Source organism: Dipodomys merriami, unplaced genomic scaffold (genome assembly GCF_024711535.1).
Source record: "Dipodomys merriami isolate MVZ:Mamm:240054 unplaced genomic scaffold, mDipMer1.0.p SCAF_25, whole genome shotgun sequence".
Classification (NCBI taxonomy): domain Eukaryota; kingdom Metazoa; phylum Chordata; class Mammalia; order Rodentia; family Heteromyidae; genus Dipodomys; species Dipodomys merriami.
Genome location: NW_027203937.1, coordinates 16,535,337 through 16,773,372, shown reverse-complemented (window position 1 = coordinate 16,773,372; position 238,036 = coordinate 16,535,337). Strand labels below are relative to the sequence as shown.

Below are 238,036 nucleotides of genomic sequence, written 5' to 3'. Positions count from 1 at the left end.
TAAAAAATATTTTTTGTGGTGCCAGGAAAATCAAAGCAGTGCTTAGCAAGCAGCTTGCCCAAGTTATAAGCTGTCTTGTACTTTAGAAAATTTATGGGTACAGATAAGTACATAGAAAAGTTGTTTTACATCTCACTGAGTTGTATACACAGTCATTTATCTGTACACATGGTGTATGTACCAATAATCAAATTGACAAGGTCTCATAAAATGTACCTTTTTATTGTCATACTAGAAAATAATGCTTTATGGTTACAGTTTTAGAACTTAAAATATTTACATATAAACTGTGTTTGAAATACTGAAAATGTAAAATCACAGTCAAGAATTCATTGTATATACTACAAAATTAAGAAAAGTAGGAGAAGGGGGGAGTTGAAGGGGGGTGAGAATGTTGAAGGGGGTGACACTGATCAAGACGTATTGTATTCATAAACTGCTTTGCTGTATGGCACCTCCTTTGCACAACTACTTAAAGATAATTTAAAATATGTAAAATAAAATATAAAAAAATTAAAAATAAATTTGAAAACAAGCTGATGAAAACTTACATGAAAAAATCAAATATTTCCAATGGCCCTGATCATTCCTGTTAAATATATTGAGTAAATTGGCTGTATTAATTCTACTCAATGAAACATTATATAATTGCATTTTTAAAAAGATCAAGAAAATTTGGTGATCATACTTTTTTCAATGATATGAAGTTGAATTTTTTTTTTTTTTTGAGATAGACTCTCACTAATGTAGCCCAGGTTGGCCTTGAACAAGGGACAAATTTCCTAAGAAGCTAACTTGAGAAATCCAAAAAGTGATTGGAATTATTTCATTTAACATTTGAGATACTGACAGGCCAATAATTTAAGAAAACCTTTGAGCAAAAAATAAGACCTTATCTCAAAAACAAATATAGCTAGACACTGATGGCTTTTGCTATAATCCTAGCTACTTGGAGATCGAAGAGTGTTTTCGTTTAAGATTAGCCCAGGGGAAAAAAAAGTTCAAAAGGCCCTAACTCAACTGAAAAACAAAAAACAAAAACAACCCATTACTACCACCACCATTACCAAAAAGAGTAACAGGGAATGGTGGCATGTTCTTGTAATTCTAGCTATTGGGGATAGGGGGTGTAGGGTCAAATGTAGGATCCTGGTCTAGGAGTGCCCAGGCAAAAAAGTGAGACTCTATTTGAAAGACAAAAACAACAACAAAATAACAACAAAACAGAAGAGGCATAACTCAAGTGGTCCAGTACCTTCCTGCCAATCACAATGCCCTGAGTTCAAACCCCAGAATGCCCCTTGCCCACCCTCTCCCATGGGCTAGGAATGTGGGGTATAGCAGAGGGTTTACCTAGCATGCAAGAGAATTTTGGTTTTATCCCTAATACAAAATAAATCTTTGACATTATTCAATTAGCTTGAAATTTATTCTATTGTAAGTTATGACTCAACTTATATAAAATTACTGTGGGAGGTTTAGCACAAGACATAATCTATTTCTAATGCAAAAATTTTTTTTGATAGAAAAAAAAGAAAAAGGAAATGACCTTGCTGAGCCCTTCTTATATTCCACAGTGTGTGTGTGTGTGTGTGTGTGTGTGTGTGTGTGTGTGTGTGTGTGTGTATGTGTGTGTGAGTATGTAAGTACTAGGGCTTGAACTCAAGGTTGGCGCTCACTTAGGCCACAGCTCCACTTCCAGCTTTTTGGTGACTAATTAGAAATAAGTTGCAGGGACTTTCCTGTTTCGTCTGGCCTCAAACTACAATCCTCAGAGCACAGCCTCCTGTGTAGAGGTATTTCTGACCCACCCTTACTAGTGAGGTGAGAAATGTCATTGCCACTTTTCTGAGAGACACTGAAGGGCAAGGAGTCCCTGTGGTTAGGCTGCTAGAAAGGTGAGTTAAGGTGAGATTTGGAGCTCATTTTATTATCAGGACTATAGCAGGCTGCTGAAAAGCTGGAAAATACACTGGCATTGTAGGCACCTTTATCAATTTGCAAAAAGCACACTTTTTTTTTTTTTTTTTTTTTGTCAGTCATGGGGCTTCAACTCTGGGCCTGGGCGCTGTCCCGCAGCTCTTCATCTCAAGGCTAGTGCTCTACCACTTGAGCCACAGTGCCACTTCTGGTTTTCTGGAGGTTTATCGGAGATAAGAGTTTCCCAGCCTTTCCTGCCCTGGCTGACTGTGAACCACAATCCTCAAATCTCAGCCTCCTGAGTAGCTATTACTGGTGCCTGGTAATAGCACACTCTTATGTTTGGAGGTAGGTCACTAGTTTGATTCTGTCTTTTGCAGATGGAGAAGCCAAAACCCTAAAAGAACAGAAAGCAGAATGAAGTGTAGGCTAATAGGGCTAGATGAGGCCCAATACTGACAAATAGGAAGCCTGAAATAAGGAAAGAAAATCCTGATAGGTAAGGTGGTTGATGCCTAAAATCTTAGTTACTCAGGAGACAGAGATTGAGAGGATCATGGTTCAAGGCCAACTTGGAGAAAACATTCACAAGACCCCATTTCAAGCAATAAAAGCTATGCAGAGTGGAACATGGAACATCACAGCTATGAGGGAAACATACATGAAAATCGTAGTACAGTCTGGCTGAAAAAAAAGCAAGACCTTATTTAAAAAATAAGTAATGCACAAAGGACTGGAAGAGTAGCTCAAGTAGAAGAGCACCTGCCTAGCAAGTTCAAAGTGCTGAGTTCAAATCCCAGTATCATCAAAAGAAAAAAAGAAAATTCTGTCCAAGAAAAAGAAAGCAGAAGAAGCAACTGTTCTTTCTCCCACTGTAGGTGAGAATTCCTTTATTAAGAGTCATAATAATTTTTTTAAAGATTCTGATTCCTGCTGTTGGGAGCTCACAGCCAAGCCAGTACCTCAATGTTTCAAGACCCCAAGTCCCACAATGCTTCATGGTACCAATAATGGAGCCAGAGAGGAGGAACTGCAGGGCGCCAGGGTCCCTGTGGCTTTGTCATCCCCAGCTGTCATCATGCAGCCCAGATTTATCTATCTGGACGACTGTATATTTCAAAAGCATCCACCCTGGCAATTCTTCTCTGTCCAGACAAAAATCTCTCCCAAGGCACTGGCCTCATGTTTACACTTGTACAAAGCAATCACTTTTATAAAGTGATTTCCTTCCCAGCTTCTCATGGGCAGGAAATAAGTGACAGTCCTAAAACGATTTTTCAGCTCAGAGGAGTAGGCTGCCTTCTTGATTCTCCAGCATATCAGGATGTATGTACAGGCCTGAGCCTTCCGTTGGTTCAGCAGAGTTCTTTGGCACAATTTAGAAGTTTCACTTCTCATATCTCCTTGAATTCCAGTTGGTTCCACTGCAGACTCTTTACAAACAGGCAGATGATTCCTGTGAGGCTGTGAAGATTGCAGTCCCAGCAATGTGTTGTGTTTATGGTGTTCTGTGAGGCTCCTACACTGATAATAGCTGTACTGGGGGCCACTCCTTCCGTGGTACAGCCATTCCTGCTTATAATTCATTGTCTAATCCTATCTTTTCAGGGGATAGAAGTTTGTAACTTCTCTTGTATTCAAATGGATGTTTTGGTGTTTCTCTTGCCTAAATGTTAGGCATCAACCTGATAGGTTTCAAAAATTAATATAATTTATTTCCTATTATGTCAGTGCAAAACACAGATGTTTTTAGGACAAAGCACTGAAGACTAGAAAACCTTCTTCCCTTCTATTTCTTGAATAAGCAACAAGTACAGAGTTCTGTAAACATGTTTGGATCTGTATCTGTTGGGCTGGGTCCACTGTTTTATTCCATTCTTAACTAGTCTTGTATAAAATAAATACCCAGTGGTCTTCTTGTCTTGTTCAAAATGGAGACTCCCGCAACATCTGGACTTTCATCAGGACTCGTTTCAGTTGTTCATAGGTCACAAACATCATCACATTCCAGGATCCCAAGCGCAAAAAGGAGGGTGTGAACCTGATGAGGAAAAAAAGATCTACTATGATCTACTAGATCTACTGTACTCTCCCATGACCATGTCAGTGCTGAAGGAGCTGGCCTGCTCTTCACAAGTCTTCTGAGATCTATTCCATCTCTGTCTTCTCTGCTAAGGGGGCTTTACATACAAGTTGGATTCAGGAAAGGAAAGAAAACTAATATGCTGAACTGGGTTCCCATATCATGTGTTGAATCATCACAAATGTATATAAAAACTATGCCTGTTGCCAGGCATTTAAAAAAAAAAACAAAAAACAACTGGGGCCCAAGGAGACTAAGGAACTTGGTCAAAACCACACAGCTGGTAAGTTCAGATGGAGGGTTCAAATGTGTCTGACTAACTCACCCTACTCTAGGGGTCTCTGCTCATTTACATCCTGATTCAACGCCCTGGTGAGGCCCCAGCAGGGGGCCACACCAGGAAGCAGGTATGACATATCTAGATAGCCTGCCTTGGCTGTGATGGCATGTTGGTGTGACAGTGTCCACTCCAAGCTGTGCTTCAAAGATGCAGGGAGGAGTCTGTCACCACATCCATCCAATAGTAACCTCTGGACCCTATGGCTCCTATCAGATTCATGTAGTTCTGGTTCCTGGTGATGTCAGGCCCTCTTCCTTCTGTGCCTTTGCCCATTTGCTCCCCTGGTTTGGACATCTGTTGTCTTCTCTGCCTAGCTGGTTGCTCTCCACCACCTAGGACCCAGCTTGAGGACCACAGCCACAAACCATGGCGTTTCCTGAACCAGCAGCACAGGGCCCGCAACACTGTATGTGTATTCTGGAGTCAGACCTGAGTTCACTATCTTTTCTTTTCTTTCTCTCTTTATTTCTCTGTCTCTCTTCCTCTTTCATCCTTCCTTCTTACCTCTTTTCCTTTCTTCTTTTTTTTATGTGCCAGTCCCAGGACTTGAACTCAGGGCCTGGACACTGCCCCTTAAGCTTTTTTGCTCAAGGCTAGCTCCACTTGAGCTAGAGCTCCACTTTTGGCTAGTTGATGGTTAACTGGAGATAAGAATCTTGTGGACTTTCTTGCCCAGGCTGGCCTCGAACTACAATTCTCAGATCTCAGCCGTGTGAGATCTTGAACAAGAGACTTAATCTTTTTTTTTGGAGGGGGGGGAGGGCCGGTCGTGGGGCCTGAACTCTGGGCCTGGGCACTGTCCCTCAGCTCTTCAGCTCAAGGCTAGCACTCTACCACTTGAGCCACAGCGCCACTTCCGGCTTTTTTCTTTTTTGCTTATGTGGTGCTGAGGAATTGAACCCAGGGCCTCATGCATGCAAGGCAAGTGCTCTACCACTGAGCCATCTTCCCAGCCCTAAGTGACTTAATCTTGAGAAGCCTTAGATTCCTCATCTCTACATTAGAGAGTTACAGCACTTCCCTACAGGTGGGCCATGTGAATTAACTGGGTCAGTGGTCAGCATAAGCACAGCCTAGTATTAGTCACTGCTCAATAAAAACCACATACATGTCTGATGCTGTTCAAAGGAGGCATAGGTCAGGGCCTAGCATACATGTATAAATGTTTATCAAGTGAAAGAATGGACTGAGACAAGTAACAACAGAGGCACTTAGTAGAATAATTAACAGAGAGATTTCCAGAACCTAGAGTGGCTCCTCTGAGCTTGCTGGGTTCAATCTCACAGTGGGTGAGAGCCACGCCAGTAATGTAAACAGTACCATGTTGAGTGTGGCCTTAGTGACCTGGATTTGAGCCATGGCTCTGCCATTTACCTTGTGATATTGGACAAGTCACTTTTCTGAAATGCAAACTCTTCCTTAGTCAATGGGGGGACCACTACCTCGTTCAAAGGGTTTCTGAATAATGTATCTAAAGTACTTAGCACAGTCCCAATACAAAGGAACTTAGCTATCAGGGTAATGGTAAATGACTCATACTATCAAGCACTTACTTTATGCTAGGGACTCCTGGAGATGAAAGGCAGACAAGCCACCAGCCTTTGGCGTCAGGGAGCTTGCACTTCAGTATTAATCAAAGCACTGGGCACCAATGGCTCACGTTTGTAACCCTAGCTACTCAGGAGGCTGAGATCTGAGGATCACAGTTCAAAGCCAGCCCAGGCAGGAAAGTCCAGGAGACTCTTATCTCCAATTAACCACCAAAAAGCAGAAGTGGTGCTGTAGTTGAAAGTGGTAGGGCACTAGCCTTGAGCAAAAAAGCTCAAGGATAGCGCACAGGCGCTGAATTCAATACCCACAACTGACAAAAAAAGAGCCCATGGCTCATTCCTGTAATCCCCGGCTAATCAGGAGGCTGAGAGCTGAAGATTTCAGTTCTAAGCCAGTTGGGAGTAGGAAAGTCCAAGAGATTCTCATCTCCAATGAAGTGCCTAGTGGAACTGTATTGAGCACAGAGATTCAAGAACAATACCTAGGCCCTGAGTTCAAGCCCCAGCATGGGGATCCAAAACAAAAAAAGTCACTGAAGCATACCAATAAAAGGAAGAAGGGAGCCCAGGTGCCAGTGGCTCATGCCTGTAATCCTAGCTACTCAGGAAGCTGAGATCTGAGGATCACAGTTCAAAGCCAGCCGGGGCAGGAAAATCTGTGAGACTCTTATCTCCAATAAACCACTAGAAAGCCGGAAGTGGTGCTGTGGCTCAAGCAGTAGAGCGCTTGCCTTGAGCTGAAGAGCACAGGGACAGCACCCAAGCTCAGAGTTCAAGCCCCATGACCAACCAAAAAAAAGGTAGAAGGTTATCAATACTATAAAAAGGGAATCAAATAGTATCTCCAAAAGTTCACAGGAAGGAGAGAATTTATAGATGAGTGTATTAGGGGAGAGGTGGTGTGTGAACTAGTCTGGAAGGGTTGCTAAGAGTCAGTAAACATATATGCTGAGGGAAAGGCACTTCATGCAAGAGAACAGCAAATGCAAAGGCTTGGGAAGAACAAAAGAAAGAAGCCAAGATCTTGGGGACAGGAGGTGGGAGCAGGGGGGAAGCAGGAGGAGGTAGCTTACCCTTTGTAGAAGGCCGTGAGACCCTCCTGGGCCATCATTTTGAGCATACAGTGCAGGGGACTACGGTATCGGCCTGGGGGGGCATTCATGTACCGGGTCTTCACCACATCTACTGGGGAGGCCACCACTGTGGCGCAGAAGCCAGCTCCAAAGGCAGAGACAAAGTGGCAGGGGAAGTTGTCTGTAGAAAAAAATGGGAAAAGCAAATATCAGGGAAGAGTACAATTCTGCCCTGTTCCATGTATGTTCACTGCCTGTCTCCAACTTAGCCTTGAGTTCCTCCTCTTCCTCCTCCCCCTCCTCCCCCTCCTCCTCCCTCTCCTCTTCCCCTTCCTCCTCTTCTTCTTCCTCCTCCTCCTTTTCTCCTTCTCCTTCTCCTTCTCCCCCTCCCCCTTCCCCCCTCCCCTCCTCCTTCTTCTTCTAGTGTATGCTTGATGCTAGGGCTTGAACACAGGGCCTGGGCACCATCCCTTTTTTTTTTTTTCTCAAGGATGGTACTTGTATCACTTGAACCATACCTCCACTTTTGGCATTTTGGTGATTAACTGGAAATAAGTGTCTCATAAACTTTTCTTCCCAGGGTGGTTTTGAACGTCAATCCTCAGATCTCAGCCTCCTGAGTAGCTAGGATTACAGGCATGAGCCATCAGTGCCTAGTCACCCTTGACCTTCTTGAGTACATATCAGTACTGTCCATATCTCTCTCAGTTCCCAGAGCTGAGCTCTTGATAACTCCTGGTAAACTTTGATAGAGATTACCCAGTCCAATGATCTCATTTGAAGAAACTGAAATCACAGGTGACTCTCTGAAAAACACACTGAGCCAGGCATGGTGCTTGTAATCCCAGCTATTCAGGAGGTAAGGATAGGAGGATCATGGTCTGAGGCTAGCCTGGCAAAAGCAAAAGACCTTCTCTAAAAAACAAACTAAAGCAAAAAGAGATGAGGCATAGCTTAAAAGACAAGGCTCTAAGTTAAAAACCCTGGTACTGCCAAAAAAAATAAAGAAAAATTTAAAAAAAGACAATATGATATGGATATTGGAACCTAGGGCTCTGGTCTTCACCCCAGGCTTAATTACCACTTCGCTTAGGTCACTTCTCCTGTCTCTGCTCCTGCTAAAGCTCAGACACCTCTGGGTGGTGCCCACTGTGTGGAGGGAGGGCTGCCTTCTCTGGAGCCCAGGGCCTCACCAGTGAGCAGGCGAGACTCCAACAGCTTCTCTTTGATAATGTCGTAGGTCACCATCTCAGCACAGTTGACGATGGCATTCCTCGTGATGTTGGGCAAAATCCCTGTTAGGAAGGTGGCAGGAGCTGATGAACTGGGATCAGGAGAAGTGGAAGCTCTGGCTAAGACCTAGACCCTAGTGTAGTAATCTGGGGGCTCATCCCTGCTCCTGATTTCCTTCTAGGGAAAACAATTCTCAGATTCTCACTGTCCTCTCAGACAGAGGAAATGGTGGTCCACTTGTGTTTCTTTTTTCTTTTTTGGTTGGTCATGGGGCTTGAACTTGGGGCCTGGGTGCTGTCTCTGAACCCTTTTCACTCAAGGCTAGTGCTCTACCACCTTGAGCCACAATGTCACTTCCAGATTTCTGGTGGTTCATTGGAGGAAAGAGGCTCATGGACTTTCCTGCCTGGGCTGCCTAGCTGAGTAGCTAGGATTACAGGCATGAGCCACAAGCACTGGGCTCCACTTTTATTTCTTGACTACATTTGGGCTCCAATAGCTGTAAAAATTCAAATATATCTCCTTGAGACCAGACAGAAACAGGACATTCTTTTCTTTTTTCTTTTTTTGATTGTATGTGTATGTATGTGTGTGTTGGTCCTGGGACTTGAACTGAGGGCCTGGATATTTCCTGAGCTTTTGTTGCTCAAAACTAGCACTCTACCCACTTGAGCCACAGCTCTACTTCTGGCTTTTTGGTGGTTAATTGGATATAAGAAAAAGAATCTCATGGACTTTCCTGCCCAGGCAGGCTTGGCTTCCAACATTGATCTTCAGATCTCAGCCTCCTCAGTAGTCAGGATTGCAGTTATGAACCACAGGCTCCAGTCTAGCAGGATATCTTAGAGAAGGGAAGCTCTCTCTTGGCACGGGAGAGGGAGAGGTTTCTCTGGGGAAGGGGTGGGCTTGCAGTGGGATGCAGCCTATACATGGGGAAGGGCTGGTAAGGTGAAGGGAATCTGAGGCCTTGGGTATTTGTATTTGGAATATTCTTATAGGGGGCCTGCATACCCCATGCTGGGTCAGTGCTGGGTTTCTGCTGCCATCCTAGGTTAGGAAAGCCTCTGAGCCTACCTTTCCATAGGCCCCGGATCCCTTCTTCCCTGGCGATGGTTCTGTAGGCGTCCATAGTCCCGCTGTATTTCCTGTCGCTCCCGGGCCCCAGGCGAACGCTGGCCTGAAATCGGACCTTCACCACGTCGGTGGGTTGGGCACAGGTGACCGCCATGGCCCCCGTGGTGCAGCCCGCCAGGATCCGAATAGTGATGCTGGAGTCTGGGAAGAGGAGAGGGAAAGCCGCCATCTGATTCTAGGGAGGAGGGAGCGAGCCCTCGGACTTGGAGATGTCTTTGGGGACGGGGGTCACCCCCCTCCCCGCAGGCATGGCACTCACGGTCCGCCTCCTCGGGCGTGTAGAACTGCTTGACCGAGTCGTAGAGGCCGATGCGGATGGAGGCGAAGCTCATCTGGCGCTGCAGGCCGGCCACCAGCCCGTTGTAGAGGCTGCGGGGCCCCTCGGTGCGCACCATGGTCAGGACGGTGCCCAGCACGCCGCGGTACCGCACGCTCTGGGCCGCGGGGTTCTCCCCCTGGATCTGGGGGAGCAATCACAGCTGCCTGAGGAGCTCAGAGGGCTGGGGGACTGGACCTGCCTGCCTGGACCATGAGAACCAGCGTGACCATCATGTCCCAGTGAGAAGAGCTGAGGGTCTGTGCTGGTTTTATAATTCAAAAAATACAAGAGTGTGGCCTTTGATCTTCAGGGCAGATCAGAGAATCTCATTGCTTTTCTTCTTTCATGAATGGTTAGTGGCAGGGCACTGGTGGCTCATGCCTGTAATCCTAGCTACCCAGGAGGCTGAGATCTGGATCACAGTTGGAAGCCAGCAGGGGCAGGAAAGTCTCCAAGATTTTTTTTTTCTTCTGTCTGTCATGGGGCTTGAACTGTTATGGGCACAGTCCCTGAGCTCTTTCCTTCAAGGCTAGCACTCTACCAACTTGAGCAGAGCTCTACTTCCAGTTTTCGGGTTGTTAAACTGGAGTCTCACCGACTTTCCTGTGATCCTCAGCCTTCAGCCTCTCCTGAGTAGCTAGGATTACAGGCATGAGCCACAGTGCCCAGTTTATGAGATACTTTATCTATCAAAAAGCCTTACATTGGAGCTGTGTCTCCAAGGGTAGAGTGCTAGCCTTGAGCAACAAAGCTCTGAGACAACACCTAGGCCCTGAGTTCAAGCACCAGGACCAACACACACACACACACACACACACACACACACACACACACACACACACACACACAGAGTTTGCCTTGTACCTTTATTAAATACCTTTTTATGGCTTACAAAGCAGATTTGGCATCCTGTGTCAAGGCAGTTAGGCCTTTTCTTGCAGGGATATGGTTAAGGGGAGAAGGAAGGAAGGGCCCTAAACATTGGATTGACCTTCCTGGGGCTTTCCTGAGGCAGGGATTGTTGCAGGTGGGCTGAACCTATGGTTGGGGAATCAGCCCTTCCTGTGACTTTGGGCCAAAGGGCACCTACCTGCAGGCGGACTTTGGCAGTGTCCAGGGGAAAGGTGAGAAGGTCAGCAATACAGGCCGCAGTTCCCGCCCCCAGGCACTTCACTACCGTTGTGGGAGGCACTTCTGAGGGCTTCAGTCCAACCATGGTCCCAGTAGGATGGGCCTGGGCCCTCTGCAGCCCAGTCAAGTCCAAGGAGAGGTTGCTTGGCAGCCCTGAGCTTCAGTGCAAAGAGAAAGCTGTAGGAGACAGGCCAGGGGGCAGTTGAAAGTGTGCCATCTGGCCCCATTGCATCTCCAGGCACCCCACAGCCCCCAGGAAGGGCTTAGAAGGTGAGAAGCCTGGAGGCATCAACTTGCTTAAGTTGACTGAATTTGGCCTATAAAATCAGGTCACTTCTCAGTGTCTTGTTGCTTCTCTGCGCTCCTGATCCCCGATGTGTGTCATCACGCCAGATCCTTCTCCCAAATAATTCAGAAAAACATTCCTTGTGACTCAATAAAACTGCTATTCATCTTGAGGGAAGTCATTTCTTCCTATAAAGATGCTTAAACTTACTTTGTGTGTCAGAACTGGGGCTTGAATTCAGGGCCCGGGCACTGTCTCTTAGCTTTTTCTCTCAAAGCTGGTGTTCTATCACTTAAATCACACCTCCTCTACTTTTATCCTTTTTGTTAGTTAGAGACTAGTGTCTCGAATCTGTTTGCCAAGGCTGGCTTCAAACAGCAATCCTCAGATCTCAACCTCCTGATTAAGCTTTTTAAATTGAGGCAAATTTACATATAATGCTTGGAGGCATTTAAAGGGGCCCTAAGCTCTCCTTTGAATTAGGCACTGACTCTAGAATGCTAGGCCTGGGCAGCAGAGAAAGATTTTCCCACTGGAGACCTGACGTAACATCCAAGCATATGGCAGTCAGATCATGTCACTCCTCTGGTTTAAAATTGCCCAACAGCTCCTCATCTGATTTAGAACAATGTAAAGTCTTTGCTATGGCCCCCAGGGTCCCGCAGAGCCCTATTATGCCCTCAGCTCATCTCTCCCCTCTCCCCACTCATTCATTGAGCCTCCGCCACAGGTTGCTCTGGCCTTTGCTCAGGCTGTGCCCTCTGCCTGGACTCTAGTTCTTCTGGACCTCCATATAGCGTGTCTCCTCACTTCTTCATGTTTCTCTGAAAACGTCACCTCTTTATTATTATTATTATTATTATTATTATTATTATTATTATTATTTTGTTATTATAGAGGTGATGCACAGAGCGGTTACTGTTTTGAAAATGTCACCTGAGTATCTTCTCCAAGCTTCTCTGACACTGTTATCATGGCACTAGTTCCCTCCCCTCCCCACCTCATCTACTGCTGCTCTCCCACTCAGGTGCACTGTCCCTCGCAGCAAGAATTTGCTCTATCAGGGCTGGGAAGGTGGCTCAGTGGTAGAGCACTTGCCTTGCATGCATGAGGCCCTGGGTTCGTTTCCTCACCACCACATAAGCAGAAAAAGCCGGAAGTGGGGCTGTGGCTTAAGTGGTAGAGCGCTAGCCTTGAGCTGAAGAGCTGAGGGACAGTGCCCAGGCCTAGAGTTCAGGCCCCACAACCCACAAACAAACAAAAAGAATTTGCTTTATCTACGAGGGCTGTATTGCAGAAAGAACAGATGGAGGCATTAGTGGAAGACCCCTTCTCTTTCCATCTGATTCCATCTTTACATCATATCCCTTTTTTTAAAACTAGTTCTGGGGTTTGAACCCCGGGCCTGGGCACTGTCCCTGAGTGTCTGTTGCTCAAGGCTAGCACTTTACCACTTGAGTCACAGTGCCACTTCTGGCTTTTTTTTTTTGTTTATGTTGAATCGAACCCAGGTTTTCATGCATGCTAGGCAAGCACTCTACCATTAAGCCTCATTCCAAGCCTACACTATACCCTGAGGTGCTAAGAACCAGCACACACTGAAGAGACCTTCCTTGTGCCAGGCCCTGTGTTTGGCATGCTGGGAAATCCAGAGATGGGCAAAAACCAGTATGTTTATCTGTCCATGGAGTCTCCAGGAGCATTAGCCACACCCACAAACAACTACAGTGCAAGAAGGACTATGGTCAATGTAGAGGGTAGACGCTGTGGAGAAAGGAGGATCCTTTTGTGAGGCGGGAGGAGGGCTCACAGGAGCTAAGTCTGGAAGGGGTTTCATCAGCTAGAGAGGTGGGCTGGTTGTTCCAGCAGAGGCAAAGGCCTGAACCTGCACCAAAGGCCAGAACTTAGTGTGAACTCTTCACACACAATTGCACCATCTTGCAAGTGTCCCGAGGGGTTCTAAGATACTAGTTTGCTGATGTTGCCATCCCCTAGTATCAAAGCTGGTGCTCACTCTGTTATGGTAGACTCAAAGTAACCTTGGAAGAAGCAGGGCAACATTGAAATCTAGTTTTCACATGAGAAAGTAGAGGCTTAGGATGGAAAGAGATTGGCTCAAGGTCATGGAAATCCAATCTGTTGTTCCAAAGGTGATCCTTACTATGGTGATCCAGGGCTTTGGTCAATGTGGCAATGTGACTATTTTTATTGAGGTACTCAAAGCCCTCCGCAGTTACTACATGATTTGCAAACCCACCTCGGAGGGCTCCTGTATCAAGCATTTGAAGCCTAGTGAGAAAGGCTGGCTAAGCATCAGTGCTCTGCTGGGCAGATGAAGTTCATGACTCAGAGAGGCTTAGTGAGCTCTATGCAAATGGGTAGCCAGGGATCAGCTTTTCTGGGGCTCTTCCTTTAGTTCACCTTTCCACCTTTCTGAGTTGTTCCCTGAGTCAAGCCCAAGAAGGGAGAAGTTTAGACTCTTTGGGAAGGTGGAGGCCCGGAGGCCCTCAGAGCTGACCTGGTTGACAGCAGGTTAGGTTAGGAGAAACACCCTCCACCTGCTCTCCTCCTACCCACTCCCCTTTGCCCCACAGGAGACAGCCAGGCCTGGGCTCTGTCCCAGCCCAGAGGCTCTGGCTCCCCTGTCTGGGCCTGGAATGTATTGTGGGAGCAACTGACTCCCCATGGCATTCTGGCAGCTTCTCTCCCCGCCAACCCTGGCATTTCCCTTTGTTTGCCTTGGAGCTCTAAGGATTGCTGGCCGGCTATGGGCCTTGACATCATAAACCTGAGACTGAGTCTCAGAGGTAGGAGGCCCTTTGGAGTGTACTTTTTAGTATTGCTTGCTCCTTAGGCATATTCCTTCTTCAAAACCTTTGTCTGAGCTTGGTGCCATTGGCTCATACCTATAGTCCTAACTATTCAGAAGGCTGAGATATAAGGTTTGTGTTTGAAGCCAGCCTGGGCAGGAAAGTCCATGAGACATCTCCAAATAACCACCCAAGAGCTGGAAGTAGAGCTGTGACTCTAAGTGGCAGAGCTAGAAGCTTTAAGCAAAGAAGTTTAGGGATGCTACCCAGGCCCTGAGTTTGTCTCAATACTGACCCCCCCCCCCCCCCCCACACACACACCTACCTTTGTCTGGAGTCATGTAGAGGCTAATAAAAGAACCTATGTGAGGTGTTTTTTGCTCCAGTTTTAATGTTCAAAATGAGTCTCAGATAGTTAGTGACCTAAGGCCGCAGATGGGCTGATGAGCAGATGGGGTTCAATCAGGGTTGTGTATGTAACGCTAGGCCCATTCTCTGCCCAAGGCTACCAGAAGTGGAGTGTTTCTGCTGTGCCAGGCCCTGCAGAGGGCACTTCATAGGTTTTGCTTCATGCTGAGGCTAGGTCTGTCTCCCTGGGGAGCCTTGTCTCCCCTGACCAGAGAGTTGAACTGTCAAGCAGAGCTTCCTTCTCTCTGTCTCTCTCTCTCTCTCTCTCTGGCTCTCTTTCTCTCTCTCTCTCTTTCCCCCTCTCTTTCTCTCATACTAGTCCTAGACTGGGAGATACTTCTGAGTTTTATTTGCTCAAGGCTAGCACTCTACTACTTGAGCCACAGTTCCATTTCTTGCTTTTTGGTGATTAATTGAAGGTAAGAGTCCCATGGACTTTCCAGTCCTGGCTGGCTTTGAACAGCTGTTAGCAGATTATAGGATTATAGACGTAAGCCATTGGCACCCAGCTCAGTGCTTTTCTTCTAAACCTACTTTGTTCCAAGCCATCTTTGACCCCCACACCATCTTTTTTTTTCCTTTTTAAATTTTTTATTATTCTTTTTTTTTTATTGTGAAAATGCTGTACAGAGGGGTTACAATTACATGGTCAAGATAATGAGTACATTTTTTTTTTTTTTTTTTGCCGGTCATGGGGCCTAAACTCTGGGTCTGGGCACTGCCCCTCAGCTCTTCAGCTCAAGGCTAGCGCTTTACCACTGGGGCCACAGTGCCACTTCTGGCTTTTTCTGTTTATGTGGTGCTGAGGAATCGAACCCAGGGCCTCATGCTTGCAAGGCATGCACTCTACCACTGAGCTACCTTCCCAGCCCCATGAGTACATTTCTTATCAAGCATTGTAGCCTCCTCCTTTGTTTCCCCTTCCCATCCCTTCCCATCCTCCCCCCCTTCGCCCCCCCACCCAATCCTCCCCGCTCCCCCCACACCGTCTTATAGAGAGTGATTTACTATCTATACTGGTTTTCCTACTAGATAGGAGCCCCTATGTCAGGAAACAACATACTTACCCTGCTTTTCTCAGAAGCTTGATGTATGGAGGGCACAGGGAGGCCAGGGACCTAAAATAATGATATGGAAAAGGAGTCAGAGATGACCCCATAGACCTTTGCTGGAAGGTATTGAATGCCAAGGTTAATCTAGTGGAGAAAGGGGAGGTGAGAGTCATGCCTGTGTTCAGAACATGCTGGACAAGCATCAAGGATGGCGTTTGAAGGGAGAGATGGGGGCTCAGAGACCAGTGAGGGGGTTGTTGGAATAGTGCCAGCAAGAAATGTCAAAACTTGAATTTGGTCAAGAGTAGCAACAGGAATAAAGTTGCAGCCTGGAATAGGGGTGGCTCTGAGCCACCCACCAGAAACGGACTCAGCTCAAAAGCCACACCTGAGCTGGGCACTGGTGACTCATCCCTATAATTCTAGTTGTATTATAGGCTAAGATCTGAGGATTGTGGTTTGAAGCTAGCCTGAGCAGAAAAGGCTAGGAGACTCTAATCTCCAATTAACAAACAAAAAGCCAGAAGTGGAAGTGTGGCACAAGTAGTAGTACATGTGAGTAAAAAAGGCAAGTGTTTTAAGCCAAGCTCAATACCCTGACTTCAAATCCCTAGTGCTGGTGCAGGTGCACGCGCACGTGCACACACACACACACACACACACACACACTCAGTCACACCTGGGTGCCCTGAGGTCTCAACACCCCAGCTTCTTTCCCCCTACACTCATGCCTCCGGAACTATTAGATGAAAGAGCTAGGCAGCCAGAAGAGAGAGCTGGGTCACCAGCTGAGAGAGGAAGTCAAGAGCAATCCTTCTCCCTGAAGCCCTTTTAGGGGATACTTAAGGGATCACTAAGGGTTTACGGAATGCTTCCTCCAGCAGGCACTGTGTCAAGAGCTTATAAAGATATCATCTAATTTAATCCCTTTACAAAGTGGGAGTTGCTATTATTCCCACTTCATAAGCAGGAGGCCCCTTGGCTTATAGGACTTCAGCTAGTCAGACACTGGAGTGCTGGAGCCGAAACTAGGGTCTGGGTCTATCTGACACCTGAACTATTTCACTGCCCAGAGTCACAGGCTATAGGGAGAGTTCCGGATCACTTGATTTGTTTATTCACAGGTAGGCAGCTTTTCATCCCTCAGGCCCAGAGATCAGAATTCAGGTCTGGGGTGGGAGTGGGGGGCTAGAAGTCTGCACTGGGAAGAAATTGTCCATGGCAGTTCAGAAGCAGGGATGGAGATCCTATTCTGAGACAGGTGTCCACACGACTTCTCAGCCCCAACCTCACCCTCCCTGGCAAAAGCCTCCACTGCAGCTCCACTGAGGAGGCCAACTGGGCAGAGAGGCTGTGGGCTCCAAAAACATTCAACACACAATTTAGGCCAGGCTTCAGATCAGAGATTCTTCCATCTTCTCCACTCAGGAAAATGCCACTGGATCCTCAGAGAGGCTTTGTACCCTGAAGGAATCAGTAGATTTGGGGCTAAAGGAAAAAGCTAGTATCTATGGAGATTTGCAAAATCCCACCAGAAGAACTGGCAGGGCAAGAGCAGATCCTAGGGAGTGATGTAGGTATGGGGTTCAAGGCCATCCTCAGGGCTGCTGTTCCCTCACCTTGACAGGGTGGGGACTGGACTCGCTCTGGACTCTCCCATGCTGTGGTTAGTGATCCCTGGAAGCTGATGGCTGCCACTGTGAGTCTCTATAAAAGGGAGAGCAGGCTGAGGGAAATGGAGGCTGAGGGAGGGGATGGGGTCTTACCTGTAAGTGTACCCAGGGCAGTGCAGCACACGGGCTCCCTAGGGCTCCATCCCAGAGGGTAGCAGAGGATCTGATCACCCTTCCTTGCCATTCACTGTTGTCTCTGGTGCCTCTGGCTTGGCACCAGTCTTATACACCAGCTGACCTGTAACCTAATCCTGAGAAGCTAGTTGACAGTCAGAGCACTTGACAAGAGGCAGGCTGGTGAGGGGCAGGGAGGAGGAGTGGCCATTAGGTTCCAGCTCTAGTTTTGCTCCCTTGATTTGAAGCTCCTTAATACCACTCTTTGAGCTACAAAAAGAGCAGCTATTCCTGGTGACAAAGGTATATAGGGATGTGTGTGTGCATGTGTGTGTATGCGTGTGGCCCTGTTACTCTTGAGTCTACAAATCAAGGTCTTCAGGATATACTGTGTAGCAGGGTTCTTTGAGGATACTCTTCCCACCCTCCCCCCACCCCTACCCTGTGCTGTAGACAGATCTTAGGAACTTAAGTATGAGGGGAAGGTTGTCTCAGGTTTTTGAGGCAGGGTCTCACTGTACATCGTAGATTAGCCTGGAATTTGAAATCCCCTTGATTCAGTCTCATGAGTGCTGGGATTACAGGTGTGTACCAACATGCCTGGCTCTAAGTGTTGTAATAATAGCAATAATGTTGACTTGTGGAATTGATACCCCTTTGTTCAAATACTTAAAATACAAAAAACTTAATAGCAATGGTGACTACCAGAATTTCTTAGTGTCTACTATGTGCCAGATCTTTTTATATCTTGCTTTTATTTTCTTTTCCATGAAATAGGTACTATTGGGGTTCTAAATTTTTATTTGTTTTTATGCTGGTCCTGGGGCTTGAACTCAGGGCTTAGGCACTGTCACTGAGCTTGTTTGTTCAAGGCTATCTCTTGAGCCACAGGTACATGTCTGTCTTTTTGGAAGTTTATTGGAGAAAAGATTTTCACAGACTTTCTTGTTCAGGCTGGCTTTGAATGGCAGTCCTCAGATCTCAGACTCCAGAGTAGCTAGGATTACAGGTGTGAGCCACCAGTGCCTGCTGAGGATTTCAATTTTTTTAAAAAAAATAAGATTTATTGAGATATAAGTTACATATCATAACATTCACCTACTTAAAGTGCACACAATTCAAGTGGTTTTTTAGTATATTTAGAGTTGTGCACTCACCACCACAATCTATTTTAGAACGTATTTATCACCCCTCTAAAAAAACTCTTTGTACCTTAGCAGTCATCTTCCTTCCCCTCCCCCAGCCCCAGGCAACCTAATCTCCTTCTGCCTTTAGGTTTGCTTATTCTGGATATTTCCTATAGGATATTTCCTATGAACTCATTTGAGATTGGCCTCTTCCACTTAACAGGGTAGTGTTTTTCAAAACTCATCTCTGTTTTAGTGTATATTAGTATTTCATTACTTTTGGTGTGGAAATTTCTCAATTTTGAGGAATGTGGAAGGGCAATTTGGGACAGAGTGTAGCCAGGGTTGGCCTGAAACTTGTGATCCTCCTGACTCAGCCTCCTGATTCCTGGGATTACAGGTGCAAGCCACCAAGTCTGGGTTTTTGAGAATTATTGTATTTTAAAGATTATTCTACGTATTATTCAAGCCTTAGGGGATACAATGAAATACCAAGGTTAGACAGCCTTGTATATGGCAGGGACTGACCTCAGCTTATAATCTGTAATGCATTTGGGCCTATCTCCATGTCACTGAGGCTTCAGCGTGGACATGATGGGATCAAAGGAAGATGCGGGAGGGTGGGAAAGGTCCCATGTAGCTACTGAAGGTTCCATTTGTAGGCACTGAGGCTAAGGGTTAGCATAGCTGAACCTGGGACCCAAGTGGCATAGCAGAGGTGGAGAAGAGAGGGAAGGAAAGGGAGTTATAACTGGGTGGAGCAGAGAAGGCAGAAGCCATTTGTGGACTTAGACACAAAGACATGGTCACAGGGGCAGGAGATCAAAAGTCCATGGTGAAAGTTTAGGCTGTGCTTGTCCCCAGCTCTGTCCTTAATGTCAGGAGAATTGGCTGGTGGATTAGAGGTACAAGGGAGTGGCTGCTAGGGTGACTGAGACTGGAAGGAGTTTCTGGGCTCTTCCTGAAAACACTAGCCTGGAGGCGGGGGTGGGGGGTGGGGGTGGGGGTTAGTTTCACTGGAGTTACATGGGAGAGGGATACAAGTGGGAACCAAACCAGAGGGCATCAGGTTTTGGAGAAATCAGAGGGAGGGTGGGCTTAGCTGACTGGCTGGGATTCAGCCAGCCTCTAGGCCATCAGGAACACTTATTTTCAGGTGGAGGGTATGTCCAAAGAGAAGTCAGAGACAAACTAGCAAGTTCTGGACACACAAGCAAATCACCTTGGAGCTACCAATAGGAGACAAATCTAACTTCTGGGGATGACAGTGGCAAATAATACACTGTTTCTAAGACACGGTGGTGAGTTTCAGACTTGCAGGGTGGCTTTGTGTCATCAGAATCTGCCCCTACCCTGTGGCAGGAGCAGCACAAGTCCTCCTGTGGCCGTGTCCTCATTTGATCCCATCAGGTTATTTACAGGACAGGCTTTGGAAGGAATGTTCTTCACCTGAGACTTTACCCCTTCGATCTGGGTTCAGGGTTCTGCTGGAGGTTTCTTGTGGCCTCAGGGGTGGGAGAGCTCTGGGTTGTTGGAGGCTCTGCACAGGACTGAGAATGCTGGGGAAGGTATAGGGCTGGGAGGTTGGTGTCTGGGGAGCCAAGCTAAACAGATGTGGGGGCAGGTCAGGCTAGGGCACAAGGGGCTCCTACGTCACTTTGGAGCTACTCCACCTGCCCTGCCTCCTTAGTTACTGGTGTGAGGCTTTTACTAGTTTGCTCCAGGACTTTAGGGACAGTGGGTGGGGCTGACATTTCTTATGCTTCTATCATGTGCCAAGTACAAGCAAAGCATTTTTACAAATGTCTCCTTTAATTTTCATCCCATCACTTCACAGACCAGGCCAGAGGCTCACACACACACCAGGCTGCTCTCTTTGCTATCCCCAGTTGTATGCTGACCACTGCACCTTCCAAGATGCAAGTGTTCCTCTTTTAGGGAGTCTTTCCTGACTGTGGCAGCTCCCATGCTCTCTTCCAGTCTGGGATTCCCAAAGTCAGAGCACTTAGCAGCTGTACTGTTTTGGTAAATGAGTCATCTGGTATCTCTGGGGATGTTTTGTGTGGTGAGATTCACTTCCTAGCTACATAAACAAGAGGCCAAACATTTAACTTTGTTGAGTTTCACTTTAACTATAAAAGGGGCAGGCATCACAATGTGTACGTTTTAGGGTTATTTTGAAGACTGAGTGAAACGATGTGTGTTTGGAGGTGAAGTGGTTCCCTTTGCCTTGATGCTCAGCCATACTGTACACTCTGCATATCTATGCCTCTGTGGTGTCCTCCTCACAGGGTCTTCCCTATGTTAGTTGCTCAGGTGGTTGTGGTCTGAAAGAACTACCCAACCCAGAAACAAGGGAGCCTCTGAGGGACCTGTTCCATTTCACTGCCAGTTTTTAAGAACCAACAAAGAAAGAGTAACACTGAAACCACCAAACAACCAAGAAGAACCATTGATGGATATACTGATGTCACTCTAATCTAGACCACTAAGATAATTGGGTGAAGCTCGTAAGTCTCTTAGGAACCCTGGTCCCCTGATCCAGTTGAGGGGACTAAATGGTTGTCAACCTTTCTGTCTGCAGCTTGAATATATTCTCATTTCAGTGGCCAACCCAGCAAACACTTGTGCACGAATACAAACACCAATAGGATTTTATTCAAACAAAGGCAAAAACATTGACCTTCAGCTGAGTAAAAAATAAGTTAAAAACATGGTTATATTTTAGACAATCAGATATAGTTTACAGGAGGTGATTTCCTCCTAGTCCCTTACTGATTAATCTAATAGAGCCTAAAAATAATTTACATCTATAAAATACCCTATTCTTAAGCAAAATGAATTGGAGGTGACCCTAGGAGTTCCTCAGCTATGCACACAATCTATTCCCATATCCCATCATTTAAGGCAAAAATAGTCTAACCTATTCAGGCAGAGGGTGGGTTCAGGTCAGCCAGTGCTGTGTCTAAGATACTCAAAGGAGCTTTGCTGCTGAGAGATGCCTGTGTAGGGCCTGTGGTCAAAAGATAGATGAGCTGCTTTGGTGCTGGAATTCCTTTTGTTTCTAGTCTTTACCTCACCAATGAAGGAAGAGGTCCTGGCAGATGGACCCTGGGCCAATTTGGGACAGTCCTTCAGTATGGGCTGACTGGGCCTCAGGGTGCCCATGGACTAGGCTGGTGGTATTTTCAGGGCTGAGAGAAGTAGACCTGGTACCCCTTACAAACCAAACAAGATTGAAGGAGGGTGAGCAGGTGGTCTCTCCCCTCAGTTCCTCAGGCTGCATCAGTCTTTCTGGGAGTACTGGGAAGAAAAGATCCGTGCGATCCTGCGAGTTTCTTCTTCAGGCAGGTTAGGAGGGAGGGAGATAGGTCTGGGGCGAGTAGGTCTTCGGGAAAGGGCTTCTCTCTTGTCCTAGAGAGGAGGAAGTCAGCCAGGTTAGCACTTAGCATGCAGCACTACCAATGGGTGACTCTGGTGTATGCTTTCTTTTGTCCTTTGGCTAACATTTATGGTGAACTGTCTGTCTTGCAGAACACTGTAAGTCTTTTTTTTTAGATTTTATTTATTTATTCATTTTTTTGGGTCGGGTCCTGGGGCCTGAACTCTGGGCCTGGGCGCTGTCCCTCAGCTCTTCAGCTCAAGGCTAGCGCTCTACCACTTGAGCCACAGCGCCACTTCTGGCTTTTTTCTTTTTGCTTATGTGATGCTGAGGAATCGAACCCAGAGCCTCAAGCATGCAAGACAAGCGCTCTACCACTGAGCCATCTTCTCAGCCCTTTTTTTTACATTTTAAAATTTCTTTTTTAAATTTTTTTATTGTGAAAATACTGTACAGAGGGGTTACAATTACATGGGCAAGATAATGAGTACATTTCTTATCAAGCATTGTAGCCTCCTCCTTTGTTTCCCCTTCCCATCCCTTCCCAGCCTCCCCCCCCACTCAATCCTCCCCGCCCCTCCCCCCACCAAAGTTGTAAAGTTCGTTTTCGACATAAGAGTTGTACTTCTCATTGTTGCAACAGGTCCACCTGTATCCTTATTTAAACGACTTGTTTTTCCCCTTCCCCTCCACAAATTATACCGACATCAAATGTAGTGAAAGCAGGGGTTATACTGTGGGGGAGGGACATACAAAGCAACAAAGAAATAATCTTATAAATGCGTTAGAAACAATCGCATGAAAGAAAAAAAACACTTGGATACATATCTTAGGGTTCATTTCCCTAACATCACCTTATCTGACCTTTTCTGCTTGACTCAGACATATACTAGATATTGCAAATAAGGGAAACCATGGGACCTATGTTTCTTTGGGCTTGACTTACTTCACTTAATATAATTTTTTCCAAGCCTTTTCATTTCCTAACAATTGGGGCAATGTCATTCTTTCTGATGGAGGCATAGAATTCCATTGTGTACATATACCACATTTTCTTGATCCATTCATCTACTGAGGGGCATCTGGGTTGGTTCCATATCTTAGTTATAGTAAATAATGCTGCAATAAACATAGTTGTGCTGGTAGCTTTAGTATGGTCTTGTTTGTGAACATTTGGGTAAATGCCCAAAAGTGGGATTGCTGGGTCATAGGGGAGCTCTATGTGGAGTCTTTTGAGGAACCTCCATACTGCTTTCCAAAGTGGTTGAACAAGTTTATACTCTCACCAACAATGCAGTAAGGTTCCCTTCTGTCCACATCCCCTCCAGCATCTGTTATTAGAGTTCTTGATTTTTGCCATTCTAACTGGGGTGAGGTGGTATCTTAATGTTTTGATTTGAATTTCTTTTATGGCTAGGGAGGTTGAGCATTTCTTCATGTGTCTATTGGCCATCCTTCTTTCCTCTTCAGAGAAGTTTCTCTTTAAGTCTTTAGCCCACTTATTTATTGGGCAGTTGTTTCTTTGAAGATTTGTTGTTGGGGGATTTAATTTTTTGAGTTCCACACTATAAGTCTTATTGTATTTTTTTTTTTTCCTGTTGGTTGTGGGGCTTGAACTCTGGGCCTGGGCACTGTCCCTCAGCTCTTCAGCTCAAGGTTAGCCCTCTACCACTTGAGCCACAGTGCCACTTCTCGCTTTTCCTGCTTATGTGGTGCTGAGAAGTCGAACTCAGGGCCTCAGGCATGCAAGGCAAGCACTCTACCACTGAGCCACCTTCCCAGCCCCTAAAGTCTTATCTTAAGTCTTACTCAATTCCTTGAGACAGGTATAACGTTTCCTCATATTGTGGCTCAAGAAGTCATAGTTCAGCTGGAAAAAACACAAGGTCCTACCCCCTTGCTCTGAGTGGCAGAGCTGAGATAGAAACCCAGTTCAGGTACTTTTGTGCCTCTAGAAGAGTGGACTGTTACTTCCAGCAAAGGTTTGAAGCTGCACTCCTCATTTCATGATTCTAGACATGTCCCTGTCCTGAATTGGGGCTAAATGTGACTTGAGGATAACATCCAACTCTTGGGGGAAGACACTGTGAATGATACACTATCTGCTTGGCCCTTTGAGTTTCTAGAGCTTCTAGTGACTCAAAGCACACAAAGAAGTAGAGACTGGTTGGAGAAGAGGCAGTGCTGAAAGAAGATGGGGGCAGCCATCACAGGTGAACCTGGCTAAGTTCACAGCGCAAATTGTCCTATGGAGAGGTCTCTTCCATGTCCTTAAGTCACATGAGCTGAAGCCATCCAAAACTGGTGGAGCACCGAGAGCAAAGCACAGTGTACTCCCCTGCCTCTTTCCACAAGCAAGACACTGAAAGCCATCAGCCTGGTGGAGATCCTACAGCCTGGGACTAATGCCCCTCTGCAACGGGAAACCAAGGCCGAGGCAGAGTTACTTCTGGGATTTTCTTTCTTTAACTTAGCCTTTTAAGTGTATACTGTGTGAAAGGGAGGCAGAAATAAACTCAGTTCTTGCCTTCAGAAGATAGAGTTAAGATCTGGGTGACAAACAGATCTACCTGAAGAATAGGAATAGCAGACAGTAAGAGGACTCTCTGCCCATGAAAAAGTGGGTAGCTGGGCACTCCTGAGGGCCCCTCCCAGTCTAGAATTCTCAAAGCCAGGAAAATGTGCACAAGATGAGCAGGGCCTCAGTCTACCACCTCACAGAAGAAACAAGCTGTGCTGGAGCATGGCTTCACAGCTGAGCCTGAAACAGAGAGCTTTGATTTTGGGCAGTCCTAGGCTACAAGGGAGGAACAAAAGCTACCTTTTGCTTCCTTCCAAAATATGAGAAGCAGCTGTATCTTCTAATACCCCAAGGCAAGGGAGGCAAGTGTCTGCCTGCTGCTCTTTCCTCCACACTGGGCATTCCTGGGCATGGTCTGGCTCTGATATATGTGACCCTAGATGGGCCAGGTCAAGATGGGAGCTTGGAAGCTATAAAGAGAAGTGAATGTGTAGACCAACAGCCAGTGACCAGAGGCTGGAGAAGAGATTGCCTCTTGCAGCAAATTCATTCCTTCTGGAACCAGTGGTTATTACCTGCCATGTGCCAGCACTTTAAGTTTCTCTCTACTCTCAAACCTAGGGACAGTGTTTCTTGAACTATTCAGGGTTTAAAAGTGACACAATTTTCATCCCAGTCCTGACTCTAGTATGGATTGGGGTCACCAGTTGTAGATCACTTCGCATTTCTTTTTTTTTGGGGGGGGCTTTATATATATATATATATATATATATATATATATATATATATATATATATATATATATATAATTGTGAAAATACTATACAGAAGAGTTACAATTACATGGGCAAGATAATGAGTACATTTCTTATCAAGCATTGTAGCCTCCTCCTTTGTTTCCCCTTCCCATCCTCCCCCCACCCCTCTCCCCCACCCAAACCTCCCTGCCCCCCCACTTCGCATTTCTTTCTTCACTACAGTGAAAAGGAACTAAGGAGATGTTTGTTTTATAAGCCAGATGGGAAAAAATGGGTCTAAAAACTTGGTTTTCTATCTCAGCTCCTAAAACCAGACCTTTGTTTTCTTATCTATCAGAAGAGGAATCTTTGTATTTTTGAGAAATTTGGTGGGTCTTGCTCTCAATGTTAGAAGTACCAAGCTTTGCTGGTGACTTATTAAGCCTTTTGGGAGCCCAGGTTCTACTCCACCTGATCAACTTCTATGAACAATAGGCAGAAATGGTTCCTGTTTAAGCTCAAGAGGGACAGATGCTGACTGCTATGACAGTTACAAAGGTGATGCCTGAAGCTTGGGAGTACTGTGAAAGCAGCAGTCCGTAACAGCCAAGGCAGTCCACACAGAGCTGGGGCTGGGATCTAAGATAGGACTGGCAGCAAGGCTAGCCATGTGTGGAAGGGCATGAACACAGGTCTGCAGCTGCTGGCTGCACAGTATCTGTCTTGGGTTGAGTCCAGTGTGGCTGGCTCAGCCAACCTTCTAGCACCCACACCCAGACTCAGTGGCCCTTATGAGTCCTTATCAGTGTGAACCAGGCCCAGGGACCAGGCTAGAGACAGGACTTGGCTCTGTGTACAGGGCAGGGCAAGAGAGTGGAAAGACAGATCACATTTGGCTTTTATCAGCCTTTTTTTTTTTGGGTCCGGTCGTGAGGCCTGATTTCTGGGGCCTGGGTGCTGTCCCTCAGCTCTTCAGCTCGAGGCTAGCGCTCTACCACTTGAGCCACAGCGCCACTTCTGGCTTTTTTCTTTTTGCTTAGGTGGTGCTGAGGAATCGAACCCAGGGCCTACCAGCGCTCTACCACTGAGCCACCTTCCTAGCCTGCTTTTATCAGCCTTAAAAGGGTTTAGTAGTAAAGACTTTCTCTTTATCCAGGTTATTTCCCCAAAATACATAACCCCAAGGGTTGGACAGTCTGTTCAGAGCAGGGATTCCCCAAATGTACTAACCTTTCTACTAAAAATTTCCACAACCCTGCTTGGTGGAAGGCACTGAAAATGGCCAGCGCAGTGTGTGCTTGCTTGGAAGCAGAACTGTCAGAGCTGCTTCAGAGCCCTTGGAGCCTGACAGTGGGTATCACGTATGGGGGGAACCCTTGGAAGAGGACTCTGACATGATGTAAAATGTGATCAGAGGAAGATGGAGAGGATATGCTGGGTGGAGGCTCAGCTTGAGAAAAGTATGGAGAAGGAACTGCTTTGTTGGCAAGGCAGTGGGGACGGGCTGGGCTGACTGTGGGATGGAGGGCAGCTGGAGGGCTGAAGCTGCTGAAGGCAGCTCTTCAAAAGTTTGAGGAGGCTGTTGGACCTCAAAGGACTGACTTTTAAGGGTCCTCTAGTGAACAGGGAGGGATAAGTGTCTGTCCACTCAGTTCTATTAAATCCCTCCCTTCCATATATAAGAACATGCTCTTTTCTGGTTACATGGATACCCAGGCCAAGAGTGTGACAGGTTCCCCAGTAATATATTTTTTGGATCAGTTGGGGGGCTTGAACTCTGGGTCTGGGCGCTGTCCCTCAGCTCTTCAGCTCAAGGCGAGCACTCTACCACTTGAGCTACAGCACTACTTTCGGTTTTCTTGTGGTTTATTGGAGATAAGAGTCTCATGAACTTTCCTGCCTGGGCTGGCTTTGAACCGCGATCCTCAGATCTCAGCCTCCTGAGTAGCTATGATTACAACCATGAGCCACTGGCACCCAGTTCTGGTAATAGATTTTTATAGATGCTGTCAGTGAGAAAGGCAGAGGGAAAAGAATGAAACACATAGGAGTAAGGCATGGTAGTGGAAGGAAAATGTGAAGCTTCTCAGGAATCCACAAATCAAGTTAGTCCTGTCTGGAGAATTGCTGCTCCTCTTGTCTCTATCATGTGTTCACCAATGGCTTGGCGGGCAACTCACTTTTGCTCTGGGTTTGGTTCCTACTCCCTCTTTGGCCAGGTCCCTGTGAGGCATCCTTTTCTCCAAAACTTCTCAGGAGGGTCAAACCCTTTTTTCTGATCTAAAATGAGATCTGATCCCAGCCATTGTATTCTGGTTTCTCTCCACTGCAACCCCAGATGGAGCCCTGTGTGACCAGGCCAGAGATCCTAGGGGGTAGTGGACACAGGTGTCCTCTGTCTTCTTTCTCCTGCTATGTCTTTCTCAAAGGGAGGCAGAGGATGGGGTGGAGGGAGTATTGGTCTGTGTCCCAATGCAACTGTCCTGCTTGCTTAAGACTAAGACATTTTCTGTGGGTCTCAGTCTTCATTGTCAAGCTCTGAAGTTCCCTCTGATCATGTCATCAGGTCTATTGTAAGTCTTACATAAGGTTGCATCTTTATCTTTTGAAAGATATGGGCTGTACTGGCGCTAGAACTGACCCTAACTACAGACACCACAGTATGACAGTGCTTCCATGCTTTGGCCACAGGCAGGCCACACCAAATATGCCCTGGGAAAACAGGGTCAGCACCTCGCCAAGGTGTGCCCAGTACTAGACCAGCCAAGCTATCCCATGCCACTGCCTTCCTCACTTCTCAGCGAGCCTCTGGGCTGGGATTAGGGCTACAGTTTTGCTTGCTTAAGTGATATTATACTGAATCAGAAACTGAAAACAAAACTTTCCAGAGTTAAAAAATTGAAAGGAAACAATCGCCACTTCTGGATGGGTAGGTGGCCTTGCCAGTGGGCTGCTGCCTCAGAGACCCAGTGAGGGCTCAACAGAGCTGTCTGTCTTGCTCAACTTTTACCTCCTTGGCTGCCTGCCTGCCCCTGGGGTGGCACCTAGAGTCCTCCGGCAGTGACAAGAACTTTCTTGTAGCTAAAGATGTAAACTTAGCAGCTACAGCTAGGAGTAGGGGGAAGTGACGTTTAGTCCTGCTCTAACTCACCCTCCTGGCCCAGCTGCAGTAGGGCTGGTCTGCTGCAAGCTCACTGTTCTTTCCTACCTTAAAGCCTAGGTCATGGGCTTCTCATTATCTGTGTGCTCCCTCTACGTCCTGCTAGCAGGAGGGCTGAAAACTCCAGATTCCAGAAAGGGAAGGGTTAAAGTGGTCCTGTTGGGAGAGCTCCAGTTCCTCCCACATGCTGGCCTCAGAGCAGCTCTAGGACTTAAGCCCAACACCTGGCAGCTGGTCTGTAGGGCCCTTCTTAGGAGGCATTTGCCAACTTGCAATCTGGGCCACAGTAGTTAGAGGCTAGCTCTGGCTGCTTCCTCTGACTTTTGTACACGGTTGGCCAGTTTGCTCATCTCTTTCCCAAACTTTGTGTGGCCTTTATGGTCTGAGACCTTTAATGTCTCCTGTTGGACTTCTGTAGAGGCTAGGGACTTGGTGGTTTTATAAAGAAAGGAAGCAGCAGGTCATAGCTTCCTGCTCCAAAAGTATTTAGCCAGTCAGCCAAAAGTATTCAGCCATTTAGGTGTGGAATATAGGCTGAGAAGAATAAAGCTGACTCCCTGCTGATCTGATCTGGTTTTGTGAGAGCTAGGTCTCTCTACTAGGACTGTATATCTTTACAGTGTCTCTGGGCTTATGGCAGGTAAATCATGAAGAGAAAAATTCTTTAGGCTCCTAGAAAAAAAGAAGCCCAAAGCCTTAAGACTCATAAACAGATAGGCAGCAATGGCTAAGGCTAAGGATCTTCCCCTTGGGTGGGCTGTGTCAAGGTCTGAACTGTACACACTCCTAAGCTATAGCTCAGTGAACTATTCTCCATACTTCTGGGGCTGCCACGCAGGGCCTACCTTCCTAGTGCCCCATCCTGGCTTTCAGTGTTGGATCATGTTGCTACGTCAGCATTTCTTTCCAATGTCAGCATCTCCCTCCTCCTCCATACACACTGTAAGAGGGAAAACATCTGGATAATGATAAGAAAAATAAATGAGCCAAAACACTATGGTCTTTATTGTCTTATGTGCCATGAAGAATTTTATACACGTTGCATATCTTATTCAATGCATAACCAATTGTAAGGGGCAGATGCTATTATGCCATTTTTCAGATAAAGGAAGTGCAGTCAGAAAACTTGCCCCAGGTTAGGGGCTAGGAAGTATCAAGTCTAAGCTTTAAAATAGGCAATCTGGATTCAGAAGTCATGTTTCTAAACATTATGCAAAACTACCTGCTGGGACAGAAGAGAGACATGATTGTTCAACAAGACTTAAGAAATCCCACAGCAGAACCAAGGCAAAAACCCAAGTTTGCTGACTCTCAGCTTACCTGCTGGCCTGGAGTATCTCCCTTCCTAGTGATGTGCGTGTGTGTGGTATGGTTGACTGGAGGAGAGAAAGCTAGGGAGGGAGTGGGTGGAAAACTCAAAGGCCTCAGGGTACATTCATGCCTAACTTTGTCTATTTTCTGCCTCCTACATTCATGAGAGCAGCCTCTGACCTCATACCTCTGGTTAATTTTCAGGACTGTTCATGAAGTGGGAAGAGCCAGGGCTTAATGTAGGAAGCAACTGAACAAGACAGGGCACATCTCATTGGGAGAAGATATTCTACCCCGGGCAGGGCAGAAAAGCCAAGGCTCTCAGGTCAGGTAGCATCTTGTTTTATGCTTGTGATTCCTATCTTATTCCTGAATCCTTTCACCCTGGGGCTTCCTAGTACCTCCGAGCTGGCAAAGTCTGTTGATTCTCTAAAGTTTCCTCCTTATAAATTCACAGCCTGCAGTGTTTCCTGAATCTTTGTCAAATTCTACCCTCATATTCATTCCATTTGATTTTGTCTTAGTTAAGTGCTAATGGAGAAAAATATCATTTGAGAAAGTTCATGAAGAGCTTGCAAGCCACTGTCTCTATAAGAACTAGGGACTCTTAAAGGCAAGTTCCATGGCACTGGGTCTAGTTTTAACCTGACAGGGACTTGGCAGGAGTTGGAGGTAGCTTAGATGGAGAGCTGACACCTTGAAGAATGTAGGCTCCCCAGGGAACACCTAATTCTGCTCTTTCTTGAACTTGGTGGTTTTGTACTCTTGCCCAAACTACAAACCAAAACTACACCTTTTCCTCTCCTGGCCTGCCTGTCCTCAGGCTCAGCTCTGGCTCTTCTAATCACTGATGAAAAGTTAACAGAGGGTCTGAGTAGAGAAGTCACATTATTTATTTATTTAACTCCTTGAAAGGATAACGAGATACTGTATGGGGAATTACCAGAAAGAGGGAAGCAGAAAGGTATAACTTGCTCTGTAGTAATCCAGGTGAGAGATGATGATGGAGGTAAGGTGGGAATGGTGAGTAGTAAAAGTTGGATGTAATTTAAAAATAGAGCTGCCACAAGTGGTAGAGTGCTAGCCTTGAGCTAAAGAATGGAGGGACAGCGCCCAGGCCCAGAGTTCAGGCCCCACGACCGGAATCCCCCCCCCGCCCCCCCCCCCCCAAAAAATAGAGCTGCCACAGAGAAACAAATGATGCATGTTTTTTTTTTCTCATATGCAGAAGCTAGATCTAAAATACACAGGGACGTGATAAATTATATAGGACTCTAGGCATTCATACAGGTTAGATCCATCTGGGAAAAGTAGCTCCTTCTCTTCATTTTCTCTCCATGTGAAACTACAAGTGGACCCCTTTCCCTCTGGCCTCTGTGCAGGACTGCATGTGGCCCTTCTTAGAAGTCCCCCAGCACCTGTCACCCAGGTTATTGGTGCATCTGGGGGCAGTGGGAGGTCCCCCAGGCTGAGGTCACTTCTTCATCTTCTGTGTAAAGTCTCCTCACGCTCCCCTATATAATCTCTCCACCATTAGTTCTCTCTCTGGACACCTACATCTGGTGCAGGCCAGCAGTTTGGTTCTCTTAATAAACTCTCACAAAGGTGCAATGCCTCTGTGCCTCTGATCAAATAAAATAATATCTATCAAAATGAACTCCAGGAAATGGAAACATGATTCTTTTTTGTCTTTTTGTCCTTTTCTTGTTGTGTATCACCTTTATGATAACAAAATTTTTAATAAAAAAGTAAAGCTGTCAGAAACGTCTGTTTGCTTACAAAGGCATAGGAAAGATTTCAAGATTTGGAAGAAGTAATTGAGATGAGTAAGACTGAAGATGAACAGAGCTGGGAATAAAATTTGGAGTTCAGTTTTAGACATGTTGAACTTGTAATATCCAGTAGGTGTCCAAGTGGAGATGCTGGGTAGCAGTTGGATATTTGAGCCTAGTTAGAAAGGAGGCCTGGCCAAGATTACCACTTGGGAGACCAGCTCAGAGGGAACTGAAAGTCTTGAGGCTGGATGGGGTTGCTTAGAAAGGAAGGGTAGAGAGAGTAGTGTGAGGAGTATGGCATGTGCACGTCTATGTTAAGATGTAGGAAGTGAGGACGACCCAACATAGAAGGCTGAGTAGTCAATGAGGAAAGAAAACCAAGAAGCGATGCCTCACAAACACATGAAGAGGGGAAGGCCAGCCACCACCCAAGGAGAAACTGCGTTGCCATCCTTGCCCTGCCCCCCCATTGACTCCATGCTTGGATTTACTTTGGGCAATGTGGTTGGAATGTATCTGGCTCAGAATGAAGATATATCAGACTTGGTTTAAAAAATTGAAGAGATCTGAAAGGACTTGGAAACCAAGAAGAAATTCCCTAGTTCCTGAGGCCCCTTCCAGCACTGCATTCTGGATACAATGATTCTGCCCAGCCGCCTATGCAGAGCTCCTTTAACTCCTGACCCAAAGCTTCTGTTCTTATCTTGTTTCAGCCATTTCTTTCTTGCTGGACCCTAGGTATTGCCTGAGAACAGAAAATGGGGCCACTAGTTCACAACTCCTTTCTGCTCCCAACGGTCTGGCTTCTCCCCTATCTTCCTTCTATCTACTTGGTAGGTTCTAAGGCTGGAATTATGGGGCTAGATTAGCAAACAAGACATTTAATTTGTAGCTGCTCCTTGTTTCTACTACTTTTTAATCAAAAGAAAAATGGATGAGTTTTGTATAGCTGATCAGATATAAGTAATGCCAATTTCATTGTTTAGAAATTATAATGGGTACTTGTTAAACACTTGTTACTACATTTTATTTCAAAATAATTAAAATTAATATGTAGAAGCCGGTTTCTGGTGAAGTATCCATTACTTTATACTATTGTTAGCAGCTCCACAGTTGATAATTTATTTAACCAATAAATCAATTTGTTATTTGCTGAGGAATTACATTTTAAGAATCCTGTCAGAATTGGGCATTTAAAAAATGCAAAACAGTTGTTTTTGTCTCAGAAGAGTTGTTTATTTAGTATACATGCATTTCCTTCATGGTATATTTGTTCTGATACTTTTTTCCCTCAGAAGAATTGTTCTTGAGACTGAAGATGCAGATGGATAAATAAGAAGTTTCTGGTAAATGAAGTGCTATGACTTTTCACATTAAACTATATTTACATTATTAAAAAACACATGAGAAAGGACAGGAGAGATCAACTGTTACATGCCATCAGGAAGTCAAACTAGAGACAGATTTGGAAAATGGGTCAGAAATCGTGTCATTTCTCTCTGCTGCTGGGAAAGTGGGGGTAAAGTCAGACTTGAGGGGAGTTTACATAGGTTTTACATAACATGGGCTGCATGAATGAGGTTAGTTAGAAATAGTCACAGGGGAGATGACTGCAGCTGGGCAAGGGAGTGCAGAGAAGTGAGTGGGTTCATAGGGGACAGAATTAACAGGTCTTGGAGATGGACTGGCTATGGCTTGTGAGGTACAGAGGAATGAAAGACGTTATCTCTGGCAGAAGCTATGTGGGTGTGCCTGAATTTCCTGCAGTAAGAAATAAAGGTCGCTGGGCACCTATAATCCTAGCTACTCAGGAGGCTGTGATCTGAGGATTGCAGTTTGAGGCCAGCCTGAGCAGGAAAGTACATGAGACTCTTATCTCCAATTAACCATCAGAAAACTGGAAGTGGTGCTGTAGCTCAAAGTGGTAGAAAACTAGTCTTGAGCAAAAAGAACTCAGGGATAGCACCCCGGCTCTGGGGTTCAAGCCCCATGACCGGGGGACTAAGGGTGGGAGTGGGGAGGAAATGAAGGGGGTAGAGAGGATATTTGAAGAAAGACAAGAAGTTCAAAATTTCAGTATAATGAATTGTTTGTGCCATATCCAAGACAAGATATCTAGGATGCAATAGGATCCATGTGTCTGTACCATGGGAAAGAAATCTAGATGAAGTTAAGGATTTTAGAAGCTACCAATAGTAAATACTAATGGAAGTAATCTAAGTGGTTGAAATGTTCTTAAGAGAAAACCTTACATGTTGTGTGGACATGTAAACTATTGCTGTTCTCAACTACTTTTCTTCCCTTTAAACTGATAAAGCTAGCAAGCATGTTCTACCTCCTGAGGTTTTCTGTTGTGGCCCTTTTGGGGCTGAATTTGGAACAATGTTGGGCAAACTGTGAGGATAAGGGTTGCTGTAACTAGGACCCAGAATGAATGAAGTCCAGGGAGAGCAGTGTATAAGATGTATATAAGATACATTGTCTCAAAACTTAACTTGCCCTTAATTGAAAAATTTTTATTTCCCCTTTTAAATTCATTTAATTGAAGTTTTGTCACAGAAATAACACAATAGTGGATTTAGAGTCCTTTACAGTTTAAACTATAAAACTAGATAGGTGATATGACTATTTTCTAAAGGGAAACAGGCCAAGGGCATGCCAACTATGGCAGGATATAGTGGGTTATCTGTATCCAATATCTGTTTCCAGTACTTTTTTTTTTTTTTTTTGGTGGTACTGGCGCCTGAACCCAGGACCTTCTACTTGCTAGACAGGTGCTCTACCACAGTGCCATGCCTCCAGCCTGATGTTTCAATTTTTTTTGTCAGTCATGAGGCTTGAACTCAGGACCTGGGTTCTGTCTCTTAACTTTTTTGCTCAAGGTTAGCACTCTACCACTTGAGTCATAGCACCACTTCCAGTTTTTTGGTGGTTAACTGACCTTTCCTGCCCGGGCTGGCTTAGAACCTCCTGAGTAGCTAGGATTATAGGCATGAACCACTGGCGCCCAGCTTCAATTCTTTCTTTTTTTTTTTAACTTTTTTTTTTTTTTTGTCTTTTCTTTCTTGGTACTGGGAATTGAACCCAGGACAAAGCACTTAGGCAAGTGCTTTGCCACTGAGCTACACCCAGCCCAATGTTTCAATTCTTTGTTGAATTTGAACTACATGTCTAGAAGGCCCTGCCCCACCATGGAAGATATAACCTGAGCTCACAGTGAACCACAGTGGAGGATACTAAAACATCCTCCAGGTCCTCCTACAGCCCCCTAAAGAAGACTTTTTTTTTTTCTAAACTAATTTCACAGAAACACCCAAGCTTTATAACCTCCATGGCACTATCGGTCACAGCCATGGCCCAGCTGCTCTGCAGGGTCCTGCCCTATGGGAAGCCTGGCAAGTTGTCAGAACCCACACCTGTGGCTTCAGCCACGGTTGCTCCAAGAGGTCCGAACTTTGTGCAGGCCTTTCCCTTGTTTTCTTGCTTTAGTTTAGGACTCTGGCTCTACTGAGAACAGAACCACATTTTCAGCAAAAAACAACATGGGGGTACAATACTGCACACATTAAAAAACCCAAAACTTTGTTAAGTGACCAAGGCTTTTAAAAAATGAGGTGAAAATTCTTATTTGTCCCTCCCCACACTTTGTATCTCATATTTGAAGACCAAAGATCATTTCCTCTGGGGAATAGGCACATTATGAAGCTATAAACACAAAAGCAGGAAAAGCAGTTCTGTTTGGCAGTTCAGACAGAGGCTTATAACCTCCTTTCCTGTGGCGCATGACTCACTGACCCTTCACCCACTTGGCCAGGAAAGGAAACCAGTAAAATGCTCAGCCATCTGATAGCTTCTCTTCTGAACCATAACAAACTGAGATTCAATTATAGGTTGGGCAACCTTGGGTGACTTAGCCTTATTTATATATAATGTGGAAATAGCACTGCCTCCTTGTAGGAAGTGCAGAGCCTCAGTTTCCTTGCTGTTACCATCTTGATAAGAAGTATCCTCCAGAGGGGCTGATGTATTGATGGTCCCTAGATGGTGGCACTGTTCTGGGAAGTGGGGGAAACTTTAGGAGGTGAGGTCTAGCCAGAATGGTTAGATCAATGGGAACATGACTTGGAAGGGGATACCTGGTCCCCAGTCCCATGTTCTCTGCTGTCTGCCATGAAATGAATTTCCTGTCACATGCTTCTACAGCCATGTTCTGTCTCACCTCTAGCCCAGAATCCAAACTGGACTGAAATCTCTGAAGCAATGAGCTAAAGCAACACCTCCCTCCCCTAACTTTAGTTGTTTACTTCAGGTATTTTGTCATAGTGATGTTAAATCTCACTAATATACTCAGATTTATTAAACAGGGAAGTTAATAGCTATCTCACTGGGTTATTGGGTGAGTCCAGAGTTTGACATGTAGGTTACTTAGAATGATGCCTACACAAAGGGAGTGTCTGCAGGGGTTATAAGAAATAGACACATTTCACTTATAGTTTGCATTAGTCTGTAGTATTTTGCTTTCTTTGGTGGGATGGAAATGGAAGAGTTTGAACTTAGAGATATGTATGTATCCTGAGCTGCCCAGCTTTTTTAGTTTTTTTTTTTTTTGTTTTTTTTTTTGGAGGAGGCTCTTATGCTTTTGGCAGGAGCTGGCCTTTAGACCATAATCTTACCTCCCCCGGAATTAAAGGCTTAAGCTACTACACCTATAGCTTACTAACTTTTGTCTGGGCAAGCCTGGAACCCACTGCTCCCATCTTTATTATTTCCTGCACACCTGGGATTAGAGGTGTAAATCACTTTATCTGGACTTTAAAGTTTTTTTTTTTTTTTTTTTTTTTTTTTTTTTTTTTATTGTAGAGATACTATACAGAGGGTTACAGTTACATGAGTGAGGTAATGAGTACACTTCCACTTCCTCTTGAACATTGTTACCCCCTCCATTGTTTTCTCCCTACCATCCCCTCCCTCCCTCCCTTCCCCAAGGTTCTTTTTTTTTTTTTTTTTTTTTTGATCGTGATTAAGTGATTACTTAATTTCCGGAACTTCACAGTATTGTGGAATAATGATGCTCATTTAAAGTCACAAGTTCATTCTAACTCTCCTGGAGCAAATTGTCTATCACAGTCTGTAATATATAACGGTGCTCATATGTTATATACCATATATGTGATCAGCAGCATGGGGATATTTAGTAGTGGTTCAACCAGATGAGTGGGAGTTCTTTGTTTCTTAAGTCCTGTTAGTTTTGTCATATCACCTAACATTTTGGATTCATCATCCACTTATCAGGGAGACCATATACTGTTTGTCTCTTCGTTCTTGGCTTACCTCGCTCAACATGATTCCTTCTAGCTCCATCCATTTCCCTGCAAATGCCATTATTTTGTCATTTCTAATGGCTGCATAATATTCCATTGTGTATAGATACCACAATTTTTGGATCCATTCATCTGTGGTGGGGCATCTAGGTTGTTTCCATATCCTAGCTATTGCGAACAGTGCTGCAATAAACATGGAGGTGCACGTGTCCTTGTATATTGGTTCCTGTTGTTCAGGGTAGATGCCTAGAAGTGGTATGACTGGGTCGTAAGGGAGGTCAATCTTTAGCTTTCTAAGGACCCTCCAGACTGCTTTCCAAAGTGGTTGTATGAGTGTACATTCCCACCAGCAGTGTAATAGCGTTCCTCGTTCTCCACATCCCCTCCAGCATTTGTCGTTGGCTGATTTGTGGATGTGGGACATTCTGACTGGGGTAAGGTGGTATCTCAGGGTTGTCTTTATTTGCATTTCCTTCACCACCAGGGATGATGAACATTTCCTCATGTGTTTCTTTGCCATTTTTATTTCTTCATTTGAGAAGTCCCTCTTTAGTTCCCTTGCCCATTTAGTAATTGGTGTGTTGGGTTTGGGAGGGATTAGTTTCTTGAGTTCCCTGTATATACAGGATGTTAACCCCTTGTCTGATATATTGCTGGTAAATATTTTTTCCCAATTAGTTGGTTGTCTTTCTAGCTTGGTTGCGATAGCTTTATCTGTGCAGAAGCTTTTTAGTTTAAGGTAGTCCCATTTGTCGAGTCTCTCTCCAATTTGTTGTGACCCTGGGACTCTGTTCAGGAAGTTCCTTCCTGTGCCTATTAGTTCAAGTGTCTCTCCTACTCTGTCCTGCAGTAGTTTCAGAGATTCAGGTTTAATGTTAAGGTCTTTAATCCATTTTGAGTTGATGTTGGTGCATGGTGATAGGCTGGGGTCCACTTTTAGTTTTCTGCATGTGGCTGCCCAGTTTTCCCAGCACCAGCGGTTGAAGAGGCTGTGTTTCTTCCATTGTATGTCTTTGGCTCCTTTGTCGAATATCAGCTGGCTGTAGGCCTGTGGATTTATTTCTGGATCTTCTATTCTGTTCCATTGGTCTTCGGGTCTGTTTTTGTGCCAGTACCATGCTGTCTTTGTTATTATAGCTCTGTAGTAGAGTTTGAAGTTCGGCATGGATAGCCCTCCCATATTGTCTTTATCCCCTAGAATTGTTTTGGCTATTCTAGGTCTTTTGTTGTTCCATATGAATTTTTGGACTGTTTTCTGTATTTCAGTGATGTACGTCATTGGGATTTTAATAGGAATTGCGTTGAATTTGTATATTAGTTTTGGAAGTATTACCATCTTTACTATATTAAGTCGGCCTATCCAGGAGCATGGGAGGTCTTTCCATTTCCTAGTGTCTTCTGCAATTTCTTTCTTTAACTTTTTATAGTTCTCATTAAATAGTTCTTTTACATCTTTGGTTAGGTTAATTCCTAAATATTTTATTTTTCGGGAGGTTATTGTGAATGGGGTTGCTCCCTTTATTTCCCTCTCTTCCTGTACATTATCAGTGTATAGGAAGGCAACTGATTTTTGTGGGTTTATTTTGTATCCTGCTATTTTGCCGAAGTGATTTATGATTTCTAAGAGTTTGGGGATGGAGTTTTTGGGATCGTGGAGGTATAGTATCATGTCATCTGCAAAAAGGGATAGTTTAACTTCTTCTTTTCCTATGAGGATCCCTTTAATGTCTTTTTCTTGCCTTATTGCCCTGGCTAAGGGTTCTAGGACTATATTGAAGAGGAGTGGAGACAGTGGGCATCCTTGCCTTGTTCCTGATTTTAGGAGAATTGGTTGTAGCTTTTCCCCATTTAGTATAATATTGGCTATTGGTCTGTCATAAATGGCTTTTATTGTTTTTAGAAATGTTCCTTCTATTCCTATTGGACTTTAAAGTTTTTAAAAAAGTTTTAATTATAAAGGTGATGTACAGAGGGGTTTATATAAATCTCTTTCTTTCTCTTTCTCCTTTCCTTTCTTTTTCTTTCCTTTCTTTCTCTCTCCCTTCCTTCCTTCCTTTTCTTTCTCCCTCCCTCCCTCCCTCCCTCTCTCCCTCCCTTCCTCCCTCCCTCTCTCTCCCTCCCTCCCCTCTCTCTCCCTCCCTCTCTCTCTCCCTCCCTCCTCTCTCTCTCTCTCTCTCTCTCTCTCTCTCTCTCTCTCTCTCTCTCTCTCTCTTCTTTCTTTCTTTCCGGCTCCAAGAGGCATGAGTTTTGTGCCCAGTTTACATAGGGTCTGGAATGACACCTGACACACAGTACTATTCCAGGAATTCTTTGTCCACTGTATCACTGCACTTACTTTTTATTTTTTTGTTTTTTGGGTCCAGTCATGGGGCCTGAACTCTGGGCCTGGGCACTGTCCCTCAGCTCTTCAGCTCAAGGCTAGCGCTCTACCACTTGAGCCACAGCACCACTTCCGGCTTTTTTCTTTTTGCTTATGTGGTGCTGAGGAATCAAACCCAGGGCCTCTGGCATGCAAGGCATGCACTCTACCACTGAGCCACCTTCCCAGCCCTGCACTTACTTTTTCAAAGTCACCAATGACCATATTCATTCAGTACCCATGAGAGCGCTTAACATTTAAATCAGATATTCTTTCTTAACACTTTCCACTGAATCTTTTTGTCTTTAGAATTCAACCTTTTTTCCATGTTTCACACACCTTGTGTGGCGGGGGCCCTTCACCCTCATTATATCAGTTGCTACGTTACAGTGTCATTGGTTTTGATCATGTCAAGCTCTTGTCATCTTGAGGGCCTCTGTGTTCACTCTGCCTGAAAAATTCTCATATTCTTTACAGGGTTGGCTTATTCTCAGTATAGTATGGCAATCAGAAATACAGATTTTTGCAATCAGACTTTCTGGGTTCCAATTCTGGCTCCAGTACTACCTGTGTGACCTGGAAAGACACTTAGTCCCTCTGTGCCCCAGTCTCCTCATATTAAAACAGGAACAATAAGGCTGAGGGAGCATGGCTGAAGTGCTATAATACCTATCTAGCAAGTCCAAGACTCTGAGTTTAAATCTCAGTAACACACTTGCCTCATCAGGCTGCTAAATTAAATGATTTAATATAAAGTGCTTGGAATGGTAGCAGGTATATGGAAAGCACCATCTGATTGTCATTTTTCAGATTGCACATGGCCTCTTCAGAGACTAGGTTCCCATCTACATTTTGTACTCATTGCTTCTGTAAGCAATGTATAAGTTTCTTATTATTAAGGTGCTGTACAGAGGGGTTATCATTTTACAACTCAGCTTCTGCGTACATTCCTCTTTTGGACAATTTCACCCCTCCCTTCATTTTTCTCCCATTTCCCTCTCCTGTCCCTGCCTACAAGTTTCGTTTTCCACACAGTGTATTATACTAAATAGCACAATTGCATTTTCACCCTTCTTCCCTTCCCTTTCTATGCTTCCCCTTTGCTCTCCACCCTAAAAAGCGGGGGGGGGGGGGAAGCACACATCACCACCACCACCACCAACAACAACAACAACAACAACAATGTAAAGAACCCATGTTTCCATTTCCTGGAATTTGTTTCATTAAATAGTATTTTCAATGTTCAGCAGAGTCATACCTTTGGGTTCCTGCCATACTGGTATCCTCCTTTAGACTGTGTGTGAATGCCTAGAGTCCTGTGTAGGTTATCATGTCCAGTTACATTTTAATCTAGCTCCACATATGCATTGTTTGTCTCTCTGACATGACTTAAACCTATGAACTTAATTTTTGAGACAGGGTTTAACTACTTACCCTCAGGCTGATCTCAGCCTTTTGAGTTTCTACTTCAGTCTCCTAGGTTCTGAGATTACAAGTATATATTTACCTACCATGCCTGATCAACACTTTTTCACTTATGACTTAATCTTCATGAATACAGAAAATCTGGTTGTCTTATTTTTTATGATAAATTAATCAGCTGTGTAATGCCTGATTCAGGGTAGGTTCTCAAAAAGTGGATGTTGATTAGAAAATTAGTTATTTTCTTGCCACCTGCAACATAGGGCAGTAAAGTGAAGCCTTGGGATGATACTGTTTTCCAATCAGCCGATTCAGGTGAATGAAGAGGAGTTATAAAAGGTCCTATAAATAGAAACTGGCATATGCTGTCATTGCCATTCTCTCATCCAGACCTAACTTGGCTGCATCAGTCCTGAGGATGCATCTATGCAGTCCTCACCTGCCTTTGCTTAGCTGGTGCTCTTGCATTACTCACATGCATTTCTTAGCTGGTTCTTGTTTTTATGCTTGCATATCTGTCTTAACTAGCAAGGTCCTGTTCTTATCTTCCTCACGATTCCTGAGCTCCCAGCATAGCACTGGACCCACAGAATATGTTCAGTGCAAAACAAGGAGTGACCACTGCCAAAGCCTCTCCAGGAAGAAGGCCCAGCATAGCCCTCATCTCTTTAGAGATGCTGACTCTACATAGGGGGAGGTTAGAAGCAGTTCTTACCTGATCTGCTGCTGCTGGTGGTGGCAATCCTGTAGACAGTGAGAGCATCCTCATAGAGGCCTCCAGCTGCTGGGGAGGCAAAAAGAAGTTGGGAACCACAATGGGCTCTGGGCTGTGACAGTAGTTAAGGCACAAAAATTCCATGAGTCTACCCTTTCCAGGCCAGCATCTCCATTGACCTCACACATATCAGTCATATCTCCCCACTTATTCCTCCTGCCCATGAATTCTTGCCTTCTCATTGGAAGACCCTGCGTGCTCCTATAAATGAGTCAGTTCAAATCCTTTCTCTCCGAAGAAACCCTCACATAATCATAAGTCACTCGATCCCTCCTTCCTCATATCCCAGATCACGATCTGTAACAAAGAATGCTTCATTAGTCTGATACAATCCTCATTACACTCAGGTTTCTCAATGACAGAATACGGTTCCCTTCAGTTACCTTATTATCTGCTTAGCGTTGCACCCAAGGTCAGGAGGTTAGCAAGTGTTGATGCTGAAGGCTTACTGGTTAAAAGCTGACCTAGGAAACCAGAGACAGGGAGCATGTGGGAAGGTCTCTCTAAGGGCAGCAACTTAGGCAGGACTGAAGGTGCTGATGCTGAAGGTGGCCTTTTGCCTGACTGTTCTAATTTATAGAAATGACAACTCTATGAAAGGAGACCAGGGTACATATGCTCAGCTTAATCTGGATATGAGCCCTAGAGGCTTAACTTTGAGGGGACTTTGATGCTGGGGACTAGTGTGATGGATTTTTTTTTTTTTTTTTGTCGGTCGTGGGGCTTGAACTCTGGACTTGGGCGCTGTCCCTCAGCTCTTCAGCTCAAGGCGAGCGCTCTACCACTTGAGCTACAGCGCCACTTCTGGTTTTCTGGTGGTTTATTGGAGATAGGAGTCTCACGGTCTTTCCTGCCCGGGCTGGCTTTGAACTGCAATCCTTAGATCTCAGCCTCCTGAGTAGCTAGGATTACAGGCGTGAGCCACCAGCGCCCGGCTGATTTTTTTTTTTTGTGCCAGTTCTGGGGCTTGAACTCAGGGCCTGAGCACTGCCCTGAGCTTCTATGGCTCAAGGCTGGCACTCTACCACTTGAGCCACAGTGCCACTTCTGGCTTTTTTCTTTTTGCTTATGTGGTGCTGAGGAATCAAACCCAGGGCCTCAGAGGCATGCAAGGCAAGTGCTCTACCACTGAGCCACCTTCCCAGCCCCGGAAAGTTCACATTTTGTGCTTCAGTTTCTTCATGCTTTAAACAGAAGAAATACAGTATATAGAACTTGGGATAAATGGGTTTACACAGGAAAGGTTCTTATACCTGCTATTCTTACCCATTTGCCCAGCTTATTCCTGAGACTCTGAGGTCCTCCCAGTGGACACATGCTCATCTACATTTGACTCATCCCCCATCACTTCAAAGTGTGGCTGCAACCTGAAACTCCCTTCAGGCTCTATTCCTCTTTCCCTCTCCAGAGTCACCCAACTCTGACCTTCTTGCTGTCCTGACTTCCAGAAATGCCCACTTGTACACCTGATCCCACGCTTGCATCTTCCTGGATGTCCCACAGGCACACGTCCATCTTTCACCAAACCTGTCTATGTGCTATTCTAACACAGTAAATGATATCACCATCCTAGCAACTTGTGACAACCTGCTGTGGGGTCTGACAGGCAGTCGGCATATGCTCTAAGTTACTCTCTATAAATCATAACATGCCCCTCCTTCCCATTCTCCGCCTATGTGATCCCTGGATGTTCATCATTATTCTCATGTGACACTGTATACTTCAGGCCAGACCTTTTCTATTTCTTGTTGGAGCAAGTTTCCTAACCTTCTGGTTTCTGGTCTCCCTGATCTAATTCGTCCTCTACAAGGCACGGAGGGACTTTTCTGACATGTAAATCTGACTACATTACTTTTTTATTGGACACTATAGGAACTGTGTTAGGTAGTTTGTAAAATTAATTTAGTTTTTACAACCCCATGACTAGTATTGCTACCTTCTTCTTTTTTTTTTTTAAGTGCCAGTTCTAGGGCTTGAACTCAGGACTGGGCACTGTCTCTGAGCTTTTTTGCTCAAGACTAGTGCTCTTGAGCCACAGTGCTATTTCTAACTTTTTGGTGGTTAACTGGATATGAGTCTCATAGACTTTCCTGCTTGGCTGGCTTTGAACTCAGCCTCCTGAGTAGCTAGGATTATAGGTGTGAGCCACCAGTGCCTGGTGAGAGAAAATTCATGTTATATGCTTTTAAGGCAAGGTCTCAGCACTTCAGTCTAGTCTAAAATGCTAAGAACCAGGCCCTGCCTCATCTCTCAAAAGTCCACTTACCTCTGATATCCAACCACAATATACTGCCAACAATATACAGTCAACAGCTGTTTTTTTTTTTTTTTCCTCTTCAGTAATGGTATCTGAATTTAGGATCTCATGCTTGCTAGGTGTGCTATGAGTTGCAACCCAAGCCCTTCTTCTTAGGTTATTTTTGTGATAGGGTATTACTACATTTTGCTCAGGTCAGCTTGAATAATGACTCTCCTCTATTTATACTTCCTGTGTAGCTAGGAAAACAGGTGTGCACCACTATGTCCAGATTTTATTGGTTGACATGCAGACCTGTAAACTTTTTGCCTGGACTGGCCTTAAATTGTGATCCTCCTGATCTGGTCCTTCTGAGTGGTTAGGATTACAAGTATGAGCCATTGCTAGTCTCTTTTGCTTATATAGGCCTTTGCAGACAGTTTGCACAAGCTAGAACTTTCCTTTGGCTCTATGTAGGTTTTTTTTTTTTTTTTTAGACAGGGGTTTACTATATAGTCTAGGTTGGTCTGAAATTCATGATAATCCTTGTCTTAAGTCTCTCAAGTGCCTGGCATGCTTACTCATTGTTAAGGCCTGGCTCTTGTATCTCTTCCTGCAATACCTCTTCTTGTTCCATATCCGACCTCAGCACACTGAACAATTGTTTATTTGACTGACTCCTATTAGTCATGTAAAAAACGTGAAGTAAGGTCTGATTCAAATTCTGTCTTCAGTATCTAGCATAAGGCCTAGTAATACTAATTTTTTTTTTTTTTTTTGGGTCCGGTCGTGGGGCCTGAACTCTGGGCCTGGGCGCTGTCCCTCAGCTCTTCAGCTCAAGGCTAGTGCTTTACCACTTGAGCCACAGCGCCACTTCCGGCTTTTTTCTTTTTGCTTATGTGGTGCTGAGGAATCGAACCCAGGGCCTCATGCATGCAAGGCAAGCACTCTACCACTGAGCTACCTTCCCAGCCCCCTAGTTTTTTTTTAAATGAATGTATGTTTGAAAAGGCTTGAACTTAGGCCTGGGCACATGTGGCAGTTTATCAACCCCACTCTGAGCAAACTGAAATGGCTCTGAGGTTAGCAATGGCAAGAGCCAGGAAGGACAAAGGCAGGGAAGAACTTTACCAGAGGTGGTTTGAGTGCTCAGTCCCCAGACACCTCACACATTAGGCCTTTCTCATCCTCAGGTTTTTCTGACCTACAGTTGAGTGTCTGCTTAGCAAATGTGAGGCTGAGTTTAAATCCCTGTACTACCATTTCTCCAAACCATGCTAGTTCAGTTTACTCTGTATTTACTGATCCCTACTTTGTGCAAAGCCAGGTAAAAAAGACACAGGAAAAAATGAGGTTGCTGATCTGGGAAGTTGAAAGTCTGGTGGATAAGAGATAAGTACTTCCATTTTATATGAAAAGAAATAGGCTCAGAAAGACAAAACCTGAAGCCACACAAGTAATATGGGTTTCTAAGGGTCAAAGTCAGGCTCCTTGTCAGGATCTCTACTCAGTAAGTGGCCTGCCTCACTTACTTACCTGGAGTGAAATATCTCCTTCTCCAAGGGGTAAGGTCAGGAAACCAGGCAAACTAATTGCTCAGATGGTTCTCATGGTTTCCTTCTTCCTATTAACAGTGACATTATGGGGACTTGGGCAAGTCCATCTCAATGGTGTCTACTTCCCCTTAGCTACATCATTTGGCTTAAAAAAAGTAAATTGAAGAGAAACATATGCATTACCTGAATTGTGTAATGGTAACCTCTCTGCTAACACATCAATAATAACAAAATTAGATTAAGAAATTAAATTGTGGGAGTCACTGAACCTCATTTTCCTTACATGCGGAATGGACACTTACCACTAAAACTGTTAAATGCATGTAATGCCTAACACATACTAAATGCAATGTTTAATAATGGCAGTGTTCTTCTTCTTTCTTGACAACCTCTACTTTTTTCTTTTAGTGGTGTCAATAATGGAACTAAGGCCTTATGCATGCCAGGCAAGTGATCTACCATCTAACTGTACCCTTAAATTTTCTTCCCCTTCTAGTTCAACTGAGATCTCGGTCTTGACTTCAAGTGGTAAACTACCCCACAGATAGACTAGATAAATCAGGTAGGAAAGCTTATGAATGTGATATCAACACCTAAATCCAAATCATAGTATTATGTGCCAGGGAGCTATTTGGTATCAATGGTAGATTTGTAGCACCTGTCATTCAGGTGAGTCATCTTAAGGGTATTTCCATGCCCCCCCACTATATTCAATGAGAGTGGCCACTGCACACATTCACACTTGGCTAGCCTAATACCAGCACCCAAAATGCTTGGAGATGGAAGAAGGGGTCACTTGTGGAAAACACCAAAGGATACAGGAGAGTCTGCTTTGTGGACACCTCTGATTCAGTTGTCACCTGCTTCTCTTGGATGTCAGGGGTGTTCATAGGTGACTCCTTATAGTTTTCCCCTTTTCTCTGGGAGATTATTTGCAAAGGGAACTTCTCGAAGCTATCAGAAGAGTCACTGAGCTCACTGGAAGCAGCTTCATTTTCAGTCTGGGCTTCTGCCTTGTCCTCCTTGTCCTGATCTGCTGGAGGTGAGCTCCACTCAACAAAAGCATTGCTCTGTTGTACTCCTGGGAGTGATAGGTGTGGGTTCAACTGATTGTTGGTTGAGGTAGGCTCACCAACTTTGTCCTTAGGGACACCACCCTCATAAGCAACAAGACTTTGGCTAGGAGAGCCCTGCCCAGGCAGGTGGGGGTTGATAGCCTTTTCTGGGCTTAACAAAAAGCTACTTCTGACCTCGAGTTCCTGACTGGGGAAAGGCTCTGAAGGATAGGAGTCTTCCCTCTGCACCTCATCAGGCTGAGGGCTGATGACCTCACTTATGTCTGATACAAAACTGGACCAAGGGCTAGTTTTATCCGTCACAGTGGTGATTTCATTTAGGGTCCTGGGCTCAATGACATCTTCTTCGTAGTCCTCATCACTGAAGGCAGGGCCTGTCTCGGGATCCTCACTGCTCTGCATCCTTGTAAGAGGTACTGTTTGCTCTAGGGCCTCATGGAACATTTCTCTTCCACTTGCAGTCTCTTCAAGAGCAGGAGGCAAGGAATTTGTGTCCTCCTCTATTGCCAATGGCTTGTCTGGCGTTGTGCTTCGCTCTCGCACAGTCTCTGTGTCTTGAGTATCTGGGATGGCGGTGGCAGTACTTCTACTTTTGGCTCGGTGAGAGGTCAAAGCTGCTTGAGAATTCCTGGTGATAGTCTGCAGATCTGAACAGCAACAGATAGGACTCTTACCACAAGGCAGGGCCACAGACATTGCAATGTTCCCACACTGGTTTCTAGCTTCACAAGTATCCTTGTGACCAGACTTTGAACAAACCTTAAAGCAGTTAACTCACCCAAGAGTCAGTGAAACTATTCACAGCAGTACCATTTCTAGTACTTTATTCTAATATCAGAGAACCAAAATCTAATCTACTTATAGTTGTGGATACATCTGTGGAAATGCTTTCAGAGACTATCTGCTCATGCTCAGGAATTCTTAGGAGCTGGGAGTCCTGACGGGCATGTTCATGCTTCCATTTACTTCAGTAATTACCTATATTAAAAACCAAAATAAGAATCTGCTTATTTACCTATTTTATGACAGTTATTAAACCTATCTATCTTACCTGGAAAATAAAAGCAAGGAGATATCCACCACCTACAAGGAAAATGGGGCAGCAGGTATGTTGGAAAGAGCACAGTGGCTTTACATCTGGTCAGCCTTAGTTTCAAGTTTCTACTCTCACTTGTTAACTGCGGTTAACAGTTATCCTTCCTCAGTCTGGTTTTCTTTTTCATCTTTCTCCTTTTCTTGCCCCTTTTCCTTCCCTTCCCCTCTCTTCACCCTTCTCTCCCTTTTCCCTTCCTTCCACCCTCCTTCCTACCCTTTCTTCTAGTGATACTGGGGGTTAAGTTCAGGATTTTAGGTTTGGAAGGCATGTGCTCGACCAATTGAGCCACATCCCCAGCCCTTTTTGCTTTTTCAGACAGGCTCTTGATTTTTTGCCCAGTCTGGAAATAATCTGGTCCATGATTCTATTTGTATTTTCTACATAGCTGGGATGACAGATGTGCACCACTACACCCAGCTTTTGGTTGAGATGGATTCTTGCAAACTTTTTGTCCTGGCTGGCCCTTAATCCAGATCACCTATCAAGTAGCTGGGATTACACATAGCACCTGGCATGTTAATCTTTTAATTGTGATATAACCCTCTTTACAAGTTAAAGAATACATGAAAGTAAATGTGTATATATAATATGGCATATATATTTAATAAAGCATTTAATAAATAGAAACTACTAGTAATCTCTAATTTTTTGGGGTAAATCAATTGATAAACAGAAAATAAATTAATAAACAGGTTGTCATCACTATATGTTTTGTAGTCCTGGTTACTACAAGAGCTGATCAGGAAGATCATTTGAGTTCAGGAGTTTGGGCCCAGCTAGGGCAACACAACAAGATCCCATCTCAAAAGAAAACAAAGTCAAATGTTTTAATAGCTCTTTGAGAGGAAAAAATTTAGGAACTGGAGACAAATTTGATTCCTCTGTGTGTATGTGTGTGTGTGTGTGTGTGTGTGTGTGAGAGAGAGAGAGAGAGAGAGAGAGAGAGAGAGAGAGAGAGAGAGAAAGCACATGCACGTGTGAGAGCGAGCACATCTCCTCACCTAACAGAAGCTCAGCATCTATACAGTATGTGCTGGCTCTTTACTACATTGACAATATTCAGCCATTAAAGGGAATAAACATATGTATAAAAACAGAACATCCTATTGGGCACCAGCAGAAGGCTGAGATCTGAGGATTGTGGTTCAGAGCCAGCCTGGGCAGGAAAGTCCGTTGAGACTCTTATTTCCAATAAACCACCAGAAAACCAGAAGTGGTTCTGTGGCTCAAGTGGTAGAACTCTTGCCTTGAACTGAAGAGCTCAGGAACAGCATTCAGGCCCAGAGTTCAATCCCCATGACTGACAAAACAAAACAAAACAAAACAAAGGAACAGAATATCCCTACCAGGAAACAGATGATCCTAGTCCTCTGGTCCTTTATGCCTGAGTTCTTTTGTTTCATATAAACCAGTTCTCCCTTCACCTAACCTCCTCCAGGAAGTTATCCCAGGTGTACCATCTTAGTTGGATTGCTATATAGCTATATTGCTATATAAAGAAGCCCTGAGGGGGGCTGGGAAGGTGGCTCAATGGTAGAGTGCTTGCCTTGCATGCATGAGGCCCTGGGTTCGATTCCTTAGCACCACATAAGCAGAAAAAGCTGGAAGTGGCACTGTGGCTCAAGTGGTAGAGGGCTAGCCTTGAGCTGAAGAGCTGAGGGACAGCACCTAGGCCCAGAGTTCAGGCCCCACGACCAGCAAAAAAAAAAAAAAGCCCTTAAGGACATACCACTTTTTAATGCTATATTTTCTCTAGCAGACTGAGAGTTTCTCAGAGCTGGGGAACACATATCTGATTCATACTGTATCTCTCAGGGCCTAGTAGCAAAAGTCCCAAAGCACATGGATGTCACATGAATACAACCTCAACTCGGTGACTATATCCACTTGTCTAGGAGCTTCAGAAAGGTGTACTGAGGCATTACTGTTCTTGTTTTTCCCTTTTATTTTTGAACTCATGTCCTTGATCTAATCATCTCTTTTTTCAAATTCTTCCTTTCTGAAAATCAGTTCTCATTCAGCTCCTTTCTAAGAACACCCTCCTTTTCTCTTTCTCTTCTTTCCCACCCCCCTCACTGTTTTTGTTTTTACTCAGGTCCTGGGAATGGAGCCCAGGCCTTGCATATGCAGGCCTATGCTCTATCTATCACTAAACTATATCCTTAGCTTTCCATTTTCTGTCTGGGAAAACACTAATGTCTGAGGATGTAGCTTGGTGATAGAGTACAGGATTTTGCATGTGTAAGGCCCCTGGTTCAATATCTATAGCCTTGACCCCTCTCCCCCAAAATTAAACTCCTAAATTTGATTTCAAGGCTCTCTAGCTTCAATCCTTCAGTTCCCTCCTTCTCTCTCCTATTTTAATTTAAAGAAATTCCTCTAGGTTGGAGATGTAGCTCAGCAGTAAAGCATTTGCATAGCATGCAGAAAGCATCATGAAAAAGCAAAAAGACAAAACAAAAACAACCTACTAACCAAAGAAATAAATGAATAAACAAAAAGGAAAAAAAAAGATCTGCTTCTGTACCCCAAATAAGCTTCCCGTGTGTGTGTGTGTGTGTGTGTGTGTGTGTGCGTGTGTGTGTGTATGTTTCACTGTTATATCTTGACACATTTACATTATATTCTAATCAATTTTGCCCTGTATTACATTCCTTTTCCACATTCCCTTCCCTTCCATTTTGTTTAGTGCTTTTGTTCTTAGGGAAATTTTTTTGGCTGGTTATAGAATAAGTTTCATGAAGACAGAGATAATGCCTGTCTGATCCAACACTGTATTCTCCTGGAGCTAGCAACAAAATTGAACCTGGCACAATTAGTAATCGATAGCATCCAAGTAAGTAGAATTCAAATATAGACTTGACTTTTGACTCTTTCATGTTGGTTTCTAAACATCAAGAGCTGGTTAATGTATCTTGGGAGAAGTAGAAAGACCATGGTTTGTACTTAGTATCAATCACTTTTTCTACTTTTTTTTGGTCAGTCGTGGGGCTTGAACTTGGCCTGAGCGCTGTCCCTGCACTCTTCAGCTCAAGGCAGCACTCTACCACTTGAGCCACAGCGCCACTTCCGGTTTTTGAGTGGTTTATTGAAGATAAGAGTCTCACGGACTTTCCTGTCTGGGCTGGCTTTGAACTGCAATCCTTAGATCTCAGCCTCCTGAGTAGCTAGGATTACAGGCATGAGCCACCGGCACCCGGCACTTTTTCTACTTTTGCATTTAAACAGTGACAAGTGAGCTCATTTATCCCCATGTATAATCAATCAATCAATCAAATCTGTTTGTCTTTCTCTCTTTTTTTGGAGGGGGAAGGGGCTGTTCCTGATGCTTGAACTCGGCTTAGGTGCTGTCCCTGATCTTTTGTGCTCAAGGCTGATGCTCTATCACTTGAGCCACTGTTCCACCTCCATCTTTTTTAGTGGCTAACAGGAGATAAGAGTGTCACAGACTTTCCTGCCTGGGCTGGCTTTGAACTACAATCCTAAGATCTCAGCCTCCTGTGTGGCTAAAATTACAGGCATGAGCCATTGGCATTCAGTCTAATCAACATATTTGTTTGAGCAAAAATCACACCAAATTAGGACAAAATATGTTGATCAGGCTGATTTCTCAAAATTCTCCCAAGTTTAGCATATAAATATCCAAAGGTCTTAACTCTGGATCCTGATTCAGTAGGAAGGTGAAGACTCAGGATCTATAGTTCAAAGTAAGTGCCCAGATGATTCATATGGTTAGGCAAGTTTTGGGAATACTTTCTTCAGAGTAGTCTCAACTTCTTTAGCTTTTTTTAAAGCTCATGCCAGGCATTGATGATGCATGCCTGCAATCCTAACTACTCAGGAGGTTGAGATCTGAGGCTCACAGTTAGAAGCCAGCAGGGGAAGAAAAGTTCAATTAAGCAGAAAAAAAAAATCCAGAACTAGAGGTATGACTCAAGTGTGGTAGTACCAGCCTTGACTGGAAAAAGCCAAGTGAGAGAGGCCTGAATAGTCCCAGTACTGGCGCGCGTGCACACACAAGACACACAGACACACACACACAGAGTTTAAGAAGGGAAAAGATACACACACACACACACACACACACACACACACACACACACACACACACACACACACACACACACACACACACACACACACACACACACACAGTTTAAGAAGGGAAAAGATATTCTCAGGACATACATGCCCGAAACCACACACACACACACACACACACACACACACACACACAGCCCGAAACCACACACACACACACACACACACACACACACACACAGCCCGAAACCACACACACACACACACACACACACACACACACAGCCCGAAACCACACACACACACACACACACACACACACACAGCCCGAAACCACACACACACACACACACACACACACAGAGTTTAAAAGGGAAAAGATATTCTCAGGACATATATGCCGAAACCACACCCACACCCACACCCACACCCACACCCACACCCACACCCACACACACACCCACACACACACACACACACACACACACACACAGTTTAAAAGGGAAAAGATATTCTCAGGACATATATGCCGAAACCACACACACACACACACACACAGAGCCTGAAACCACACACACATACACACACACACACACACACACACACACACACACATACACACAGAGTTTAGAAGGGAAAAGATATTCTCAGGACATATATGCCCGAAACCTATCAAGGGCCTGGCTCTCCTGCCTCTCAGCCCAATGCTCTTTTATTGACCCATGATCCTTTGCTGTACTATTATGTTTTTTTTTGGTCGGTCATGGGGCTTGAACTCTATTATATTTCTTTTTAAAGATCATTTTAAAAAGGAGAAAGATGTAAAAACTGTTGTTTCTGTTTGTCATACTGGTTTGAGTGAAGGTAGATATTTTAATGCTTTTTGAATTGGCATCTAGTGACCATAACTGTTGGGGAAAAAAAAGACCTTAAGTCATACCTGCGATTAAGGAGCTGACTTGCAACACCAGGCTACTAGATTTCTCTAGGATGCACTGGCTCTCAGGGTCTAGGCTGCTGGTTGCTGGTCTGAGATGTTCCTTACGGCTCTCCAGGCATTGTATGATGGCAGGATGAGTGGGAGGGCTAAGAGGCAGGGAAGGCCTGCTAAGCTTCTGGTTGAAGTACTGCTGGATCTGATCTAGCTCACTAAGATTCTTCCTGGAAAAGAAGGGAATTGTGGTGTTAGGGGAAGATTATAAAAGGGCCATTCAAGGAGAACAAAAGAATCTTTTATATAACAACTGAGCCAGGTCCTAACACTACCTTTTACTTGGCCTACTAATAAAGTGTGGTCTCTCTCCACCCCACCATTTTCATCTTTCTGATCACAAACTCTGATGTCAGGAACAACTTTGTTCCTTTTCTTTCTTGCTCATGTAGGTCCTCTCTGAAGTCTAGTAAAGACGCAATCTCTTTTTTTTCTTTTGCCAGTCCTGGGGCTCGAACTCAGGGCCTGAGCACTGTCCATGAGCTTTTTTTGCTCAAGGCTAGCACTCTACCACTTGAGTCACAATGCCACTTCCAGCTTTTTCCATTTATGTGGTGCTAAGGAATTGCACTCAGGGCTTCATGCATGCTAAGCAAGCAACTATACCTCTCAGCCACATTCCCAGCCCCTAAGATGTAATCTTTTTATGAGGAACCATTTTTGACTATTATATCAAACCTGTCTTCTTTGGTAGAGTGAAAGTCCTACTCCAGGCTAACATACTGAGAATTTTTGACTATGTTTATTAAGGAAGTAGATGTCTTTTTTTTTTTTTTTTTCATTCCTTCTTTTTCTTGTGCTTGTACTGGGAATTGAAGTCAGGATTTGGGAACTGTTCCTTAGCTTTTTCATTCAAGGTTGGTGCTCTATACCACATTAGCTACAGTTCTACTTCTGGCTTTTTGCTGGTTAGTTGGAGAGAAGAGTCTCTTTGATTTGTTTGCCTGGGCTGGCTTCAAATTTGAATTGTCAGATCTCAGCCTTCTGATTAGCTAGGATTACAGAAGTGCACCATCAATGCCCAGCTTTAGATTTCATTTTTGAGAACTTTATATAAACAAATCATTTATATAGTGTATTATTTTATTCTAGCTTCTGCTAGTGTAATTGAGATTCATTCTGTTCTAAATAATTTATTTTTATTTTTGAGTATTTCATTGTATTGATATACCACAAGTGATTTTCTGTTCAGCCACTTGTTGATGGAAATCTGAACTGTTTAACTAATCAGTAATAGAATCCAATGAAGGAGTAAAAGACCTGAGCTGAGAAAGAGGAATCTGTTGAGGATGCAACCTAACATTGATGTACATGAGATTCCCTCTACTGAACCTTCCAGAGCAGAGCTAATTGATGGAAATGCAGTACTGCATATTGCCATTACCAATTCACCTTGTGTTCCATACACAATTGTTTTCCTGTGTATTTTCTTAAACTTACCTGAGAGAAGTCAGAATGGAAGTGTGGGAGGATAAAGGTGATGTGGTCTGTTTGTCATCTCTTGTCAAGATTGCCTCTCCCTGTTGCAGGGATTCATGAAATCGGCGGATGTTCTGTACATGCTGTTCATGGCGTAATGCCTGACTTCTTTTGGTACTGCTTCTATCAAGAGAAAATGGAAGCAAAATAAATTCCCAACTAATGTGAGCAAAACCAAACTATTAGGGCAACAAAACCAAAACTTGCTCCTGAAATGGCACTACAATCCTATCTTCACTACCACAAATGTATGCCAAATAATCTTGCCTTTAGTCTTATTCCATTTTCTTCTGTTCTATACATTATTGCCTAAGTGATTTTTCTAAGACACAGATCTAGTGATTTTCTAAAACATAGAACTAAAATAAACACAATAACAACAATATTTATGGAGTCTTTATTATCAGGCCCATCTTTGTTACAAGCATCTAATTAATTAGTAATGTCTTTTATCACCATCATTCCTTTCTAGTAGTTTCTCCTTTTTCTTTTTTTTTTCAGTACTGGATTTAAATGCTGGCCTTGTGCTTGAAGCTACCACTTGGGCCACACTTCCAGTACCAAATCAATTTGTTTGTTTTTTCTTTCTTAGTGGTACTGGGGTCTGAACTAAGGGCCTGTGCCTTGAGCCACAAAATTGGTACAGATGAAAAGAGAGTCACTGTAGCTAGTTAGAGAAGACATTAACTTAAGGAACCCGGACATAAAGTTGTTGTGGTACAAGGTGTGAAAGCACAGAGCTGGTTCCAGGCTTACTCAGTGCATCAGGCCAAATCAGCAGAGCTAGGGGTTCATTGTTGGTTGACCCTTGATGAATACACCAGATAATCTGATAATGAGTTGGTAGGTGCTGCTGTATTCCTGTGTTAGGCATACTCCTTTAATATGATCTAATAAGGAGGTCCAATCAGTCATTAGTCTGTTATATTTGATAAATGAATTCCCCTTTTTTTTTTTGTCAGTCTTGGGTGCTGTCCCTGAGCTCTTCAGCTCTACCACTTGAGCCATAGTAGCACTCTGGTTTTCTGGTGGTTAATTGGAGATAAAAGTCTCACAGACTTTTCTGCCCAGGCTGGCTTTGAACCTCAATCCTCAGATCTCAGCCTCCTGAGTAGCTAGGATTACAGGTGTGAGCCACGGCACCCAGCAAATACATTCCTTTATATGCAAAAATCTCCTAATTTATCCAAAAATCTTCCTAATTACAGCATTCAAGAATATAACCCCAGACAATGTTTTTTTTTTCAAAAACAGAAAACAAACAAACAAATAAAAACAATCTGGCCACTGGTAGCTCATATCTGTAACCTAGCTACTCAGAAGGCTGAGGTCTAGGGATGGTGGTTTGAAGCCAACTGGGCAGGAAAGTCCATGAGACTTTTTGATCTCCAAAAAACTGCAAGAAAAAGAAAAGCCTCAAGAAGTAGAATATCAGCTTTGAGCAAAAAAGCTTAGGGACAGTGCTTAGGCCCTAAGTTCCAGCATCAGGACCAGCACACACGCAAAAAAAACCCCAACAAAAACCCCAAACCCAAAAAACAAAAAAAACAAAAACCAAACAAACACCCCCCCAGCTTTACTGAAATATAACTGACAAAGCATGATTATAATTTAAAGCATATAATTAAATGATTTTTAATATATTCACAAATTAAATTTATATAAGTATATATATCTTCAATATATTCACATGTATACAAGCTAAACTTCCTATATGTAGGGGTGGATGAGTAATAAAACCCCCTATTTCTTTTTATAGTTGGATATTACTCTAGTATATAGACAGACTATATTTTGTTTATGTCAGTTGATGGATAGTTTTTTTTCCTATTTTTTGGTTGTATAGTAATAATGCTGCTACAAACAAAACTGCATGTAAATTTTTGTGTGGACATGTGTTCATTTTTTTTCTTTTCCCATTTTTTAAATATTATCTTTAAGTAGTTGTACAAAGGAGTTGCCATTTGACAAAGCAGTTTATGAATATAATACATCTTTATTAGTGTCACCCCTTTCTTCCTTTTCCCCTGTGTTTTCATTTTTTATTCCTAAGAGTGGAATTACTGGATCATATAGTTACCCTACATCAAAACTTTTGTATGTGTGTATGTTGGTACTAGGGCTTGAACTCAGGGCTGTTCCTTAGCTTTTATGCTCAAGGCTGGTGATCTACCACTTCAGCCACAGCTCTACTTCTAGCTTCTTAGTGGTTAATTGGAGATAAGAGTCTTATAGACTTTCCTGCCCAGGCTGGTTTTGAACTGTAAACCTCAGATTTCAGTTCCTGAGCAGCCACAATTACAGATGTGAGCCACTGGCACCCAGTTGAGACAATTGTGCTTTACAAAACAAGCTGGCACCATAGTTTTGTGATAGGAATGATTTTTTTTCCACAAAAAGTTAAGGATAAGAAAAGACTGTCTCTTATACAGACATCATCCTTTTGATAATAGTAAAAAAAATTCTATGTTTGCAGAGGCATTGTTCAGTAGTAGAGCTCTTGCTTGGCAAGCCTTAAGTCCTGAGTTCTAACTTAGTACCACTGTGCTCACCCATGTGTGTGGTGTTTATACATGAGCACACGTGTGTACACACACACACAATACACACAATCTAGTTCCTTTTTTTTTTTCCTGTCCAGGGGCTTGAACTCATTTTTGGTAGTTCACTGGAGATAAGGGTCGCATGGACTTTCTTGCCTGGGCTGGCTTTGAACCACAATCCTCAGTTCTCAGCTAGGATTACTGGTGTGAGCCATTGGCACCAGGCTTAGTTCCATTTTTTTTTTAAATTTAAATTTTAATACAATTTTATTAAGATGTTATACTTATAATTCCTTTGCTTTCCTCATTCCCCCTCCCATCCCTGCCCACAAGTTACATAGTTCATTTTCCACATAGTATATACTGAATAGCATGATTGCATTTGTTTACCCTTCATTCCTACCTTTCTATGCCTTCCCATAAAAAATACCACCACCAAAAAAAAAAACAAAACCAAAAACAAAAAAAACCCCAAAACTAAAACAAACATCACCACAATTATTTTCCCCTTGCTATAGTAAGGCTTTAATTCAGAGATTTGCCTTTGCTAAACAGGTGTATTCTCATACCTGGACCATGTCCCTGGCTCTTCGTTTTATTTAACTAATTACTTAACTAATTAATTACTTTTTTATGCTGGTTCTGGGACTTGACCTCAGGGCTTGGGTGCTGTACTTGAGCATTTTTTTTTTTTGGGTCTGGTTGTGGGGCCTGAACTCTGGGCCTGGGCACTGTCCCTCAGCTCTTCAGCTCAAGGCTAGCGCTCTACCACTTGAGCCACAGCGCCACTTCCGGCTTTTTTCTTATGTGGTGCTGAGGAATCGAGCCCAGGGCCTCATGCATTGGAAGGCATGCACTCTACCACTGAGCCACCTTCCCAGCCCTTGAGCATTTTTGCTCAAGGCTGGTGCTAACCACTTGAGCCACAAATCTGCTTTTTTTATTTTTGTGGTTAACTGGAGATAAGAATCTCATGGACTTTCTTGCCAGTCTGTCTTTGAACTGTGAACCTCAGATTTTGGCCTCCCAAGTAGCTAGGATTATAGATGTGAACTACCAGTGCTTGGCTGCTTTAGTTATTTTTTAGGGAGAAACTCTTTTTGCTTGGTGCTGGTCTACTACCATAAACCTCTTACTTCTGCCTAGCTTGTTTGTTGAGATATGGTTTCTGATTTTCTCCCTCCTACCTCTCCAAGAACCTTGGATTACAGGCATGAGACACTATGCGTGCCTCTAGTTCTGATCTTATAATAAATTTTGTTTTCATAGATCTTAGGGTTTTCAGAGGTATGTGTATGAGCGTGCATGTATGTAGGTATGAGTTCCACAAAGCTTTCTGCTTTCTTCTAATAAAGGAAAGATAAATGACAAGTCAGTTCACATACATCCACTAGTTGACTTCATTTCTTCCCACCATGATATTACCTCTCAGAAGAGGAGAAATCAAGCTCCTTTGAGGAGGTGCGAGTAAACTGGTCTTGGCTTTGTTTTGGAATCAGACTGGGGAATGCAGTACACAGATTAGAGGCAGGAAAGGAAAAGGGATTATACATTGGGATCTGTAGAAGCAATGAAAAAAATGGTGTACTGGTTAATCCTTTGGAACAAAGCAGTGTATAAATAAATTTGTCAGATTTTCTCAGTATGTCACTAAGTACTTCCTATGTGGTAATCACTGTGCTAAGCAATTTATATTTTCTCATTTAAGCTTTAAATTATAATATAAAGTAGGTATTATCATGTTCCTTCCTTTACAAACTATGTTACCAGATTGCTCTTTAGTTGCTTTATTTGTCTTTATGCTTTTGTTCTTCCAGCTAGTTTATAAACTGTTGGCAGCCCCCATGATCTTACATTTTATCTGACTGATATTTCTTATTTCTTGACTAACACAGTAGATCTGAAGAAAGTAATTTCCTACCCAGGGAACAGTGAATTCTTGGTCATTTCCTCAAGCATCCTCTTATTATTTGATACTGATTGATTCACCATGCTGTGCTAGACCAAGGCCAGGCATGCATGAAAAAGATATGAATAAGTCTTTACCTCAATAAAGTTCCCTTCATCTGAGACAGTCTAAAAAAATGTTTTCTTTTACAGTTGAACTCTTTGGAAAACTTACCCCATTTTCTTAAAAACAACAACAACAACAAAACCACTTTTTTTTTTTTGGTGGTCCTGGGAGTTGAACTCAGGGCCTTGAACTTGCTGGCCATATGCTCTACCACTGAGCCTTTTTGCTTTATTTCTTTTTGGATAGGGTCTTCTGTTTTTTGTTGGAGCCAGCCTTGGACCATGCCTATGCCTAATAGCTGAGTTTACAGATATGCACCAATATGTCTGGCTAAGACCAATAATTTTAATGTAAAGGAATTAAAAAAAAATCAAGTGATATGGTTTCAGTTTCAACACTACAATTTTATTGTGGCATATGGGCATAGCCGGTGGCATATGTCCATAATTCTCAGCACTTGGAAGGCTGAGAATAGATTACAATTTCAAGACTAGCTTAAAAACCTGTCCCAAAAAACAAAAAAACACACAAAAAAAGAAGTATAATATAGGTAGTATAAAATTCACCCTAAAGTGTTTGATTCACTGGGTTTCAGAATATTCAGAGTTGTGCAACTATCATTACTAATTCTAGAACACTTCTGTCACCTCATTTAGGTCAGGAGTTGGTCATAAGACACAAATATATAAGTTGTATATGCTCCAGAAGTTAGAAAATACCAGCATAAAGGCTCTTCTTACAGGGTTTTTTTTTTCTTCACTAGAATGTATATTAGATGAGGATCAGTACACTTACCAGTGATGCTGGGGTCTTCACCCCACGTCTTGCTTGTTTTTCTTCTTTGAGGTGTACCAAACTCTCCAAAGGGGAGATAGCAACTTTTATCTGCCCCTGGCACTCTCCACTGAAGTCTGTGATGTTGTACCAGCCACAGATAAACTGGAAGCCAGACAGCAGTGGGGAGAGGTCCACTGAGGCAAAGCCAATCACTCTTTCTTCATCTGTGGGGGAAAGAGAGGAGCTGGGCATGTCTTGCCATTGAAATTAGAGGCTGAAGATAAAGAAGCTGATTCAGGTGACTTAGGGAGTTCAGAGATTCCAAAGCCTTCACAGAACATAGATAATAAAGCTGAGAGCTGATAACCAGAGCTGATTAGGATTTCCCTTTTTGTATGGCAGGAAATGGGAGGATTGAGCTTTGTCTTCTTGTAAGTAGAAAACATCCCAAACTTAAACACTCATTCCTTCTGCTACATTATCAGGCTTCATTGATTTTACTTAAGCTGGTGGTTTTCAAATAAGAGATTTCCATTTTTCTATTTATATTAGTATATAAATGTATTATACTTAATTAAAAATAAGCTCAGTCGAGTGTTGATGGCTCATGCTTGTAAACTTGTGCAGGAGGCTGAAATCTGAGGATCTTGGTTTGAAGCTAAACCAGGCAGGCAGATATGAAAGACTTTTGTGCTCGTCCTAGGGTTTGAACTCTGAGCCTTGGCACTCACTGTTCTTTAGCTTTTGTGCTCAAGGCTAGCATTCTACCACTTGAACTACAGCTCCACTTCTGGCTTTTTGCTGGTTAACTGGAGATAAGAGTCTCAAGGACTTTCTTGCAAAGTTGTGAGCAAGTGAGATGTCTTTACTACCTTTTTTTTTTTTTGTGGCATCATCCAATCTTACCAGCATAGTGAAGAATAAGCAGTAAATGCTATACAGTCAGTTAGAACTGGGTTCAAATTCCAGCTCCATAAACTAATATTGATAAAATCTTAGTCCATGAAAATTCCTTGGGCCCCAGCTTTTACATCTATAAAATTAGATATAGCAGAATTAGATATAGCTGTCAAGCTTCTAGGACATTGCCACTCACTAAATAAATACAACAAAAACCCACAAGGCATTTTTAACCATCAGGCTCTTTTTTCCCTCTTTTAAGCCCTATGAGAATACAAGGCCCTGAGTTCAAATCATAGTATTTCAAAACCGAACAAAACAAAAACCTCCAATCCTATGAGATAGGTACTATTATTGCCCATCTCCCTCCCCATTCTACAAATGTGGAAATTAAAGCACAGAAAAGTTGTCATTCACCTAAGACCACATTGCTACAGTAAAAGGAAGAGCTATCATTCGAATTCCAAGAGTTTAGTTTTAGAGTTGATTCTCATAACATTGTTGGGTGATGACTCTTAATAAGTGATAGCTGAGCTGTGAGAGGTGACACAAACTTAAAATGCCTGCACTTGGGAAGCAGAGATGAGAGGATTTCAAGGCCAGACAGGGCTATCTAGAGTTTGAGGCTATTTTAGGGTATGTATTAAGTTAGAGGCCAGCCTGTACTATAAGACATTTCCTCAAAATGAATGATCAAACAAACAAAATGGTAGCTGATAAAATTTTGTTCAAGGACCATGATGTCAATCAAAACCTCTCTCTTATGGAAGTTTCAAACAAGGAAGGGTAAACGGTCAGACTCTGATCTTATATTATGACCTGAAAATATTAGAGTTTTGCTTAACTATAGAGTCAGCAGAAAGCCAAATATCATACAAAGTGGAGAGAAATCACTGTGTGTAGCACAAAGGTATATTTGGACTTCTATACTAAATGTTGTCAAATGAAATATGATTTCTAAGTATTTAAATTCCATAGAACAATGCAGACTGCTATGGTAGTTTCCTCTATCACATATTTGTGTTTCTAGTACAATCAGTACTATGGATTTACTTGCTTTCTATAAAAGATCACAACTGGCTGGGAATGTGGCTTAGTGGTAGAGTGCTTGCCTATCATGCATGAAGCCCTGGGTTTGATTCCTCAGTACCACATAAACAGAAAAAGCTGGAAATAGCGCTGTGGCTCAAGTGGTAGAGTGCTAGATTTGAGCAAAAAGAAGCTCAGGGACAGGGCCTAGGCCCTGAGTTCAAGCCCCAGAACTGGCAAAAAATAAATAAATAAATAAAGGAAAAAAGATTGGGACTTTCACCTGGATATGAACTTATTTTATATAACTACAGAGATATTCATAGAGCAGAGTTCATACCTCCCTTATGCCAAACTTTGAAGACCAGAGTTTGCTGAGGGTCTAGAAGAAGCTCTTTTGATAGCCTATTAAGAAAAAGAATCACCATGAATAAATGTTGTATTTAGATGAGATATCCTATATATTGTACAGGATTTTCCTACAACTTTCATTTCAATTACATGGCAATCCTCTAGGACGTATTTTTATCTTGTAGTCAAAATGAAGGGCTGGATGCTCAGAAAGGGGAAGTAACTTATTGCCAAGACTCCAAAACAGGCTCCTCAGATGTAGCAGTCCTTCATACCCACCACATTCAAACTCAATTCTTTTTTTTTTTTTTTTTTGTCGGCCGTGGGGCTTGAACTCTGGGCCTGGGCGCTGTCCCTCAGCTCTTCAGCTCAAGGCAAGCGCTCTACCACTTGAGCTACAGCGCCACTTCCGGTTTTCTGGTGGTTTATTGGAGATAGGAGTCTCACGGTCTCTCCTGCCCGAGCTGGCTTTGAACCACAATCCTCATATCTCAGCCTCCTGAGTAGCTAGGATTACAGGCGTGAGCCACCAGCGCCCGGCTCAAACTCAATTCTAAGAGGAAAGAGAAAGTAGAGGAAGGGAGCTTCTCTACATGCAATAACCAGCTTTAATGGAATGAATAAAAATACTTTTCATGCCTTAAAGTGGGAGAATGGTGATAAGCGAGGAGGAAAAAATACTTATTAAATGACTACTCTGACCTAGGCACAGTGTCATGCATATATATTTCATACACAGTTTATCTCTTCAAAAGCCTGTGACAGGGGCACTATTATCTGTATCTTACAGATAGTGAAGCAGGCTCACAGAGGAATTGTAATTTGCTTAAGGTTTTACCAGAATTAGTAAGTGGCAGGGCTGGGATTTGAGTCTTAGGTGCCTGAGTCCAATGCTAAACTGTATAGCTGTAAAGCAACTCCAATTTTCATAGTAGATGCAGTTGAAGTAGAATTCACTGAACACCTTTAGCACATTTTACATGAAGTAAATTACTGTTTTAAATTATAACCGATGCCATTGCTCCATGTGAATAGGATTGAGAACCATAGAAAGCCAAGAGACTTAATTTCATTTCCCACAGCACTGGCACTAAACAGAGCCCTACTTCCAGATCAGTGAGGGGTACTGTACAAGAATTAGTGTCAGGATTTTTTACTGTAGGAGTCAAAAGACAACTCTTTAAATTCCAGTTCTATTATTTAGCACTTGAGTGACTCTGGGGTTATACTCATCTCTTTAAGCCCTGCTTCTCTCATCTACTAAATGGGATAATATTATTAGCCTACAAGGATCAAATGAAATAATTTTGTGATAAGGGAATTGTAAATACCAGTATTCATTTTTCTTCCAATTCCCTATCTTTTTTCATATATATTTTTATTGTAAAAATACTGTACAGAGGGGTTACAGTTACATGAGTAGGGTAATGAGTACATTTCCTATCAAGCATTGTTACCTCCTCCTTTGTTTTTCCCCTACCATTCCTTCTCTCCCAACCTCCCTCTCCCTCAAATTGTAAAGTTAGTTTTCAACATAGAGTCTTGTATGTCTCACTGTTACAGTGGGTCAACCTGTATTCCTTTATTATTATTATTATTATTATTTTTGTTGGTCATGGGGCTTGAACTCTGGGTTTGGGCGCTGTCCCTCAGCTCTTCAGCTCAAGGCGAGCGCTCTACCACTTGAGCTACAGGGCCACTTCCGGTTTTCTAGTGGTTTATTGGAGATAGGAGTCTCACGGTCTTTCCTGCCCGGGCTGGCTTTGAACCGCGATTCTCAGATCTCAGCCTCCTGAGTAGCTAGGATTACAGGCGTGAGCCACCGGCGCCCGGCTATTATTTTTTTATTGTAAAGATGCTATACAGAGGGTTACAGTTACATGAGTGAGGTAATGAGTACACTTCCTATTGAGCATTGTTACCCCACTCCATTGTTTTCCCCTACCATTCCTTCCCTCTCTACCTTCCCCAAGGTTCTTTTTTTTTTTTTGATTGTGATTAAGTGATTACATAATTTCCTGAATTTCACAGTATTATGGAATAATGATGCTCATTTAAAGTCACAAGTTCATTCTAACTTTCCTGGAGCAAATTGTCTATCACAATCTATAATATATAACAGTGTTCACATGTTATACACCATACATGTGATCAGCAGCATGGGGATATTTAGTAGTGGTTCGACCAGATGAGTGGGAGTTCTTTGTTTCTTAAGTCCTGTTGGTTTTGTCGTATCACCTAACATTTTGGATTTAGCATCCACTTATCAGGGAGACCATGTACCGTTTGTCTCTTCGCTCTTGGCTTACCTCACTCAACATGATTCCTTCTAGCTCCATCCATTTCCCTGCAAATGCCATTATTTTGTCATTTCTAATGTCTGCATAATACTCCATTGTGTATAGATACCACAATTTTTTGATCCATTCATCTGTGGTGGGGCATCTGGGTTGTTTCCATATCCTAGCTATTGTGAATAGTGCTGCAATAAACATGGAGGTGCATGTGTCCTTGTATATTGGTTCCTGTTGTTCAGGGTAGATGCCTAGAAGTGGTATGACTGGGTCATAAGGGAGGTCAATCTTTAGCTTTCTAAGGACCCTCCAGACTGCTTTCCAAAGTGTCAACCTGTATTCTTATTTAAGCACTTTGTTATATCCCTTTCCCTCCCCAAATTATAAAAATGTATATACACGATGCAGGACACTGGAATCAGATACAGTGACAATAGGGGTTATAAAAAAGAAACAAAAAATCAACAAAGTGCATTATAAGTATGTTAAAAAAATTCCCTTTCTTATTAACACACTGTATGACAACATCTTGAGCACCAGTCAACTGTAAAGTTTCAATTGGGTTTTCAGGAGGGAAACTAGGAAATGGTTAATGAGTCTGCATCAAGTTTATAAAATATTATAAAACTCTATTGGTGGACAAGTAAACTTTATAGAAGGTAATCAAGTGTAATGTTGAGAGCAACATAATTAGCATTTTTTTTATTGGGGAGGGGGACTAGGTTGAGGTTGGCCTTAATCTGTGATCTCTTTGTCTTAGCTTCTCAAGTGTTGGAATAACTGTATTTGCCTAGGACCTCTCACTTTCAATAACTCGTAACTGAAAGAAGAATAAATCCTGAGCCAGGTGTGGGCCTCTATGTCAGCCTGTTACTTTGTAGTGGCACTGTATTATGACAGAGGGGCTCGCTATGTATGTATGTATGTATGTATGTATGTATGTATGTATGTATGTATGTATGTATGTATGTATGTATGTATGTATGTTTGGGTCCGGTTGTGGGGCCTGAACTCTGGACCTGGGTGCTATCCCTCAGCTCTTCAGCTCAAGGCTAGCACTCTACCACTGGAGCCACAGTGCCACTTCCGGCTTTTTTCTTTTTGCTTCTGTGGTGCTGAGGAATCGAACTCAGGGCATCATGCATGCAAGGCAAGTGCTCTACCACTGAGCCACCTTCCCAGCCCCTATCTCTTTATTTTTGAGCTTTCAAAGAAGTGAACGCTCTCTCTGCTCTTTTCTAGCTCTCTCTCTGTTCTTTTCTAGCTCTTCTCTCTCTCTTTCCCAGCTCTCTTTCCCAGGCCTTTCCCCACTGTGTGGAGGACCAAGATGGCCTGGTGCCAGCCAGAACGATGAATAAACCTACCCCTTACCTGAATACCACGTGCGTGGTGCTGTTCTTACTTGGCCACCTCTTTTTAAAAACCTAACATAAATGGTGCCGTGACTCGGATAAAGGGCTTAAAGTCAGGATAGGTAGGATTCCTCTCTGTTTTTTTTTTCTCTTTTTTTTTTTTCCCTTTTTGCTCTGAGGAATACCCACAGTTCTGAGGGCCTTTCGCGAACCTGTCTGTCTGCTGCGGACACAGCACATTGTTGGCCTTCACCTCCACGTCCACACCACTTCTCTACTCTGGTGAGTGAAACTACTCTCTACAGCTCTCTGTCGCTCAGTCTCTGTCCAGACGTGGCGTCACGCCAGAGAGCTCCTACGGCCTTAGCTGAAAGGCCGGTCACCTCTGAAGCCGAGGATGCTTGGTTTTGGGGGCTTGGCCATTTCTCTCTAGAGGGCTCTGGGGGAAGTCGATGCCGCTTCTGCCTGGTCAGCTCTCCTTCACTCACCAGACTGACTCTCCTACACACTTAATGGGGTGCTGCGAATCATGCCTGAGCCGTGAAACCCCTTTGAAATGCCTCCTGCGCTCCCTGGAAAGCCAGAGAGCCTAATTTTATGCCATTCTCAGATGGAGACAGTTTTTGCCACTGCAATGGTAAATGGTCAGAAGTCTGTTTACTTTCAGGCTCTCTTTGCTCTCTGCCAGTCATGTCAAACTTTCTCTATCCCTTTCTTTTCTACATTTTGGCTTGTGCCCTGAACAGTGCGACGCAGGCTGGGTCCCGGGGACCCCCTCTAGGTTCCTTCTCAAAGACTAGCCAATGTAGGCTTGATCTATTTGTTCAGGGTTTCCTTGCATTTTTTCAGAAATTCGCCATCTTGAGTTCGCCATCTTGGCCACATGGTGGGTTAAGGGTTTGGCCCCATCTGACCCTTAACCTTCCACCAAGCTTACTACTCCATCCATCTGTTCTAAGGTGCCTTGCTAACAAGTTGCTCTTTTCACAGGCCCTGGTAACTGAGGCCCAACCATGTGATGTGCTTTGTTAGCAAAGATGTCTAAACATTGTTGTCAAAATTTTAGGTTTTGAGTTTTGCCTTTTGTTTTGTGTATTCTTCTGACTACATGGTTCTAAAATACTGGGCATATCTGTACTAAAATTCTCATCACATCTAACAAGTTTTGTCATTGCAGAATATTTGTTGGCAATTCTTGATAAGGACCAGGTAAGCTCTACTTATTTTATTTGATCTCCTTGTTGCTTTAATTGGAAATAATAAAGGGCTTTTGTGGCAAAGATTGCAGTTCAAAGCCAGCCAGGGCCGAAAAATCCCTAAGACTCCATCTCTCAACTAACCTGCAAAGAGCCAGGCTGGAAGCATGGCTCAAGACTCTTATCTCTAAACCAGCCAAACACTGGAAGTGCTATTGTAACTCAACGTGGTAGAGCACTAGCCTTGAGCAGAAGTGCTCAGGGACAGTGCTCAGGCCTTGAGTTCAATCCTTCTTGAATATCAACTGGGACAAGCCATCCCATCAACGAGCACCTACTCAGCCAGTCTGGGGAACAAGGGAACATGGAGAGGAGTAAGAGGAGATGATGTCACATCAGCTACTTTGTGCCTGCCCTTTCAAAATTAACCAGAGTCAGGAGGTCAGTGGAAGTAAGAAGCTTGCCCATCTAGTGTCTATACCTGTCTATCTATTAACTGAACAAAAATTTATATTCTTGCCTGTGTTACCTGACTTCTCTACCGAGTCACCAGATGTCAGAAGTAACTAGGGACATTTCTACCAACATTTTTCAGCCCCAAGTCCTTCCTCTTGCCATTTATTTGCTATCTAGTATTTTTTTTTCCAGCCCCTCAATGCCTCATGAGACTTCTCCAGACTTCATCTAAGGACTCACGCCACCAAGGGACAGCTGCTGACTGCTGCCTTCTCTGGGAGGGGACCAAATTCCAGCCATTTACACCTACTGTCGACGCCCCTTGTCAGCAGGAAGTAGCCAGAGAGAATCCGTGCCCTATTTCATGATTACTAAAAGGCTGGAATGTAAGGTCCACCCTCCTCACAGACTCCATCCCCCTCGCAGCAAAGTCTCCACCCAGTACCTGCGTTACCTAGGGAACTGGCACACCTGGAAGAGGTCACATCTGTATCTGCTGAGTTCACATCTGAATTTGATGTGGCCACACCTTTCTCCGCCCATACCCTAGATAAGGCCTAGTCCAGGCCCAGATGCCCTCTCTCTGCTCTCTCTGCTCTTTTCTAGCTGTCTCTGCTCTCTGTTCTTTTCTAGATCTTCTCTCTCTCTTTCCCAGCTCTCTCTCATTCCCAGCTCTCCCAGCTCTCTTTCCCAGGCTTTTCCCCACCGTGTGGAGGACCAAGATGGCCTGGTGCCAGCTAGAACGATGAATAAACCTACCCTTTACCTGAAAAAAAAAAAAAAAAAAAAGTGCCAACATTTGTTACATACATATTATATAACATGTATATTATATATGTCATGTATATAGTATATGTCAATTAATATAGGCCTTGTAATAAACCAGAAAATGATTTCTACTTAATAAATAATGAGGTTCAGAGATATTATGTCACTTATTAACGCCACTAGAAAATGCTAAGAGTTGGGGTTGGAGGCTAAGTTTCTCTGGTTCCAAAGACCAGGCTCTTTCCATTGCATCAAACATCTGCCTAGAATACTCTTCCTTGTCTGTACAACCTACTGTATGCATTCTGTAGTATTAGCTAAAGTCTGTTGATTATTAATTTCCTAATTAGCCTAAATAATCTTTTCTCTGAGTTACACTACATATTATTTTTTACTTCTTTTATATCATTTGTCACACTTGATTATAATTTTAAATTTTTATTTGTATTTCTATTCAGCCATGAATGTCTTAGTAGTAGAGAATGTTTCAATCATCTGAAATTTATAGAATCTATAACAGTGCAGGTGTAACCCCTGTTTTCATTGTATTTGATGTCGGTCTAATTTGGGGAGGAGAAGGGAAAAAACAAAATGTTTAAATAGGGATACAGGTTAACCCATTGTAACAATGAGATGTAAAAGACACTATGCTGAAAAACGAACTTTACAATTTAGGTGGGGGGGGCAGGAAGGGATGGTAGGGGAAAAACAAAGGAGGAGGCAACAATGCTTGATAAGAAATGTACTCATTACCTTGCTCATGTAACTGTAACAGTATTTTCACAATAAAAAACTTATATTAAAAAAGGCTCTAATAAATTTTTAAAAACACTGAAACAAAGCCTTTAAACCACTGCCAGCTATAAATTAAAGTAGCTATAATTAAATAGCTACTTACATAAAAAAAGCACTTTCACAAGGTTCTAGTTCTTGTTCTGAGTTTGTCTCTTAGAAAAAAAGCTGACTTTCGAAGGGTGATGAACATTCAGAAAATACAAACCTTGACTGCTGCTGAAAATTCCAGATAGGAGAATCTGTGTTTTCAATCACATGGGTGTACACAGGAGATGGCTCACTGGCTGTTGCAAAGGATACACAACAACTAGGTATGGATACTTTCCGCTCTGTCAAAGGACTCCCTGAAAGAGAATATAAGTGAATGATCATACTTAAAAGAATGTGGGAGGGGAAGCCTCAGATTATACAACTACAAGCAGCTTTCTAGCCTTCATTTAATACTGGGTCTTCATTTTCAGTTATTCCCTCTATCTGAATTGTTTCCAGTGATACCCCATTTAATACTGGGTCTTCATTTTGAGTTATTCCCTCTATCTGAAATGTTTCCAGTGATACCCCATCCTTCTTTCCTTTCTGTCTGTATCGATTTGAACCTTATCTCACTATGTGGCTCAGATTGGCCTTGAACAGATATTCCTGCCTCAGCCTCTGAGTGCTGAGATTACAAGTGTAAACCACCATGCTCAGCTTTCCAGGGACCTACTTCTCTGTTACTGTATTCTGCCACTAATTTAGTACATCCTTTCACTCTTGCTCCCTGGGTTTATCAACACTGCTCAGATCATACCACTGGCACTCTAGTTCCTACCCTCTGTGTGCTATCTATCTATCTATCTATCTATCTATCTATCTATCTATCTATCTATCTATCTATCTATCTATCTATCTATCTATCTAATTTTTTTTGGTTGGTCGTGGGGCTTGAACTCTGGGCTTGGGCGCTGTCCCTCCACTCTTCAGCTAAGGCTAGCGCTCTACCACTTGAGCCACAGTGCCACTTCCTGTGTTTTATTTTTGAAGCTGTTATTTGAAACAAAACTTCTATTTTGACTTTGGAGGAAGACTGTTCAGGAACTTTGAGCTAAATAGGAAGGTGATAAAGAACTCAGCTTTGGAGAGCAGGTGTATCAGGCTTCCCTGGCTCTCCCCCTGTGAGTAGAAATTTATCTGGGTCTGTTTATATTTCTGGATAAGAACAAGTTCTAAAATATTATTGAAGGTGGACCAGAGCAAATTTGTGCTATTTGTCACAAGTTTAGAACACAAATGGAACAGTAAAAAAGAGCTGAGATGATGGTTAAGAAAGAAATGTACTCATTATCTGACTTATATAACTGTAACCCCTCTGCACATCACTTTTATAATAGCAAATAAAAATTAAAAGAAACAGAAATAAAGAACTGAGATGAACAAGCTTTACTTTATTTAAGAGTTTTCACTGGATTTCCTGTGTTTTACATAAGTATGGAAGTAGTTTTATACATCAAGAACAAAAGTTCTTCCAATGATATTAAAATAGTAACTTTTCATGTTTGGATAACACTTTATTGCTGGCAATTTCTTCTTAAACACTAAACTTGTACTGATAATACCTCTGAAAGTCACATATAAGAGGTGTCACTCTCTATTTTACAAAGAACAGAGAAGCAAGTGGCTCTTTTATTATACACCGGCTTATCTTGCAGTTGAAAAACCAGCCATAGAAGGCATAGAATTCCAACTATGCCTCCATCAGAAAGAATGACATTGCCCCATTTGTTAGGAAATGGAAAGACTTGGAAAAAATTATGGTAAGTGAAGTAAGCCAGGCCCAAAGAAACATAGGTCCCATGGTTTCCCTTATTTGCAATATCTAGTATATGTATGAGTCAAGCGGAAAAGGTCAGATAATGTGATGTCAGGAAAATGAACCCTTAGATATGTATTTTAATGTTTTTTTCTTTCATGCATGTGTTTCTAACGCATTTATAAGATTATCTCTTTGTTGCTTTGTATGTCCCTCCCCCACAGTATAACCCCTGCTTTCACTATATTTGATGTCAGTATAACTTGTGGAGGAGATGGGGAAAAACCAGTTGTTTAAGGATACAGGTGGACCTGTTGCAACAATGAGAAGCACAAGTTGTCATGTCCAAAACAAGCTTTACAACGTCGGTGTGGGGGGGGGGGGCGAAGGAGAGGGGGGGAGAGGGGGGAAGGAGAAGGATTGGGATGGGGGGGAGGGGGGAGGCTGGGAAGGGATATGAAGGGTAAACAAAGGAGGAGGCTGCAATGCTTGGTAAGAAATGTATGCATTATCCTGCCCATGTAATTGTAACCCCTCTGTACAGTATGTTCACAAATAAAATAAAATTTAAAAAAATTAAAAAAAAAAAAAGAAAAACCAGCCAGGTTTCCTGACTCCTCCCCTCCAGCGTTCTAATTAATTCTAATTCTAATTAATTTTATTTAGTTAATAGAACTTCCTATCTGATACAAAGTGAGTGGATGAAAAGCTTTCCCTTAGGCAATGCCTAATTTTGTATGCTACCAAAATTTAGTCTAGTTTTATGAGGCTAAAATTAACTGGCTTTGTGTCACACATGCACAGATGAGTCAGATTTGATTCTTTATCTGGGAGAGACAGATGCAAATCAATAGTTACAATCCATTAAGACAAGGACTATGGTCATAACATGTTACTTCAAATCATTTTAGTTCTCTGTTCTTCAGTTGCCGCTATTGTCTAATGTAAGTATGTAAAAGACTATTAAACTTGAAGCTAGGTGCCAGTGGCTCACACCTGTAATCCTAGCTACTCAGGGGGCTGAGATCTGAGGATCATGGTTCAAAGCAAGCCTGGGCAGGGAAGTCTGTGAGACTCTAATCTCCAATAAACCATCAGAAAACCAGAAGTGGCACTGTGGCTCAAGTGGTAGAGTACTCTATAGCTTGAGGTAGAGCTGAGGGACAGCGCTTAGGCCCGGACTAATCTGCTCCCCACTGACCCCCCCCCAAAAAAAAGGAGTATTAATTTTTTTTTTTTAAGATAGTTTTTGCTATGTTGCCCAGGCTGTGGCCCTGAACTGCTGAGTTCAAGCCCTATCCGCTTGCATTCCATTTCCTGAGCAGCTAAGACCACGGAGCTTTTCCTAACAAAAGTATGCAGAGGCTCTTCTATTTTGAGAACCAGAATTATATTGAGGATCAGAGAGAATTTGAAGCTGCGTCAGGTTTAAGCTTTGCTAATGGCAAAGTTACTAGTTTCGGGCTGCTTGTGAACCCTCAGCATAAAGCTTAGCACAGAGGAACCACTCATTTTCTTCCATAAGGAAGAGGCTTCGAAGGCTTGAGAGAACAGGCACACTTACAACACTGTTGGACTGAAGAGAAGGGGGGAGAATGCAGTCAAAATGGCAACTTTGTACAACTACCTAAAGATAATTGAAAAAAAAAAAAAAGAATTCAATGTATATCCTACGTAAGAAAAGTGAGGGAAAGAATGGGTTGGAAGGGATGGGTGAGAATATTGAAAGGGGTGGCACTGATCAAGATGTAGTGTATTCATAAGATTCTTAGTTAAATGGCAACTCCTTTTTATAACTGTTTAGATTAAAAATAAAGAACACTGCTGAAGGCAGCAGAAAAGTTAATGTGGACACTATAGAAGCATGGGAATGATTTTTTTTTTTGTCAGTCCTGGGGCTTGAATTCAGGGCCTGGGCACTGTTCCTGAGCTTCTTTTGCTCAAGACTAGCATTCTACCACTTGAGCCACAGTGCTACTTCTGGCTTTTTCTGTTTATGTGGTACTAAGGAATCCAACCCAGGGCTTCATGCATGCAAGGCAAGCACTCTACCAGCAAGTCACATTCCCAGTTCTGGGAATGATTTTTTTTTAATTTTCCTTTTTAAAAAATTATTAATAAGTTTTTTTTATTGTGAAAATACTATAGAGAGGGGTTACAATTACATGAGCAAGGTAATGAATACATTTCTTTTTTTTTTTTGGGTCCGGTCATGGGGCCTGAACTCTGGGCCTGGGCACTGTCCCTCAGCTCTTCAGCTCAAGGCTAGCGCTCTACCACTTGAGCCACAGCGCCACTTCTGGCTTTTTTCTTTTTGCTTATGTGGTGCTGAGGAATCGAACCCAGGGCCTCATGCATGCAAGGCAAGCGCTCTACCACTGAGCCACCTTCCCAGCCCCATGAATACATTTCTTATCAAGCATTGTTGTCTCCTCCTTTCCCCTTACCAAATCCCTGTCCCCACTTCCGCCACCCTCCCCCTCCCCCCCCCCCCCCCCGCCCAAAGCTGTAAAGTTCATTTTTCGACATAAGATCTTGTACATCTCATTGTTGCAATGGGTCTACCTATATCCCTATTTAAACAATTGTTTTTTCCCTTCCCCTCCCCAAATTATACCAACATCAAATACAGTGAAAACAGGGGTTATACTGTGGGGAAGGGACATACAAAGCAACAAAGAAATCATATTATAAATATGTTAGAAACAATAGCAAGAAAGAAAAACCATTTGATTCCTTATCTTGGGGTTCATTTCTCCTAACATCAACTTATCTGACCTTTTCTCCTTGTCTCTGACATATACTAGTTATTGCAAATAAGGGAAACCATGGGACCTATGTTTCTTTGGGCCAGGCTTACTTCACTTACCATAATTTTTTCCAAGTCTTTCCATTTCCTAACAAATGGGGCAATGTCATTCTTTCTGACGGAGGCATAGAATTCCATTGTGTACATATACCACATTTTCTTGATCCATTCATCTACTGAGGGGCATCTGGGTTGATTCCACATCTTAGCTATGGTAAATAATGCTGCAATAAATATAGTTGTGCTGGGAGCTTTAGTATGGTCGTGTTTGTGATCATTTGGGTAAATGCCCAAAAGTGGGATTGCTGGGTCATAGGGGAGCTCTATGTGAAGTCTTTTGAGGAACCTCCATATTACTTTCCAAAGTGGTTGAACAAGTTTACACTCCTACCAACAATGCAATAGGGTTCCCTTCTGTCTACATGAAGAAGTGCTCAACCTCTCTAGCCATAAAAGAAATGCAAATCAAAACAACACTGAGCTACCACCTCACCCCAGTTAGAATGGCTATAATCAAGAACTCTAATAACAACAGATGCTGGAGGGGCTCTGGGAATGATTTTTGAAAGGCTTTGTCATAGTAACTTTACTGCTCTCAGCAACATTTTCTTAGAAGATGAGTTGAAGAAAATCTTAAGAGATGATCAGGCACATTTCAGAGAGACAAGTGGCAGACCTGCATTCTCAGAGTTTAGAACAGTTCCTGCCTAACACACAAATGTTTGTGAGGGGAAGGAGTAGATAGGCATATCACCCCCAAGGGTGGATATCAGGGTGCACCAGAAATGTCTGAAAGTCAGGTGTCCATCCTGATGCTTGCTTGGACCTAACTATATAGAAAGAAGCCAAATAACAAGTGATCTGCAAGCTGGCAACTTATAAACTTTGTAATGTGAGCACATTCAGAAAACAGGAAGACATTATATTGTTTAGCTACATCATAAGGATTGGGATGCTAGGATACAGAAATAAATAACATGTATCTTCAACTCCCAAGAATAGAAAGCCTGCTAGGAAGACACATGAATAGGCTACAGAGTAATCTGTGGTCGCATGGTGGTGCCATCATGGAAAGCTTTGAGAACACAGGCAGGTTTATGGATAATGGCGATGGCAGCAGCATGGTCTTCTAAGTATTGGTGTCATTTTAATTTTGTTCTTCAAAGGGGAGGAGCAAGTACAAGAAACGACAGGTTAAGTAGAGGAAATAGCACAAAGGTTGACTTGGTGAAACAGAACAAGTTGTTGAATGTAAGGAAAATATAGTAAGAAATGAAGCTGGAGTTTGATTAAAAACTAAAATGGAACTCAGTATACTGAATAAATTATCAAACACCCATCCTAAGTCACATTATTAAAATGTAAGTACCTGTCTAATTGAAAATTTCCATTGCAGTAAGGGCGTTGCCTCTAAAATAGAAATATAAACCATTTGTATATTATTATTATTTTTTTTGGCATTTCTAGGGTTTGAACTCAGGATCTTATACTTTCTAGGCAAGTGCTCTATTGCTGAGCTACGCCTCCAGTCCTGCTTTTTACTGAGTATCTTTGAGACAGCTTCCTCTGGGTTAGCTTGGACTTCAATCTGCCAACATTGTGCTCCTGGCAGTTGCAAGGATGACAGGTGAATGCCAACTATATCCAGCTTCCTTTCATTGAGTTGGATTCTCTCAGACTTTTCTGCCTGGGGCAGGCCTGTAACTGTGATCCTTCCAATCCCAGTCTCCCAAGTAGATAGAATTAAAGGCATGAGTCATTGGTGCCTGACTCCTTAAATATTATTTTCAATGCAACTATAAAAAATTCCTGCCGGGCACTGGTGGCTCACACCTGTAATCCTAGCTATTCAGGAGACTGAGATCTGAGGATCATGGTTCAAAAGCCAGCCTGGGCAGAAAAGTCTGTGTAACTCTTATCTCCAATAAACCACTAGAAAACTGGAAGTGGCACTGTGGCTCAAGCTGTAGAGCACTCCCCTTGAGCTGAAAAGTGCCCAAGCCCAGAGTTCAAGCCCCACGACCGACAAAACAAAAAATTCCTGGGCTGGGAAGGTAGCTCAGCGGTAGAGTGCTTGCCTTGCATGCATAAGGCCCTGAGTTCGATTCCTCAGTACAACATAAGCAGAAAAAGCTGGAAGTGGCACTGTGGATCAAGGGATAGAACACTCGCTTTGAGCTAAAGAGCTGAGGGACAGCGCCCAGACCCAGAGTTCAGGCCCTACAACTGACCAAAAAAAAAAAAAAATCTTCACAAAATTCAAAGAAGCTTTGGTATTCTTAAATCCACTCATTTATCATTTTTCTCTTTTAAAAATGTTTTTATGTAAATCTTATTGAACATGGGCTTCTTGCTGGGGGGAAGGGCTTAACTGATAGAGCCAAGTCCTAGGCATGGAGTTCAAACATCAGTACTACCACCAAAAAAAGCCTTCTTTGATGGGACAGTAAGTAAGAATATAAAAATTGCTTCCTCTTTGTTTGGAGGTCCTAGCAGGGGAGCCCAGCTACTTGTATACCCTTGACTAAAGACTAGTTCTCTGTCAGGGATGGTCATCCTCTTTGGCTGAGCATGCAGCTTCAGAAGGGACGCACATGGAGCCAGCCAGATCAACCAAATCAACCTTGGCAATCAAAGAAAGGGGTGACAGATGTCACAGCCAGATCACCCTTACATTCAAAATTGCTTCTTTTGTAAGACTCATACTCATGACACATTTAAAATTATTACTTCCATTAAAGAACAAATAGACTATAATCTTAAGTTTTTTGAAGTCTAATATACATTTATAATTTACTGGCTGAGGTTAAACACGAACACATTTCCTATAAGTTTGGACCTCCAAAGTGGCATCATTTTTGTCTTTGTCTACTGCTTTATCCCTGGAACTTAGGAGAGTGATTGACACAGAGCAAATATTAGTCTGTTTTGTTACTGAAAAGTGAATGCAAGGTGAGACACATGAGATATGTAAAGAAAACCATGGAAACCTTTTCGGTTCCATGTGACAGGTGCTAAGATGAAGAGGGCAAAGTGCTAGGGAGGCAAATAAGAAGGGCCTTTTGTCAAGGAAATCCTCTAGTACATGGTGATGCTTGTGCTGAGTCTTAAGGAAAGGAGTTGGAACAAGCCAGGCAAATGAAGAGGTGATGGCAAAGGGAAAATTTCTTAGAGGAAGTGTAAGGCTAAAGGTAGGCAGGAGTTCTTTGTACCACAAATATGGAGTTCTTAATAATAATTTGAAAAAATCGTAATGTAAACTATATAGGAATATAAAGAAAACCAACTATATTAAGTTACAAAATTATAAAGATTTTGTGAGGAAGTATAATTTTCCTATCCAAGATGACCGATGGTGAATTTTATCCATGGATCCCGTGGGGGGCTACTTACCTAGTGATAAGTGTACACTGAGGTACAGATTGAAGACCTAAGTGGAGAAGAAGAGGTCTGTGAGAAGTTTAAGAGCTGAAACAATTTATGGATGTGGTAATGGATTCTTAAAGAAAAGAGAAGCATCTAGATTGATACTAAGGTTTCTGGATAATGATATCCAACTAGGATAATTGACTAAGTTTAGAAAGGTTTCCATATAAGCCTTTAGTCTTGGAAAATATAATTGTTGACTAAGCTAATTAACCATTCCTACAGATCCTTCCAAACTTTGAAAGATTAATGAAGACAGAACTGTCTGTCCGATTCCCTGAAGAGTCTGACATTTGCTCCTGGATAAGAATTTAGAGCATACCTTTTAAACTCAAGTGCATTGCTCTCTCTACCAGGATACTGACTGCAACAGTTCCATCCAATTCAGCGTGGCCCTCATTGGGCTGGCAGACTTCAGCAGCGGTGCTGGTGCAGAGGACCTGTGTAGGGGCAGGAGACTTCTCGTGGTCACCAGGTGGGGAGAGTTGGATCTCATCATTCCTGCTGGGGAGCTGCTCAGACTCACTGTGGCTGCTGTAGTCCATGGAGTCTTGATCATGAGCAGGCTCCATGTGTGGGGAAAGAGAAGAAAGAACCACATGAACTCGTAGGGCAGCTCCAAAGAGGTTGGAAGCATTCCGTCCAAACAGAGGATACACACCTAGCAAGGGAATGGAGAGGAATAAGCATAGGTGAACAGGAAACTCTCAAATACTCACTGAAAATGCTTATGTCCTCTTTCCTGTGACAGGACTGCAGGCCCAATAGGCAATTTGCTAAAGAAACTTAGTATATAGAGAATTTTTGCCCAGTTCCTATTATTTCTAGTAATAAGTAGTGAAATTGATATGAAGCTTAAACCAAATGACTACTTGGCAGAGCTGTTATGAAGTGATTAGATAAGTCTAATAAGTAAAAGAAGGAATGGCTTCTCTTCTCCTTCACATGTTTCATAGTCTCCTAATTTCATACTTCTTCCCATCAGGAAGTTGTCCTAGAGCTCAATTTGTCCTTTCTTCACCAACTAAAAACGTTCTGAAAGTAACCATGAAGATCTATTGTAAGGGAGGTAGTGGCAGGAGGCAAGAAGAAAGAGTAAGGGAATTAAATAGATTTGTGTATGTTTGTGTTTACATGTGTGTGCTGGCCGTGGGACTTGAACTCAGGGACTGAGTGCTGTCCCTGAGCTTTTGTGCTCAAAACTAGCACTCTATCACTTGAGCCAAAACTCCACTTCTGGCTTTCTGGTGGCTAATTGGACATAAGAGTCTCATAGACTTTTGCCTGACTTTGGACTGCAATCCTCAGATCTTAGCCTCCTGAATAGCTAGGATTGCAGGCATGAGCGACAGGTACCTAGTATGGGAAATAAAAAAAAAATTAAGGCCAAGCATGGTGGTGTGTGTTTATAATTCCAGCACTCGGGAGGCTGAGGAAGGAGTACCCTAAGTTAGAGACCAGCCTGGGATATTTAGTGATTTCAAGGATTTAGTGATTTTAAGACCATGTCTTAAAACAAAACACAATAGAAAGCAAAACAAAAAAATGCATATATGTATGTATGTATGCCAGAATCTCAGAAAGGATAAATGATCTGCCAAAGTTGCTCTTCCAGTAAGTGATAAATTTAAACACAGGGATTTGAATTTTACTGGTTTGCTGAATCTTAAAATGAGACTTTATTTATAAAACAGGAAATACTAATAGTTCCTTTTGAGTCAGAATTTACTTTGTTAGACTTATTCCAATTCAGGAAAATGGAGTTAACTAGTTCATAGATGGCAACAATACAGACTTTTGGGTCTTTTTAGTTTCAGATAACCTGTTTACCTATCTATGCAAATTTTAAATTACATGATCAGCACAAGCAGAAAATAACGGCAAGCCATAGGAAGACACCCAAAATAATAGTAAATCTTTATCCTTGGGAAACTGAATAGTACATGGAAGTAGGCTGGATGTATGAGTGAATGGACTAAGACTTATTTACATACACATCAAATGCAATGCTTTGTATAAGGCCCCTGTACAGCAAATTAAAAAAAAAAAAAACTTAGACTGGGGAATATAGAGAAGTATAAGGGATGTGGATAATCTGAAAAACTAAGTAACCCCTCTGGAACCACTTATTAAAAAGAGGTACTTATACTAGTATTCTGACTCCTAGATTTATCTTCAGTGTCTCAGATCCACTTTCTTTAATAGAAATATAATTCAATAATACAATTATTCAGTAAAATACAATTAAAAGCCTGATTTCCCTCAACTGTAAAGCAAGGGAAATAATTTGACTGGTAAGTCAAATAAATATCACATTTGTAAAGAATCTATTCTGCCTAATTTCAATTCATTCCACATTATAGTTGCAAACTTGTTTTTCTAGGATGCAAAGTTATGTCATTGTTGTATTTGATACCCATTATGCTAATTTCCTATAGCTCTTGGAAAAAATTTCAAACTTTTCTGCTTAGAAGAAAAGGTCTTCAATATATTCTTACCCACCCTACCTCTCTAGCTTCACTTTCCAACCTATGTATCCTCAGAACCAGCTGATCCAAATTATTTATAGCACTGAAATGAATTTGACTGCTTCATACCTTTGCCTCCATACATGTTCTTACTCTGTTTAGAATATTCTTCTTTCCCTCTTTCTTGGCTTATTCCCAAGTCCTTTGAAACTCAGGTCAAGTATCACTTTTAGTGAGATGTGGTTCTCCAAGCAGAGATGTTGTATTACCAATTTTGTTGAATACCAATCTTTAGTTCTTATACTTCACTATAATTTTTTACTGCTTTATTCTCCCATTAGGCTGTATATTTAGTGAGGCTAAGGATTATTTCTTATTCTTTTCAAATTTCTAAGATTTAAACAAAATGTTTGGAAAAAAAAAAAGAACCTAGCATATACCACTTGTAAGATGTAACCTTTCCCTTTTTGCCTTAAAAATCAGTTTGTTACCATGGCCATTTCCTTTATGATTCTAAGATGTGCTAATTAGACAGGATACATATCCTAGTACCCTTGGTGGGTATGCTTTTCAGTGTTATTAACAAACCATTATCCTAGATGATCACAGAATCTCTTATACATGTAGGTAAAGGCAGTTTCTTAAATTCATTCATTCTCATTCATATGTATTATCAGAGTACTTACAATACTCTGGTACTATGCTATAGGCACAATTTAGATGCAGAGCATATACTCAAACCACAAGAGCTGAGCCTAACTCCTCACTTACCACTGACAGTTAGTGTCCTTGTTGACCTATCCCCAAGTCTAGCCAGGTCCACATAGGCTGAGCCAATCCAGCTGTCTGTCTGCTGAGGTCTCTCCACACTATCATTGCCATAAGCTCGCCACACTTGGATCTCTAACCTTTCCTCCCTGAAGTACCAAAGTAGTGATGGGCACCGAGTGACTTCTGCTCTCTTGGATACCTTGAAAGTAACCATGACCTGGTTTTTGTTTGCAGATTCCTTAGGCTTCTTGAGAGGGGTCCAAAAAGCTTCATGATCATATAGTTTATAGCGAAGGTAGAAATATGTATTTTTATGAATGTACTTGTGGCCAGCAAGTAGTACACAATGGGTAGGCAGCCACAATCTTGGAGTAGAGATGGTGACAATGGCTGGCTCCTCTTCATCCATCTTAACAAGATCCTTTAGGCCACTTTCAAAGCTCCAACCCAACAGCTCAGCAGCTTCCAATACCCGCTCTCTATCTCCAGGATGGGTGAAGGAAACTGAAAGTTCCAGACCACCAACAATCTTCTGCATAAACTCCAAGCCATGAGGCAGACCCTCATCTTCGGGTAAAATGACAGGATACCATCCTGTGATCCCTTATGAGAGATAGAGTTTTAATTATTATCTTACAAGTAAAGAAACGTGTCCTACCATTTTCCTTTTCTCTCTCCTTCCTTCCTTCCTTCCTTCTCTCTCTTTTTTTTTTATTATTGATACTTTCAAGACCCAATACAGGACTTGAAATTAGGGCCCCATGCTTGCTTGGCTTACTTGCTGAGCTGGCATCCTGCCACTTGAGTTATGCTTCCAGCCCAGCACTTTGCTGGTTAATTTTGGAGATGGAGTCTCATGAACTTTTCTGTCTGAACTGGCTTTGGACTGTAATACTGTGGATATCAGACACCTAAGTAGCTAGTATTACAGGCATGAACCACTAGTACAAAGCTGCATCTGACTATTAAGAGGCAGACAATGAGAGTAAATGGGAGGATTAGATGAGTGTTCTGAGCATTGAAATTGTTTGACCACTGAGACACACTCCTTCAATCTAGTAACAGGAAAATACAATACAATCCAACCATTACTCAGTCTAAGTAATCTAAAGAAATCAACAACTAAAAGGACACAGGAAATTTCCACCAAAACTTGACCCTCAATGCATAAATCCCAGCAAAGAATCACTAAATTCATGAAAAAGCAAGGCAACAAGCTTTTCTCAAAAGCCAACAACTTCATAATAAAGTTCTTTATTATGGTGAAAAGGATGGTGAAAAGGAAGACAGTTCAAACAATAAACTCACTTAAACAATAAAAAGTGATCACTGAAATAAAGTAAGTTTAATACCTGAACAAGCTCAAAGAGGATACAAACTGCTAGTGAAGTCAGGCAAATGAACAAAATAAGAAGGTAATCAGGATATGAAAGAGAAATTAATTCGATAAAGATAGAAATCTTGGAAACAATATTAAATTAAAATCCTAGAAATGAGCTTAACAGCCCAAATGAAAACTCAATCAATGGGGGGGGGGGGGGAGTTGGAGGAGGGAAACTAGGAGAAAAATAAGGGACGGGGTAACAAGTTTGATAAGAAATGTACTTATTACCTAACTTATGTAACTGTAACCCCTCTATATATCACCTTGACAATACAAAAAAAAAAAAAGAAAACACAATCAAAAGCCTAGCTAACAGGGCTGGGAAGGTGGCTCAGTGGTAGAGTGCTTGCCTTGCATGCCTGAGGCCCTGGGTTTGATTCCTCAGCACCACAAAAGCAAAAAGAAAAAAGCCGGAGGTACATTTTGGCTCAAGTGGTAGAGTGCTAGCCTTGAGCTGAAGAGCTGAGGGACAGCGCCCAGGCCCAGAGTTCAGGCTCCACGACCCGACCCCCCCCACCCCCCAAAAAAAGCCTAGCTAACAGAACATAACAAATTAAAATACGGTATCAAGGGATGAAGATAAAGCAGTTAAAGGCATAGAAAAACACTTAGAAGATACAAATGGTATTCATATAACCTCTTAGACTCCATTAAAAAGATCAAATCTGGCCATGCACCAGTGGCCCATGTCTGTAACCCATTTTCTTGTATGTCATATGGAAACAATAAGACTTTATATCTTTGTCAGGAAAGATTATCCTGTGGCTTAAACAAGGTGAGAAACATATTTTACAAAGTGCTATATAATGCAATGGGTATTGCCCCCTTCTTTTTATTTTTAGTATTATTCCTTCTCTTCTTCCTCTTTTTTTTTTTTGTTGGTCATGGGGCCTGAACTCTGGGCCTGGGCGCTGCCCCTCAGCTCTTCAGCTCTACCACTTGAATCACAGTGCCACTTCCAGCTTTTTCTGCTTATGTGGTGCTGAGGAATTGAGCTCAGGGCCTCATGTATGCAAGGCAAGCACTCTACCACTTAAGCCACCTTCCCAGCGGCTCTATCAATCAAAGGAAAGCGAATAGGCAAGGGTAGAATGAAAGTGGTAATTCAGAATCCTTACCAGATCTCTTGACTAGCAGGTCTTTTGTTGGAACTTTTACTACTCCAAGTAGATGTTCTTTGCATGAATGGAGGCTGATTATATCACTGACTATTGAATCAAACAAAGAAAACTTATTTGGAAATGTACTGACCAAGGGCTGGTTTTTACAGTATACTCATATAACTTATAGTCACTGAGGCTCAGTGCTGAAAAATGCATCTTGTTTACATCCTAATCATCTTGTTTACATCCCAATCAAAGTCTGAATGCCCTTAAACTGTTTTTTTTTTTTTTTTTTGGTTGGTCATGGGGCTTGAATTCTGGGCCTGGGCGCTGTCCTTCAGCTCTTCAGCTCAAGGTGAGCACTCTACCGCTAGAGCCACAGTGGCACTTCTGGTTTTCTAGTGGTTTATTGGAGATAAGAGTCTCACAGACTTTCCTGCCCAGGCTGGCTTTGAATTGTGATCCTCAGATCTCAGCCTCCTGAGTAGCTAGGATTATAGGCAAGAGCCACCGGCACCCGGCTGCCCTTAAACTTTTTAAATCAACATTTCAAAAAAAAAATTCAGATATACAGAAAGATTGCAGGAAAATTATAATAAATTCCTAATACATCCAATATCCAGATCCACTCATTAACTGTCTCTCTACTTTTTCTCTCATGTACTTTGTATTCATATTTTTCATATTCATATTGTATTCATATCCTTCAGAAGTAAGTTGTGGAGATCATGAATCTAAATATTTCAGCATGCATTTCATTAAAAATAGGGCTGCTTTTAATGTGGATCATGATAGATCATTTAGTACTCACCTGACTTGGTATTTTCATGATAGATAGCAAAAGTAATTTCTGCAAACTCCAATAGCTCTGCCAGGAAGCAGGCTTCTCCACTAGAGTGCTGAGTCACCAAGTTACATGGGAACTCAATGTAATGGGAGAACTCAGGGCAGAAGGAACAGGCCACAGGGCGGGTTCGGCGCTGCTCTCCCTTGGGTAGGAATGAGAGATGAGTGGTGACAGAGGCATTAACTCCCACAGTGGCACTAAACTGTAGAGCAGGATCCTGCTCAGCCAAAGCCCTGTAGGAGAGAGGGGAGGAAATGAGAAGGTTTTGTAAGAAGTTAGCTTGACTGACTAGAAATACTTCTATAAGACTACCAAGAACACAACAAAGTACCTATCTGGCTTTTGAGAGTACCACAATGTGTTTTTTTGTTTGTTTTTTTGAGATACCACAACATGGGGATGGGGGAGGGAGAAGAGAGAGGGAAAGAGAGGGAGGGAAAAGGAGGGTGGGGAGAGAAATATACTGTCAACATCCATCCAGGAACCAACTGTAGTTGTACATATTGCTGACTGCAATAAAGGAAAATATATACCATGGAAAACCATAGGGCATCTCAATAAGAAAGTACCAGGCATCTCAATAAGAAGGTACCAGAATGTACTTGTACTTAGAGCACTTGGCTTGTGTTGACTGATTTGAGTAAAGGAGCAGAGTTTGGTTTTGCATCCAATTTCTCTCTTTTCTCTGTCTCCACCTCTTTCTCTTTCTTCTCCTCCTCCCCTCTGATTTTTTGTTTTTGATGGTACTGTGGATTGAATTCTGGGCCCTGCTCTACCACAAGAGCCATGTCCCCAGTCTTTTTGTCTTTTATTTTTCAGATTGGCTCTCATACTAGCTTTGTCTAGGCTGGCCTTAAACTGCAATCTTCTAGTTTCTGTCTTCCAAGTTGCTGGGATTATAGATGTGTCCATGGCTTAGAGAAAATTGATTTGGACATTTCCTGATATTTCCTAAAGCAGACTTCAGGGTTCTTTTCTTTAAGATCTCACTATAGAATAACTGGAGTTAATTTGGGAGTTAAATGGATAAATTGGTGTTAACTGGATTAATTTGGAGTTATATAAATCTGGGTTTGAATCATATGACTCAAGACAAGTTATTCAACTTCTTCCAAGTCTATTTCTTTTTCACTAAAATGAGCCTACAAAAGGTTACAACAAATACTCAGAGCACATATATTGGCATGCTCATTGCAATTCATTTCTAATAAGAAAAGGTAAATAACCTAAACGATCATTAACAGAAGATTCATCTGCAGCCATACTTTTTTGTCTGTTATAGGACTTGAACTCAGGGCTTGGGAGCTGTCCCTGAGCCTCTTTGTACTCAAGGCTAGCTGGTGCTCTACCACTTGAGCCACAAAGCCACTTCCGGTTTTTGAGTAGTTAATTGGAGATGGGAGTCTCACGGGGACTGTTCTGCCTGGGCTGGCTTCAAGCCATAATCCTCAGATCTCAGACTTCTGAGTAGCTACGATTACAGGTGTGAGCCACCAGAACATGGCTGCAGACATACTTTTACACGGTAAATACAGTATGAGAAAAGTGAGGTGGAAATACATTGAATGTTAGCAACATTGAAAAAAAATGAGGATTTCAAAAGTCATAGAGTATTGTGAAGAAACCATTGGATAATAGATACAAAGCACAGAACCTGTCTGTAGACAGTGAAAAGACTTTTAATAGGGAATTCTCAAGAAATAGCAATAAGAACAAAAAAAAACTTGCCAAACTGGTATGAATTATTTGCTGAAAATATGCTTGATTGTCATGCACTTGGATCAAAGCTGGATATTTAGTAGTGACAATTTCTTATGCTTAAAAGTTAAAGACTTAAAAGACTACTGACTATGTTCAAGGAAGTGTCTAATCTTTCTCAATTAAAGATCAAGCAGGAAGGTATAGTGGCTCACACCTGTAATCCTAGCTACTTGAGAAGTTGGGACTGAAAGGATCAAAGTTTGAGGTGGGCTCAAGCAAAGAGATTGTGACAACTTTATATATATAGTCACCAGAAGTATATTCTCAGGATGACCACTGGTAAATATGTGAAGGCTGATGTCTCCTGAGAGATTAGTAATGCCAGAACATATATTATCTAATTATCAGAATAAGGATTCAAAAGAGAATACTAAGAATTCTTTTTTGCTGGATACATTGGCACACATCTATAATATTAGCTGCTTGGATGAAGATAAGGTAAGAGATTGTAAGGATAGTGGTTAGAGGCCAGATTGTAGTGAGAGTGCCATCTCAACTAATAGCTGGATGTGGTGGTATGTACCTGTTATATCCCAGCTACCCTGAAGGCATCAATAGAAAGATCACTGTACAGGCCAGCCACAGGAAAAAATGTGACACACTATCCCAGAGTTAACACTAAAGCAAAAATGGGCATGGCTCAAGAAGCAGAGCTAAGCATGAGGCTCTGTGTTCTCAGTATCCTCAGTATCATGAAAAAAGGAAAACAAAAGAGAGGAAAGGCAAACATTATTGTATCATGTTGTCTAAACATTAATTTATATAGGGTAGTTTATAAAGTTATTTCAAATTTGTTTTCACTTATTCCTATAAAAATTACAGCAGATACTAATAGCTTCCATTTTTCAGATGAAGAAATTGACTTAGAGAGGTAAAGAACTGTTTTTCTAAGGTGGACTTACTTGGCTGCTGCTTGCAGACCACAGGCTCTCATAATCTGTACCGAAATGGAGACAGCTCGGGAAGCAAGAACTCCCTCTGTTGTTCTTGGACTACACTGGTACCGTAGGCTTACATCCAGAAAACCTATGGAATGAGGAAGAAAGGTAAAAGATGAAAGGTTGGTAAGAAGAATTTGTTCTACCAAACCATGAAGTTTTTGGTCAGGAAGGAAGGGGAAAAACACTAAATCTAAATCTAGTGAATGATAAGAGACCATAGCAGTGACAAATCTATTCATGATCAGAATTGTGGCAAGGGTTAATAAGTGAATGCCTTCTTAAAAGGTACTACCACCCTACTGTCCCATTTCAGGGAAAATTTAAGTGAATAAGCTTATCCATGAGTGTCAGGAGGAGTAACTGAATCTTAATGAAGGTCAGTTAAAACCTTTCGTTATGGCAGATTCTCTTCATCTGCCAATCCTGATGGGAACCATGAGTTGTTATATATTTAAAGCTCCACATCTTCAGTATTCTTTCTCAACTGAATTCCTACCTTTCTTCTTCCTTACAGCAAATCCTTACTTCCCACTAAGTATATTCCACCAATCCATATCAATTTATGTGGCCTTGGAACAATAAATCTCCCAGTGTACCTACATAATACTTAGAATTTGCTAAATATTTTCTAAACTTAAAGGGAAATGAGATAGGCAATCTTCATACAGAGATTGCACAGAATTACACAGCAAGTTTGCAGTATATATCAGACACTCATATGAGAAAGTGTCTCATGGTTTCCATCTGATCTGAGAAAATGGTATTTATGTATACTGATTTTGAAGAGGACAAATTAGTCTTCAATCACCTGATGACTGGTTCCTAAATTCTTTACTGTTCTCAAATTTGGGGTTTAAAGGGAGATTAAAATTCTGTGTTCTTGTAGCCTCTTGGTGCTGCATGGTAACCATGGCAGAAATCCTTGATAATGGCAAAGTTCCTTTGGCGACCATCTGCTCTCTCACATTGGGATAATAGTATCTGAAAACCACAAAAGCAAAAGTTGTCAGTTGGAAGAATTAGGTGCATGAATGATTCAGTCTGCTCCAGTGATCAGTTTTCATTAGCTAATTATCTCTGAGGCCTGATTCTTTTGTTTGGTGATATATAACTGTGGCTGTAGCTGGCTGGACTTACTGCCCATGACATGGAAGAACAACCCCATAAATAATGCTGAGTTTAGGAAAAAGTACAGCTTCCTACAGATGTTCTGTTTCAGGAATCTGCAAATGCCTTGGTCCTCTGGGAGGGGTTACCCTATAAAGATTCTAGCCTTCAGAACCAAAAGACTCAGTCTCTTTCATGGCTCCTCCTTGTTTTTGGGCCTACAGCTTTCTATTCTGGAAGACTAATCAGGATCTGTCAGCACCAACTCTAGTTCTTTCTCATGTCAAAGTAGTTCATTCTGGGGCTGGGAAGGTGGCTCAGTGGTAGAGTGCTTGCCTTGCATGCATGAGGCCCTGGGTTCGATTCCTCAGCACCACATAAGCAGAAAAAGCCGGAAGTGGTGCTGTGGCCCCAGTGGTAGAACGCTAGCCTTGAGCTGAAGAGCTGAGGGCAGCGCCCAGGCCCAGAGTTCAGGACCCATGACCGGCAAAAAAAAAAAAAAAGTAGTTCATTCTTAGACCACAAAGCTATGTATCAATCCTAGGCAGTTTTGAAAATTTACTTTGCACTTAATTTCCATCTGATGTAGGAAAATCTTATGGCATGTGATGCTATACCTTCTTAGTTCTGTTCCTGATGCTATTTCCCCTTCTTTATATTTACATTTTGTTAATAATTTAAGCTGGCTCTTACATGGATGCATGGGGAAAGGTGAATAGCTATGTTCACACTTTTCTGGAAATGTTCTTCCAATTTCTTTCTTTTTCTTTTTTTTGTCAATTATGGTGCCTGAACTCTGGGCCTGGGCGCTGTCCCTCAGCTCTTCAGCTCAAGGCTAGTGCTCTACCACTTGAGCCACAGTGCCACTTCCAGCTTTTTCTGCTTATGTGGTGCTGAGGAATCGAACCCAGGGCCTCATGCGTACAAGACAAGCACTCTACCACTGAACAACCTTTCCAGCCCTCTACCAAAATTTCTGAAACACAAGTAAACTTATATTTTATATTTTCTGTTGGTAGGAAGAACAGATGACAATAAACCAGTTTGAAATGTGGAGAATGGTTGGGTGGCTTTCACAGTAATTAAGCATCATATATGATAAGGATCTGAAGTAACTATGGCACTAAGAGGACACCAGAAAACATGAACTATGTTTAGAAGTCTCTGGATTTCATTTCCAATATGAGAAGTGATTAGAAGTATGAAATTTTCCTCCCAAGAACCTAACATGTTTCAGTAAAAATCATACACAAATGATTGTCAAATCAAAGAATACAAAACAGGGCAGAAGGGGATACTTAGGTTTTATAATGATTTTACCCAACTAGCTAAGATGCTTTATAATTGTGTACTTCATTCCTAGGCATAGGTTGGGTTCCTTCCTAGGCATACTGTACCTGCACCAGATTTCAAACTGGACCCCACCTCCAGGCAGAAGCCCCTGTGACATAAAGGCACTGAGTAGGAGCCTTTGCACTGGAACTTCAGTTGGCAACAGGAGAGAATGATGGTGCTCACTATTAAAGACAGGATCTGGAACACAGAGGGTAGTTGAAGTTCTGAAGGGCTTCAGAGTAATTCCTTTGGAAAAAAAACAAGTTCAAAATATCAAAGACCAATTAGTGTTTTATATGTAGTAAGACACTATTTACATGTACAGTATTTATCTTCCCAACAATCCTATGAGAACAAAGCAGGCATTATTCCTACATCAGAGGTGAGGATATGGAAGTCTGTCATCATAAGTTAACTAAAAGGTCTAAGAGCCAGTAGGTAACAGACCTAGGACCAGGACCACATCTGCTACCCATGTTACTTCTACATGTCCTTAGGTACTTTGGTCCCCCCTAAGGTTCCATAATAATATAGAAGAGTTTCTTTTGCTGGTGGACAATGCATGAAGGTTCAAAATGTCCTCACCTTTTTTTTTGGGGGGGGGGGAAGAGGGTGGATCAGTTGTGGAGCTTGAACTTGGGACCTGGGTGCTGTCCCTAAACTCTTTTGTTCAAGGATGGCATTCTACTACTTTGTGCCACAGTACTACTTCAGGTTTTCAGGTAGTTAACTGGAGATAAGAGCCTCATGCACTTTCTAGCCCTGGCTGGCTTCGAACTGTGATCCTCAGATCTTGCATCCTGATTAGCTAGGATTACAGGCATGAGCCACCAGTGTCCTGCTGTCTCCACCTACCTTTTTGCCCCCACCTACCTTTCTGCCATCACTCACTGGTCTCAAACTTTATACTGTCTTAGTGGGTGCAAATTTTATCTCACAGAAGTTATTTTCTTTTTAATTGTCCAAATGACTAATGATATTTATTATCTACAACTGTTTGGATAAGGTTTATTCCCCAGACGTTCATGTGCTGGAGATTCAGTCCCAGTGTGATGACACTGAAAGGTGGTAGAACTTTTAAGGGGTCTAATGGAAATGTTAGGTCATTGGTAGTACCATCCCATGAAGGGCGTGCTTGTCTTATGGAGTAGGCTAGTTTTCACAAGAATGAGTTGTTACAAAGCTATCCCATGTGTGCATAGTAATTTCCTATTCTGCCTCTTCATCATGCTGTGACATAGCCAGGAAGTCCTGATGAGATGCTGGATTGAACAGGGCCATCCAAAACTGTGAGCTAAATAAACCTCTTTTGGGACAAACATGGTGGCATATTTTTTTAAGATATTTTTTATTATAAAAATACTGTACAGAGGGGTTACAGTTACATGAGCAAGGAAGAAGGTAGAAATGAGGGGACTGCAGCTTAAGACCAGCTAAAAGAAAAGTTAGCAGGACCCTATTATGGTTCATGCCTGGAATTCCAGTTATATGAAAGGTAGGAGGATTGTGGTAGAAGTGATGTTTCTGAATTCCTTAATTTCCTAAATATTCATAGTGAGCAGAATACCACAAATAATCAGAATCAACTATATGTGTATAGATGAGGAGGTATGTAAATAATATAAGGGGTCAATATAAATAATTAGTAGATCTAGGCAAAGGGTATACAGAAATTCTCTGTACTATTTTTATGACTTTTGTAAATTTGAGATAATCTGAAAATATAAATTTACACAAAATAGTTTGATAGAAAGAAAAATAAAAGCGTGGTCCATTTCCTATTTTACTAGAAGACTAGAGGAGTAAAATCATTTGGCAACACAAAATCCACTTAGGAAAATAAATTCCTAAGTACATGAATCAAAGAACCATACAAAAATGAGATGACCTAATCTCCCAAACCTACCATTTTCAAGGAAATCAGGCTCTTTGAGCACACTGGACTGTGAGTCTTGAAATGGAAAGTAGTACTGGACATAGCAATCTGCTTCTCCCCAGACTGTTGACTGAAGAGGGGCTAGCCCTTTAACCATCACTATATGGAACTCAAAGTGGTGCTCCATCAATACATTTCCTTTGCCCTCTGCCTGCTAAATGAAACAAACACTGGTGAGCTTCAAGGACTATCTTGCTTATAATATTACTCATAAATTTCCCTTTGGGGAACAGAACATTTGTAGTTGGATTCCTTGGAACCAAAACAAAAAAGGTTTTGGGAAAAAAAACTGAATCATGAAAACCAGCTTAATTTGGCCATAAAGTGTAACAATTTAATAATTTGGTTCTGTAGATGGTGATCTGGATGGAAGACATGAGTATAAGAGGGAAAAACAACTATATTTGTGGATATCTAGCTACATAGGCAAACCTTTTAAGGATTTCCTCTGTGCACACAGGGAGTTAACATTTTCTAACTTTTAAGATGGAAATATAACAAAATTGAGTCTACACTGCAAACTGAGGAACATATTTGGGCTTCTATGTAATTTTCAATTATTTTTATATAGTTTTCAATTAGAAAAACTGTCTTTCTATGAGACAGAGTTTCACTATGTTCAGGTGGGCCTGGAACTTGCTATGTAGTTCAGATTGACCTTGTACTCATGATCCTCCTTCCTCTGATACCTAAGTAATTGGATTCCAGGAATATAACACCATAACATATTGGGCTGGGGAACAGCTCAGTGGTAGAACTCTTGCCTTATGTGCCTGATGGATTTGATTCCCAGCACCACAAAAAGAAACATTCAATAACATATTGACATACAAGTTTATAGTCCATATAACATACAAATATTTTCCTAATAGTTCTTTTTCCTCCTAGAGGCTTTTAAATTTGTCATTCAGATTTCGAGTTAAATGAATAAAATACTTAAAAGGTGAGAACTCTGCAGTTTGACTTCACTAGTACAGGAAACAAATAAACACAGTAGGATTTAATACCTGGAGTCAGAAGACTTGTGTTTGAACCCATTTTCCATTCAAAGATATAATGTCTTTGAGTATGTTTCATTACCTATAAATGAGTATGACAATGACCCTCCTAACGAAGTTGTTATGGAAATAAATATGAAAATGCATATTACAATAAATTACTTTTCAGTTACAAGTAGGAAAAGTACTAACTTTATAACTCGAACTTAGTCAACAGATTAAGATTTTGCTGACTATATTTAGGATTGCTTCTTTCCTCTGAATTTTTAAAGAAACAATTAAGTTAGTAAATGGAATATTAATATCTGGTTGCTTAACAGATTTTCCCCCCTTTTTTTGTGATGCTGGGAATCAAAATAAAACTCAGAGCTTAGTGCAGGCTATGCAAAATTCTTTATCATTAAGCTTCATCCTCAGAACAATATTTTTTTCTAAATTCAAGAATTTAGGAAAAGGACAGAGAAAATACCAAGGAGGGCTGTGGACACAGGCACCTGTCAGGCAAGCACAAGGTGACTTGAATCTAATCTTCAGTACTTGCCAATAATACCAAAAACAAAAGGCACTGATTCCTCTGATGTAAAGAAAATACTGAAATTAAGTCATATTCTTTTCTTGAGCCTTTCCTTATGGAAATAAGGGTTTGGGGCAATAGTTTTGCTAAAATGTACAAAAAGAAAATGAGTATATAGTTTTCTGTAAATCATAATGTTGAGTTACTACCTTAGAAACAGATGCTACAGATGGCTGGTCCAGGAAATGGGATGGCTTAGGGCTGAAAGGACAGAGTGTTCCTTCTTCATTCCTTAATCTTTGCAATGTCATTATCTGATCTGAAGAACCCATGGCTAAGAAGACTCGAAGACTCCCATTTTGGTGGCCTGAGAACACATCAATCACAGGCATGTAGTTGTCAACGGCAATAACTGGGTACTTAGCATCAAGCAGCAGGTGAAAAATCTTGGGATCTCTATAGAAAAAGAAAATTACAATCATCAATCATGCCTTTTCTTGGCTCTTTTTCTCAGCTTGTTAAAATTGGATCTACAGCTAGAATAGCAACAGTGATTTTTATAAGTGTGTAATTTTTATCAGTAATCAATCAAACTAAAATTACAAGGCATAAATGCAGCAATTTCAGGGTTGGAAATGTGTCCCATGTATCTTTGTATCATGCAGAGCAGCCCGATGCCCACTTTCTGCAATGAATAGCATCTCAGATGAGGCCTTAACATGGGGTCAATTACTGAGGGCAATAATTAGGAGCAATGTAGACTTAATTGTCTGGCAGACAAAATTTGGATAATATTATCAATGGTACTAGTCATCTCCTGAGCTTACCAAGTACCTATGCATTGAAATACTTTTGAAGTCTTTTTTTTTTCAAAGTGGAAGATCATCATGTTGATCAAGATAAATGAAGCTCAGAAAATCATCCCCCACCCTGGAGGGTGCTAATATTAGGAGGGAAGGGAAAGAGAGAGTAAAAGAATAAATATACTTTTTATAGATGTATAAAAAGTAGCAAAATAGAACCTACTAAACTTTTTAAAAAGGAAGGGGGATGAAGGAAGGGTAAGAAAGATGGATAGAGAGAGGGTGAATATGATCAAAGTACATTACAAGTACATCGTAAATATCATAATGAAAATCATTTGTACAAGTAATTTATGCTAATAAAAATTTTTAAAGGGGAGGATGAAGAGGGAGCCAATCATCAAGAGCAGACTGAGGCATGTGTGATTTCAGTAGTTATCCTTAGCCTGGTCATATTTTATATTACCATTATAAGCATTAAACCAATGTACTTTCTCACTGGATTATACTAATTGCTCTAGAAGTGAGATAGGGGATTTATCATAACCCTAAGTTTTGAGCTGGTAACTTTTGGCAGTAGATCTCCTGGTAAAAGAGAATAAAATCCAAAGGAGAGTAATAGAGGAAACAAAGAGGAATAGAGGAGGTGATTTGATAAAATAACACTATATGCATATATAGAAATATCAAAAGAAACATATCTGAACAATTAATATTTGCTAATAAAACAAAACAGAGAGTACACTCCAGGGCCAGGCTGAGTTCTAAACCTGCTTCTACTCATAACAGTTGTGACAATTAACTTCTCTCTCTGTTAATTCATCTGTCCAGAGATTGTTCTGTCCAGAGATCTGTCCCCAGAGATTGTTACAAGATTAAATGACCTGATGCATTTAAGGCTCTCAGCATAGCACCTGAAACTTGGGAAGCAATATCTATCCAACTGTTTTTTTTTTTTTTTTTTTTTTTGGGTCCGGTCGTGAGGCCTGTACTCTGGGCCTGGACGCTGTCCCTCAGCTCTTCAGCTCAAGGCTAGTGCTCTACCACTTGAGCCACAGCGCCACTTCCGGCTTTTTTTTTCTTTTTGCTTATGTGGTGCTGAGGAATCGAACCCAGGGCCTCAGGCATGCAAGGCAAGCGCTCTACCACTGAGTCACCTTCCCAGCCCTCTATCCAACTGTTTTAAAAGGGAAGAAATAGCAGCAAGTGTGGTGAGACTGAGAAAGGTCTTTAAAGGGATATCTGAGCTACTTATGTTTTCAATCCCACAGAAATATTCTTCAAGTCCATAGAAAATTAAGGACACAAAGTAAAGAATATGCCAAAGGATCCTATTTACTTGAATGACATGTAAAACTGATGGAGGGGTAGTTTCACCAGCCCAAGCAACTTGTCTTGTCCTGGGCTCCGAACTTTATTCCAGGTTTCAATTATCATCACATTGTTCTTAAGCCTTTCCAGGTGTTTGGAAGACAGAGAGACAGGAATCATCTGGGGAAAAAAAAAAGAGAAAAAGAAAAATGTCCACATTTGAGACAATTAATTTAACAAGCATTTACTGAAATCCTACCATGTGCATGCAGTGTTAGGAGTTAAAAACATTAAAGTAAAACTTTCTCTGCAGCCTTAGTAGAGCTGGCAGTTTGCTATTACAGACTAACATATAAATGACAATTTGAAATTTCTGATGACATAGCTCATGGGGCACAGAAAAGGTTATCAGTCATGCTAAACAAGCCCACCCAACTCTAAGGCAAAATACTCATTTCTGCTTTTTAATTTTAATTTTTTAATTGTTATTATAAAGGTGATGTACAGAGGTGTTACAATTATGTAAATCAGGTGAGTACATGTCTTTTTGGACAATGTCACCCTTTCCCTTACTCTTCTCTAGTTTCAAATTACTCATTTCTAAACAGTGCTGAGAGATTTATTTTTTTGGTGGTGCTGGGGTTTGAACTCAGGATTTCATGATTGCTACACAGGAATTCTAGTGCTCGGGGCTGGGAAGCTGGCTCAGTGGTAGAGCGCTTGCCTTGCATGCCTGAGGCCCTGGGTTCGATTCCTAAGCACCACATAAGCAGGAAAAAAAAAAAGCCGGGAGTGGCGCTGTGGCTCAAGTGGTAGAGTACTAGCCTTGAGCTGAAGAGCTGAGGGACAGCACCCAGGCCCAGAGTTCAGGCCCCACGACAGGACTCAAAAAAAAAAGGAATTCTAGTGCTTAAGCCAAACCTCTTTCCCATTTGTGACCTGTTATTTTCGAGATAGGGTCTCATTTTTTGCCTGGGCAAGACTGGACTGTAATCCTATTCATATCGAGCTAAGATGACAAGTATGTACTATCATGACCAGCTTTTTCTGCTAAGACAAGGATCTTGCAAACCTCTTTGCTTGGGCTAACCTTGAATTGTGATTCCCCCTGATCTCTACCTCCAAAATAGCCATCATTAACACTGTCACCCAGCAAGAAAGATGTTTTTGAGCAAGGATAGCTCTTGACTTGAAAAGCATTGTACACTTTAGCAAAGGCTACTAATCCAAAGCTAGATAGTATTTAATGTGATGGCACAATGCAAAACCTCTGCCCAACAGCTGTCATAGCAAAAAGCAAAGCCATCTGTTCATTTGTTTTTCAATATGAAATAATTTCAAAATTGACCAGCTAGTAGACATCACAAAGAAACAAGATGTAGAGACAAGAGAAGCTCCATCAAAATAATAGTAGGATCAAGGGACTACAAATTTGAAGGTACCCAGCTGTAGCAACAACTACAATATAGTATAAACTGGGAGTCAAGCTGAAATGATGAAACTGACAGAAAAGATGAAAAACAAAATAATGAAACCAGAAGTATAAGGCATGATGTGGTAGAGTGTGTACTTTCCCATGCAAAGCTGTGGGTTTAGTTCCAAGCACCAGAATCAAACCAAACACCTCCTTCCACTTGCCCCCGCACTGTCATGAAAAAGACACTCAAGATAAAGAATCAGACCAGAACTATCATCTTAAGAAACTAATTACAGAAGGTGATCTACGTACATGTCTGATCCTTAAAACCAAGAGTAAAACTAATTCAAACTAATCTCCAAATTGGAGGTTTCAAAGACTGTGGATGAGAAAAAACAAAACAGAACAACAAAAATAAAACAACAGAAAAAAGCTGAGCAGGAATTAACTAGAACTAAATGCTATGCTTCACTGGTGTTGTACTGGCTGAGAAGGAAATCCAATACAGAAAGAAAAGCATATGTGAAGACAAGAGAGAAGAGAATATTCAGGAAATACTGCATAGCTGAGAACAGCTAGACTATTTAGTGTGAAGGGAAGAATGACAGGCATAGAGACTGGAGAAATGTATTCAGTCAGTTCTTAAAGCTTCTTAGAGGCCAAGCTAAGGCTTTGCATTCTATCTTAAAGACTTTAAAGAAGCACTGGAAGGTTTTATATAGGGAAGCAAAATGTTCAGGTTATTGTTTCACAAAGATTTCTCTTATTGATACACAAAGGAAAAAATGGACACATAAGAGGTCAGAAATAGTAGACCAATCTGAAGTCTAGTTGGAATGATGGTGAGGCCTACATGGAAGCAGTGGCAATGGAGTTAAAGGGATGCATGCCAGAAATACACATGCAAGTACAAAGTGCGAGATACCCAGGTGGTGATGTCCAGCAAGCAGTCAGATACTGATACATGTAACTAGAGGGAAATGTCTGGCTTCTGTAGAGATATAGGCTTGGAAGTGAACTTCACAAAAAATGAAAGCTGACTTGGTCTATATGGGCTCATGTCTACTCAGGAGGTAAGAGATCAGGAGGATCTTTTTTTTTGGTCTGGTCATGGGGCCTGAACTCTGGACCTGGGTGCTGTCCCTCAGCTCTTCAGCTCAAGGTTAGTGCTCTACCACCTGAGCCACAGCGCCACTTCTGGCTTTTTTTTTCTGCTTATGTGGTGCTAAGGAATCGAACCCAGGGCCTCATGCATGCAAGGCAAGCGCTCTACCACTGAGCCACCTTCCCAGTCCAAGCAGGATCTTAATTCAAGATCAACTTGGACAAAATGTTCATGAGACCCTTTCTCAATCCACAGTTAGAAGTGGTGGTTTGTGGCTGTCATCCCAGCTATATAGGAACCATAAGTAGGAGAACAGCATTTTGGGCCAGGCGGGGAATAAACACAAGGCTCTATTGCCAAAATAACCAAAGCAAAAAGTTGGCTGAGGGTAGGGGATAGCTCAAGTGATAAAAATACCTGCCCAGCAAGCAAAATAATCCTGGGTTTAATCCTCAGTACTGAAAACAGAAACAAAAACAACCCACAAAACAACAACAAAACAATAAAACAAAACCAAACCATCTCCCCAAACAAAAAAAAAAAACAATCTGGAAGTGTAGGAATAGAAATTATGAAGTTATGTCCATGTCTTTCGATGGAAAGTATGCTTGATTTGAAGAACACATGCAAGATTAATGAAATGCCAAGAGCAAGGGAGAAAAGCTAGGTCTCCACCCTTATCCTGGTTTTCTCTTGGTCAAAAATTTAAAAACAAACAAAAAACCCACCAGCATTTGGATCAGGAAGAAAGTTAAGAGTAGAGTAAAATAAACTAGTAAAAAAAAAACCCAGGGCTGGGAAGGTGGCTCAGTGGTAGAGTGCTTGTCTTGCAAGCATGAGGCCCTGGGTTCGATTCCTCAGCACCACATAAGCAAAAAGAAAAAAAAAAAACTAAAAACAAAAACATAAATTTAAACACCAGCAGAAAAATTCCAAATCATGCCAGCATCTTTTTTTTTTTGGTCAGTTGTGGGTCTTGACAAATTCCAAATCATTGAAATAAATGAGGAATAACAGCTAGTAAAAACATATCAATAAAAATATAAGGAGAGACTGGAGATAAAGGAAGGTTAGGGGAAAGTCGAATATATTAAATAAACAGTGAGAAATCAATGAATTGAGAAACAAAAAGAGAGACAAAGTTTTAAAATGGTTGGAAATGAACTATACAACTTGAGGGGGAGGGAGAGGAAGGGAAAAAACTAGGAAAAAATGAGGGAGAGGGTCACATTTGTTCAAAAGAAAATGTGCTTAATACCTGACTTATGTAACTGTAACCCCTCTGTATATCACCTTTACAATAAAAAAGAAATATTAAATTAAAATACTGATAAAAAGTTTTTAAATGTTGTTAATATCTTTTTCTCTTTCAATTCAGTAGAGCACACCAGAAAATTACAAAGTTTTCTTCCAATATGAACATTCTAGATTCCTTTTAAGATGGCACTTGGATTTGGGAACATTTGGCTGACACCCCCATATACAGTTACCTGAGAGAAGTTAAAGACTGGTTGTGTTGTACCCCAGGCAATGACAGATCTGGTGACTTCCTCTGTGCTGAAGAGTTTACAAGTCAAATAAACATTGCATGGTGGTTGTTTCTCAGATTCTCCAGTAATAAAATCTTTCCCATCTGGCACCATCAACAGCACATACAAGAGCAAAGCATTTTCTTTGGCTGACCCATTTGCCTGATTTACTAAATTATGGGAGGCTGGCACAGACATGAAGGCTGAAGAATTTGTTGCTACAGGGCTAGGTGGCTTTTCATTGGAAAGTATCAGTCTCTGTGCTTTCTTTGCAGTTTCTTCATGAATTTGATTTGTGTTCTGTAGATCTGTGGTACAAGTATTATCTTGGCTGGTTTCTAGTAATATCTTATTTGGACTTGTAACAACAGAAAGTGGAGCTTGTTGGGTGCTGCTGGTTAGCTCAGTATTGACATCAGCAAAATCCTTGTTATCTATAACAAGCTCCATGGTTACCTATAAAACAACAAGAACATTCCGTAGAAGTGGAATCAGAATTTTGGAACTGGAAGTATAAGGTTATTAGGAAATGAACCAACTTAAGAGGAAGAACAGACTGCGTATACATCAACTTATCAGTCTAAGGAAACTGAGACTGATGATCAATAATGTAAATCTGGAGTAAGGACATGTTCAGAAAAGGATGAAGACATACATGTTTAAAGGATACAGAATCCAGTTGGAGGCTCCTAATGACTAAATCTAGAACAATCTGAGTAATGGAGCAATAAGAGTAATGGAGTTTCAAACTATTGAATAATGTAAGAAACTGTGAGTTCATGTTAACATAAAATTAACATGGGAGAAGTATGCAGAAATATATATTCTGGGCTGGGAAGGTGGCTCAGTGGTAGAGCGCTTGCCTTGCATGCATGAGGCCCTGGGTTCCATTCCTCAGTACCACATAAGCAAAAAGAAAAAAGCCGTAAGTGGAGCTGTGGCTCAAGTGGTAGAGCGCTAGCCTTGAGCTGAAGAGCTGAGGGACAGCACCCAGGCCCAGAGTTCAGTCCCCACGACCGCACCCCCCCCCCAAAAAAAAAGAAAGAAATATATATTCTTCTGTATTTTTGTATAGAAGAATGGCAGTGAATAAATATTCAAGGAAGGCTAGGAATGTAGCTTAGTGGTAAGAGCACTTGCCTAGCAAGGACAGGCCCTAAGGCCTTGAGACCCTGAGTTTAATCCCCAGGACTGAAAAAGACAAAACCAGGGCTGGGAAGGTAGCTCAGTGGTAGAGTGCTTGCCTTGCATGCATAGGCCCTGGGTTCAATTCCTTAGCACCACATAGCAGAAAAAGCCAGAAGTGGTGCTGTGGGTCAAGTGGTAGAGTGCTAGCCTTGAGCTGAAGAGCTGAGGGGCAGTGCCCAGACCCAGAGTTCAGGTCCCACGACCAATCAAAAAAAAAAAAAAAAAGGAAAGCCAAAATGCAAACCAGACAAAATGGTGGAGCTAGAAATCACTATCATACAATTATAGTAATATGTGCCTCACGTAAACCAGTAATAGGACATTCTTCAAAACTGCTTTACTTTTATAAAACATTAATGTAATCAAATAAGAGAAGGGATGCAAAACAGTTACAGACTAAAGAAGATTAGAAAGAAATGATAAACATTAATAATCCTGGACTTAAAAATAAAGTGCTAAGGAGAAAAATACTGGCATAGGTGGTGAAATGTGAGTATGGGTTATAGATGGAATATATTATCAATCTTAAATTTCGTTTACAATGAATATGAATGTTACGTCCTTGTTCTTAGGAAATATATGAAATACAAGCTAAAACTTTTAGGACGAAATGGGCAAAAATTCTCAAATAGTTTAGAAAAAATGTGTGCATCATATGGCATATGTATACATATAGTACGTGTATACATATAGTATGGACAGAACAAATAGAGAAGGAAAGGGAGAAAGAATTATAAAGTAAATGTGACAAAGGCTAAGAATGGGCAAGGCTAGGTGATGACCTTTATACTACATTTCTCCTAAGTTTGAAGTTAATTCAAAATAAAAGTTAAAATTGTTAAAAAGTAGAACAGAGCTGGTTACCAGTGGCTCATGTGTATAATCCTAGCTACTCAAGAGGCTGAGATCTGTAGATTATGGTTCAAAGCCAGCCTGGGCAGGAAAATCTGTGAGATGCTTATCTCTAGTTAACCAGCAAAAAAAAAAAAAAAAAACCAAAAAAACAAAAACAAAAACAAAAAACCAATCAACCAAACAAACAAAAAGTCAGAAGTAGAACTGTGGCTCAAGTGTAGAGCTTTAATCTTGGGCAAAAACAGTCCGATGTCCCTGAGTTCAAGCCCCAGGACTAGCACTAAAACAAAACAACAACAACAATAACAAAAATCCAAGCAAAAAAGAAAAAGGAGGCAAAATCAATTTTTTAGGATAGAAGTAGTTGTCACTAGCTGTTAGAAGAATGAATTACGAGGGATAAAAAAGAGTTACTGTTTCTTTTATTTGAAAACTTTAGGTGTTATACTCTAAAGTTGTTTTCTTCTATCAAATACAATCAGCAATCAATCTATTTTAGTACTTCTTTCAACAGAGATAAGATAGCAACAATTTATAGTCCATCAATCATATTTATTACACTGTTTAGATTTGAAACCTAGAAGTCTAGAAGGAACAAAAAGCAAGCAAAAAAAACCTTGAATAAAATAAGAGTAAGGGGGCTGGGAAGGTGGCTCAGTGGTAGAGTGCTTGCCTTGCAGGCATGAGGCCCTACGTTTGATTCCTCAGCACCACATAAGCAGAAAAAGCTGAAGTGGCACTGTGGCTCAAATGGTATAGCGCTAGTCTTGAGCTGAAGAACTGAGGGACAGCGCCCAGGCCCAGAGTTCAGGCTCCACAACCGACCAAAAAGAAAAGAGTAAGGTGGTGGTTTTTTTCTTCCAATATTAGAGTAAGTCTTTAAAAGGTAAGTGGCATTTACTAGAAAGATCAGGAACAAGAGAGGAGACTTTCAGGAAGAAGCAGCAACATGAAAATAAAACTAAAAAACATGTAAACTTGAATCAAGATGGTGTACCCTAGTGGTTCATTACATAGTTTGACAAGGCTATTAGTAAAGAAGGCAAAAGTGGAGGTCATATGGTGAGTCCTGCATCTCATCCCTTGGGTGACTGAGTCAGGGGGATGTGTCAAACATAACTGTGAAGATTTTAAAGGCTCACTAAGGACACAAAGAAAAGCTATTCTGAAGCTATACATTCAAATTCTGCCACCTAGGATGCTGTTAAACACAAGGAAGACCCCCAACCTTTTTTCCAATGACTTATACATTAGAATTTACTCTATCAGGTACACAGTTACTTTTTTCCTTGTTTACTTCCACAAGTCTAGTCCAAGCCAATATCAATCATCTCTTTTTGGGACTAATGCTACAGTCACTCTCATGCTTCAGAGTCCTTCCTTGGCTCTTAGGCTAAAATCTAAACCCTTTAGTTTGATCTACAAAGCTTTGAATAATAGGGCTCCTCCTGCTTGTATAAACCCTACTTTCTACCACTTGTCTACAATGTGGTAACATTCTATCCCTTGACATGCAAAGCCCATTCTCACTTTAGGGCTTTTTCACTTTGTCTTTACTCAAATCTTGCCTTAAATGTCACTTCCTTGGAGAAACCATCTCCTACTTACTCTTAGGTACCCACTGTCATATTACTTCCTCCAAAGCACTTCTGCTGTCCTATTTCAATAGAGTTCCCATGATAGCATATCAGGACCTTTGCTTTTCTTGTTCACTGTAATATTCCAGTGCAAACTAATAATACTTGCTCAGAAAATACTTCTGACTTCCTGAATATTTACCACATACCTTCAGGGGGCCAAGTAGAGCCTGGCCATTTTCCTGTTGCACTGGAAGTTGGTCACTGAAGGATAGCAGCTTTGACTGAATGACAGCTCGCAAAATAAGTGATGCAGCTCCCATGAGTTCTGGCTGCAGAAGGAAAGCAGCAGCTTAGGTTCAAGTAGAAGCAGAGGAAATTTTAATTGAGGTGACACCCCATGATCGCTGATAAAAGAAGCCATGCTTTATGAAATACAAAGTGTGTGTGTGTGTGTGTGTGTGTGTGTGTGTGTGTGTGTGTGTGTGTGTGTGTGTGTGTGTGTGTGTGTGTGTGTGTGTGTGTGTGTGTGTGTGTGTGTGTGTGTGTGTGTGTGTGTGTGTGTGTGTGTGTGTGTGTGTGTGTGTGTGTGTGTGTGTGTGTGTGTGTGTGTGTGTGTGTGTGTGTGTGTGTGTGTGTGTGTGTGTGTGTGTGTGTGTGTGTGTGTGTGTGTGTGTGTGTGTGTGTTGGCCTGGGGCTTGACTTCAGGGCCTGGGTGCTGTCCCTGAGCTTTTTTGCTCAAGACTAATAGTGCTCTACCACTTGAGCCACAGCTCCACTTCTGGTTTTTGGTAGTTAATTGGAGATAATATCCTGGGCTTTCCTGATCGGGCTGGCTTTGAACAACAATCCTCACATTTCAGCCTCATAAATTGCTAGGATTATAGGTGTGAGCCACTGGCACCTTAGGCACAAAATTTAATTTTTATGACTATATGATTCCATATTCTATCACATTTTGGTCCCTCTTCTGATTCTACTACTTTTCTCTGGAAGGTGAGAGAATTTCATAAGTCACAAAAAGGTTGGAAGATCATTTTCTATTAAGAATTAACTGGGTTTTCAACTTAAGGTTTTAAGCCTGCTAGGCAGGTACTTTATAAGCCATACCCACAATTATATTTACTTTATTTTTTAAATATTGTTTCTCACTATACTTTGACTGACTTGAAGTATGGTCCTCTCATTTATGCTTCTCAAAGCAGTTTTTTATTGGTTGAGATAGGGTCTTGTGAATTTTTATTGCCCACCTTGTCCTAAATCCACAATCCTCCCATAATCTACCTCCTAAGTGGCTAGGATTATAGATGTGTGCTAGTATGCCCACCAAGAGTTAATTCTTTACTCAAAATTGTTCATTCTCACTACTAAAAATTAAAAAGGAAAGCTGGGCACTGGTGGCTCACACTTGTAACTTGTCTACTCAGGAAGCAATCTGAGGATTGTGGTTCAAAGTCAGCAGGGCAGGAATGTCTATGAGACTCAGCTCCAATTAACCACCAGAAAACCAGAAGTGGTGCTGTGGCTCAAAATGATAAGAGCACTAGCCTTGAGCAAAAGAGCTCAGGGACAGAACCCAGACCCTGAGTTTAAGCCCCATTACTGACCCAAAATAACAAAAAACAACAATAAAAAAGCCTTTAAAATTAATTTAATAAAAAATAAGGGCTGGGAAGGTGGCTAAGTGGTAGAGTGCTTGCCTTGCATGCATGAGGCATGCATGGGTTTGATTCCTTAGCACCACATAAGCAGAAAAAGCCTGAAGTGGCGCTGTGGCTCAAGTGGTAAAGCTGAAGAGCTGAGGGACATGCCCACGCCCAGAGTTCAGGCCCCACGACTGACAAAAAAATAAAATAAAATAAACAGAGAAAAAAGAAATTTGGATGATAAAAATCTTTACCATTAAAACTAGGAAAATTACAGAACCTAATATACCTAATATGGCCAAGAATATGAAGAAACAAAAGGCTGTTATATAGGCCAGGAATGTGGCTTAGTGATTGCCTAGCATGCAATGAAGTCCTGGGTTCAATTCCTCAATACCACATAAATAGAAAAAGTCAGAAGTGGCTCAAGTGGTAGAGTGCTAGCCTTGAACAAAAGAAACTCAAGGATAGTGCCCAGTCCCTGAGATCAAGCCCAGGACTGGCAAAAAAAAAAAAAAAAAAAAAAAAAAGAAGGCTGTAATATGAAGAGTGTTGGGAATATAAACTGACAATATACTAATACACTTTTGGACAACAAATTTGGCAGTTAATATAAAAACCTTACGCTGGGCACTGATGGTTCATGCCTGTAATCTGAGTTACACAGGAGGTTGAGATCTGAGGATCATTGTTCAAAGACAGCCTGAGCAGAAAAGTCTGTCAGAATCTTATTTCCAATTAATCACCACAAAACTGGAAGTGGTATTGTGCTTCAAGGTGGTAGAGTGCTAGCTTTGTGCGAAAAGAGCTCAGGGACAGCACCCAGGCCCTAAGTTCAAGCCCCATGACTGACCAAAAATAACAAAAAGCAACAATAAAAAAGCCTTTAAAATATTCATACTTAGTACTTAGTATTCACAGTTTAGTACTTCCACTTCTGGGAATTTAAAATAAGGAAGTAATACATAAAAAGCTTAGGCACAAATATGTATGTTAAAAATACTTAACAATTAGAAGTAACCATGTGTTCAATAATCAAGAATTATTAAGCTAATTATAGTATAGCTACATAATGATATGCATCATCAAAATGAAACCTATGAAATGTTTTTATTAATAATATGCTATGTTTGATAAAAGTAGTATATTACATCATATTCATAGTAAGCCTTCAATTATAAAATTCCTTTGGAAACAGCATAAATATAAATAAATATATATATATGTAATTTTTTTTTTTAAGTCAGGGCCTTACTATGTAGCATAGGTTGATTTTTGAATCTCTCAAATGCTGGGATTATAGGCATGGGCACTACATCTGCCCAAATACATATTTCTGAAGAAAAAGAAAATATTTTCAAGACAATAGTAAATAAAAACATAAGGGGGCTGGGAAGGTGGCTCAGTGGTAGAGCGCTTGCCTTGCATGCCTGAGGCCTTGGGTTCCATTCCTCAGCACCACATAAGCAAAAAGAAAAAAGCCGTAAGTGGCGCTGTGGCTCAAGTGGTAGAGTGCTAGCCTTGAGCTGAAGAGCTGAGGGACAATGCCCAGGGCCAGAGTACAGGCCCCATAACCGGACCCAAAAAAAGAAAAAAACCAAAAACACAACAACAAAAAAAAACCCATAGGATAAATAAAAATTGCATATAAAATTATGTAATATTGTGTACATTTGAAAAAGACAAAAACAAGTTAATGTTGAAAATAGTTATTTCTGGAGCTGGGAAGGTAGCTCAGTGGTAGAGTGCTTGCCTTGCATGCATGAGGCCTTGGGTTTGATTCCTCAGCACCACATAAGCAGAAAAAGCCAGAAGTGGCACTATGGCTCAAGTGGTAGAGCCTCTAGCCTTGAGCTAAAGAGCTGAGGGACAGCGCCCAGGCCCAGAGTTCAGGTCCCATGACCAGCAAAAAAAAAAAAAAAAAAAAAGTTATTTCTTAATGGTTGGATTATAGGCAACTTTAATCTTTTGAACTTTTTCCAAATTTTTAAAAAAATTATATAATTTTTATACTTACAAGAAGGTCATTAAGATAGGGTTATCAGAGGCTAACTTCTATAATCCTAGCTACTAAAAAGGCTGAAACATGGAAGATTGAGGTTCAAAGGTAGTCCAGGCAGAAAACTCTGTGAGACTCTATCTCCAATTAACCATCAAAATACTGAGCTAGAGGTATGGCTCAAATGGTAGAGCACTAAATGAGAATATGAGGCTCTGACTTTAAGCCCTAGTACTAGAAAAAAAAGTAATTAATTAGGTACAGAAGTTATTTGGTGAACATACTAAAATATTAAGAGCTTATCTTGAAGTTGTCTGAAGATTGAAGAATTATATGATTTCTTCCTCCTAGTTCTATTTTTCTATTTTCCCCAAAAGAGCTTATATTACTATAGTCTATGAAAAAGGCCAAAAGAAAGTAAGTGCATTCTTTGCGTTACCCATTCCAAAGATGAGGGAAAATCACTGGAAAGGATACTCATTCACTGAAGGAAGTAAATATTGCTCATGTCATAGTTTGTTGATTTAGGTTGCTCTAGTTGAACACAGAGTTTCTAAACTTGTTTTCTTATAAACTGCTACATTACAATTACATTATTTTGGCCATGAATTGCATACTTTGGGTATTCCATTACTAATAGGAAGTAGAATCTCAAACAAAGGCTAATATAGCCTATATCAATACAATCATCTCTTTATAATAGGGGGCAGAGTTAAGAGAATGAGAACTTGGGATCTAAAGACAGAAGACAGGCTGGAGTTCTAACTCTGCTTTTTATTAGACTGGGTAATCATACATGTTATTTAACTTCACTAAATTTTTTTCTTCATCTAAAAAATAAATATAATAGTATACTTTATTCACAGAATTGCTATGATTAAATTTGGTAGTGTGTTTATAAAGCCTTTAGCCTAATTCTGACCTAGAATAAACAGCAGAAGCTAGCAATAATAATAATTAATAAGCATAACAGTTATTAGCCTAAGTACTGTTAGAACTTAGAGAAATGTCTACTTTAGGTAGGAACAAAATTTTAAGGCTGCTCCAAATCTCTGAACTGTGAGGTTTTGAGGTGAATTGTGAGATCAAAATCACTGAAGTACCTTTTTCTGTGGAGGCTTCTTTGCATAGATTTGGAAGGTGAGTTTAGAATTCCACCAGTGCTCTATCATTGGGCCATTGAACTGCACTGGAAACACAAATCGCTGCTGGAATTTCACCACTGTAAAGAGAAGCAGATACACAGGTTCATGTTACAGAATCCAGCAGAGCTGTCATTAATTTATGCCTTCACACTACTTCCTTTACAAGTCTAAACTGTCTTTCAGGAATCTAGGTAATAAGATTTCACAGAAAGTATTAGGGTTGTAGGACTACAGGAGCAGAGACAAAGGAAAACCCAGGGTATAGTAGCAGAAGAAAAGCAATACTATGCTGCCATGCTTGCTATGAGAAATACTTACCTTATGAGAAGGGGGTATGGAAGAAGATGTAACCAGATAGTGTACTACATTTAAGGTAGGACGACGTGTGACAACAGAACTGAATAAAAAATGAGTTTATCGCTGGACTCCAGTGGCTCACATCTATAATCCTAGCTATTCAGGAGGCTGGAGATGAGTATGAAGGTTCAAAGCCAGTCCAGGCAGGAAAGTCCCTGAGATCCTGAGATTCTTTATCTCCAATTAAACCAGCAGAAAGCAGAAAATAGAGCTGTGACTCAAGTGGTAGAGCAGTAGCCTTGAGCAAAAAAGCTTAGGGACCCAGGCTCTGAATTCAAGCCCCAGGACTAACAAAAAACAAAACAAAAACTAATGAATATAATACTCTTTTAACAGTTATGCTCATTCAATACTAGGCATTGATGTTAGCAATGTTAGAGAATCTGTCTCTTTGATGGAAAGGAAAGCATTTCTGCTGAAATTCCAAGTATAAATGGACTGAAGTCATAGTGTTATCTGGGTTTGTGTTCAATGACAGAAGGCATTAATTAGGAAATAAAAGGAATTTGTGATTAAACTCAAAGACAAGTCAAGCTTCAGTTTTATTAGTTACGGATGAAAATTTAAGCAATAACTTATTATCTACAAAATGATCTTCCTGTTCATTTACGTCTCAGGCCCTTAAAATGGATAGAAGTTTCAGATAGCCCAGTGACATCGAGAATCTGGTATCAATGGTGTTCATTTCAAATTGCTCATTCTGACCTATTGTTCTCTGTTCATCTCTGGCTATCTTAAATCTTGACTCTGTGTACTTCTACTAATAACCTTGTGCAAGATGTGGGTTTTGCTGAAACTTCTTATGAACACAGTGCTTGGGTTCAGGAAGCTAATGTCCATTAAATCAGTTTCTCTGGTTGCTGTACCAAGGAAAGGAAAGAGATAATGCCACACTTCACTGGTGTGCTAGAAGATAAACTAAGGTAAAAAATGGAAAAACCAAAAAAAAAAAAAAAAAAAAAACAACACTCGGAACACTATAAAAATCACTTATGTACAAAAAATTCTGTTTCTATCTGATGCTATTAAGTATATTTTTGTACTACTACTGTATTGCTCATACAATTTATTCTTTTTTTTTTTTTTTAATGTTTTCAGTAGCACAGGTGTTTGAGGGCTTTCACACTTGGCATCACCTGAAGAGTCATTCTTCCATTACAATTCTGATTCTTACACTAATTTTTTTTTTTTTTTGGTCAGTTGTGGGCCTGAACTATGGGCCCAGGGTGCTGTCCCTCAGTTCTTCAGCTCAAGGCAAGTGCTCTGCCACTTGAGCACAGCACCACTTATGGGTTTTTCTGCTTATGTGGTGCAGAGGAATTGAACCCAGGGCCTTATGAATGCAAGGCAAGCACTCTACCACTGAGCCACCTTCCTAGCCCCTTACAATAATTTTATTTACTTACTTTTAACAACTGCCTCATGTTTCCATTTCCTGGAGTTTGTTTTAATAAATAGTATTTTAAATGTTCAAAGAAGTTACACCTTTGCGTTCCTCTGCTAAGGGCCATTTATTGTTATTTTTAACCACTATGTGAGTTAAGGTGATAATAGAAGGAGAAGTTTAAATTCCTATATAAATCATATAAATTTATATAAATTTGAGACATTATTTTTTTGAGCCACAGCACTACTTCTGTGTATGTGGTACTGTGGAATCGAACCCAGGGCTTTATACATGCTAGGCAAGTACTCTTCCACTAAGACACATTCCCAGCCCAACATTCTTTTTCAGAGTTGGAAGAGATCCTGAAAGTACTTTGTCTAACCTATATTTTTGCTAGGGGTACATAATAGAAATAGGGCTGAGTGGTAGACATCTATACCCAGCAAGCACAAGGTCTTGAGTAACATCATGCCAATTAGTTTGTGGTATAATCAGAAGTACAACCTAGCCTTCCAATTCCTAGACTAAGGCTTACTTCACATTCCATATGATCCTCTCAAAAGAATACAGAAAATTCAGTTGTTGCAGCCAACAATAAAGGTAATGCATGAGAGATAAAACAGATCAAGAGTACCAACAGTTGAATGATCTTAGATAAGCTACTTAATTAATTCATGTTTACGTTTCCTCTTTCCCCATCTCTGTATATTTTAAATGTAAGGATTAAGTGGCTAATTAAGAGGAGAGTTCTTGCTACGTAGTAGTTTAATTTCTGTAATTGCGTGCTATTACTAGTTATAGAAACGCTATTTTAGAGTTTAATGCTTCTACACTAACTGTCCCATTTGTTTGTGGATTGATTTAAAAAAAAATAATTATAGGCAACCTTTGCTTTCAGGTATTATCTTTTCTTTTTGGTTCAAGACTGGAACTCAAACTTGGTACCTGATACTTTTGTTTAATGGCTAGCACTCACCTTAGCCACACCTCCAACTCCAGCAGGTAATATCTTAGCTGAAATTTCTCATATCTGAATGATGTCCTTGCTTTGTAGTTCCATAGTGATAAAATGGGTTCTAACTAGCATAAGTTTCAATTACATTACATAGGCAAACTAAGACTGTAGTTTTCCATTTTATATCTATTTAAATAAATTTATCAAATGTTATTTAGGTAGAAGGAGATAGGAGAGAAAGACCTGAGAAAATAATCAAATCTCTCTCTTTTTGCATATAAACAAAATAAGTTTAACCAGCTGATCATGGAGGCACAAAGATTAAGAATCAGAGGCTCTGTCTCAAAAGGAAAACAACAAGTCAGGCATTGGTGGCTCATGCCTGTAATCCTAGTTACTCAGGAGGCTGAGATCTGAGGATGGAGGTTCAGAGCCAGCCACACAGGAAAGTCTGTGAGGCTCTTATCTCCAATTAACCACCAGAAAACTGGGAGTGGCACTGTGGGTCCAAGTGGCAGAGTGCTAGCTTGGAGAGAAAGCCCTCAGGGACAGCACCTAAGCCCTGAGTTCAAGTCACATAACCACCACCACCACCAACAACAAAAGAAAAACAGCTAATGCCAATGGCTATGCCTGCAATCCTAGCTAGTCAAGAGGCTAAGATCTAGAGGATCTAGAAGCTAGCCAAAGAAGAAAAGCTCATGAGACTCCATCTCCAATTAACCAGTAAAAAGCTGGGCTGGGGGCTGGGAAGGTGGCTCAGTGGTAGAGTGCTTGCCTTGCATGCCTGAGGCCCTGGTTTCAATTCCTCAGCACCACATAAGCAAAAAGAAAAATAAAAAGCCGGGCGCTGGTGGCTCACGCCTGTAATCCTAGCTACTCAGGAGGCTGAGATCTGAGGATCACGGTTCAAAGCCAGCCTGGGCAGGAAAGACCGTGAGACTCCTATCTCCAATAAACCACCAGAAAACCGGAAGTGGCGCTGTGGCTCAAGTGGTAGAGCGCTAGCCTTGAGCTGAAGAGCTGAGGGACAGCGCCCAGGCCCAGACCGGACCCAAAAAAAAAAAAAAAAAAAGCTGGGCTGGAGGCTTGCCAGTCAAGCAAGTAAGCCATGTGAGTTCAAAACCAAAACCTTAACAACAACAAAATCAAACAACAAAAAAGTCACAATAAAAACAAAGAAAACAGTTTATAATTACTTTAGAGGGCTGGGAAGGTAGCTCAGTGGTAGAGCGCTTGCCTTGCATGCCTGAGGCCCTGGGTTTGATTCCTCAGCACCACATAAGCAAAAAGAAAAAAGCCGGAAGTGGCGCTGTGGCACAACTGGTAGAGAGCCAGCCTTGAGATGAAGAGTTGAGGGACAGCGCCCAGGCCCAGAGTTCAGGCCCCATGACCGGACCCCCCCAAAAAAATTACTTTAGAAATTCCTCTAATATACTTACTTTCAGCTAACATGAATGCTCTGGACAAACATCCAGACAGCTTTTGATGCTGTTGTAAGCATATAATCAGTAAATGCCTTCCATTAAGACAAAGCTTGAATACTCTCTTTCTGAAGCTGATGGGGAGACTGAACTAATATGGCTGAGTAAAATGGTATATTATATTACTTTAGATGGTATTTTTAGGGAAAGGAGATATTAGGACCTTGAGCTAGCTGACCACTTGAGCCTCCAGTCCATTTTGTATTACTTTTTGAATGGGGTCTAAAGTTAGTCTGTACTAAGAGCTTCCTATTTATGCTTTCTAAATAGGTAGGATAAAAAGCATACTCCACCACACTCAGCTTTTATTGGTTGAGATGAAGTCTAACTTTTTGCCACAATCTTTTCATCTCTACTGACTGAGTAGGATTATAAGCATAAGCCACAATGTTTAGCCAGGTTATGTATTGCAGGATAATTGTTTATATCTCATATTTGAGCAAGATATACTCATAACAAATGAGAAAATACCCCTGTGCAAGATTTATTAATTTGTAATACCCAAAGATTGAAACAACTTAAATACTGGCCAATAGAGGGTTGAAAATTCTGGTCTACCGTCACAATAGAATAGTATATAGTCATAAAAAAATGAAAAAGCTCAAGCTGGGCAACTGTGGCTCATACCTATAATCCTAGCAACTCAGAAGGCTGAATCTGAGGATCACGATTCAAACCAGCCCAGGCAGAAAAGTCTCTATGAAACATTTATCTTCAATTAACCACTCAAAAACTAGAAGTGAGCCTGCATTGGTGGCTCACTGGTGGCTCACGCCTGTAATCCTGGCTATTCAGGAGGCTGAGATCTGAGGATCATGCTTCAAAGCCAACTTGGGCAGGAAAGTCTGTGAGACTCTTATCTCCAATAAACCACTAAAAAATCCTCTGGAGCTTTGGCTCAAGTGATAAGAGTGCTTGCCTTGAGCTGAAGAGCGCAAGGACAGCACTCAAGCCCAGAGTTCAAGCCCCAAGAAGGACAAAAAACAAAAACAAAAACAAAAAAACAAAAAAAAGGGAAGTGGAGCTGTGACTCAAAGTGTTAGAACACTAGCCTTGAGCAAAAGAATTCAGGGCCTGAGCAAATTTCATAGTAGCATTATGGCAAAACTGCTCCAAAGTGGAAACAACCCAAATGTCTATTCAACTGATGAATGGATAAATACGGAGTATTGTTAAAATATAAAAAGAATAAAGTACTGATATAAACCATGGTATAGACAAAATTTAAAATACTATGGGGCAAACCAAAGAAATCACAACAATCGTGTTACATGATTCAATTTATATGAGAGATCCAGAATGGACAAATTGATTAGAAATAGAAAAATTAGTGGCTGCATAGGGGAAGGAAATGTAATTAAATATGGAGCTTTTTTTAGAGATAAAAATATTCTCCTAACATTGAACTGTAAATGTCAAATGAGTGAACTATAGTATATATATCTTGATAAAGAAAAATGGAGATATTTGTTTTTTTTTTTTTTTGTTCCGGTCGTGGGGCCTGAACTCTGGGCCTGGGCGCTGTCCCTCAGCTCTTCAGCTCAAGGCTAGCACTCTACCACTTGAGTCACAGCGCCACTTCCAGCTTTTTTCTTTTTGCTTATGTGGTGCTGAGGAATCGAACCCAGGGCCTCATGAATGCAAGGCAAATGCTCTACCACTGAGCCACCTTCTCAGCCCAAAAATGGAGATATTTGAAAGAATATGGTCTAAGAGATGCTCTGAGTTCTATTCTCAGCTGTGCTACTGCCCTGCTGCCTTACATCAAGGTAGTCAGAAAATCACTGGCCTGTTTCCTCACTTATAAATGAAAAGAATTAGACTTAGATTAGATTCAGGTACTGGAAAAGTCAGATGAGTAATGAGGGGCTCAAATCCAAAGTCAAAGTAAGGAGCAGAAAAACCAGTTTGTTTCTTACTTCCATCTGTAATTTTACTGGAGGCAAGTCGAACAACTTCAGTTATCAAAGCTGTCTTTCCAAGTTTACTTTTGGAAAAGCCCACAGGAAAGTGATACTCCACAAAGAAAGTGCTGAAAAAAAGAAAAAATGACAAAGAAACAATGTTATCAAAGTGGATACTACAGAAAATAGAAACATGTTTGGTGGGGGAGGGGGAGAGAGGGAAGATAGGATGAAAAGGGAGGATCACAGGAATGGAAGGAGGAGGAAGGATAAGAAAATACAGTCATTATGTTCAATGCATATTATGTAAAAATTGACCTATATAACTATGTAGGATGGGAAGGGAAAAATAGGAGAGAAGATGGAAGGAGTGACATTGACCAAGAGGCATTACACTTCTAACCTGACTTCTGAAATTGTAACCTCTTTGTACAACTATTTAATAATAAAAGAAACAATGTGATTAAAAAGCAAATAGTAGGGCTGGGAAGGTGGCTCAATGGTAGAATGCTTGCCTTGCATGCATGAGGCCCTGGGTTTGATTCCTCAGCTCAAGTGGTAGAGCGCTAGCCTTGAGCTGAAGAGCTGAGGGACAGCACTCAGGCCCAGAGTTCAGGCCCTATGACCTGACAAAAAAATAAAAATAAAAACACATAGTAAGCCTATTTGCTGCTTATAAATATTATATATTTTTGAAGGATCAATTTTCAGGACCTATTATTCTCAGAAGCTGTACCTCTTCTTCAAAACTTTCATGGATCTGGCCAGGTTGAATGAAATGCTCTCTTTTATAAGCTTCAACAATACTTTTAATACAAAACATCCATTTTTGACTCTAAAATCTTATGGTAAAGATAGCTATTTAAACGTTTGCCTTGCTATATAACATCAATTTGCATTTTTTATTTTTTTTGGGTGGGTCGTGGGGCTGGAACTCTGGGCGTGGGCGCTGAGCTCTTCAGCTCAAGGGGAGCACTCTACCACTTGAGCCATAGCGCCACTTCTGGTTTTCAGGTGGTTTATTCGAGGTAAGCATCTCAAGGACATTCTTGCCCGGGCTGGCTTTGAACCATGATCCTCAGATCTCAGCCTCCTGAGTAGGTAGGATTACAGGTGGGAGCCACTGGTGTCCGGACCAGAGTTTGCATTAATATTCTTTTTTCCCTTACTTACCTGGCATAGTTCTTGGAATCTCGAGGAGACTGAAATTACTTATATTGATTGAATAATGCACATCAACACACATGACAAATTATACCATTTCACAATTACATAATTATTCAATTATACAACTGAAATTATTATTAGCCGCACTTTCCCAAAACTTCAAATTTACCTTTTTCCTGTTAGAAACATACCACTTTTTTGCTGTTATCAGCTTAGCTGATCTCCCAGCAAAGGGTTTTTTGCCAGGGGTCATCTGAGGACTATCTGGAGGGACTCCCATTGTTTCAATGATGATTCTGACTGAATGTGTTCTACCTAGAAGGGCCAGTCTAGCCACACTTAGTGTCATCACTGGGGCATCTTCTGGAATTTCTGAGGTCATCTGTTCAACCAAATTTCTGCAAGGAGTTCACACAGACAAGCAAGGAATTAGAGGCCCAACATGAAATATTTTATAGTTTGAAAGAAAAGAGGAGAAAAGCAGTAGGGCAGCAAGTGAAAATGGCTCTAATTATCAGAATTTTGGTCCTAATCTACAATGAAAGAAATCTAAAAAAAAATGTAAACAAATTATTTTAATCTAAAGATTTATATCCATCCAAGTATAGGAACTGGTGTTATAGAAGTAATTTTCCTAGAAAAGACATAGTTTATTTCAGCTACCAACTACTCTTCGATAACTATTGTGTCATTTGCTTTCCTTAGTGGTATTTTCTACATAGGTATGATCACATTCACATGTATGTACTGTGCTGTCTCACTGAAATTATTGTTTTGAGTGATAATAGGTAGTGAATCCAGGAGCTCATGTTATGCTAGGCAACCACTCTACCACTTCAACTAAACCTCCAGTGCTTTTGTTTCGTTTTTGAGATTGGATTTTCTTAACTTTCTCCAAGCTAGCCTTGAACTTTTGATCCTGCCTCTGTCTCCAGAGTAGGAAGTATGATTACAGACATGTGCTACAACACTTGGCCTTCCTTAACCATTTTAAGTCACCATCTTTTTGTTGTTGTTGTTGGTCTTGGGGCTGGAACTCTGGGCCTGGGTGCTGTCCCTGAGCTCTTCACCTCAAAGCAAGTGCTCTACCACTTAAGCCACAGCGCTACTTCCCATTTTCTGGTGGTTAATTGGAGATAAAAATCTCATGGACTGGGCTGGGAAGGTGGCTCAGTGGTAAAACGCTTGCCTTGCATGCATGAGGCCCTGGGTTCGATTCCTCAGCACACATAAGCAAAAAGAAAAAAAAAGCCAGAAGTGGCGCTGTGGCTTAAGTGGTAGAGTGGTAGCCTTGAGCTGAAGAGCTGAGGGACAGCGCCCAGGCCCAGAGTTCAGGCCCCACAACCGGACCCCCCCCGCCAAAAAAAAAAAAAAATCTCATGGGCTTTCCTGCCCAAGTTGGCTTTGAACCATGATCCTCAGATCTCAGTCTCCTGAGTAGCTCGGATTACAAGTGTGAGCCACCAGCACCCAGCTTTAAGTCACCATCTTTTCATGTTCTTACACTTTTTAAGGATTGCAATGATTTACTAAATTACTGTAATCTAATTACTATGATAGTGTTGAGCAAACATAGGTCAGTTGACTTGAGGAGATCTTGTGAAAATCATGTTCCTTAGCTTTAATACAGAGGCTTACCTGTTTTCTTCCACTGATGCTCTCTTCAGCTTCTGATCATTTGGTTCTAGAGACTTAGAAGATCTACCAAGAGCTTTTGACTGGTTTAATTTTTTTGATGGGACCGTACCATCATCTTCACAAAGAACATCACTGATGCTGCCATCAGACTTCTATGGGGAAAGGAAACAAAAAGGGGATACTAAATGATAATTGCTAGCAGGATAGCAGTTATGAGGTATTTCTCTTTAGAAGATAAATTCTCTTTAGAAGATAAATGACTAACAAACCCTTTCATATTCCTTCTGCTTATACAAAAGACAATCTAAAGTTCACAAAGAAAATGTAAAAATTCCATTCAAAGGAAATAAATGAAAGTAGATTGTTTAAAATCTTAAGCTGGGCACTAATGGCTCATGCCTGTAACCCTAGCTACTTAAGAGGCTAAGATCTGAGATTCAAAGGCAGGTAGACAAATCCAATTATACAGCAAAAATCTGGAACCGGAACTATGGTTAACTAGAACAGTGTTAGCCTTGTGCAAAAGGAAAAAGAAAAAAAAGCTAAGCAAGAGCAAAAAGCCCTGAGTTCAAGTCCTAGTACTGGGGGAAAAAAATCTCAATAATGATATACCACTACTGACTGCCTATAATGCATTTGGCATTTCTCTAAATGCTGCATACACATTTTTTTTCTTTTCTTCTTTTTTTTTTGTTCTGTCGGTCGTGGGGCTTGAACTCTGCCTGGGTGCTGTCCTCAGCGCTTCAGATTAAGGCTAGTGTTCTACCACTTGAGACACAGCTCTACTACTTGTGTCACAGCATCACTTCTGCTTTTCTGGTGGCTTTTATTGGAGATAAGTCATAAGCAGAACACCAGTGGCTCATACCTATAATCCTAGCTACTAAGGAGGCTGAGATCTGAGGATCACGGTTTAAAACTAGCTCAAGCAGGAAAGTTCATGACACTCTTATCTCCGATAAACCACCAGAAAACCACTGTAGCTCAAGTGGTAGAGCGCTAGCCTTGAGTTAAAGAGTGGAGGGACAGTACTCAGGCTCTGAGTTCAAGCCCCACAACCAAAACCCAAAAAAAGTCTCATGGACTTTCCTGCCTGTGCTGGCTTTGAACCTCAGTCCTCAAATCTCAGCCTCTTGAGTAGCTAGGATTCTAGGCATGAGCCACTGGTGCCTGACTGCATATACATTTCTTTCTTTCTTTTTTTTTTTTTTTTGGGTCCGGTCATGGGGCCTGAACTCTGGGCCTGGGCACTGTCCCTCAGCTCTTCAGCTCAAGGCTAACACTCTACCACTTGAGCCACAGTGCCACTTCTGGCTTTTTTTCTTTTTGCTTATGTGGTGCTGAGGAATCGAACCCAGGGCCTCAGGCATGCAAGGCAAACGCTCTACCACTGAGCCACCTTCCCAGCCCTGCATATATGTTTCTAATACCACATTGCTACAAGGTGCCCTTACCTCGTGAGAAAAGTCAGGCAGCCATGAACAGTTTTGATGTCTATGATTTTCAAAACCTGTATCTCTATAATAGTTTGAGGCCAAATGATTAGAATGGTATCACCAAACCAATAGTTTGCATGCAAAGATTTTTTTTTTCACTACTCAGACCACATTTTGCTTTTGATCTTGCTAAGATGTACTATTTAATATATTTCACAAATTTCTCTCAGGGAGGAACCAGTGGCTAAGTCCCCTTAAATTAATTTCTTTATTTCTTTCTCTTTCTTTTTCCTTCCTTCTTTCTTCTTTCTTTCCTTGCTTCCTTCCTTTTTTTTTGAGAAAAGACTACAATTGACCATTTAGTCCCTTATAGTATAATATATAAACAGAGAAGATAGCATTATAATGATTTGGATTCATTTTTTTTTTGCCAGTTGTTGAGCTTGAACTCTGGGCCTGGGTGCTATCGCTGAGCACTTTAGGTCTACCACTTGAGCCACTGCACCACTTTCGGCCTTTTCTGTTTGTGTGGTACTGAGGAATTGAACCCAGGGCCTTCATGCATGCTAGAAAAGCACTCTACCACTAAGCCACATTCCAAGCCCTCAAAGGCTTGCTAATATAAATTCAGATGATCAATTCCAAGTTATTCTAGCCTATCATCTCCAATTTCCACCCTTTAGCATTCCAAGATATCATATAATGTGTTAACCTTTGATAACAGGAACAAATTCTGTTATCCTAAGACTGTCCTTCTAGCTGGGTGTGGTGGCTCATTCCTCTGACAGACATTGGGAAGACTGCGATTTGAGGTTAACCTAGGCAAAAATTCATAAAACCCTATATCAACCAATAGTTGGGCATGGTGGTAGGTGTATGTCATCTCTACTATGCAAAAAAAAAACAAATAAAAAAACACAGGATTATGGCCCAGGTCTACTCAATCATCAGTGTGCCATGGTTAAGTGGTAAACTGCCTGGCTAGCAAGTACCAAAGCCTGAGTTTAACCTTTAGTACCTTCACTCCCCTCTCCAAATAAGAAAAGTCCTTCTGGAAGCAACATAATCTTTTCAAGATGAACTTAAAAAGAATTTTTGCTCGTAGGCTTTTTTTTTAATGGCAAATTTACAAAATGATACTGAAAAAAATGGTATTGACAAAGCAATCAAAATCAAGGTAGGTTCATAGGCTAAAAGAAATTAGGGTGAAAATAAACTAGGTTGTTCAAAAGCTAAGAATTTTAGGAACCAAAAGTACAAGGAAGCCGGACGCAGGTGGCTCACACCTGTAATCCTTGAGAGGACTGTGGTTCAAAGCCAGTCTGGGCAGGAAAGTCCATGGAACTCTTATCTCCAATAAGCCACCAGAAAGCTGGAAGTGGTGCTGTAGCTCAAGCGGCAGAGCACTAGCCTTTAGCTGAAGAGCTGAAGGACAGCACTCAGCTCGAGTTCAAGCCCCATGACTGACAAAAAAAAAAAAAAAAAAAGTACAAGGTAATGCTGAATTTCTAAGCTGTGTATGTTAGTCAATTTTAAGAATGTCAATCAACCCTCACTAGTGGAAAGAAGAGATCAGATACTGACCCTGGGTTAGAACATGAGCACTTAAAATCCACATGAGCACTTAAAATCCACTAATTAGTTAACTTTTTTTTCAGTCAAAAAATGTTTTTCGGGACTGGGAAGATGGCTCAGTGGTAGAGCACTTGCCTTGCATGCCTGAGGCCCTGGGTTCGATTCCTCAGCACCACATAAGCAAAAAGAAAAAAGCTGGAAGTGGTGCTGTGGCTCAAGTGGTAGAGCGCTAGCCTTGAGCTGTAGAGATGAGGGACAGTGCCCAGGCCCAGAGTTCAGGCCCCATGACCGGACCCCCCCCCCAAAAAAAAATGTTTTTCAATATTATTTAGTTTAAGTAGTATAGGGGATTATTTATTGTTCAAGTGTGTCCCCCAAAGGTACATATGTTGAAAGCTTGGTCTGTAGTGTGGTGATGTTGGGATGTGGGACTTTTCAGAGCTGAGTCTGCATAGGAGATTCTTAATTCACTAAGAGATGAGCCCTCAGATGGAAGTCTGGGACCTCAGTCTCAGACTTCCTATTTGGTGATGTGATCTTTTCCTCACACATGCTCCCTCAGTTGCCAAGTGCTATTAGATGAAGCAGACAAGGAGACCTCACCCGAGCCTGCACAATGCTGTTTAAACTTTCAGCCTCTAGAATTATAAGCTAAATCATTTTTTGTGTGTGGTAGTACTTGGGTTTGAACTCACATTTGTGAGGCAGTTGCTCTACCATTTGAACTACATTCTCAGCTGATTTTTTTTAAAGTTATTTTTTGAATAGAATCTTGTATTTATGCCTGGATCACCTTAGACCATGATGATGCTCCTATTTATTCCTCCCAAGTACCTGGGATGAGTACACACTACCATACTTGGTTGAAATGGGTTCTTGGTAACTTTTTCTTTGGGATGGCTTCAAATCATGATCTACTGATTTTGCCTTCCTTTGTAAGTTAGGATTACAAGCCCAAACCAAGGTGCTTGGCAATAAACTTATTTATTTTCTTCCTTTCTCTCCCATTTTTGTTTCTTCTTCATTGGAGTAAGGGAATTGAACTGAGAGCATTATATTTGCTGGGCCCTTTAGCTCTTGAGCCATGTCTTGGCCTAAACTTCTTTTCTTTTTCAGCCCTGACTTAGGTATTTTATGTAGAAAAATACAAGGAGTATGATGACAATGTTCATTCATATAATGATTACTTTGCAACAGAGATCACACTCTGCAGAGACTCTAGAATATGAACCGATGAACTGAACATATAGCTTAATATAAGAAAGAACTCACAAAAAAGTAAAACTGCTTAAACAGAGAATGCCTTAAAGGCCAATAGGAGTATTTTTTACTCCTTTTGTGAATGGAGGTATTTTTGGAATTATTTTGAATATAGCCACTCAAGGATGGTTCTGAAGTAACCCTACATTAACTATTTCTTAGAAAAGCTCTAAGAAAGCAATAAAATATATATTAAGTAAGGTAACAGGCTTTGAATTTGAATAAATTTGAATTTGAATTCTGGCTTTAATAATTGATATGCATCTTTTGAACATAATGTTTTCTTCTTCAGGAAATTATTATGATAAAAGTTTCTTTTTTTTAAATAGTGCTGAGGATTGAAACCATGGCCTTATGCATGCAAAGCATTTAGCTTTGTCCCTAACATTTAGTTTAGTCCCTTAGATTTGTCATTAAGATTTAGCCTTGTCCCTAAATAACATATCTAAAATGGATAGTTGTCTGGTTATTATGCCTATAAGCAACCCAATACCTCTCCAATTTCTAAAACTTCAGGTTTAAAGACTTACAGGTGCTGTGTAAAATAATTTCTCCAGGAGACTCTGGTCATACTGTGGGTCATTCAGCTCACTGCTGCAATAAACATCACTCCCAGGAGATGGGGAGTCTGGAGGAGAGCCTAATCCATTCCAGAAATGACCTTGGGATAATTCAGCACTGCAGAGAAAACCAAAGCAAAGCACTTTAACAGAAGTTTCAGTTGAACTATCTTTCTTTAGTTAAACTTGCAGAAATTCTAAATATGGAACAAGATCTAGAAAGCTGGATTCCCACTAAATAGAGGATAGTAGATAAATACCCAGTTATATTCTCCCTCCTCTGAGATGACAACTCACACTCAAAACCCAAAATCTAGTTATTGATTATGATATCACTCACTCAACAAACATTTTATTGGCTACCTAATCTGCTAGGTTCTGGGTGATACACAGATTGCTAAGAGAACAAAATCTATATTCTTACAGTGTCTGTGCTTTAGTAGGGAGAGAAAAGGTAACCACAATTCATTAAGTTTTACATGTTATGTTTGTGAAATAATGGCTAATTCAGAAATATACCTTCTTCCATTAAGCAAACGTATGCATATTTTGGATTATAACATCATTAGCTTTACATGTAATACAAAAATGAATAACTAATAACCTTTAATTTCTTATCTTCTATCTCAACTAGGAAGGACAAAGTACTCCCCTGTATGCTCCCATGTCTCTTATCCATTTGCTCTTCATAGTGGTGACAAACTCTATCTTCTTTAATAGTTTGATGCCTATCCATTGTTTTTTTTTTGGTCAGTGGTGGAGCTTGAACGCTGGGCTTGGTCGCTGTCCTTGCACTCTTCAGCTCAAGGTGATTACTCTACAGCTTGAGCCACAGCACCACTTCCAGTTTTCTAGTGGTTTATTGGAGATAAGAGTCTCAAGGCCTTTCCTGACTAAGTTGGCTTTGAACCATGATCCTCAGATCTCAGCCTCCTGAGAAGCTAGGATTATAAGTGTGAACCATGGTCGTGGAGCGCCTCTTCGATTTTTTTTTTTTTTGGAGGGGTCTGGTTGTGGGGCCTGAACTCTGGGCCTGGGCGCTGTCCCTCAGTTCTTCAGCTCAAGGCTAGCACTCTACCACTTGAGCCACAGTGTCACTTCCAGCTTTTTTCTTTTTGCTTATGTGGTGCTGAGGAATCGAGACCAGGGCCTCATGCATGCAAGGCAAGCACTCTACCACTGAGCCACCTTCCCAGCCCCGTCTCTCCAATTTTTAATATGAAATCCAAGCTCTTTAACATAAATACTCAAAATTTTTCAAAGTCTAGTTTTCACTTCCCCTTTTCTATGCTACCTCTTCTCACTCTATCTGTCCTATCACTAGCATACCAAATGATTATGTAACCTGAAATTTCCCTAGAAGAAGTCCAAACTTGGCTGGGAAGGTAGCTCAGTAGTAGAATGCTTGCCTTGCATGCTCGAGGCCAAGTTGGATTCCTCAGCACCACATAAGCAGAAAAAGCTAGAAGTGGAGCTACAGCTCAAGCGGTAGCCTTGAGCTGAAGAGCTGAGGGACAGTGCCCAGACCCAGAGTTCAGGCCCCACAACTGATCGAAAAAAAAAAAAAAGTCCAAACTTTAACCAAATTAGACCAAATAGAGCTACTTTCTTTCTTTCTTCTTTCTTTCTTTCTTTCTTTCTTCTTTCTTTCTTTCTTTCTTTCTTTCTTTCTTTCTTTCTTTCTTTTTCTTTTTTTTTTTTCTTTCTTTTTTTTTTGTTGTTGGTCATGGGGCTTAATTCTGGGCCTGGGCACTGTCCCTCAGCTCTTCAGCTCAAGGCTAGCACTCTACCACTGAGCCATAACGCCACTTCTAGTTTTCTGGTGGTTTACTGGAGATAAGAGTTTCGTGGACTTTCCTGCCTGGGCTGACTTTGAACCACAATCCTCAGATCTCAGCCTCCTGAGTAGCTAGGATTACAGACATGAGCCACTAGTGCCTGGCAAAGTAGTTTCTTAAAAGCATGTTATCTTATACCTTTTAGCACTAGCCCCTATTACCTTTCTAAGACAGTAATGTACATAGTATTTTATTCAATAGGCATGCTTTGAGGGCATGTAAAAATATTAATAGCTAACATTAACTAAAGTACTATGTGTCAAGCACAATGTTAGCTCCTTTATGTATGTATGTATATATATATATATATATGTATGTATATATATATTTGTGTGTGTGTGTTTGTGTGTGTATGTGTATATACCAGTACTTTGGTTTGAAATGAGTAGGCCTCATGTTCTTGCTTAGCTTTTTTTTTTTTTAAATTGTGAAAATATCATACAGAGGGGTTACAATTACATGGGCAAGATAATGAGTACATTTCTTATCAAGCATTTCCCCAAGGATAAGCTTTTTCCCCAAGGATAAGTGTACCACTCAAGCCACAGCTCTAGTTTTGGGTTTCTGGAGATAAGAGTCTCTCTGATTTTCTGCATTCAAACCTCAAGATCTGGGCTGGGAAGGTGGCTCAGTGGTAGAGCCCTTGCCTTGCATGCCTGAGGCCCTGGGTTCAATTCCTAAGCAACACATAAGCAAAAAGAAAAAAGCCGGAAGTGGCTCTATGGCTCAAGAGGTACAGCACTTACCTTGAGCTGAAGAGCACAGGGGCAGTGCCCAGGCCCAGAGTTCAATCCCTACGACTGACCAAAAAAAAAAAAAAAAAAAAAAAAGAATGGATTTTTATTTAGTAGGCAATGAGTAGTAATTTGAGGAACAGGAATTAACCTGGTTAATCTAAGGAAGTGTTGCTTTAAGAGGATAAATTTAACAAGATACTCAGTGAACTGGAGGTAGACCTTAAAAGGAAGAAAGCAAGTTAAGACCACTTACCTGCCTAATAGCAGCTGTATAGCTTCGGTATCAGTTTTTGTGTCAGGATTCCAAACTGTATTCTCAGTCGGTGGTAGGAGGTGATCTTCTATGTGGTCTTTAAATTGATTGTTAGACAAGGCTTTGAGTCTAAGTTGTGGGAAAATACTTTCTTATTGACTGGCTAACAGATGGAACATAATCTAAATCATAATAAATTGAGCTAAGAAAGATGACAAGGAGCTGGACTGACTCAAAAAATTAACACAGACTTTTGCATCACTTTCCTGCATAAGATTTGATTTCTGTAGGTTGGAGAGAAAATAGCTCCATTTTATATAAAAGTGTTCCTATTCTAAGAGAGCAAAGAATTTACTCATTTACATATTTAGCAAGTGCCAGGACTGGGACTAGATTTTGAGAATCTTAACTTCTACTTTTGCCTTCTTATTTAAAACCTTAAGAATCATTTACAGACACTTTTGGGATTATCCTGTTCATAACTTGACAAAAACCATGTGTAAATAGCTATTAAGAAATAAATTGTTGAGGTTTGTGTCTACGCTGTAACTTACCTTGTAGATGATCTAAGAGAGTCTTCCTTCAGAGGAGGATGAACATTGTCTAACATCATGCTAGTGTCTGGGCTCGATTTCATTGCAGAAATCACCATGGCATTACGCAGTTTATTGCCTTGTTCTAACAGAGCTGAAGGCAGCAAAAGCAAAAAATGAAAATCCCTAAATCCAGAAGAAATACTCACTCTTTAGTGCATATTCTTCTATCACAGGACTTATCTAGGGCTATTTAATGGCTTTGTTGTCTACCTTCCCCTTAGCTGGAGAATTCCTTGAGGATATTCACTAAGTTTTTACTAAGCTTCTACTAGGTTAATAATATCACATCAACAAATAAAATTTCTCTTCTAAAAGACACTGACCTTGTGAGCTGTTCTATCCTCAGGTTTTCAACTGTTATAATACTTATATAAAAAGTTAGTAATGGGCTGGGAAGGTGGCTCAGTGGTAGAGTGCTTGTCTTGCATGCATGAGGCCCTGGGTTCGATTCCTCAGCACCACATAAGCAGAAAAAGCCAGAAGTGGTGCTGTGGCTTAAGTGGCAGAGTGCTAGCCTTGAGCTGAATAGCTGAGGGACAGCGCCTAGGCCCAGAGTTCAGGCCCCACCTCCGACAAAAAAAAAAAAAGATGTAAAAAAAAAAGGTGTTAAAAAAAAAAAGTTAGTAATGCCTACTGTTTGTTTTTATACCTAGATACCTTACTGATCTATCTATCTGTCTGTCTGTCTGTCTGTCTATCTGTCTACCTACCTACCTACCTACCTATAAAATTTATCTTATAGTAAAGGTGATGAACACAGGTGTTACAGTTACATAAGTAAGGTAATCAGTACAATTCTTTTTAAACAGTGTTACCTTCTACCTTATTTTCTTCCACTTTTCCCCTCCCCCCAAGTTGGCTTTTTTCCCCCTTTTTTTGTCGGTTGTGGGGCTGGAACTCAGGAACTGAACACTGTCCCTGAACCTCTTCAGCTCAATGCTAGCATTCTATCACTTGAGCCACAGCGCCACTTCTGGTTTTCTGGTAGTTTATTGAGATTAGCGTCTCACAGACTTTCCTGCCCGGGCTGGCTTTGAACTGCGATCCTCAGTTCTCAGCTTCCAGAGTTACTAGGATTACAGGTGTGACCCACCGACTTCCTGCTAACTTACTGCTTTTGTATCACTCCCTAACCTGAGATAATTATAATTCTGTTCTTGTTGCTTCTTATTTTAGGTTACACTTTTGTCTTCTTTCTACTACTATTTGGATACAACAGAATTTAATCCTTAGGCTTAAAATCAGAAGTTTGGTCACATTCTATAGACTAGATGTTTTCAGAATGTGAAACAAATTTGGCACAACTCCCTATACAATGACATGAGTAAATAATTCTGGTAAGACAAAAAAACCTTATATGCTTTGAATTATCTGGAAACAAAAAAGACTAATTTTTCTCTATAATAAAAGCTTTATGGGGCTGGGAGGTAGCTCAGTGGTGGATTGTTTGCCTTGTATGCATGAGGCTCTGGGTTCGATTCCTTAGCACCACAAGTGGTACTACCGCTCAAGTGGTAGAGCGCTAGCCTTGAGCTGAAGAGCTAAGGGACAGTGCCCAGGCCCAGAGTTCAGGCCTCATGTCCGACAAAAAAAAAAAAAAAAAAAGCTTTAATCTCATTTCTAGGTTTAATAGGCCCCTTCCTCAAACCTACAATTATAAGAACCTAATTTAGAAGTTATGGATGGAAGTGGAGAAACTATGTAAAGGCATAGTGTTTCTTTTCATTTATATTATATAGATCTCAAAGCTTGGGAAGGGTCTGGGAAGGGGGATGCAGCATAACATATGTTTAGAAGGTACAGTGGGTTTACAACTGAATAGGAGGAATAAGTTATCTATGATTGACAACAGAATGGTTATAATGCCAATTTTGAACATTTCCAGCACAAAGAAATGAGAAATGTCTATAAATGCTAATTACCTTGATCTGATCATTACTCATTATACACATGTAATGAAATGTCACATATATCCCATAAATACATTCAATTACTATATGTCAATTAAAAATACAACTGGTGGCTTAGATATAACTGGTGGTTTATATAATGCTGGTTCTTGGCTTGAACTCAGTGAACTCAGGACCTGGGTGCTATCCCTAAGCTTCTTTTGCTTAGGGCTAGTGCTCTACCACTTGAGCCATAGCTCTACTACTGGTTTTTTTTTTTTTTTTAGTTTATTGGAGATGAGAGTCTCTTAGACTTTCCTGCCTCGGCTGGCTTTAAATCACATTCCTTAGATCTTAGCCTTCTGAATAGCTAGGATTACAGGTATAAGCCAGCATCTAGCTATTAATTTTTTTTTTTTTAAAGAAAGGACTTAGTAAGCCGGGCGCTGGTGGCTCACACCAGCAATATGAGGATCACAGTTCAAAGCCAGCCTGGGCAGGAAAGTCTGTGAGACTCTTATCTCCAATAAACCACCAGAAAACCAGGAAGTGACACTGTGGCTCAAGTGGTAGAGTGCTAGCCTTGAGCTGAAGAGCTGAGGGACAGCATCCAGGCCAAGCTCAAGCCCCACAACCGACAAAAAAAAAAAAAGAAAAAAGAAAGGACTTAGTAGTTTCCTAGGGATGCCTGGACTTGAGTAAATCTTTCTTATTTGGCTTTTTTATTTGAAGATAAGCCTTGGTTTCCTTTGGAGGCTGGTTAACAAGTAGAACAATCCCAATAAATATAGCTTATTCTCAGTTCACAAGTCTATTTGTACCTGAAAGAAGGTCCTTGGTAGGAGGGTTGTTTGAAGGAAGAACACATGAGTCACTGTAACTCTTGGCAACTGTCCTAATTTGAGGCTGGAATTCAGAACTGTTGAGAAGGGACATACGTTTCCGTGGAGCTTTGCCTTTCAGAGTTACAGACTCTAAACTCTGCCCTGAATTTAGATGGTGCTGTAGTCCAAAGAAAGAATCCTTTCCTGTATTAGAGTTCTCTGGAAAGTACAAGTGGTCCTTCCCCCTGTTTTTTTTTTTTTTGAAAAAGGAGAATGTCAGCTATAAATAATCCTTCACGGTAACATTCTACTTTGCCAGAGCTTAGAAAAAAAATCAGTGATAGTGACATAGCTTGGACTTTAAAAGAGGGAATTTGCTTATAACGCAACTTTGTAAATTTGTTTTTCCTCTTCTAAACTAAAGAAATATTAGATGCTTTACCTATAGTTGTGGGTTTGGAGTTAATGTGATACAGTGAAATAAAGAGCTCAGCACTCCCCCACCTCCTCAACACACCCACAAGGGAGGAGGTCACCACAGAGCTTGATACAAAGCAAATGTTTCATAAATAATTACACAAAACAAAAATCGGTTGCTCTTATCCCTTCAATTTCATACAGTAATGCCCTTTCTCTCTTTCTCATAGCATTCTTATCTCATTCTCATTTCATCTATCATAGCATTGGTAAACAATTTAGTCATATTTATTTCTGGTGATTTTTCTATAGACTGCGAATAGTCCTTCAAAATAGGAATCACGTAGAGGGTTTTTTTTGGGGTTTTTTTGGCTGTTATTTTTGGTGCTGGGCATGCTGAACATGTGATTCACTGAAGGACTGAGTCTTGCAAATTTCCAACCAGTACCATTAGTGGTGCTTAGCAGTTATCTGTTAAATAAGGGATTTTTTTTAGTTTTGCAGTCAAGTACAAATGAAAGACAAATCAAGAGTACAATGGGAATAAGCTAACAGACTGGTATTAGGTGTTGGTAATTAATTACCTTGGTGTAGTTGATCTACTACTGTTGGCTACTAATTCTTTCCCAGCAATTCTTATGTTTTTGGTATTTCCTCTGAATCCTTGCTCAGATAAAAGCACATTTTCTACCATGTCAGTGATAGGTAGAGGGCTGTAGCTGTCATAAGTTTCTGACAGAGGTTCCAGAGCAAGTGAGACCTGAAAGAGACATGTAATTTTCTTTAGGATTTCTTAGCTTGATACAAACTATTGTCCCACATTCTTTACAAGATTACTTCCAACTTCCTACTTACTTCAAAAGCTTCATCTCTCACTATGTTCTAAATATTCCTTAATTCCTCTGTTCTAGATAAGCCAATAACTTAGGAGGGGGTATCTATAAGGTACCTTATATTTCAGCGCTTTATGCCTCTGTATATCAATTTACTCCAGCATTAATTCTTTATGTCCAGGTAGAGATATCATGTTCATTGCCTTCTTCATGATTCTACATATCTGCCCATCAATAGATCCGCACACCCAGTATTTACTAGATACTTTACTACAAGCTACAAACTGTGCTAAGGTACTCATATGGAAAAGCTTTGGTGATGAAATAACCCTATCAGGAAAGTATATTACCATAAGTTGAAGGTTTTTTTTTTCAGAGGATGAGAAAAACATTTGTACTCTGTGTGTGTGTGTGTGTGCCTGTAGTGTGTGTGTGTGCCTGTAGTGTGTGTGTGTGTGTGTGTGTGTGTGTGTGTGTGTGTGCGCGCGCACATGCGCGCGCCAGTCCTGGGCATGAATTTGGGGCTGGGGTACTTTTTGGCTCAAAGTTAGCACTCTATCACTTTGAGTCACAGTCCTCCTCTCCCATGCTTTTTCAAAAAAATATTAACTTGAGATAAGGATCTCTCAAACTCTCTTGCCTAGACTGGCTTTAGACTTCAATCCTTAGATATCAGCCTCTTGAGTAGCTGGGATTACAGGTGTGAGCCACTGGCACTCAGCTATTTGGACTTTTAAACGTATTTATCATGCTGATTAGATTATGAACTCCGGGCTGGGAAGGTGGCTCAGTGGTAGAGCGCTTGCCTTGCATACATGAGGCCCTGGGTTCAATTCCTCAGCACCACATAAGCAGATAAAAGCTGGAAGTGGCGCTGTGGCTCATGTGGTAGAGCGCTAGCCTTGAGCTGAAGAGCTGAGGGACAGCGCCCAGGCCCAGAGTTCAGGCCCCATGACGGGACCCAAAAAAAAAAAAAAAAAAGAATATGAACTCCTTGAGGACCATTTTCTTCAGTTTTCTATAAGCTAATTGGCACAGTATTATAGGTCCAGTATTCAAGCCAAAATAGACCTAGTCATCTGACAAATAACTGAATGACACAGTACCTCTACCTTATTGTTAGTTACTTGGGACAAATACGTCCCTAGTTCTATACTAGCAATGAAATAAAGTACAGAGGGGAAAATACTACAATGAAATGGTAACTTTCTGTCAGATCTAGTGGTGTAAGACTATAGTCCTAACTACTAAGGAGGCTAAGGCAGGAATATTGCCTGGACCAAAGAGTTTGGGACCATGTTGGACAAAACAGTGAAAGCTAGCATTAAAAAAATAAGTTTCCTCATTTTTTCTTTACTTAGAGTTCAAATTCTCTATTGTAAAATTCTCCAGTCCTGTAAAAAGCTCAGTGGAGGAATAAAAAATACAGCTAAAAGCAAAATTCTGGAGATGAAATTGAAGAATGTATTCCAAAAGAAAGATGTAGCAGTATTTAAATTTCAGTTTCAATGACAAAGTAGAAGAAATGCGAAAGACAGTCAAATAATGATAAATGGCCTAAAACAAAAGTGATATTTTGATCAGAGAAATTCAGTAAGTCTAGACCTTGAGAAGAATTCTGATAATGAATCCAGAAATATAAAATGCATATATATATATATATATATATATATATATATATATATATATATATATATATATATTAGATTTTCCTATAAGAATGCCATGTGCGGGGCTGGGAAGGTGGCTCAGTGGTAGAGTGCTTGCCTTGCATGCTCGAGGCCCTGGGTTCGATTCCTTAGCACCACATAAGCAAAAAGAAAAAAGCTGGAAGTGGCGCTGTGGCTCAAGTGGCAGAGTGCTAGCTTTCAGCTGAAGACCTGAGGGACAGTGCCCAGGCCCAGAGTTCAGGCCCCATGACCGGACCCCCCCCCCAAAAAAAAAAAAAAAAGAATGCCATGTGCAATGAGGTGATCACTGTAATAATATCACCTAAAATCCTAGCTACCCAAATGTGTAAGTGTTCCTTAACATTTATCATTTGTTATCATGTTCTAGAAATAGAGGAGGTCCTAGGAATTAAAGGCCTATTTCCTGGCCTTAATAGAGATCTGCTGACTGGCCATTAACTTTTGCTTTTGTCTTAAGCAGATCTCAACCAGTAAGAAAACAACTGATATAAGCCTGTTCTACCATTAGCTAGTGAAGAAAGAGTCACAATAATTCTGCCCCTTTTTTCATTTATCTTTCAGTGAAACTTGGGAGCTGGCCTAACTCCCCTACCTAGTTACACAACTACTACTAGCTCTGTTACCAGCCTGAGCAAAAAGGTGACTAAAACATGGATCCTGATCAGAAAGGATTGCATCATGTAGTAGGTGAACTTAAAAAAATAATTTTAATGTAAGTGTACTAGGTGCTGTGGGGACAGTAAAGAGAGGGCCAAACTTGGGGGAACAAGGGAGGAATAGTGTCAGGATGATTTCCAGGAACAGAATACTAACAACTAGGCTAAGAATCTTAACTATGCATAGCCAGCTGACAGAGCTGAGGCAAACTCTAGTCAGAGGGAATTCTTATCCATTAGACCTCTATGCCTAAGCCTTCTGCTTCTCACACTGTACCCAATTATTCCCGCAATCATCTCCTAGAACTTCACTCTTGTCAACTTCAGCCATGCTTCCCTAGTCCACAGTTACTCGTGTTGATTCTCTCCTAGGTACTCATTCATTCTGAGCATGTGCTCTACTACTAAACTGTACCCCTCAACCAGACTTTCTATGTTATACAAAGTATCTGAACACTGTACTGGTCCATAAAATGGCCTCATTTTCCCAAAGTCTTCTCCAGTGCAACAATTTTCATTTGCCAGTAAAAGAGAAGCTGTCTTTCTCTTTCCCAGTGCTATTTTCAAATCAACCCTCCATCATCTAAATACAGCAACATTTTCTGAAACCCACACCATCCCCATATACCATATGCTTTCCCATCCATAACAGAGCAACCCTTAAGGATGCTCATCTGCCTTCTTAGCAGTGACTCAAGGCTCTTTTTGATATTAAATTGCCTATAATTGTTGTTGTTATATCTGTAACATCTATCAGTATCAGAGACAGTAAATTAGTTGTCAACTATTTACTGAATGCTGGTCCACACAGCATGTAAGAAAACATTTTTAAAATATTTTAAAAGCTGGGTGCCGGTGGCTCATGCCTGTAATCCTAGCTACTCAGGAGGCTGAGATCTGAGGATCATGGTTCAAAGCCAGCCCAGGCAGAAAAGTCTGTGAGACTCTGATCTCCAATAAACCACTAGAAAACCGGAAGTGGCACTGTGGCTCAAGAGGTAGAACGCTTGCCTTAGCTGAAGAGTGCAGGGACAGCACCCAGGCTCAGAGTTCAGGCCCCATGACCAACAACAACAACAACAACAACATCAACAACAACAACTATATACATGTATTTAAAAGTCACATATCCTATAAAAATCTGGATCTTTGGCTTCTCTTAAAAAAAACAAGCAAACAAACAGTTCTAACAATGCTGGGTTCCCATTCTCATGTAGCAAAAATTAGCTGCAGTAGACTTACAATGTTAGTCAGGCTATGTACTCCAGTCATGAAGTACATCCCAGTGTGAGACAGTGATAACTTCTGTTTACCATTACATCTATGGCTATTTTTCAAAAAAAAATTTTGTTACAATAAAATCAATCTATGAGTTTTAACATTTGAATAGACACATGTAACCACCAAACAATAAAGATATAGAACAACTAAGCAATGGCTCATGCCTGTAATCCTAGCTCTTCAGGAAGTTCAGACTGGAGGATCTCAGTTCAAAGCCAGTCCAAGTAGAAAAGTCTGTGAGATTCCATCTCAATTAACCAGTAAAATGCCAGACTGAAATTACAAAGATCTGCTACTGGAACACACACACACACACACACACACACACAAGATCCATCACACACACACACACACACAAGATCCATCACACACACACACACACACACACACACACACACAGAAAAGATCCATCACACACACACACACACACACACACACACACACACAGAGAAAAGATCCATCACCTTAAATAATACCCTTATACAGACATTTTGTAGTTATGCCTTTCTTACCTCTAACCCCTACAAACCACAGTGAGACACTGGGAACAGTGTCCTAATATGTGTTTGCTGACAGGGCTGAGAGCCCAGAGTCCAGAATAACAAAACTTCATAGTCTCTTCATCACACAGGAAGTGAATTGCTGGAAGGGGGCTAGATGTATTAAGACTAATAAGTCAGAGTGATTAGGTCCCTCTGTTTACCTCTAGCAAGAACAGAGCTCAGTGTTGTGTGTGCTTCCCTCATTCTCTGATGCACCTGGCAGTTATGTGAAGGCCTGGACATTTGTTGCCCCTAGGGGCACAAATTGGGTGGGTGTGGGCACATGGATCAAGTGGGCACCTGACCAGACTACAGGGAGAAAGCTCTCTACAGCCAACAGCATCTCTCAGTACACAAAGAAGGGACATTTCTACAGTTGAAAGCATCTCAGAAGCAGACAAGTGACCTTTCTACAAAACACTTCAACTAGTTTACCTTAACACTACTTAATTTGAGTAGTGTTGGGGATTAGGCCCAGTGATCTGAGCATTTGGGTGAATGCTTGGCTATTGATCTGTATTCCCTAGCTTAGAGGGAGAAATAACACTACACCCTGGCTGCTACACTATCTTGCCTGAACATTGAGACTATTTCAATCAAAAGACTACAAGTGATTAAAACTTCTAATCAATGGACTGGGAATGTGGCTCAGTATCTAGCATGCATAAGCTCTGGGTTTGATTTCTCAGTACCACATAAGCAGAAAAGCTGGAAGTGGTACTGTGGCTCAAGTGGTAGAGCACTTGCCTTGAGTTGAAGAGCTCAGGGACAGCACCCAGGTCCAGAGTTCAAGCCCCACAATGGATAAAAAAAAACAAACAAACTTGGGCTGGGAAGGTGGTTCAGTGGTAGAGTGCTTGCCTGGCATGCATGAGGCCCTGGGTTCAATTCCTTAGCACCACATAAACAGAAAAGGCCAGATGTGGCTCAAGTGGTAGCACGCTAGCCTTGACCTGAAGAGCTGACAGATAGCACCCAGCCCAGAGTTCGAGCCCCATGACTGACAAAAAAAAAAAAGTGGTATCAATGAAATAAAAAAGAATGTATGCAAACATATGAGTGAATGAATTAAAGAATCAAACTAACAGCTGTACAAACACAAAGAGAAAAACAAACAGTTGAATGAAGACAAGCCAGGATATGAAAGAATTCAATAGACAGAAATCCTGAAGAAAAAATCAAATTGAAATCCCATAAATAAAAAGTTTAAAACACAAATTTAAAAACAATTAAATGTCTTACTAATGGAATGGAATGAACTGAAAATACAGTATCAGGCTGGTTGCTGGCAGCTTATACCTGTAATCCTAACTACTCAGGCTATTTCCATTCAAGTTTTATTGCACATATAGTAAAGAATTGAAATATTTTTACCTGAAGGTCTCCAAGTTTCTTAGATGTTGGTGAAACGATAGTAAACAATCCATTGATTTGATGGGTTGGAGAAAGCTGAGCTAGGCCACTGATTTGAACTCTACCAATTGGAAGATGATCAGATTTGGTGATTACATCCAGCACCAACACAGCCATATCTAATCAGGAACAATTATAACATAGTCATATATATATATATATATATATATATATATATATATATACTTTTTTGTTTTTTTTAGGTAGATAGAGTTGTATACAATGAAACACTTTTTTTTTTGGGGGGGGGGTCCGGTCGTGGGGCCTGAACTCTGGGCCTGGGCGCTGTCCCTCAGCTATTCAGCTCCAGGCTAGTGCTCTACCGCTTGAGCCACAGTGCCACTTTTTCTTTTTGCTTATGTGGTGCTGAGGAATTGAACACAGGGCCTCATGCATGCAAGTCAAGCGCTCTACCACTGAGCCACCTTCCCAGCCCCCACTTTTTTTTTAACTTAAAACATTCATTTCCAATAAACTAGGCATGCACTTACCACACTATTTTGGGGTGGGGAGAGAAAGGGAGTCTGAGACCAAGATCAAAAGAACAATAGAGTTTTAGAAAAGAATGACAAGTAACTTGCACTAAAGAAAAAAGAGTACTGCTAAATATACATTTTAAGAATTGAGGCTTTGGTTTTGAAATACAATAACATATCTTAGTTCATTTATTATTATTCTAGTTTGAATTAGAGAAAGGGCTGCTCTTGCATAGCTCTAAACATCCTAGTTTTTTTGTTTGTTTGTTATTTGCCTACTCCTGGAAAGCATAATCTATGAAATGGGATCTAAGATCATTTTAAGACGTGTAACTTGTAGATTTTTTTCTTGCCAAAGTTGAGAAAACATTTCATTGTTACCATGCAGGACATATAATGAGAAGATCTGTGGTTGTGTATTTGCTCCAATAGTAATAAGCTCTTTTTGAGTAAAATAGGCATCAGATACTTCTCATCACTGCTGTGTGAGGAATTAGGGTACATGTAGATCACATAATAGAGTGTCCTCTCACAGAGTGTTGTAGAATGACTGTTACATGACTTCAGGCAAATTACTTAACAGACCATTGCCTCTTTGTTACCTAGTCAGACAGGTTTTCTTGAAAAAAAAAATCAAATGAATTAGTAGGTGCAAAGGAGCTTTGTAGACTATAAAACGACATTTACATGGGGAGTTAAGGGAAATGGATCAACATTTGCTGCCTATTTACTATTAGACAGGCTCTTCCATGTTCTATTAACTCTCTTTACAAACCTATGATTTTTAAGTACAGTTAGAGATAAAACAAGGTCTGAGAGTCATGTAACATATCTAAGTTCACTGAGCTTTAAAATGCTAGAACTGGGATAAAACTCAGTTTTACCCAATTATAAAGTGTACACTACTCTACTTCATTATCCACCATTCATTGTTTCCAGGAGAAAAGGCTTAATGTCTAACAACTTCTGATCTTTACCCTTCACTTTTGTTGTTGTAGAATTATCCCCAGGAAACTAGAGCTCTAAGATCTTAGAAACCTCTCAGTATCAAACAGCAATCTGATTCTAAAAACAGAGTTCAACCTCTAGATGGTCTATGTGTAAACCTGTATTCTTCCTATTCAAGATACCTTTTTTTAATGAATATCAAATCTCTCATTTGATAAATTATATAAAAATATCATGTAAGGATTTAAGTTTGGGGCTCGTAATACAAAAAGTATGAATCTTCTTAAATAAGCTTACCATAATAACTAAATTTATTTGTGAAATTATAATTGATAGAATTTTGATTTCTACTTGAGTCTCTCTCTTTTGATGATACTTGGATTTGAACTTGGGGCCTTATGCTTGCTAGGCAGATTTCTCCCACCTAAGTCATGCCCTTCAGCCCTTTTTTACCATCCTAGGTACATAGTAACATCTGTTACTGACAACCATAAGCATATGCTTTATGTCTACGTATTTGTCTAGAGCTAAAATGATAAAACAAAAACATACCTGTTAGATAAGAAGTAAACTGTTTTGGACCACAGCGAATAGCATAACGTGTTGTTGTTCTCACAGCTTTTGGTTCAGTCTGCAATGCATCCCTGGGGCAAAAGAGGGTTCCATCTGATGTTTCTCCCCACCATCTCACTCGGACAAGTACACAAGTGGGAGGCTTTGCAATCTTCCATATAACTTTATTAATAGTAAGTCTCAGAAAGCAGCGCAGCTGGCCTTCCACCAGAGGTGGCAGGCTTGTAGATGGTGAAATGTCACTCAAACCTATGGGAGAATCCAAGAACACAGAGTAATAATCTAGACTAAATATAAAAAACATAATTTGCCTTTTGAATAAAAACAAACATTTTAGTCTCTACAGAAAGCAAGCTTAACCTACCTATACTAGTATGTGAGAAGTAACTAGTAAATGAGACCATACAGTAACCTTGATAGTTCAAAAGTTTTCTGTTAATTATTACTGTCAATCTAATATTCATTAACTTTGATACTTATTAAATTTCATGACAAATCAAAATGTAATAAGGCAGTTAGTCATGACCCTTGCTGTCTTCTTTCCAATCAATATCTTTTCTGGAAACTATCTTTGAATGTTTAAAAACAAATACTACCTTTGATCTCTATAATAGAGAAAAGACCCATTATAAACTTCATGGATAATTTCAATATAAAAATTATATGCAGCCGGGCGCTGGTGGCTCACGCCTGTAATCCTAGCTACTCAGGAGGCTGAGATCTGAGGATCGCGGTTCAAAGCCAGCCCGGGCAGGAGAGACCGTGAGACTCCTATCTCCAATAAACCACCAGAAAACCGGAAGTGGCGCTGTAGCTCAAGTGGTAGAGCGCTCGCCTTGAGCTGAAGAGCTGAGGGACAGCGCCCAGGCCCAGAGTTCAAGCCCCACGACCGACAAAAAAAAAAAAAAAAAAAAAAAAAAATTATATGCATGTGTGTACATGAGTATTCCTGCATATACACATGCTGTAGCAAGGACAATCTTTTCTACAGTACTGTTACATTATTTCTACTTTGACTTTCCTCCTATCAACATTTTGACAAAGTGAACACCAGCATGTGGACACTCTTCCTTCTCAGAACCTCCTGGTATTAGGAAAGGCACTGCTTGAAAACTGTTTTAGTAAGTGAGACAACTCAGACAAGATTTATTCAGTTTATATATGCGAAGCTGTGGCCTATTATACAATCCTTGCTCCCAAGACCCCTATTCTCACTAAAGTGACTATAATGTAAAAATGCAGGGCCACCCGTTGGTTTTCTCTGTCACCATCCTGGGAGGCAGTTTTGTACTGATTTAATTTCCAATTTGGTGATTCTTACTGCAACTAACATTCTCCATTTCTTTGGCCAGCTTATTTTTCCTACACACTCATCATCTAAAGTCCCATAGGAAACCTTCATGCCTGTATCCCTTCTTCAAATCCTTCCACACCCTATCACTTCACCCTTTTTTTTTTCACTTCACCCTTTTTAATCTACTCTTTTACCATTCCCCTCCCCAATTTCTGCTCATAGTCTTCCACGTTTCATGATTAGAACCACTCCGTTCACTCAACTGACATTTACCAAATCCAATTTTGTTACAGTCCGGAGGGATCTAGTATTATATAAAACGTGATTGTTGCATGTTAGTCACCTTTACACTCCCCTCTCCAACTTACGTTTCATTCAGCCCCTGTGGACCTCCAATACCACACATGCACGCACACTCAGACATTTACTTTTGTTACCCCAAACACTCCTATACTTGTTGTCCTATCCGTACCCTTTAGCCTTCACCCATTCGCATTTATCACCTATTTTCTTTTAACCTCCCACCCCAGACGCTATTTCCTTTCTATTCTTTTCAAGGTCTGGTTCGCTGGTTAGACTCGCTTCCCTCCTTTTCTTTTTCTTTCCTAAAACTCGGTGGGGGCCTGTCTCCCTAATTACTCCCTAACAGGCATGCTCTATTATACTTTCCTCAACTTCTGATGGTTGTTTACCTCTCTTCTTGCGCCCATGGCTGCCCCCAGACCCAGGACCTTTTCGCTGTTTCATGATGAGCTGGGGCTCTTCTTCACTAGCTCAACTCGGGTCCCGGCACCTAAACCGTACCCTCCCTCCATCGCTCCCCAAGGCGCCGGTGTTCCCCAGCAACCGGAGCCGCTAAGCAGCCTGGGACACAGGAAGACGCGGCTCTTCCGCTAACAGTCTCCGGAAAAGGAAAGGGAAGGCGCCAAAAACCTCCTGCCAATAGACTGCAACACCCAGGATGCCTTGCTACCCTACCTCCGCGGGGTTGGCCCAAGGCATCTACGGTTGCGCAGGCGCAACGGGGTATTCCAACCGAAGACTCCATTGCCCAGTGTGCATTGCCTCATGGAGAGCTTCTTCTTCCGGCTAGGGTCCCGGAGTTCTCCACTAGGCCTCAGAGGGGGTCCGGAGACTTCGTTACCCAGTTTCCTTTGTGCGAGAGCTGTTGCGCACTTCCGGTGGAAGCGCCGAGACGAGGGGGTGGAGTTCGGAGCCGCCGGTGGGCGGTAGGCGTTGTTGCCAGTAAGCTGGGTGCTGTCCACAGGCGACCCGGCGTCGTTTGGGGAGTGAGCTGTGATCGCTTGGGCCGCACTCAGCCTGGGACGAAGCTCCGACAGTTCTGTGGTGGACTGGTTTGTCTTACCCTTCATGTCGGCCCTAGAGAAGAGCATGCACCTCGGCCACCTGCCCTCTCGCCCTCCTCTACCTGGCAGCGGGGGCGGTCAGAGTGGAGCCAAGATGCGAATGGGGTACGTGACTCGTGCCCCTTCCCCCTAGAGGCCCGGCCTCGGCCATTGGAGAAGGAGAGGCACGAAAAGGGAGGCTGAGAATTGTAGGAGATGTTGGCGGCGGCCTGGAGATGTTTAGATGAAGTAAAAGGCAGGTTTTGGTACTAGGGGAGGCGCCAAGGCAATAGAAATGGGAGGACAGATCTCGTTGACGGGAGAAGGGTATATGGGAAAGATTGGAGAGGCCGAGAGGATAATTTAAGGGACGGGGGGAGGAAACCCTAGGAGAAGGGATGGGAGAGGTAGAAGAAAGAGCAGAACAGTGCTGAGGTCGGGAGGGGAAGGGCGGGGGGGGGGGTGGAGGGAGAAGGGAGAGCGGGAGGGGATCTGCCGTGGAGCGATGAGGAAAATGGGAATGACTGAGGGAAAAGTTGAAGGGAAAGATTGACCAAGAGTAAGAGGACTGTGAGAACTGGATATCAGAAATGGAGAACATCTAAGGAAGAATTGGAGAAGGCTCTAGAGAGAGTTCCCAGATTCAGGGAGTGGGGGTGGGAGGGTGACTAGGAGGTTAGATCTCTAAGGGAGAACCCAGGAAGCGTGGGGAATAAGCCTAAGGAAAAGCAGAGAACATATCCCGGAAGACTGTTTTTTAAGTGTGTAGTCAAGATGTGCTGAGAAGCTGGGGCGTGGGTAGAGGGGCCGTGAAATGACCCCGAGGACCAAGTTCAGAGAGTGACCGTGGGCTCTAGAAATTGAGAAATGACTAGTAATAGTGTTTCGTGACTAAAAGCCCTGAAGAGGTAAGGCCTGAGAACATTGAAGAGGAAGATTTGAGCAATTGCTTTTTACTAGTCCAATAGGGGTGGGGAAAGCTATGTCTAAGACTGATCTGTTTCCTTGTTTAATCTGAGTCTCCCAGAAGCATCTCCCAGTAGCCGTTTACAATAAAAGTTTGGAGGAAAACCTCTGGAAAGGGAAGAGAACTGTGTTAAAGAGATAAGCTTTGGAAATTTAGGTCATTGAATAGCATGTGCCAGGTTAGGGGATAGTTGGGTGTTGAACATGGGAATGATAGGTGCTTAAAGGCAAAGAGAATTAAATAGGCCACGAGGGATTCGGTGGATATTTGTAGTAGTAATTCAGGGATTGCTGATTGTAAAGAGAAAAGGTATATGTACTGTATGTATTGCCATTCAAGAGATAGGTTGCTAGATATTCTTGGGGAAAGAACTGGAAGAGAGGTACCTAACATTCTGAAGAAATACAAGCAAAATAATAATAATGATGATGATGATGATGATGATGATACTTGGGGCTGGGAAGGTGGTTCAGTGGTAGAGTGTTTGCCTTGCATGCATGAGGCCCTGGGTTCCATTCCTGAGTACCATATAAGCAGAAAAAAAGGAAGTGGTACTGTGGCTCAAGTGGTGGAATGCTAGCCTCGAACTGAAGAGCTGAGGGGCAGTGCCCAGGCCCAGAGTTAAGGCCCATGACTGACCAAAAAAAAAAGATAAGGATATAAGATATGATACTGTGTAAATTGATTTTAGGAATGAAGAGTAAAGAGAATCCTGTAGAATAAAATAGAAGGCTTGAAAGGGTAGCAATAGTGGCTGGAAAACCCAGAAACTAGTTGGATTTTTTTTTTCCTATGCTACATAGAAAACTACAACAGAGGAAGGTAGGCCTTCCTTACAAGGCTATACATAAGGTAAAATAAAAATTGTTTTAGTTTTAAAGGCAGAAAAGTTGGACTACCTTATGAATAATAAGCCTGCATATTGACCCTTAACAGGTTATTTGAAAAAATTAATATAGATCAAAACATTAATATAAAATAGAAACTAGAGGTGTGGCTCAAGTGGTAGAGTGCCATGGTCAAAAAAGTGGAGCAGGAGCAAGAGGCCCTGAGTTCAAGCCCCAGAACTGGTACGTGCATGCATATACACACACCCCATAAAATAATTAGATTTGATTTAGTTCCTTTTTTTGGTGTTAATGGGATTGGAACTTGCACTTGTCAGATGAGCATTTTACTACTTGAGCCATATCTCCAACCTAGTTTTTTTTTTTTAATATTTATCATAGTTGTTGCCCTTTTTTGGAAGGGGGAAGAGTGGGAGAGGGTCTTCCTATGTAGCACAAGCCAGCCTGAAACTCAAGATCCTGCTTCAGTTTTCTGAGTGCTGAGCTTATAGGCATGTGCCATCATGCCCAGATTAGTTACTTCCTTTATTCAACTAAAATTTGACTCTTCACTACAATATTTTTGTAGTTATATAAAAATATTACCTTTTTAATATTTATACATGCTTCAGATAAGTTTGGGTAGAGTTCAGCTTCTTACTTAGTTAAAGCAAGTTCTCTAAAGATGAAGGGGTAGAGAAGGGGAATGCCAAGAGAAAATAAAGGGAAAATCTAATAAGGCTGCATGATTGTTAGTAAACATTCTTCAAGTAAATGTGTTGTTCTTTTTTATTTAGGTTAGCTGCTTATTCTAGAAAAGAAGATTCTTTAGAAATATCCTGTTTTAATCATAGAATTATATAGAGAAAACAGATATTGGTCAATTTTATGTGGTCCTTAAGTGGCTTGTTTTCCTGTACTTTTTCTACTTATTGGTACATAAATAGTCCTTATGTAACTCTATATATGCTCATGGTAATATAGACTCCTCGACCACCAAATCATAAAGCTAAAAGAGAACATATGAATGATCTCATTTCATCTCTACATCACATTAGTTGAAGGACCTGAGACTCAGAAGCAGGGGAAATATTTTGTCTTAATAAATGTGGAAACCAAGACTCAAATAACCTTGGCATTAATGTAGAAGCTTTGTGGTTGGACTCTAAGGATTAGGTCTCTGAGACTTTTTTTTTTTGTCAGTCCTGGGGCTTGAACTCAGGGCCTGAGCACTGTCCTTAAGCTTCTTTTGCTCAAGGCTAGCATTCTACCACTTGAGCCACAGTGCTACTTCTGGGTTTTTCTGTGTATGTGGTACTGAGGAATCCAACCCAGGGCCTCATGCATGCTAGGCAAGCACTCTACCACTAAGCCACATTCTCAGTCCTACCGAGACTCAGTTTTTAGAAACATAATTTTAGTTGCATATGTTATTCCTCTGCAAATACTCTAGGATTCATTCTCTTTCTTGGTCTTGATTTATGGTATCTCATTTCCATCAATTTCAGAGCTTTCTTTTTTATTTCTACTTCTGTTCACTTTTTTCCCCTTCTTTTTCCACTTCTCTATCCATACATACTCTAAGAGACTTAGACTCTTCATGACTTAGACTCTTCATAATCTTTTCCCTCCATTTTTCCTAAATCTTATTTATGTATTTATGTGTGTTTGCGTATTCAGATTTTATTTTTCTTGAGTAATTCATCTTTAATGTAGATATATTTTTTTTGCAGAATTTAAAGCCATGCTTGAAACATAATAGAAGTAAGAATTGAAACATAATGTGAAATAAGAATTGGGTTAGATGATTTCCAATAGCCTAATGCAAATTGTATGTAGTTTTTAGAGTCTTAAAGTCTGCTTCTATAAGAAGACCTTTTTACTAGTAATAAATTCTCTAAACTACCACCTTCATCCAGCCATCTGGTTGCCTTCTTTCCATTCTCTTCAAAGTACTGCTAATGAAGACATTTAAAAAGCAGTGGTGCCTTGATTTAAATGACTGTCTACAATTAAAGTTCAGTATTTAGCTTCCACCTCAAGATTCTAAGTCTGGAGAATTTGTGACAACAATGACTAAGACTGCTACTGTGCAGTAGTTCATGACTCATCAATAACTTATAACAGACTCGGCAGCCAAGTCAGTGTTCCAAGTACATTGGGCCAATTTTGATTTGAGGCATTTATTTGAAAACATGCAACTTATATTTCTTATTCCTTATTCTCTCAGGGTGAAAATCTCTTCCATCATTCTCTTCTTGCCTTAATAATTGGTCATATAATTTTGTTAGATTTGGAGATGTTCTCCTAGTAGGCCTTGATCATCAAACTTTAGGCAAGCTGCATATGCTTTATGCTTTATGCTCCCTTGGACCTCTGTGGATGCGACCCCTCTCTGGCCAACTGTCTTGTTTCTCAAGACTATGAACTTACTGAGGATAATTATGTCTGAATTTCCCTGGAGCTTTGTTTTGTATACTGGCTACTTAAGTGCTGATGAGAAGAAACCCAAAATCTTGGATGTGTTTATCCCCATTCCATGAAAACATCCTTATTTTCCCACCAGTTTCATTAAGGTAGTATAACTGAAGTGATATTTGCCTTTTTTCCTGAAAGCTTTTTTTTTTTTTTTTTTTTTGGGTCTGGTCATGGGGCCTGAACTCTGGGCCTGGGCGCTGTCCCTCAGCTCTTCAGCTCAAGACTAGCACTCTACCACTTGAGCCATAGTGCCACTTCCGGCTTTTTTCTTATTGCTTATGTGGTGCTGGGGAATCGAACCCAGGGCCTCAGGCATGCAAGGCAAGCACTCTACCACTGAGCCACCTTCCCAGCCCCTGAAAGCTTTTTATACTTCTTTATAGAAGTATAGAATAATCTACCTCATTTCAAGACTAGCTTTTAGGTAATTTGAGATTTAAATTAGTCATATGGTTGAAAGTCATGCATATAACTGGTCTCTTTATTCTGAACTTATTTCTGTTAATTCTATTTTATGAAAATTTGATCATTTATTCCTTCTTTGATTCCCCAATCATAAAGCAAGTCCCTCAATAAGAGATAAATATCTATTAACAATTTTTTTTTTTTTTGGGTCCGGTCATGGGGCCTGAACTCTGGGCCTGGGCGCTGTCCCTCAGCTCTTCAGCTCAAGGCTAGCGCTCTACCACTTGAGCCACAGCACCACTTCCAGCTTTTTTTTTTCTTTTTGCTTATATGGTGCTGAGGAATCGAACCCAGGGCCTCAGGCATGCAAGGCAAGCGCTCTACCACCGAGCTACCTTCCCAGCCCATCTATTAACAATTATTTTCAAACTAACTTTGTTAGTTTTTTTTTCCCCTTACCTAGTTTATCTTATTTTCTGGGTGAAGAATATTTTCTAAGAGGGGTGGCACCTCCTTGGTAACTGTCAAGTTTAGGGACCATAGTGAGCAGTCTACATTTATCTGTCTATTGTGTGGGAACTGGAGCTTGAAGTCAGGATCTCATACTATCACTTGGCTTTTTCTACTCAAAGCTGGTGCTTTTCCACTTGAGCCACACCTCCACTTTTGACATCTTATTGGGTAATTGGAAATATGAGTCTCATGGACTTTATCACCCTCATTGGCTTTGATTTTTTTTTTTTTTTTTGTTTGTCGGTCGTGAGGCTTGGGGCTTGGGCGCTGTCCCTGCGCACTTCAGCTCAAGGCGAGCACTCTACCGCTTGAGCCACAGCACCACCTCTGGTTTTCTGGTGGTTTATTGGAGATAAGAGTTTCATGGACTTCCTGCCCAGACTGGCTTTGAACTGTGATCCTCAGATTTCAGCCTCCTGAGTAGCTAGGATTACAGGCATGAGCCACCGGCACCTGGCCTCATTGGCTTTGATTTTTGATCTTCATGTCTCAGCCTAGTAGCTGGGGATTACAGGCATATCCACCATTGCTTGACAATGGTCTGTGTTTAAAGAGTAGCATAAAAAGCTCTCAGACAATATCATTTGCTCAATTTAAAAATTCTGGTACTGAATCCCTACAACTAAACTACACCCCCAGTCTACCCAAATGTTTTGGTTCATACCAGTTGCCAAGTTTATTTTCTTTACACTGCCTCCCTTTAACATTTTTTCAAGTCCTTTTTATTGTTATTTTGTCAAACTTAACTATGGTAAATCTATGTTTCCCAATAAATTTAGAGCTCCTGGAGCATAAGAGTCTCTTTGTTTTTCTTTATGCCTTCTATTGTAGCATAGTTAAATAAATGTTTTATAAAACTTGATGTTAAATGTAACTTCATGTTAAATGTATTGTGAGTTTTACCTGGTTAGCCCAGCCTTCTCTGGCTGCTCTTCTCTCTGTCTCTGTCTCTTTGTCTTTTCTGTGTGGTGTATGGGGTGAGTGTGTGTGCATGCCAGTATTGGGCCTTGAACTTAGGACTTCACACTCTTTTCTGCTTTCTTGCTCACTGAGCTCTACCACTTGAGCCATGCCTCTAGTCCAGCTTTTGGCTGGTTAATTGGAAATGAAGTCTCAGATTTTTCTGCCTAGGCTGGCTTCAAACTTCAGTCCTTCAGGTCTCAGTCTTCTGAGTATTAGGATTACAGTATGGGCCTCTAGTGCCCAGCCCACTTTTCTAGTTGTATATGTGTGTGTGTGGGGGGGGGGGAGGGCACCTGTTATCTATATCCGGGATTGGCAAACTTCTGTCAAGGGCCAGATAATAATTTAGGCTTTGCAAGTCTGTTGTAGTTATTCAACTCTGCTGTAGTGTAAAAATGGCCATAGGCAATACATAAGTGAGTGAGTGTACCTGTGTTCCAATAACACTTTATTTTGGGGCAGTGAAATTTGGTTACAACCTAATTTTCTTTGTTGTTGTTACATGTTTGTGCACGCACGCAGCACGTGTGCACCAGTAGTGGGATTTGAACTCAAATGCCTCATGCTCTTAGTATTTTCTGCTCAAGATTAGCACACTACCATCTGAACTATAAACTCACTTCCAGCTTTTTGCTAATTAGAGATAAGAAGCATTCAAATGTATCTTCCCAGGCTGACTTTAAACTGGAATCCTCAGATCTCAGTCACCTGAGCAGCCAGTCACCTGACTTGTTATTTTTTTTTAATTTGTTGTAGTCCAAAAAAACTTCATACTTTGATTACATAATTTTCACATGCCATTAGACTGTTGTTGTTTTTTTCCCCTAAACTTTTATTTTGGGTCCGGTAGTGGGGCCTGAACTCTGGGGCTGGGCGCTGTCCCTCAGCTCTTCAGCTCAAGGCTAGCGCTCTACCACTTGAGCCACAGCCCCACTTCCGGCTTTTTTCTTTTTGCTTATGTGGTACTGAGGAATCGAACCCAGGGCCTCATGCATGCAAGGCAAGCACTCTACCACTGAGCCACCTTCTCAGCTCCCCTAAACTTTTAAAAATGAGCCATACAAAAATTATAGACAATGAGGTGCATTTGTATAGCTATAAGCTTTGGAGTATCAATTTCATTTCAATGTTAGCTCAGTATTTCTGTAGGAGAAAGAATATAGGCTTATTTTTTGACATTTAAATGTAAAATATTCACAAGCTTTGAAAAGATACCATTTATTTATTTGTTTAGAATATTATTCATGAACAAAAATCCCCCCAAAAAAAACAGCATTACTTAAGATGTTTTTTAGTTTGTTTTGTTGGTTGTGGGGCTTGAATTCTGGGCCTGGGCACTTTCCCTGTGCTCTTCTGCTCAAAGTGAGTGCTCTACTGCTTGAGCCACAGCACCACTTCTGGCTTTCTAGTGGTTTATTGGAGATAAGAGTCTCACGGAGTTTCCTACCTGGGCTGGCTTTGAACTGTGATCCTCAGATCTCAGCCTCCTGAGTAGCTAGGATTACAGACCTGAGCCGCAGGTGCCCGGATATTTAATGTTTTATATTTACATAATAAGACATCATGTTTATAAGAAGATAGGTTTTAAGTTCAATAAACTAGGATTCTCTGTCTTGTATATTTGGAGCTCTAAGTTGATAAAAACAATTTACCATGATAAGAGAATAGAAAATGGGATTGGAGTTGGTAGAATGCTAGACAATGAGTGAAAGCATCAGATACTGACTGAAAATAGGAGAAATGAAAACTTATTAGAACTCAATACAAGAGAGAGATAGCAGGCAGCTAGGCAAAGGAGCAGCATATGCCTAGAAATATTGAGAGTAGATCTTAGGCCTTTGGTTAGACTACCTTTGATTGGCTATCTCCCTTTCAGTGGACTCTATTGACGGGCCATATTTCAAATTTTGTATATGTGGAAACATCTTGAGAACTCAGTTTTTACATCTTTAATCCATCTGGTCTATTTCAAGGACTTGACTTATTTCTGCGTTCTATCACCAAGGCCCTTAGTATTTCTCTCTCTGAATGTCTTCTTTTTTGGGGGGGAGGGGTTGGCCAGGGGTCTTGAACTCTGGGCCTGAGCGCTGTTCCTCAGCTCTTCAGCTCAGCACTCTACCACTTGAGCCACAGCGCCATTTCCAGCTTTGTCTGCTTACGTGTTCTCATAGGTTTTTGTTTTTTGCTAGTCGTGGGGCCTGAACCCTGAGCCTGGATGCTGTCCCTCAGTGCCCACAGTGCCACTTCCAGCTTTTTCCGCTTATGTGGTGCTGAGGAATCAAACCAAGGTCCTCATGCCTGCAAGGCAAGCACTGGGTACCAATGAGCCACCTTCCCAGCCTCTCTCATAGGTTTTTAGTGGCTTCTTAAAGTGTTTTGTTTCCCCCCCCCCTAGATGCTATAGCATACATGCTGAATAGAACTTGCAAATTTAATCACTGTTTCTACTGTTACTCTGAATTAAAACAGAAGTTAAGAATCTGTTTCAGGTGCAATAATAGCACCCCATTGATACTAAGGTCTGCATCCTTGAAATTTATAATTTTTTTTACATGGCAGGGAGGAGAATTAAGTTTGCTAATTTAGCTTACTTTAAAATATTACTGAATTTTCTAGGCAGACCCAGAGTATCTTTGCAAGTATCTTTTAAAGAAGAGGGAAACTAGCCAGGCACCGGTGGCTCACACCTGTAATCCTAGCTACTCAGAAGGCTGAGATCTGAAAATCACATTTAAAGCCAGCCCTGGCAGGTATGTTCATGAGACTCTGATCTCCAATAAACTACCAGAAAACCAGAAGTGGCACTGTGGCTCAAGTGATAGAGCACTTGCCTTAAGCTGAAGAGCTGAGGGACAGCACCCAGGTCCAGAGTTCAAGCCCCACTACAAAAAAAAAAGAAGGAGGAGGAGGAAACTGGACAACAGGTCAGAGTCTGAAAGATATTTGAAACTGCTATATTACTTGCTGTTTTTAAAAATGGGAAGATGAACCTACAAGCCCAGAATACAGGCAGCTAGAGATGGTATTTGATCTCATTCTAGAAGAAATTAAGTACTCATTACTATTGTTTTGTTACTGCTTGACACAACTACCAATAATTAAGACAGAAGGAATCATAAACTTAATATGGAAATACAAAATTCCCTGAGTAGCCAAATCATTACTAGCATGATGAATAATGATCATAATACCTAATTTCAATTTTATTACACAACCATAGTAGACAAATAACATGGTACTGACACAAAAAATAGACATGTGGACCAATGGAATAGAATAAAGGACCCAGAAAAGAGCCCACACAGTTCTAGCCAACTGAGTCTCCACAAAGTTGCCATAAACATACACTGAAAAAAGCATATATTTAACAAATGGTGTTGAGATAACGATATCATGTGGAGAAGACTGTAACTAGGTTATTTACTATCTCTCATCATATACAAAAATCAAAGCCAGGCACAATGGCTCACACTTGCAATCCTACATTCCTAGGAGGCCAAAATCAGGACTTTTATGCCCTGGCTTGGCTGGCTTTGAACCTTGATGCTTAATCCTCATATCTTAGCCTTCTAAGTAGCTAGATTAATTATCTTCTTATCTCAGCCTCCAAAGTAGCCACTGGTGCCTAGCAAAATCGTTACAGATTTGTTTCCTTGGGTGTTTTATGCTTTTTTCATGGTTATTATCCCTGAAATTTTTTATCTCTATAGCTAACAGAAATGGTTACATGAGGGGCTGGGAAGGTGGCTCAGTGGTAGAGTGCTTGCCTTGCATGCATGAAACCCTGGGTTCGATTCCTCAGCACCACATAAGCACAAAGAAAAAAAAAGCCGGAAGTGGCGCTGTGGCTCAAATGGTAGAGCACTAGCCTTGAGCTGAAGAACTGAGGGACAGTGGCCAGGCCCAGAGTTCAGGCCCTACGACTGGACCCCCCCACCCCCCAAAAAAAGAAAAGAAATTGTTACATGACCTGTAATCATACATTTTTTTTTCTTTTTTTTTTTTTTGGGTCCGGTCATGGGGCCTGAACTCTGGGCCTGAGCGCTGTCCCTCAGCTCTTCAGCTCAAGGCTAGCACTCTACCACTTGAGCCACAGCGCCATTTCCGGCTTTTTTCTTTTTTCTTATGTGGTGCTGAGGAATCGAACCCAGGGCCTCAGGCATGCAAGGCAAGCGCTCTACCACTGAGCCACCTTCCCAGCCCTGTAATCATACATTTTACCTTGATTTTTTTTCTCACAGTTTTATAATTTTAGTTCTTTCATTTAGGTTGATGATTGGCATTGCTTTATGTGTGTGGTATGAAGAAGTTCAGTTTTATAATGTAGATATTTAGTTGTTCTAACATCTTTTTAAAAGAAAGATTATGATTCCTCCATTGAATTGTGATTTCTTTTTTAAAATTATTAATGAATCTTAAAGTTTTTCCTAGATTGTAGAGTCTATTATTCAGTTGTTTATTATTCTGTATGTTAAAATTCTTATGCCTGTACAACAACCTTAATTAATGTAGTTTTGTCATGTCCCATTTTCTTTTACTGTAAACCTTATTAAGTTTAAGTAAAGGGACTTACATTTATTAGCCTCAAAGCCACTTAAGAGTAATAATAAATATTTACTTATATACTGAGCTTAGTGTTCTATGCATATCAACTCATTTCATAATGTCAGAAAATAATAATTATTGTTGTGTCAGACTTTGGGAATACATTGGTGAAAAACATGGGAGATGTTCTCATGGATCTCATAGTAGTACCAGATTAGGTGAGATAACTTGGGAATAACAACATTGATATGTAATACTTTTTATTATATTTATCATTTTTAATGATAGTTGTATAATTAAAAATAGAATAAGCTAATTTGACAGTGATGAGAGGGCTACCTTATTCCTTATAACACACTTTATAAAGTTGATAATATAACCCCATCTGACATGGAAAACTTAACTTGGACAACTTTAGTGACTTGCTTAAGGTCATAGAATTAATAAAGGCATTATGGGGTTGTGAAAATAAGCCTTTAGCTAGTAGTAGATGCAAAGTAATTTTAGGTTTAGAAACTATTAAAAGTAGAGTAACTCATCAGTCATTTTATTTTTCTGCTGGAAGTAGGTTGTTGAGGTCAAAGTTCAGACCATAGGTTCTAAGTTTGACATTTTTAGATGGGTTTCTTGAAGATTGTAGAATAGGATTCAGAATATATGTACAGGCATTTTTTTTTTTCAGATTGAAGGGTCATTATTCTCATGACATTTTGAATATGGTTTGTGATCACAGCAAAGGTCTGTAAACACATTTGATTCACCTAATTTAGGCCAAAGCCAGATACTCTTCATGTCTGTCATAGTACCACTTCTTCCTCTAATAGCAGGAGAGGGGAGAAAATTATACATTTAACTTTGGAATTCACTTTAATTCTGTCAGTTATGCTCCATCTCTTGAACATAGGTCTAACATTTATTGATTGTCTTTTAAGAGTTCTTTCTTGCTTTCCTTCCTTTTAAATTCCGTTGCCAGTCAACCCTCCTGTACTTTCCTAGTGAGGTTACAATCATGTCTATCTTGTACTTTCATCATTGATTTTTTAAATATTTTCATCTGTACATTTTATTGGCTGCTCACTTTCTATAGTACAAACCCCTTTGACTTGGGCCATTTCCAAGAAAATTAATGTCTCCCTCTCTTTGTGTCTCCCAACACTTACCTTTTACACACAAAACACAATATATATTGTCTACTGTATTATAGCTAACATCGGGTTTTTTTTTCTGTCTGTTTTTAGTTGTATCAGCTTCTTTTAGCTTTTCAAAGCTGTAGTACTTATTCCTACTTCTTTCCAGTTAGCTATTTGTGTGTTGGTTTTCAATGACTTCTATCAAACTCCATAAAAGGTCTTTATTCGTGCTTTCTATATTTGCCTGAAATGTTTTCCTTACCCTTCCTTCACCTATTTCCATCAGTCCAAATTCTGTGTGTCCTTAAATGTCTTCCTTAGGTGTTACTATTTTTTCTTTGAAATTTCTCTTTATTCCTCACACTGGGAATAATCTTTCTTCTTCTTTGAACATTTACTATACTTCAGCTATTTAACTCTTAAAAAATTTTATTGTTATTAAAAAGTACAGAGGGGTTACATTTATATAACTAACTCTTTATATACTGTGTTAGATATTTATGTAATTAGTATTAGTCCCTTGAGGACAGAAGCATTTATCTCTAGTTTTACAACTATCCCAGTATCCCTCATCACCACACCTCAGATGCAGGTGGCCTTATATATATTATTAATTCTTGGTAAATATTTATTGAATGAACAAATTCTTAATTTAAAAATATAATTTAGGCTGGGAAGTTGGCTCTGTGGTAGAGTGCTTGCCTTGCAAGCATGAGGCCCTGGGTTCGATTCCTCAGCACCACATAAGCAGAAAAAAGCTGGAAGTGGTGCTGTGGCTCAAGTGGTAGGGCACTAGCCTTGAGCTGAAGAGCTGAGGGAAAGCACTCAGGCCCACAGTTCAGTCCCCATGACCGACACACACACACTACATATATATATATATATATATATATATATATATATATATATATATATATATATATATATATATATATATATATATATATATATATATATATATAACTTAACCTTATTGTGTTTTGGAAGTTTTCTCATTACTTTTAAAATTCTTTCATTATGATCTCATGGAGAAAAAGTCAGTAATTTATTTTAAATTTTTTAATTAAAAAAGGCCTACATAGACAGTAATGACAATAAAGTAGGTACACATAAAATAAGAATCTAAAATTATTTTTGAAAGAACATTTCAAAAACACAAGGTATTCTAACTACAATACAAAGATAATGTAAAATTTTTGCTACCTGCCTAATACTAGTTGCAAAATCAAAAGAAGATTACAGGCTCATGGCTGTAATCCTAGTGATTCAGGAGGTTGAGATGTGAAGGTAGTGGTTCAAAGCAAGCTGAGTAGAAAAATCCATGAGACTTATCTCCTATTAACCAGCAAAAAGACAGATGTTGTGTTCACTCCGGCAGCACATATACTAAAATTGGAACAATACAGAGAAGATTAACATGGCCCCTGCGCAAGGATGACACGCAAATTCATGAAGCGTTCCATATTTTTAGATTATTTCTTTGTTGCTTTGTATGTCCCTCCCCCACGGTATAACCCCTGCTTTCACTGTATTTGATGTCGGTATAATTTGTGGAGGGGAAGGGAAAAAGCAAATTGTTTAAATAGGGATAAAGGTGGACCCATTGCAACAATGAGATGTACAAGTCGTTATGTCGAAAATGAACTTTATAACTTTGGTGGGGGCGGGAGGAGGATTGGGGGAGGGAGAGGATGGGAAGGGATGGGAAGGGGAAACAAAGGAGGAGGCCACACTGCTTGATAAGAAATGTACTCATTATCTTGCCCATGTAATTGTAACCTCTCTGTATAGTATTTCCACAATAAAAAAAAAGATAGATGTAAAAGGGGTGAAATTGATCAAGATACCATATATTCATAAATTGCTTTGTTAAATGGCAACTACCTAAGGATGGTAATTTAGAAAATTTAGAAAAAGAATAAAGGGCTGGGAAGGTGGCTCAGTGGTAGAGCGCTTGCCTTGCATGCATGAGGCCCTGGTTTCGATTCCTCAGCACTACATAAGCAAAAAAGAAAAAAGCCGGAAGTGGTGCTGTGGCTCAAGTGGTAGAGCGCTAGCCTTGAGCTGAAGAGCTGAGGGACAGCACCCAGGCCCAGAGTTCAGTCCCCTCGACCGGACCCAAAAAAAAAAAAACAGGCTGGGAAGGTGGCTCAGTGGTAGAGCGCTTGCCTTGCATGCATGAGGCCCTGGGTTCGATTCCTCAGCACCACATAAGCAAAACGAAAAAAGCCAGAAGTGGCACTGTGGCTCAAGAGGCAGAGCGCTAGCCTTGAGCTGAAGAGCTGAGGAACAGCGCCCAGGCCCAGAGTTCAGGCCCCATGACTGGACCAAAAAAAAAAAAAAAACCCACAAAGAAAAACAAGTGGAAGTTGCTCAAATGGTAGACTATCAGTCTTGGGTGAAAAAGGCAAGCGAGAGTATGAGGCCCTGAATTTAAGTTCCCCAATACAGGCACCAAAACAAAAGGAAAAAAAGAAAAAGAAAAAAAAAAAGATAGACTTAAAGGTACACTGGAAAAATCTCTAGGTAGATAGAAACATCCTCTGGAGATAGAAAAATATTTATTGCTTTTCCTAAACATAAATTGTCCTTATGTGAAATCTTAACTTGATTCTAGTTATGCATATTTGATTTCAATTTTTCTTTCCGATGTCAATATATATAAAGAAATTGCATGTAATTCTAAATATGAGAATAAAAATTATAAGCTAAAAATATTATTTAAGCAAGTAGTAATTACTTATTTTGTTGATGTAAGTTAGTCCCTGGAGCACTTTTTTTTTTTAACTGACAAAAAAAGGAAAGTTAAGGAATGGAAGATACTGTTTTAGGAAGTTTCTGTTTATAGGAAGCAATTTTTCTTTAGGAGAATTTCGATGGCATTAGCAAAGCTAGCTTGATTGATTGATTGATTGATTGGTTAATTGATTGATTGATTGTTGGTTGTGAGGCTTGAACTCAGGGTCTGGGCATTGTCCCCAAGCTTCTTTGTGCACAAAGGCTAGTGCTTTACCACTTGAGTCACAACACAGCACCACTTCTGGTTTTTTGAGTGTTTATTAGAGATAATAGTCTCACAGGGACTTTTTTGCCTGGCTGGCTTCAAATCATAATCCTTAGATCTCAGCTTCCTGGTACCTAGGGTTACGGCTGTGAGCTACTGGCGCCTGGTGCTAGCTATATTTAAACTTTGCAAAAGAAGCCTCTGAGAAGTGCATTAAAATCTTACCGCTTTTCATAAACATAATGCAGAGTGAGAGAGAGAAGAAAAAAATAATGCAGCATTAGGGTAAAGAGCAGAGGCTTTGGAGAGTAATGGAACTGGATTTGAATCCTATTATTCTACCTAGGAGTTGGGTGATCTTGGAGAAGTTACTTGATATCTCTAATTTTCATCTGTAAAATAGGATAAAAATAGTTCAAGTTTGTAAAGTATTATGTATGGTGACTCACTATTATGCACTGTAAATATTATGTACTATTGCTGTAGTGATATCCTTGGTCCAGATGTAAAAAAATTCATACTGTATTCTTGAAATTTTTTGTAGGTTTTTTTTGGTTTGTTTGTTTTTGTTTTTTTTTGGTCATGGGGCTTGAACTCTGGGCCTGAGCGCTGTCCCTCAGCTCTTCAGCTCAAGGCTAGCGCTCTACCACTTGAGCTATAGCGCCACTTCCAGTTTTCTGTGGTTTATTGGAGATAAGAGTTTCACGGGACTTTCCTGCCTGGGCTGGCTTTGAACCATGATCCTCATATCTCAGCCTCCTGAGTAGCTAGGATTACAGGCGTGAGCCACCAGCGCCCAGCTTTTTTGTAGTATTATTGACATGCCATGTTATGATTGTTTTACTTGAGTTATTGTATGCATGAGTGTATTGGTAAGTGACTAATAAGAAGAATTAGAAGTACTGCTTCTAATGTTCCCATAAGAGTTCATATACAACCAAAAAACAAAACGGAAAAACTGGTCCAAGCTAAAATTGCAATTTACTTCCACAGAGGCACTACTATCAGAAGGTAGGATTATCTAGTCATTAAGCAGTTACCAAATGTCAGAAATATTACATTCTTTAAAGGGCTTACTGAAGTTTAAGGCAAAAATAATTTGATTAATCAAATCCATACTGTTAATTGTGAGAACATATAGGGAACTGTACAGAAATGATAGAAACTTTAAAGAATTTGAAATCCTTTCTCATTCTAAATCATGTACTAACCTCTGCATTCCTAGCACTTGTTGCTTAGGAAACTAAGAATTCTCAGATGTACTCTAATCAACTTAACTCCAATTGTAGGAGTGGGAACCAAGTGTCAATATTTTTTAAAGTTCCCAAAGTGATTTCCTTGTTATAGAGATTGATCTGAATCAATGCCTGGAACAGAGTAGATGTTCAATGCTGTAAATGCATCACTGTTGACAAATTATATCTCTGACTACTCAGCTTCTCCTTTGTAATTCTTTTCAGTACTATAGACACCAAGAATGCTTCTACAGTTTAAAGTATCTTTGTCTTATATTTTCTATTCAGACTCATGACATATACAGGAAGATGTCTGACAAAAAGTATTGTGCTACTGATCAAGTTCTGAATTCCTTATATTTCTGGGAATAGTATTATGGAAATAGGGGAAGGCTCAGGATTCCTCTCCTGAGTCTCATCCAAGGATAAAGAATAGTTTGCAAATATGTAACCTATTCATTATTTTTTGCTTTTAAATGTATGCTGTGTATGATTTTTCCTGGGGCTTAAACTCTGGCCCTGGGCTCTGTTCCTGAGCTGCTTTTGCTCAAGGCTAGCCCTCTACCACTAGAGCCACAGTATTACTTCTGGCTTTTTCTGAGTAGTTTTTGGGTCTCATGGACTTTCCTGCTGGGGCTTCAGACAGTGATCCTCAGATATCAGCCTCCCGGGTAGCTAGGATGACAGGTATGAACCACCAATGCCTTGGCTTTATGATCATTTTAAAAGCAGATATTAAAAAGAAATGTACATTGAAATATATTTCTTATTTTTGTCATGAGTCCTGTTTCACAGGTATAATCAATTTTATGCTAATATCCTTCCAGAAATGGTGAAATATCTAAAAATATATATTCATATATCCCACATATTTTTTTCTGGTACTAGGGCTTAACTCAGGGTTCTAAGTTGTCAACCTTGATTTTTCACTCATAGATGACATTCAGCTCCAAATTTTTTTTCTGGATAATTGGAGAGAAGAGTCTCAAGAATGTGTCTGCCTGGGCGAGCTTCAAACTGAAATTCTCAGATCTCAGCCTCCTGATTAGGTCAGAGTATAGGAATGAACCACCAGCATCTGGTGTACCCACTTTTAAATAAAAGTGGTAGTGTGTATATCATCTTGTCTTTTTACTTAACAGTGTATCTTGTAGTGATGCATCCACATATAAAGAACTTCTCTTCTTTTTTTTGTAGTTAAGCATTTCTGTGTACTACAACTCAATCAGTCCTCTCATGAATATTTAGGTTCCCATTTCCTACTACTATGCATCAAATGCTATATTGGATAGATAAGTCATTTCACTTTTTTTGTTGTTGTTGTTGATGGTGGTGGTGGTGGTGGTGTGGTGGTCGTCGTGGGGCTTGAACTCTGGGCCTGGGTGCTGTCCCTGAGCTCAAGGCCAGTGCTCTACCACTCTAGCTACAGTGCCACTTCTGGTTTTCTGGTGATTAATTAGAGATAAGAATCTCATGGATGTTCCTGCCCAGGCTGGCTTTGAACCTCGATCCTCAGATCTCGGTCTCCTGAGTAGCTAGGATTACAGGCATGAGCCACCGGTACTCGGCAAATCACTTCTATATGAGCAGATCTTCAGATAAATTCTTCAAACTAACCTCAAGATATTGAGGTTAGTTTGCCTTCTGTGAAGGTTGTACCTTGACATTTTGGGAAATGACAAGCATAAAATGGTATCAGATTGAAAATATAAGGGAAGAATAGTGACCAAAAGTTGTAGGAAGGATGCTATTAGGATAGAAATTAGCCCATAGTCAAGATCAAGGAGAAAGAACTAGATGATTTTGTTAGTTACATATATACAAAATTTGTGATTAAAGTCTACTAATGAATCCTAAGATTTTATAAAATCCTAAAACTTTTATTCTTAAATCTATAGTTGAACTTATAAACACATTTTAGTATGATGCTTTGTAATATGAACCCTTACTATCTTTGAGAAAATACTCTTGCTATTTTCATTTCAGATTTCACATTTATTTGTTCTCATGCATAACTATTTTTTACTTGAAATGTATGTGTGTCTCATTCTCTCTTTTTTCCCTTAGCCCTGGAAGAAAACGGGACTTTTCCCCTGTTTCTTGGAGTCAGTACTTTGAATCCATGGAAGATGTGGAAGTAGAGAATGAAACTGGAAAGGATATATCCTCTATAAAGTAGTTTACTCATTAGTAAGCTTATGGTATTGTTTTATAAGACGTGTAGCTGTTTATTTCATTTTATTCCCCACCTATTCTTTGTATAGCATAGAATGTTATCTTTAAGTCTATGCTATTATCTTTCTTGGCTATCATTGTTTAATGCATAAGGAAGGGATTAAGAATGAAATTCCTGAAAATGATATACTTCATAGGGGTCAGAGGAAGTTTCGGGAGTCAAGTTTGTTGTGCTGATTTCATTTTTGCAAACCAAGGATTATCTCTTCATTAGAGAAATAGGAAGAATTATTTTTAATTGGAAAAAAATGATCATACTGGTTCCAGACTTGAAGAAAGTTAATATCTCAGAAACATCTATTTAAGTTTCCTTTACAGTTTTACATGTAGCTTGTTGCTGCCTAGATTTTGTAGTCAGTATTGATATGATTAATTTTAAAAACCTCAGTTAGAACACAAATATGTTATCTTTAACTGTTCATACACTTTTCGAGTTTACAAGAGTGGTACCGAGGGGCCAGTCCTGCTTCTATTGCATGGAGGAGGCCATTCAGCCCTTTCCTGGGCTGTATTCACAGTAAGTTACTAATAGTAGAAGTTAATGTTAGTACAATTGTTGTTTTCTTCTGGGTAAGTTCCCATACTCTGTGTGTGTGTGTGTGTGTATATGAAATACACATTTTATTTAGAAAAGTCAATTTGTCTCCTTCAAAGTCTACATGGTATGGTACTCTGCACATTTAAAGGTCTTACAAATATTAGAAAAATGTTTCCTTTTTTTTTTGTGCTGGTCCTGGGGTTTGAACCCGGCCTGGGCACTATTCCTGAGCTTCTTCAGCTCAAGACTAGCACTCTACTATTTGAACCACAGTGTTACTTCTGGCCTTTTCTGAGTAGTTTATTGGAGATAAGAGTTTCATGGACTTTCTTGCCCTGGCTGGCTTTGAACTGCAATCTTCAGATCTCAACCTCCTGATTTACTTAATATTATAGGCATGAGCCACCAGGGCCCAGCTCCTGAGCTTCTTTTTGCTCAAGGCTAAAACTATACTATTTGAGCCACAGTGCCACTTCCTGCTTTTTCTAAGAAGTTTATCAGGGATAAGAATCTCTTGGACTTTCCTGCCTGGGCTGGCTTTGAACTATGATCCTCAGATGCCTCCTGAGTAGTTAGGATTACAGGCTAGGATTACTAGCCAATAGTTATTTTTTTAAGTGATTATATACTTTTTTGGGGGGCATTTGTGAGCTACTAGGAAGTAAGTAATATCTGCTCTGTGGTAGAGAATATGGGTCTATATTAATATTGCCAGTTATAGATCTGTGGGGTGGGACAGCTTATGTGCAAGAAGATACTAGCAACAACTAAAATGAAATCAAATAACTTGTTGTATAGGTCAAACATACATACTCCCTCTGTGGATCATTGTGGGGCCTGAAGGACTGAGCAAAATAGGACTGAGCAAATAAAGTGGGAGCAAATAGGAATGAAAAACTAGATAGCCGAGTGGCCCTTAAGGTAATCACTTTCTTAATTGCTGGCAGCAATCTTTATACATAAAAGCACGTTTTTATCTATTCAATTTAGACCTTTAATTCCTTGAGCAAAGGAATAATGTCTTATTCTTTCTTGTTTGCCATATGCCTGGAATAGTTCTTGACCCATAAATACTTAGACAACAGTTAATAAATAATTTGGCCCAGGGCTGGATCCCTAGGACCATTAAAAAAAAATGGCCTTTGTTTACTGTTTCCTTCTCTTATTATAAGATAAACCATATGATTTGTCCATAAGTACCAGACTGTCTCACGTCTCTAGACAAGTATTATCCAGTAGAAATATAATGGAATTTTACATTTTTGTTAGATATATGATAGGTTTTAAAAGAGGGCAACTATTTGAATAGTGTATTTGACTCTTTATATCCAAAATACCTTTTCAATTACTATCTACATCTATTAGTCTGTAGTTTTTGTTTTGTTTTGTTTTGTTTTTGCTAATAACAAAGTACACTGGCTGGAGGATTTTTTTTTTATTTTTTATTTTGTCAGTCATGGGGCCTGAACTCTGGGCCTAGGTGCTGTCCCTCAGCTCTTCAGCTGTAGACTAGCGCTCTACCACTTGAGCCTCAGCCCCACTTCCGGCTTTTTCTGCTTATGTGGTGCTGAGGAATCGAACACAGGGCCACATGCATGCAAGGCAAGCAATCTACCACTGAGCCACCTTCCAAGCCCCTGGAGGATTTTTTTTAATGCTTATTTTATCTATACTTATGCAAGGTAGAGGGGCCACATCTATTGATGGCATTCTTGCTTGTGGAGTCCTAAGACAGCGGAGGGCCATGAGACAAGGAGTATGCATATGTCTACTATGTGACTGATCTCTCTCCCTCCTGTAAAGCCACCAGGAGTGCTGGGCAAAATAGTGCCCATCTGTAACACATGGAGGAAGTCTGAAGCAGGAAGCCAACCTGGGCTTATGTATGAAGGTATTTCTTCCTCCCTCTTTTTCTTCCTTCCCATTGGGGTCTGAACCCAAGACTTTGCACTCACTTGGCTGGTACTCTCCTACTGCAGCCGTGCCTCCAGCCTGACTTTTTGCTGGTTATTTTGGAGTTGGAGTTTCACAGACTTTTTTGGCCCAGCTGGTTTAGAACTGTGGTCCTCCAGACTTTTTCCTCCCTGGGTATTTGGCAGGCATGAGTCACTTGTGCTAGCATGACTTTTGACTTTCTTCCATTCAATTCAGTCAGTTTGGGAAATTCTATTGAACATACTCTATGTTCCAAGCTTTGTTTTGGGTTAGTAAGGATCAAAAAATGAGTTTGCTCTCTAATACAATCATTTGGTTATCAAATATTTGGTAAACCCCTACTGTGAACCAAGCATCTTATTAAATGTTCCTGTATGAATCTAGCTAACCTGATTAAGATCCCAATTGAAATTCTCATGAGATTTGATCAACAAACTGAAATTCACACAGAATAAATAGTAAGAACCAAGGCACTGGTGGCTCATGCCTGTAATCCTAGCTACTCAGGAGGCTGAGATCTAAGGATTGTGTTTCAACGTAGCCTGGGCAGGAAAATCCATGAGACACCTATCTCCAGTAAATGACCAGAAAATTGGAAGTGGCGCTGTGGTTCAAGTGGTAGAGCGCTTGCCTTAAGCTGAAGAGCTGAGGGACATGCTCAGGCCCAGAGTTCAAGCCTCATGACCAAAAAAAAAACAAACCAAGATAATTTTGGAAAAGATCAGGTAATGTGTTTCTTACCCTCTCACATGCCAAAACATACTCTAAAATTGTATCTCTTAGTATGGTATTGAGAGGGAAAAATATTGTCTATGCATTAAAAGGAAATTAATATATTTGATGAAAATAACAACCCAAATGGATGAAAGGGCTGGATCTTTAAAATATGCCATTAGACCATTATATATCATGGGACAGATCTTCTTTTTTGCGGGGGGGGGGGGGGGGGGGGGGGGGGGGGGGGGAGTCCGGTCATGGGGCCTGAACTCTGGGACTGGGTGCTGTCCCTCAGCTCTTCAGCTCCAGGCTAGCGCTCTACCACTTGAGCCATAGTGCCACTTCCGGCTTTTTTTTTCCTGCTTATGTGGTGCTGAGGAATCAAACCCAGGGCCTCATGCATGCAAGGTAAGCACTCTACCACTGAGCCACCTTCCCAGCTCCATGGGACAGATCTTAAACTTGGCCAAAAGAAGTACAACCCAAAGCTGGACACAGTTACTACACCTCCTAACATTTAGGAGGCTAAGGTGAAAGTAGCCTTGGCTACACAGAAAGATAATAGAAAAAAAATAGAAAAAAATAGAAAAAAAGAAAAAGAAAAACATAAAAAAACAAAACAACCGGGGTTGGGAAGGTGGCTCAGTAGTAGAGTGCTTGCCTTGCATGCATGAAGCCCTGGGTTCGATTCCTCAGCACCACATAAGCAAAAAGAAAAAAGCCGGAAGTGGCACTGTGGCTCAAGTGGTAGAGCACTAGCCTTGAGCTGAAGAGCTGAGGGACAGCGCCCAGGCCCAGAGTTCAGGCCCCACGACCGGACCCAAAAAAAAAAAAAAAAAAAAAAAAACCACTAAAGCAATAAAGAAAAGATTGGAGCCGGGAGCTGGTGGCTCACACCTATAATCCTTGCTACTCAGGAGGCTGAGATCTGAGGATCACGGTTCAAAGCCAGCCCGGGCAAGAAAGTCCATGACACTCTTTTTTTTTTTTTTTTTTTTTTTCTGGTCGTGGAGCCTGAACTCTGGGCCTGGGCGCTGTCCCTCAGCTCTTCAGCTCAAGGCTAGCGCTCTACCACTTGAGCCACAGCGCCACTTCCGGCTTTTTTCTTTTTGCTTATGTGGTGCTGAGGAATCGAACCCAGGGCCTCGAGCATGCAAGGCAAGCGCTCTACCACTGAGCCACCTTCCCAGCCCAGTCCATGACACTCTTATCTCCAATTAACTACCAGAAAACCAGAAGTGGTGCTGTGGCTCAAGTGGTAGAGCTCTAGCATTGAACAGAAGCACTGAGGGACAGCACCCAGACCCAGAGTTCAAGATCCACGAATGACCAGGAAAAAAAAAAGATTGGTTAATTTGACTTTACCAAAATTTAAAACTTCCATTAAAATACAAGCTGTATATTAGGCAAAAAGTAAACATACTCTATGTATTATAAACAACAGGCTTAATATTTTCATTACTTTAAAAAAAACCTACAAAGAAAAAATAGAAAAATTGGCAAGAAAATGAAATATCAGTTCACAAAAGAGTAAATTTAAAAAAATACCTATTTCATTTATCAAGTTGGTATAAATTAAGTTAAAGGTTATATATGTTTGTGAAGACACTTCTCTACATCTTCACCAATACTTGGTTCACTCTGGAATCGGTTTTGTCAACTGTGGAAATGTTTTGTTACATTCCTAGCCTTCTTTTCAAGGAGATAGTTTGAGATTATCTGAGAAAATCTAATGAGATATTAAAATGATCCAGAATCATATTATTTTATATATTTTGAGACAGTATCTTATGTGAACTTTCAATCCTCCTGCTTCAGCTTTCCAAGTGTTGGGATTAAAAGCATACATTAACATGTCTAGCTCTATCCAGATCTTTTTTCCAAACTTGTCTTCAATTCTTATACCTTACAATGGCCTGGGGGAACTCCAATATGAATAATCTTTGGCCCCTTTCCTTATTTACTTAAATCAGAATTTTTTCTCCTTTTTTTTTTGTCAGTTGTTGGGCTTGAACTCTGGGCCTGGGCGCTGTCCCTCAGTTCTTCAGCTCAAAGCTAGTGCTCTACCACTTGAGCCACAGCACCACTTCCAGGTTTTTCTGTTTATGTGGTGCTGTGGAATTGAACCCAGGGCCTCGTGGATATAAGGCAAGCACTCTACCACTGAGCCACCTTCTCAGCCCTAAATCAGAATTTCCAATAAGTCTATGCCTTTTCATTTCCAAAAGCCCATTATTAGGTGATTCTGATAGGCAAGTTGGGTTGGAAAACTTAGAGCCTGGGAACTTGCATTTAATTTTTATCTCTGCCATTAGCTCTTTGGACATAACCAGATTATGAAATCTCTCTGTAAAATGACGAAAATATGTCTAAATTTTAAGAGTTGTTAAGAGAAAAATAATGCATTTGAAATACTTTGATTGTTATCTGGCTGACATATAGAAAGATATAGTAAAAATTAGCTATTAACTACTAATGTTACCAGTTTTGCTTTCACCACAAATTCCAGCAAGAAAATGATTAAATCAGTCTGTCTTAAATTGCTGCTTTTACTTATTCCTTAAGCAACAAAACTGTACTGTTTGAGACAAAATCTGAAGTAGCTACCATAGACATGTTTTGACACTTTTCCATTAGCACATGATACTCTGCAGATTTATTTTGCTCATTTTTCCCCCTCATTTTCCTTTGGAGAGCAAGGCTATTGCCTACCTTTTTCACTACTATAACCCCATCACTTAATTGGTACCAGGTTTTTAGTTGTCATTTAGAAAGATTTATTTAAATTAATGAAAAAAATATTTTCAATTTCATCACTATTTTCTGATAGGTATATGTGATTACAAATCATTGCTTTCAAGGTAAAGGTTAAAATTGACAATTAGCTCAGTGTATTTTGTTTTATAAGCTTAGTTCTAATTTTTTCTAGTGTGGTACAATCAAGGAAGTTTTATTCAATTTTGCCCTTTTATGTCTAAAATATGGATTTGATTAGATATATAAGATTTAATCACTACAACAATAACAAATAGTATAGTAGAATTTCAACCTATTGTTGCCTTTTAAAGATATTAATTGGAGTAACAAAATTAGAAAGATTTGATTTGGTATATGACTTTTAAATGTAACTTAGGAAAGTGGAGGTATGGCTCAAGTGATAGAGCACCACCATCCTAGAGTAAAAAAATGTCACCTAAGAGTAGGAGACCTTGAGTTGAATCCCTGGTACCAGCACCAGACAAACAAATGTAACAAGAATTTAGCTTGTTTTGTGCTATGTGTTGATTGTTAAATTGGTAATATATAACAAGGTAATATTATTTGATTCTAGTTGTTTTTTACTACTAACTTAGTGACCCTGAACAAATAATTTCTTTCTTTTAGTCTTAGATTCCTCATTTTAAAAATGCAAGGGTTAGACTAGACAGTTTTCTCCCCCTCCCTCCCATTCCCCTTTTCTCTCTCTTTTGTGCAAGTCCTGGAGCTTGAACTCAGTGCCTGGGCACTATCCCTGAGCTTTTTTTGCTCAAGGCTGATGCTGTTCCTGAGACACAGTTCAACTTATGGCCTTTTGTGGTTAATTAGAGATAAGAATCTCATGGACTTTGTTGCCTAGGCTGGTGATCCTTACATTTCAGCCTCCTGAGTTGTTAGGATTACAGGTATTAGTCAACTCTAGACAGTTCTCTTATTTCATTCTTAAATGATACTGTTAAAATTTTCTAATACTAATTTTATATTATTTCTTGAAAACCTAGTTCACTTTAAGAACAGACTTCCAGTTAACTATAGTTTCTTTAAACCTAAAATTGTACCTTTCCCATGGTACTATTACTTTTTTGGTATACTTTTATTTAACTATGGCCCCAAATTGTATATACTACTGTATCTATCCAAGGGGAATTGGTAGTTTTTGCATAATTTGTACTGATAATTAGGGTATATGTTCAGGATAATGATGTCCTGGGGCAAAATATAAACAGACTCATAGAGAGGAGTAGGGCAAGGATATCCAAGGGATATGAATTAAAACCAGATGCAGTAGCCTGAGTGAGGGTGATATATAGTGCTTATACTATATTTCAGGAATGGCTAGGAAGTTAGGTTTAAAGATGGATTTAAGAGGAAAAAGCCTATTTTGAATTTGGGTCTGACCACAATATGTACCAAAAAAGCAGAGAATCATTGTTTTTTTATTTTACTTAGCAGACTTTTCTTTTGATGCTTTGAATTCTAATAGCTGCTCATTCAACAAGTTATTGGTAATTGGCAAAATTTTCTATCCCACATGTATCTTACTTCTTTTTCCCCCCTCTAGGCGGCAATCATTAGTAGAGTTCAATGTAGGATTGTGGCTTTGGATCTGCGGGGGCATGGTGAGTAAAGTATTTTTTTGTTTTGTGGTGTTGGAGATGTGAGTAAAGTTCTTAATTAGCCATTGACTTAGTGGTGTAGTCACCAAGCTCCTTTGAATAAACCTAAGTATAAATTTCAGTGAAGACATAAAGTAACCTAGTGTCCTCCATTTGGATATATTTGGAGAAGTCTGAGCTTCTAGGAAGGTTACTTGTAATTATCCTCTTTGGAGTGACTAACCACCAAGATTTGTCTGAAATATGAAAGATCCTTGCTAAATTTGTCATATAAAATTATGAAGTCCCATTTTATCATCTAAGGGTGAAATGTTTAAAGGAGAATACTGTTGCTTTTATAATTCTTATCCATGGGAATTTTATTCCTAAAATACTTTCTTTTCAGGTGAAACAAAAGTCAAGAATTCTGAAGACCTATCTGCAGAAACAATGGCAAAGTAAGGAACAAACTATTGCTTATAGATTGCTTGCCTCTCATTGCTAGTATAAATAGTAGTGTAACTGGTGAGGTTGTTGGACAAATTAACACAGAAAGTTATATTTCTGTTCTCTGTTTGGTTTATCTTTCTATTTAATCTCTAAATAAACCTTCATCTTCAGTATATCCAAAATGGTGGTCGTCACATAAAACACTTGAAAATCTGGTGTAGAGCTTTTGAAAATTTTTCATCTGTTGGTAAAGTTAAGTAGAATCTGGATATCTGAGCTGGGAAGGTGGCTCAGTGGTAGAGCGCTTGCCTTGCATGTATGAGGCCCTGGGTTGGATTCCTCAGCACCACATAAGCAAAAAGAAAAAAGCCAGAAGTGGAGCTGTGGCTCCAGTGGTAGAGCGCTAGCCTTGAGCTGAAGAGCTGAGGGACAGCGCCCAGGCCCAGAGTTCAGGCCCCACGACCCAACCTTAAAAAAAAAAAAAGAATCTGGATATCTTTTATGAACTTTTAATTAGAAAAGTAGTGCGAGAGTATGTTTAGGGAGTGTACTTTCTCTATCCAGTATCATTAGAAAGGTGAGAACAAGACACTTATAAATAATTATATCCTAGCTTTCAAAGTAAAAGATAAATATAGCATTATATAGTGGCTCTCACTCCTGTTGTATAATCAGAATCATCTGAGGCATTATTGAAAATGTAGATTCTTTGTCCCTACACTAGATCTGCTGAATTAGTTCTTTTAGCAGTGGGATCTGCTCATCTATTGTTGGTGGAATGTGAATTAGTATAACCATTATGGAAGGCAGTTTGGAGATTTCCCAGAAACTAAAAATAGAACTACCCTATGTTCTAGCAATACTACTCTTGGGCATTTATCCAAAAGATTACAAGTTAAGGTACAATAAAGACACTTGTATACCCATGTTTATTGCTACAGTATGCACCATAGCCAAGATATGAGAACAGCTCAGATGTCCTACAATAGATGAGTTGATCAAGAAAATATATATCTTATTATATATATATATGATATATTAGATATATACTTAACATATAATATAATGCTACAATATTATATCACCATAATCAATTATGTATACACATATTATACTGTATAATTATACAATACTATATGTTATCATATGAATCTAATAATATATATAATTATATATTATGATGCATACAAACAAATATATATGTACATACATATACATGGAGTTTTATTCATTCATCAAGAAGAATAACATATCATTTGCAGGGAAATAGATGGACCTGGAAAAATTCATGTTGTGAACTAACTCAGGCTCAGAGAGACACATAGCTCATGTTTTCTCTCAAATATAAAAATATACACATATGAAAAACATGTATAGGCCGGGGTTGAGAAGGTGGCTCAGTGGTAGAGCGCTTGCCTTGCATGCATGAGGCCCTGGGTTCGATTCTTCAGCACCACGTAAGCAGAAAAAAAAAGCCGGAAGTGGCGCTGTGGCTCAAGTGGTAGAGCACTAGCCTTGAGCTGAATTGCTGAGGGACAGTGCCCAGGCCCAGAGTTCAGGCCCCACGACTGGACCCAAAAACAAAAACAAAAACATGTACAGGCCATATGCTCATATACACAGTCAAGCTGATTAAAGTATAGATTACACAAGAGTACATTCCAGTAGTGTAACTTCTTTGATTAATTAATTGACAGCTTAACACACAATGCCAGAAACCTGAAGCATATTTTGTCTGAGAAAGGTAGGGGAAGTGGAGCAGAAAAATAGCACGAATACAGCCATAATGTAAAAATGGAACCGAGTAACTTGAAAGGATGTTTGGGGTTAGGATAGATGTGGGGAGAATGATGAAAGTGATGGTAACTCTGAGCAAGTTGCTTTGTACTCAATTGACATGTTGAATTAAAACCCCTTTGAACAACTACTTAAAGGTAATAATAAAAAAGTTAAATCTATTTTGATGCAGCCAATTCCATGACTGGTATTTAATAATTACTGCCTGTAATAAGAATAAATTCTAAGTGATTGATTCATCACTTGGGTGAATGCACCTTTCCTATGCTTAGAAAAGATACTAAGTTGATGTGTTTCAGACTGTTAACTTCTTTCATAAAGTAAGTGTCCTATGTCCTAGAAACCCTTTCTACTCAATTATCTTTATTTTTTAATTATTATTTTTAAACCAAAAAGGGATCTTGCAGGCTGGGAAGCTGGCTTAGTGGTAGAGTGCTTGCCTTGCAAGCATGAGGCCCTTGGTTCGATTCCTCAGCACCACATAAGCAGAAAAAAGCCAGAAGTGGTACTGTGGCTCAAGTTGTAGGGTGCTAGCCTTGAGCTGAAGAGCTGAGGGATAGTGCCCAGGCCCAGAGTTCAAGCCCTAGGACCGACAAAAAAAAAAAAAAAGGATCTTGCTATGTTGCCCAGGCTGGCTTCAAACTAAAAATCCTCCTACCTTTTCCTCTTAAGAGGGTAGACAGGGGCTGGGAAGGTGGCTCAGTGGTAGAGCGCTTGCTTTGCATGCTCAAGGCCCTGGGTTCGGTTCCTCAGCACCACATAAGCAAAAAGAAAAAAGCCGGAAGTGGCACTGTGGCTCAAGTGGTAGAGCGCTAGCCTTGAGCTGAAGAGCTGAGGGACAGCGCTCAGGCCCAGAGTTCAGGCCCCACAACCGGACCCAAAATAAATAAATAAATAAATAAAGAGGGTAGACAGATAATGAATACATTTCTTTTTAGACATTGTCATCCCTTGTTAATGTATATTTTAAGATATAGAAATAAATACCTTTATGGGCAACTTTATTTTACTCATTTTTATCTGTTACAGAAAGAATTATTCCTGAAATTATGTATTTGTATTTGTTCTAACCTTTAGTCTTTAAAAAAATGTGATATTATATCCAACATAATGTTAGTTTAATTGAAGCTATACTTTTATTATTTTGATGTGCAGACCTAACTTTGGAATACTACCTACTTTAGAAACTTTCTATAGTCTCCTTCTGTGTTGCTTGCTCCAAAGATGACTTCTCTATCTAATCTTTGTTCCTGAAGTTTTGCAGTAGTCACTGAGCAAAGGCATCATGTAATTATCCTGAATCTATAGTGCTTCATACCAAGGGAGAATGGCTTTAAATATATTTTATTGAGGGAGAAATTTGGTAGACCCAATAAAATTGTCTTGACTAATCTTACAGTTGGTAAATATGTCCTCAGTTTCATCACCTATAAAATAGTAGTAAATTTCTTTTCAGACTGGGCAGCTGACAGATTACCTTAGATGATAAATATAAGAAAGTTCAGGAATAGAATACCACTTGGGTAGAGAAAGCTAAGCCTGAGAGTGCCTGATTCCCTGAATTCAAGCCCCAGTGTCTGGGGCTTGAAAAAAAAAATCATAGTACATAATAGGTACTTATTCAATTTTATGCTACTATAATTGAAAAACAGACTGGGCAATTTATAAGAACATGTTTATTTAGCTCATAGTTCTGGTGCCTGGCAAATTTAAGAGTTGTGGTTCTCTCTCTCCACTTCTCTTCAATCTAGTATTAGAATGCCTAGCTACAGCAATAAGACAAGATGCAAAAATAAAGGGGATCCAAATAGGGAAAGAAGAAGTAAAACTCTCCCTCTTTGCAGATGACATGATCTTGTATTTAAAGAATCCCATAGACTCCACTCACAAATTACTCAAGCTGATTCAAAACTTTGGCAAAGTAGCAGGGTATAAAATTAACCCTCAAAAATCAATGGCTTTTCTGTATGCCAACAATGAGAAAAGTGTGGCTGAAATTAGGAAAGCAACAACTCCATTTGTAATAGCCCCACAAAAAAATAAAATAGCTAGGAATTAACCAAAGAAGTGAAGGACCTCTATGATGAAAACTTTAAAAACTTGAAAAAGGAAATCAAAACAGCACTTAGAAAGTGGCAAAAGCTCCATGCAGCTGGATTGGAAAGATCAACATCATGAAAATGGCAATACTTCCCAAGGCTATCTACAAGTTCAATGCGATACCTGTCAAAATTCCAACCTCATTCTTCAAGGAAATAGAAGAGGCAACCCAAAAATTCATATGGAACAATAAAAGACCCCGAATAGCAAAAATGATCCTCAACAGAAAGAACAGTGCTGGAGGAATATCAATAACAAATTTCAAACTCTACTATAAAGCCATAGTAATCAAAACAGCTTGGTACTGGCACAAGAACAGACCTCAGGAGCAATGGAATAGAATTGAAAACCCAGAAATGAACCTACAGACCTATAGCCATCTAATCTTCGATAAGGGAGCTAAAAAAATAGAATGGAAGAAAGTCAGCCTCTTCAGTAAATGGTGCTGGAAAAATGGGTTAACTACTTGTAGAAAACTAAAGCTAGATCTTTATATATCACCCTGCACCAGAATCAACTCCAAATAGATCAAAGACCTTGGAGTCAAAGCGGACACTCTGAAAACATTACAGGATGGAATAGGAGAAACCCTAGGTCTTGTTGGCACAGACCGAAATTTTTTTTTTTTTTTGGTCTGGTTGTGGGGCCTGAACTCTGGGCCTGGGCACTGTCCCTGAACTCTTCAGCTCAAGCTAGCACTCTACCACTTGAGCCACAGTGCCACTTCCGGCTTTTTTCTTTTTGCTTATGTGGTGCTGAGGAATCGAACCCAGGGCCTCATGCATGCAAGGCAAGCGCTCTACAACTGAGCCACCTTCCCAGCTCAACCAAAATTTTCTTAATAGAGACCCAGAAACACAACAAATCAAAGAAAGGTTGGACAAATGGGATTGCATGAAATTGCAGAGCTTCTGCATGGCAAAGGACATAGCTAGCAAGATCAATAGAAAGCCCACGGATTGGGAGAAGAACTTCACTAGCTATACAACAGACAAGGGTCTCATATCTAAAATATACCTGGAACTCAAAAAATTAAATCCCCCAACAACAAATCTTCAAAGAAACAACTGCCCAATAAATAAGTGGGCTAGAGACTTAAAGAGAAACTTCTCTGAAGAGGAAAGAAGGATGGCCAATAGACATGAAGAAATGCTCATCCTCCCTAGCCATAAAAGAAATACAAATCAAAACAACATTGAGATACCACCTCACCCCAGTTAGAATGGCTATAATCAAGAACTCTAATAACAACAGATGCTGGAGGGGATGTGGACAGAAGGGAACCCTACTGCGTTGTTGCTGGGAGTGTAAACTTGTTCAACCACTTTGGAAAGCAGTATGGAGGTTCCTCAAAAGACTCCACATAGAGCTCCCCTATGACCCAGCAATCCCACTTTTGGGCATTTACCCAAATGTTCACAAACAAGACCACACTAAAGCTACCAGCACGACTATGTTTATTGCAGCATTATTTACTATAGCTAAGATCTGGAACCAACCCAGATGCCCCTCAGTAGATGAATGGATCAAGAAAATGTGGTATATATACACAATGGAATTCTATGCCTCCATCAGAAAGAATGACATTGCCCCATCTGTTAGGAAATGGAAAGGCTTGGAAAAAATTATATTAAGTGAAGTAAGCCAGGCCCAAAGAAACATAGGTCCCATGGTTTCCCTTATTTGCAATATCTAGTATATGTCTGAGTCAAGCAGAAAAGGTCAGATAATTTGATGTTAGGGAAATGAACCCTAAGATATGTATTCAAATTTTGTTTTCTTTCATGCGATTGTTTCTAATACATTTATAAGATTATTTCTTTGTTGCTTTGTATGTCCCTCCTGCACAGTATAACCCCTGCTTTCACTGTATTTGATGTCGGTATAATTTGGGGAGGGGAAGGGGAAAAACAAATGGTTTAAATAGGGATACAGGTGGACCCATTGCAACAATGAGATGTAGAAGTCGTTATGTAGAAAACGAACTTTACAACCTTGGTGCGGGGGGAGGGGGGATGGATTGGGTAGGGGGACAGGGGGTGGATGGGAAGGGGAAACAAAGGAGGAGGCTGCAATGCTTGATAAGAAATGTACTCATTATCTTGCCCATGTAATTGTAACCCCACTGTACAGTATTTTCACAATAAAGAAAAAAAAAAGTTGGGTTCTGGCATTTGATGAGGGCCTTCTTTCAATACAACATTTCTAAGGGTTTCCCATGATGAGACTGCTCAAGGAAGTCAGGGAACTCTCTTTTGTAACAAAGCTATTCCCATAATTCATTCATCTCTGAATGAGTTAATCTCATGAAAGCAGTTGACTCATGATGCAATCACTTCCATAATTTTATACTTCAAATTATGTAACCTTAGCAGCACTGAGTAATTATTTTGTCTTCCACTGAGAATTTTGTGATTTGTATAGTAGCAGCACTGATGTCAAAAAGTGAGGAGACCTCTTTAAAAAAAAAACAAAATCTTGGCCTTCTTGTGTTAATTGTATTATCTCTATCTATCTGCTTACTCTGTTTTACTTTCTATCTTAGTCTTGACTTTAACTCCAAATGAACATTAAACTCTTATTTTCACTTTCAAAATTTGGTGACTTCCTTATCTCCCATTCATATTGTCTGCCACTCCTCAGCTACCCTATTTTCCCTTGTAATTGTTATATGAGGTTTTTAAAATTATTTCTTACAGAATTAATGGAATTAATATTTGCCTTTGCCAGACTGTGGAGAACATATTTGAAAAGCCGTGTCCCTCCCTACATTGACACTTGTCATATTTTTTATGCTTCAGTATGTATGACACTCAACAAGACAAAACAGTGTTTTGAAGTTGACATTTCCAAAAGAATGTAATAGAATCAGTAGCCTTTAGAAACACATTTCTTGTTTTTATCCCACCTTGCTATATCAAGGAGGACCTATATGCAAATATGCTTCAAGTTTGACTATTAAAGAGATCTGCTTGTAATTGAAGACTAGAACAAAAGCCAATAAAAATTAATTCTGAATACCTTTCTAGTTTCTCAAACACTGTACTGATAGTTACATATTTATTTTTAAAATAACAATGTTAGATTTTACTAATGATTATTTGTACAGCACTCCATTTCAAAGTAGTGTCCCATTTACTCAGAGCAATCTTGGTCAGTAAGTGATAAGATTTTACCTTCATTTTATAGATTTTGAAAATGAGTAAGAGATTAAATAACCCAAGATTACAAAAGTAGAAAATATTGAGGCTAATGCTCATCTTGTGACTGTAAACTTTATTACAATCTATATGGGGAAACCGAGGCATAGAGTAATCAAATTATTTGTTCGGAGCTTCAAGCTTAGTTTCAAAATAAAAGTGTATGTTTATGTCATGTGTAAAGAACAGTACATGTATAATGTAAAGAAAATTGGGTTTTTAGATCTTAATCTGCCATTTATCAGGAGAGGTAGGCATGTGGCTACTTGCATAGTTTATAGGGGGTGGTGTTTATGTAGGTGTGCTTGTAAGAGGGGCTTGTAGATCTTTACCATTTCCCAGGACTTTTAGTTACAAACAAAAGGAAGGAACTGAAAAGGAAACTAGCATTGTACGAGAGCATTCCCAGCTTTTTGTTTTTCCTTTGCAGAGATGTTGGCAATGTAGTTGAGGCCATGTATGGAGACCTCCCTCCTCCAATTATGTTGATTGGACATAGCATGGGTGGTGCTATTGCAGTACATACAGCATCATCTAACCTGGTGCCAAGCCTCCTGGGTCTGTGTATGATTGATGTTGTAGAAGGTAAGTTTTCTTAGTGCTAAACAAATCAGAATCCTTAATATGTAGGAGCTATCCATGGTAAATTACCATGTTTTAAGTTATCGTCAGTTGTATTCACCTTGAAGTATGTCATTCATAAGTGGATTTCTCACTGATGAACTTAGTCCCCTTGTGATCCAGCATATCTTTTTAAAATTAAATAACAAGTCATGTTCTCTGAACTTCTTCATTAACATCTGAGTGTGATGGGTATGTATGTGTGTGTGCTGGTCCTAGGGCTTGAACTCAGGGCCTGGGCACTGTCCTTCAGTGTTGTTGCTTAAAGCTATCACTTTGCTACTTAGGCCACACACAGCTCTACTTCTGCTTTTTGGTGGTTATGTAGGGTAAGATTCTTATAGACTTTTCTGCCTGGGCTGGCTTCAGCTGTCCATTGCTTTTTAAATAATTTTTTTTTCATGCTTTGCTCAAGCCTAGCACTCTTACTACTTGAGCCACATCTCCACTTCTGATTTGTTTGGTAGTTTATTGGAGATCAGAGTCTCACAGACTTTTTTGCTCAGGCTGGCTTTGAACCACAGTCCTTAGATCTCAGCCTCCTGAGTAGCTAGTATTATAGGTGTGAGCTACCAGCTCCTGGCTTAATCTGTTGCTCCCACCCCCTTTTTTTTTTGCCAGTCCTGGGGCTTGAACTCAGAGCCTGGGTGCTGTCTCCGAGCTTCTTTTTGCTCAAGGCTAGTGCTCTACCACTTGAGCCACAGCACTACTTCCAGCTTTTGCTCTTTATATAGTACTGAGGAATTGAACCCAGGGCTTCATGCATGCTAGGCAAGCACTCTACCACTAAGCCACATTCCTAGCCCCGTCTATCATCTTTAAAAGGGTATGATAAGGCTGGATATCATTGTGAGGTAATGTGGTAGAGTGAATAGAGCAAAGCTAGCCAAGAAGCAGAGAGAGAAAGTGAATGGTTGGGGACATAATATATCATTCAGGGGTACACCACCCCCCCAGTTAACTGCTTCCTCTAACTAGGCCCCATATCCTAATAGTTTATTCAGTATGTTCTCATCAGTGGATTTCCCACTAATCAACTGAGTCTTCTTATGATCCAATCACCTCTCTAGTGTCAGGCTGGGGGACAAGCCTTCAACATTATGAGCCTTTTTTGGAGAGACACTTCATATTCAACTATACTTCTCATTAAGTGTAAGTGCTTAGAATAAGTTAAGTACTATGGCTAAAATTTTTGTTTAACATCCAGGTACGGCTATGGATGCACTCAATAGCATGCAGAATTTTTTACGTGGCCGTCCTAAAACCTTCAAGTCTCTGGAGAATGCTATTGAATGGAGGTAACTCACAAATTTATGTTGTCTTAATTTTAAATGATAAATTACAGCTTTTCCTTTTTGTGACCTCAAGGAACAGAAGGAACAGAAGGTCACTTTCTAAGCTTTTATGTAAGAGTATACTAGTAAATATTTAAAAAGCAAGCTTTAAAAAAATTCTTGCCCATGTAATTGTAACCCCTCTGTATAGTATTTTCACAATTAAAAAAAAAGAAAGAAAATACAGTATTGAAATCCTAGCCAGAGCAATAAGGGAAGAAAAAGATAAAAAAGAGATCCAAATAAGTAAGGAAGAAGTAATTCAGATTATCCCTTTTTGCAGATGATATGATACTGTATCAAGATGCATTATGCTCTTAAATTGACATAATAAATTGAAACCCCTTTGTACAATTACTTAAAGATAATTAAAACAAAAATCCCAAGTTTTGAACTCTGGGCCTCTTGCTTCTTCTGCCTGAGGCTGTACCACCTGGCCATTCCTTAGCCCCTTCTCAAAAAAATTAGCATTTCAGGATTGGTGAATTAGCGGGTCCTTTTCCAATGAATACTAATATCTCCTAGGACCTAAGTAAGTGTGGGTCATCTATTATTTCTGCCTCTAAGTTGAGAGCTTAGACTAGGTAGTCTCTAAGGCTACTCCATGGTTCTGGATTCACTTCCTATTTTTCAGATAAAATGATAAAAAAAACATAGGATTGGATGTAAGTTTGTTTTTCTGGGGTTGGGATAAATAAAAGCCTTGGGGCTAGTTTATATAAAATTTCTAACAAAATCAGTTATGGCATCTACTTAAAGGATGTTCGGTAATGAACATATTCTTTAGTCAAACATTTTTATGAAATACTCATTTAACTTACTTTGTGATAAAAGATAAAGATTCAAAAATGAATAGTATTTCTCCCCACAAGGAGATGTCTTAGAATAAGCTGTCTCAACCATCCCAATTTCCTTCCTTCAAAAATCTCTCTAGTCTTCTTTCCAGAATCCCTTTTATAACTCCTGAAAGTTACCAGCTAACTCTGTCACCAAACTTGCTAGAGATTTTTTTACTGTTTACCCCTAAAGTCCTCCACTTCTCTCTTGAGGGCATGTTCATATTGTTAATTTTCATTAATGTCTGTCTTAAAGTCTGAATCATAAGAGCAGAAACTATAATCTATTTCTTTTATACTTTCATGAAGTATAAAGCATTCTGCTTGCTGCCCTAGCAAGGAGAACTTGTTGGTTAACTAAATGGGATATATCAAGTAGAAATATACAACCAAGAAAGCATATCCAAGAGAGTTTTTCTAGGACAGAGGGACTTGTGCTAACATACACTTGTCTTTACTTTACTTGTCTTTGTCTTTACTGGGATTGCTTTTACTATCCCTTGTTTACTACTTAAGACACAAGAATCCTGTTCTTGGGAAACCATGGCATTGAGTATTGAGAATGCAACTGCTGCCAACTCAGCATGTACCTTAGGCACCCTGTCTGCTTTTCCAACAGTAAACAATGAGAATCTCAGTATGGTTCGGTTATCTAAATTTATCCTTTTTCCAAACTTTAAAAATGAATTTAATAATAAGCATTTTTTTTAAACCTGGGTATTTGCTACGGGTGGATTTGAAAGACTAGAGAAGCAGTCTACAACTAGTTATCCCCAGCCCCTAATCTACTTTTGTTTTTGGTGGTACTGAGGTTTGAACTCAGGGCCTCACACTTTGTAAGTAAGTGTTCTGCCAGTTCAGCCATACATTCAGCCCTTTATTATTATTTTTCAGACAGTCTCACACTGTCCAAAGCACACTGTCCAAAGTGCTTTGGACCACAACTACGATCCTCCTACTTCACCCGCCCTTGTAGCGAGGATCATGGCATATACTACTTCGCCTGCTGACCGCCCTTTTATATTCTGCTTAATTTCTTAAGTCCTCAGTTTACCCAGGACTTCTGGAAAGTTTTCTTCATTCATAATAAAGTAATTATTGTGAGCCTTTCCTTATTATATTTGTTAATCTTTCATTCTACTGAGTTGCATGTTTCTTGAGGACATATCTGACACATAGTACCCTCTTGGTTAATGTTTGTGGAACTGAAATGGTAGTAATAATGTCTTTATTGTCTGGCTATGGCCTTAATAGGCAGATTAAGGATGGTGGCAACATAGGTAACCACAACTTTTTGTCTGATCTCACAGAATCTCCAGAATTACTATTTGACTCCAGTACATGAAAAGATGAATCCTGAATAACTTCCACTCTCCTTTCTTGCCTTTCCCCTAGTGTGAAGAGTGGCCAGATTCGAAATCTAGAGTCTGCTCGTGTCTCAATGGTTGGCCAAGTCAAACAGTAGGTCTTACTTTTGTATCTCATTCTGTTAAGAGGCTGAAACATGGTGAGGGAATTACAGATTGCTGCTTTTGGTTTTCATCCATTCCACCATCATGTTAAATACTTTCATTGTTTTAGATAATTTTATAGATTAGCTCAGTTGGGAGCCAGCATAAAGATAATTTCTCTCCTCCCCTTCCTGTCTTCATTTTTTCTCTTAAGAAATCCCCAAACCAATAAGTATTTTCTTTCTAATACTGTATTACATTAGTACATGTCTAGGTATTAAAAAGGGTAGATTCTAAAGTAAGTATTAAAGTAAGTTGGGGAGAAAATGATGAAAGGATGACATTGATCAAAAGATGCTTTATACTTATAAATTGGTTCATTGAGTCAAATTTCATTTGAATTTGAATCAGATTAATTCAACAAATCAATTTTTAAGTACAATGCAATTTTATAATAGTGACAGTTATCACACCTAAACAATTAATAATTTTTAATGTTACCAAAATCGAATCAGTATTTGTGTATGTTATCATCTAATTTAAATTTTTTTTTTTTTTACAAATAATTTATATACATATGTATGCTAGGTAAGCATTCTACCACTGAGCCACATTTCCAGCCCTAGCAGGTATCATTTTCAAGAGAAAAAAGCAGTAATTGTTTGGAGCAGCTGGCCATGGTCATTGTAATAGCCATTTTCTATTATCTGAAGAGATGGAACCTTATACTCTTCCCTTTGAGGCTTAGTGTAAACAGTGTGCAGCAGATAAGTACCAAGTTTTGGAGTCAGTTATACCTGAATTTGCCTTGTAGCTTTACCAGGTAGGTAATCCTGAGCCATTTTCTTAACTCTTTAGGACTACTTCCTAGAATTGCTATGAAGATTATATAAGACAAACCCAATGAAACTCTCATCACTATGCTTCAGGAAATGGTTCTTCCCTTTTTGGGTGGGACTACACATCCTTCTGTTGCCAGGGGCAGTGTTAAGATTATAAAAAGCTGTAAGTGGGGCTGGGAAGGTGGCTCAGTGGTAGAGTGCTTGCCTTGCATGCATGAGGCCCTGGGTTCGATTCCTCAGCACCACATAAGCAAAAAGAAAAAAAGCCGGAAGTGGCGCTGTGGCTCTAGTGGTAGAGCGCTAGCCTTGAGCTGAAAAGCTGAGGGACAGTGCCCAGGCCCAGAGTTCAGGCCCCACAACCGGACCCCCCCCCCAAAAAAAGCTACAAGTATAAGTATGAGATAATTTGTGATCACAAATACATGGGTGATAGTGCCTTTATTATTTTTTTTTTAATCTAGATGTGAAGGAATTACTAGTCCAGAAGGCTCAAAATCTATAGTGGAAGGAATCATAGAGGAAGAAGAAGAAGATGAAGAAGGAAGTGAGTCAGTAAACAAGAGGAAAAAAGAAGATGATATGGAGGTGGGTGAAGGCCTTCATCTTGGAAAGATTAGGAGAAAAGGGTATTTCCAAGTAAGATTGGATCCGTACAGAAGGAAAAGATAATACTATTCTTTTGTCCACCATTAACTATTTTAGGGGGAAGAGACTCTAACATTAGAGATAAGTTATCTATTGAAATTAGGATACTTAGTCTAAATGACAATGACTTGTCTGTCCACAGGGGGGTTTTCACTCAGCTCTGAAAAGCTTAGAGGTGATGTAAGCCATTCTTTGGATTATAGCTGTATCTTGTGGTTTAGCCCCATAAAAGCCCTGCTTCAGAGAATATGCAGTTGTATTGTGCTGTTTAGTCCCAGGAAAGTTCTGTTCCAGAGAATGCTTGTCCCTGTTTGTTTCCCTAGATGGTTTGGTTTGCTCACCCCTCATTGTTCCCCCAGATGGTTTGCTTTTGTTGGGCTTGGGTCTCCACCCCAAATGTGTTTTTTGCCTTTTTTAGCTTTGTGTAACCTACTTTCTGGGCTGCAGGTCTTTGGGACAGGAGTTCACCTGCAATCACTGGCTCTTGAAATGTGGCTTCTCTGTATCTCATGATCTGTAAAATATAGATAGAACTAATATACCTAAGGAAGAACTAATATAACTGATCCTTTGAAATATAAAACTTAGAATATATGACCTATACTCTGCTTTCTCACCAGGCCTTTTATTGCCTCTGTACTTCTATTCCTGTAGTCTTCCTGTAGAAAAAAATTCCCATTTCCCATTGTATATTCTAAGCACATCCAAATCTTATACCTCTCTCAAGGCTTACCTCTTTGAGGAAGCTTTTTTACCTCCCTTTTCCCTAGGACCTGGTTTTTAATCTTATTCCTCCTGGGAATGCCCTTGGAGATTCAGACTTCCTTTTATTCCTCCAGACCAAGAAAGACCATCCATATACGTGGAGAATTGAACTGGCAAAAACAGAAAAATACTGGGATGGCTGGTTCCGAGGCTTATCCAATCTCTTTCTTAGTTGTCCTATTCCTAAATTGCTGCTCTTGGCTGGTAAGTATGTGTGCGTGCGTGCGTGCGTGCGTGCGTGTGTGTGTTACCTTGCAGTCTTAACAAAATACCATGGACTGGATAGTTTAAATAATAGGTTCATATCTTCTTATAGTTCTGGAGACTGAAAGTCTGAGATCAGGTTACCAGCAGGGTTAAGCTCTTCTAAGACTTCTCTTCCTGGTTTGTAGACTGCTGCTTTTTCTTTGTGCTCTGGCCAAGAGAAAGCAAGACTAGTGTCTGATATCTCTTATAAGGGCATTAATCCTGTTGTATCAGAGCCCGATCCTTATTACCTTATTTAACCATAGGCCCAGTTTTCAGTTGCAGTTACATTGGGGGTTAGGGCTTCAGTGGAGACACAGTTCAGTCTATAATCATTGTAAGTAGATTGTTATCTGGCTATGACCTCATTTAACCACATCAAGTGAGTAGTGACTTACAAAGTAGAATATCATTTTCTACCCTCTATACCTCTAACCTCTCCACATCCAGTCCCTAAAGCTAACTGCTTTGGCCTGGCTTTCATATCTGATTAAGCCCAAGTGCTCTTCCTAGAGCAACATATAGCCATAAAAGAATATCCTGACTATTATGAGAAACATAATATTTTCAGAAACATCTTTGATAGCACCAATGATTGCAGCAAATTCTCAACCTGGAAGGTTTTATCTGATGAGATTATGTCCTCAGGAATTGGGATTGACATTAACATCAGTTAAGACTGTTACCATGTTTACAGCTTTGTAACCATTTTTACTTGGTACTTGAATAGCAAAACTCATTTCACATGCTGTTTTCTGGTGAGCCACTTAACAGATTTTTTGTTTTGTTTTGTTCTAGGTGTTGATAGATTGGATAAAGATCTGACCATTGGACAGATGCAAGGTAAATTACCCAAAAATTATACACTTGAATCCTTTTCTGAGGGTAGGAAAACAGGCAGTCTTGTGAAAATTACCTCTGAGATGATGAGGTACAGTGAAAGAGCATGAAGTTTAGAGTCAGACCTATGTTTGACATCCACCTCAACTCCTGACCAACTATGATTTGGAAGTACTTCTTTTTTGAACAGTGATTTAAAAAAAAAAATCTAAAACTGAGGATTATAATGCTTAAGAGTTATAAAGATTAGCCGGGCGCTGGTGGCTCACGCCTGTAATCCTAGCTACTCAGGAGGCTGAGATCTGAGGATCGCTGTTCAAAGCCAGCCCGGGCAAGAAAGACCGTGAGACTCCTATCTCCAATAAACCACCAGAAAACCGGAAGTGGCGCTGTAGCTCAAGTGGTAGGGCGCTCGCCTTGAGCTGAAGAGCTGAGGGACAACGCCCAGAGTTCAAGCCCCACGACCGACAAAAAAAAAAAAAAAAAAAAGTTATAAAGATTAAAATGATATAATGTGTTTGAAAACTATAGAGTATTACAGAGGTATAATATGTGAAGTGATATTATAAAGTATTTTTATTATAAAGTTTTTAAGGAAGGGAAATAAAATGCAAAGGCTATAAAATCTGTTTAGAAGACACAAGATCAAGTAATTGAAGCAAGGGTAGAAGAAATCTGTTTTGAATATGTTTTCCTAATAATTTTTTAACCCTTAACAAGTGTCTTGACCTGGGGCTGGGAAGATGGCTCAGTGGTAGAGCGCTTGCCTTGCATGCCTGAGGCCCTGGGTTCGATTCCTCAGCACCACATAAGCAAAAAGAAAAAAGCCGGAAGTGGTGTTGTGGCTCAAGTGGTAGAGCGCTAGCCTTGAGCTGAAGAGCTGAGGGACAGCGCCCAGGCCCAGAGTTCAGGCCCCACGTCCGGACCCCCCCAAAAAAAAAGTGTCTTGACCTGCCTCAGCTTGAGTCTTATTGATGTTGGCAAAACAAGAAAATTGATGCCAGCCTCAAGGGATTATGAGATAATGAGTAGAAAAGTATCTGGGCCTATAGTAATGACAGCAGTAGGAGCAGTTTACTGGAGTAAATTTTTGCTTTAATGTGGGTTTTCAAAAGTCTTGGAGAAAATTAAGCCAGCAGGCATCACAGCTGTGAGGTTATGAGAAGAAGAAGTGGCAACTTCAAAACCAAGATTTTAGGCTTTAAGTAGATTTTGTTCCTGCTCTTGCTTTTCTATTTAGTCTTCTTAGACAACTTTTTAGCTTCCATTTATACCTTGGTTACTCCCAAAACTAAACATCCAACTCCTTTCCTGAGTTCTAATCCTGGCCATCAAATGTGCTGAATGTTTGTATTTGAATGTCCTTCAAACTGTTCCTTTAGCCTTTTGGGCGCTCTTCACAAAGAAAGGAACTATATTCCCTCATACTAGGTTTTCAAAGGCTCCTGAATAATTTACAAAATTCCATCCCCAGTATATATACACAATGGAATTCTATGCCTCCATCAGAAAGAATGACATTGCCCCATCTGTTAGGAAATGGAAAGGCTTGGAAAAAATAGTAAGTGAAGTAAGCCAGGCCCATAGAAACATAGGTCCCATGGTTTCCCTTATTTGCAATAACTAGTATATGTATGAGTCAAGCAGAAAAGGTCAGATAAGTTGATGTTAGGGAAATGAACCCTAAGATATGTATTCAAATGTTTTTTTTCTTTCATTCAATTGTTTCTAACATATTTATAAGATTATTTCTTTGTTGCTTTGTATGTCCCTTCCCCACGGTATAACCCCTGCTTTCACTGTATTTGATGTCGGTATAATTTGGGGAGGGGAAGGGAAAAAAACAAATTGTTTAGTTTAACTAGGGATACAGGTGGACCCATTGCAACAATGAGATGTACAAGTCGTTATGTCGAAAACGAACTTTACAACTTTGGTGGTGGGGGGGAGAGTTAGGGGGGTTGGAGAGAGGATGGGAAGGGGAAACAAAGGAGGAGGCTACAATGCTTGATAAGAAATGTACTCATTATCTTGCCCATGTAATTGTAACCCCTCTGTACAGTATTTTCACAATTAAAAAAAAAAAAGATTCCATCCCCGGATGCTCATGTTTTTCCCTTCCTGAGTCCTGAGCTGAAGCTGCGATCTTAATGACAGATATTGGTAACACCCATGTGTGCTAAATTTCAATTCAAGCCAACCTTTCCAAAGTACTCTTTCTCTAAAAAAAAAAAACACACCTGAAAAACAGAGACTAAAGACTCTGAAAAGGTTCCTGAAACTATCTAAAAGCAATTGCCCTTGACCAAAACAGTATTTGAAACCAGTGTTGGTTACTTGTCAGCCTTAGAATCAGATAGCTTTAGAATCCTGGGTTTGAATCACTGTTACTGGTTTTTATGACTTAAGGAAATTGCCAACTTCTGTAATTTTTTTTAAATCTATAGAATAGAGATAATGATATATCTTAGTATATTTATGTGAGATTCAAATGTGGGTGGCAGTTTATGCCATTCATTTTTTATTTTAATTTTTTTGGGGGGGTCCAGTTGTGGGGCCTGAACTCTGGGCTTGGGTGCTGTCCCTCAGCTCTTCAGCTCAAGGCTAGCGCTCTAACACTTGAGCCACAGCACCACTTCCAGCTTTTTTTTTCTTATGTGGTGCTGAGGAATCGAACCGAGGGCCTCATGTATGCAAGGCAAGCACTCTACCACTGAGCCACCTTCCCAGCCCCTATGCTATTCATTATATCCAGCAAGCATATTTTGTTACATGTCCTCCTGTTTCTTCAATATGAACTATGTCACGTTTTGTGGGTGTGGGTGTGGGTGTGGGCAGGTCATAGGGCTTGAACTCAGGGCCTACGTGCTGTCCCTGAGCCTTTTTTGCTCAAGGCTAGTGCTCTACCACTTGAGCCCACAGCTCCCCCTTCAACTTTTTTGGTGCTTAATTGGAGATAGGAGGCTCGTGGACTTTCCTGCCCAGAATAGCTTCAAACCACAATCCTTCCATCTCAGCTTTCTGAGTAGTTAGGATTATAGGCATGAGCCACTCATACCCAGTGCTACCTTTTATTTTAAAGACATAAAAAGTAAATGGCTAATAACTAGCTAGGTTGAAGGTCGTTTCATAGAACAAAGAGAAGAAGCTATAAGATCTTAGAAACTCAACAGTTATTCATGAATTCAGTTTGGGTAAATAATTTAGGCTCTCTGAATCTAAGGTCTAAAATGGGTAGAAGCAGTTTTGGAAATATTCCCATCTCACAGAATAATTGTGAGGATTACTTACAATCATGTTATTTTTATATGTGCCCAACACAGTGAGTGTTATTAGAATGTGTAAATTCTCCCAATTACTTATTCCCACTGTTCCAAAAAAGAATGAAAAACACATCTCTGGTTATTAGAGGCTGATCTAACAGAAAAACCCAGAGATATTTGGGCTACAGTCCTTCATTTAATTATTCCATTCATGTATCCAAACATCTACTCAGTGCCCTGGCCATGTGTTGGATCCTATTAGGGATACAGAGAAAATAATATACCAGCACTAGTGGCATGTGAAATACAGCTTACAAAAACAAAACTGTTTGTGTATGGATTCAAATGTTTAATAGTTCTACCTTAAGATATCTAAGGGAGAGAGGTCTCAGCTGGAGCCCCAGAGGTAGCCTCCTGCAGGAGCAAGGGCATTTAGGGGCCATCCTGAATGTGATGGCCTTAGTTCTTCCACCGATGAAACTTGAACAGTTTTATCATCTCAAAAAGACTTTAAGTATGTATCCTGTATGATTTTATAGGGTAGATTTGGGAATCAACAATGGGTAGAAAACTTCCTGAAGCACTGTGAAATTGGATTGAGAATGTAATGTCAAAGACCTCCAGAACTTATCCCTTATTTTGTAAATGAATAAACAGGTTTAGAAGTTCATTTTCTCTATCTATAGGCTGGTCTTCTTACCTGTAAAATAGAGATAATGATATAGATCAGCATATTTATGTAAGAGTCAAACGTGAAAGTGTGCGTGAAGTAAAGGCTGACAGGGTCTCCTGTATTTCCTTCAGAGTCTTCTTTATCAGTCATCTCTGTTCACTCTTGCTTTAATTTTTTTTTTTTTCCAATGCTTAGGATCAAACCTAGGACTTCGTGCATGCTAGGCAAGTGCTTTATCCCTGAACTATATGCTCACACCCATCTGTTTACACAAATTGTTATCACAAATTGTAAGCTTAAGTGTTCCATAAGAGTATATAAGAAAGTATTTATGCCAGACACTGGTGGCCCACGCCTATAATCAATCCTAGGTACTCAGAAGGCTGAAATCTGAGCATCTGGTACCAATTCGGGCAGGGAAGTCTGTGAAACTCATCTCTCCATTGAACTACCAAAAAAGTTGGAAGTAGAGCTGTGGTTCGAGTGGTAGAGTTCTAGCCTTAAGCAAAAACAGTTCAGGGATAGTACTCAGGCTGAGTTCAAGCCCCGGGACCAGCAACCCACCCCCCCACACACACACACGATAAAAAGTATTTAATATAGTATTCACATAGTTAAATATTAAAATAGCATAAAATAGCAACATTTTGTAATAATAAATTTCAGAATTCTTCATATGGCTTCAACTCTTCATGTATCCCTGTTTACCCCTCCAGTCCTGTTTCTGTCCACTCTCTTAAGCACCATGCAGGCTGCTTTTATCTAAATGCTATTATCTAAGTGCTATTTCAAGCCTTCTTCCTGTATACAGCCATTCTTTCTATGTGGGATGCTCCCTTTATCCATGGGCTATAGCCCATGTGCCTAGTGTCATCCTAGGAACTACACACTACATTAAAATGTTTAATTTTATATTTCATTTCCTTACTGGACTATAAACCCCGTGAAAGCAGGACATACTTTCCTCTCTGTGCCTTGCCTAAAGTAAATACACACTTAAGGTATAGAAGGAGAAGCTGAAAGGAAGGCAATTGGACTCAAAGATTTAGTCATTGATTCCAGGTCTTTTGGGGGAGAGGGGAGAGGGTACAGTTTGGGACTGGTCCTGGGATCCAGGGCTGATCTGTAAGGCTGCAGAGGTGTTTCAGAGAAGGCTCTTGTATAGTTACTGAGGGCACCTGTCTTTGTTCCTATCTAGGGAAGTTTCAGATGCAGGTCCTACCTCAGTGTGGCCATGCAGTCCATGAGGATGCCCCTGACAAGGTGAGTGAGGTACTCAGTGGCTGAAAAAGAACAACTGGGGAATAACCTTGGATACCACAGTCTGTCAGTCAGCTTGTATTCTGCAGCAGCTGCTAGAGGCCTATGCAACTCTACTCGATTCCCAAGCCAATATCTGATACTGCTTATGGTGTTGGCTTTGAGTAGTGTCTGGCAAGGTGCTGGCACCTGGTATTTCATCCCAGGACCCTGAGGTTCAGATCTTTTTTTGATATTTAATATTTTATTATATTTTTATATTTTAAGTAGTTGTACAAAAGGGCTGTAATTCCATAAATCAGGTTATGAGTATAGTGTTTCTTGATCAGTGTCACCCCTTCCTCTGTCTTCCATTTTCCTCCCTTTATCCCTACCTACCCTCAAGTTACAAAATTCATTTTCTAAAAAATGTACTTTGAATATAATGACTACATTTACTCACCCTTCCTCCCTCTGAGGTTTAAATCTCCTTAGTAGAAGCTGTCACTCCAATCATAATTAAGAATATGTACTCTTCCTGTGGGATAGAAAGATGCTTTGTAATTGGTAAATTCTCTGCATCCATCACTGGCAAGGACGGAGAGGAGCTGAAGTCCTTTTGCTACCAAGCTGCCCAGACTGGTGGGACTTAGAGGACGCCAGTAAGCCTAACCTTCTAGCAAAAGCTTACAGGATTTCCAAGCCTAAATACCACCACTTAGCCTTTGTTGAACCTTTTCCAGGTAGCTGAAGCTGTCGCCACTTTCCTAATCCGGCATAGGTTTGCAGAGCCCATCGGTGGATTCCAGTGGTAAGGATGTGCAAGGGTATATAAGAACCTGACAATGCTGGCCTACCCCAAGACTTGCATATTTACAGGGCTATGAATATCTCTGCTTTGTCCTGCCTGAATTCTCCTCCTCAACACAGAGCCTGGCATGTGTTTCCTCAAAGCCACTTTGGTGTAGTATATATGCGAGGGTCCAGTGGGATGTTGCAGAGGCTATAATTACCCCATTGCAATGTACATTTCTTCTGGAGTGCCCTTCTGCAAGGTGGCTAGGTTGGGTATCAGTCCTTACCCAGACAGGTTTCCTGTGTCTCCTGCCTCCTCCTGAGCAGAGCTGGGAATACCATAAAGTTTGTGTAGAAATACAGAGCAGGGTTCTCAATGTCTATATCAGTATTTTAGGGTAAGTGCTGTCTTGGCCATTGTAGAATGTTTTAGAAGAACTTCTGGTCTTCAAGATGCTACTAGCACCCCTTACACATGGTACTGCCAACCAAGAATGTTTCCACCTGTTACCAGATGTCTCAAGGAGGCAAAAAGTGAGAAAACCACTGGGCTAGAAGAAGAAAGTAGACCAGGCTTCTCATCCTAGAAAATGATTCATCTGATTAGGGAGATAGAGTGTGTTCTTTGTTGAGGAGAAAGAAGAGGCATGTTGACTCGAACTAAGCAATTCTGGCCTACCTCTTGAGATCTAGTCTATTGCAAAAGACCCTTGCTCCTCAGCCCATCAGCCAGAGGAAGCATCACTCCTGCCATTGCATAGTCTCTTCTCTGATTTGGGGGAGGGATCAGGAGAAGTATGTTTGAAGAAGAAATATTTCTGTCCTAGCCACCTCTGAACCACCAACACCTGAAAGACAGGCAGAGTAGACAGTGGAGATGATGAGATCTTGGTACAGTGAGCCACAAAAATGACACTCTTGTACCATCTCTCTAGCAAATAACCATTGGCGGATCTTAGGAATCAACAATGAAGACGAAATTTTTCTTAATAACAGTGTTTGACTTGGGCCCCTGGACCAGTCAAACACTATTTTGGTGGGATGAACTACTTACTTTCTTTGTAGCATTGGTTGGGCTGGGCTGGGATGGGATGGGACAGACCTGCAGGAGCCTTGGTGGTCATTACTAGGGAGCATTTCCTGATCAAGCTAGGGAAAAGCTCATAATTGTTCCATATGTTTTCCCTTCTCTTTGTATTCTTGACAGTGTGTTTCCTGGCTGTTAATGACCTCCGATCCTCCCCCTCTACATTGAGCTCTGTTGTAAATACAAGCACCAGAGGCCACTGTGATGCCGCTCGCTGTCTCCTCCTCACCCTCCTGCCCGGCCAGCGTGACACCGGCGCCCTGCAGATGGGCAGCCCCACATGTACAAACCCTTTTGTGTACTCCTGCCAACAGCATTGCTTTCCAGGGCCCTTGTCTTAACAGTTCAGGGTCTCTAGCTCTTACCCCTTTCTTGTAAAGGAGTAACCCCCTGCCTGTTCTCCCCACCCTGCCTATGGTGAAGCCTCCAGAACTACCACTCTGGGCCCCTAATCCTGGTGTGAAGCAGAAAACCTGGGTCCAAATGTTTCTCTAGGCTTAGGGACCGCCACTCCTTGAAATGACTTTTGGCACAGTTCTGCCCTGCCTTAGGGGATGGATGGTGCATATGGTAGTCCTTATTTTATCCATTCGAATAAAATACTGGTCAGGTACTTTTTTTTTTTTTATCCCAGTCTTATTCTTCCATGTTCAGAAGACCCAGAGGCCAGGAGCCCAGCCTTAGGTACCAGGAGGGGTGGTGGGTAGCAAGCATCACAAGAAACCAGCCTGAAAACCAGGTCCAGCTGGTCCAAGCACATGGCCTCCCATCTGGGTGAGCCACTATCCTCCCACGTGTGGGCACCTGTCCTGGGCTGAGGCCAGGCTGCTCCAGGGGACTCTTGAGCCCTCATCTGCCACAAAGCAACCCAGGTTAAATACAGCCCATGCACAAAGCCACAGGCTAATGCCTGCGGGATTGTTTTTACTAATCAGATTTAACCATTCTCATAGTTAGTTCCTGGAGGTGTGCAGAGTGCCCGCTTGCCTCTTCTAGATCCACAGCTTCTTGTTGCCATTTGTGGTTTCCATGTCACGCCACATAAAAGCATAACAAGCCAGCCTCCCCAGTCGTTGCCCTCATCCAACTGCCTCATCACAGCCCTGCAGCCTCCCCTTGCTGCCCAGGCACGCCGTTTCCAAGGGCAAGGAGGGGCAGTCTCCTGAAGCCCATCTTTCTGTGACTGTCTTAGGTGATACGTAGCCCCCTTCACCTTTCACCCAACAACTTCCTATCCCTGTCCTGCTGCATGGTCCAGAGTCTGGGACCTACTTTGTTTCTTTGTTATTTATGACCTTGTTTAAAGAAAATAAATATCTCCCAACCTTTATTCATCTATGGGTTGTTTTTATTTCTGTGAATCTGGGGGCTAGGAGACATAGCTAATTGCTAGGAAACTACAGAAAAACTCCTGTCCTGTAGTCACTGGGATCACAACTGCATACTCTGTGGGATAAAGAGCCAGTCTTCATTGCAGTCCAGGGAACCTAGAGTTCAGTCCCAGACCCTCCACGGGCCCAGAAACAGGGCTGGGTTTGCCTGTATAACCTTATGGTAGCTTCACTGATATCAATACCCAAGCTATAAAACAACCCAGATCTTCTGAGCTCTAGTTACTTAGGTCCATCCCCTTAAATGGCCAAACACCATTTCATACTATTTCTAAAACTGACCTTGAAAATTGCTTTTGGTAACTCAGTAAGAAGTAGCTACAACCAGATCTCCAGTTGTCAAAACTGGATACTTAGGCTCTATCAGACTATTTGCCTGTATGTGTATGTACATGTGTGCATGCGTGCCAATCCTGGGACTTGAACTATGCATGGATGCTGTCTATAGAATTTTTGTGCTCAAGGCTAGCACTCTACTACTTGAGCCATAGCTCCACTTCTGGCTTTTTGGTGGTTATTTGGAGATGAGTCTCACAGACTTTTCTGCTTAGGCTGACTTTGAACCATGATCCACAGATCTCAACCTCCTGAGTAGCTAAGACTAGAGGCATGAGCCACCAGCATCCACCTTTGCTTTCTTATCTCTATATCCAGTCTGCTACCAACTCCTGTTTAGTCTATATCATCTGCTCCATCCTATACCTGCTCCTAGTTTAAGGCCTCATCGCCATTTCCATACCCTTGTTCTTTCCCTCCCTGCCTCCACTGAGGTTGCCCTCCACATATCATTGGAGTCGTCGTCTTAATAGGCTCTGGGCCAAACCTAAACTAGAACCCCTTAACTTGCTTTGTAATGAAGCAACCTGTTTTCTGTGCTGCAATTTAATCACAGGGCCTGGAAGACTGTATAAGTTAAAGTAGGTCAGCTGGCACTCTTGGTAATTGGCAACATGGGAGACACTTAATAACAGGTATGGCATGTCTTTATTATGTCAGACCTTTACAGAATGGTCTGTGAGCCACAAGCATCGATATCACTTGCAGGCCTAGTACAGAGTTTTTCACCTCTCCAGAACTTTTCAGTCAGAACTGACCTTCATTTTGGTAAGTAAATACATTTTTAAAAGTTTGAGTTCTGGTTTCGATGTTCACTATTTCTAGGTAAAGTGTGAGCTTACTAGCAGAGGCGGGAAAGCCTTACCCAGTGTGAGGTAGCTTTGTGTTGTGTGCCCTCTTGTCCACTAGGGGGTGACATGGTCGTTTGTGTGGTTTTCAGAGGTGCTCCATGTACCTTTGTTCACCAGGTTGTCAGAATGATCAGCAAATTTTTTAGTTTACTTGACATTGTTTTATCCTCAGAATAACTCTACATGGTAGGTTCTTTTAGATTCCATTTACAGATAAGGAAATCTGCCTGATCTCAGATGTTTCAGTGTCAAGTGTTTAGACCTAGGTTGTTTCCACATCATGCTGCCGCCTGTATGATACAAGAGACCCCCTGGGCAGCTCATGTTTGGCCACTTTTAAGTAACTTAACAAGAAGGGGTAACCAGAGAAATAAGACCTGTAGGCTTGATGGAAGAAGGCTGAGAATGAATGTTCATTGAAGCTAAGCATTAATAGTGAATGCCTGAAAAACTAAAAGCAAAAGGCCTGAGCTTCATTATGAAGCCCTGAGTTCAATTTCTAGTACAAACAACAGCAAAACCCTTCATGTCCTAGTTCATTACAGAAATTGTGACTACCAGGTCTATAGGTGTCAGGTAGAAGAAATCGACTAGGAAGGTTTTATAGTATAGTAGTAACATTTGAGTTGAGCCTCCAAAGATCAAAGTGGAGATGGTAGTGAAGGAAAATGGTCAATTTCAGGCAGAGAGAACAGCAGAGACAAATCCCTGGAAACCTAAAAGTCCATGCAGAAAGAGGAAATCCTACTACAATGGCTGGATTTATAGGCTGAGACAGATGAGCAGAAGAGCAAATGAGGGAGACAGAACATAAAGGCCTTGAGAGGCAGGCATGGGATGTTTCAGAAGTTAGACTAGGCAGAGACATGATAAGACCAGTTTTTTAAGGAAAGTTTCTATGGTAACCTGAATACCTGGGTTTGTGGGCACCAGAATAGAGGCAAAGTGATTGGTAAAGAAACAGTTGTGCTCCAGGTAAAGATAAGTATAAAACATTAGGAAAGGAGCACAGATCACAAAAAGGAACGTTTTTAATTTTTGGAGATGGACTGTATACACCAAACGGATTTAGAGAGAAGGGCTAAAAACTACTGAGTTGGATTGAGTTGAGACCTGCCATCAGAATTGGGGCTTGGAAGAGAGCCACAACAGCAGCAGAAGAGCAGGACAGTCCACTGCTCCCTACAGGAACTGTTTTGTCCCTAGTCTTGCAGCCAGCTTCTGGCCTGGTCACCTCATCAGTGGCCAGAGTCAACACACTCTCTCTGTATCCAGGGCTCAGCAAGTTATGTAAACTCTAGAGGTTCCCTTATTCCTTGAGCTGCTTTCCTCTCTCAGCAGTTTACTAGAAAACCTCAGCCTGGTGCCAGGCGGAACTGTGGAACCTGAGTCTATCCAGGTGGTTGGCCTTTTGTCCCTGAGTAACGGAGAAAAATGTTTTTCACACTGAATAATGGGCATGACACTGATGTAGCTGCTTATAGTAACTGATAGCACAGACAATACCCTAAGACACTGCACCTACACTGCACCTTGCGGGGTGGCAAGGGCAAGCAGATCAGTAGGGAAGGGCAATTCTGACAAAGTGATTTTCCCTAAGCTGCCCAACAGCACATTCTGAATTAGAGCAAGGCCACAATTCCCAGGCCAGTGTGTGCCTATCAGTCCTGAGCCATAAACGGAAAGAGATGGGCAAGGGGCAGATGCATGGAAGACAAGCCTGGTGACAGGAGACATTCCCAACTCAGTGTCATGTTATTTTTTACTAGTCAGGAGACCTTGGGCATATGACTTCTTCCAGAACTTCAAGTTCTCATTCCAAAACAGGGTACTTAATACAGTGCTATGAGGGTTTAATGAGATGTCCATATATGGTGTACAGGAAATGTACTTCCTATAGTGTCAAGTGCCTCAGTGCTGAGACAAGGGCATTGTTGTTGAGGAATTCCAAACGAGGGGAAAGCAAGGCAAAAGCCTGTTATCCAAAGCCATACATCTTCCTAGGTATCCCATATATCAAAGGCCCATTAGGGTCCCCTGTCTGTACCCTCACTTGATGGAGTTACTTTCAAGCAGTTAGTTGATCTTCATGTGTACTTGGGGCCAGAGTGCTGTTCAGTAATGTAAACCTTCCTCTGGCCCAGAAGTGTGTGTGTGTGTGTGTGTGTGTGTGTGTGTGTGTGTGTGTGTGTGTGTGTGTGTGTGTGTGTGTGTGTGTGTGTGTGTGTGTGTGTGTGTGTGTGTGTGCATGTATGCACATGCCTTGTGCTTTCTGCTTTTTTTCTCATGGCTGTCTACCATGTCTCCCTTTTTCTAGTCAACTGAAGATAAAAGATTTCTGCCGGGGCTGGGAAGGTGGCTCAATGGTAGAGCACTTGCCTTGCATGCTCGAGGCCCTGGGTTCCATTCCTCAGCACCACGTAAGCAAAAAAAAAAAAAAAAAAAAAGCCAGAAGTGGCGCTGTGGCTCAAGTGGTAGAGTGCTAGCCTTGAGCTGTGCCCAGAATTCAGGCCCCATGACCTGACCCCCCCCAAAAAAAAAAAATTTCTGTCTAGACTGGCTCTGAACTTTGATTCTCAAATATTAGCATCTTGAGTAGCTGTGGTTCACGCTACCAGTGAGCTGCTGGTGCCTGGCTTAAAGGTTTCGTTGTTGTTAATGATATAGAATGTATAATTCCATAGTAGTAAGTAATGCTGTGGTACCACACATCACCACCTCATCTATATTCAAACACTTTTTTATCATTCCCAACAGAAATAATATACTCATCAAACAATCATTTCCCCTTCCTCCTATCCTAGTTCCTGAAAACCTATTTTCACTAAGTATTTGCCAATTCTTGTATAATCGGACAATACATACTCATGTCTGGCTTATTTCATTAAGCATGTTTGCAAAGTCTGACTATGTTGTGGTAGCAAATATCAAAACAATCATTTTTATAGCTAATAATCCTCTGTACATACACCATATTTTGTGACTCTTAGGTTGCTCCTACCTATGAGCTATTGTGAATAATAGTGCTGTACACATTTGTGTACATGTAGTTGTCTCAGTGACCACTTCCAGACCTCTAGATTCAAAACCTAGGAGAAGAGCTGTGCGTCAGGTGGTAGTTCTGTCTCGGTTATCACAGCATCCCTGTGGCAGCATAAACATGCCATTATTTGGCTTCATTGAATGAATGATGGACCACAAACAGCCTGTGCCTGCCGAAACACCAACAAGGGTTGCTGCCATTTGCCCACTGTGCTCCCTCCCGTTCCAAGAAGCACCTGTGGAGCTTTGGAAAGAACATGGATCTCTGAGCCAGGAAACTCTGCCTCTAGTTGGGTCCGACTCCAACACAATTATGGGCAAATCATTTCCTGTGTCAGGCTCTTACCCAGATGCATTGGAGCCTGGTGGGCTTCCAGCTTTGCTCCCTCTGAAAGTGTGGTGAACTTGAAACAGTAGAGGTTAGCCTATGAGCATCTGTCTCTCTGAGCCATGCCCCAAAACACGTGGTCAATAAGGCTTCTATCCAGATATCCCAGGGCCTGAAAGCCAACCTTACTACCTTGTTCCTTTGAGAGAATTTTCAATTTCACCAGGATCCTTATTTTAACTCCAAGTGTGTTTCTTGCAGAGACAAGAAGCTTCCTATCACTCAGATATTAGGGGGAAACAGGCAGATCAGATTCTGGGTGGGAGGGATCCTGTGCAACTTGAAGGTGACTACAGAGAGGGGGGTAAGAGAAAGGAAAAAGGAAGAGACAACTAGGGATTTCAAGGTCAGAAAGGGACTGGAAACAACTAGAGGGGTGGGTTTGGGTAGAACTTCCCAAGCTCCAAATTGGCTCAGCTCTCAGCTGGGTGGAATCAAGGATACATTTCCTTTGAGCCCCGTTTTTCTACTCTTGCTTAGAAGAGATGATTGGGAATAAGATATGAACATTAAATACCTGGCAAAGAGTAACACAAGTGTCTGTCATCTCCCCCAGCCCTTGGCTAATTTCATAGTTCTGCTATGAACACATCTGTCTCTCCCCATCCACCTCTACACAGAGGCTCCTTTGGTTTTTCCTGCCTTGAGTAGCTATGGTCCTCAAACAGGGGGCTCTTTGAGTGGTGCTATGAAAGGGTAGTTTGTCCTTCCTGTGGTGGTGCTAGACAGGAGTCCCCAGAATCAACATTGCCTTGCCTCCTCCTCCTAGACAGCCCTCCTGCCCCCCTATGCAAAGGGGACAAATTGGGGTGGCTCCTGCCCCTGTCTTGCTCAGACACACATTTTCCCTCTTCCCATTGTTCTCCTGGTGCTCCAGTGTGAAAGCCTCACATGGGCACTACACAGGCTTCCTCTCCATTATTCCCTCTCTGTCTGACACTGGGTCTCAAGTGCAGTAAGCAGCTGCTTCACTCTCTTGGATTCTCATGAAGCACCTACCAAAGTCCTCATCCAATAGATGTTCGCGGTACATGAGTAGGATCGACACAATTCATTCATGTATTCGATAAATGTCTCTTTTTTGTGCCACATTTTCTCATTGTACTTAAATGAACTTAGGATATATTTGCCTCATTCCCCCTACTGGCCTAGCTCCCAGGGAATGCACCTCTCTGCCCACAGGACTGGCTGAGCCCCAGTCCTGCTCCTGAGAAATGTTCAGTAAGCAGTTTTTGCTTCATTTGAAGCTACATGGTCCTGGGTCTCAGTCATCTGGTTAAGAAGTTTGATAATTAGCCAGGCGCTGGTGGCTCATGCCTGTAATCCTAACTACTCAGGAGGCTGAGATCTGAGGATCGCGGTTCAAAGCCAGCCCGGGCAGGAGAGACCGTGAGACTCCTATCTCCAATAAACCACCAGAAAACCGGAAGTGGCGCTGTAGCTCAAGTGGTAGAGTGCTCGCCTTGAGCTGAAGAGCTGAGGGACAGCGCCCAGGCCCAGAGTTCAAGCCCCACAGCCAACCAAAAAAAAAAAAAAAAAGAAGTTTGATAATTGCCATATCCCAAATACTGTTAAAAGCACATGTGTTCAATGCGCAAGGTTTGGAACCATACTGTGGAACCTTAGGTGAGTTGCCTTACTTTACCTCATCATAAACCAGATATAACTGAATCCAACCCATCAGATTGGGATGCGCATTAATGAGTGCACAAATTCTGTAAAGCCATGCCATGCCAGTCTCCTTGTGCTCATCATGCAGGCCAATGCTGCGATTGATTCAGCCTGTCCCTGAAATTCTGAGACATCCAGGTTCTGCTAAAGTGAAATGGTTTTACCATAGACCATAGCTTTCTGTCTTAGCTCCATTTTTCTGGGGCTGGAGGAGGCAGGTGGAATCATTTAGCAAGGCAGTTATTTAGTATGATTTCCCACATCCTGGCATGTGTAACATAGTTAGCAGGGATGTAACAAGGTGTTCATCATGGCTCTGAGAGAGCTAGATATCAGAACACCAGAGTCCTTCCTGGGGGTGGTCAAAGACGGCTTAGGAGTCAAACCACCCATTCCTTTCACTGTGTGGCTCCTTCCTAAGCAAGATGCACCCACAACCCCGGTGAGGAACCTGAGCTGAGTGGCCTCTGTTCTCTTGGTACAAGCACTCAAATATCATCGTCACCCATCACTGCAGCCGTAGCTCGCTTGTCCTTCTGCAAGAAAGATTGCTCATATAAAAAAAAAAAAAATCCCTCCACAGTGCAGCTTAAAGGACGCCTTTGCAAAAACGCTGAATGCCTACTTATTTGCTCCAGACTCTGGGGATTCCAGGACGAATGAGGAGCAGTGTCTAGTGCTGGCAGCCTGGCAAATACACTCATGCTGAAATTTAGTGTGATGGCTATAGTAGAAGCATTTAGAAAATAGAGGGGGGCCTAAGCTCTCACTCTGCAAGGGAAGCAACTGGGCAGAATTGAACAAATAAGTCATTTCAACTCACCATACATGCTAGGAAGAAAGTGAAAATCAGTTGAAATGACAGAAAATGGCTCGCTGGTGGTGTGAATAGGAAAAGCCTCTTTAAAGGGAAACTGATCCAAGAAAGGAAAGAGAAGAGCTGGGCTGGGCCAGCAAGGCCCGAGAATAGGAGCCATGGTTGATGGGGTGCTAAGCACAGGGGCTCAGGACTGGAATGTTAGTAGATGGCATGTGGTCAAGGCAAGGTGAGCCAGGCTGAAAGAAGAGCATACGTCAACAGAATGTTAGACACTGCCTTTCTTTACTCAGCGTTAACGACATCAACATTCTCAAGTAATTTGTAAACATTTTTTGTGACTATTAAAATCATCATAGAAAAGTTAAGTTGCTTTTTACTTAAAAAAAAATCACCATGTGATATACTCCCCCTCATGTGGGGTACAGCTCTTGAGTCAGACAATCCCTGCGGGGGCATTGAGGGAAGTCAGAGGGGAAAGGCTTACTGCCGTGGGCCAGCCCCTCTTTCAGGTGTCCTCACTACTGCTAAAGTGTCCCTGTGGTCAAGTAGCAACCCTAGAGACTACTGTCAGATATGTTCTAATCCTGGCTGAGCTTCAGAAACTTCTCTCAGGCCATCTGCCCCTCCATTCTCTCTCTCTCTCTCTCTCTCTCTCTCTCTCTCTCTCTCTCTCTCTCTCTCTCTCTCTCTCTCTCTCTCTCTCTCTCTCTCTCTCTCTCTCTCTCTCTCTTTGTCATATGGCTTGAACTTGGGGCCTGGGTGCTGTCCCTGAGCTCTTTTGCTCTAAGTGAGTGCTCAACCACTTTGAGCTACAGCACCATTTCCAGTTTTCTGGTGGTTAGTTGGTTATTGTCCGGGCTGGCTTTGAACTGTGATCCTCATATGTCAGCCTCCTGAGTAACTAGGATTACAGGCATGAGCCACTAGCACCCAGCTCCATTTTTATCCACTCAGTTCTGTCACAGATCCAGCAGACACAAATGTCAATTCTCAAGAGTCCCCTGGTTCAGACTACTTGTCGTCTCCCATTTGCAAGGAACCAGCAATACTGAAAAGGCCTTCTTCCCGGAAGGTGGCTCTCCTGCCTCCTCTCCTACTCTGGCTTTGGCTCCTGGCATCTCTGGAGAACCACAGGACTTCATAGCGGCTCCCTGCCAACACTTCAGTCTTCAGGGTTGGGGCTGCAAGGTCTGCGAAATTCCTGTCCATACTCATGTATCCACTTGTTGGCCACTGGAAGAGAGCAGGCAGAGAGCACAGACTTAGCAGGTAGCTGGCCACAGGGCTGTGTACCCCCCTGATCACTGGGGAGAGAGGACGGTCAGCAGTCCTCAGCGCCTACACCCTGTCACTCACTAGCCTAGCTCTGGCCCCATCAGGGCCTACCAGCTGTCGGTTCAAGCAGAGATGAATAGTGAAGTGAATACTGCTGTCTGGGAAAACTCCAAGAGACTCTGCTGACTGTAATTGTCAAACCTGTGGTCACTAAGTTCACTTACCCTCTATGCCAGAAATCATATTCCCCAGGAGGCCACTCCTGAGCAGTGAAAGGAAGGAGTAGCTGCTTCAGGCGGTCCCCATCTCCCCAGAGCCCCCTTTCTCTTCCCCTTCTGTCTTCACAGCTAAGTTCTCTTGGACACACACACACACACCTCTGACTCCTGCTGCTTATCCATGCTTCCTGTGTGAGCACCTGTTGAGGTACAAAATGGCAACAGAGGGGACTCCATGGTTCTCTCTCTGGAATGAGAAGATCTCTGCACCATAGTCCTCAACTGTGCTCAAGGCACCTCTGGTCAGGTCAAGAAACCTTTCTGACATCTGCTCTGTGATAACACCCTGACTCCTTACTGGTTCCCTGTCTGTGGAGCACACTTCATTGATAATGGATTATTTCACTATAACATGGCCTTAGAGCAAAGCCTTTGGAATGAAGGGTTGTGCTATCTCCTACCCACTCCCCATTTTCACCTTTCTCTGTATCTCTCACCATATTCTGGCACCCAGAAAGGCAGGCCTTACCCCATTTATCTCCTACCAGCACAGGACAGCCAGCATGAAGTGTGTCACCATCACCCTCACCGCTTCTGTGGAGATTCCACCAAAACAGTGCTGCATTCTGAAAGCAACAGGGCCCAGTCCCGTGAGCCCAGCTGAGAATCTCAGCTCAGGAGAAGCACATGGCTAAGGACAAATGTATGCATGCCATTCAACAAGAAAGTGATCCATGCAGTTTGGGGCACAAGATAACAAGTTGCCATTCACTCGTTCATGCGACTGACTGAGGGCCTGCTTTGGTCCCCTATGCCTTTGGCATGCAAACAAACATCCAGTTCTGCAATCGGGAAACTCAAGAGGAACAGACATAAAGTAGACCAGGACAGGACAAGTGGTGAGTGCTAGCATGAGGGAAAGCACAGGAGTCAGGAGAGGGCAGACACTAGGCCTCTTGTTTCAAGGTGGTACAAGATATTCTTTGTACAACTGACCATTTTAATAGTCCAGAAGGGTGCACCGGTGGCTCATACCTATAATTCTAGCTACTCAGGTGCTGAGCCAGCACAGGCAGATAAATTGGAGAGACTCTCATCTCCATTAAGCCAATAAAAAGCTGGAAGTAGAGTCATGGTTCAAGTGGCAGTGTGCTAGCCCTAATCAAAAAAGCCAAGTGAGAGTGTAAGGCCCAGCACTGGTACACACAAAAAAGGAGATGTGAATGGTGAATGCTCCTCTAGCCACTTACTACTAAGCCCCAGAAGGTTAACTGTATTACAATTATCTACTCCTACCAAAGAAGTGGATACTTAGGGCCTTGAAATTAGGGAAGCAAGAAGGGGCAAAGTTAGATTTAATTTAACCTGGCCATTAAATTACACCAAACCCACAATAATGAAGCATGTGTTTCTAATCCTAGAAGAGATGTCAATCCCAGGGACCCCACACACACACAGACTCCAGCATTCGTTTATGGATGCTTGGTGTGTGCCAGACACTGTCCTAAGTGCTTTACAGGCACAATCTACCTCGTTTCTCTTCATCTCATTCCTGAATCAGGCAAAGGCTGCTGAGGGCTTTGAAGATTGGAGGAAATAGTCATGCAGTAATCAAATATCTTGCCTCCATAGCAACAGAATGGTTACTGCCTTTTCTCCACACCCTGAGTGCCTCTAGCTCTCAGTGTGGAAGGAACTAGATTCTGTGGAGGTGCAAAAAGTGCATCTAAGGCATCAGCTTGCAAGCAGACAGCATAAAGGGAGGGAAGGAGTGGTTCTATGCCCTCACAACCCCCATCTTCTGGGGCTGTGTCCCACTCACCTTAACCACAGGCACGCTAAAGTTGCCATAGATGAAGGCGGTAGCTCCTCCAACCTCCACAGAGCTGAGCTACAATGCAGGAGGAAGAAGCAGTTAAAAATGGCTGCCGTCCATACTCTGTCCCTGGTTCATGAATCTCTGAGGTCATTTCTGCAGACTCCCTCCTGTACTCCCCTATTTCAACTCTGGGAGAAGTGTTTGCAAGACAATCATCCAACTTCAGAATTCAGGGAGCCTCCACCTGCCTGCCCACAGGACCCCAGGAGGGCAAGGTTGGGAATTCCTTCTTTTCCCTTCTAGCTAACATCCTATGGAGGCTAAAATGAGTACATTCAAACTTTTTGATCGAGACCATAATTTTACATCATAATACATACATACACATACAAACTTACCCACATAGACACATACACACTACAGTAAAAGTTTTGTAAGATTTTTACTCTGATATGTCCCAAGTTTATTATATTTCAGTTCAGTTTTCTAAAATGCTGTTCAAATCTAATAACCTCATAACCAACTAATGGATCATGACCTATAACTTGAAAACCAATTTTTTTCTTTCTCTTTCTTTCTTTCTTTTTTCCTTTCTCTCTCTCTCTTTCTCTCTTTCTTTCGCCAGTCCTAGGCGCTGTCCCTGAGCTTCTTTTGCTCAAAGCTAGCACTTTACCACTTGAGTCACAGCGCCACTTCTGTTTTTTTGTGTTTCTGTGCTTCTAAGGAATTGAATCCAGGGCTTCATGCGTGCTAGGCAAGGACTCTACCACTAAGCCACCTTCCCAGCCTTGAAAACCAGTTTCTAAAGTGTTTTTCTTCAACAACCTGTTTTGGAAAAAAAAACTATATATATATATATATTCAGATCCCCTCTAAGCTAAGACCTTTTACTGCTAGAATATTCTAGAATTATGGCCATGTTTTCTTCATTTGAAAAATTTTGTTCTGATTGTCAAAAAAATACACAGTAACTATAGACATTTTTAAAAATATAGGAATGGCATACTAAGTCCTTACAAATATCTCTCTCTCACAAGAATCCTGTGAGTTGAGATAGCTAGTTACTATCATTCTCCTTTCTACAGAGGTGAACAGCAAGGTTTTGAGAGATTAAGTCCTTTACTAAAGGTCACATAATTCTTCCATGACACTGCCAGACTTTGAGCAGAGTCAACACTATCTGGCTACAAAGTCTCCGCTTATAACTCTCCATACTTCTGAATTTTTAGGTTATGTCTAAATATTTAACACATATAATATGTAACATATAATTTACTATAAACAATAATGTTCTGATCACTTTTGTGAATGAAATTATTTTGTTCTCTGGTTTATTTTCAGAGAAGAGACCTAGCTTTAGAACTACTGAGTCAAAGGGGTGTACCCAAATTTCATACTTCTGATACGTACTGCTAAATTACTTTTTCAGCAGCCATGACATGGGAGAGCAAGACTTAGTTCATGCTCTTTCATCTTATGGCAATCAAACCTTACTATAACTACTTGTGTTTCAGAGAAGCACTAGAGGAGTCCGGATGGTGGCACTTATCAGAGAGAACTGAACCGACTGGGCGATTGAGAACCTGGAAATGGCAGTGGGGGCTTTTGTGTGCTTTGATGCCCCCTGTACCCACTTGCAAAGCCAATGATAATGTCAGCCCACTCCTCATGTTCAAATAACTTACAGCTTGGATGATTTCCTTCTACCCCATGTCCCACCAAATCACTGTGGGTATAGGCAAAATACCACAGGGATGACCCTGACTATTCTGGCCATCCTTTACCTGTAGTTTTACAGCATAATTAATTAAACTGAAATAGACTCTGCATGCTACAAAGCTCATGAGGCTTGGGTTGGTAGGGAAAGAACCCTCCTTTCTGTTTGCCCCCCATTGTTTCATATTAGGACCCACCTATGTCCAGCCTGAGTAAAAAAAAAAAATCACCGTATGATTTCAACTCTATCCTTCGCACTTTTGTGTGTGTATGTGTGTCCTGGGGTTTGAACTCTGAGTCTGGGTGCTGTCTCTGAGCTCTTTTGCTCAAGGCTAGTGCTCTGCCATTTTGAGCCACAGCACCACTTTTGGTTTTCTGGTGGTTAATTGGAAATAAGCGTATCACAGACTTTCCTGCCCAGGCTGGCTTTGAACCGTGATCCTCAGATCTCAGCCTCCTGAGTAGCTAGGATTACAGATGTGAGCCATCGGGGCCCAGGCCCTCTGCACTCCTTAAAGATGATTTTCTTCCTACCATATAACTCATTTCCCACAAACCTCTATAATTGTCTTTAGAAATCACTGCTAGTCTTTGATAGCACCTTGAGGTCTCATGACACCAATCACTCTTGTGGGGCCCTTCTATTTGCTTAATGGGCTACAAAAGTAGAAATATAGATTTGTATGAGACATTCCAGAGTGATAGTCTCCTACATTATCTCATCTGATGCTTACAATCCTGTGAGGAAGTTCAGGGCAGGAAAATGATGCAGGGTAAATAATTTATGTAATTAGTACCAATGCCCCATTAGTAAGCGCAGCCTTATGTGGAGGCTGACTGACTCCAAAACCAAAGCACATTCCAAATGGACACACATGATTCTGCTGGACTTTTACACCCATGCTGCCCTCACTATGATAAATTAGCTCTGTAACCAGGGAACCTAATACAGGAGGCGCTGGCGAGGGTTGGGAGGTAGAGGGGAGAGCGGGGGCGGGGGGGAATAAACATATATTCTGCTCCATTCTTCACAGCCATGCCCTATCCTGTCAGCCTGGGTGGCCAGTGATGACAACCAGCTGCAGATCTGAGATGTACATGCTACATGACAGCTGACTTCTGCTGTCACTCTGATCAGAAATGGCCACTAAGAGGCCAGGGACCACTGTCAGTGGTGGCCTCCAGTTCTGCAGGAAGTACAAACTACCTGGAAACATGCATTGGAATTGCAGGTCCAGGGACCATATTGAGTGCCAGGCTCTGGCTGCCTTTTTGGCTGTGCTGTAGAGACCAGATCCAGGCCTTACAGAAGAGGGAACACCAAGTTGAGTTTCTGACACCAGTGGGTCTGAAACCAGGCCTTCATCTTTGTTTGTTATCCAGAGTCTTCATACTTAACATGTTCATCCTTCAGTAACAGTAGCAAACCTCCTCTAGTTAGTGACTGCTTCTAATAATCTCTTCTGAGTGAATGTTTTAAATCATGGCTTGTTTGTGGAGTCCTGAAGGGAAAGCAGAGATATTGTAAGAAAGACTGAGGCCAGATCCTGTAGGATCAGGCCAAGAATCAGGAGTGGAGGCCAATTTATCTGTGTGTGTGTGTGTGTGTGTGTGTGTGTGTGTATGTGTGTGTGTGTGTGTGTCTGTGTGTGTGTGTGTGTGTGTGTGTCTTGTGTGTGCTGGTCCTGGGGCTTGTCATGGCCTTGGCACTATCCTTGAGCTTTTTTGGTAGTTAATTGGAGGTAGGAGTCTCATACTTTCCTATCTAGGCTGACTTCAAACTGGGATCCTTGTATCTCAGCCTCCTGAGTTGCAGACGGTACAGGAATGAGCTACTGACTGACATCTAGCCTGTATTTTCTTTAAAAGGTGCAGTGGAGATTTTACAGATTTTATGGGGAGAAAAGAAGTAGGATTTTCAGTACATATCAGAGATAGCACTATTGAATTTCTCTGTAGGACTCTTGTTCTTTCCTCTCATAGTCTGAGCTGCCTCATTTCTCTTTTTCTTTTCTGGCTCCACAACTTCACTCACCTCCATGCTTTTCAACCCTGCTTAGGCCATAAATCTGAAATGAGACTGTATCCTCTCTCTGTACTGTTCAAGCCTCCTATTCTCCTGGCCTTCAATGTAACCCTGCCTCCATCCAACTCTATTGCCTATGGCAAGGTCACAGTTATACCTGTGTAAATTCAAAGCTTATGCTGTGAGCTGTTTGAGGAATGAAAATCTATTCTTGTTGCCTATACTGTGGGGGGGAAAAAAAGCTCCCTGATAGCCACAAAATTCCTCGAGGTTTTTGAGTTCAGTACAAGGTTAAATCAATATATGAAAATGTTTTGAAAATTATAAAATAAAAGAGACATTGAGTAAGAAGCTCCGGTCCTTCCAGAGCAAGACTCACATAGATCATAAATGTAGCAATTCGGTTTCCAGACTTCATCCTGTAGAGGGGGCTGCTTGGCGACTGAGACAAAACAAGACATAGCAGATGATACCAGACATAGCAGGACATTATGCAGATGATACCAGAGAGACAGCCAGGGCTCCACCATTAATGCAGGAAGCAAAAAAACAGAGTGTCAAGGATGTGATATAGCTCTGAGCCACTTTTTTCTTTTACAAAACTAACTGGTCTAGGTCCTTTGCACTTCCATTTGCATTTAGAATCAGTCTGATAATTTCTTCTTTTTTTTTTTTTTTTTTTTGGTGGGAGGGGGGGCCTGAACTCTGGGCCTGGGCGCTGTCCCTCAGCTCCTCAGCTCAAGGCTAGCACTCTACCACTTGAGCCACAGTGCCACTTCCGGCTTTTTTTCTTTTTGCTTATGTGGTGCTGAGGAATCGAACCCAGGGCCTCATGCATGCAAGGCAAGTGCTCTACCACTGAGCCACCTTCCCAGCCCCCAGTCTGTTAATTTCTAAAACCAACAATTTTTTTAAAAAAAGAAGTCTCCTGGAATTATGATAAAGTTGGGACAGAGTCTCTAGATCAGTTTGGGGGAAGGTATTTATTTCGATTCATGGTGTGAAGTGTCTTTCCATGAGTTTATTGGCCATCTGTGTATTTTAAGTCCTTTGCTCATTTAAGTATAATTATGAATGCACATTTGATTGTACAGATTAATGGTGTTCATTGTGACATTTCCACCTATACATATATCATGCATTGATCATGTCCACTCTCTTAGGGAAGTCTTTTTGATTCTCAAATTGGTTCAGATGAGGGGGTGGGGAGGTGCTCCAGAGATAGAGAAGGCTAACAAAGGGTAGGATGAATAGGAATCATGGAAAGGTAAGAGAGTAAGCAGGAAGGAGGTTGATTGGGATACATTGTAAACATATATAGACAATGTCACAGTGAAACTTCTCTCCTGCAACTAACATAAGCTAATAGAAATTAAAACTTAAAATGAAGGCTGGGAAGGTGGCTCAGTGGTAGAGTGCTTGCCTTGTATGCATGAGGCCCTGGATTTGATTCCTCAGTACCACATAAGCAGAAAAAGCCAGAAGTGGTACTGTGGCTCAAATGGTAGAGCACTAGCCTTGAGCTGAAGAACTGAGGGACAGCGCCCAGGCCCAGAGTTCAGGCCCCATGACCGACAAAAATTAATTAATTAATTAATTAAAAAACTTAAAATGATTTGCCACTGTCAGCAATGGTGGGAAGTTGAGATCAATGGGAAGGAGAGAGGCTAGAGGAAGAACACTCCCAAGTGAAGTAGAAGAAACAATTCCATTATAGTCTATATTCATTATTCCCTCACTAGACAATTCTGGAGACAGGCATGGTACAGATAAGAAAATGAATTAGCAGCAATCAGTAGAAGCCAAAGTTTTCAGCTATTTTTGAAGCAAAAACTTTTGTTCTACGATTCCATTAACTATTCCTGGAGAAACTATTGAGAACCCATTTGAGAGAATTAAACAAGGGCTGGCTCTCCTCCCCCAGGAGACTAATTATCAACCCCAATGTTACCGTAGCGTGGTCAAAGTGAGGCTCGTAGTGTCCTCCAATCCCATAGTTCACCACTTGGAGATACTCAGCATAGGGAGGCTGGACATCAAGGCCCGTGAGCGCAGCAATGCGGTGGTCCAGGGTCACCAGCACTGGGTCAACAGTGTCTTTCAGCCAGGCACTAAAACACACCACAGATCGGAGCATCAGTGATATGATGTTGAAAATAATTACGTGCTGTGTGTGGATAAATGAAGAAGTTGCCAGTTGCCAGAGGAAGGGAGGGAGGAGCCAAAGGAGGGATAAATGAGGAAGGGAGGGAGAGAGAAAGAGAGGAAGGAAGGGCAGAGGTCCAGAGGTTCCTGGGAGATTAAGGATGCACTACAAAAGCAAAGCCAGTGAACCTCTGGGGAGACCATGAGCCCTCTGGTACTACATGCTTGGTACTAGAAGACCACTTCTTGAAGTGATGGGTTCATTTGCTCATTCCTCCATGTAGTGTGCCTACAAACTTACTATGCCACAAACTCTTAGGCTTGCAAAGATACTCAAGGCAAGTTTAGGGACTGTGAGAGAAGAAAAACTCAACTATATCTAAGGCCAAATTAGAGTGGAAAAAGATGAAAAGTAGACTTTAGAGTGCTGGGAAGCACTGAGGAAGGAGAAGTTATTTCTACTGGGCTATCTGGGCAAAATTTTGAAGGGTGCATAAGTTTCAGTGATAGATGAGGCAGGACTTTCTAGCCTGAGGAACCAGCCCAAGCACAAAGATGGAGGTGTGACAACAAATAATATGAACAAGTGCTATAAGTATCTGATTTGTGAGAAAAGGTCTGGAAGAGTAGGCTCTGGGCATGATGAAGAAAGACCAGGATGTTTGATTAAAGGATCTGAACTTTGTCCCCAATCCCAAAGTCCTTGTGTTGAAAATGCATGGATTAACTAATTCATACGGTAGTGGCATTTGGAGGTGGGGTCTTAGGGGATGATTAGAATTAAATAAAGTCATGTCATGCCATGATGGGATTGATGGCTTTATAAGAAAAAGAAAAGAGGGAATGTGGCTTAGTGGTAGAGTTCTTGCCTAGAATGCATGAAACCCTGGATTTGATTCCACATAAACAGAAAGAGCTAGAAGTGACGCTGTGGCTCAAGTGGTAGAATGCTAGCTACCTTGAGCAAAAGAAGCTCAAGGACAGTGCCCAGGCCCTGAGTTACAGCTCCATGACTGGCCAAAAAAAAAAAAAAGAAAGAAAAAGAAGAGAAACCTGAATTAGCATACTTGCTCTGTTCTACCATTTCAGCATGCATCAAGAAGGCCCTGACTAGATGCTCCTAAACTTCTCAGCCTGCACAACTGTGAACTAAACCTGTGTTCTCTATAAAGTCTCCATTTGGGGGTATTTATGGCAAGGAGAAATGGACTAACGTGGCTAACAGAGAACCAATGGAGGTACATGAAAAGGAAAATAATTTAGCAATTCAGAGTGCCTTGTATTTTTGTTGTTTATTTGTTTCTTGTTGAAACACAGTTTTGTTATGTATCCTTACTGTACCTTGAGAGTTCTGTGCTACCATGCCCAGTCCCTGGTAAATTTGTGTGTGTGTGTATGTGTGTGTGTATGCATGTCAGTCCTGGGCTTGAACTCAGAACCTAGACAATGTCCTGTAGCTTCTTGCTCAAGGTTGGTGCTTGAGCCATAGCTCAAGTGGAGCCATAGCTCCACTTCTGACTTGTTTTAGTTAACTGGGCATAAGAGTCTCATGGACTTCCCTGTTCAGGCTGGTTTTGAATTGCGATCCTCAGATTTCAGCCTCCTGAGTAGGATTACAGGTGTGAGGTATTGATACCTAGCCCTGGTGACTTGTGAGAGACCATTTCCAGTGAAGTTACAAGGACAGAACCAAAATTCAAAAGTTGATGAGTGATGTCAGGAGGGAAAAAGAGGTGATAGTGTGATCTGAAAAGTGAAGAAAATACCACATACTTCCCTAAAACCATGCACCTACACAGAAGGTCATTTTTCCTCTCTTAACACTAGAATTCCAGGAATGTGAGCAAAAACAATAAAGCTGAGTCACACAGACTTCCAAAGCTTCAAGAAGAACTCCTAATGTGAAAGCTCCTTAAGTCTACCAGACCAAATAAGTTCAGCCAAAATGATTCAGCATCCAAGCTTTCTCCCTCTCACCTCCCATTCAGACTATCCCCGTGAGATCTGGCCTCTCCCCAGGATGCTGACATGGCTGCCTTGCTTGGCTTGAAAGACATTCCTGCCTGCACTGTCTCCCAGTAGTCTTGTGCAAATAAAGGGCTGTAGTGAAGAGACAGAGATACAGGGAGGAGGATGAAGTTGGGTACACAGGAGAAAAGGCTCTGCTAGAGAAGCCTGTGGTTCTGGGAGGCTAGTAATAACTCTTGCCTGAGTGTTCGCAAGTCATGCTTAGCATATGAGTCAGAGGTGGGAATAGAATCTGCAAAGTCAAATGACAAATGTGGACAGGACTATAGTTTCCAGAAAGGAAACTCAAGATAGGAATAACTAGATGCTTATTTTCTAGTTGGAGTAGAGGTATTTTTTTTAATTCTTTCTCTAATGGCCTCTTTGTTAGTTTCTCAGAAAACAGAACTTGAGGAAGGTCCTGAGGTGAGGAGAGTGGAAGCTTTTCCCTCTCAGAGAAAAAATAATGCATATGCCAGGTATAGTGGTACATGCCTGTAATCTCATCTTTGGAGAGCTAAAGCAGGAGGAAGATGAGTTTGAGGAGCTGGTCTAGGCTACCTAGTGAAGCACTGCCACTTAATAAAAAAAAAAAGCCAAGTTCTAGTAGCTCACACCTGTAATCCCAGCTACTCAGAAGGCTTAGGTCGGAGGATCATGGTTCAAAGCCAGCCCAGGCAGGAAAGTTGTGAGACTCTTATCTCCATTAAACTATCCAGAAAAAAACAGAAGTGGTGCTGTGGCTCAAGTGGTAGAATGCTAGCCCTGAGCACAAAGAGGCTCAAGGATAGTGCCCAGGACTTGAGTTCAACCCTCAGGACCAGCAAAGAAAAGAAAAAAAAAAAGACAATACATAGACAACATGAACTACAGATTCTCCAACAGCATCTATGGCTGTCCCAGAAACGCCATTGCTGACAGCTGGCAGCAGGCATGGTCCCTTCTTGGGTGGTCCTTCTTACCTTTTGCTGATGCGGTATTCCACTTGTAACTGCTTTTCCCCTGAAGCTACCACTGATCTTTGTAGCTGTGGAAGGACAAGACAAAGTCCAAGTGATTACATCACAAAGGGCAGGCTCTTTATGTCCACAGGCTGCCCCTTTCAAAGCACAAGATAATCGCTGGTTCATCACCCACTGAAGGATATTTTGTACATGGTAATAATTTGGTGATCTTGAAAATAAAATAAAATAAGTGAGCAAAAATCTTAAGAGTTGAAAGTAACCTTCACTGCTGTGTCTGGAAGACAGTAAACACACAGTACAAGTCCTAGAAGTTGAAAAAAAAACTGGCATTTCAATCCCTTTTGTGTCTGCAAGATGGAGTTAGGTAAGAGCAGGCATGGGGCCTGATGTAGTAAGCACTGTGTCTTGATTCAAGTGGCAGACAGGGCCAATGACAAGAAAAGCTCAACTCAGCTGCTCCCTATGGTTGAAACCTTCCTTATTGAGAATCACAATCTTTGGCTGCAGCTTTGATTATGAAGAAGACTACAGTTCAAAGCCATTTTTTTAAATGAATGTTTCATTCTGTCTGCATGTAGCAGACAGAATATTTTTTTTAATGACTCCTTAACACAAACAGTGATTCTCAGAGAGAGAATCACTTATTCACAGCCTCTGTCAGGAGGGTGACCGGTGTGTGAGGGTAAAGGCTGAGTCTGTATATGGTGCTGTGTCTCCAACTGCAGAGGCCAGGAAGGAAGCAGGGACTCAGCACTGGTTAAATGGATACAGACCACAAATGAGTCAAGATCTGCTCTGCTCTGCACTGAAAGGCACTCTAGGCTTTTACACCAGTACTGAGGCTTCTCAGGCATTCAGAGCCATGGTGGGGCAGTGAACCAAGTGCACAAGATAGAAACCCTTGTCTTCTCTCAGGTTGCCAAACCAAGTGGCCATCTTGGAAAGCCTTCTTCCTGTGGATCAGTCTCCCCACCAACAACACACAGCATGCAACACACAGCATGCAAATATGTTCCTGAGAGCTCTTCTCAGCCTGTAGCTCTACAATTCTAGCACCTAGAAAATCAGATGACTGATCCTGTCTCCCCAGTTATTCCTGGTGTCCCCTCCTGAGCTATCCATAGAGGGGAGAGAGAGAGATGTATAGAGGAGAGATGATGATCTCTTCTGTTACTACAGGGCAAAATCAATCCTAGGAATTCCCTTTTCCCCAATTAAGGAGCTACTTTGTAGCTAATTCCTTTCACAATCCTTATTGTGGACCTATAAGTCATTCTTCTTCTTCTTTTTTTTCCAGTCCTGGGGCTTGAACTCAGGGCCTGGGCACTGTCCCTGAACTTCTTTTGCTCAAGGCACTTGAGCCACAACACTACTTCCAACCTTTTCTGTTTATGTGGTACTGAAGAATTGAACCCAGGGCTTCATACATAGTAGACAAACACTCTACCACTAAGCCACATTCCCAGCCCAGGTCATTCATTTTTTTTTTTATTTTTTATTTTTTTTTGTCGGTCGTGGGGATTGAACTCTGGGCCTGGGTGCTATCCCTCAGCTCTTCAGCTCAAGGCGAGCGCTCTACCACTTGAGCTACAGCGCCACTTCCGGTTTTCTGGTGGTTTATTAGAAATAGGAGTCTCACGGTCTCTCCTGCCCGGGCTGGCTTTGAACCGCGATCCTCAGATCTCAGCCTCCTGAGTAGCTAGGATTACAGGCGTGAGCCACCAGCGCCCGGCTCATTCATTTTTTTGTTGGCTGTTTTCTGTGCTCCGCATGGTGCTGGGCATTAGAAAAACAATATATGAAAACAGACTAAGACTCTGCCCATAAATCATCTCATGGAGCTATGATGGGAAGGGAGAAGGGGCTGTGGAAATACAGAGACAGGCCGTTAGTTCTTAGGAGGCACAGGAAGGTTCCCCAGGATGGTCATAGATGCATTGCAGTTGCAAAGGTGGAAAGAGACGGAGAGCAAGGCATTCCAGGCAGAAAGGAGAGAGAGAACACAGAAGGAGAGAGATAACCCAGAAGGCTGTTCCAGGCAGCTGGAGTTTGGGCGGCAAGGGAAGATGTGGCAGAAGGAGTCAGCCACAGCCAGAACACAGAACTTGGTAAGTATTCAAGCAAAAGTGACCCATCACAGAGTTTAAGAAAGGGATTTTATAAGGTCAAAGATGATCTTTTAAAGATTATTCTGGCTAGGCTTGGTATTCAGGAGGATGAAGCAAGAAGATCCCTTGAAGCCCAGGAGTTTGAGGCCAGCTTGGGCAGCATAGTAACACCCATCTCAAAAAGAAAAAAAAAATAGTACTCTGTTTGCAAGGGGCATAACCCAGAGCAAGTCATTTTGATTTCAAGATGTGACGCCTGTTACTTTAGTCTAACTGGGGAGACAGAATGCTAACCCATGTTACAGCTAGTGATTCCAGTCAACATTTTTTTTGTGTGTGTCTGCTGGTACTGGGGCTTGAACTCAGGCCTTAGGCACCTTAGCTTCTTCTCTTAAGGCTGGTGCTCTACCACTTGAGTCACACCTACACTTCTAACTTTTTTGCTGGCTAATAAGATAAAAGAGCTTCATGGACTTTCCTACTGGGCTTGCTGCCAACTGTGATACTCAAATCTCAACCTCCTGAGTAGCTAAGGATTACATGCATAAGCTACTGGCCCTTGGCTCAGAACACATTTTAAAAGTAAGTATGATACAACAAGAGACAAAAGCTTTGTATGGGGGGGATAATTTGGTGTATGTGACCCTCAAGAGGACTAGTGGCCTGACCTGATGGGCCCAAGAGAGGTTTGGGGTTTAGCTGGGTCTTTGAGGGTGATGGAAGGTAGGTAGAGAAGGCGGTGATGGGAGAGCAGGCTTTGAGAAAGAGGCAGACAAACCCTACACAAATCACAGAAGTGTCTGTGCTCAGTTGTCACTGGGGGCCAACCTATAGAAGCCCAGCGAGACACTTCCAGGAGAGAGAGTGTAGCAAGGGCTGTGCATGCCAAAGGCATGACCTGCCCATAAAGGATTCCATGAACATCTCTCTGTGGTAGACTGCCTGTCCCATCACCATGGCAACAGAGCTGCTCTGAGGAAAAACGCTGTGGCTGGCCAGATTTGACTACTGGCTCCCTGAGAAGCTGACACTATTAAAAAGTCATTGTAGGGGCCTCGTCAGCGCAGTAGGTAGCGTGCCATTCTCATAAAAAGTCATTGTTCCATCACCAGTAGATCTTAATCAGCTCAAACAACAACAACAACTCATATGGAGACTCTAGACTTGCCTGGAGGGCCTTTTGGATGAAAAGACTATGGTTGCTCTCCATCCAGTCCACGTATGCTGTCAGGTCATACTTAAAACCAGCGGTCCAGTCATGCCACCCCTCTATTTAAAACTGTCCATCCCACAGTTCCCCACCCTGCCCCACAGCCTACCAGATAAAACCCAAACCACCCAGCATGACATTTAGGCCTTTCATTAATGGGGTCTCACTATCTACACCAATCAATTACCACCCTCCATCCTGGCTCTCACAGACTTGTTGTTCTCCCAACATGTCACCTAGCTAGCTCTTGCAATGTGTGACTGTCTTCCTGGAATAGTTGTTACCACCTGATGGCATTCACACTATGGTGACAGCTGCCTGCTTCTCTTCTCTGTCTTTGCCATCCTCCCCATACCTGGTTTCTCATTAGGGGAGAACCTGTGTTTTTAGTTCTCCATCGCACAACTCTGCACCCCCTCTCTACAGCACGTATCACAGGGCCTTCTAAATGCGTGCCTTCCTCCTATGCAGCAGGATTCAAAAGGGGAAGGAGACATATCTTGTCTCTGAAAAAGCTCAGTACCAGCCCAGTGTCTGGCACAAGGGTGTGCTCAGTTGAATGACTAAATGTTTTCTTGGATGAATAGCACACATTAAGTGCATAATCTCTGGTTGGATATAATTCTGAGGCAGATTAAAGTGCCATTTTTCTTTTTTTTTAATTTTTATTTATTTTTTATTGTGAAAATACTGTACAGAGGGGTTATAATTACATGGGCAAGATAATGAGTACATTTCTTATCAAGCATTGTAGCCTCCTCCTTTGTTTCCCCTTCCAATCCCTTCCCATCCTCCCCGCCCCCCCCAACCTCCCCGCCCCCCCAAACCTCCCCGCCCCCCCCCACCAAAGTTGTAAAGTTCGTTTTCGACATAACAACTTGTACCTCTAAAGTGCCATTTTTCAAAGGGAAAACAGACTCAGAGAGGTGAGATGGACTGAAAAATATTATATTATATATATTTCCTTTTCTCTTGTTTGGTGGGACTGAGGTTTGAACTCAGGATCTTGTTCTTGCTATACAAGACAAGGTTCTATTACTTGGGTCACACCTTAAGTCCTTTGGCATTAGTTTATTTCTCAGATAGGGTCTCATCCTTTTGTCCAGAGCTAGCCTTAGACTGAGATCTTCTGACCTCTGCCTCTTCCCAAGCTATGATTGCAGTTGTACACCGCCATGCCCAATTCTATTTTTTTCTCCAAACATTTACCACACTTCCTAGGAGGGCAATTCTCTTCACATTGGCATCAAGGTTGGCTCCGTGGTTTGTACTGCCTTCCCTATGAAAGGATTAGACTGACTCCCCTGTACCTGCAGTGGCGGGCACACACTTCCATCCATGTATCATCCATGATACATGGATGGAAGTAATACCTGCAATTCTAAGCAGTAGCTTTAAGAACATGCTTAACGGTCATTTCTGTCTTTTTCCTCTAGGATAAGACCAGCAATGTTCCTAACAGAGACTACTCTACCAGGCTGGATCTCAGAACAGAGACCATGTAGGAAATAGCTGCAGCCAATCCCAGGACAGACAAGTAATATGAGAAAGTATCTCTAAGATTCAGGGGCTGCTTACTACCAAGTATAACTTAATCTAAATGAACTGATGTAAGGAAGAAGCCCAGTGGCAATCAGTGTATCTCTAAACTTCAGTCCTGTCTCTAGCTATGTGTATGATCTTAATTAAGACCATTCCCAGATGTTGAGCCTCCATTTCCTTTTCAACAATCATGGAGTTGAACTAGATAATCTTTCCACCACCAGTCTTTAAATATGTATTAGAATTTCATTCCTTGTCTCTAGCATATTCTTTTCTTCTCCTCGTTATCTGGAATGATTGCCATTTTTGGAAATTTCCTTTAAATTTTCTGAGATTAAATTTATATACAATGATAAGCATGAGTCTTGAGCATACCATTTGCTGACTATCATCAAATTCATACAGCCACAAAGTCCATGTTCATAAGAAAATATTAGAAGCACATTTTTATTTTAATTTTATATAGGTGCCAATCTTGAACTCAGGGCCTGGGAGCTGTCGCTGAGCTTTGTTGCTCAAGGCTAGCACTCTACTACTTGAGCCATGGCTCCACTTCTAGCTCTCTCTCTCTCTCTCTCTCTCTCTCTCTCTCTTTTGGTGCTTCATTAGAGATAAGAGTTTCATGGACTTTCCTGCCCAGGCTGGCTTCGAACCATAACCCTCAGATTTCAGCCTCCTGAGTAGCTAGGATTACAGGTGTGAGCAACCAGCACTCAGCTAAAAGCACATTTTTAATACCCCAGAAAAATCCTCTCTTGCCTCCTTCCAGTTAATCTTTTCCCTTGAGAGGCAACCTCCTTATGATTTTTCCATCAATGACTAGCTTAATAAAATGGGTAGTGTTTTGAGCTTCTGGACTAACAAAGGATCTAAGTGTTCCGGTGTTCCTGTTCTCATACTCTTAAATTCCAGGCATTTGGACACACTCACCCAAGGTTCTGCAAGCTCTCGAATTTTCTGAGCCTCTGAGTCACTGATAAAGTCATGATAGAGAGCAACAAAGGGCTGCAGGTGGATAATCTCCTTCCGGATGGGCTGGAGTAGCAGGTAAGGGCTGGAACTGGTCTCATAGGAGCAATAGAGGCTGGGGATCTGGTAGTGAATGGGCTAGAAGAAAAGAGAGGGCTCAATGCAAGAGAAGAAGGGTCTAGGAGCAACATAAAAGTTGGAATTCAAGAGAAACAGGTGATCACTTAGCCACTGTACAAGTGTGCTTTATTGCTTTTGAAGACATTGGCCTTTCCCTTCATGTTGTTCCAATTCTAACTTCTCACTTGGGCCAAATCTGTCTTCTGCCTTCCCCAAGGAATCCTACCTGAGAACCCAGGGTCTGGCACAACGCCTCGTATGTGTCTCGGGTCTGCAGGTGGGGTACATTGGGCCTCAGGATGACAGCTTCAGCTGCTGCCTGGTAGGAGCTTTCTGCCAAAAGCCTTTCGTATTTCAACACATTTCTAGCCATCCTCTTATTATCTGGACCTGAAGGAAATCAGAGCAGGGAAAAATAAAGATTAACACACTCTGGCTCCTGGGATGTGTATATTTCTCCAGGCACCTGAGCACCCCGAATAACTCCTAGTGGCTAAAGGACAATATCTTATATTAAAGACTGACCTGGGCTTGGTGAAGCTGTAGGTACAAAGGACTTTGGGAAAGAATGTGGTACTTGACCAAGGGTCCATGAGATGACTGCTCTGAGATGGTCAGTTTTATGTATAGCAGATACACTTCATTCATTCACTTGTTCACTCATTCATCCAGTTACCTATCCACTTAGTAAATGTTTAGTAAATACTGTGTACCAGATAGTGTACTAGCAGCTATCTTTTTCAGAGAAAATCAGTATAAGACAAAAGAGTTCTAGATTTTGGTTTCACTTAATTCCCAAAGGGTCCCCGGAGAACTCAAGAAATCTTGTGTCTTGCTTTTGCCCATCTACTCGTGTCAACTTTGGCTGCAAGATGCAGCTACCCATGGCCTGTTGGCCTCTGGGTGTAGTTCTCAGTGCTTCTAAGAAGGAGGGGCTGAATTGTTGCAATGTTCTCAAAATATCTGAAGACCCCCCAATGTGCTTCTAACCACCACCACCTTGGAAAATGAGGAAAGGAGGAGCCAGAAATTTCTAACAAGAGAATTGAAGCTGTGGAGAAAGAAAATGGTGAACCCAAGCACCAGTGAAAGTACTGCAAAGCTAGCGATGAACCAGGAGCCCCAATTTGCCACATAACTTATCTGCCTGTGATAGTATATAATTTGGGTTCTTTGGGAGAGATCTGAATGAATCAAGCACAAAAAATGAAAAAAGTGGAGTTTTTTTTTAATATTACTAGTCATTTACGTGTTTCCAGAACAGTGACTTCCATAATCATAGTTCAGAAAGAATAATGTTATACACATGGGACTGGTTCCAGAACCTGTATGGATACCCAAACTCACACATACTCAAGTGGGTTCATAAAATGGTGTCATATTTACATATATGCATACCCTCTTATACACCTTAAATCACATCTGGATTGCTTCTAATACCTAATACAAAGTGTAAATATTATGTGAATATAGTTATTATAATATATTGTTTAGGAAATGATGACTGAAATGTTTAGTAGACACATTTTTTAAAATCCCTGTTTCTTTTTTTTTTATTGTGAAAATACTGTACAGAGGGGTTACAATTACATGGGCAAGATAATGAGTACATTTTTGGGGGGGGGGTCCAGTTGTGGGCCTGAACTCTGGGCCTGGGCGCTGTCCCTCAGCTCTTCAACTCAAGGCTAGTGCTCTACCACTTGAGTCACAGCGCCACTTCTGGCTTTTTTTTTTTTTTTTTTTGCTTATGTGGTGCTGAGGAATCGAACCCGGGGCCTTAAGCATGCAAGGCAAGCTCTCTAGCACTGAGCCACCTTCCCAGCCCAATGAGTACATTTCTTATCAAGCATTGTAGCCTCCTCCTTTGTTTCCCCTTCCCATCCCTTCCCATCCTCCCCCTGCCCCCCCAGACACATTTATTTTTAAAGTATTTTCAATATAATGTTGGTTCAGTCCTTGGATGGAGGGCCAACTATACTCAAGATTTATTTAAAATGTTATGAATAACCAGCCTGGTGGCTTAAACCTGTAATCCTAGTTGCTTGAGAGACAGAGACTGGGGGATATCAAGGCCAGCTGGGCATAGAAGTTCATGAAATTCCATCTCAACCAATAGCTTGGGGTAGGTGGCTTGTATCTGTCACCCCAGTCACATGGGAAAACACAAACAGGAGGATCACAGACAAGGCACATGGATATTGAGACCCCACCTCAAAAATAACCAATAGTAAAAAGTGCTGAAGGTGTGGCTCAATTGATAGAGTATCTGCCTGGCAAGTTCTGAGGCCTTGAGTTCAATCCGTAGTACCATACATTAAGTAAATAAATAAATAAAAAACAAACAAAGATGAATAAGTGAAGATAGAAAGAAATGCTTTATAACTTATTAAGACAAAACATACATGATGTTGTGTCTTATTTTAGTATCTGAATGCTTTATTAAATAATACTTTACTAAAGAAATCTATCTAACTATTGACTTTTTTCTTCTGGTTCTGGGGCTTGAACTTTGGGCCTGGGCTCTGTCCCTGAGCTTCTTTTGTTCAAGGCTAGTGTTCTACCACTTGAACCACAGAGTCACTTATGGCTTTTTCTGAGTAGTTTATTGGAGATAAGAGTTTCATGGGCTTCTCTACCCAAGCTAGCTTCGAACTGCGATCCTCAGATCTCAGCCTCATGAAAAGCAAGGATTATAGGAGTGAGCCACCAATGCCCAGCTACCATTGAAATTTTATTTAAAAAAAAATCAGGCTCAGCTAGGAAGTGTCTCTCTCCAAGACAATTCATTTTGTTCTCAGAAGGCACTACCTGTAGAAGACTGAAGCAGCTGCACTTTGAGTAGGATTCTTGCTTAACAAAATGAGCCATGGTTTTAAAGGAAAAAACGGCTAGGTCTCAGTAAACAGCCAGAGTGAGTCATATTTCTTCTTGTAGTCATAGTGCCCATGGATTTCATTCACTCCTGGGGCTACTTTCAAAACCCAGGGTGTTGTTTTGTGTCTATGTGCAGGTCCTGGGGCTTGAATTCAGAGCTTAGGTACTATCCCTGGACTTTTATACGCAATGCTAATGCTCTGCCACTTGAACCTCAGTTCCACTTCTGGCTTTTTGAGATAAGAGTCTAACAGACTTTCCTGTCCCGGCTGGCTTTGAACTGAGGTCCTCAGATCTCAGCTTCCTGAGTAGCCAGGATTACAGGCATGAGGCCTAGCATCTGGGTCAAAACCCAGATTTTTAAATGTCTGAAAAAACTGGCTTTTAATTTGAACAGTTTGTTCTATTAAAGAATAAGGTGGGAAGGGGCATGTTGACTTTTTTTTTTGTCAGGCTTGGGGCTTGAACTCAGGGCCTGGGTACTGTCACTCAAAGCTAGTGCCCTATAGTGTGAACCACCAGTACCCAGCATGTTGACATTTAAAAATTATTATTATTATTGTTGTTATTATTATTTTACATTAGTTATGCAGATGGAGATTTCATTGTTACATTTCCACATTCCTATCCATCTCATCCCCTCAAGGTTAATTTAACATCTCAGCATTTCCCATATAACTTGCCAACTTTCCCCATGCACTGTGCACATATGTTCAATTTCACCCCAAGTTTGGAATATACTTTGGATCATGAAATTAGAATAATAAAAATAGCTATATTTCATTTGCAGTAAATAAACACCAGGCGAAGTCAGACCCAAGAGGGGCTTATCTTATCATCACTTACTGTAGAGAAGAAACTCCCGGGAGAGGCTGAGGGCACTGGAAACATTTCCTGCCTTATTTTACAAAAGAAAAAAGAAGAAAAAGTAAAGCAAAGAAAGTGTTGACTGTACTGAAAATATCTCCTGTAATCAAATCATTAAACAGATTTTTATAAAAACTGTAAAATGTTCTCACCACAAGTACATAATGAAGTTCATTCAAAAGAACAGAAGACTAGAAATATAGAAGATCTATGGCCTTGCTGTAAAACAGGTCTCTTCAACAACAAATGTCTTAATAATATCTTTACCAGAGAATGCAGAAAAATAAATAAGGCTCAACTTGCATGCTAGGCAAGTGCTCAGTGGGAGATTACTGACATGCATGCACGAAGCCCTGAGTCTAATATCTAGCACCACAAAACAAACGAACATAAAACAGGTAATTTTTCTTAAAGTGTCCTCAAATCTCAAAGTATGTAAAACCTCATAATCGCAGGGTATCATTATTTGATTATATTTTGTTATTAAATTGAAATGGAACTATGAAACTCTTTAGTAAGTAACCATTTGGTCTCCAGGTTCAGTACTTTCTACAGTCTAGAAAGCTAGTGGGAAGCAGGCAAAGGAAGAGCCTATTTTTTTAAAGACCAGTTAAGAATTTGGGAAAGGGAGAATGGGGCATTAGTGGAGATCCAACCTAGGGCTTGAACTTGTGCTTACTATGCAGGTATTCTATCACTTGTGTTGCTCTCCAATGCTTTTTGTTTTGGTTATTTCTGAGAAAGGATCTCTTGTTTATATCTGGCTGGACTGAAGCTATTTATACTTCCTGCATAGCTGGGGTGACAGGTATGGACCACACCCAGCTTTAATTATGAGATATAGTCTTGCAAACTTTTTGCCTGGGCTGTTTTCAACTATGATCCTTCCAAATCCCTACCTTATAAAGAGTTAGGATTACAGGCAGCAGCCACTACACCTGATCGAGATATTTTTGGAGACTTACATGCAAGATATGGAAATAATAAAATAATAAAACAACTTCCCTGAATTTGGTCCTGTTAAGAAGATGAAAGAAATTAAGAAATGTGACATTTGGGGGGGTGGGGGACTACTCCTGGGGCTTGAACTAAGTCTGGGTGCTTTTTCTGAGCTGTTGTGTTCAAGGCTAGTGTTCTACAACCTGAGCCACAGCTCCACTTTTGACTTTTTGGCAGTTAATTGGAGATAAGAGTCTCACAGCCTACCTGGGCTGGCTTTGAACCTCAATCCTCAGATCTCAACCTCCTGAGTAACTAGGATTACAGGTGTGAACCACTGGTGCCTAACAGAGCATTACTTTTATAGTGATAAAAGCCCTCAGCCTCACTTATTCCCCTACCTGGAAATAGGCAAAGGCCAAGTGATCCAAGGCATCTTCTAGACTAGCTTCATCCTCTGTTTTCCACTCTCCGTAAGATCCTCGGAAGAGACTGACAGCCTCCTCCAGCCATGGAATAGCATGGTAGTAATCCCCCATGTCATAGGCCACCTGCAGGGAACACAAGCCTGAGACCATGGGCAGAGGAAAGGATACGGTTATTCAGAGAACGCAAGGGCTTCTGAGACATAGAAGGCAAGTTTCCATCTCACATTCACTGTAATTCAGTTTATTAAGCATCTGTCTGTGGAATTTATAATCTGGCAGAGAAGAAAGGATGGATCAGATGTAATATGGAGGAAGCAGTCAAGATTGCTTGCAACAAAAGGCATAATTTGCTATAAAAGCATAGAGACCAAAAAAGACTTGGGAATCAGCAGGTTTAGTAGAAGTGGCAGCTAAGATGGGCTTTCCTTGAATAAGAAGGAATTCATTGTAGAGGGATTGAGAAAAGAAACATTTTAAAATGACAGAATGGCAAAAACAGAATATGTAAGACTTAAAAGTGAAGAAAAACAATGTGAGCATACAAAGGGAGCATGGGCTAAACTAATCTGGTTTTGAATGTCGTATTTTTTTAGGGATGTATTGCTGGTAGCAATGTGAGGGGTGGATTCAAGTAGTTACTGAGTAGTAACTGGTGGTGCCTGCCACTGGGAAACTTGAATCAAGTAAGGGCACGTGAGTAAAGCAGTCAGTGAAACCAGGTTAGACACGGTAATGGAGGGAGACGTGGGCATGCTGTGGGAGCTCAGTGGGTCTGTTCTTATTAAATTATTAAATGCTGGAATGCCGGGCAACATAGCCACAGGCACAACCAGAGCTCCTGTCTCCTCCTAGCTAACAGTTAACGAGAACACCAGACCCACAGTACAATTTCCTGGAAGTCAATATTGGAAACAACATGGAATTATAAAGTCACTGAGTTGGAACAACTGTTACAAAATGATCTAATTCAGGTATAACTTCCAGATGACAGGACATAGAGATTCTGCAACTCTGCAGCCTACATTAGAAAGCAGCTCCTATCCTAGGTCTACCATTAACCTTTTGTTTTATCCATCTAGTCCTCATGTTTCTTAGCTGTAAAATGAATGACAATCCCAAATGCCTGATCTTTTCCTGTGCTCTTAACCTTCTTTCTCCTCATTCACCCATGATGAGATTGAACCTAGGAAAATCAACTGTCTCCTTAGAATATTCACAATTGCATCAATACATCAACAGACACAACTGGACAGTAACAGAATTAAGACAATCTTGGAAAGAACCCATGAATGAAATGAAGCACAGAGGAAACAAATTTGACCACAAATTGATAACTACTGAGGTTTATTCTTTGACCTGCAACCTCACTCCCAGGTAGTCATTCATCAAAGAGAAATGAAGACCAATGTCCACCAGATATACATTCAAATGGTAATAACATCCTTTTTCATAGAAGGCCAAACTGGAGACAATCTGAGCATATATCAAGAAGAGACTAGATCAAAAGTTGGTAGCCGGGCGCTGGTGGCTTAGGCCTATAATCCTAGCTACTCAGGAGGCTGAGATCTAAGGATCACGGTTCAAAGCCAGCCCGGGCAGGAAAGTCCGTGAGACTCTTATCTCCAATAAACCACTAGAAAACCGGAAGTGGCGCTGTGGCTTAAGCAGTAGTACCCTTGCCTTGAGCTGAAGAGTGCAAGCCCAGAGTTCAAGCCCCACAACCGACAAAAATAAAATAAAATAAATTAAAAAATAAAAAAGTTGGTGGTATATTCATGTGATGGAATTCTACTCATCAATAAAAAGGAACAAACTACTACTAAATCCAACAACATGGATAAATTTTATGTGCAGAGTGAAAGAAGTGAACTTAAAAAAATCACGTTTTATGGTTCAGGACAGTGGCTACGTGGTAGGATAGGGTGTTGGGTGGGGAGGAGGAACAAATATAGACAATCTGAACAACACCATTTCACCTTCCTTAATTATCATTGTTTGTACACTGTGTATTTTTTATATACAGTATTTGGAATGTTTTTAATCTTTCCAAATAAGTGCAGCAATACAGAAATAAAGACTTCCAGCATGACTTTCAGGAAGCTGCCTTACTACCTTTCAACATATGGTTTTACTTTCAGAGCAGCCTCACTAATGAAGTGTGTATTGGTACCATACAACAAACCATTTAACTGGCTTAAATTTAAATTAGCCATGAACGTGACAATTAGACTCTGTTTCTACTCAAGACCTCAGGAAGAAAAAAAACAACAACAGTATGTACAGTGACTCCAGGAACCCCATGCTATATTAATTTGGATGGTTGATTCCTAAAACTAGAAGCCCTGAAGCCCACTTTCACATCTGCTCATGAATACTGTAGGAACCAGAGGGAAAAATCACTTTCTTGCAATATGCACATTAAAAATGATAAAAATGTTTACCCACAGGGCATCTTAAGGCCAAAGGCGGGGATATTTTAAACTGATCTCAAGATGATCAGAGATCAGTTAACTACATCATGTAGTAGGTTCCTGAGATCTGTTTGTTCAAGTAATATTAAAGTGAATGGCTGCAGTTTTTTTTAATTTACCTTTACTTTAGTAATTTACTTTAGTATTTCTACATAATTAGGAAATGGGGCAAGGGATTCCAGAAATACAGGAGGCTGAGTTTCCATGATCCGACCTTCACATCACCATCCACATCCCTTCCTCACTTTCCCTGTTCTCCCAATGGTTCATTTACTAGGAAGTTATAGTTGGGACAACCAAAGAATCACATCGCCTAGTTTACGGCTCTTATTCTGCCACAATAGATAATTGTAATAATTATAATGCTGCCAAGAGTATTCTAAGAATATAATCACTTCACTTTCCCAAGGAAGAGCATGGGATCCTTTTTTTTTTTTTTTTTGGATCTGGTCATGGGCCCTGAACCCTGGGCCTGGGCGCTGTCCCTCAGCTCTTCAGCTCACGCTCTAAGCCACGGCGCCACTTCTGGCTTTTTTTCTTTTTGCTCATGTGGTGCTGAGGAATCGAACCCAGGGCCTCAGGCATGCAAGGCAAGCACTCTACCACTGAACCACCTTCCAGCCCGAGCATGGAATCTTGAGTTACAAGATCAGATTCAAAATTGGGTTGTTATATTTAAAATTGTATAATCTTAGGCATCTACCTGCTTTGCCTTGGGTTCCTTCATCTAAAAATAGGAATAATAAGTTGGGTGCAAGTGACTCACATCTATAGTCCTAGCTACTTAGGAGGGTGAGATCAGGAGAACTGCAGTTCCAGACCAGCCTGGGCAGAAAAGTGTATGAGATTTCATCTCCCCGGGTGTGTGGTAGCACATATCTATGAGCCTAACAACAATGGATGCTTAAAGTAAGTGGGTCACACACAACATAAATGCATACAAAGGCAGGAAGTGAGCCCCTATACTGAAAATAACCATCAGAAAATGAGGCTGGGGAAATGGCTTAAGTGGTAGAGTAATAACCCAACAAGCATGAAGCCCTGAGTTCAAATCCCAATACCACCAAACAATGGGAATAATATCAAAATTCCAAGCTTACTTTAAGTATGTGAAACCTATTTAAAAAAACAACAATCAGGGCATAGTTATTTCACTGACAAGAAACTAGAGCTGAGCCCTTGGTCCTGTCTGAATATCGTTACCTTGCCTACTTGGAAGCAGTCATCTGCCGTGAGGGAGAAGAGCCGCCTGGGACTATATAGGTCAGTGACAGCAGAGCCAGAAACTCTCTGGAAGACACCTCGGGCCAAGCCCTTCACATTGAGCATGTAGACATCCTGTAGCCGCATCAGAGCCCGTGCTGCTCCCTCGACGTCCTCGAAGACTGGAAGGTCTTGCTCTACCTTCTCATAACCATCCTTCAGAGCTGGAATAGTAGTAAAAACATAACCCATGCTCCCCAAATCAGGTAGCAAGCATTTACTATGTGTGGGGTGTGTTCCTATAGTTCATGAGAAAATGCTCTGTGTATCTTAATGGTCTTGATGCCAAGTACCTATTGGATGCTTAGTACACCATCACACAACATATATAATAGATGAGTTCATCATGTACTTCTTCACAGGGTCAACATAGTTTTCATTTTTCCTTCCAGGACTGGGGATTGAACCCAGGCCCTCACTCATGCTAGGCAAGTGCTCTACTACGTGAGCTATACTCTCAGCCCTGTAGTTGAGGTCAAATGATATAATCTAGTCTACAATCATAAAGATCTATTAGGTAGGGGACATACTTTGTTGGACTCCAAGAGTTAAGGAGCTAAAGTAATAGCTCCCATCTTACCCTTCATCATGTCTCATCAGAGTTTCTCTCCTTACCACTGAGTCAGGACATAGGAGCTTCTCTCGGTCCCTCCAGCCCTTCTCATTACCTCGGATATTCTCACTGGCCTCCAGACTGTGTACCACATTCCTCCAGTCAGATTGAAGACGTTTGATGAGAGTAAATGCAAGCAGAGGGTTGTCCACAGGGGTTGTTGAATCCTCATGCAATGAAAGGACCTTGTCATAGAATCTGAAAGAGAGTAGAACGATCTCACCTCCTAATACAACCACCACTAGGGAAGACTGGCATGGTGTGTATACACATCCAGAGCAGCTAACATTATAGCTGGCTGTAGTGGCATATGCCTGAAGTCCCAGCTACTAGGAAGATTGAGGGAGAAGATTCATTTGAGCCTAGGAGTTGGCCATGGTGGCACAGAGAGACATAATTTCATAATAAAAAAAAAAAAGTAAGCTGGGCACCAGTAACTCACACCTGTAATCAATCCTAGCTACTCAGGAGGTTGATTTCTGAGGATCAGGTTTCAAAGCCAGCCTGGGCAGGATAGTCTGTGAGACTCTTATCTCCAATTAACCACCAGAAACCTGGAAGTGGTGCTGTGGCTCAAGTGGTAGAGCGCTTGCCTTGAGCAGAAGAGCTGAGGGACAGCGCTCAGGCCCAGTGTTCAAGTCCCACAGCTGACTAAATAAATAAATAAATAAATAAATAAATAAATGTAAGCAGTTAAAAATCAAAGTTCTGGGCCTCTTGAGACTCAAGTAAGAATTTAAGAGGGAAAAAAAGCCAATCAAACAAAGCATATGAAAACTTCAGATAAAATAAAGAATTAAATGGGCATGGTGGCTCACACTTGTAATTCTAGTTACTTGGTAGGCTGATCATGAGAGGATTGAATTTCTCGGGTTTTTTTGTTTTTTGTTTTTGTTTTTTTTGGTTCCGGTCGTGGGGCCTGAGCTCTGGCCTGGGCGCTGTCCCTCAGCTCTTCAGCTCAAGGCTAGCACTCTACCACTTGAGCCACAGCACCACTTCCGGCTTTTTTCTTATGTGGTGCTGAGGAATCGAACCCAGGGCCTCGAGCATGCAAGGCAAGTGCTCTACCACTGAGCCACCTTCCCAGCCCAGAGGATTGAATTTCTCTGACAGCCCAGGTAGAAAAGTTCACAAGCCCCCTTTCAAACCATGCGTGGGTACAATAGTATGTATCTGTTATCCCACATTGCCTGGAGGATGAGACTGGAAGAACTGCAGATTCAGGTCAGCTCAAGCAAAACAGTCTGTGATCCTCCATTTCCACATAGGGAATTGGACATGATAGTGTGCACTCGTGATCCCTGAAAAGCCTAGATGGACTGGGGCTCAGATACCTGTCAGGCAGAAAAAGAGAACCTATGGCAAAAATAACCAGCAAAATGTTGATCGGAAGGCATAGTTCAAATACTGAAGGGCCAGCCTAGCAGGACAGGCACAAACCATTGAGTACCAGTACTTCCAGAAAAACAACAACAACAACAAAGTAGGTCTACTTATTCACTTATGAATGAGTTTCTTCATACCAGTAAGTTACTGTGGGTCAGGCACCATGCTAGATGTAAATGATACAGAGGAAAGACAGGATCCAGCTCAAAGGGATCACTAAACAAGGAAATCTTGTTCTTCTGTTATCACTCTATATCCAATCCTTAGTATCTGGTAGAAACTCAAATAAGTTGAATAAGTTACTGTGATTGTGACTTATGATATAAAAGAATTGAATGCATGGTTTGTAGGCAAGGCACTGAATCCAAAGAGGGGTTGGAAGAGGTAAAAGAAGACTTTCTAGAAGAGAGGATAGTTGACCTGATTCTTGAAAGATTAGCTAAAGATTGCTTGCTACTGTTTAATGACCCCTTACTATGTACAGGCATCCAAATGAGTGCTTTAAATATACTGTCTCATTCAATCTCCCTAACACCCTTTGTATAGATTTTATTTTATTTGCCAGTACTGGGGTTTGAACTCAGGGCCTGAGCACTGTCCCTGAGCTTCTTTTGCTCAAGGCTAGCACTCTACCACTTGAGCCACAGCACCACTTCTGGCTTTTTCTGTTTATGTGATACTGAGAAATCAAACCCAGGGGTTCATGCATGTTAGGCAAGCACTCTACCACTAAGCCATATTCCCAGTCCTGTATAGATTTTATTTTTCCTATTTTACAGAGAAAAATGGAAGCAAGGCCACAATATTAGGAGATAGCAAGGCCAGGATTGAGCCCAAATCAGCCTGACATAGAAGCCTGCTCTGGGCTGGCTTTTCCATGATGCTTTCCATGCAGATAGAAAAGGTGAGGAAGAACATTTTTGAGCCTACAGAGATCCATGCATGCAAAGACACAGAGATTTGACATATGTTTGTGAATCCAATTCATTAGTCTATTCTGGCTACTTCCTAGATATCAGACTCCATTGCTGGTACAAAGGCAAGATGAGGTCCAATGCACAAAGAATTCATAGACAGAAAAGTAACTGCATTTGTCCTTACTCTGCATAGGTTCTATAAGAAAAAATGGAATATACCCTTCTAGGAGCTAGGATCAAAATTTTGAGGAAGACAACAACTTCGGTCTCAGCACTTAGTCCAGTGGGTGAGAAAGACACAGTAATTACATAACAGATGCAACCCCAGACTTAAGAACAATACTTAGATGAGAGTGAGAAGTGATCAATTTAGCCAGAGCAGGTTTATATAAGGGTAGAGTACTAGTACTTATTATATACATAAATCTGTGAAAGGATAGAAAGGGAAATTCAGAAATTCAGAAAGGACTGGTCAGGTACTAGTGGTTCACACCTGTAATCCTAGCTACTCAGAAGGCTGAGATCTGAGGATTGTAGTTCAAAGCCAGCCCAAGCAGAAGTTTGTGAAACTCTTATCTCCACTGAGCTAACAAAAAGATCAGAAGTTGAGCCTGAGGCTCAAGTGGTAGAGCATTCGCCTTGAGCAAAAAAGCTAAGGGACAGCACCCAGGCCCTATGTTCAAGCCCCAGGACTCTCCCTCCCACCACACACACACACATCCAACAACTAAGTAAGAGATAGGAATGTTTGAACTGTAATGGTGACCATGGGATTCAATGGGATGAATTCAGGGAGACATTCAGGAAGTAGACAGAACAGAAATGATGGTGGCTGGGGCAGGGGGTATAGAATGGGGTTGGCCAGCTCACTGCCAACTTTCCAGCCTGGGGACGTTTGCTGAAAGGGGTAGAAATGGTGAGAATCTAAAGTGATCATCCTTCTAGTAAATTTCTCTTTTGAGAGCTATCCTACAAGAGTGTCCACAGCCAAAAGATGTTATTTCTTTTCCTGGTGTATCATGTTAACACACTGATGGAATCCATAATATTGAAGTGTGTTGGCCATATTGAACAGGACAGGTTAAGGATGTAACGTCTACTCTTTATGAGATTTTTTTCCTCCCTTATCTAAAAATGAATTTGAAAACAATATAATAACCACACTGGAGGGGAAAGTATACGTATAAGGTGACTATATGAATGTGGACAAGAGTGTGAGAGTCTTTGGGTGGGTGAGGAGGAAAGCATCTGCAAGTGAAATGGGATGAAAGAGAACAGAGGGCCTGGTAAGGACCCTGCAACCTCTTGATGCAGAATCAAAACAGGGTTTCCAAAAGAGTGGGACTCTCAATGAAGAAAGGAGGCCCAGAATAGAAGATGACCTGGCTCACAGCTTTCAGGAAGCTGAATGCTCCGTTCAGCTTAAACTCAGAAACCAGAATCTGAGCCTGAATAACTGAGGAAGGGCATCTGAAGCCGGTCAAGTCCCAGGCTGCCTCGAATCTTAAAGCTAGGGCTATTTGTGAGCTGCTCTGCCTGCATTCAGTGAGCCTTCGGGGTGTGGGATCCTTTTACTGCCCATTATTGCCTGCTATGGCACCATATGGAACTACTTAGTGAAGGCTATTCCATATACAGCTGAGACTTGGGCTGTGTCCAGCTTAGCGGATAAGTGTCCAGGAACAGTTGAGGCTGAGTGTGCAGTGATTTTATAAGATGGCTAGATGGGGGAACTGGAAAGACGCCCCACACTTACTCTGACTCAACCTCAACCAATCCATACTTTTCTGCTGTATTAACAGAAAGAACTGATCTACTCTAGAAGATGTCTGTAGATTTCTTTCAGCACATACATTTTTTCAACTTTTCCACTAACAAATGAATGGATTCCTTAGTCACTTATTAGAATAATGTTTCATATGTACCCAAAAGAAACTGAGGTATGAAGGGTTAAAGAGGTGAATACTTGCTTCAATCTACCAAATTAAAAGTCTTGTCATTATACCCCAACTGTGCATTTTGAGGTTCATTTGGTTAACCCAAGGGTTTGATCTCTACAATCCAATCCAATCCATATTTGAACAAATATGGCATTTTTTCCTGTCCCACAGAGAAAAAGGGTGGAGGAATCTATCAACTGATATCTGAGGCTGGTTTGGAATCTGAAGTTGGACACATGCCCAGTCTCTCAGCAACAAGCTAGTTTCCAGAGACTGAGTTACAGGATGCCAAAGTCAAACTTCAGGGTTCCTAAATGGCTCTGTGCTTTAAAGAATGGGCTGAGAGTGGAAAATTAGGTTCTTTCTTTCAAGAATCTGCACATAAAATTTGCAACCCAACCCCTGCATTCAACATAGTCTGGGTAGGCTATCCAACCACAATTCATGGGCCGTGTCATTTCAAAATGTTTTGGCTTCATCTCAGTCCTTCCGAGATAGTCTGAATGCTTACTTCTTAACCCAGAAATAATTGCTGCAAATTCTACTCTTTATAATATTTAAATTACAACAACAAAGAAAGCTAGAGGTTAACTATCTATGCACAACTGGTATATGAACTATGTATACTAGGTTGTAATGATAGAAACTACCATAAATTTTATTCATTACCTTGAAGTAAGAGGTAACCTCAACCACCAAAAAAAAAAATTACTTCCTTATTTAGAAATTCAAAGAATATAAAGTGAGGGACTGAGAAATAACATCTCAAATTACATAAGATTAAGAATATGGAAAAGTGAACAGAAACCACCAAACCTCCTGTTTAAAAAGCAGACATTCCACTGAGTTTTAGAGCATGACTTGGGAACAGAATCATAGTCTCCAAAGCATCAGGCTATATTTTTACAAAATTCAGTGTTTATAAATCACCTGAGAAAAGAATCTAAAATTTATTATCTCCTCTTCTTCTTGTTCTTCCTCCTTTTCCTTCTCCTCTTTTTCCTCCTCCTCCTCTTCCTTTTTCTCCTTCTTTTTGATGGTTCTGAGGCTTGAATTTCAAGCCTTGAGTTCTTATTTAGCTTTTTTGGCCAGGGTTAGTGCTCTACCACTGAAGCCATGCTTTCAGTTCTTGATTTTTGCTGGTTATTTGGAGATAAGAGCCCTGTTTTGTTTGCCTGGGCTGACTTTGAGCTTCAATTCTCAGATCTCAGTCTCCTGAGTAGCTAGGATTTTATAGGTGTGAGCCACCACACCTGGGCATGTCACATTCTTTACAGCTGGGCTCTTGGAATCCTTGTTAATGTTTTGAGCCAATAGTGAAGACTAGTACCAATCTCCCTTAAACAGTAATAATGATAGTTAACATATGTTGAACAATTACTACATGCCAAGCATAATGATAAATACTTTTATTTGGTACTCAGTCTGCCCAAAAACCCCATGAGAATAAGAACTACTTTTATTAGCTTTTTATAAATTAGGGAAGTTAAGTTTAAAGAGGTAAAGAAAAGTGCCCAAGGGTACAGCCAAGTATTCAAATAGAGGCCTGAAGAAATCCTGAATCCATGCTCTCAAACAACATGCACTATGGCCACTAACAAAACACAGTTTTGTCTGTGTCCTGGCACATCAGATAAAGCAAACAGAAGAGACTTCACAGCTTAATAGAAAGAATGTGGGATGAGTAATCAAGACAACATGCCCTAGTCCTGGATTTGTTAGCTCCTACATTTGTAATTTTGGATAAACTACTGGACTTTAGCTTTCTCATGTTTTAAATGATTTCTCACTTGTTAAGACTATAATACAAACTTTTGGGGAGGTGGCTAGAGAGAATTAAGATAAAATTGGTACAAGATCACCCACTGTGACAAGGGCGAGATGTCACACACACACTTCCACACAGATTGTCTTCATGAACTCTGACAGTGTCCACACACCTTCCTCCCATGTCACCCAGAGTTAGAATTGCTATGTCTTATACTCCCTTGAAGTCTCCGCTAGATATATGACATAAAGTACAATTTCAATATGTTCAAAGAACAACATAGTCACAACCACTGCTTCTGACACTGCTTTGGGCTTCTTAAGGTCCCAAGGAGAGAAAGCACAGCACAAAGCCTTACATGTGGAATCACATACAACCGTTCATCGACCACGAATCATTTCCTGATGACTGTCCCAGTGTCTTAAGCCTTACAATAGATTTTACAGTGGGCAGTACTACTTTGTTGATTCGTAGCAAGACAATACTAGCTGTGCATTTGCCTGTGCGTGCAACCCTCAGAATCTTCACGGTGCGACCTTGGTGTGACACTTTCACCCACATAGCTTAGGGACTGTTTATGTAGTTTTTAGAGAGCTTTTACACGTGCGGAAAAGAAAGAGCGGAAAACACATCCGATGAGAAACATCTCTAATTAACCATCATGATGCGAAGACTCCATCGCCTGGAGCGTCGAGCTAGGTTCTATTTGCCTAGAACAGTGAGTGCCCTTCGCCCCGCACCCTCGCGCCTCCCCGCGGCGCCCCTGGGCGAGCTGCCACCCCGCAGTGCCCGCGCTCACCTGGTCAGGTCCCGCAGCCGCGCCTCCTCCCCGCGCAGGTAGCGCCGCAGCAGCCCCAGCAGCCGGCGCTCCGGAGCCAGGGCGCGCGCCACGCTGGTCAGCGCCGAGAACGTGTCCTCCCGCGCCACGCTCCCGGCCGCGTCCCCGGTCCTCAGCGCCAGTACCGCCAGCAGCGCCGCCAGCCGCGTCCCGGGGCCCATCACCAGTGCTCCCGGGTCCTCCTTGAAGCCCAGAACCCGCGCTGCTCTCGCCCGGTCCCCTGCCCCACCCAGCCACGCCCACTACAGACCGCGCCTCGGGTGATCCCGCCCCGGACACGCCCCCTCAATATGGTCCGGCTCGTACCCTACTCGCTCGGTGGCCACGCCCACTATAGGCCACGCCCTCGCCACTATAGGACACGCCTTTCGTTCGGGCCTGGCGGGGCGGCCCCTTCGACATAGTCCCTCACCAACTCCACCTCCCGCACCTCAGCATCTCTATCAAAGCCCATCCTAAGAACAATTTTTTTTGCTGAGTCTGTCACACTCAGGGAAATCCAGGCAGGAGCTGGGGATGGTTGTACAGCATCCTCTGGCCTAGGAGGCTGAAATGCATCTACACCGCAGAATCCTGGAAATCCAGGGAGTCAAGGGAAGGGTGGGATGAGAGCAACCAGGAGGAAAAGCCTTCCCAGCGGACCCCACCTCTGGGCCATTGTGAAGAATAAATGGCCTGTACAAGTCACTTAGACAAAAAATATTATGATAGCCTACTAGATGACCTGTTCTTTCCCTGGCAATATGCATTTACTCATTCATTCAACAAATATTTAATAACAACTATGTTATTGTGACAGATCCCAGTCTGTATTCATGGCAGGCAAGGCATGGAAATGCAAATAACCACAGAAACTGCTAACTGGGTAACTGCGAGCTATGCAGTGGGCAGCACAGGACACAGTCCAAAAGTGCAAAAGTGATAGAGAGGGCTTCATGGATATTCCTGTATGTTGCTCTGACAAGATGAAAAGTTTTCTGGAAGATGACAGGTAAGAGAAGAGTGAGCTGTCTTGCCCTTCCACCTGCCCCAAGGTTTGCAGGTAAAAAACAGTTTGAATTCCAAAGAAAGGTTCTTGTGGTTGTTTCTGTCAGGGTAAGAGACTGGACATGCCAAACTAGGAAAGTTGACTACATCCTCTTTTGTTGTTGTTGTTGGTAGTGGTGGTGGTGGTCATGGGGCCTGAACTCTGGGCCTGGGTGCTGTCCCTCAGCTCTTCAGCTCAAGGCTAGCACTCTACCACTTGAGCCACAGCGCCTCTTCTGGCTTTTTCTGCTTATGTGGTGCTGAGGAATCAAACCCAGAGTTCATGCATGCAAGGCAAACACTATACCATTGAGCCACCTTCCCAGCCCCTACATTTTCTTTCTAACACTATTTTTAATGGCAATCATAGTAATAATAATTACAGTAATAATACCGAGTGCTTCCTGTGTGATAGGTTGCTATCCCAAGCAATATATACATCTATAATTATGTATACATAATTGTGCGTATATGATTATGTATCTATAAACTCATTTTATTTTTATGCTGATTCTATGATGTAAGTGGTATGATTAGCCCCATATTATAAATGAGAAGATTGAAGTGCAGACAGGCTAATCTACCCAATGTTACCCACTCTTAGACAGCATTCAATAGTGTCCAGATTAAAAGCAAATCTGTTGAAGACAAACAAAAAGGTCCTGATTTGTAGCATTTGCTGATTTGTGGTGTATATTATCCCACAATGGCAATTTCAACATACTTAGATGTTATCTTGGAATTTCTGGGGTACAGACACTCAAAATCAGCATTTGTGAGCCAGGTATAGCTGACCACTACTTATGCTGCACATGGAGATGTACCATGCAAAGCATCACTTAAGGGAAGGACTGCTGCACAACTGCAAGGAGAAAGTCACAAGTATTTTTCCTTGGTTGGCTCTGTCAAGTCTGTTCTGTAGTAGAAAGTAACCTCACATTTAGCCAGGCCCCAGTGGCTCACACCTGTAATCCTAGCTACTCAGGAGGCTGAGATCTGAGGATAGTGTTTCAAAGCCAGCCCCTGCAAGTGATGCTGTGGCTCAAAATGGTAGAGTGCTAGCCTCAAGCTGAAGACCTCAAGGACAGCGCCCAGGCCCAGAGTTCAAGCCCCATAACCACCCCGCCCCCGTCTCTCCCCCTTCTCCCTCAAAAGAAAGTAACCTCACATTTTCTTTCCTCGGCAGCCCAAGTCCAGAAGAGGAAGTGCAGAATCCAGGCTGGCCATTTAGGACTCAAGTGACACAACTCTGACAGGCAATCATACTAGCTCCAAAACTCCTATTACCTTGCTCAAGGCTTTGTCAGTCCTCTTTGACCTTTCTGGCTTCCTCACCCTTTCACACTTGTTGATTCTTAATAAACATCTTGCACTCCAAACTCCACTCAGCATCTGTTTCTGAAGATCCAAGTCTAACACAATCAAAGTATATAGTTGGTAAGTGATAGAGCAGAGAACTGAACTCATGCAGGATAGACCTGTTCTGAATTCTTAATCCCTACCATCATGTCGTTAATCATGAGAGTAGTTACAGCTTTGGCAGAAACGTGACATTTGATTGTTATTCTCAATGCATCTTATCAGGAATTGTTTTTTTTTTTGTATTTTTTTTATTGTGAAAATACTGTACAGAGGGGTTACAATTACATGGGCAAGATAGTGAGTACATTTCTTATCAAGCATTATAGCCTCCTCCTTTGTTTACCCTTCCCATCCATTCCCATCCTCCCCCCCACACCCAATCCTCCCCCTGCCCCAAAGTTGTAAAGTTCGTTTTTGACATGACAACTTGTACTTCTCATTGTTGCAACAGGTCCACCTGTATCCTTATTTAAACGACTTGTTTTTCTTATCAGGATTTGTTATTGCTGGTGGTATCAACTTAATTACTTGGCCAAATGATGTTTGTCAAGTTTCTCCATCATGAAGCTAGTGAGTATTTCATATGGAGTAATTGATAATACATCATTACTCTTCGTTGACATTCTATTGTGATAGGGCTTTCTATTTTGTTCAATTTGTTTCTTCATTTTCATCTCTTTCACCGTGGCTCATTTGAGTCCTCCTGACGTGTCTATCCCCTTCATCTCCTCAATGCTTCCACACTTTGCTAGGAGAATTCCAGATCATTTTGTACATTCCTAGCTCTAGTCCCCCAAGAAGCCCTGAATCCTTTTAATGAAGAGTATTCAGAAATCAAGATCCGGTTGCTAATTTTTCTTAGTGTGTCACTTCTCCCAAGTAGAACAGACAATACAATACAATATGGTTAAATTTATTCTTATTTTCTATTTAAAAAAAATTAAGATATATGATAAACTATAGAGGACTATAGTCATTCACACACAAATTGTCACACTAAAGGAGGATACCCTTAGGGGAGAACACAAAGGTGTAACTTCTCTGAACATTTAAAATACTATCTATTGGGGCTGGGAAGGTGGCCCAGTGGTAGAGCGCTTGCCTTGCATGCCTGAGGCCCTGGGTTCGATTCCTCAGCACCACATAAGCAAAAAGAAAAAAGCCGGAAGTGGTGCTGTGGCTCAAGTGGTAGAGCTCTAGCCTTGAGCTGAAGTGCTGAGGGACAGCGCCCGGGCCCAGAGTTCAGGCCCCACGACCAGATCCCTCCCCCCCCAAAATACTATCTATTGAGAAAATTCCAGGAAATGGAAATGGGTTGGTTTTTTTCTGTCACTGTTGGTGGAGGGGAGAGGTGCTTGTTTTTGCTTTTTTTTTTTTCTTTGGGGGAGGCAAAGAAGGGCACAGAAAGGGAAAGAGGAAGGATGAATAAATGCAATCATGCTATCCAGTATACACTATGTGGAAAATGACCTGTGTAACTTGTGGGCAGGGATGGGAGGGGGAAACTTGAGGAAAGTGAAGGGAGGGGTGACATTGTCCAAAGAAATGTACTCATTACCTGACTTATGAAATGGCAATCCCTCTGTACAATACTTTAATAATAACAATCCAATTTTTATTTTAGAAATATAGCTGGGTGCCTGTGGCTCACACCTGTATCCCTAGCTACTCAGGAGGCTGAGATCTGAGGATCACAGTTCGAAATCACCATAGGAAGGCAAGTCGGTGTCTGTTATCTCCAATTAACCAAAAAAAACAAATCCCCAAAAAACGAAAACAAAAAACAAAAAAGGGAGCTGTGGCTCACATGGTAGAATGCTAGCATTGATTGAGCAAAAAATCTCAGGACAGTACCCAGACCCTGAGTTCAAACCCCAGGACTAGCAGAAAAAAAATTAAAAATTAAGCTACAATTTTATTATTATTATTATTATTTTGGTTGGTCATGGGGCTTGAACTCTGGGTTTGGGCTCTGTCCCTCAGCTCTTCAGCTCAAGGCGAGCGCTCTACCACTTGAGCCACAGCGCCACTTCCTACAATTTTTTTCTTTAATCCACAGAACTGGAGATGTAGCTCAAGTGGTACAACACCAGTGTCTAGAAAGCAGTGTTCTGAGTTCAATCCAGTACCACTAAAAAACTCCACTTATTTTTGTCAGTTGTGGAGCTTGAACTCAGGACCTGGGTGTTGTCCCTGAGCTTTTCCCTCTATGAACCACAGCACCACTTCCAGCTTTCTCCTACTTAATTGAAGTCTCGTGGACTTTCTTTCTTTCTCTTTCTTTCTTCCTTTCTTTCTTCCTTCCTTCCTTCCTTCCTTCCTTCCTTCCTTCCTTTCTTCCTTTCTTCCTTTCTTTCTTTCTTTCTTTCTTTCTTTCTTTCTTTCTTTCTTTCTTTCGAGTCAGGTCATGGGGCCTGAACTCTGGGCCTGGGCGCTGTCCCTCAGCTCTTCAGCTCAGGGCTAGTGCTCTACCACTTGAGCCACAGCGCCACTTCTGGCTTTTTTCTTTTTGCTTATGTGGTGCTGAGGAATCGAACCCAGAGCCTCAGGCATGCAAGGCAAGCGCTCTACCATTGAGCCACCTTCCCAGCCCTCTCATGGACTGTCTTACCTGAACTGGCTTCAAACCTTGATCCTCAGATCTTAGCCTCTGGGTAGCTAGGATTACAGGTGTGAACCACCAGCACCTGTCAAAAAATTTCACTTTTACCATGTTGTAAATACTATTTTCATACTATAAAGTTCATCTTTAGTGTACAAGAAAGTGGGTTTTGTTTTTGTTTTTAGTATGAAGAACAGGTAGATGTTCTTCAACGTACAATGGGGTTGAATCTTGATAAACTCCTAAGTAAATTGAAAATATATTGGGATTATAGGAATTCACTATGACATTTAGCTTGAAAATATCCTAAGCTGAAAATCTGTTCCATACACTTACCCTCCTGAACATCACAGCTAAGCAACACTGTCAATTGTGATGGTATGGCTAAGAGTTATGACTTACTATCTACATTCAAGATTACAAGAGACTAACATACAGCAACTACTAAACTGGGAAAAAATCAAAATTAAAAACTCAGACTATGTTCTGGTGCTGGTGGCCCATGCCTATAATCCTATCTACTCAGGAGGCTGAGATTAGAGGCTCATGGTTGGAAACCAGCCCAGGCAGGAGTCTGTAAGACTCTTATTTTCAATTAACTACCAGAAAAATAGAAGTTGGAGCTATGGCTCAAGTGGTAGAGTGCTAGCCTTGACCAAAGAAGCTCAGGGACAGTGTCCAAGCACTGAGTTCAAGCTCTAGTACTGGCGCGTGCACGCACGCACGCGTGTGCACACACACACACATACACGCATATACAAAACCTCTCTATGGTTTCTACTAAATACATATCACTTTTATACCCTTGAAAAATTAAAAAATTTTAAGCCAAACCATCCCAAGGTGTAGACTATATTCACAAAGCTCTCCACAGTATAAGTTATGAATATTTTCTACATTCCAAAAAGAGACACTGGATTCATTAACAGTCACTCCTGTGACTGTTAATTAATGGAAAACCATTAATGTGCTTTCCATTTATATAGATTTTCTTATTCTGGGCATCTTAGATAAATGTTTTCCTTTTAAAAAATATTATTGCGTTTTTTTAATCCTTTATTTTCAATTGTTTACACCCGGTATATAGAAATACAATTGATTTTTGTATTTTGGCCTTGTATCCTGAAATCTTGTTTGATCTGTTCATTAGTTCAAATAGTATTTTTGTATATTTCTTACAATTTAAGTTACAGATGATCATAGGACCTGGAAATAGAGATAATTTGCTTTCTATTCCAATCTGGATGCTTTTTGTTTTCCATTATTTATTTATTCATTCAGTCTAATTGATTTAGCTAGAACCTCTAATATAATGTTAAATCTTCATATTATTCAAGATCTTTGGAGGAAAGCTTTCAATCTTCCTTCCAAAGAATTTGTAAAAGACTCCCCTAGGTAGATAGAAAAGTATTAGCTGCCCTGTAAAAATCATTTCCAACACGCTTTTTCTCTGTCTCAGGTGGAGGAAGAGAAGATGGAACAGGACAGGAACTATAGGTACATTTCAAACCCCAGTGGCTAAAAGGGTGCAACCCATAAAAATGTCCTAGGCCTGATCAATGAGTAAATCACTTTGTGAGCATTTAATTATCATAAAAGTTAGCCAATATCCAAAACTATACCAATTATAAAATAACAAAAAAGCCTCTCAGATCCAGAAAACTGATTGGCAACCCTCTCTTGGTATCCTTCACCTAGTGAATAAATTTCTCACTTGAATAAATTTCATACTTCTGTGCTCACTCTTCATTGTCTGTGAATTTTATTCCTCAAGTTTGAGAGACAAGGAGCCAAGAGGAAACCAACAGTGACCAGGTTTGAATTGCACCAGCAGACATTGCCAGCTTCTGACCCAAAAAAGCTGTAAAGGGTCCTGCCAGCCTTGCTGGTAACAGTAATAATAATAGTAATAATATCAAGCAAAATTATTTCTTCAAATACACTTTTTTCCTCCTGGAATTTTGCTGGCCTGACTTTAAAACTGCTTCCCTGAGGCTCAGATCATTAAAAAAAAAAAAAAACATCAGATTAGATAATTTATCAGATTAATTTCAACAGCTCTATTTCCAAAGTCCCTCTTTCCTTTGTCATCTCAATCCTGCTAAGAGTCCATCAGTGAAATTTTTACTTTATTATACTTTCAGTTCTAACATTTTCAATTGGCTCCTCCTACTTCTATCTTTTGTTGTTAATTTCTACCTTTCCATACACTATAAGAATGTTCACCCCTGCATCTTAGAACATATATAACAAACACATAGCTTAAGATCTTCAACATTTGGATTCTCTCTTTATCAACATCTATTGATTGCCTTTTTCATGCTAATTGAGTTTCCTGGCCTTTTGCTGTGTAATTTTGGATGGAATATTAGATATTTTGAACGTATTGGATGTCTTTTTACATCTCTAGGAAAATAATAAGACCTTTGTATGTATGCCACTAACCCAATTTGGATTCAGGCCACAGTCCTGACCAGCCTTTATGACTGTTTCAGTGTCGGTTCAGTTCTGAGCTTCTGGATGTTGTTCAGGTCTGTCTAGCTCAGGTCTATGGACAGTTTTGGATGTAGCTAGTGGTCTACCCCATGCTTGTGCTATTAGGCATCAAGTCCATGCATGCACAGCTCAGAGCTGAGCCCAGTAATTATGAAGCCTTTCCTCTCTGCGGTGATCTGACTCTTTCTAGTCCCTTGAGGCTCCATTTGTTGTTGTTTTGTTTTACCATCTAGGCAAAAACTTAGGACTTAATTACCCTACTCTGCTATTTACTTCCTAAGCTTGTGTGCAGAAAGACAGAGCTGCTCAGTTACTGCTCCTTCAAGCAACTGAATAGAAAACTTACTAAAACAAAATACAAACAACACACACTTCTAAAACCGTATTTTCATTCTAGGAGAATCTGAGGCAATCCCACAGTGCCCCCTAGTGGGATTTAGATGCTGACTCATATCCACCTTCCTTGTTAAACATTTGCCGATGGCTTAGAAAAATGGGTTAATTTATTTATGTACAGTCAGCCTCTATATTCACAGGCTCATATCCATGGCTTTAATCAACTTTATGCTGAACGTATTCATAAAACAATTGTATTGGGGCTGGGAAGGTGGCTCAGTGGTAGAGCGCTTGCCTTGCATGCATGAAGCCCTGGGTTCGATTCCTCAGCACCATCAGCAAAAAGAAAAAAAGCCAGAAGTGGTGCTGTGGTTCAAGTGGTAGAGTACTAGCCTTGAGCTGAAGAGATGAGGGACAGTACCCAGGCCCAGAGTTCAAGCCCCAGGATCGGCCCCCCCCCAAAAAAAAACAACTAATTGTATTTATACTGAACATGTACAGATGTGTTCTTGTCATTATCTCCTGAACATGGCATTTACACTGTATTGCAATTAATCTAGAGATGGTTTCAAGTATATGGGAGGATGTATGTGGGTTGAGACTCTTCCTTTGGGCACTCTTGTGAACAGGCCAGAGCTACCCTGCTGCAATGCAAGAAATCACATGGAATAGAACTCAGCCAACCCAGCGGAAGCCATCCTAAAGTGACCTCAATTACACTTCCATGTTGATCTCTGACAAATAAGGGGACTATAAGCCAATACCAGCACCCTGTAGCTGGCGTAGTCAAAAACTACCAACCCATACAACTGTGAGATATACAAACAGTTGCTGTTTAAAACCATCAAAGTTTTTGTTTTTTTTTCAGCAAAAATTGCTCCATCAGTGTCTTTGAGATGCTGCCTTTGCTAAAACGCTAAAATTCATGTCACTGGTTTTGGAAACAGGAATAGGTAGGGAATATCAAGAATGAATGACATTTGGAAGAATGATGATGTAATTACAAGAGGACAGAAAAACTGTAATCTGTCTTGGATAGTGGCAAAACAAAAGGAAAAACTAGGGCCTGTTATAACATGAGCATTTCAAAATGGTTTAAGGAGATCTCTAGATGGAATGTTGAAAATGTCAGCTGTGTGCCTCTACCTGTAAATAATAAAAGAGGTATATTAGTTCAAGCTAGATTGAAAAGTCTTTAAAATTATTTTATTTTGAGGGTGAAGTCAGAGGCGTTACAGTTACATAAGTAAGGTAATGAGTACATTTCTTGCCAAATATTACCCCCTCCCTTGTTTTTTTCCTACTTTCCCTCTCCCCTGAAAATAACTTTTTGCAAAAGAACTTAGAGCAGCAGAGGAGGCTGGATTTACTACGTTAAAACTATAGCTGGGAAAGCTGGGTGCTGCCCAGACTGGCTTTAAACCACAGTCCTCAGATCCCAGCCTCCTGAGTAGCTAGGATTACAGGTGTAAACCACTGGTACCCAGCTCCTGGAGCAGTCTTCATTCCAGCATGGCAATTACCACAATCAATAGTGGTAGCTGCAGCTTTAACCTGGGCTCTTTGGCTTCCGGAAACTTTTAGTCATCATGGCTGCTCCAGATACCATGAAATAATTCCAAGAGGCTTCAGTGGGGCCACAGCAGCTTCAAATGGCCCTCAGATGACCATTCCCTGCCTTACAACCATTCTGGAGGTCCCTGCAAAGATCCTGAATCAGGTTGGTAAGGAGTATCTCCTCTGCCTGTAATAGTTGGGTCAACAGGCCTACTAGGTCTGAGTGGATTGGGTTATTAAGCAATTGTGATTGTGTGTATTCGCGCAGGTATGTGTGACTAGCTGTATCAGCATCCCTCCTCCACTCTCGTGTTAGTCAGGGAGGACTTCTTTAGTGTGCATACTCCCCTGTGCTGCAACTCTAGGTCCTGATAAAACCTCATCCAAATATTTTTGTTGTCTACTTGTAGTCTTTAAAAGACTGAGGTGGTAACATAAAAGAGCAGACAACTCCAAGGGCTACCAGCCCCAGGTCCTGCTGCTGAGGAACAGCAGCAGGAGTAACAGTAAGAAAGCAGGTGAGGGGTTCCAGAGAGACGCTGGGAGCAGCAGAGACTAAAAAGGATTGTTAAAGTGCCAAGATAGCAAGAGACAGCAGATAGCCGAGAATGAGGAAGGCCTGTGAAGGGTCCAGGCTACTGGAGAT

At 41.3% G+C, this 238,036-nt stretch overlaps 5 protein-coding genes and 1 non-coding gene across 11 annotated transcripts; 3 read left to right on the top strand and 3 right to left on the bottom strand.

Annotated features, from left to right (window-relative positions):
* Positions 1-222: 222 nt before the first annotated feature.
* Positions 223-17,232, bottom strand: Ucp3 (uncoupling protein 3). 3 transcript variants are annotated; one of them, XM_070035026.1, is made up of 9 exons: positions 17,106-17,232; positions 16,633-16,803; positions 15,355-15,405; positions 10,743-10,941; positions 9,593-9,794; positions 9,274-9,474; positions 8,160-8,261; positions 6,967-7,147; positions 223-3,961 (listed from the first exon to the last, which is right to left on the bottom strand). In XM_070035026.1, the coding sequence occupies exons 2-9, from the start codon at positions 16,707-16,709 to the stop codon at positions 3,847-3,849; spliced, it is 1,128 nt and encodes a 375-aa protein (XP_069891127.1). In that variant the 5' UTR covers positions 16,710-16,803; positions 17,106-17,232; the 3' UTR covers positions 223-3,846. The 3 variants fall into 3 exon arrangements, with proteins under 3 accessions (XP_069891127.1, XP_069891128.1, XP_069891130.1); XM_070035027.1 differs by lacking the exon at positions 16,633-16,803 and having other exon boundaries at positions 16,959-17,232; XM_070035029.1 differs by lacking the exon at positions 16,633-16,803 and having other exon boundaries at positions 10,743-10,960.
* A 3,646-nt stretch (positions 17,233-20,878) lies between these two features.
* Positions 20,879-136,575, bottom strand: C2cd3 (C2 domain containing 3 centriole elongation regulator). 4 transcript variants are annotated; one of them, XM_070035022.1, is made up of 33 exons: positions 136,407-136,575; positions 134,400-134,669; positions 132,385-132,542; positions 126,592-126,767; positions 125,588-125,835; positions 122,836-122,968; positions 122,282-122,410; positions 119,424-119,571; positions 114,623-114,774; positions 113,176-113,382; positions 111,833-111,945; positions 105,689-105,807; positions 101,150-101,272; positions 97,282-97,776; positions 93,298-93,449; positions 91,365-91,611; positions 89,614-89,797; positions 87,770-87,953; positions 86,074-86,246; positions 85,227-85,350; positions 82,528-82,796; positions 81,732-81,821; positions 79,230-79,832; positions 76,313-76,651; positions 68,172-68,310; positions 61,095-61,159; positions 58,844-59,049; positions 57,460-57,593; positions 53,453-53,614; positions 51,962-52,182; positions 45,628-46,531; positions 40,957-41,068; positions 20,879-21,667 (listed from the first exon to the last, which is right to left on the bottom strand). In XM_070035022.1, the coding sequence occupies exons 1-33, from the start codon at positions 136,459-136,461 to the stop codon at positions 21,539-21,541; spliced, it is 6,963 nt and encodes a 2,320-aa protein (XP_069891123.1). In that variant the 5' UTR covers positions 136,462-136,575; the 3' UTR covers positions 20,879-21,538. The 4 variants fall into 4 exon arrangements, with proteins under 4 accessions (XP_069891123.1, XP_069891124.1, XP_069891125.1 ...); XM_070035023.1 differs by having other exon boundaries at positions 89,614-89,794; XM_070035024.1 differs by having other exon boundaries at positions 125,588-125,685.
* Positions 31,527-31,748, top strand: LOC138836539 (short transmembrane mitochondrial protein 1-like). Its single transcript, XM_070035326.1, is given in 1 exon segment — positions 31,527-31,748. A coding segment is annotated over 1 exon segment (222 nt).
* Positions 136,576-136,807: 232 nt separating the features above from the next.
* Positions 136,808-186,418, top strand: Ppme1 (protein phosphatase methylesterase 1). The gene is made up of 14 exons (XM_070035021.1): positions 136,808-137,186; positions 155,195-155,289; positions 155,788-155,879; positions 162,871-162,928; positions 163,311-163,362; positions 170,882-171,036; positions 172,280-172,370; positions 174,638-174,703; positions 175,997-176,120; positions 177,020-177,149; positions 177,990-178,034; positions 183,166-183,230; positions 183,950-184,017; positions 185,209-186,418. Exons 1-14 carry the CDS (start codon positions 137,086-137,088, stop codon positions 185,225-185,227), a joined length of 1,161 nt encoding a protein of 386 aa, XP_069891122.1. The 5' UTR covers positions 136,808-137,085; the 3' UTR covers positions 185,228-186,418.
* Positions 150,251-150,357, top strand: LOC138836670 (U6 spliceosomal RNA). Its single transcript, XR_011374989.1, has one exon. It is a non-coding gene; the product is annotated as a U6 spliceosomal RNA (small nuclear RNA).
* An 8,255-nt stretch (positions 186,419-194,673) lies between the features above and the next one.
* P4ha3 (prolyl 4-hydroxylase subunit alpha 3) lies at positions 194,674-228,172 on the bottom strand. Its single transcript, XM_070034670.1, has 13 exons — positions 227,973-228,172; positions 221,218-221,360; positions 220,490-220,713; positions 216,789-216,938; positions 215,428-215,479; positions 211,934-212,097; positions 211,549-211,725; positions 205,756-205,820; positions 202,593-202,752; positions 201,021-201,083; positions 196,903-196,971; positions 195,610-195,706; positions 194,674-194,820 (listed from the first exon to the last, which is right to left on the bottom strand). The coding sequence occupies exons 1-13, from the start codon at positions 228,170-228,172 to the stop codon at positions 194,750-194,752; spliced, it is 1,635 nt and encodes a 544-aa protein (XP_069890771.1). The 3' UTR covers positions 194,674-194,749.
* Positions 228,173-238,036: the final 9,864 nt, after the last annotated feature.

Excerpts from the sequence above, each read along its gene's own strand:
- P4ha3 (XM_070034670.1), bottom strand. The coding sequence starts at position 228,172 with ATGGGCCCCGGGACGCGGCTGGCGGCGCTGCTGGCGGTACTGGCGCTG. Across the intron at positions 205,821-211,548 it reads GAGAGCTTGCAGAACCTTGG|CTACAAAGATCAGTGGTAGC; the intron begins GTGAGTGTGTCC and ends GTCCTTCCACAG. Across the intron at positions 196,972-201,020 it reads TTGCTACATTTATGATCTAT|CTCAGCTCTGTGGAGGTTGG; the intron begins GTGAGTCTTGCT and ends CCTGCATTGTAG.
- C2cd3 (XM_070035022.1), bottom strand. The coding sequence starts at position 136,461 with ATGAAACAGCGAAAAGGTCCTGGGTCTGGGGGCAGCCATGGGCGCAAG. Across the intron at positions 122,411-122,835 it reads TCTCTTAGATCATCTACAAG|ACTCAAAGCCTTGTCTAACA; the intron begins GTAAGTTACAGC and ends CCCACAACTTAG. Across the intron at positions 21,668-40,956 it reads CACCAGCAGCAGCAGATCAG|GACAAGAGAGAAGCCCTTTC; the intron begins GTAAGAACTGCT and ends CCTCCTCTCTAG.
- Ucp3 (XM_070035026.1), bottom strand. The coding sequence starts at position 16,709 with ATGTTTTTGGAGCCCACAGCCTCTCTGCCCAGTTGGCCTCCTCAGTGG. Across the intron at positions 7,148-8,159 it reads GGAGTCTCGCCTGCTCACTG|ACAACTTCCCCTGCCACTTT; the intron begins GTGAGGCCCTGG and ends TTTTTTCTACAG. Across the intron at positions 3,962-6,966 it reads CTCACGGCCTTCTACAAAGG|GTTCACACCCTCCTTTTTGC; the intron begins GTAAGCTACCTC and ends TTTCCTCATCAG.
- Ppme1 (XM_070035021.1), top strand. The coding sequence starts at position 137,086 with ATGTCGGCCCTAGAGAAGAGCATGCACCTCGGCCACCTGCCCTCTCGC. Across the intron at positions 155,290-155,787 it reads GAATGAAACTGGAAAGGATA|CTTTTCGAGTTTACAAGAGT; the intron begins TATCCTCTATAA and ends ACTGTTCATACA. Across the intron at positions 177,150-177,989 it reads TAAATTGCTGCTCTTGGCTG|GTGTTGATAGATTGGATAAA; the intron begins GTAAGTATGTGT and ends GTTTTGTTCTAG.